General features: G+C 39.6%; 6 protein-coding genes and 2 long non-coding RNA genes across 8 annotated transcripts; 3 read left to right on the top strand and 5 right to left on the bottom strand.

Moving 5' to 3' along the window:
- Positions 1-47,413: 47,413 nt before the first annotated feature.
- Positions 47,414-134,649, bottom strand: LOC148346386 (uncharacterized). The gene is made up of 4 exons (XR_015848337.1): positions 134,533-134,649; positions 125,813-125,965; positions 96,645-96,743; positions 47,414-47,496 (listed from the first exon to the last, which is right to left on the bottom strand). It is a non-coding gene; the product is annotated as an uncharacterized LOC148346386 (long non-coding RNA).
- Positions 62,414-88,957, top strand: LOC148346387 (single-minded homolog 1-like). The gene is made up of 12 exons (XM_088324856.1): positions 62,414-62,478; positions 63,645-64,023; positions 69,139-69,221; positions 69,303-69,392; positions 69,471-69,579; positions 71,370-71,455; positions 74,078-74,277; positions 77,337-77,443; positions 77,520-77,667; positions 85,704-85,860; positions 85,937-86,324; positions 86,661-88,957. Exons 2-12 carry the CDS (start codon positions 63,849-63,851, stop codon positions 87,374-87,376), a joined length of 2,259 nt encoding a protein of 752 aa, XP_088180982.1. The 5' UTR covers positions 62,414-62,478; positions 63,645-63,848; the 3' UTR covers positions 87,377-88,957.
- On the bottom strand, positions 128,389-129,720 carry LOC148346388 (protein ripply2-like). The gene is made up of 3 exons (XM_088325348.1): positions 129,658-129,720; positions 128,662-128,720; positions 128,389-128,583 (listed from the first exon to the last, which is right to left on the bottom strand). The coding sequence occupies exons 1-3, from the start codon at positions 129,691-129,693 to the stop codon at positions 128,403-128,405; spliced, it is 276 nt and encodes a 91-aa protein (XP_088181474.1). The 5' UTR covers positions 129,694-129,720; the 3' UTR covers positions 128,389-128,402.
- Positions 134,650-137,997: 3,348 nt separating the features above from the next.
- On the top strand, positions 137,998-142,013 carry LOC148346389 (melanocortin-2 receptor accessory protein 2B-like). Its single transcript, XM_088325370.1, has 3 exons — positions 137,998-138,226; positions 138,323-138,422; positions 141,463-142,013. The coding sequence occupies exons 1-3, from the start codon at positions 138,094-138,096 to the stop codon at positions 141,809-141,811; spliced, it is 582 nt and encodes a 193-aa protein (XP_088181496.1). The 5' UTR covers positions 137,998-138,093; the 3' UTR covers positions 141,812-142,013.
- A 7,899-nt stretch (positions 142,014-149,912) lies between these two features.
- On the top strand, positions 149,913-189,322 carry LOC148346390 (uncharacterized). Its single transcript, XM_088324596.1, has 22 exons — positions 149,913-150,108; positions 155,030-156,243; positions 157,939-161,608; positions 161,678-161,827; positions 163,568-163,606; positions 163,905-164,023; positions 166,173-166,317; positions 166,539-166,678; positions 168,647-168,773; positions 168,847-168,882; positions 169,936-170,063; positions 170,144-170,267; positions 171,132-171,277; positions 175,703-175,829; positions 177,758-177,787; positions 177,852-177,964; positions 179,524-179,656; positions 181,317-181,456; positions 184,326-184,449; positions 185,692-185,850; positions 186,794-186,950; positions 188,936-189,322. The coding sequence occupies exons 1-22, from the start codon at positions 150,106-150,108 to the stop codon at positions 189,022-189,024; spliced, it is 7,113 nt and encodes a 2,370-aa protein (XP_088180722.1). The 5' UTR covers positions 149,913-150,105; the 3' UTR covers positions 189,025-189,322.
- LOC148346391 (NAD(P)H oxidoreductase RTN4IP1, mitochondrial-like) lies at positions 188,644-205,000 on the bottom strand. Its single transcript, XM_088324595.1, has 9 exons — positions 204,458-205,000; positions 204,238-204,389; positions 203,289-203,357; positions 203,095-203,219; positions 201,308-201,356; positions 201,108-201,244; positions 199,596-199,779; positions 196,457-196,552; positions 188,644-191,371 (listed from the first exon to the last, which is right to left on the bottom strand). The coding sequence occupies exons 1-9, from the start codon at positions 204,720-204,722 to the stop codon at positions 191,198-191,200; spliced, it is 1,251 nt and encodes a 416-aa protein (XP_088180721.1). The 5' UTR covers positions 204,723-205,000; the 3' UTR covers positions 188,644-191,197.
- Positions 205,001-214,423: 9,423 nt separating this feature from the next.
- LOC148346392 (uncharacterized) lies at positions 214,424-216,192 on the bottom strand. Its single transcript, XM_088325040.1, has one exon. The coding sequence runs from the start codon at positions 216,065-216,067 to the stop codon at positions 214,799-214,801; it is 1,269 nt and encodes a 422-aa protein (XP_088181166.1). The 5' UTR covers positions 216,068-216,192; the 3' UTR covers positions 214,424-214,798.
- Positions 216,193-229,096: 12,904 nt separating this feature from the next.
- On the bottom strand, positions 229,097-234,314 carry LOC148346393 (uncharacterized). Its single transcript, XR_015848326.1, has 2 exons — positions 234,160-234,314; positions 229,097-231,505 (listed from the first exon to the last, which is right to left on the bottom strand). It is a non-coding gene; the product is annotated as an uncharacterized LOC148346393 (long non-coding RNA).
- Positions 234,315-241,673: the final 7,359 nt, after the last annotated feature.

The raw sequence follows: 241,673 nt of genomic DNA on the forward strand, positions 1-241,673 counted from the left end.
CGTGGACCGAGGGAAAAAAAGCTACAGGACTTCAGATAAGGCTTCACACAGACTAATTCGACGGAGTTCACTTAGTTCAATTATCAACGAAATTAAATCTGTGTGAAAATATCGGCTTTTCTTGTTTAGCTTTTCTATCAAGAAACGAGCGCGCATTGTTGGGTGAATGTAGGTTGTGTTTGGTTAATGGAGTTAGATAACTCATTCGAACAATTTGGTAAACGATACTTTTTAATATTTAATTCCCAACACCCCTTAAAAAAAACAGTACCCCATCCGGCCGATCTCCATTACCCCCAATCCCATGTAACCCGGACCTATTTTTGCATCGCGACTGGTAGCATTTAGCAGTTGTCCTTTTTTGTCAGTTTTTCCCAAAATCTATTTAGCCAACATCATAATTATCTTCTCAAAAGTTGCAGGCAGGACGGCGTGATGGATTACGGAAGGACGGAATTATTTCCAGAAAGCGAAAGCTAACTGCGATCACGTCGGGCACTTCTTAGCTAGCGAGGGGGCCCGCTCGCTATTTTTACTCGACGTCCTCTTTTTCTACCGCAAGTAATTAAAGGGAGCGTTCGGGCCCGAGCGATGACAGGAGGTCCGCAGAGATAGCCGGTGGTCTAATTAGCGGCGCGTCTCGGCTTCCTATTCTTCGCTATGAGAACGTTAGCCGCTACGTTCCCTTTTTTTTTTTTTTTTTTTAAACAGCAGCTGCGATTTAAGTAGCGCGCTGCGGGGTCCGACTTTTGCAAACACGGCTCAGGTGAACAAAGGCTTTTTTTTCGTTTTTTTTTAACACTCCCGAAAACGATGATGAATTGCCGGCGAGCTAACGGGGCGACAAACAAACGCGCGTTAGCATACGGTCAGCGCCGCGGATGCTTGCCGGTTCATCATATCGCGGCAATGAAATATTAACGGTATGGTTTTATTTTTATCCTCAGCGGAGCCCCTGCTGTCGAGGAAGTGCGCTGAACGGATTTATGACACGGCAGGCGGGGGTTAGGTTAAGTTAGGGTGAGGTCAAGATCAAGGGTTAGTTGCTGTAGGTTGGGTTCGGGTAGGTTGAGTCAGGTTATGTTAGATCGGGCTAAGATCAAGGGTAGTGTTGTTTAGGGTAGGTTGTTTGGTTTGGCGAAGACAAAATGTAGTAAGTGAGGTTGAGCTATGTTATGTGAGGTTAGGTTGAGTTACCTTCAGGTTTGGCTAGGATTAAGTGGAGTGGAGTGGAGATTTATCTAGAATAGTTTTAATTAGGTTGTGTCAAGTAAGACTAGGTTACGTTATTTCGTGTTAAGTTTGGCTAAGATCAAGCGTAGTGTAAATGATTTTAGATTAGGTTAGTTTAGGTTAGATTATTTTAAATTTGGCCACAATCAAATGAAAAGTTATACAGGTGAAGTTAGTTTTGGCTAAGATCAAGTGTAGTGTAATGTAATCTAGTATAGGTTGGGCACTCCGGTCCTGGAGGGCCGCACGTCCTGCCAGATTTTGAAGTTTCCTCTTCTTTAACTCAGGTGATACAAATTATAACCTCGTTAGCAAGCTAGCAAGTGCTCGTTAACGATACTGGTGATTGGAATCACCTGTATTGGATCAGAGAAACCTCAAAAATCATGCAGAACATGCGGCCCTCCAGGACCGGAGTGCCCAGGTCTGGGTTAGGGGAAGATCAGGTGTAGTGTAAAATAGGTTAAGTCGGGTCAGGTCAGGTAAGGCTAGGCTAGGTTAAGTTAGGTTGAATTTGGTCAGGTTAAACTATGTTAAGTTAGGTTAGGCAGAGTTACCTGTCAAATTGACTAAGATCAAGTGTAGTGTGGGTTAGGTTAAGTTAGGCTATGACAAATCAGGTTAAGATGGGTCTGGCTAAGATCAAGTGTAATGTAATGTAGGTTAAATTACATAAATTAGATTAGATTAAGTTACATTAACTGTACTGTAGTATAGGTTAGGTTAAGTTTGAGTGAGATCAAGGGTAGTGTTGTTTAGGGTAGGTTGTTTGGATTGGCGAAGACGAAATGTAGTAGGTGAGGTTGAGCTATGTTATGTGAGGTTAGGTTGAGTTACTTTCAGGTTTGGCTAGGATTAAGTAAAGTGTAGTCTAGGTTTATCTAAAATAGTTTTAGTTAGGTTGGGTGAAGTAAGACGAGGTTACGTTATTTCGTGTTAAGTTTGGCTAAGAGCGTAGTGTAAATGATTTTAGATTATGTAATCTTGGGTTAATTTAGGTTAGATTATCTTATGTTACGTTAAGTTTGGCCACAATCAAATGAAAAGTTCAATAAGTTAAGTTAGTTTCAGCTAAGATAAAGTGTAGTGTAATGTAATCTAGTATATGTTAGGTGAAGATCAGGTGTTGTTTAAATTAGGTTAGGTCAGGTTAGGCTCGGCTAGGCTAGGCTAGGTTAGGTTGAATTAGGTCAGGTTAAACTATGTTAAGTTAGGTTAGGCAGAGTTACCTGTCAAGTTGACTAAGATCAAGTGTAGTGTGGGTTAGGTTAAGTTAGGCTATGTCAAATCAGGTATAGATGGGTTTGGCTAACATCAAGTGTTATATAATGTAGGTTAAATTACATAAATTAAATTAGATTAAGTTAGATTAACTGTACTGTAGTATAGGTTAGGTTAAGTTTGAATGAGATCAAGGGTAGTGTTGTTTAGGGTAGGTTGTTTGGTTTGGCTAAGACAAAATGTAAGCTATGCCAAGTGAGGTTAGGTTGAGTTACCTTCAGGTTTGGCTAGGATTAAGTGTAGTTTAGTGTAGGTTAGTCAAGATTAGGCTCAGTTGGGTTAAGTCAAGTCAGGCTAGGTTACGTTAGTTTGTGTTACATTTGGCTAATTGTGTAGTGTAAATTGTGTTAGATTAGGTTTAGTTAGATTATGTTATTTTAGATTAGATTATTTTATGTTAAGTCAAATTTAGCCAAAGTCAAGTGTAGAGTAGTATAGTTTAGGTTAGGTTTGGCCTTTAGTCTCGTGTATGTACTCTGGTATAGGTTAGGTGAATATCAGGTGTAGTGTTAAATTAGGTCAGGTTAGGTTAGGTCAAGTTAGGTTAAATTAGGTTATGTCAAACTATGTTAAGGTTTGGTGGGATTGCCTGTAAAGTTGGCTAAAATCAAGTGTAATGTAGGTTAGATTAGGTTAAATAAGATTAAGTTAACATCAACTGTAGTGTAGTATAGGTTAAATTAAGTTTGACTGAGATCAAGTGTAGTCTAGGTTAGGTTAAGTTAGATTAGGTCTAATTAGGTTATTGAGGTCTGGCTCAAATAAAGTGATGTGTGATGTTGGTTAAGTTAGGTTACGTTATGTTTAGTTAGTTTAAGTTCAGCCCCAGTTGTCATTTTTTTAGGAATTTTTCAAGTGAGAAAACCAAAAACCAGCCCAAAACGATGCTCATTTTATGTATCATTTTTAAAACGCAATTTGATATTTTATAGAATTCCAAGCAAATAAAATAAATAAAAATAAAGTACTTTCGATGTTTTCGTTTACAGGCCAAAGTCACCCAAAGTGAACTTCACCCTCTGAGAATCAAGTGTCAGAAAAAACAAATAATGTTCCCCGACAGTTGTTTTCCCACCAACGCGTCGGGCGCCCCCAATACACCCCTTCTAGCAAGGACTCGGAGTTCTGCGCGTTCACCTTAATAAGAAGTGCAACAATCGCTCCACTGTAAACAACCCGCGGCCCTGCTCCAAATTTAGGCGGCTTTGAGCGCTGGAAAGTCGGAAAAGGGAAAATAGGCGTGTAATAACACAGTCATTACTATATTATTACACTCCTTCTTGGGATTTAAATACATACGTGCAAAGGGGGGGGGGCGCTTGTTTACGTTTCAGTGCATCTCGTTTGAAGCCGAATGTCTCACTCCGGGGATGCACAATTGCATTGTGGGAGGGGTGTGATAGATATGAATGTCACAGAGGGGGGATTGGGATTGATGGAATTCCTGTGTGCCGTTTTCTATCCCCCGTTCTGTCTCTCATTTCCCCGCATAACTTTTTAATGAGCTCGGGAGACGTCGGTACCCACTGACAACTGAAAAAGCCCCCCCCTGTCATGGGTGGGTGGGGGGCCGGACAAGGGGAAATACTTTTTCACGGAAGAGTATTATATGGCAGGCTTGGGTTGGGTTAGGTGAGGTCAGGCTAGGCTAAGGTCAAGTGTAGTGTATTACAAGTAAAGCTAAATTTGGCTAATATCAAAGACAGTGTAGATTAAGTTAGGTTATAAATTGAGTTAGGTTAGGTTGAGTCATGTCAATTAGGCGAGGTTAGTTGTAGCTATGTTAAGCTAAGTAGGTTGAATTACCTGTATGTTTGATTAAGATCAAGTATTGTGTAGGTTAGGTTGCTATAGTAATTTTAGTTAGATTGAGTTAAGTTAGGCTAGGTTAGGTAAGGTTAAGCTATACAATATTAGGTTTAGCGAAGATCAAGTGTAGTGTAGGTTAAGTTAGGTTGGGTTATGTTAAGTTAGGTTGAGTCATGTCAAGTTAGACTAGGTTAGGTTTAGCTAGCTTAGGTTGAGTTACCTGTAGGTTTGACTAATATCAAGTTGAGTAGGTTAGGTTGATGTATTAAGTTTAGTTAGATTGAGTTAAGTTAGGCTAGGGTAGGTAAGGTTGAATTAAATAATGTTAGGTTTAGCTGAGATCAAGTGCAATGTAGGTTAAGTTGTGTAGGTTAGGTTGTTATATCAATTTTAGTTAGGTTGAGTTAAGTTAGGCTAGGTTAAGTAAGGTTAAGTTAAACAATGTTAGGTTTAGCGAAGATCAAGTGTAGTGTAGGTTAAGTTAGGTTGAGTCATGTCAAGTTAGACTAGGTTAGGTTTAGCTGCGTCAAGCTAGCTTAGGTTGATTTACCTGTAGGTTTGTCTAAGATCAAGTTGAGTAGGTTAGGTTGATATATTCATTTTAGTTGGATTGAGTTAAGTTAGGCTAAAGGCTAGGTAAGGTTAAGTTAGATAATGTTAGGTTTAGCTGAGATCAAGTGTAATGTAGGTTAAGTTAGGTTATGTTAAGTCACATCAAGTTAGGTTAGGTTAGGGTTAGGTTTAGCCATGTTAAACTAGGTTAGGTTGAATTACTTGTAGGTGAGACTAAGATCAAGTATTGAGTAGGTTTTAGTTAGGTTGAGTTAAGTTAGGCTAGGTTAGATAATGTTAGGTTAGATAATGTAATGCTCGCTGTCAGTCTGATACTGAGTCATAGTATTGTATTAGTTTAGTGATGCTTATGTACAACGTTGATAACTGGTATCAATCAAAGACTGATACAGATACAGATACATAATATTAGCCCATTATCAATGTTGGCATCTAGCGTTCATCTGACACTGACACTGATACTGATAGTATCAGTCTGATACTATTACCTGGTATCAGCCTGATGACTATACATATTATTAGCCTATTGATCAATTCCAGGTATCAGTGTGATACTGAACCATAGTATTAGCTAGTTAACTGATGCTTATAAGCCCTGTTGATCCAACATTGATACCTGGTACCGGCCTAATACTGATACTGCTACAAAATATTAGCATGACAATCAATCCAGGTATCTATGTATTTATATATAGTATTGGTATGTTAATCGATGCTTATATATAGAGTTGATGTGATTCTGATAGTCAGTATTTATCTGATGATGAGACCAGGATTCGGCCTTATAGCGACGGATAGTATCAGCCTGTTAACTGATACTGATATCTCACACAGATCTGACACTGAAACCCGGTATCGGGCCAATAATGACACCGGGTATCTCCTTAATACTGAAACATAGTATTGACCATTTAACTCAGGGGGGTTAAATTGATTTTAACTTGGGGGTCACACGATAGAACAAACATTCTGTCGGGGGCCGGACTAGTAGATTGAAAAAGAGAGAAAGAAATAAGACAAAAAGGAAGGCAAAAGGAGATAGGGCAGGACAAAGAAAGAGAAAGAGAGAGAGGGAGAGAGAGGGAGAAACAAAAGAGATAAAAAGAGAAGTCATGAGAGAGGGGGAAAGAAAGGGAGAGGAAGAAAGAAATCCAAAGAGAAATAGAAAGACAGAAGGAGAGAAAAGAGAAAAGGAAGCGCAAAGGGTAGGAAGAGAGAAAGAGAAAAGAGAGAAAAGGAAAAAAGGAAATTAGAGCAAAATAAGTTAAAAAGACACAGAGAGAGAAAGAGAGAAAGAGCAACAAAGGAAGAGAAAAAGAGAGACACGAGGGGGTGAAAGAGACAGAGACAGAGAGTGGGAGAAAAGGGGTGGAAAAGAGAGAGAGAGAGAGAGAGAGAGAGAGACAGAGAAATAAATACAAGTACAGTGTCTTTGTGAGAGGCACCTGGATTTGGCAACATCAAGTTGACAGATTTCAACCTGCAGCTTGTTTTTCTCTTGCGCTTCTTCGGCCGTTGTCTCGCGGGCCGGATTCAATCCCTTAGCGGGCCTGATCTGGCCCGCGGGCCGCCTGTTTGACACCTGTGATTTAACTGATGCTCATATATCCCATTGATCCAACACAGACAGTATCAGCTCGATAATGAAACCTGGTATCGGCCTTCTACCTTCTACCCCGCCTTTCTTACAGTTGATGTTATCATTATGGGATGCGGCAGCCCTCCCGCGACCTCACCAAAGTCTATAAATTCCCTTTCGCGGAACGGTGATAGCCGGCAAGATGGACGGTGGGATAATAACATGATAATAACATGACAGAGTACGTCTCATTAAGATGATGAGGATTTTGCGCCCAACCACGGATGAGAGTTAATTAAACGGGACCAGAATAGACTGATGAATATCCTCGAGTTCAAGGGTCGCCATATATGGCTCTTTTCATGCGTACATCCGTCTCGGGAACAAAACCGAACGCGACCGTTTATTGGCCTTCCCTGGTGGAATTAGATCCATGAAGGACGGCGGGAAGCACTTGAGCGCACGGTTTTGGAACAGACAGTTGAGTTGAAACAAATACCAATAACCACGACTGAAGAATAGAACCACCGCTTTTTAACCATAGTGATTATTTCCTGTGAAGTGGGTAAGCTTCTAAGCCCGATTTGGAATTTTAGCCCTTTTGGTGAAGACGGAAAACGGAAAGTCTTCCAGGATTTGCAGCGAACTGTCAGGAAGCAGAACAGGATCAGGACCCAAACGCGTGACGTTCTCACACAAGCCTTTTATTTTACCAGAAATGGGTGAAGGATTTTATACATTTGAGACTTGTTTCATTACGAAATCTCGAGACACACCATCTCCAAAATTTTTGAAAATAATTAAATCCATGTTCTTCTTTTTTATTTCTATTTTTGTTTTTTGACTGTATTTTTTAGCTGTTTTTGAAGTTTTACTTTCTATTTTTCTTACTATCAAGAAAACATATACTATATGAATTTGAGTACAAAAATGGTAGTCTGTTGCCACGTACTGATATGGATGAATATTACAGTTATTCAGATAATCATTGAATGAAAGCAAATATAGGGACCAATGGCATGCTTTCGTATAGAAAAATGGGGGGATTTCCTGCGGCCCTCTAGACAAGGTCTCACGGCACTCTAGTGTGCACAGCTTGAAAAACAATGCTTTATATGGAAATTCATTACATAATCTATATTTACTGTTTGAGGCATTTTATAATGAAAATCCACAGAACAAACTGTAAACTCCCAAAACGATAGCAAAGCAGAACATTTTGATTGAGCACGTAAGAATGGGCGGGGCTATACACACAACGCGCCCAGGGCCGTCTGCACCGAAGGTAAATCCTCGTTTGCAGTATTTTGTGACATTCTAAGAAAAGAACTTTGCTCGCACCTTGATTTGAAACCATGACTACGATCAAATTGAGCCTCAAAACTTCGGGGGTAGACACATTTTAAGGAGTATTGTTTCCTATTCCTGCCTCAGGTTTTGTGTCCGCTTTTGACGGATGAGCTTTTCAAAATAAAATCCAGGATCTTAGTAAAGAACTAGATATTCTAAATGCAGATTGACAAATGCTTAAATATCGTTTTCATCGACTATCGTCATCACATACAAACATGTAAAAAAATATGGAGAAAAATAAATAGCGGACTTCCTGTACGGTGTTTTGTGAACCTCTACTGACATCTAGCGGTAGAAATGGTTAGCTACATCAGACTCTTTCTGGGGTTAATACTGTAAAGTTTTAGGAAGATATTTAAAAAGTAGTTTTATTTTTACCTGTTTAATTAAAGGAAAACATGAATAATGAATGAATAATAAGAAAAAAACATTGATTACATAAATACATAGAAATATATATATTTGTACATACATGTATATAAATACAAAACTTAATTTTTTTTACTATATTTAAAAAAAATAAGAAAAAAAAAACATTCAAATTCAAATGTATTTTACACATTATTTATTGTAATGCAAAAAAAAAAAGAATCTTTATTCTATTTTATTTTTTTGGGCGGAAATATAGTTTTTACTGTATATTTATTTACCAGTATATTTTCGGTTTTACGTGTACTTTTTACCTTAAATATTCATATTAGTATAATATTGAATAATACACATTTCCATCAATCTAATTATTTTTTTTTGCTGAAAAAAACATTTTTATGATTAAAAATAAAAACATTTTATCCTGTTAACACAGTATATTATTTCATAATATTCATGTTTATCATTTATCTTTATTCAACTCTATTTATTGTGACTTGATTTTAATTATTTAATTCTGTTGAATTTGTTTAATAAATATTTCATCGTAATATCAATATTTTAAATTTTTAAAAAACGGGATTTTCCTCAACCACACGATTGAAATGTGCAGTATAATGGAGAAATATACATAAGAATTGAGGGCATTTAAAATAGCATTTTCTCTTTTTATTTTAGTTTATTTTATTATCATGTAAAAGAAAATAGATACTGTATTTACATTAAGCACTAGGGTCGTACGGGCACCATTTCCTGTGGTGTGTCTTGGGCAAGTACAGCCAAGTGGCGCCCAGGAATGATAGAAGAAGTCAACGTAGGCTTACCCAATAACCAGCAGAGGGCGCCATCGCACAAATATTTACACTTGGTCCGGCTGACGCTGCAACAGAGAAAGAGAAAAGAATGGCTCCCTGTGATCACGTGACTGCATTTCCAATCAAGCACTTACGTCATCCTTGCTTTCGTTCAATTAAGAAATCCAAATTGGGTCAGGATAGCACGGTTCTTTTCTTTCCTTCCGGGGAAGGAAAAGCCTGAGACCCCCCTTGTGCCCCCCACGCACGGCTTTATTGTTCATAGTCGATGTACGGCAGCGCGCTTCCGTCCTCGCTTTCCTGCCTGAACTGGAGGTTAAAAATGCGCATTTTGAATTTGAACAAAATGTGCGCCATCAAAATGAAGATGGGGGTCTCATAAAAAAGGGGGAGGGGGGGTACTTATAAGTTGAAATCACATTGAGGGAGTGTGGAAAAATTCTAACAGGTGAGTCGGTTCAGGAAGGAATACCGACGACAGCCATCTTTGTAGTCATTAGGGAAAGGCCGGACTACACGTCTTGGATTTAGTGTCGTTTCCCGGCATATGATTGGCTTACTGTGATAAGGGGCGGGATTACATTGACAACAAACCGGATGGGAAACGTGAGATACGGGTCAGGTAATAATATTATTTTTTTCTACATAAAATCTTTATTTATTTTTTTTAATTAATATTTGAAGTATATTATAATATATTATAATACATTAAAACGTTGTCAAATTATTTAGATTTATGTTTTTAATAGAACGTTTATATATCTAATTTAATAAGAGACATAAAGGGACAGTCGGAAAAAAATGTAAATGCAGTAATTGTCATGATTTGAAGGTAGATGAATGGACCCATGTGGGGGAAGCAGGAGGGAAGTCAAAAAGAAAATTGTATTCAATTTCAATACCAGGATCAAAGTAGCAACTCACATATCCAAACAATATAAAACCTGACAAAGTCCAAATAAGAAACAAAGACCGAAAGTGGAAATGGAAAACACGAGAAGCAAAGTAACAAAAAAAAAATTAGAAAAAAACAAACAATCCTGGCATGGTGGTGGAACTAAAAATGACAACCAGGATGACAATAGCAGAAGAACTGAACCATGACACAATGACCCGAGAATGTCCTTTCAAAGGGATAATTAAGCACAGGTGTGTGATAATTCTCACACATCTGCCCAGTTCAAACCCCGGGTTGGGTCTCTCTGGTGTGGAAGGTATATTTTAGACCTTAACAGTCATTATTTTGAACTTCCTAAAAAACAACAAATGAAATCATAAAATGAATTGCGGGAATAGATTAAATACATTAAATAGAATATGAATAACAGTATTTTGACATGGTTTTGTGAATCGATATCAGAATATGTCAATGAAATCACCACACAATCAATTTTGGATCAAAATAAAAATTCCATAACAAATACATAAAGAATTAATGCAATTAGGGGGTCCAAATATCGACCCAGTATCAATACGTGGTATCAAAATTCATCTATGCTTGATTTTTTGAATCACATTTCTGATCAGGCATTGAAAAACAGACAACTAATTACTGTATTTTCCGCACTATAAGGCGCACCGGGTTATGGGGCGCACCCCGAAAAAAATCGTTTTTGGTCCTATTTTTGACATACATAAGACGCACCGGATTATAAGGCGCTACAATGGGAACGTCGACAAAACAGTCAGATAGTTCAGTCCAACTTATTATCCCCTTAACATTCCCAAAGCTTGCAAAGACGCAAATACGTGTCGAGAACACGTGCGGATGCAGTGTCCGTACGATGTCACTCAAATGCATCCTTCCATCATTCGGAAGGTTAAAGTCTTGGGATTCAAGAAATGCCACATATTCCTTAGTTTCTATTTTCTTTTTCGCTCGCAACTTTACTGTGCATAAGACAATAAACACTTGGAATTGAGTTGAATTTAAAAATAGACACTCCATTCCATCCATTATCTGCACCGCTTATCACAGAAACATCGAGTTCAGTCTGAAACAAGATACAGTAACAATATAAAACCCGGAGTAGCTCACCGAAGTCGTTGTGTTCAAAATAATGTGCAGCCAATGTCCTCTTATATCCGTGAGTGCAGTAAATCCAGGAGAATAAAATAATTACAAATACAGAATAGAAAAAAATGCTTTCTGGGTGCCGTCAGCCACGTGCTATACACTTTCATCTTTTTCGGCCAATTGCAGGCTTTGTTTTGGCGTTTAAGCCAATGCCAGCCTGTAAATGATAAAAAGGATCCGCCTCTTGACCTCCGAATAACTTTAGCCAATAGTGATCGATTCAACTGATGATTGACACATCTTTTTCGGCCAATTACAGCCTTTGTTTTGCTGTTTAAGCCAATGCCAGCCTGTAAATGATAAAAAGGATCCGCCCCTTGACCTCCGAATAACTTTAGCCAATAGTGATCGATTCAAATGATGATTGACACATTGGTTAGCCAATGAAACGCCGGTAAATAAATCCCAGCATACACCGCGTACTACTTGGCGTTCGGGGGAAAATCGAGTCGGCGGCTGCAAGTTAGTTGGAAAACTTAATGTTGATCCATATATAAGGCGCACTGTATTATAAGGCGCATGGTCAGCTTTTGAAAAAAATTAAGGCTTTTAGGTGCGCCTTATAGTGCGGAAAATACGGTATCTTAATCAATGCCAGACAAATACATTTAAAGACCCATATATCGCGGCATATCATTTTTTCCTTTAAATGTAATCCAGATATCTACTCAGTATCGATACACTGTATCAATGCAAAAAATGGGCTGGATGTTAAGAACATGTCTGATCAACTATTAAGAAGCATACAACCAATTATCTTCATCACTGATGGCAAAATAAAATTCTTGAAGACATCTAGGTCCCGGACTATCATTTTTCCTTAAAATGAACTCAAGATATCAACTCAGTATCAATACATGATATCAATATAAGTCTGTGCTTGATTTTTTTTACATTTCTGATCAGGCATTGAAAAACAGACAACTAATTATCTTAATCAATGCCAGACAAATACATAGATCGAGGCATATCATTTTTTCCTTTGAATATAATCCAGATATCTACTCTGTATCGATACACTGTATCAATACAAAATGGGCTGGATGTTAAGAACATGTCAACCAATTATCTTCATCACTGAGGGCAAAACAAAATTCTTTAAGACACATACGTCCCGGACTATCATTATTCTTTAAAATAAACTCCAGATATCAACTCAGTATCAATACACGGTATCAATATAAGTCTGTGCTTGATGTTTATTACATTTCCGGTCAGGCATTGAAAAACAGACAGCTAATTATCTTAATCGATGCCAGACAAATACATTTAAAGACCTATAGATGACAGCATATCATTTTTTTCTTTCAATACATTCCAGATATCTACTCAGTATCTATACACTGTATCAAAAGAAATCTGGGCTGGATGTTAATAACATTTTTGATCAACCATTAAGAAGCATACAACGAATTATCTTTATCACTGACGGCAAAACGAAAGTCTTGAAGACATCTAGGTCATGACTCTAATCTTTCCTTAAAATGAACTCCAGATATCAACTCAGTATCGATACATGGTATCAATAAAAGTCTGTGCTTGATGTTCATTACATTTCTGATCAGGCATTGAAAAACAGACAACCAATTATCACCATTGATGCCAGATAATTACATTGAAAGACCTATAGATCGCGGCGTATCATTTTTTTCCTTTGAATAGAATCCAGATATCTACTTAGTATCGATACACAGTATCAAAAAAAATCTGGGGTGGATGTTGATTACATTTCTGATGAGCCATTAAGAAGCATACAACCAATTGTATTCATCACTGAAAATGAAATTATAGAAGACATCTAGGTCCTAGACTATCATTTTTCCTTAAAATGAACGACAGTTATTAACTCGGTATCAATACATGGTATCAATAGAAGTCTGTGCTTGATGTTTATTACATTTCTGGTCAGGCATTGAAAAACAAACAACTAATTATCACCATTGATGCCAGATAATTACATTGAAAGACATATGGATCGCGGTGTATCATTTTTTCCTTTGAATATAATCCAGATATCTACTTAGTATCAATACACAGTATAAAAAAAAAATCTGGGATGGATGTTAATAACATTTTTGATGAGCCATTAAGAAGCATACAACCAATTGTCTTCATCACTGATGGCAAAATGAAATTATAGAAGACCTTTAAGTCCCGGACTATCAGTTTTCCTTAAAATGAACTCAAGATATCAACTCAGTATCAATACATGGTATCAATGTAAATATGCGCTTGATGTTTATCACATTTCTAATCCACAGCATCCAAGCAATCTTCATCTCCATCAATTTTCTCAAAGGAGGGGAACGGGAAGGCCCCAGGTGGGTTTTGTCGAGGGAAGGGGGGGTTGGGGGGCATGAATATTTGTTTTCTCGTTCCTCCCCCGGTAAGAAAACTGTCTCCCACACCACGAGCGGGAAAAACAAACAAGGCGGCGCGGCGCCTTCTGTCTTGCTACCGAAAACCCGAACAGCTTTCTGTTTGTTCAAAGGCGCAAGACTGATGGAGGAGGGGGGTCTTTGATGGAGGGGGGGTCTTGAGATAGAGGATGGATGGAGGACTGCACATCCCAGATGGTCGTCTTGTCCAATTCCCAAAGCTTGCTAGTGCGAAGACACGGGTCAAACAGTATTTAAAGCTAATCTCTAGCACATGTCGTAACCCGCTCCACAAACAAAATAGGGGGGGGGGTGTTTTATAGAGGGAGGGGTTGCGTTTGGTTCTCCGACAGAACGTTTGAAAAACCACAATTCTGTCACAGACGGTTCTATAGGATCCTTCAAAGGGGGCCCACAACGCTGCCTTTCCATTTCGGTTTTTCGATTTGATTCTGCCCTCAAATAGCACGATACAGGTTTGGTATCATGATACATCTGTTATGGCGGGAATCTCAAACTCTGTCTTCTGGGGCGGGGACACTGGAGCTAGCGTCTGGGTAATGAAGCATTTTGTACATTTGACTATAAAGGATTTTATACGATTGAATACAAGTTACATTTATTGAGTGCAATGAAGATTTTCACCGAGTAGGCTTAAGTTCAATGACAGGTCACGCTGGTCTAAATGCAGAATATTTTGACTAGGGAATTTTGATAACAGGACTCTGACGGAGGACGGCAGGCGATGTTTTGAGAACAAGGCCCTGATGATGTAGAAACGCTCGGTGTTGTTTTTGAGTTTTCCAGACATCGCGACACACAGGTGGGGCTTCATTGGCACGCCCGTGGGAGGAGTCGGTACACTATCTTGCGGAAAGGCGAGGGCCGAGAGAAAAAAGCTAGAGGACTTCAGAGAGGCTTCCCAGAGATGCCAACGACACTAATTAAACTAATTCGGCTATTTTCGATGGAGTAGTCAAATTGTTAAAGAAATTAAATCTGCCCCCGTGTGAAAAGGCCGGTCTCTTGTTCATCTTTTCCATCAAGAAACGAGCGCGCATTGTTGGGTGAATGTAGGTTGTGTTTGGTAAATGGAGTCAGATAACTAATTCGAACATTTTGGTAAACCATACTTTTTAATATAAAAACTTAACAGTAAGGTAGGGCTTAATCCTGTTTCCCCCCAGAAGGTTGAGAAAATTGTCCGACATCTTGCTGATAAAGTTTCCCTCAAAAAAGAAAAAACGGAAACGAAGCAGAGCAAAACAATTGGAGAAAATGGTGATTTTTGGTCCTCTTGAGTCTCCATACTTTTCATTCTTACTTTGCTTACTCATTTTCGGTTGCACGAAAAAATATAACAACACCTAGTGGTGAAATAATACACCCTGTCCCTTTAACTTTCTGTCTCAATGCAGGGGCCTCAAACTATCATCCTGAGGGCTGTAAATACCCCTCGGGCTGCAAATTTGAGACCCCCGTTTTATGGTTTTGCCGTGCACCCAAGCCCTGGGAATCAGGAACCAAGGCAAGATGCTCAGAAACGATGGTGTTTCAATGACACAATACAGAGCAAAGTAACAAACGGTCAGAACTAGAAACAAAAAACAAACCTCATAAAGCACTACAAAAAGGTGATGGTAAAAAACAGAGGAGGAAAATGAAAGCGGAAAACGAAAATCACCCGACACTAATTGCTGTCCAAAATGTAGGGTGATGCTAAATAGGGACAGGTGTGGGGTGGTTGGACACACCTGTCCCAATTACACCGATGAGGCGCCCTCTGGTGGACGGACGCAAGCGAGAACCAAACAATATAAGTTGAAATGAATAGAATTGAGTCAAAATGCACTACGACAAAACGAGCGAGCATTTTTTCAGCCATGTTTTTCCTTTTTGAGATATCAGTACTCGCAACAGCAGCAAAAACCCATAACAGCTGCCCTCTAGTGGCTGTTTTATAAACGGGAACTACAAATAAGAAATGTAAGATGAGAGCTACTTTTAGTTACTTATGAAGGATTTTATACATTTGACTATAAAGGATTTTACACGATTGAATACAAATTACATTTAATGCAAAAGATATTCACTGACTGGGCTGTGGTGCAAGGTCAGGGCACCCTGGTGGAAAATGTTGTTTACAGGAACGGCGGGAACGGGACGTACGGCTGATAAGATAATCAGCACATCCAGACGCTGGTGACGCAAAAAAGCCCTTATGACGTAGAAATGCTCGGTCTGGTTTTGAGTACCCCAGACATTGGGACTCTTCTACGAGATGGTGAAGCCCAGGGGGCTTCCTTGGCGCGCCCATGGGAGGAGCCGCCACGCCATTATGCGGGGAGAAGATGGCCAATAGGAGATAGCTAAAGGACTTGAGAAAAAAGGCTTCCCAGAAACTCCAACGTCACTAATTCGGCCGATTTCGATGGAGTACACTTAGTTAAATTTTTAGGGAAAATAAATCTGCCCCAGTGTGGAAATGTCGGCTTCCTGTTCATCTTTTCCCTCAAGAAGCGAGCATGCATAAATTGTTGGGTGAATGTAGGTTGTGTTTGGTTGATGGAGTCAGATAACTCATTCGAACAATTTGGTAAACGGTACATCATGTTATTAAATTCCAACACTTATTACCGCAAAGAGCACCCAGTTTGAGACGAATTTTAAAAATGAAAACTTATCATGTTATTACCATGTTATTACCATGTTATTACCATGTTATTACCAAGTTAAATATTAGAAGTAGGGTTAAATAGACTCAGTCAACTAAAAATATATACTTTTACTATAAAATCACAATGAGCCAGCATTAGTGGGCTATTTTCAGATCAGACACCTCAGCAGAATTCGAGGCACAAGGAATCCTCAATAATTTCATGCTAAATACTTTGGCCTTATTTCCAGGTATCGGTACTCGTGACGGAGGCCGATACTAGACACGGCTGCCCTCTGGTGGTTGTTTTAAAATAGAAAAACTACAGATTTAAAATTAGAGGGAAGAGGAATTGTCTTTGATTTTAGGCGATTTTCAGGAAAAATATGATGGCCTTATTCAGAGGTATCGATACCCGTGATGGAAACTGATACCAGCCACGGCTACTATTTCTACTAGTGACAGCGGCCGATACCAGAAATGGCTGTCCTCTAGTAACAGTTTAAAATGAAAAAACTAGATTGGAAATGAGAATAATAAGGAATGGTCATTCATTTAATATGATTTTCAGGAAAAATATGTTGGCCTTATTTCGGTGCCGATACCAGTAGCAGCTGCCCTCTAGTGCCCTCTAGTGGCAGTGTTACAACCAGGAAAGAAAAAATAGAAATTAAAGGCATAAGGAATTATTGTTACGGTCATGTGATTTTCAAGGTATCGGTACGTGTGATGATGTGATACCAGTCATGGCTGCCCTCTAGTAGCGGTGTTACAACCGGTGACGAAAAAAATATCAATTCGAAGCATAAGGAATTATTGTTACGGTCATGTCATTTCAAAGGTATCGATACTTGTGATGATGTGATACCAGTCATGGATGGCTGCCCTCTAGTGGGCTGGGAACGAAAAAAATATCAATCTGAAGCATAATGAATTATTATTTGGTCATATGATTTTCAAAGTATCGATACTTGTGATGATGCGATACCAGTCATGGATGGCTGCCCTCTAGTGGGCTGGGAACGAAAAAAATATCAATCTGAAGCATAATGAATTATTATTTGGTCATATGATTTTCAAAGTATCGATACTTGTGATGATGCGATACCAGTCATGGCTGCCCTCTAGTGGCTCTGTTACAACCAAGAACGAAAAAATAGAAATTAGAGGCATAAGGAATTATTATTATGCTTGTGTGATTATTAAATTATCGGTATTTGTGATGCTATGATACCAGTCATGGCTGCCCTCTAGTGGCTGTTTAAATAAAGGGAACCCCAAATAAAGGTAAACAATGCTTCATAATCAATTTCGTCTGATTTCCAGGAAAATATTTTGGTATTTAAAGTTATTAAATCCAAAAGTATCAGGGTTTAGTATCTGTATATTATATACAGTATATATAGTTAATTAAGTCTATCTAACCATACTTCTAATCATTAACCTGGTAATAACATGGTAACAACATAGTAATAACATGATAAGTTTTTTCTGTGTATATATATATATATATATATATATATATATATATATATATATATATATATATATATATATATATATATATATTATATATATATATATATATATGTTTCCTGCTGATTTTTTTTTCCCTAAAACAGGCAAAAGTGGTCATGGATTTGTAATCCGATGACGGTACACTGATGCCTATCGGGGGCCGCTGGCGTGTAGGAAAAAGACATTGAAGGGCCCCATCCAAGCATGTTGAAGGGCCCCGTCCAAGTAGGCTGAAGAGGCCGGCTGAGCACCAGGGTAAGATTAAGCCGGCTCGCCAAGAAATCAAAGCGACCCGGTCGGCATAGCATCACAAGGACAGATGGATAACAACTATTGACCTGTTGACCCGCCTCGCCTTCTCACTCGCTCATGCTAATTCTTATGCAAATTGATACAAATACCCACTTTGACTTCTTTTTTCTAACCCCGCCGTTCCCTTTCTTGGCCGGAGTATCCTAGTTTTTACTTGGGACCCGTACACCGTTGCATGTTGTTAGGAAACAAATATTAAAATGTAGCGTTAACCAAATTGTTCGAATTAGTTACCTGACTCTGTTAACCAAACACAACCTATATTCACCTAACAATGCACGCTCGTTTCTTGATGGAAAAGATGGATAAGAGACCGGCCTTTCCACACGAAGGCAGATTTAATTTCTTAAACAATATAACTAAGTGAACTCCATCAAATATGGCCGAATTAGCCGAATTAGTGTCGCTCGAGTCTCTGTCAAGCCTCCTCTCTCGATCTTCTGCTTCCTTCTCTCGGCCCACGTTTTTTCCGCAAGCTGGTGTGCCGGCTCCTCCCATGGGCGTGCCAGGAAAGCCCCCACGTGGGCTCCACCACCTCGCGTCGATGTCTGGAAAAACTCAAAACAACTTCTCCAAACACTGCCTGCCGTCCTGCGTCAGAGTCCTGTTATTAACAGAACTAGACAAAACATTCTGCATTCGGATCAGCGTGACCTGTCATTGAACTTAAGCCGACTCGATGAAAATCTCCATTGCACTCGATAAATGTAACTTGTATTTAATCGTATAAAATCCTTTATCGTAAAATGTATAAAATTCTTCAATGTTATATAAGGGCTTTTTCGCCCCGGTTTCCCTTTTCCCGTTAACATCCACTCCTTAGTCATTATATCATATTTAAATTTCCTTTTGTGCTTCTTTCCTTTAACGTCCTACCCTTGGACATTATAACACATTTTTACATATAACTATAACATATTGCTGTTGTTTAAAACCTTACCTTTGTGGGTTATATTGTATTTTCCTTCTAATTGGTGCCTTGTAGTTGGTTATAGATGCACTGTTGCTATTTCTTACGTATACTTCGAGCTTTGGAGTTGGTGATGCACATACCGTTGCAGGTGATATGTTTTTGTTTTTACTTCTGTCACGGTTGCCCATTGCCCTCACTTGGCCTCGCTCGTTTGGCGCCAGCTGAAGCTCGTTGCCTGATTGGCTTTCTTCCTATTTAAACTCAGTGCTCTTATTCAATCATGGTAAGTCCGTCAACGAACCTCTGCACTTGCAAGACTTGTATTTTGACTCTGTCCAGTATCCTGCTCGTGTATCCTGTATCCGGTATCGATCCCGCCTGTCTCATCCTATCCGGTATCTTGCTCCAGTCTCCAGTATCCGGTATCGATCCTGCCTGTCTCGTCCTGTCCGGTATGTTGCTACAGTCTCCAGTATCCGGTATTAATCCCTTCTTTCCCGTCCTGTATCTTGCTTATGTATCCAGTAAACGGTATTGATTCCGTCTGTCCTGCCTTGTCCGGTATCTTGCTCCAATCTCCAGCAACCGGTATCGATCTCGTCTGTCCCGTCCTGTATTTTGCTCATGTATCCAGTGTCCGGTATTGATCCCTTCTTTCCCGTCCTGTAGCTTGCTCGTGTATCCAGTAACCGGTATTGATTCCGTCTGTCCTGCCTTGTCCGGTATCTTGCTCTAGTCACCAGTATCCGATATCGATCCCATCTGTCCTGTCCTGTCCAGTATCCAGCTTGTGTATCCAGTATCGATCCTGTATGTCCCGTTCTGTCCGGTATCTTGCTGTTGTATCCAGTATCAATCCCGTCTGTCCTGCCCTGTCCGGTATCTTGCTCCAGTATCCGGCATCGATCCCATCGATTTTTATTGTCCTGTATCTTGCTCGTGTATCCACTATCAGGTATCGATCACATCTTTTCCGTCCTATCTGGTATCTGTTCGTGTATCCTGTATCTGGTATCGATCCCGTCTGACCTGTCTGGTATCGATCTCGTCTGCCTCTGGCTTCCTGTTTTACCGCGCCCGACTTCTCTGTCTCACTTCTTCCGCCCAGCGATCGCCGAATCACTGGCGTTTGTGTTCACGCGCTTGACTGCCCCATTCCCGTAATATTAAGTTTGTGTGAAAACGTTACGCGTCTGGGTCCTCTGTCTGTTCTGGTTCTGACAACTTCCTTCAATAATCCCTTCTTTTAACGTCCAACCTTTGGCTGTAATATGAAGTTTTACATGTAACTAACATATTGTGGTTTGTCATATAAAAACTTTTGTGGATTATACCGTATTTTTCTTGTAATTCTTGTTGGTTATAAATGTAATTTTGCGGGTTACATGGTATTGTTTTACGTATAACTCGAGCATCGTGGTTGGTTATATACGTATATACAAAACCTATTTCAGGTTACATGTTTTATTTTTCGCAAATTTCTTCCTGGTCTCTTTCTTTGCTTTAAACTCACACCATTGGCCATCTGTCATATTTTTAAATACAACTTACGTATTGCGGTTGGTTCTTCAGTATATATAATCTCTGGGTTATTTGTTTTATTTTATTTATTTATAATTCTTGCATTGAGTTGGTTATATATGTACTGTTGGAGGTTATATGGGTTATATCTTATTTGTGTATTGCAGCTGGTTATATACATTCTGTTGCGGATTGTGTTTTATACGTATATCTCGGGAATTGTAACTGGTTATATACATACCATTGCGGATTATATGTGTTATTGTACTATTTCTAATGTATAACTCACGCATATCTCTTGCGGGTAGTTGGTTATATAGGTATTTATTTTACATACAAGACAAAGTTTACACTGCAGGAAAATTTAATTTTTTTTGCACGGACGCGACCAGTATCCGATCTATTTAAATCCGTCTGAAGGCCACAATTCCGATATTTTTTACACCAGACCCAGGCCACATTTATATGTGCACGTCATCGAGAGGCGGGATTAAGTGTAAAACTCAACAACCATGGAGGACGGGAACACAGAAAGGATTAAATGGAGGGAAAGTGAGGATTTGGATTGAATTCATATTTAGGGGGACAACTCTGTTCAGCCTCCGGTAGCACAATAAATTTCAATTTGCTAGATCCACTCTACTTAAAATCCATGAGTACTTCCACAAACATGTGTCCTTTTCTGCACGAGAGGGAAACTTGGCACACAGGAGATCGCATACAAGTCGCATTTGGTTGGAAATGTGAACTATCTCACAAAAACAACGGATTTCACCCCCAAAATTGGAATTGAGCATTAAGCTCTGTGAACCTAGCCTAGTGGTCCTCAAATAGTGGGGCCGACCCCCCTAGGGTGTCACAAGCCAGAAACTGAGACAGGACCCAATAGCGTTCGTTTTACTCAGTTTTATTGAGAAAGAGGGAGAGCAGGTCTTGCTTCCACGATCCGATGATCATCGGACACGGGTAGCTGATGGCAGGAACGCGGAATTGGTACTTCCGTGTCGAGTGAGGATAATCGTAGGCAGCAGGGATACTGGTCGATAGCCGGGACGGAGGAGCAAGGGCAGTAACTAGTCCAGAAAAGAGGTCGGCAACAGGTATCAGGCAAGAAACAGGGCAAAACAGGTCGATGGCCGGGATGGAGGAGCAAGGGAGAAACAGGTCCAGAAACAGGTCGGCAACAGGTATCAGGCAGGAGAAAACAGGGCAGGAGAATGTCGGATAGTACAAAGCTTGCCTAGCTGAAAGGATAGGTTCGCAGAACGGTCTGACGGCTTCCTTTCGGAAGCCGGGAGTTTAAAAAGAGGCAGGGAGCCAATCAGCGACCAGGGCTGTTGGCGCCAAAGGAACGGGCACAGGTGCCTCAGTAATCATGACATGGGGGGGCGCGAGGCTCCATCAAGGGGGGAACATGACTTCAGGGAACTAAACTAGGGGGCAGTGGCGTTCTCAATGAGTGTTCTGTTTACATTTGGCCTCCACACAAAGCATAACGCACACTGTATAAGCATTGAGTATGTAGTGTAGACACAAAGTGTTGCAGGCCCACAAGTGACCCAACATTTGAAGAGAGACGGGTTCAAGAGATAAACAAAAGTCCCGTCACGAAGCACTTTATTGCGACCTTGGAGGGAGACGAGCAAAAATCGGTGTGCTTGCTGTGTTAAAAATGTTGGCAGCAGACAGCATGAAGCCAAATAAATTGGGCTTTCCCTTAAAAACATGACAACCCAATCACACTGGTAAGACGCTTGAAGGATTTTATACATTTGACTATAAAGGATTTTATACGATTGAATACAAGTTACATTTATTGAGTGCAATGAAGATTTTCACCGAGTATGCTTGAGTTCAATGAGCAGTGCAAGTCCAGGGCACCCTGGTCTGGTAGGAAATATTGATTACATAAATGGCGGGAACTGACGTGAGGCTGATAAGATAATCAGCGCATCCAGACGCGGAGGGGCCCTGATGACGGAGGACGGCAGGCCTTGTTTTGATAAACGCTCTGTTGTTTTGATTAATTCCAGACATCGCGGCGCTTTTCTCCGAGATGGTGGAGCCCAGGGGGCTTCATTGGCACGCCCATGGGAGGAGCCGGCACACCATCTTGCGGAGAGGCGTGGGCCGAAAGGCAAAAGCCTGGAAGACTTCAGAAAAGGCTTCCCAGAGACTCAGAAGACACTAATTCGACGAATTCGGCCATTTTCAATGGAGTACACTTAGTTAAATTGTTAATGAAATTAAATCTGCATCCGTGTGAAAATGTCAGCTATTCTTGTTCATCTTTTCCCCTCAAGAAACGAGCGGGCATTGTTGGGTGAACGTAGGTTGCGTTTGGTTAATGGAGTCAGATAACTAATTCAAACACTTTTGGTAAACGATACATTTTAATATTTAAAACCTAACACGTTTAAGTTTTTCTTTAGTGAAAATGTGCGGAAAGGTGTAGATTTGCCATGTTACTATCAATATCGAGCAATTTTTGTTTTGGCCCCACCATTATCATGTAATCACATAAGAAAAATTTGAGAGGATTTCTACTTCCGAGGGTGTGCGTGACAGAAAATAATTAAGAAAACACTTAAACCTAGCCTATTTTATGCATTGTAGTTGTTTACATCGAACAGTTGGAGGTTATTTGGGTTAGTTTGTAGTTTTGAGGTCCCATAATGGGTTATGTGTCGAAAGAAAATGGAGGAATATATTAGGATTTTGTGTCTCCCAGTCGGCGTGCCCTGATGGTGGTCGGCCGCGCTTGTAAAAGCTTAATCTGTGGGTCCCGCCTCCCTGGTTAAGAGAACAAAGACCCCTCTCCCTTGACACAAAGGGGGCTCACACCCGTCCAGACGGACCACCCATCCTTGAAGACCGCGTATCGGTGACAAGATCCACCGACGTGGTCCGACACTTTTCCCATTATCCAATCCGCGCACCCTTTTTTTGTCATTCGGGGCGCCATCTTGCTTTGATCGGCGGGGTTCTCTTGAGACGAGATTATAGCGCCGCTCGCATTCATCGCTGATGAAAAAGCCGCGGGGAAGCAATTTGCCGAGACCACTCGGGGTCCGCCAAGACCTCGGTGCGTTTGGCCCCCATTCACGCGCTAATCCCAAATTGCTAGCTAGCTACAGGTGGATCTTTTATACATATGCTTGTGGTGAGAACCCGGGTCATAGATGTAGACCAGGGGTGTCCCTCAGGACGCCAGCACGAGTCCCCTGCTTTTATATGAAAGTCAAATGGACGGTGTGTATGATTTGACCACTAGGTGTCACTGTATTATGACCAAAAAAAAAAGAAACGAGTACTGCGAAGTACAAATAAGAATACAAACGACAGAGACTCAAAGTCACCGTTGAGAACCCTATTTCCTGCCCAGTCATTCTCAAAGAAAAAAGGGAAACGTACACAAAAAGCAGAAAAAGAGGAGAGAAAGAGGAAAAGTATGAAGGGAGTAAAGAAAGAAGAAAAAATAATAGAATAAGAAAGGGTGGAAGGCAGAAAAGAGGAAGAAACGAAGAAAAAAATGAAAAAAAAAAGAAATGAAGGAAAAAATGAGAAAGGAAAAGGGGAAAAGAAAATAGAATTTAAAAAAAATAAACAAAAAAAAAGAAAAGAAAAGAGGTCATTCTGGAAAGGGGATTACCACCTGTGAGGCCCCTTCTCAAGATGTCTTATTTTCCTCTTGCAGAGGTTTTGAGTTTTTCCTTGCCCTCATGTTGGTTTCAGATCAGGGGATGTTGTCATTGTAACCAGTGCAGTCCTTTGAGACATCTTGTGATGAAGGGCGTCACAAAGAAATGGGACTTGACTTTACAAGAAGGACAATTGATTTTGTATTTTCGAAGTAACCGTAACAGCAAGATGGCGAACAATAAACACAGTTCCTTCTAAGTGAGCCTCAAGTTATGTCAAACAAATACAAATGTATTCAGAAAATGCATGTTAATATGTTAGTTCATGTATTGAATGACACTTTTTACCACTAGAAGGCGCTGTGGAATACACACTGTCCCTTTAAGTAAAACGTATTATGGATTTATTTGTCAACGATAGGTTTTTTTTCTCAATTTTTTTTTCTTAATGTTTTTTTCGTTTTTCGATTTGATTTGTGTACCGGATTTTTTATTACGGTGGTTTTTTTATCTGAATTTTTCGTTTTTTTGCATTCAGTTTGAGACCCCTGGTGTAGGCAGAAGCCACACCCACTCTAGGCCGTGTTAAAGGAGAGAAGGCAGGCGATTTATTAGCCAATTAAAAGAACATTATCAGCGGACATCTGCAGTATACATTTGAAGGAGTGTCTGTTTTTGCCAGCCCCCACGTCCCTCGTTGTTTATCAAACGCACCCCGGAGACAAAAGTCAGGACCGCTCACAATCATTCTTCAAACTTGAATAGTTTGTTTTGTACGACTTGGTTTACTTTCTTTTCCTTTCTCATGATTTTAATTTTATTTCGTTTTACTTTTTGTTCTTGTTTTCATTTTTTTTTTTACATTTCGTTCTGTTTCGTTCCATTTTGGTTTTCTATTTTGGTTTTCTATTTTGTAATTTATTTATTTGTTCATGTATAGATCAGTCCTGTCCTGTCCTGTCCTGTTTTGTTTAGTTTTTTTATTCCGTTCAGTTTTGTTTTGCTCTGCTCTGCACCGTCCTGTCGTCTTTGACTCTCTTTAGTCTGTTTTTTTTTTTTTCTGTATTTTGTTGTTGTGTTTTGTTTGGTCTTGTTTTGATACATTCTGTTCTGTGTAGTCCTGTCCCCTCTTGTTTGGTTTTGTTTTGTTCACTTCTTTTTTTTTTTTTAGTTATGTTTTAATTAGTCTCCTCTTATTTTGTTAAGTTATGGTCAGTCTTCTTTTGTTCTGCTGTGTTCCTTTCCGGTCTTCGTCTCTACCGTCCTGTCTTGTTTTCTGGTTTTGTTGTTCTTTTCTGTCTTGCTTTTTTGTTACTTACCATTCAGTCCTATTTTGTCTCTTTTTTTTCATTCAGTTCAGTCTGGTTTTGTTAAATTGTGTTCCGTCTCGTCTTGCCTTGTTCTATTCTTTCCAGTCTTGTTTTGTTCTGCTGTGTTCAATCTTTTCCGGTTTTGGTCTCTACCGTCCTGTCCGGTCTTGTTTTCTGGTTTTGTTGTTCTTTTCAGTCTTGTTTTTTGTTACTTTCCATTCAGTCTTATTTTGTCTTATTTTTTTCGTTCAGTTCAGTCTGGTTTTGTTAAATTGTGTTCAGTCTTGTCTTGTTCTATTCTTTTCAGTCTTGTTTTGTTCTGCTGAGTTCAATCATGTCCGGTCTTGGTCTCTACCGTCCTGTCTTGTTTTCTGGTTTTGTTGTTCTTTTCTGTCTTGTTTTTTTGTTACTTTCCATTTAGTCCTATTTTGTCTAATTTTTTTCGTTCAGTTCAGTCTGATTTTGTTAAATTGTGTTCAGTCTCGTCTTGTTCTATTCTTTCCAGTCTTGTTTTGTTCTGCCGTGTTCAGTCCTGTCCTTTCTAGTCTTGTGCTCTACAGTCCTGTCTTGTTTTCTTTTGTGTTGTCTGTTTTTTGTTCTGTTTGTTTCAGTCTTGTTTCTTGTTCTTAGTTTTCAGTCAGTCCTGTCTTGGCTTGTTTTTTTTTGTTCGGTTTTAGTCTTCTTACATCATTTTTCTTTCAGTCCTGTCTTGGTTGTTTGGTTCTGTTCAGTCTTGTTTTGTTTTGTTCTGCCATGTTCAGTCCTGTCCTTTCTGGTTTTGTGCTCTACAGTCCTGTCTTGTTTTCTTTTGTGTTGTCTGGTTTTTGTTCTGTTTGTTTCAGTCTTGTTTCTTGATCTTACTTTTTAGTCAGTCCTGTCTTGGCTTGTTTTTTTGTTCGGTTTTAGTCTTGTTACATCATTTTTCTTTCAGTCCTGTCTTGGTTGTTTGGTTCTGTTCAGTCTTGTTTTGTTTCGTTCTGCTGTGTTCAGTCTTTCCTGTCTTTTTGTCTTGTTTTGTTCTCCAGTGCTGTGTGGTCTAGTTGTGTTTTACTCTGTTCTTATTAGTCTTGTTTTGTTATTTTCAATAAGTCCTGTCTTGCTTTGACTTGTTTCATTTTATTTTCTTCAGTCCGGGCCTGTGTTAATTGATTTTGTTTTGTTCTGATCAGTTTTGTTTTGCTGTGTTGAGACCTGTCCTGTTGTTGTTCTGTCATTTGTACTGTTGAGTCATCATTGCTTGCTAATAAGGCTAGCAAAAAAGAACCTGGCTAGTGTACGGTATATATATATATATATATATATATATATATATATATATATATATATATATATATATATATATATATATTCCAAGACAAATCTTGATCTTAATCAAATTTCATTTTTACCATTACAACTAGCGTTAGCCGTGACTGCTAAATCGCTAGCTATCGGGACCGCACATCTTCGACTTTGACATTTTTAACACGAGCCCGATTGTGTTTATCTTAACGATCCGAACGACCTTTTCGGCAGAGGCCTTACGGGGGGCCGGGTAGGGACAGAGTATGGGGCCGTATAGGGGCCCCCCGTCTCTCGGATCACGTCGTGGTGTGTGCCGCGGGGCTTACGGCGGCGTGGGCGGAGTGAGTGCATTTGTTTGAGCTGAGCTTTCTCCCCGTTTACTCACAGCCTCCGGCGAGTCGCCAGACAGATCTCCGTAATCCGCAAACAATTATCATATTTGCTTCGGTGGACGGCTTGCCATTTTTGTTGACTGATTCAAAATTAACAATTTACACAGCTGGCTTTTGTTGCCGACGGCGTTCGGAACCCCGGACGTGCGTGCGGTGGGACGAAAAATAAAAACATATTATTATTATTTTATTTTATATTGTGATATTAAAATATCTGTAATTGTATAACACACCCACTAGAAATACCGCCACTTGTTTATAAATGTATTATACTACTGTAAGTCAAAACATTCCTAATTCAAATTAACAGTTCATTTGTCAACAAACCACTAGAGGGAGCTGGACTTCACATTGGAAATCAAACTTTTTTTAATATTGAGACACAACAATGTCCCGTTGATTTCAATGTAATATCACAATCTTGTACATATCGTAACTGTATAACGATACCTAAGATTAAATATCAATCAACGAGGGATTTTTTTACATGCAACGTAAATGTATCGAGAGACCCGAAATGTAATATTGTCACGTCTGGCGCGGTTGCCATGGCGCCCAGTTGGTCCCAGCCGGGTGGCACCAGATTCTGGCGCTGTAGCCTTGTCGCCCAGTTGGCCCCGCCCATAAACACCGGCTGAGACGCATTTGACTGATTACTTCTTGGAGTACTTAGACGAGTTCCTTTGAACTGTGCTTTGCTGGAGCGTTTGTTATACTTGTTAAACTTTGTGAACCTTCTGTGAGATTTCTGCAAATTCTGTTTGACTCTGAGAAATGCCTAGTCTGTAAATTTGCCAGCGTTTGATCCTGTTTTGTTTTTGGTCTGATCCGTTGGTTTTTGGACATTCTTTTCTTTTCAGTGGATTTCTAATCCACTCCTGCGACCATCAATTCCTGTATCGATTGTGCGCCCTCCTCCTCTTTCCCCAATAAGTTGTGAGTACGTCTATGCGAATGGGTCCTTATTTCCTGTTTCCCTCTCCGCTTCGTGACAAATATAACTCGTCAAGGGAAGTTTTGAATTTTTTTAATACTTTTAATTTTCGTCTAATTACTTGAAAAATGGCGTCAATATGGTGTGTAAAAGATACTATTTGAAAAATAACAAATAACAACGGGGCAAGTGCAGAATTTACGGTAAACGTGTTCTGAGTTTGGGTCTTCTCATTTGGAAAAAAATGTCTTGGAATTTACACAGCAACGGAGGAGGAATTGCGCTTTTAAGCCCGTAGACAAAATAAATATGGAGTGTCTCAAACGCGTGTTTGTTTGCAAGCTCTCGATATAACACAAGAAATCTGAAGTCTTTACCGCTTCCACGGGTTCTTGAACGAGTTTTCTTTTATTTCATTTATTTTGTGGCTATTGTTTAAAGATATTAAGGAATTGTGAGTAAATAGTACACAGCTTTTGCATGAAATCGATGTATATTTCATCGGTATATTCCGATTATTTTCCGAAATTATGGATTTTGAAGTCTTTTCAGCAAGCTATCTAGTTAACATTTTGCTAGTTATCAAGCTAATCTTTGGCCTGGTTTTAGCTAGCTATGTAATTTTGTTTTTATTACTCTTTAAGCTAGCTATCTAGCTGCCTTTTTTTTTACCTGTTCTAGCTAACTATCTAGCTTTGTTTTTAGCTTATTGTACCCTACTATTTAGATGGTTTCTTACTCTTTAGCTAGCTATGTAGTTCCCTTTTGGTTCTATATTTGTTTAGCATTTTAGCTCATGATCAGGCTACATTTTTAGCTATTTAGCAGAATACTTTTCAATTTTTTTGCATGCTACCTAGCTAACATTTTGCCTTTATTTGCTAATTATCAAGCTAAAATTTTGGCCTCCGTTATAGCTAGCTATCTGGCTTTTTTAGCTTACTATCTGGCTATTTAGTTGACTTTTTATTTTATCAGGTAGCTATCTAGATCCCTTTTAGTTTTTTTTTCTTACTTGTTTTCCTTTCTATCTAACTATCAAGCTACCTTTTTAGCTATTTAGCGAGCTGTCTAGCTAGTTTTTTATTTATTTTTTGCACGCTACAAAGCTAAAATGTTGTTTTTTAGCTATTTACTAAGCTTAATTTTGGCCTTCTTTCTAGCTGGCTATCTCACTTTGTTTTTGGATTTCTATCTGACTATTTAAATGGTTTATTTCTACTTTTTTTGCATGCTAACTAGATAACATTTTGCTTTTTTTGCTAGTTATCAAGCTCAATTTAGATCGATGGCTTCTTACACCTTTTTTTAATGCCTAAATGTGTCATATTTGACCACTAGATGGCACTGTGTTGTCTGGTATGAGTGAGGGCCAGTGATACACAGCAGAGCGTGGCAGCAGGATGCCGGAAGAAAATGGCGCCGATCCAAGATGGGATTCCACGGTGAAAAAGAAATACAAATTTCTCGACCTAAGATTTCTTTATTAAAATGAACATCGGTATGATAGTTGTATATATTATTCAATGTGTTGTTTTTTTTACTGGATGCATATTTTTTTCTACCAGTAGGAGGCACTAAGTAGTACAAACTGTCCCGCATGAGGAATGCTTTTCAAGTCATACATATTTACATAGGTACCGTATACCGAAAACGTTATATATATCAACAAGAAAGTTTTCCAAGTCCGATGTAAATATGTATTGAGATCTAATTGTAATATAAAAAAATCAATACCTGAACTGATACTGATACCTGTACTACAATATAAATCAACATTACTATGTAAACGTATCCTAATACTTGTACTATAAATCAACAGGGGACATTTTGTGTTCTTCGTAAATAAATATCTCATCTCATCTCATTAGCCGTACCGCTTATCCTCATTAGGGTCGCGGGGGGGCTGGAGCCCATCCCAGCCATCTCCGGGCAGTGGGCAGGGGACACCCTGAACTGGTTGCCAGCCAATCGCAGGGCACACGGGGACAGACAACTCATTCGCTCATTCACACCTAGGGACAATTTGGACCGGCCAATTCTCCTGAAATGCATGTTTTTGGAACGTGGGAGTAAACCGGAGTGCCCGGAGGAAACCCACGCAAGCACGGGGAGAACATACAAACTCCGCACAGGAAGTCTGGAGCTGGATTTGAACCCACGACAGGCTAACCACTGCGCCGCCGTGCTGCCCGTAAATAAATATTGATAGCCTAAAACTTTATATAAATCACAAAGAAAGTTTTTCACGTACTACGTAAATATCATGATACTTAAAATGTAAACAAAATCTTGGGAACGTAAATGTATATTGTTACCCTAGAATTTTATACAAAGTTTTGCACATACTACGTACATGTATCCCGATACCTAAAATATCAAACCAAGCTTGGGATGTATTTCAAGCCCTACTCAAATATGTATGAATATATTGTACAGACGCTCCCCTACTTACGACCATTCTGTAGTGTCCTGAATCAGAACAGGATCAGGACCCAAATGCGTGACATTTCTCTCACAAGCCTTTTATTTCACGAGAAATGGGGAGTCATGCACGTTAGGCAGCAGTCTGGCGTGAGATGATCGGAAGCCAGAGGCCGACGAGATCGATACCAATTGCCCAAGTAGATATTGGACAGATGGGGTCGATACCTGACAGGACGGGACAGACAGGATTGATATCAAAACAGGATATCGAAAATAAACAAGACAAACTAGACGGGAACGAAACTGGAAACCAAAATTAAACAACGGGACAGACAGGATTGATATCAAAACAGGATATCGAAATCAAACAGGACAAACTAGATGGGAATGAAACTGGAAACCGATATTTAACAGGACAAAATAAAAGGGAACAATACCAGACAGGGAATACCAACAGGAAACAGGGCCGAGTCAAAACCCACGTCTTGCGGGGCAGAGGTTTGTTGACGGACTGACAAAGAAAGGGGGAGAGCACTGAGTTTAAATAGACGTAAAGCCAATCCGACAATGAGCTGCAGCTGGGGCCACACGGCCGGGGCAAATTGGGCGCCATGGCAACCGTGACATCTAGTGCTTCTTCTGGCATGTGGTGGCGCAGTGAGAGGTCACTCAGCATCCACCCAGAAGAAAAAATCCGCCTGCTCTTCCTTGTTTGTGTGTAAGCGTTTTATATTGTATCTCCAGCGCGCTAAGGACTTAGACATTTTTAATGTTTAATATCTCATGCATCCATTCAATACGATTGGTGTAAAGTCTAAAAAAGAGGCGAGCCATTTCTTTTGAAATGAAAGTGGAATAAGAAAGCTTAATGCGGTTGAGAAAATGGTTGGATCGCTTTTTTTGGGCCACTTTTTACCACAGAGGAGGAAGTCGCCTAACTCTTGAAGCGCAACTTCCAAAAGTAAGTTGAACTCAACTTCATTTATCTTTATAGAGCATATTATTTTATGAATAATTTATTTCTTAGAACAAAACAATACAGGTTACTTATACAAGTCTGAAACATACTAAATATAGCACTGAAGCAACTTACGAACGATCGTCCGGAACCTTGCTCGTAAGTAGGGCAGCGTCTGTATATTTGTTCATATAATGAATACGATACGATATCCTGATACGTAAAATGTAATATAAATCAGTAAAGGAAGTTCTTTACTTTGTTGGGTTTTAAATATCAAAATATATCGTTTACCACATTGTTCGAATTAGTTATCTGACTCCATTAACCAAACACAACCTACGTTCACCCAACAATGCGCGCTCGTTTCTTGATGGAAAAGATGAACAAGAATAGCCGACTTGTTTCACACGGGGGCAGATTTAATTTCATAAACAATTTAACTAAGTGAACTCCATCGAATATGGCTGAATTAGCTGAATGAGTGTCGCTCGAGTTTCTGTGTAGCCTTCTCTGAAGTTCTCTAGCTTTTTCTTCTCGGCCCACGTCTCCCCGCAAGACGCCTCGACTCCTCCCTTGGGCGTGCCAAGGAGGCCCCCCCTGGGCGTCGCGATGTCTGGAAAAACTCAAAACAAGACCGAGCGTTTCTTCGTCATCAGGGCCTTGTTCTCAAAACATCGCCTGCCATCCTCTGTCAGAGTCCTGTTTTCAAAATTCCCTAGTCAAAATATTCTGCATTTGGAACAGTGTGACCTGTTATTGAACTTAAGCCTACTCGGTAAAAATGAATGTAACTTGTATTCAATCGTATAAAGTCCTTTATAGTCAAATGTATAAAATCCTTCAACGTCCAGGGTTCCACTCTCCCGTGCATAATAGTCGGTTCTATCGTATATCAAAGGCAATGCGAATGGAAACACTCATTTCCACTTTGGGAAAGGAGAAGTCGGTCGGGAACTGCCGTTAAGGGCTCACTCAACCTAAACCCGTTCATGACCGCTCATGTGAAATGACCACTTGTTTCCGACATGATGTCCCCGTTCTCATCCGCCCCTAAGACCTCCTTCTCCATTCCGACCCTCGGACGCTCTCTCGATACGCATCGTAAATTTCCTCCCGGTTTACTGAGGCGGATCGACGCGGGCGAACAATTCTATGCGACTAAATATGTCTTGGAATTAATGACGCATGTGCCAAATACTAACGTGAAGTCGGGAGATAACGATGGCTACCCGTGGGTATATATTCTTTACGAATAGATAGATGGATGGATAGATGTCTAGATGTCTAGATAGATTGATAGATGTCTAGATAGATAGATAGATAGATGTCTAGATAGATAGATAGATGTCTAGATAGATTGATAGATAGATGTCTAGATAGATAGATGTCTAGATAGATAGATAGATGTCTAGATAGATAGATTGATAGATAGATGTCTAGATAGATAGATGTCTAGATAGATAGATTGATAGATGTCTAGATAGATAGATAGATAAATGTCTAGATAGATAGAAAGATGTCTTGATAGATGTCTAGATGTCTAGATAGATAGATATACAGTATGTCTAGATAGATATATGTCTAGATAGATATATGTCTAGATAGATAGATAGATAGATAGATAGATAGATATCTGTCTAGATAGATATATGTCTAGATAGATAGATAGATATATGTCTAGATAGATAGATAGATATATGTCTAGATAGATATATGTCTAGACAGATAGATAGATATATGTCTAGATAGATAGATAGATATATGTCTAGATAGATATATGTCTAGACAGATAGATAGATAGATAGATAGATAGATAGATAGATAGATAGATAGATAGATAGATGGATAGACAAATAGATGATAGATATTTGGATAGATAGATGGATAGATGTCGAGATAGGTAGATAGATAGATAGATAGATGGATAGATGTCTAGATAGATGTCTAGATAGGTGGATAGATGTCTAGATAGATAGATGTATAGATAGATAGATATATGTATAGATAGATAGATAGATGTCTAGATAGATGTCTGGATAGATAGATAGTGTCGTAGTGAAGACATGAGGAACTGAGATAATAATAATTTGTATTATTAATTAAATACTAGATTAATGAAATTATGTAAGAAAAGTCAGTAAAGAGACCGATGGTATGTATACAACGCACAAAAACTGTCGTACATAGAATCGGTATGGTGTTCAATTTCTTCCAGCATTATGAACATACCGAATCATCGTTTGTACGTGAAATCAATTTGTTCATACTAAACAAAAGTGTCTTACAGTGTCTGTAAACTATCATACCAGAACGGAAACAGGACCCAATTGCGTAGCGTTTACCACAGGTTTTATTGAAAGAAGGAGGAAGGGCTGCGCCCACGATCCGGTGTTCTCTGGACGCGGGAATCAAGTCGCTCTCGCACTCGGACTGTGCTCCGAACACAGAAGTGGATCTTCCGTAGTGAGCGATGGCGGTGTCAGGGACGGAAAAAAACTGGTCGGTAGCCAGGACTGGAGAGCATATCGTGGTCGGGGTCAGAAACGAGTCATAAGCAAGGACGGGAGAGTAGACGTAGTCGGGATCAAAAATGGGTTGTAAGCCGGGACGGGAGAGCAGATGTGGTCGGGATCAAAACAGGTCGTAGCCGGAGACAAACAGGAGCAAAAACGGGACAGGCGGGAGTCAGGGTCGAAAAAGGCTTGCCTTGTATAAACAGAGGTTCGCAGACGGACTGACAAGAGGGGATTGACAGGACTGGGTTTGAATAGGAACAGAAGGCCAATCAGAGCCCACAGTGATTGGCGCCAAATGAGCGGGCACAGGTAATTCACATCGGTAATCGTGACAGTAAATAGGTTATTAGATACTATTGGTAATTCTTTGCCAAGGATATAGAATATGGCTTGTATTCTTCTGACTTCTTTTTGGGTACAGTTGCTGGCCTACCGACGAACTGGATGATCGTTTGTAAGTTGAATTTGTTCGTAAGTTGCTTCAGTGCTATATTTTGTATATTCAATTATTTATATGACTATGGTTAAGGCCTGTATACGTAACCTGTATTGATTTGTACTGAAAAATGATTTGCGCATCAAAGGTTACCGTGACAACTCCACAACAGGTGGTTTGGCCCTCCCAGGAGACCGGAACCGAGAGCTGGTCCACGTCTCACCTTGCAAAGGCAGTCAGAATTTGGCCAGCCAGGAGGCAGGGAGGCATGTCCTAACACAGGGGTGTCAAACACATTTTAACTCGGGGGGCCACACGATAGAACAATCATTCTCTCTGGGGCCGGAGTAGTAGATGAAAAAGAAAAAAAAGAGAGAAAGAAATAAGAGAAAAAGAGGGAGAGAGAAGTAGAGAGGGTAGGACAATGAGAAAGAGAAAGGGAGAAAGAGAGAGAGAGAAAAGAGAAAGAAAGAGAGAGAAATGAGATGAAATGAGAAATAGAGAGAAAGTACAAAATCCAAAGAGAAAATACAAAGAGAGAAGGAGAACAAGAGAACGAGTTGAAAAAGTTAAAAAAGGGGCTTTGGAAGTGCTTAAAAAGTGCTTGAATTTCAAACGTTAATCGAAACACATAAATGCCACGTGACCATTTTCCAGTGCACCGGCAGCAAAGCCGTTAACTTCCCCTTTATTTGTTTTTTTTTTCCTGTTTTTCGCCGCGACCGTTTTGGCGTTCGATCCCTCACTTGTTGTTATTTCTCTGAGAGGAAACGAGCTCCGGGATTTATCGGTCCGTTTGCCGTTGACGTGCACCCCCTCCTCATAAAATCGGTGCAACATAGATCACGTCTTGCCAACCGGCGGCGAGCAGACAATACCATAAGGCCTATTGGTGGGAGAGGGGGGGCGGCTGAGGAGCGGCCTAGGGGCCCTGGGAACTGCAAGACGGATTTATTTGAGGCGAGGGCGCTTCTGATTGAACGTCCGCGTCGGGGGACTCGTAAGCCGCCTTTGAATTAGGCATGAGATCGGCCTCGTGCCTCCATTTGGGTCTTGTTGTTTTGGGGCGTCCGGGTTTTTATTTTCACACAAAATATCGAATTCCTAGTTCGTTTTTAGCTCCTGGCAGAGGATAAAGAATATGCTCCATGTGATTCTTCTCCCACTAAAGTCCCAGGCCTGCCGGGACCGGTTTTGGGTGTCCCGGGGTCTAGACCAGGGACCTCAGACTCCATGGAGTCAGGGGACGTGGAAGCTGAGGTCGGGCCGAATGGGCTTTTCCACTAAAATGGGAGTGTTTTATAGTTGTCCACTAGATGGCGGCGTCATGCGTACTGTAGCCCAAAATGAGTCTGAGGAAGAGTAGAAACCAAAGAGACTGAAGGATGGCAAAAAAACAGCCTTTTTCTTCCACTTTATTCCCAGACATTCTCAATAGAGGACAAAAAGGTGGGGAAATAAAATTGGGGGAAAGGAAAAGAGGGGCAAAAAAGGAGGGAAAGACAAAAAGAAGGGAAAATGTTTTTTTGGGAAAGGGAATTAAAATAGGGGAGAAAACAAGGCAAATAAGATGTGATTCTTCTCCTGTAGCTCCCCCTATATCTGTTTCAGCTCCTCCCAGAGGATAAAGAATGCACGACTACTATGAGCACTATATTCTTTTTAACGAGTGCATCCAGTAAACTCTGAAAAAATCAAAAAAAAAAGTTAAATAGGTACATATTTGATACCTGCTGATTCTTCCTCTGTTGCCCCCTTTGTAACGCTTTCAGCTCCTGGCAGGGGATAAAGAAGATGCTCCATGTGATTCTTCTCTTTTAGCTCCCTCTATATCTCTTTCAGCTCCTCCCAGAGGATAAAGAATGCACGACTACTATGAGTACTATATTATTTTTTAACAAGTGTATCGAGTGAACTGAACAATACTAGTTAAATAGATACATATTTGAGACAGAGAGACAGAGACAGAGAGACAGAGACAGAGACACAGACACAGACACAGAGAGAGAGAGAGAGAGAGAGAGAGAGAGAGAGAGAGAGAGAGAGAGAGAGAGAGAGAGAGAGAGAGAGAGAGAGAAATACAAGTACAGTGTCTTTGTGAGAGGTACCTGGCTTTGGCGACATCAAGTTGACATATTTCAACCTGCAGCTCATTTTTCTCTTGCGCTTCTCTGAGTGTTGTCTCACGGGCTGGATTCAATCCCTTAGCGGGCCTGATTTGGCCCGCGGGCCGCCTGTCTGACACCTGTGGTCCAAACGCTAATCAGTGTTTCATTTATCCCCCGCATAAAACGGAGAATCCATTTTTTCACCCCCGGGAAACGAGACCTTTCCGGCGTTTCATCCCCTTTTTCGACGGTCGTAAAACACGAAAGAAGAAAAAAGGAATACGGAAAGAAAAATCGGAGTTCCTTTGGATGTGCTATTGATTTACAAAGGGCCCACGAAAGTCCCAGACCTGCCGGGACCGGTTTTGGGTGTCCCGGGGTCTAGACCAGGGACCTCAGACTCCATGGAGTCGGGGGCCGTGGAAGCTGAGGTCGGGCTGAATGGGCTTTTCCACTAAAAAGGTATAGTGTTTTATAGTTGTCCACTAGATGGCGGTGTCATGTGTACTGTAGCCCAAAATGAGTCTAAAGAAATGTAGATATTAAGGAGACTGAAAGTGGGCAAAAAACAGCCTTTTTCTTCCACTTTATTCCCAGACATTCTCAATAAAAGACAAAAAAGGTGGGGAAATAAAAGGAGGGATAAAGATGTTTTGGGGAAAAGGAATAAAAAAGGGAAAAAGGCCAAAAAAAGAAAAGAAAGGCAAAAAGGAGGGAAAAAATGTTTTGGGCAAAAGGAATTAAATAAGGGAAAAAGAAGGCAAAACAGGCAAGAAAGACAAAAAGGGGGGGGAAAGATTTTTGGGGAAAAGGATTAAAAAAAGGAAAAAAGAAGGCAAAAAAGGAAAGAAAGACAAAAAGAAGGGGAAAAGGTTTGGAGGGGAAAGGATAAAAAAGGGAAAAAGAAGACAAAAAGGGAAAGAAAAACAAAAAGAAGGGAAAAAGATTTTTGGGGGAAAATGATAAAAAAGGAAACTAAGGGAAAAAGGACGGAAAGACTAAAAGAAGGGAAAAGGTTTTGGAGGGGAAAGGATAAAAAAGGGAAAAAGAAGACAAAAAGGGAAAGAAAAACAAAAAGAAGGGAAAAAGATTTTTGGGAGGAAAAGGATAAAAAAGGAAACTAAGGGAAAAAGGACGGAAAGACAAAAAGAAGGGAAAAGGTTTTGGAGGGGAAAGGATAAAAAAGGGAAAAAGAAGACAAAAAGGGAAAGAAAAACAAAAAGAAGGGAAAAAGATTTTTGGGAGGAAAAGGATCAAAAAGGAAACTAAGGGAAAAAGGACAGAAAGACAAAAAGAAGGGGAAAAGGTTTTGCGGGGGAAAGGATAAAAAAGGGAAAAAGAAGGCAAAAAAGGACAGAAAGACAAAAAGAAGGCAAAAAGATTTTTTGGGAAAGGAATTTTAAAAATGGAAAAAGGAGACAAAAAAGAAAGAAAAGACAAAAAGAAGGGAGACAGATTTTTGGGGGGAAAAGGAACAAAAAAGGGGGAAAAGGCAAAAAATGAATCAAAGAGAAAAAAAGACAACTGTTTTTTTTCTACTTTTAACCCAAAAATGTAACAAAATTCCCCAAATAGTCATCGATTTATTGACTAATAAAATACTACCTTTTCCTCATAGTAGTCATTTATTCTTTATCCTCTGAGAGGAGCTATAGCATGTATAAGGGAAGCAACAATTAGTTTTTTTCTAAATTCTACTCCATGGTTTTGTCGCAAAATCAGAAAAAGAATTCCTTTTTTTACCAGTCATATTTTCTCCCTATTTTCTCCTCAAAAACACAATTCCATTTCATCAATCATGTAACAAACGTAGTACTTGCAAACGTCCCCTCGCTGTTATGCGCTTGGGTCTCATCCAAGAGTTTTTTTTTTTTCCCTCGCTGATGAACGGAAAATTACAGCAAGCGTGTTTAGACAACAGGGAACGTTTGACTCATTTGTGGCCCCTTCGTGTACTTCCCTCTTGCCCTGGGGCCAAAACTGCATTTTACCCAGAAATACTAGGAAAAAAGACTGAATACTATGTATTTATATATATAGTTAAATAGTTCTGTGCTATAATGAGGAGTATGAGTCATTGATTTAAAACAATATAAAAATACAATTGTTACAACAAACCTTTTTCTCTAACTTAACAGTTTTTTTTCCTTTTTCTCTTTATTCGTTTCAATTTTTCTTCTTTTTTCTCATCTTTTCCAAGTTTTTGTATTTCTCTCGTTTTCTCTTTTGCTCTGTTTTCATTGTTGTCTGTTTCTTTCTCTTTATCTCTTATGTTGCATTCTTTTTTCCCCCCACTTTTCTTTCCATTTTTTTCCCCTCTTTTTATTTTGGTCTTTATTCCCTTTTTTCAGGTTGTTTTCCTTTATGTCTTTTGTTCTATTCCCACTTTCCCCACTGTTCTTTCATTTATTTTCCTTTTTTTGGTCTTTTTCCTTTTTTTTCAGTTTCTTTCTCTTTATCTCTTTTGTTCCATTCCCCTTCCCCACTTTTCTTTCATTTTGTTCTCCCTTTTTTTATTTTGGTCTTCATTCCCTTTTTTCAGGTTGTTTTCCTTTATGTCTTTTGTTCTATTTCCACTTTCCCCACTGTTCTTCACATTTATTTTCCTTTTTTTTTGGTCTTTTTCCTTTTTTTCAGTTTCTTTCTCTTTATCTCTTTTGTTCCATTCCCCTTTCCCCACTTTTCTTTCATTTATTTTCCTTTTTTTTGGTCTTTTTCCTTTTTTTCAGTTTCTTTCTCTTTATCTCTTATGTTGCATTCCTTTTTCCCCCACTTTTCTTTCCATTTTTTTCCCCTCTTTTTATTTTGGTCTTTATTCCCCCTTTTCAGTTTGTTTTCCTTTATGTATTTTGTTCTATTTCCACTTTCCCCACTGTTCTTTCATTTATTTTCGTTTTTTTTTGGTCTTTTTCCTTTTTTTCAGTTTCTTTCTCTTTATCTCTTTTGTTCCATTCCCCTTCCCCACTTTTCTTTCATTTTTTTCTCCCTTTTTTTATTTTGGTCTTTTTTCCTTTTTTCCAGTTTCTTTCTTTTCATCTCTTTTGTTCCACTCCCCTTTCCCTCCACTTTCCTGTCATTTTTTTTTCATTCCTTTTTATTTTTGTATTTTTTTCCTTTTTTTCCAGTTTCTTTCTCTTCATCTCCTTTGTTCCACTCCATTTCCCCCTCACTTTTCTTTCATTTTTTTCTCCCTTTTTATTTTGGTCTTTTTTCCTTTTTTCCATTTTTTTCTCTTTATCTCTTTTGTTCCACTCCCTTTCCCCCCACTTTTCTTTAAAAAAAATCTCCCTTTTTATTTTTGTCGTTTTTCCTTTTTATCCCAATTTCTTTCCCTTTATCCCTTTTCTTCTATCCTTTTTTTAACTTTTCTTTCAATTTTTTTCCCTTTTTTTCTTCTTTTTTTCTGTCAACCAGCTTCACTACGGTACACAAATCCACGGAAAACGACTCCACAAAAGGGAATAAGAAAATCCTTTGCATGGAGGCTCCGTGGAAGCATTGAAGTAGTGGCCACCTGTTAACTGCCATGTAAATATTCATACAGTATGCCAGGCTTCATGGAAATCACTCGAGTGCTAAATCAACAGCGTGACAAGGTCAGACGCGGGGAAAAAAAAAGAGAAAAAAAAACAGAAAAAAGAGAGGAAAGGAAAGAAAAACGTGAGCCCGAAATGGAAATGCTGTCCAGAAAAGCGGAATGTTTCTAGTCAGCGGTCCTACAAACGATTCTCGATCGGAGTATGTGTAGAACACAGGTGTCAAGCAGGCGGCCCGCGGGCCAAGTCAGGCCCGCTAAGGGATTGAATCCGGCCCGTGAGACAACACTCAGAGAAGCGCAAGAGAAAAACGAGCTGCAGGTTGAAATATGTCAACTCGATGTCGCCAAAGCCAGGTGCCTCTCACAAAGACACTGTACTTGTATTTCTCTCTCTCTCTCTCTCTCTCTCTCTCTCTCTCTCTCTCTCTCTCTCTCTCTTTCTTTTCCACCCCTTTTCTCTCACTCTGTCTCTTTCACTCTCTGTCTCTCTCTTTTTCTCTTCTTTTGTTGCTCTTTGTCTCTTTCTCTCTCTGTGTCTTGTTAACCTCTTTTGCTCTAACTTCCTTTTTTCCTTTTCTCTCTTTTCTCTTTCTCTCTTCCTACCCTTCGCGCTTTCTTTTCTATTTTCTCTCCTTCTGTCTTTCTATTTTTCTTTGGAGTTCTTTCTTCCTCTCCCTTTCTTTTCCCCCTCTCTCACGACTTTTTATCTCCTGTTTCTCATGCTCTCTCCCTCTCTCTCTTTTTCTTTCTTTGTCCCGCCATCTCTCCTTTTAACTCCCTCTTTCTCTTATGTCTTTATCTCTTTTTCTTTCTCTTTAATCTACTAGACCGGCCCCCGACAGAATGTTTGTTCTATCGTGTGGCCCCCGAGTTAAAGTGAGTTTGACACCCCTGATGTTTGCCTTGCAAAAGTATGCCCCCCCCCCAAAAAACAACCTTTTTTTCATATTCCCGCATATCATCCAATTTATTTCATCGTCTTATATTTACAACGCCAAAACTGAAAACCGGTCCCCTTCTCCCTGATTCCGGGAGTTCTCTGATGACTTCTGAACGATCCAATGTCCACCTAAATGACTAACAATGACAAACAGAGTGCATTCAGTCTCAGTTGAAATGCACTTGCTCTGTGAAAGGAGACACTGGAGAACAGACAGCATTACGAGGACCAAAGAACACACCGGGCAGGTCCGTTGTGGAAAAGTTCAAAGCAGGGATGTGGTACAAGAAGATTTCCCAACATTTACACATCTCTCGGAGCACTGTGCGAGCAATAATATCAATAAAATCTAACCTTTCGGCCCAAACAAGGAGAAAACTAACCAGGGAAGCGACCAAGGGACCCATGATCACATTGAATGACCTGCAGGCATATAGAACTGTCGTACTCTGAATAAATCTGCCCTTCATGGAAGAGTGAAAAGAAGAGCACGATACAATGAAAACACCATTCCCGCTGTCAAGCATGGTGGTGGCAGCATCATGCTCTCAGGCTGCTTTTTTTAGAAGGGACTGGGAAGATGGTTAGAGTTGATGGGAAGATGGATGGACCCAAATGCAGGGCGATTCTGGCAAAAAAATCTATTGGAATCCGCAAGAGACTTGGAAATGGGGTGCAAAAATAATAAGGTCCAAGCCAAAGTCCAGACCTCAATCCTATTGAGCATTTTCGGAAAGATCTTAAAAATGCTTCAGGAACTTGTTTTGCAAAGAAGAATGGGCAAATTTTGTCTGTTTCAAAAGGAGGATGAATTAAATATGAACAAAAAGGGGTCCTATATTTTTAAATTACAACATGAATTTCGGCAATATGTCCAAAAGTTTTTTGGGGGGGGGCGGTACTTTCGCAAGGCACTATAAATAAAACACATCATGGGCCGCCTCCCTGCCCGGCGGCCTTTCACGTGGAAGCGTTTACGCGCCCTGGAAATAAAACGGCAGGATTCAGCACATGTAAACACTTTAGTGGGGCCTTAAGAATCCCAACGGCCTGGAACGAAGCAGCAAGAAAATAAATATATACATTGGAACTATTTATGTTTATTTTCATCCGGAATTTTTTAAACAGAATATTTATCGAAAACGCAGAAATGATCAAGAAAAAAATGTTTTTTTTTGTACCCGTAGTACTCTTAGCAGTCGTCTATTCTTTATCCTCTGAGAGGAACTGAAACGATTATCAAGGGAGCAACAGCGGAAGAATCATGGGAATTTGTTTGGATTTTTAACTCGCTTGCTATTTCCAGGTTTTTTTTCAATTGAAGTAAAAGTGTCTTGAAAAAAGGTAGTATTTTGAAATCATTTCCATTTTTTTCCATTATCCTCTCTCTTTCTCCCAGGACCTATTCCTCTCTCTCTCCTGTATATCTCTCATCCTTTCTCTCTTTTTTCTCTTTTGTTTTCTATCTTTTACTCTCACTCTATTTTTTTGCTCTCTTTATTTCTTTCTCTTTCTTTCTTGCTCTTTTTTCTTTCTTTCTTTCTTTCTTTCTATTTTGTTCTCTCTCTCTCTCTCACTGTCTCTCTCTTTCTCTCTTTCTCTCTCTCTCCCTCTCTCTCTCTTTGTCCCTCATATGTTCATTTTCTCTCATGTGTTTTTTCTTTCTCTCCTTTTCTCCCTCTCTTTCTTCCTCTCTTCTTTCCCCTCTTTCTTTCTTTCTAACTGTTTCTCCCTTTATATCATTCTCTCTCTATTTCTTTCTCTACTTCTGTCTCTCTCTCCCCCTTTTTCTCTCACTCTCATTTTTTTGCACTTTCTTTCTTTTTCTCTGTCTTTTTTCTTTCTTTCCCTTTCTCCCTCTCTTTCTTTAACTTTTTCTTTCTTTCTTTCTCTCCCTTTCTCTCTCTGTCTTTCTCTCTCTCTCTTTGTCTGTTTCTTTTTATCTCCCTCTATCTCCCTTTTTCTCATATTCCCTCACTCTTTCTTTTATTGTTTTGCCCTTTCTTTTTCTCTCTCATTCTTTGTCTCATGTTTTGCCCTTTCTTTCTCTTTCTTTCTATCTCTCTCTATCTCTCACTCTAATTTTTTGCCCTTTATTTCTCTTTGTCTCTCTTTCCTCTTTTTATTTTACTTTCTCACTCTCTGTCTCTCACTCTCTCGTTTTTTTGCTCTTTCTTGCCTTATCTCTTTCTCTCTTTCACTCTTTCTTTCTCTGTTTGTCCCTTTCTCTCTCCATCTTTCTCTATTTCTGTCTTTATCGCTGTCTTTCTCTCCTTCTAGTAGAGCGTTTGTCGCGGGTTCGATTCCCGGGTCCCCCGGGTCGAACGTGGAAAGTGTCCTCGGGCAAGACACGGAACCCCCGATGTCCCCGACGTGCAGGTAAGCGCCCCGCGCGGCTGACTCCGCGATCGGCGTGTGAGCGTGTGCGCGAAGGGGTTGAGTGTGAAGTGCATCGTAAAGCGATCCTCCTTTAGTGGAAAATGGCCAAACAAACGAAAGAGTCAGAGGGGGGCGCTGTCGGCACATCGGGCGGGGGGTCGGCTCGCCAAATTCATCCGTTCCGCTTTGGGGGAGAACGTTCCGGTGCTCCGACATTCACATGCATACATAGGGAAAGGGAGGAGGGCGAGTGACACAAGTTAAAAAAACATTTTGGGTGTTTATTGCAACTTCAGTCTCAAAAATATTATCCAGGATTATCGATTTACAGATGCCCGTCTATCTATCTCTATCTCTCTCTCTCTATCTATCTATCCATCTATCCATCTATCTATCCATCTATCTAGACATCTATCTATCTATCTATCTTGACATCTATCTATCTATCTATCTATCTATCTATCTATCTATCTATCCATCTATCTATCCATCTAGACATCTATCTAGACATCTATCTATCCATCTATCTATCTATCTAGACATCTATCTATCTATGTATTTATCTATATATTCATCTATCTATTCATCTATCGATTCATATATCTATCTATCTATTCATCTATCGATTCATATATCTATCTATCTATCTATCTATCTATTCATCTATCCATCTATCTATCCATCTATCTATCTATCTATCTAGACATCTATCTATCCATCTATCTATCTATCTAGACATCTATCTATCCATCTATCTATCTATCTATACATCTATCTATCTATGTATATATCTATATATTCATCTATCTATTCATCTATCTATTCATCTATCGATTCATATATCTATCTAACTATCGATTCATATATCTATCTATCTATCGATTCATCTATCTATCGATTCATCTATCTATCTAGACATCTATCTATCTAGACATCTATCTATCTATCTATCTATCTATCTATCTATCTATCTATCTAGACATCTATCTAGACATCTATCTAGACATCTATCTATCTAGACATCTATCTATCTATGTATTTATCTATATATTCATCTATTCATCTATCTATTCATCTATCGATTCATATATCTATCTATCTAGACATCTATCTATCTATCTATCTATCTATCCGTCTGTCCGTCTATCTATCTATCTAGACACCTATCTATCTATCTATCTATCTATCCGTCTGTCCGTCTATCTATCTATCTAGACATCTCTCTATCCATCTATCTATCTATCTATCTATCTATCCATCTATCTATCTATCTAGACATCTATCTATCCATCTATCTATCTATCTAGACATCTATCTATCTATGTATTTATCCCGTATATATTCATCTATCTATTCATCTATCTATCTATCTATCTATCCATCTATCTATCTATCTATCTATCTATCTAGACATCTATCCATATATCTGTCTGTCTGTCTGTCTATCTATCTAGACATCTATCTATCCATTTCTGTCTATCTATCCATTTCTATCTATCTATCTTTCTAGACATATATCTATCTGTCTGTCTATCTATCTATCCACTCCTCCCTCTCTCTCACTCAGTATCTCTCTCTCTCTCTCTCTCTTGCTCTCTCTCTCTTTATCTGCTTTCTTTCGCTCTCCCGTTCCGCTCTCTCTCTCTCTCTCTCTCTCTCTCTCTCTCTCTCTCTCTCTCTCTCTCTCTCTCTCTCTCTCTCTCTCTCTCTCTCTCTCTCTCTCTCAAAAATGTTTTGTGTGAAGCAAAACCCCAAAATGTAAATGCATTGTGGAATGTTGCGAAGCAATCATGGAGTGAAGTAACAACTGAAAGGTCTTACAAGTTGATTGACTCTATGCCACACAGAGTTCCAAGAGCAGTTCCAAAAAACTGTGCTCATGCAACTCAATATTAACTTTTCTTGGAAATATAAATAGTTTTGAGGTTGTACAGTCAACAGCGCACATTGCTCATATTTTTTGGGAACCATTTTCCCAATTGCACCGCCTTCGGAGCGCGCCCATTATGAATACCAAGCCTTTTTGCCATCCGAAGGCAAACATAAGCCGCACCCCCCCCCTACAAAGAACCCATATTATTTTTTTTTGTTTTTTTTTCCCATCCCGTGTTTGAACAGACACGCGGCCGCGATCCACAGCAGATGCAAATGCCGGGAAAAGCGACATGATGGATATCGGAAGCGGGAAGGAGGGCCGGGGGATTGCGCCGGTTCCCGACCCCCACCCGCCGTGCGTCTGGCAGCTCGCTACGTAGCCTGTCATTGCTAACGGCGGGGTGTCCGTCCTCTACGTGGCGTTCGGCGAGACGAAGGGGGCGATAAATCACCGGAACACGCGCCGGACCCCTGCTTTTGCTATTTGACAAAGAGCAGAAAAGACCCCCTCGTTTTACCCGCCTAACCGGAGATTTTACGCCTTTAATTGAGTTCACTAGCCGACTTATGGCAGCCTAAAACTAGATCTACCTATACATCAGGGGTGTCAAACTCATTTAAGCTGGGGGGCCACACGATAGAACAAACATTCTCTCGGGGGCCGGTTTAGTAGATTAGAGAGAAAGAAAAAAAGAGAAAGAAATAAGAGAAAGATAGGGAGAGAAAGGTAGAGAGGGTGGGACGAAAAAGAGAAAGAGAGACAGAGAGAGAAAGCGTGAGAAACAAGAGATAAAAACAGAAATAGTGAGAGAGGGAGAGAAAGAGAGAAAGGGGAAAGACAGAAGGGCAAAGCAAGAGACAGAAAGAGAGTAAAGGAAAAAATGAAGAGAGAGCAAAAGAAGGTAAAGACAGAGAGAAAGAGACAAAAATGAAAAAAGAAAGAGAAAAAGAGACAGAGAGAGTGAAAGAGAGAGAGATAGAGTGAGAGAAAAATGAGAGAAAGAAAGAAATCAAAAGAGAAATAGAAAAAGAGAAAGAGAGGAGGAGAGAAAGAGAAAAGGGGAAGGCAAGATAAAGAGAGAGAGATAAAGAGAGGAAAGAGAGAGAATAGGTAAAAAGAAAGAGCAAATGAAGTAAAAAAGACACAGAGAGAGAGAAAGATGAAAAGAGAGACACAGAGAGTGAAAGAGAGAGAGAAAGCGAGAGAGAGAGAAAGATTGATTAGAGAGAGAGAAATACAAGTGCAGCGTTTGTGAGCGGCACCTGGCTTTGGCAACATCAAGTGGACCTATTTCAACCTACAGCTCTCTTTCTCTCTCGCTTCTCTGAGCATTGTCTCGCGGGCCGAATCCAATCCCCCTAGCGGGCCTGATCCGGCCCGCGGGCTGCCTGTTTCACACCTGTGCTCTACATAATCAACACTGTCAGGGGTCTGCGGGGGTCCCCTATATTTTTCAAGCGTCGAGCTGCTTTTCTGTGAGTAATGAGTGCAAAGGGGAACCAGTTTGTTAGGAAATTCTAAAACTAAACTTAGCCAGGTAGCTTTCTAAGTTCCTAAACAAACTAAAGGGAGTTAGCTAGAAAAAAAAGCCAGAATGTTAGCTAGTAGCATACAAAAAAATGTAAAAAGCTAGCTAGGTATCTTGCTCAGTAGCTAAAAAGACAGCTTGATAGCTAGATAGAATGGTAAACAGGTAAAAAAAAACTAAAAGAGAGCTAGATAGCTATCTCAAAGAGAAAGAAGCCATCTAAATTGAGCTCAATAACTAGAAAAAAAATAAAGCAAAATGCTAGCTCAGTAGCATGCAGAAAATGTGAAAAGATCGCTTGGTATCTTGCTCAATAGCTAAAACGATAACTTGATAGCTAGATAGAAAGGTAAACAGGCTAAAAAAACTAAAAGAGACCTACATAACTAGCTCAAAGAGTAAAAAGCCATCTAAATTGAGCTATTAGCATGCAAAAAAAATGTATAAAGCTAGCTCAAAATCTTAGCTAAAAGGTTAACAGAAAAGTAAACAGGTAAAGAAAAAAATAGCAATATGTTAGCTCGATAGCATGCAGAAAATGTAAAATGCTAGCAAGATATCTTGCTCAATTGCTCAAAAGATAGCTTGATAGCTCGATAGAAAGGTAAACAGGTAAAAAAACTAAAAGAGTAAGAAGCCATCTATCTAAATTGAGCTTGATAACTAGCAAAAAAAGCAAAATACCTAAAGGAAAAATGGGATTGTGATAGTATTATGTGAAATACACCAAATAAAAAACAATACACAGAACTTTACCTTGTTTGGAATCCGGCTCGAAGGACCAAGAACATTTCAGGTCGTTTGACTTATTATCACTCAGAATTCAATTTGGTAGATATCTGAAAGAGAAAAAAGATATGGTGGATAATAGTATTGTATTGTGACTTTTTATTTAGGTAAAGAACAAAACAACAACATCAACCGCTGAGTAACTACAGGAAACAACAAATGTCTTGCAATACAATACTGTCATGGTTGCCATGGCGCCCAATTGGCCACGCCCGTGTGTGTCACGGGTGCCGTGGTGCCCAATGGCCCCGCCTGTGTGTGTGTCACGGTTGCCATGGGGCCCAATTGGCCCCGCCCGTGTGGTGCCAGCTGCGGTCCTGACTCGGTCCTGTTTTCCTGTGATATCTCCAGTCCGGTATTGTTCCCATTTATTCTTGTCGTGTTTAATTTCAGGTTCCGGTTTAGTTTTCCGTCTGTTTTTGTCCTGTTTATTATTCTCTCCAGTTTTCGTTCCCGTATAGTTTCTCCTGTTAATTTTCGATATCCTGATCTGTTGTCAATCCTGTCTGTCCTTTCCTGTCCGGTATCAACCCCATCTGTCCGATATCAACTCGGGCAATTGGAATCGGTCTCGTCGATCTCTGGCTTCCTACCACGATATCAAAAATGAGACGTAACATTAGCTGGAGTCATTTGGAAAGAGGATAAAGAATATATGTTATTATTATATTGCTATTGTTAAGACAATTTGTCTCCTTTCAAGGTGTAGCTAATGACTCGTCCCAACCTCCACAGGCAGTTGGCCCCCTGCCGACCCTCTATTGGCCCCTGCCGACCCCCTGTCGGCCCCTGGCTGAGTGTTAATGTTCACCCTGACCCGAGTGACACCCCGCATTTGTTTTATGGATGTCCTGCAGAAGGTAGAGGCGGAGGGGGGGGTCAGGTTTTCAGGAAATTTGCTTGGCAAGGGGGCACATGCAAACAAATGTTTTGCATTCGGAGTTTGGACACGGACGGATGATTTGAAAATTGAAATCATATTCTTTGTGACGTGCTTTTATGTTATAACCGCATTATAACACATGAAATAACATAATCCTGTACACAAATGGTACAGCAACACGTGAAGGCAGGGAAAATATAACAATTGGCCTAGGCATCTATTTCTATTATGTTAAGCAGGGGTGTCAAACTCATAATAACTCGGGGGCCACACGATAGAAGAAACATTCTGCCGGGGGCCGGACTTGTAGATTAGAGAGGAAGAAAAACAGAGTGAAAAAAATAAGAAAGAATGAGAAAGAGAGAGAATGTGAGAAGCAAAAGAGACAAAAGAGAAATAGTGAGAGAAGGGGCAAGAAAGAGAGAAAGAAAGAAATACATAGAGAAATAGAAAGAGAGAAGAGAAAGAAAGAAGGGGATAGCAAGAGAGAGAGAGAGAGAGAGATAAGAGAAATTGGAAAAAAGAAAGATAGAGCAAAATAAGGTAAAAAGACAGAGAAAGAAAAACAGAGAGAAAGAAATAAGAGAGAGACAGAGAGAGAAAGAGAGAGAACATTAAAAAACAAAAAAGATCAAATAGAAATAGTGAGAGAGGGGGCAAGAAAGAGAGAGAAAGAAAGAAATCCAAAGAGAAATAGAAAAAGAGAAAGATAGGAGGAGAGAAAGAGGGAAGGGGATAGCAAGAGAGAGAGAGAGGAAGAGAGAAAAGAGAGAACATAAGGAAAAAATAAAGATAGAGCAAAAGGAAATTAAAAGACACAGAGAGAGAGAGAGAAAACAGAGAAAGAAATGAGAGAAAGAGAGAGAGAGAGAGAAAAAGATAGAGAATGTGAGAAGCAAAAGAGAAAAAAGAGAAATAGTAAGAGAGAAGAGAAAGAAAGAAGAAATAAATAAAAAGGAAGCTGCTAGAAAATTCAATACGATAAATCAAAAAAACTGTAGTATGAATAAAATTAGTTTTCATTATCATATATCATTTATATAAATACAACAAATGAAAATGAATAAATAGGTAAATAGGAACACTGGTAAAAAAAAATACGACTACTACGACTAATAATAATAATATCAATAAAAATGCACCTCATTATTATTTCAATAATATTAATACAAAATTGTTGATTGAATAATTAATATCATTTTTACGTAGACTCCACCTTTAAAAGAGCTGTATGAAAAGCAAAGTCAGAACACAAACACAACAACAGGTACCGCAACAATCGAAATGATTTTATGACTGCATCGCTAACGAACCTTCTTCCCTCCCCCCTGACATTGAAGTGGACAAACACGTCATCTTCAGGGAAAGATGGCTTAACCACTAGGAGCTCCGCCGCCACGTTTCCAATTCCCTTCAATTTCAGCCGGAATCTCCCATAATCCCGCTGAAGGGCCTCGCTTCCCTCGCAGTGACATCCCACGCCAAAGCGGCAGGCCCCGGGCCCCGCCCTCCTACGTCCCCACCCGGACCCCAACGCAAACAGATGATCCGCGGTGTAGACATATTTAATGCCTCAATAAGCGTCCCGGCTTTTATTACCACCGGGTACGTGCGATGACGGCTCCTACGCAAATAAGCGGGAAAAAAATCATCGGGAATGTCAAGCTGCTGTTGTTTTAACGCAAATGCATATGGCTGACGAAACCACTCCCCTTTCCCTGAGATGAAGAGCCGTGATTGGCTCCCGCGATTAATAGGACGGATGATACTAATCCGCCTTTCGGCATTTCAAATGTGTTTTGCGGAGAAGGATTCCCAGACGAGGGATTTTTTTTACCCCATTTCTTTATTCTTTTTTATGTGGGGGAGGAATAAGTAAACCAATATTTCATGTGATTATGACAGCAGATAGCTTTTCAATTGGTTTTCCTATAAATAATAAAAAGTATATTATTTGGAATTAACTATCTTTTTATATTTATTTTACCCAATTCATTTATGTTTTCTTATGTGTGGGAGGAATGAATAAACCAACATTTCAGGTGATGATGTTTTCATATAAATAAGAAAAAGTATTCAATTATTTGGAATGATTAACTACTTTTTTGTATATTTACTTTACCTTGTTAGTTTACTCTTTCTTAAGTGGGGGAGGAATGAATAAACCCACATTTCAGGTGATGATGTTTTCGTATAAACAATAAAAAGTATACAATTATTTGGAATCATTAACTATTTTTGTATATGTACTTTACCTTATTTGTTTACTTTTTCATTAGGGGGGAGGAATGAATAAACCAACATTTAAGGTGATGATGTTTTCGTATAAGTAATAAAAAGTATACAATTATTTGGAATTATTACTATTTTTGTATATTTACTTTACCTTATTCGGTTACGTTTTCTTAGGTGGGGGAGTAGTGAATAAACCAACATTTTAGGCGATGATGTTTTCGTATAAATAATAAAAAGTATACAATTATTTGGAATTATTAACTATTTTCGTATATTTACTTTACACTATTCGTTTACTTTTTCTTAGTTGGGGGAGGAATGAATAAACCAACATTTCAAGTGATGATGTTTTCATATACATAAAAAAAAAAGTATACAATTATTTGGAATTATTAACTATTTTTGTATATTTACTTTACCTTATTCCTTTACTTTTTCCTATGTGGGGGATGAATGAAAAAAAACAACATTAAAGGTGATGATGTATATATATATATATATATATATATATATATATATATATATATATATATATATATATATATATATATATATATATAAAGTGTACAATTATTTGGAATTAATAACTATTTTTGTATATTTACTCTACCTTATTCGTTTACCTTTTCCTATGTGGGGGGAGGAATGAATAAACCAACATTTCTGGTGATGATGTTTTTTAAATATATAATAAAAAGTATACAATTATTTGGAAATATTAATTATTTTTGTTTATTTACTTTACCTTATTCGTTTTTGTTTGTTATGTGGGGGAGGAATGAATAAACCAATACTAATTAAGACGTCAGATACCACTTCTTATTTTTTTCTAACAAAATAACTAATACAATTATTTGTAATCATCAAGCATTTTTTATATAATGTTGATTATATTTACTTTTTTTCTAATTAATTGACAAAAAAGCAAGACAGTTATTTTAAATTATTATTATATATTTTGGGATATTATTTTACTATTTTTTACATTTTATTTCGCAATATAATGTGAGGCTGCAGTACCACTGTAAGCCAAGGAGGGCACTCAAGAGGGCACTTAACATGTAAGGAAGTCGCAAGTTATTTTTTTTACAGTACTCCCAAAAAGAAAATCCAATTTTCCAGGCTAATTCTGCTAACTTGCTAGAAAAAACTCAACATTGCCGCTATTCTGCCTGCTAGCTCAAAAGCAACTCAAAGACATGGAGGCTGCAGTTCCAATTTTGGCCAAAGAGGGCAGTAATGTGTAACACAGCTGCAAACTATCAATTGCATTTTTTTTTAACAGAACTCACAAAGAGAAGGGCACATTTTCGAGGCTGATTTGCTCACTAACTCGAAAGCAACTCGTAGACATTGAGGCACCAGTTCCAGTTTTGGCCAGAGAGGACGCTAAAATTTAAAGCAGCCATGAGTTGTATAAATTGTGATTCGTTCTTTTAAAATAACTCGAGAAAAGAAAGTCACATTTTCCGAGCTAATTTACTCGAAAGCCCCTCGTAGACATCGAGGCTGCAGTACCAATTCTGGCCAAAGAGGGCAGCCATGTTTAAAGTGTAAAGTGATTATTTTCAGGGTTTTTATTCAATCCGCTCCTTCCCGCCTCCCACAGAAGGAGCGATTTCACGGCAGGGGGAGGAAAAGGGAAAGTGTGTAACGTTAATCACAACTTTAATTCGAGCCGAATTAGCATTTTGATGAACTTGCTAGTCCGACCGCCGCACTCTGGGCAACTTCAAACGACCCCCGCGCCCCCCCTGCATAGAAAATGGCGGCGTACTTAATTAAGGCGGCAGATGGGTTTGTCTTTCCGAGAGTTAATGCCAAGAAAAGATCGCATTAGAGGACCTTCCTAAACAAGACTCCCCCGATCGAAAACGGCAGCGGGGGAAACCGTTGAGGTTTTTTTTTTCAGGGAGCCCGAAAATAAAAGCCGTAATGAGGTGCGAGGCACAACAGAGGAATCTCGCCGGAATCGGAAAACTGTTTACATATTCCCGACCGATTCCGTCTCGCCCTGTGGAGTACGGATCCGCGCGGCGCTCCGTTTTTTCGTTCCCGATTGATTTCGGGTGGAATGCGGAGTTCTTTTGTTTTTCCTGGCGCGGGAATTTCGAGAATAATCGAGATATAACTGTTATGGTCGATATTTGAACGATAAATGCATGAGACCTAAAACTGTGGTAAGAAATCACCTTACGGTGGTTAGCAAAAGTACTGATCCCCCCCCCCCCCCCCCCCAAAAAAAAAAAAAAAAAAACAACTTTTTGTCAGACTGAAAATATTTGTGGAAACTACAAAGCAGGAATGAGAAACGAGACAATTTCGCAACATCCACACAACTCCCGGAGCACTGTGCGAGAGATAACCTAAAAATGGAGATAGCATAAACCCACAGCAAACCTACCAAGACCTGGACGTCCCTCAAAAACTTTCGGCCCAAACGAGGAGAAAACTAATGAAGGATTTTATTCATTAGACTATAAAGGATTTTATACAATTGAATACATATTACATGTAATGCAAAAGATATTCACTGACTGGGCTGTGGTTCGAGGTCAGGGCACCCTGGTGGAAAATGTTGTTTACAGGAACGGCGGGAACAGGACGTACGGCTGATAAGATAATCAGCACATCCAGACGCAGAAAGGCCCTGATGACGTAGAAACTCTCGGTGTTGTTTTGAGTTCCCCAGACATCGGGACTCTTCTACGAGATGGTGAAGCCCAGGGGGCTTCCTTGGCCCGCCCATGGGAGGAGTCGGCACGCCATTATGCGGGGAGAAGAGCTAAAGGACTTGAGAAAAAGGCTTCCCACAGACTCAAAAGTCGCTAATTCGACCGTTTTCAATGGAGTACACTTAGTTAAATTGTTAATGAAATTAAATCTGCCCCCGTGTGGAAATGTTGGCTTCCTGTTCATCTTTTCCCTCAAGAAACCAGTGTGCATAAATCTTTGGGTAAATGTAGGTTGTGTTTATTTAATGGAGTCTGATAACTAATCCAAACAATTTGGTAAATAGTACATTTTGATATTTAATCCCAACACTAATCAGAGAAGCAACCAAGAGGACCCTGATTGGATGACACACAGGCATAAACAGCTTAGGTGGGACGATGTGTGCATAAGAAAACAATTAGTCGTACTCTGCATAAATCTGCCTTTTATGGTAGAGCGGCAAGAAGAAAGCCCTTTCTGAAAGGATACCATAAAAAGGCCCGTTTGGCGTTGTCAAGAAACCACATGGGAAACACAAATAACATGCGGAACAAGGTGCTCTGGACATATGAGTCCAAAATTAAACTCTATGGGCTGAATGCAAAGTGTTACGTTTGGTGGACAAGTAACGCTGCAAATTGCCCTGAAAACGCCCTCCCCACTGTCAAGCATGGTGGCGGAAGCATCATACTCTAAGTTGGCTTTTCTTTAGCGGGGACTGGGAAAACCGTTCGTGTTAACAGGCAGATTGATGGAACCAAAAACTCTGGAAGAAAATATGTTAAAGTCTGGAAGAGACCTGAGAGTAGGGTCCAGGATCATCTTCGGACCCAACGCAAAGCAAAATCTACAATGAAATGGTTTGAAAGGTGTTTGGAATGGCCAACCCAAAGTCCAGATCCCAATCCTAAAAAGTGGAAAGATCTGAAAAATGCTGTGCACAAACGATCCCCATCCAACCTTTAGGAACTTGAGCTGTTTTGTGAAGAAGAATGGGTAAAAAAATGGTTTTAATGAGTTTGAAGCCTGAAATATGTCAAAAGGTTTTAAGGGGGGCAGTACCTTTGCAAGGCACAGTACTTAAGTCCCTCATTAATCCGAACTAAACCGGAGCCCTATAAATACTGTGCCATCTTTCTCCGCCCATCCACCTTTCGCTTCCATAAATAACCTCCAGGCCCCCCCTTTATATGCACCCCCACCTTACAATCCCCCCCCAACCTCAATACCAGAGATTCTCCCGCACGCTGTGAAGAATCTCCTGCAAGCTCTCCTGCTGAGAAACACAATTTGCACCACCGAAAAAAAGAAATACACAATCAAAAGTAAAAGATAGGTGCAGTTTTATAGCTAGCCAGGCGAGACCTCCCCCCCGCCGCCAGATTTGTAATAGGTATATATAGGTAAAAGTATATTGTACTTTTGGATTCTTTTCTACTGATTTGGACTCCGACTACACGATACTGAATTCACGCTTTAAAACGGCCTAGCGACAAAGTAAATCAAGCATTCTATTAAAGAATTACGGTAATTAGTTACCATGATTAATTAAAAAAAATGAGTACTGTCAAACAATGTTCCCTGTAAATTTCCACGGGTCTGAGCGTTCACACAAAGTCGGTGAGCAACGCTTGAAACAACAGTGAGCAACGGCAATCCCAAGTGTGGCAACTAAATTATTATCCAACATGTCCAAAACTTGACATCAAGTTACATTTTGCTGAGTTTCCGGCAATGCCAAATTGTTTTTCTCTTTTGAATGAATTGACCCATGTACGATTGCAAAGGTTGTACGGCCTACAAACGCCTTTCACAAGATATCCATTTCTTTTTATTTCCTGATATATTTTGTCGCATAATATTAACATTTTTGGGGGCTTATTTAGTCGCTTGTAAGATACAGAACTGTAATCACATTTTTAGTGGAAGTACAATGTTGGCAACAAAATTCACTTGATATAATTTCCAATTATATTTTTCAATTTTTTTTTTTAATTCCTTTAAAAAAATCTCATTTTGTTTATTTTTTCCGAGCTGTTACTTTTTTCTTTTTGTTCTCTATTTAATTTTTCCTACATTTTTTTCTTTTCTTTTTTTCTGGCTTTTTTCTAAAATTGTTCCTTCTTTTTCTCTTCCTTTTGTTTCTTTTTTTCTCAGCTTTTCACTACTTTTTCATTTCGGTATTTTTTTCTTTTTTGTTCGATTCCCCCCTTCATTTAAGTCATTTTGTGCATAATTCTACATAATATTTGGTCATGTTGGGATTAAAGAAGCAAAAACAACCTGAAGAGCCGTTTAGGACCCGAAAGAGCCGGTTCCTTTTAGTGAGCCGAGCCGAAGAAACCGGTTCCCCGACAAACTCTACTAACTTTACTCAACTTCGTTCTCCTTCGACTCGACTTCAAAATGCCGCATTTAGGACACGTCAGGGGAACCCGTGTATTTTTACCTTCATGCACTGTAACTTTGACCCAAGTCGCTTCTTAATTAGTAATTTTGAGCCCTGATTTTTGTGCGCTGGCTAGATTTTCTTGTGCGCTGAGAATGTGCGAGCAGTGCGCAATTGCGCACGCGCGCAGCTTAGAGGGAACACTGCTGTCAAAGTTAATCTATGTGTTAAAGCTTTAAAGCTGTTTTGACTCCCATTTGACGACTTTGACTATTAAATTAAAGTCGTTTTTGGGAGTTAACTTTACTCAGAGTTAAAGCTTCGAAGCTGTGTTAACTCCCCTTTGATCCACTTTTGAAGATAGTTTGACTTCTGAATTGAAGTAATTGTGAGTTAACTTAACTCAGGGTTAAAGCTTTAAAGCTGAGTTAACTACCCCCTTTGGCCACTTTTAAGATGGTTTGATTTAAGAATTAAAGTATTTTTTCTAGAGTTAACTTTACTCAGACTTCAAGCTTTAAAACTGCGTTAACTCCCTCCATTTGGCCACTTTTGGAGATGGTTTGACTCTTGAATTAAAGTATTTAACGGGAGTTAACTATACTCAGAGTTAAAGCTTTGAAGCTGTGTTAACTATCCCTTTAACCACTTTAGAAGATGGTGTGACTTTTGAAGTAAAAGTATTTTAGAGAGTTAACTAAGTGAAACTCAGAGTTAAACATTTACAGCTGCTTTAAATGTTGTTGACCACTTTAAACAATCTGAGTTAAATCTGTTTTAACTCCACCTTGACCTCTTTAGAAGTTGGTTTGACTATTGAAGTAGTTTTAAGGATTTAACTTACTGGTAAGTTAGGCTTTGAAGCTGTTTAACTCCCCCTAACCTCATTAAATGTTATCTGACCTTTGAATTCAAAATTATTTAAAGAGTTAACTTGTCTCCAAGCCATACTCGAAGTTAAAGTTTAAAAGTATGGTTTAAATCTATTTTTGGCCACTTGTAAACTCTGAGTTTAAGCTGTTTTAACTCCACCTTGAGTTCTTTAGAAATTGGTTTGACTATTGAAGTAGTTTTAAGGATTTAACTTAACTCAAGAATTAAACTTGGTGTTTCAGCTTTAAAGCTGATTTAACTACCCCTTGACCTCTTTAGAAGTAGGACTTAAAACAGTTTTAAGAAGTTAACTTTACTCAAAAGGTTCACTCAGAGTTAAATATGTTCAACTACTCTTTGACCACATTAAAAGTGTTTTAAAATTACAGTAATTTAGAGTTCATTTAACTCAGGGTTAAAGTTTTGCTACTGCTGTAAATCCCTCTTGTTCAGTTAACAAGTTGAATTGAGTTTTCAATTAAAGCACTTTTTCAGTTAACTTTAACTCAGAGTTAAATATCTACAAGTGCTTTAACTCTTTTTAGGTTCTATAAAACTCACTGAGTTAAAGTTTAAAAGTTGCTGTAAATCCTTCTTGACCACATAAGTTAAATCCACTTTTGAATTAAAACACTTAACCAGTTAACTTGAACTCAGAGTAAAAGCTTTCCAAATGATTTAACTCTCTATTTGAGTACTTTAACACGCTGAATAAAAGATGCTGTAAATCCCCTTTGACCATTTAAGTTCCTGAATCGACTTTTAAGTTAAAGCACTTTTAATCGGTTAACTCTAACTCCAAATTAAAACTTGACCACTGCTATAACTCTCTCTTTCAGTCCTGCAAAATTCCAAGTTACCGCTTTAAGGCTGCTGTAAATCCCCCTTGACCTCACCTAGGATGTAATGACTTTTGAATTAAAGGCCGTTTAATCAGTTAACTTTAACTCAGAGTTAAACCTTTACAGATGCTTTGAGTACTTTGAAACTCTGGGTTTAAGCTTTAAACTTGCTGTAAATCCCCTTTGTTTGCTTAAGAAGTTGAATTGCTTTTAAAAGTTATTTAATTAAATTTGCTTTTAATTAAAGAACTTTTTATCATTTAACTTTAACTCCGAATTAAAGCTTTACAACTGCTTTAACTCTCTCTTTCAGTACTACACAACTCTGCGTTAACACTTTAAAGCTGCTGTAAATCACCCTTGACCTCACCTAGGATGTAATGACTTTTGAATTAAAGGCCGTTTAATCAGTTAACTTTAACTCAGAGTTAAAACTTTACAGATGCTTTGAGTACTGGGTTAAAGCTTTAAACCTGCTGTAAATCTTCCCTTGACCATTTCAGAAGTTTAATCGACTTTTGAATTGAAGCACTTCCAATCAGTTAACATTAAAGCTTTAAATCTGAGTTATTTAACTCTTGATTTACAGTAGTTTCAAAGCTTTCATTTTTGACATCATGTCATGCTGAAGAAACGTATCTCCATTTTTGTAGTTTTTTTTCTACTTTTGCCTTGTAAGGAATGTTTAAGTCTTCATTTTTGAGTTTTTTAATCAAGTACTCAATTTTTCTTTTTTTATTTCCAACACAATAAACCACTTTTTACAGCAAGACCCAATGTATAGTGTGAAAAATGACAAAAATGGAGAATTGTTTTCATTTTACTTGACAGACGACACAGATGTATAAAAAGACGCATATGATTATCTTATACCTGATGTTTTCAGCCATGTTTTGAATGATTAATCCCCACCTAAATTAAAAAAAAAATGCCACTCATTGGCCTTCCTATAGTCCATTTGACACACGGTCGGCTTATTCTAATATCCAATTTGTGGAATTTTGCATGTGTCCGAAATGAGAAAATAATAAGGGGGCGAGGCCTAGCGAGTCAGAAGGAGAAATCTCCAATTAGGCCACAATGCAGCATCAATTTCAGGGATAATTATCTGCCTAATGAGCTCGCCGCCGTGCAACCGAGAACCCCCCCCTCCATGCTAAAGAAGCCCCCCCAAACTCCAAGCCGACCCCCCCTCTTGCTCACAAAGCAGCTCTCCATCTGAGCTCGGGCCGACTAATTAAAAATGTCCATGCGCGGCGGCGCTCGGGTTTGATTCCCGCGGTGGAAATTAATCCATCCATAAATGTGTTTGTCGGGGGCCCGGCTAGCTAGCGGCACCCGAAGATCCAGACTTGGCCCCCGGCTCGTAACGTTGTGCTCGTATCTCCTGTTTAGAATTTCAGATCGAGTCCGGTGCACAATGACCCGCAACGTCAGGGGTCGGGAACCTAAGGCTCGCGAGCCATATATGGTTCTTTTCGTGAGTACGTCTGGCTCGGAGAGAATATCAAGATGGTCTGCATTTGGTCTCCATTTATATAGCGCTTTTCAAGTCAATGAAGAACTCCCAAAGCACTTTTCCCTTTTACACACTAACTAACCGATAGCAGGCAACTACCTGCTATTGGAGGCATTAGGGATTCAGTGTCTTGCCCAAGGACACCTCGATATTGAAGGATTTTTATACATTTGACTATAAAGGATTTTTTACGATTGAACATAAGTTACATTTATTGAGTTTAATGCTGTAGTTATTTACTGACTGTGACTTTTTTTAATGAGCAGTGAAAGTTTAGGGCACCCTGGTAGGAAATATTGTTTACAGGAATGGCGGGAACGGGACGTAAGGCTGATAAGATAATCAGCACATCCAGACGCAGGAAGGCCCTGACGACGGAGGACGGCAGGCGATGTTTTGAGAAACGCTCTCCATTGTATTGAGGAACCACAGACATCGGGGCGCTCGTCTCTGAGATTGTGAAGTTCACGTTGGGCTTCGTTGGCGCGCCCACGGCAGGAGTCGGCACACCATCTTGGGGAAAGGCGTGGGCCGAGAGAAAAAGCTAGAGGACTTCAGAAGAGACTTCCCAGAGACTAAAACGTCACTAATTCGGCCATTTTCAATGGAGTACACTTACTTAAATTGCTGATGAATTTAAATCTGCCCCCGTGTGAGAATGTCGGCTTTCTTGTTCATCTTTTCCTTCAAGAAACCAGCGCGCATAAATTGTTGGGTGAATGTAGGCTGTGTTTGGTTAATGGAGTCAGATAACTAATTCGAACAATTTGGCAAACGGTACATTTTGATATAATTCTCAACAATATATAACAAAGAGGAGCCGGGAATCGAACCTGCGACCTCTTGATCCCAAGACGAGCGCTCTACCTCCTGAGCCATTGCTGCCCCAGACAACGCACATTTTCTCCAAATCATTTTATTTTGAGCACGAAAGAAGCCTAAACAACACTGATGTCATGATGCTACAGTCCAGTATAGAATGTTACCTCGTTTTGGCTCTAGATCTCCAAGAAATCCCTGATAGAGAAAGTTATTAAATACTCCATGTTCACTGTTCGTGGAGCATATCTCTGTATCATTTGTGATTGCAACATCCTTTGCTGTCTGGTAATTCTGAAAGGGGGGTGCTACATGTGTGGTCCCTTCTCAACGTTTCTTCATTTTCCTCATGTTGAGGTTTTTGAGTTTTTCCTTGCCCTCATGTTGGTTCCAGATCAGGGGATGGTGTAATAATAGTCTGAAAATAGTCTGTGTAATAACCTGTGCAGCCCTTTGAGACTCTTTCTGATTAAGGGTTATCCAAATTAAAATGACTTGACTTGACTTGACTTTTGGGACACATTATGAGGAAAACCCACAGAACAAAGTGTAAACACCAGAAACACCAGCAAGGCACCCGACTGGGAGAGCGGTAGGGATAGGTGGAGCTATGCATAGAGCTCAAGCACTCCCTTCTGTCTCTCGCCCAGGGTTGTCTGCGCCGAAGGTAAATACGTCGGTATCCTCGTTTGCGGAATTTTGTGACATTTCTACAAAAGAACCTCTTTTACTGACTGCACCTTCATGTTGCTCCAGAACATAGGAGATGATCTTCTCCAGGAAGATGTCAAATAAAATTGGAGAGAGAATGCAGCCTTGTCTCACACAGACTGTGGCTCAAAACCCTGCTCCAACGGTACCATTCATCAATATCCAACAGTTGGCATACAGTTTGTTCAATAGTCAGAACAAACATACCGTTTTAAAGAAATATGTACATTTTTTTTCACTTCTAATGAAAGGATGGAAATTTGGGGTTGAGCTTAAAACGTAATGCAGGTCTTCGTTTGAAAGTTAGCAAACTGACGTAGTGTTTAAGATAATTACAGGGCGGACACTTTTGGCGAACTCCAACATTTGAGAAACACATGACGTGATTTCATTTAGCCAAATAATTTATTCAAAGCATACTTGACACCAACAAACAGAGTTTAAATGACAGAGTGGAAATTTTAGGTTCGACTTAAATGTAATGGCGGCCTACATTCAGCAACGTTATCAATTTAACAAAAATGGAATTTATTTATTTATATATATTTTATTTCTCAACTGAAAATGACCGATATCGACGCATATGATACAGAGGGGGTAAACCAGCATATGCTGTCGGGCGTCTCGGCAACTCATCCCTTGTTGTTCTGTGGGCTTAATGTTGGGTGTCAGGTTGGGAAGAGCAAAGTGGAATGAAAGTTTGGTGAATGTGAGTGTGTTCTTGACTATAGCCACCTTCCACTAGGAGGATATGCCTTCTCATCTCATCTCATCTCATTAGCTACACCGCTTATCCTCAGTAGGGTCGCGGGGGTGCTGGAGCCCATCCCAGCAATCATCGGGCAGTGGGCAGGGGACACCCTGAATTGGTTGCCAGCCAATCGCAGGGCACACAGGGACAGACAACTCACTCGCTCATTCAGACCTAGGGACAATTCGGACCGGCCAATTCACCTGAAATGCATGTTTTTGGAATCTGGGAGGAAACCGGAGTGCCCGGAGGAAACCCACGCCTTTGGTATAGATATAAATGGATAGAATATCTCTGATGACAAACTACATTTGAGGAACACATGATGGGGCTAAATATTTATTTAGGAAACAGAAATACAAGTTTAAAAAAATGTTGAAACTTTGATAACAGGACATTTTAGTTAATCCTAAAATGTAATGTACAAAATGGTGGGCCATTATTTAGGACTTGGTAGGGTTAAATATTTGACAAATTGAAGTGTTTTTTAGTTAATTTCTGCGGACATTTTTGGCAAAACATAGCATTCGAGGAACACGCGGTGGGACATCATTTCGTCAAATAATTTGTTGACAAAAATGTGACGACAGAGTGGACATTTTTGGCTCACGAGAGGACCACAGATGTATAGAACTTGAATTCAACCAAGAAAAATAGAATTTTAATATATGTATTTTGAATTTCTAATGACAAGGTTGACATTTTAGCAAAGATTAAAATGTATTAAAGACGTGATGGGCCTTCATTTAGTAACATGGTTCACTAAGCACAGAGTGGACATTATTACCGAGCTATAGCATTTGAAGGCCACACTGTGGAAAATAATTCAGCCCGAAAATTTAATTAACAAACAAAATATTGTTTACATAAATGCAATTGTTCATTCAAGAGACAGAGCGGACATTTTGGACGAATTTATGTTTGTTAATATTATGATATGTTTTTAAATTAATATTTTAAACCAGAAATTTCCATAATTATTGATTTGTTGACGACCTAATCACGGAAAAAAAATGTAATGCGCGTGCCCGGTGGACCTTGAAACCCCGCCCACGAGCAAACCCACCCAATAGCAAAGCAGGATTGGAGGGATTTAGGACCAATAAGAGGGGAAAAGAAGGCGTGTTTTAACGCTCCCGAGAGGCAGCTTTTGGGAATCGGTCCTTGGATTCTTGTCCGACAGCAAAGCCACTCGTTGCGCCTCCTCGGTGCCTTTACGGCCCACTTTTGGCTTTTTCGGATCCGACTCCGACACCAGAGGAAAAACCGAACCGAACCGAGACGTCAAAAAAGAGGTAAGACCCGTTTGCGGGGTCTCACGTCCAAATATTACGCCACACACGCTATTTTGTGTATTAATAACAGTCATAAATAATAATATTATCATGTTCGGAAATTGTGACTAAAACATATCGTAATTTAGCACTTATTTCTAATGACAAAACAATTTTTTAAGAAAAAAGATAAAAACTAAAATATTGGGTTCTTTTGCAACCCATACAAAAACAAATTGATATATAATATCAAATGACAAAGGCCAAAGTGTATATTTTAAAGTATTCTAAAATATCAAAAGCATAATACTTAAAAAAAAGCTAAAAAATGCAGCTTCTCCAATATATATATATATATATATATATATATATATATATATATATATATATATATATATATATACTTCATATTACTCCTTTGTTACACTAGATATCAAATCAACTGTTAGGATAGTATTTTAAAGTGCTATGAATAAATAAAAATGTACCAAATGTCATTTTTAATTCATACAATTAATTGGCCTTTCATCCCTTTATTACGCAGACCTAATTGCTGTGTCATATAATATTTTAAAAACTATAAATACGTAAATAAAAACAATAAGTTTTAAAAGGCCTAAAAAAATATTTGGCTTATTTATTCCTTTGTAAGGTGATGGAGTATTTAATTTTGAAAATAAAAAAAATGCATTTTAGACTCTTTCGATCCATAACAAATGAGATCAATATTATATATGCCACTATATATATATATATATATATATATATATATATATATATATATATATATATATATATATATATATATATATATATATATATATATTTATTTATTTTTAATTTAAAAAAATAGCTAAAGTGTGCTTCAAATAAATGAAAATTAGCTTAATAGTTACAAATCAAAAGAATATTTTTTATTTAATCGTTCATTGCCGTTTTTCATCCAAGCAGAATCATTTCAAATCAATACAATTGTTCATAAATATTAAATAATACAGTTATGATTGTTTTAAGTGTCGTGTAATTTTTATAATTCCGCCATATTTAATCAATTATTTCTAATTTTTATATTTAGAAAAAAGAACATTTTAAGATTATTATTAAATATAAATCCGTATTTTAGCAGTCCAAATGAACATAATTGAGTATTTTACTATATTTTAAATCCCGGTTTTTTTATTTGGCAGGTGAAATATGCAAGAAGAATTCGCAAATCGGTTTCGAAAGGAATACCTGAAAAAGACGCACGCCGGATTGCAGAAGATTGATCTCTCATTTTAAATTATTAATCCTAAAACTCGAAATAATCATGACGCGGATTCTGCTGTGAAAGGGGGGAGAAGAGAACATCGTCACCCAACCAGAACTCGAGAAGCAGAACCGTCGGAACCATGAAGGAAAAATCCAAAACGGCGGCGAGGACGAGACGCGAAAAGGAGAATAGCGAATTTTACGAACTGGCTAAAATGTTGCCTTTACCGTCTGCCATTACGTCACAATTGGACAAAGCTTCCATCATTAGGCTCACTACAAGCTACCTCAAGATGCGGATTGTCTTCCCGCAAGGTAAACCCAGTTCGAAACATTTACTTATAAACACATTGGGAGTTCAAAACTAATATCACCTTTGACACTACTATTTAAACAAATCAATTAATACGAAAATAAACTACCTATTTTATAAATGAACGGTTTTTACATCAAAAAGTATGAAACAATAAAGACAAAAGGTGAGCCTGTGTAAAAATATTTCAAAAACTTGTGATTTCAAAGCGAAAAAACAATAAAATTTGACCTTTATATTTAAAATAAAATGATTATTTTGTAAAGAGCGCACTAAAACACCATTTTATTAGTCAACCGTTTTTATATCAGTACATATGAGCGGTAGAACGGATAAAGTCCAAAGGATTTAATTTTTTTCTTTATTTTTAAACACATTGTTAGATCAGAATTCAAGTCATGTTTATTTTTATAGCCCTTAATCACAAGGAGTCTCAAAGGGCTGCACGGACCACGGATTATTGCAAACTACAGTCTATTATGACACCATCCCCTGATCTAAGACCTATATGAATGGGGGCAAGGAAAAAAACTCTAAGCATCAACATGAGGTAAATGAATAAACATTGAGAAGGGACTGCACATGAGATAATCCCCCACAAGAATTCTCAAAGAGCTTCATGGACCACAGACTACTGCAAATTACAGACCATTCTGACACCATCCCCTGATCTAAAACCTACATGACGGCAAGGAAAAACTCAAAATCTCAACAGGAAGAAAACGAATAAACCTTCAGAAGGGGGCGCACATGAATTAACATTTAAGAATGGAAAATACCATCAGATTTATCACCACCGTTTAAAACAAATAAATTAACGAACTCTAAATCTCCAAAATAACCCTTTTTATCATTTAACTGCTTCTATATTGGAACCTGTTGAGAATATAACGAATACAGACGAAAGTTGGGCCAATTAAAAACATTTATTTCATTTTTTAGAAACTCCACGAGTCAATAGTAAACCTATAAAAATGAAAAATACCATCACATTCGTCAATACAATTTAAAACATATCAAACTCTGGACAAAAATCACGATAATAACCCCTTTTAACCGCTGATCAATTTTATATAAGAAACCTTTACGATAGAACAAATAAAGACGAAAGCTGGGCCGATTAAAAACCTTTATTTTTTAAATACTTTGTGAGTCATTATTTAACCTATAAGAATGTAAAATTCCACTTTCGTTAAAACTATTTAAAACAAACCAAATAAAGAACACAAATCAGGAGGATAAACCACATTATTTCAATCCTTTATCCTGAAACTACTAATGATAAAACAATAAAAACAAAAAGTGAGCTGATATAAAAGCATTAGAACGGTTATGAAATAATAAATATGATTTAAGAATTATAATACCATCACATTTGTCAATACCATCTAAAAGAAATCAATTCACGAATATAGATACCAACTCTTTTCAATGTTTAATATATTTCATATCGGATCTTATTTTCTATACAACAAATGAAAAAAATCAAATTTAAGTAAGGAATCGGGTAGGGTAAATAAATAAACCTTAAGGGATTCAAGATCGTTTTATTGTTGTTAACATAAAATGTCAATTATTGTTTTAGGGAGGTTTAAAAGGGACACAAAAACATGAAATATGTATATACAAAAAGGAGTAGACTATGTACATGTAATCCGTGTTAAGGATTTAATGTGGAAAATACCAACACATTCGTTGCTAGCATTTAAAACAAAATGAATTTATTTACAAAAAGCACAATAATTCTGCCTTTTTATCGGCAATACATTTTTGTATCGAATTTATTAACGATTGATCAGATTTAAGAAACAGAAAGCAAGTTAACGACTGATCCTTCAGGGTGAAAATACCAACAATTTCCTGAATTATATTTAAAACAATCCAGTGAAGTCACAAAATCACTAGAATATGCCTTTTTTATCGAAACACTTTTATATATTTTTTTTAGATTTGCAGATCATTTCATTTCATTTGCATACAATGAATAACGACGATTGGATTTGAAGAACAGATTTAGAATTATTAATTAACCTCTTGCAAAAATGGGGAAAAAATACCAACACAATCGTAACTAATATTTAAACACAAATAAATAAAATGAAGGAAAGCTGTTGTTAAATCGAAACATATGAGCAATTCTAACATAAAAATCATCACGTTTGAGAAACGGATCGGTCAGACTGTGATCTGATAGTAACTAACCTTAAAGGTTTAAAATACTATCACATTTGTCACAATAATTAAAAATAAATAAACGAATTCATATAAATCACGATAATAACCCATTTTAATCGTTCAACCGCCTTTATATCGAAACATTTTAACGATGAAGACGATCCGATTTGAGATATGTCAATAATTAGCTTTTAAGGATTGAAAAATACCAAATTTTTCGTCAATACTATTCAAAACCGAACGATTAATTCATAAAAAAACGTTCACTGTAGTCCACTTTTTTATTGTTTTAACCGTTTCGAATGAAATTAATTAACGATAAAGACGATCAGATTGGAATAACAGATCGCACAGAGCTAATCATTAACCTTGAGGTGCAAAAATACCATTAGCTTGTTTACTACTATTCAAAATAAATTTTAGATATACTTAAAACCACAATTACACGCTTTCTTTTTCATTTTTTTCGGTTTCTATCACAACCAGTTAACGATACAAGGAATAAGAAACAAAAAAGCTTGTGAGTTAATAATTCACCAAAAAGGAATAAAAAATACCAACACATTTGTATTATCATTTAAAAAATATATATTAATTCTAAAAAAATCACATGAATACCCATTTATTTCGATTAAATATATTAATACCGCAACCAATAACATTTATACCGAATAAAAAAGATCCGATTTGAGAACTGGAAAGCTAGCGAGTCCGTAATTTAACTTTGAGTATGAAAAACAACAACACATTCATAACTACAATTTAAAGTGAATACATTTTCTCTTAAAATCGTGATGATACCCTTTTTATCGTTTGAACGTTCTTATATTAACGCTAAAGACAACAAATTTGTGGAAGAATTGGGCCGATATTGAATGTCCATCATTCGAATAAAATATAAATATTTATAACACAATTTAGACACCGAAATGGAACTCAAATAGACACTCACACGAAATGGGTACATAAAAAAAATACAATATGTAAAAAAAAACTTTTCAAGAAAAATAGTAAAGGATAAAATAAAAGGAAAGAAATATATTGTTTTTATTTGTAACTCTTTTATTTTAGATTGCGCAAGAGGTGGGAAATTGAATATTTCAAGCTCACATTTCTTCAACTAAATATCTAAGATGAAATGATGAATTTTCATTCATTTTCCGAACACAATTTACTTAGGGGCCTACGGAGCTAAGAAATAGGGCTCCAACCGGGGAAAAATACCACCACATCCATAACTCGAATTTAAATCAAAGAGAAATATCAACAAAATCCCGATATTCCCCCTTTTTATCATTTAACCATTTTCAAATCACAATATACGAACACTGTAAAGAACATGAAAGGCTAGAAATGGAAGTACCGGATCAGACTGACTGTGACATGGATCGTTTCTTCGTATAGAAAAAAAAAGAACTTCCATCCTCTTTTGTGTGTTTTTTCCTTTTTTTAACATCTCGCGATATAAGAAGCATGTCTCTGCGGGCACGCGTGACTGCGAACACGACGCAGCTATTAGGGGCTGGGGAAGCGCGTGGGGCCCAGTGGGGGCCCTGCAGGGCTTGTAATCACCTTAAGCCGCTCACGGCATTTTTTGATTCCAGGAAACAGATGGGGGCGCTTTTTGCACCCCCCCCCTCCATTAAAAAGAGCCGCTCTTATTTTTTATGGGTTTATAAAAAGATGTTTTGTGTGATAAATAACACAAATTAAATAAAAGAAAATGAATAATGAGGTTAGTATTTTCTTGTATTTTCCCTGCTCAATGATACTCTATATTTAAAATAAATTCGAATTCATTTGAACGTATCTATAAAAACATTTTTTATTTTTTTAATGGAAAGATGGAAAATCATTCAAAGCAAATTTGTACTTCTATTATCTTATTCGACATAGTATGTTGTTATAAATAATAAATAATAATGGGAAACAAATGGTAAACACTCCATAGGTCATATAATAATTACAAATATTAAATATAATAATTGGAGTTTATTAAAAAATAGATTTGAAATATAATAATATATTAAATATTAAAAAGCCTCATGTTACGTTATTTTTATTAAATGGTGGTAAATAAAATGATGGGAAAATTTGAAATCTTAATCACATAATTCTCTTTTATGTTTTTTTTAGTTTTTTAAATAATTCTCTATTTTTGTCAAATAAATACATGTATAAGTATTACATAATAGCGTATTTCGATGACGTTATCTGACAAATATTGCAGAATATAATTATTTATTGGAACCGTTACCCATTTTTAACACACATTAGGTAAAATGTGGATTATTTTTTTAATACAATTCCTTTAGGAACAATATTACAAAATATTAATAAAATATGTTGAACGTAATAATTTAACAATATAGTAACATTATTTAATTAGTAGTAATAACAGGACATATATATATATATATATATATATATATATATATATATATATATATATATATATATATATATATATATATATATATATATATATTAGATGCTATTATTTTTATGTAGTTTTAGAGAAATAAATATGTAAATATATTGTAAAATAATACCAAAAAATATGAGTAATATTATAACTTTACATAAATAAAAAATAATAATTTAGCGTTTTGGATAATAAAATTAGCATAAAGTTATGCGTATTTTAAGTCACTTTTTGTTACCGTGCTGTCAAATCTTTACCCAAAAGTTTTGGAGGTTTTACTTCCGGTTTATTATACCTCATTTCAAACGTGTTTTGAATATAAATACTTCTAAATAACGTTTGTGAATGTGATCTTACATGTGAAATATACGATATGCTCATTCATAATAGGAATCACATTCAAAGTATTTTTTAATGTTATCGTTAAATAATGACTATTTCTTTCGAGTTTCCTCTATTATATCGAACACCGGGTTTTCAAAAGATGTTTTATGAATATTATGATTGTTTTTTGTAGGTTTGGGGGAGGCATGGGGCCACACAAGCCGAACCAGACCGTTGGACAATCTCGGACGTGAACTGGGCTCTCATCTATTGCAGGTCTTATTTTTGTAACTCCCGCTTTTATTTTTGTAACAACACCATTGTCTCACAAACCGATTAATATGAGTTTATTTTCAGACATTGGATGGTTTTATATTCGTTGTGGCACCGGATGGGAAAATTATGTACATTTCCGAAACCGCCTCTGTGCATTTAGGACTTTCCCAGGTCTGTTTTTTTCACATTATTCTTATCGCGATGATTAATTAATCGGAATACGTCAATAATCGGAGTTTTTCTCCACAGGTAGAGTTGACCGGAAACAGTATTTACGAATATGTGCACCCCGCAGACCACGACGAGATGACGGCCGTGCTGACGCCGCACCAGCCCTACCACTCGCATTTTGTTCAAGGTGTGGTGGTGGGGGGTGTCTCTTGACGCGTTAAAATGCGTTAAAAAACAGAGAACAAATATGAACCCTAATCACTGCTTCCGATGTATTCCGACTCATTACCCAGGTCGAGTTGCTCTATCGTGAGCGTCAAGCGCTGTAATCATTGGTACAGGTGTTAAATTGACGCAGGATTGACGCTTGCGTTAAAACATGTGTTAGAAAAGAAGAAACCTAAATATAAACACTAATCATCAGTGTCCTATTTATATTCCGACTCATTATTCGTGTCTGTTTGCTCTGTCATGAGCGTGACGGGCGACCAATCATTGGAACAGGCGGCGGTGTTAAATTGACGCGTGATTGACTTGTGCGTTAAATACGCTTTAAAAAAAAAGGGGGGTGGGGGGATACCTGGAAGCCTTTCTTTCGTATTCTTGGTCTTAAGTTACACATTTTTGCGTTGCTACTTATGGAAATTGGCAAAAACTTGTAGGTCTTAAACTGACCAAGATTGAAGCGTGGGGTGCGTTAATGACGCTGATAGAGAGAAAGAAAAGAAAAAGAAAGAAAGAGAAACTAGTGTAAGAGAGAGAAAGGAGAGATACAATAGTGAGAGAGAGCAAAAACATGTGTGCGAGAGAAAATAGTGTGAGAGAGAGAAAGAAATAAAGAAAGAAGCAAAGAAAGAAATAAAGAAGGAGAAAAAGTCAGAGAGAAAGAGAATGGAAGTGAGAGATAGTGAGAGAGAAATTGAGAGAGAAAGAGAGAAAGAAAATCACGTGTGAGGGAGCGAAAAAAATTGTGTGAGGGAGAGAAAGAGAGAGCAAATAGTGTGAGGGAGAAAGTAAGAGAAAGAAAGAAAGTGAGAGAGAAAGTATAAGGAAGTGAGACAGAAAGTGAGAGAGAAGGAAAATAGTGTGAGAAAAAGCGAGCAAGAAAGTGAGAGAGAGAAAATAGTGTGACAGAGCGAAGCAAAATAGCATGAGAGAGAGTAAGAAACAAAGAAGGAAAGAAAAAAACAAAGGAGAAATAAAGTAAGAGAGAAAGAGAAAGGAAGTGAGAGATAGTGAGAGAGAAAAAATAGTGTGAGAGAAAGTGAGAGAGAAAGAGAGAAAGAAAATCGGGTATGAGGGAGCAAAAAAAATTGTGTGAGAGAGAGAAAGAGAGAGAAAATAGTGTGAGAGAGAAAGCAGGAGAAAGAAAGAAAGTGAGAGAGAAAGTTAAAGGAATTTGAGGGAAAAAGTGAGAAAGAAAAGTGAGAGAAAGCGAGCGAGAAAGTGAGAGAGAGAAAATAGTGTGAGAGGGCGAAGTAAAATAGTGTGAGAGAGAGAAAAAAAAAGAAATAAAATAAGAAAAAAAAGAAAGAAAAAAAAGGAAGAGAAAAAAACTGGAAGAATTTTGTTGATTTCCTTGACATTCCGTTGCTCATTGCTTCGCTGCTATCAATGGAAATAAATGCTAGACGAGTCAGTGTTAAAGAAAACGCATCGAAGTCTCTGCTTCAATTTCTCGATCCTCCGTTGTTTTTTTTTACTGCGTCGCTTTTAAATGAAATGAGCAACAGACGCGTAGATGTTAAATCGATGCGTAATTGACGCCTGCGTTAATGACGTTAACGACGCTCTAAAGAAAAAAATCCAAAGGAAAAGACGATAACTGCAAAGTGTTTCGTTGATTCTTTAGATTCAGTGTCGCTTGTTGATGTTTATCCATTGAAATGACAATTTGGCAACACAAATACATATTCATATTCTAACTTTAATTACAATTAATTAATTTTAATCGAGTAAATGCATCTTTTTTTCCAGAATATGAAGTGGAGCGCTCTTTCTTCCTGAGAATGAAATGCGTGCTGGCCAAAAGAAACGCGGGGCTCACTAGTGGAGGATACAAGGTTGGGAATATTTCATAAATATATCGATTGTTCGCTAGGCCGATATTGTGACAACTATCGGTATCCGCCTTAAATAAATTACACCTTTTTTTCAGTTTATAGGATGAGAATATTTAATAAAAAATAATTAATTATTCATTAGGTCAATATTATGACAACTATCGATAATGGCATCGGCCTTTTTAGAAAAAGAGTATTTTTACTTTTTAAACATACTGATGACAGGAAGATTTGAGTTATTTTTTTGCTGCATTTCTAAGAAGGAGCTGGTTGAGTAGCGAGCGGTGCCATGTATCAATATCAGTCTGATACCAGACCTCAATTCGATATATCAGTACACACTTGTCACTGTTTCTTTTTTTGACTGTAAATTGATTTTTTTAGGGCTAAGAGTTTAAGAAGTATCAACGCCAAGTATCAATAGCCAGTTGATATCTGTCTTCAATTAAAGATATGAGTCCTCATTTGTCATAGTATATTAAAATTTTCTTTCCGAGTTTTAGTCAATAGTATTGCAATGGAATATGGTATCAAGTATCAATATTATCCAGATACCAGTTTCTTGTACATGATTCAATTGTTTGTTTGTACATGATTCAAATTGAATCGTTTCTCCGGCGCCGTCACGAATGGCAGCCACTCCAGCAGCTCCCGTGTTATTTTCGATTGTTCTCAGCTTAGGGATGCTGCTGGAAAAGTGAATTTCCCTTCGGGGATGAATAAAGTATCTATCTATCTATCTATCTATCTATCATCACTTGCCAGTGCTTTTAAAATTGTAAACTGTAGTTTTAGTTTAGGTTTGTTTATTTTTATTTATTTATGTTTTCTCATAATTTCACACTAGAAAATAGTGTGTGTGAAAGAGAAGGAATATAGTGATAAAGAGAGAGAGAAAGAAAAAGAGAGAGAAAATAGTGTGTAAGAGAGAAAGAAAATAGTGTGAGAGAAAGAAAAATAAAGAAAGCAAGAAAGCAGGACAGCAAGAAAGAAAGAGAAAGAAAGAAAGAAAAAAAGAAAGAAAGAAAGAACATACTGATGACAGTAAGATTTGAGTTATTTTTTTGCCGCAATTCTAAGAAGGAGCTGGTTGAGTAGCAGTGCCATGTATCAATATCAGGCTGATACCAGACCTCAATTCGAGGTATCAGTACACACTTGTCACTGTTTCTCTTTTTGACTGTAAATTGATTTTTTAGGGCTAAGAGTTTAAGAAGTATTAATGCCAAGTATCAATATCCAGTGATATCAGTCTTCAATTTAAGATATGAGTCCTCATTCGTCATAGTATACAGAATTTTTTTCTTTCTTAATTTTAGTCAATAGTATTGCAATGGAATATGGTATCAAGTATCAATATTATCCGGATACCAGTCTTCATCACTTGCCAGTGCTTTTTAAATTGTAAATTGTAGTTTTAGTTTAGGTTTGTTTATTTTTTATTTATTTATGTTTTCTCATAATTTCACACTAGAAAATAGTGTGTGGAAGAGAAGGAATATAGTGAAAGAGAGAGAGAGAAAGAAAGAGAGAGAGGAAATAGTGTGTCAGAGAGAAAGAAAATAGTGTGAGAGAAAGAAAAATAAAGAAAGCAAGAAAGCAGGACAGCAAGAAAGAAAGAGAAAGAAAGAAAGAAAAAAAGAAAGAAAGAAAGAACATACTGATGACAGTAAGATTTGAGTTATTTTTTTGCTGCAATTCTAAGAAGGAGCTGGTTGAGTAGCGGTGCCATGTATCAATATCAGGCTGATACCAGACCTCAATTCGAGGTATCAGTACACTCTTGTCACTGTTTCTCTTTTTGACTGTAAATTGATTTTTTTAGGGCTAAGAGTTTAAGAAGTATAAATGCCAAGTATCAATATCCAGTTGATATCAGTCTTCAATTTAAGATATAAGTCCTCATTCGTCATAGTATACTGAATTTTTTCTTTCTTAATTTTAGTCAATAGTATTGCAATGGAATATGGTATCAAGTATCAATATCATGCAGATACCAATCTTCCTCACTAGCCAGTGCTTTTTGAATTGTAAATTGTAGTTTTAGTTTAGGTTTGTTAGTTTTTTTTGTTTTTGTTTTTCATAATTCCATTCCAGGGAAATATCAGTCATGGTATCGATTACAACCATAGGTTGCTCAAAGTGGTTCGATAAAAATAATAATATTGAACATAGCAAAATTTAAAACCAAAATAATCCTGGGAAATTTTTGCTATTTTTGAAAGGTGGCCAGTTGAGTACTGATACCGAGTATTTGTTTTAGGTCGATACCAGTCCTCAAATTAAGATCTAAACTCAATTGTTTGTGTTTTTTTCAAATTGTAAATCCTTTTTTGGAAGTTTTAAATATGATATGCAGTATTGGTATTAATTTTAACAGTGGCTGCTTGTGCCAGACTGAAAATAAAGGTATAAAACATAAATTTAAAAGAAAAATTACGCCCAGAAATTTCGGTAGTGGAGAACTGATACCAGGTATTGGTATCAAGCCGTTACCAGCTCTCCTTTAGAAATATCCATTCAGTTTTTTTCAGGGTAGATTTTTTTGCAGTTTTAAGGAATATTTCAGTATAGTTTTTTTCCAAGCATTTTTCGATTTACAGTATCGGTATCGTTTATCAGGTCATCCACTGCAGCGGCTACCTGAAGATCCGCCAGTACAGCCTGGACGTGGCCCCGTTCGAGGGCTGCTACCAGAACGTCGGCCTGGTAGCGGTAGGGCATTCGCTGCCCCCTAGCGCCGTCACCGAAATCAAACTGCACAGCAACATGTTCATGTTCAGGGCCAGTCTCGACATGAAACTCATCTTTCTCGACTCCAGGTGAGACCCTGGGGGGCCAGGGACGGACAGGGGACGTCAGATGGCAATTGACAAACAGGTTAAGTGCCGAAAACGGAGATGAATGTCGAATTTTGACACTGACAATTATAGACGGCCAAGTTCAATTACCCAAACAGTTTTAGGGCAAAAAACGTCAACTAACAAATTCCCAAACAAGTTAAGTGCCAAAGGCGGGTATAAACATCCAACTTCAACCCTCCAAAGGTGCCACTGATAGTTATAGACGTCAAACCTCAATTTCCCAGTTTTAGGGCAGTTGACGGCAATAAACGATAAATAACAAATTCCCAAACAAGTTAAGTGCCAAAGACGGCTAGAAACGTTCAACCTCAAACCTCCAAAGGTGCCATAGACAGTTATAGACATCCAAATTCAATTTTCCAAACAGTTTTAGGGCAATTGACAGCAATAAACGTTATATAACAAATTCCCAAATGAGTTGAGTGCCAAAGACGGCTAAAAACGTCCAATCTCAATTCTCCAAAAGTACCGCTGACAATTATAGACGGCTAACCTCAATACCCAAACAGTTTTAGGCCAATCGACGGCAATAAACTTCAACTAACAAGTTCTCAAACAAGTTAAGTGCCAAAGGCGGCTAGAAACTTCCAGCCTCAACCCTCCAAAGGTGCCACTGACAATTATAGACGGCCAACCTCAATTACCCAAACGGTTTTAAGGCAATCAATGGCAATAAACGTCAACTAACAAGTTCCCAAACAAGTTAAGTGCCAAAGACGGCTATAAACGTCCAACCTCAATCCTCCAAAGGTGCCACTGATAGTTATAGACGTCAAATATCAATTATCCAAACCGTTTTAGGGAAAAAGTGGCAATAAACTTCAAATAACAAATTCCCAAATAAGTTAAGTGCCTAAGACTGCTATAAACGTCCAACCTCAACCCTCCAAAGGTGCCACTGATAGTTATAGACATCAAACCTCAAATATCCAAACAGTTTTAGGGAAAAAATGGCAATAAAGGTAAAATAACAAATTTCCAAACAAGTTTGGTGCCAACAATTGTTCTAAAAGTGAAATGTCAATAACGAAAACAGGTTAAGTGCCAATCATGGTAAAAAAATCAAATCTCTATCTTCCAAAGGAGCCATTGACGGCTATTAACGTCAAATTCAGATCTTTCCAAAAGGTTTTGTGGTAATTGTCAAATCTCAACCCTCTCACAAGTTTCATCAGACGTTCAACATCAATTACCTAAACAGGTATAGTGCCAAAGACGGCAAAAAACGTCAACTCTCAATTTTCCAAACAGCTTTGGTGCCAGTTATGGCATTGAATATCAAATTCCAATCTTCTCAAATCTTTTTGGGCGATAAACGTCGAACTACACTTTTCCAAATGTGCCATTGACGGCTATAAGCGTCAAATCTTATTCATCCATCTTCAATCCACTTGCCCTACCCAGGGGCACATGGAAGTCAAATCTAAATTCTCCAAACAGGTTATGTGCCAACAAAGACGATCAATGTCAAATTTGAATTTTCCAAACGGAGTTAGTGCCAATGTCGGCAATAAACGTCAAATCTCGACTTTTAAAAATTGTCAATGACGGCAATGAATGTCAAAGTTGAATACAGACGCTCCTCTATTTTCGAACATTCGTGTGCACCTTTTTCAGAGTACAGGACATTACTGTAGTGCTTCTTTCTACCGGCGTGTGGCGCTGTGAGAGGTCACCCAGAATCCACATTAAACAAGATATCCGGCTTCCTCTTCCTAGTTCATGTGTAAACATTCTATACTGTAAGACGCTAAGAACTTTTATTGTTTAATATCTCGTGCATCCATTCAATATGGTTGGTGTAAGGCGTAAAAAAGAGGCGAGCCGTTTCTTTTGAAATTAAAGTGGAATGAGAAAGCTTGATGCGGTTGAGAAAATGTTTGGGTCGCTATTTTTCGGCCACTTTTAACCATGGAAGAGAAAGTTGCCTAACTCTTGAAGCGCATCTTCCAAAAGTAGGTTGAACTCAACTTAGCTTTTTCTTTATAGAGCATATTATTTTATGAAATGTTTTTTTTTAAGTACAAAACAAGACAGGTTACTTACACAAACCTTAAACATACAAAATATAGCACTGAAGCAACATCTGAACAAATTCAACTCACGAACGATCGTCTCGTTCGTAAGTAGGGCTTCCAAAAAAAGTTAGTACCAATGACTGGGGTTTGGTAGGGTTACTTTAACTGGATTACTTTCAATTACTTTTGGATTACTCCAATACCAAATATAAAATGAAATGAAATGATCTGCATTTATACAGCACTTTTCAAGTCAATGACTTCCCAAAGCGCTTTACAATGTGCTCCACATTTCCCAATAGCGGCCTTGCAGCCATGTAAGGCGCTAACCTGCTTATTGGGAGTATTAGGGGTTCAGTGTCTTACCCAAGGACACTTCGACATGTAAGACGGACGAGCCGGGATTCGAACTGGGATCCCTTGATCCCAAGACGAGCGCTCTACCTCCTGAGCTACTGCCGCCTGCTAATAAAAGACAAAAGAAACTAAATATGAATAAAATGATGACTCACAAAACGTGGCAAGCTTTCTCTTCTGGCTTTGATCTCTTTGATCTCCGGCAAAACTAACATCAAATGCGACAGAAACAAAATGAAAATAAATCCAAACAGCTTGCCAACATCATTTTTGCCGTTCCATGTATTCCGTTACTCCCCAAGCCTGCACAAAATTTAGTCATTTTATTCATATTTAGTTTCTTTTGTCTTTTATCAGCATATTTGGTATTGGAGTAATCCAAAAGTAATTGAAAGTAATCCAGTTAAAGTAACCCTACCCAACCCTGCCAATGACAGCAATAAACGTCTAATCCCGCCAATCTGAAAGTGCCGACGACGGCGAGAAACGTCACTTTGCCGTTTTCCAACCAGTTTTGCCGTCGATCACAGCGAAAAATCTCAATTTTCCCCAAAGTGCCGATGAGGCTTTTAAAAGCCACATTTCCTTCTCCTATTCAAGTAAGCTAGCATTCAAAGGGAATTCAATCTTTCCCCCCGGCAGGGTGGCCGAGCTGACCGGCTACGAGCCGCAGGACCTGATCGAGAAGACGCTCTACCATCACGTGCACAGTTGCGACATTTTCCACCTCCGCTGCGCGCACCACCTACGTGAGTATACGGGCAAAAGCCCCGTCGCTAACGCCCTTAGCGCCGCATTGCTAATCCATTCCATTTGCTACGCTAGTCCTGGTGAAGGGGCAAGTGACTACCAAGTACTACCGATTCCTGGCCAAGCACGGCGGTTGGGTTTGGGTGCAAAGCTACGCCACCATCGTACACAACAGCCGCTCGTCCAGGCCTCACTGCATCGTCAGCGTCAATTACGTCCTCACGTGAGTCTGACCCGCTTTCCATCGATACCAAGGACCAGGGTTGCTTTTAGGTTGAGAGCTTTGGTGGCGCTCAACATCCAGATCAGGAGGAGGGACAAACTACGCCCTGCCGGACAAAAGTAGTCAAAATAGAATGAAGTCTTTTATATCTAGATCAGGGATGTCAAACTCATTTTAACTCGGGGGCCACACGATAGAACAAACATTCTGTCGGGGGCCGGACTAGTAGATAAAAGAGAAAGAAAAAGAGAGATAAAGAAATAAGAGAAAGAGGGAGGGAAAAGGAGAGAGGGCAGGACAAAGAAAGAGAAAGAGAGAGAGGGAGAGAGCGTGAGACACAAAAGAGATAAAAAGAGAAGTCGTGAGAGAGGGGGAAAGAAAGGGAGAGGAAGAAAGAAATCCAAAGAGAAATAGAAAGACAGAAGGAGAAAAAAGAGAACAGAAAGTGCAAAGGGTAGGAAGAGAGAAAGATAAAAGAGAAAAGAAAAAAGGAAATTAGCGCAAAATAAGTTAAAAAGACACAGAGAAAGAGACAAAGAGCCACAAAGGAAGAGAAAAAGAGAAACACGAGGGGGTGAAAGAGACAGAGAGTGGGAGAAAAGGGGTGGAAAAGAGAGACAGAGAGAGAGAGAGAGAGAGAGAGAGAGAGAGAGAGAGAGAGAGAGACAGACAGAGAGAGAGAGAGAGAAATAAATTCAAGTACTTTGTGAGAGGCACCTGGCTTTGGTAACATCAAGTTGACATATTTCCACCTGCAGCTTGTTTTTCTCTTGCACTTCTTCGGTCGTTGTCTCGCGGGCCGGATTCAATCCCTTAGCGGGCCTGATCTGGCCAGCGGGCCGCCTGTTTGACACCGGTGATCTAGATACATAATAGTAACTATAGTACTAATAATAAAACAGTTTTTTTTGGGAGCCTACTTTCTTCCCAATGTCCCTTTGTGTGTCTGTAACGAAAATACTAATAGATACAGCACATATCACTCCTTTGTTGCCGTATACAGTTATATACATCAAAGATACATTTTAGCTTGGTTGCCATTCATGGTAACCTAGCTAAAATAGTACTTAGACACACACACACACACACATATATATATATACATCTCATCTCATCAGCTACACCGCTTATCCTCAGTAGGGTCGCGGGGGTGCTGGAGCCCATTCCAGCAACCATCGGGCAGTGGGCAGGGGACACCCTGAACTGGTTGCCAGCCAATCGCAGGGCACACGGGGACAGACAACTCACTCGTTCAATCACACCTAGGGACAATTTGGACCTGCCAATTCACCTGCATGTTTTTGGAATGTGTGAGGAAACCGGAGTGCCCGGAGGAAACCCACGCAAGCACGGGGAGAACATACAAACTCCGCACAGGAAGTCTGGAGCTGGATTTGAACCCACGCAGGAGGTTCCCAAGACATGAACTGTGCCGCGCATGTAAAGCAGCCCTGCTAAAGTGGATCTTTGACGTCTATAGCCGTCCGGGTAGCCTAGCTAAAATGGACCTTTGACTTATATGGCAACAAGCTGTGTTATTTTAAAGTTAATTTGGCTTATGTGGCTTTTTTTCATACTCCTGGATTTTAATGACTATACGGATCTATGGCAACCAAGCTAAAATGGACCTTTGACGTAAATGGGTGCATATGGCAAAAAAATGACGTAACTCACTGAGTGCCAAAGTCACATTTTCAAGTTTTTTTTAAATGTATTCGTAAAAATCGCAAATACTGATATTAATAACAATAGTAACTGTCAAAAATCTGCTCTTTGGATACTGCCAAGGAATTATTTCATATAATCGGTAAATAGAAAGGGATCACTATATCGAGAGTTGTTATGAGAGCACCAATCACAAGCGGGCCCCTCGGAGACGGCAAGACAAACACGGGGTTTGAACCCTATCTGAAAACCAAACCGCCCGCGCAATCGATCGGCAGTGTAAGGAAAGCAAAAACGATCGGAGGGAAAACCGCCGATCAATAGCTATCTCCCGACTAGCGCGAGGTGGATTCGCCTTGTTAGCATTGGCTCGCCCGTTTAAATCCGAGAAAAAATGGAGGATTTGAGAAACAAAAACGATTCCAGTAGACCCCCGGGACACGAGTCATTCGAAATGAATCGGTTGTGAGCTGGAGATCTTGAATGAAACTGCTGAATGCTAATTAGCTCAGATAAAAACAAAATAAAATACAATGAGTACTGTTTGTGTGTAATACATTTTTATAATTAAAAAAAGCATAAATGAAAATGTAAAGAAAAATGTAATTTCATTTACCTTTAGTGTGACGCAACTTTAGCAGGTACAGTGGAGTAGCGGGTGGATGCAGAAAGCGAGGAAACAGCGGACCTACATTAAAATTCATTAAAAAACATGTGAAAATGTTCATGCCCTTTAGACTTTAATCGCCTCCTTATTTTTACGAATTGTCCTTATTGGTAACAATACGTGCGCTATTCTTAATAACCGTAAGCTTTGTTTCCATGGTTATCATGTTTATGCTTTCCTTTTAATCAAATTACATTTTTTGTAAGAGAACTTTTCAGGAAATAAATTGACATTTAAAGTGCTGTATAGTTACATTCTGTCACGGTTGCCATGGCGCCCAATTGGCGCCTCCCGTGTGGCACCAGCTGCGGCTCATTGGCTCCCTGTCACTATTTGAACCCGGTTCTGCCAATCCCCTGTGGTCAGTCCGTCAACGAACCTCTGCCCCGTAAGACGTAGGTTTCGACTCGGTCCTGTATTGTTCCCGTTTGTTTTACCTCGTTTAATTTCGGTATCCAGTTTTGTTTTCTGTCTATTTTTACCCTGTTTATTATTTTCTCCAGTTTTCGTTCCCGTCCAGTTTGACCTGTTTATTATCTATATCCTGTTTCATTATCTATCCTGTCTGTCCTGTCCTGTCCGTTATCAACGCGGGTAATTGGAATCCATCTTTTCGGTCTTTGGCTTCCTGTCTTTCCATGCCAGACCGCTGCCTAACGTGCATGACTCCCCATTTCCCGTAAAATAAAAGGCTTGTGTGAGAACCTTACGCGTTTGGGTCCTGATCCTGTTCTGGTTCATGACACATTCAGTGTACAATAAAACAATGAAACCCTAAAATCCCCTCATGTATCCCCACCCAACGACCCAAAACACAAAATACACATGCACACACAATGGGGTAAATATAATAAAAACAGAATACATAGTTATGGAAATAAAATACGATTATGGCTAGGCACAGACTAACCAAGTGAGGAAAGTGACCTGAGGGAGGCTTATCCCAATGATAGGGATGTAAGCAGTTGGCCTAAGGATTTCTTCGGCCATTGAAGCACAGCCCTACCAGCGAGGGCCTTCTCCCACATGAAGAAACACTGAAATAATACAAATCCAAATTGAGGACCAAATTGGCTGAATGCTGCTTCGCAACAGGTCCTCACCCGGGGAACAGTCAACAAACCAGAGGATCTGAGAGACCATCAGGTCTGATGTAATAACAGCAAATCACACAGATAGGCTGGCCCAAGGCCGCTAAGACTTTAAAAAACAAGTAAAAGCAGCCACTGTGAGCACACATAATGCTGAATTGTGCACGTCGTCAATGTTCTTTCTGGGAAGACCAGAGAGCAGGGCATTACAATAATCTACCAAGAGGTGGCAGTAGCTCGAGAGGTAGCGCACTCGTCTTGGTACTGAGAGTCGGGTTAAATATCGAAGTGCAACCCCTATGCCCCCGATAGGCAGGCATGGGCCTTGCATGGCTGACGCCGCTATCGGTGTGTGAGTGTGTGTGTGAATGGGTGAGTGCGATGTGCACTGTAAAGCGCTTTGGGAGGTCTTCAGTATCTTGAAAAGCGCTATATAAAAGCATGTATCATCACCTCTATGTTTGGCTAAAAGTAAAATAGGCGGACTCTGTGTATATTCTTCAGATGATAAAACCAAAATGTATATATATTTTAGATACGTAAGATAAAATTGAATTTAGGAAAACATAAAAAAAAAACATTTTTAAACAAAAGGTCTAAAGTATTTTGGGAAAAGTTTCTCTCTAACTTTCAGTGCAATTCCTTTGCTATAAGTGCAATACTCGGGTTTTAAGTGCAATATCCCTGTCAAAGTGCAATATTCCGGTGTGTATAGTTTTTATTTTAGATACTTGAATACATCATATTTCAGGTAAATACTTTATATTTTTCTATTTATTGTTTTTTTACATTGTAGATTTGGAAGGCATGGCGGCGCAGTGGTTAGCGTGTTTGCGGCACACTTCTGAGGTCATGAGATGGAACCTCCTGTGTGGAGCTTGCATGTTCTCCCTGTGCTTGCGTGGGTTTCCTCCAGACACACCGGTTTCCTCCCACATTCCAAAAACATGGATATCAGGTTGATTGGCCTAACCAAATTGTCCCTAGGTGCGAATGAGTGAGTGAGTTGTCTGTCTCTGTGTGCCCTGCGACTGGCTGGCAACCAGTTCAGAGTGTCCCCTGCCCACTACCTGAAGACAGCTAAGAAGGGCTCCAGCACCCCCGCGACCCTACTGAGGATAAGCGGTGCAGATAATGGATGGATGGATATTGTATATTTTGAAGACTGGAGCGCAACCGTAATTTTCTTGTAACAAAAAGGTGATTATGATTTGGATTTAGGACCGATGACTAAGAACTCTGTTTTGTCCTGGTTGAGCTGTAGGAATGTCTCTGCCACCCGCGACTTATTATCGAAAATCTATCTATAGGGCATGGCAATGTACAACTAGGGGTCGTCTGTCTAACTATGGAAATTTACTCAGGGTCTCCAGATAACATTATCAAGAGGAAGGCACAAACAGATTGAGAAGTAGGGGGCCTAACATTGAACCTTGGGGAGCCCCATATTTAACTTCATGGGTTCTGGAGGAACAAACATCAATACTTGCTGAGAAATGTTGTTTTTTGCGTTAGGAATCAAACCAGTTCCAAACAGGACAATAACGTGGAGCCGAAAACCTCTGATCCCACACAGTAAAGTGAAAACATCGTAAGGCGGGGTCGCCGTATCCCGGGGGTGTACTCGCTCCGAAGAGCTGTTCGTAAAACATTCCCGGACTCGCGTTCCGGGCACGAGGTGGTCCGACATTGACCCCGAGGTGGAATTCGGCTAACACAGCTGAGTTTGCACAATGGGCCCCCGCGTTATTAGCTTAGCCACGAGTCAGCAGGGCATAGATAGGATGCAACCCCGCTCGCTCTCCCCCCTCCTCGAAAGCAACTATACCTCACCAGAGCAAACAACACTCACTCCTCGGCGGCTAGTCAAACACAGCCTTTCTCCTGAGGTGTTGTACATAAAGAATGGGTCATATTTAGAGTTCTATTAGAATGGCGGGCTCCGTGGGGTCAGGGAGGGGCCACAGGGAGGGGCCACAGAGGTTTCAAATGCCAGCCAGCTGCTATTACATACTGTTGATGTGATAAGTTATAACGGGTTCGTGTTTGCCCAGCGCTTGACATGGGAGACTTGGCGCCCCCCCTTTTACTAAAGTTCACCGGGACACAGGGTTGAATTGTCATGTTTCAATTACTAGAGTCGGAAAGGTGTGTCGGATTGTTATTTTTGGTCGTATAAGGAGAGGGGTCTCCGACGTGGTGCCCGCTGGCACCAGGGTGACCCCTAAAGACAGTTGAGGTGCCTGCGGACATCTTCTGAAAATAGCTTCCCAGGTCATTGTGATTTTCTGGTGAAATGATTGTTCTTGTTGACTAAGTCTATTTAACTCTACTTTTGATAATTAGCATCATAACAACTTACCAACAACTTTAAAATTCAAATCAATCAAGTCCAGTTCATGGGCTTCATGGACAAAAAATATATATTTTCAAGCAATCAATTCGGAGAGTAGAAAGAGAATGTATTTATGTACCAAACGCATTTATTTTTTCATCTTTATTTATTGTTTTACAGGAAGTAAAACAAAGAAAATTCCAATTTTTGGGGTTTTATAAAGGAAATAAGCAAAAAATGTACAGGTTATTTTTTTAGCGACCTTTTTAGCTTTCTAGCTAGCTTTTTCCAGCTAAGATTTTACCTTTTTTGTTAATTATCAAGCTAAATGTTGGCCTCATTTCTAGCTAGCTATATAGCTTTTGTTTTGAATGGATTGTGCAAGTGTTCTGTCACCGATAAATGGTTTCACATTATCTTAAACATTTGTTTAAGAAAGTAGTCTTTATTCTCATAGATTGCAACATAGCGTGCTTTGTTTAGAACAAGATTAGATGTGGAACGTGTAATAAAAGGGGAAAACATATTTAAAAACAGTATTAGGAGAAACAGGTAATATCTACAAGGCTTGTAAACTGGCAATGTCGCCCGGACTTGGCAGAGAGAAGCCCATGATTTTCTGGTCTCTGTTGATAACAAAGTTTCTATTGAAATCCACCTAGCATACCTCATTGTGATGCTGAACTCCATGAAACCCTTCTTTTTCGTTATACTTAAAAATAACAAAAAGACAATTTATACATGAATGCTAGTAGGAATATCCATCAGATTAGGCAGAGGGCAGCTCATGATTTTCTGGGGCGTCTTGATTACTCTTTAAACTTTATGTCTGCTGCCGTCCGTCTACTTTGAGACATTTTGTTGCTTTTTTATATGGATGACTAGAAGAAAATAACTCAGCCATCTCCTCGTGCTACTAACAATAAATTGTATAATTTAGACTCTCCTTTTTTGCAGATCTATTATTTTGCCAAACGGTTTTAACAAAAAATTCAAACTGATTGACAGATTTTACCTATTTTTAATCCAAAATCGAAGTTGCATTTAATTCATATTGTACTTGTGATTTTTGTCTTATGTACGTCTCGCTTCTCGGAAATGAACGCTAGATAAACATTGTCTACTGACCTCTTACTATTGCCCCAATTCAAGTCAAAAAAACAATGTGTTAATGTTCTCCAGACCGGGCAGAGAGCCGCTGATGATTTTCTATGCGCTGTTGATGACCCCCTGTAAGGTTCTATTTGCTGCTGCCGTGCACATACCACATCGCATTATACCACTTCGCAATTCCTTTTGCCAGGAGTTCTTGATAATTTTCTGGGATCTACTGCGGTACAGCGAGTTGGCAACGTTCTCCAGATTGGGCATAGAGCAGCGGGCAATTTTCTTGGCTGTGTTGATGACTCACTGAGAGGTTGTCCTAACTGCTGCCAGTTTGGCTATGTAGAAAGACACCAGCTTCTTCAGTTCTAGGTTTTTTTTACTGGGCCTTCCCTGACAAAGTAAGATTCAACCCTCACTGGAGACAAATCTGATTTACTGCTTGCAATGAAGGCCAAAGTCTGGCACCGGTCCGGCAGCCCTTACTCATGAAGCATTCCCGACAGAAATCCCCAAAGAACCTTGGCTTCTCCGAGTCCACGAAACACATGTATACTGGATGGGTAAACCCTTAAAGACCCTGCAGAGTACGTATAACCGGTCTATTGTTCCACAGCCAAGACCATACTGCTCCTCCTGAATCAGAGATTTGACTGACTGACAGACCCTACCACAGAGACTGGAGATTTATTGGCTGTCTTAGATTTAAGATCAAGTACCAATGTGGTTAATACCACCAACCTCTATTCCATGACAGTTATTTTGAACAGCTTCAAAGGGAGTTGAAGAATAACCTACATGAAGAGTGATCACTCTCGCTTTAATATTAAATAAAACATTTTTGTTTTTTCCTGGAAATTATCTGTTGAACTGTAATAATACAACCTAATATTTTAGATGTTAAACAAGATTCTTATCCCGGTCTGAAAAAACTGAACGAATGCGCTGTGAGATTGGTTAGCAAGATTTTGACAGCTGACCGCCACCGCTTCATCCATCAAGCTTTTAAGAGGACTTAAGAAAACACGACCACAGTTGAGCACAGTAAACCTAAGGGTAAATTTGGTTATCCCGTCACTCGGCAGGGTCAAATCCTTGGAAGGGCATGAGGAATGATATTACCTTGAGATTTTCTTCTTTGCACCTAATAGTATTCTGTGTTTGTGTGTCAAAGGGACACGGAATACAAGGGTATGCAGCTGTCCCTGGACCAAATGAGCCCCACCAAGCCAGCGTTTCCTTATGCCGACAGCCTCCAGGAGGACCGGAAAAGCACCAAGACCCGTCTGACTCAATCGAAAGCAAAAGCCAGAGTCTCACCCTATCCACAGGTACTACATCTTGTTTCTAGAACTGAACAGGCAAAGCAGGTAAGACTATATAGTCACGGGAATCTTTCGCCTGCAGCAGTTTTCGGCATTCAATCCGGAGCGTTCAGAGTCGGACCAGGACAGCCAGTGGGAAGGTAGCCCACTGACGGAGGAAACCTCGCCTCAGTTGCTGGACCCGAGCGATGCAGCTGAGGCGTCGTGTGCCTACAGACTTTATCCGGACGCTGGTTCCCTGTGCTACGGTTTGGGCCTCCTCGAAGAGGACCTGGCCCAAACACAAACACGTCCACACGCTACCCCCTGCGACCGGATCCGATGTCAAAGCGGAAGATATTTCCTGGGACCGCCCCAGTCCGGGAGGGAGGTGTGGTGGGATGCCGCCCGCTCAGTGCTGGCCCTTCCGAAAGCATCTGCGGACAGCGGAGAAGGCTACGAGATCACGTCCTACCACGCCGCCTTCCACGGTGAGGAGTTCGAGTTAAGCCCAAAACCATCTGTCTCTGCAAATAGCTCTGGCTCTTCCACCCCTGGTAGCTGTTTTCTGATGTTATTATGGAACGCGCTAAGTTGTTTATGCCGTCTCTTGCCAGTGTGTCAATTGCTACCATCTGTTCAAAAATTGCCTCAAATTGAAAGCCAAGTTATTTCACAATACATGGCCCCAAACCGCTGTTAGTTGCCAAGGCCTTGTATGATTCCATATGCACGTTCACACCACAAACAGTTCATTCTGGTGATACAAAAGACACTTAAAAGCTGTCAGGAAGTAGAGATTAATCATTTTTCTCTGATTTAAACAGGACGAGGTCATTGGGATGAAGACAGCGTCATGAGTTCGCCTGACGGCGGAGGATCCGCCAGCGATTCCGGGGAGCGCTACCACGGGGACCAATTCCAGTCCAGTCCTCGAGAGCCCAGTAAAATGGAGACCCTCATTCGTGCCACACAGCAGATGATCAAAGAAGAAGAGAGCCGGATCCAGCAGCACAAACCGCCGTTGGGTGTCTCCAAAACCCACAGTCCATGTTACAACTCGTCTCTAGCCCACCACTCCCAGCTCAGCATGCCCAGCGTGGTGTGCCGGGGTCCAGGGGCCCCAAGCATTGAGCTCCCCTCCGAGCGCCTTCACCACCGGGTTAAAGCACCAGGTCCCCTGGACAATGACGAAAACACAACCAGTCCCGGCTCCTTGTCTCGCCTCAGCAGCCCGAGCTCGGACGTCATCCCCAGATCCGGTCTTACCAAAGACTACATGCAGGCGGACCTGTCCCCACACCACCCTCAACCTCAAGGGAGCCCTCTGCTCTACCCATCCCAGGACAGGCAGCCTCTAGACAGGCAAACTGCCTTCGCATTGACTGGGTACTCCTTAGAGCACCTGTACGACCCAGAGAACCTCCGGAGTTACTCTGGATTGGCCTGCGCAGGGGTCCAGTACGACATGGCGTCCCACATGAGAATGCAGGCCGAGCAGGGACACAAACCTACGTCGGTGATTATAACCAATGGGAGCTGACAATATCTAACGCCAATGGGTCTCCTTTTGTAAACCGGGGGACTGTCTGACCGTTCCTTCACATAGTCTACGGATTTAGTTCCGAAAAGCCGGCCAACTTCAGCCCGCAGAGGCGTCAAAAGTCTAGTTATACATCAAACCGATGTTTACTGCTCGAAAGTCTCACGGGCAATTGGTTTTGTTGGTTAATCTGTCTTGGATTTCCATCGGCTGTAATAGAATGTGTCACTCGAGTGCCCCCTTAACCTCCGGTGCGCAGAGACTCGGAAATAATGGTTGACTTGGCGTGGGAACGGCAAGCTTTTCCGTGATGTAAGATTATAGTGGGTACGTTTACATGCGGGCAATATTCTGATTGGAAAGGAAATATTTCCAGTATTCCTATTATGTAAACGCTCACAATAATACAGATGAGGTCTTAGTCCGACTGCGAGTGTTCTGATTGCAATGGTTGAAGAAAAAAAATTGGTCAACTACCAATTTGAGATGTCACTGAATAGTGGACGTTACAGTCGTATTTATCCATGTATAGTGTTAAACCATGCTTCTGGCTAGCCACGTTTCAGCATAAATTGTAAACAGACTTCACGGAGTCCTACTTACGTGAAGTGAACTACTTCCAGACAATTCTAATCTAGCCTTGTTGCACCCATAGCAACCACAAAAACCCGTTCAACTACTTTAGTCTTAGTGGGATGAGTTAAAAATTCAAATATACATATATATATATACATATATATATATATATAAGCATAATAATTAGCTAGAGTTTCCAAACACAAATCCTAGTACATGAAGTACAGGTTTGACTTAATTAAAGAAAAACAAATGAATTTAATTGGAATTACAATGTCTTTCAACAAGATGCACTATTTTTTTTCTCAGGTATGTTTGGGTTTGTTAAATGTCCTATTTTTTGTTAGCATACGGAAGCAAAAAGAGTAAGAGTTGTGAGAATATTGAGCTATTACTGTATAGTGGATGTCACAGTTATATACATCCATATATAGTGTTAATCCGTGAGTTTTGCTAGCCATTTACAAGCACTTCTGGTAAACAGACTGATTTGTTCGAACACAGAGCTGTTCGAGTACGCGTTTATCACTGTATAGTGAAAGTCACAGTTGTAACCATCCATGTATATAGTAAGTCTATGCTATTGGCTGGCTACGTACGATCTTGCAAACAGTCCAATTTGTTCGAATAGAGTATTTCGAGTGCCAAAGTATCACTGCATAGTGGCTATCACATTTCTATCCGTCCATATATAGTGTAAGTCCATGCTTTAGGCTAGCTACCTACGAGAACATTTTTTGAACAGACTAGACGCAGCAATGGAGCTCAGTTTTGGAGCATACAAGCCCAATGGCTTGTAGATTTTAGTGAGTGCGACGGATGAAATTATCCTTTATTTAAACTTCTGTCTCTAGGTACAATTCATTCATATCGCTCTAGAAATCCGATATTCCCTTTCCGATTGGATCATTGCCTGCATGTTAAAGTAGCCAATGGCTATTTGTATTTATTTGTCGCTAGGCAGGTTTCATTTATTCGCACCAAAACGGTTCGTTTTGGCGCAAACCCTTTTCTAGCCCAGAATTGTCTCCATATATATATATATATATATATATATATATATATATATATATATATATATATATATATATATATATATATATATATATATATATATATATATATATATATGTATATATATTGCCTTGTTTACATATCAGGATAGAAATGTCCTTTTTACCTCATGTTAGCATACGTCAAAATATGCTTTAGATCCTGCTTCACGCGCAATTTGTTTGTTTTATCGGGAAAAACTAATATGCTGAATGTTTTCTGATGTTTAATTTATAATGTAAATATCTCACGACGGGCAAGAAGTGACGAGATTATTTATTGGTTTGGAAAAACTTTGAATCTGAATACAGTTTCGAAAGAAAACTATTTGTCTGTGTCACTTTTCTCGAATTGTTTATTTCACTGATTGGTATTTTCATTATGAATTCATCTTTAAGGCAAATCTGATTTGGCTAATATTCTTTATGAAAATTTAATTCATACAATAATATCAACTTTCTTTCCAAATGATTCTAAATATTTAATATTTGCATTTTGTTTTGCATTTTAGATATGAAAAAATAACAAAATGCCAATAATTTCATATATATTTGCAGTGTATTGTTCTTTTTTTATACAAATTTTATTGCTTTATGGAACATTTATGATCATAAATAAACTGGTATCAGTACTTTGCGTCCGTATCGGGAATCACTCAATAGTCGGGTACTCGTATCGCCATTATTCTGAAAGAAAAGTGGTAAAACATCTTGCCGCGAAAAATATATACTTAAACGTAGGGTGTGTAAGTTCAAAAGCCTTTGTCAAGCCACTTATGTTGCGCGTCCACAAATGTGTCCCTATTAGATGTGCTCGAATAAAATATTCCTTTTTCATATTTTGGGGGATTTGGATTAGCATTTGGACTGTATTTGAAACAGTCCTTTCCTTATTTTCACCATTTTCATCCTACAATAAGAGAAAACCTCGAGCATGCATGCGAAATCACTGCCTCGTCTGCCCCGCCTCCTTTCCTCCAGCGTAATGCGCTCGTTGGCCGGAACACTGATGATAAAAGACAAAAGTAGAAAAAATATAGGCTCTTCAACTCAGTTGGGCATTGTAAACACACACTTAATAGAGAAAATATTTATTTTAAAACTTTTTAAGGACACCTTAAAACAAGCACCTCAACAATACGCATTTATCTTATTATTTAAATCAAATAATTCCATAAAAAAATTTAATCATAAATAAGAGTAATTTATGTTTTGCTGTATTTAAATATTTTAATCATCAAGCATTTATTCTATTTTTTATTAAAGTATTCATACAATAATCATAATAAATTATACATGTAAAAATCTTTTATCATCTTCAGAATAAAATGAAATAATATATTCTATATATATTTCTTTCTAACTTTTTCTCTTAGAACAACAACAACAAGAATTTGAAGGAAAAATAATGAAATACAAATATTTAGTTTGATTTAAATCAGTAATATTTTATTCAATAAGTAATTTGTTTTATTTTAATAATTAGTGACTTATATTTTTTGCATTTTTTAAAAATTCTATTATAAATGGTTTAATTGATTTAAAGGATTTTTTACTTTTTCTCTTCGAGCAAGACTTATAAGGGAATATATAAATAATAATAATAATAAGTAATTAGAATCATTACAAATATGTTATTTTGTCTTTTATTTCATTTTATTATTCATTTATATTTTACCAAATATTTTTGTTTAATCAGAATATATTTCGGCGCAGTGGTTAGCGCTTGTGCGGCACAGTTCATGTCATGGGAACCTCCTGCGTGGGTTCAAATCCAGCTCCAGACTTCCTGTGCGGAGTTTGTATGTTCTCCCCGTGCTAGCGTGGGTTTCCTCCGGGCACTCCGGTTTCCTCCCACGTTCCAAAAACATGCATTTCAGGTGAATTGGCCGGTCCAAATTGTCCCTAGGGGTGAATGAGCGAATGAGTTGTCTGTCCCTGTGTGCCCTGCGATTGGCTGGCAACCAGTTCAGCATGTCCCCTGCCCACTGCCCGGAGATGACTGGGATGGGCGCCAGCCCCCCCGCGACCCTAATGAGGATAAGCGGTACGGCTAATGAGATGAGATGAGATATTTCTTTAGTTATTTATTATGTTGGTGTTGGTGTATCTCTTAACCGCTAGGGTCATAAGGGTTTCCTGTAGTGAGTTTTGGGCAAGTACAGCCTGGTGCCGCCCAATTAGTAATTTATATTTTGGTATCTTTTATCTCATCTCATCTCATTAGCTGCACCGCTTATCCTCAGTAGGGCCGCGGGGGTGCTGGAGCCCATCCCAGCAATAATCGGGCAGTGGGCAGGGCACACAGGGACAGACAACTCGCTCGCTCATTTACACCTAGGGACAATTTGGACCGGCCAATCCACCTGAAATGCATGTCTTTGGAATGTGGGAGGAAACCGGAGTGAAACCCACGCAAGCACGAGGAGAACATACAAACTCCGCACAGTAAGTCCGGTAGCTGGATTTGAACCCACGCAGGAGGTTCCCACGACCTCAGAACTGTGCCGCACACGCGCTAACCACTGGGCCGCCGTGCTGCCCCTGGTATCTTTTATTTAATCACCAATTTAATTTGTCGTATTTATCAGCCACTTCTATTTTGCTATCTTTATTTCCCACTTTTTTTTCTTGAAACAACATGGTGTGAACATAAATGTATATTTTTTCTTATTTTACATGATATAGTATTTTATTTTGTCGATCAATTATATTTTGCTTATTGTTTCTATTTAGATATTTACCTATTAAATAAATAAGTCATGTCTCTTTTCTATTTTCTATTTAATCAGTGATATATTTTCTTTATTTAGTTATTTTTTCACTCGTATTTAATTACTGATTTATTTTATATAATTAACGAGCCATTTAAATGTTGCTAAATATTCTTATGTCCTACTTTTTTTGGAAATAACATTCTATAAATAATATACAAATATGAATAGTAATTCAACTGGTCATTCATTTTATTATCCAATAATTGTCAGGACCAGAACAGAGACAGGACCCACTTGCGTTGCGTTTCTCACAAGTTTTATTGGAAGAAAGAGAAAGGGTTGCACCCACAATCCGGTGATCGCTGGGCGCGGAAAGCAGGTCGCTCTGAACACGGAAGTGGGACTTCCATGGCGAGCGTTGAGGGTGTAGGGAACAGAGAAACAGGTCAGTCAGGTCAGGAGAGCAAAAATGTGGACGGGGTCGGAAACGAGTCGAAAGCCAGGAGAGGAGAGTAGACGTGCTCGGGGATCAAAAACGGGTCGAAGCCAGGGAACGGACGGGAGCAAAAAACAGGTGGGAGTCAGGGTCATAAAAGGCTTGCCTAGTGTAAACTGAGGTTCGCAGACGGACTGACAAAAGGGGACAGATAGGAGTGGGTTTAAATAGGGACAGGGCGTCAATCAGAGTCCGAGGCAGTTGGCGCCAAAGGTGATTCACATCAGTAATCATGACGATAATTTATTTTTTGATAAATATTTTTCAATTAATCATTGATTCATTTTATGAATTTGTCATTCATATTTTGCAATATATTTGGATTTAATTAGTAATCTACTTTTCATTCATTAACTATATTCTCATTGTGATATGTTTTCGTTAGAACAACATTCTATAATTAACATATAAATACTGATAATAATTTACGTTTTTCCATTTTTATTTAATCAGTTTTTGATTTTATTTTACTGATCAATCATTTAAATATTTTATGTATTACTCATTTACAGTTTGCAAATATTTTTCTATGTTTATATAATGTTTTTCTAAAATTGCATATAAAAAATACATAAAATAATAATAAAATGAAAAATATCATTGTAAAGCTTTGACACATGGAAATTGGGGATTAGACGCCTTTTCCTTAGCTAACAATAAAAAATGAATTTTAAAAAGGAAGCAATTTAACGATACCGTAATAATTGTCATAAGAAATGCTAGAAAAGCTCGCTAGCTAGCTCATTTTTTTGTGCTTCATCTGAAATATATATAATAATAACAATAAAACAAATATAATTGTAACAGTTTGACACATGTAGTTTGTGATTTCACGCCTTTTTTGTTGCTCGCATAAAAAAAAGGAATATGTTGTAAAATTTAATGAGACATATGTTTCAAACCGTAACGATCGTAAAAATAAAAAAGCTACAGAAGCTGGCTAGCTAACTGGCTGTATGTCTTTTTTCTTTTTCGCCTTTTTTACGTAGACTTTGAAAGGCAAAAAACACCAAAAAAACACATAAATGCCATCAGTCACAGCTGACGTGACGCTGTGAAGCCCTGCCAGACATTGCCGGCCGATCACAGATGCTCGGAGCGGAAAGAATCCGGCGTAAAATTGTATCTGTGTGTGCCCGATTTGTTAAATATTACCAAAGAGCTTTTCTTCTTCTTTCTTTTTTTTTTTTTGACTGATGTACCCTGCGGGCTTTTCTTTGCACTTCACGTGGGCTTGGAATGGGCCACTTGCCCAGATTTACATGCGAGCACCCCCCTAAATTGTAGCCGTGCATACCCTTGAGAGCCCTCCACCGCTGAACCACAAGTACGCTATTGTAAAACGATAAAAGTCGGTACTTTCAGACGGGAAAATATACGTACCTCGGAGGGATAATTGCTCCTTGACAGGGTTGTGTTATTGAAAGTAAGTATTTTACAGAAGAACATTTTTTTTCTTAACCGTATGGGAGCAAATTGTTCCGTAATTGATGTCCAGATTTCAGAACTATAAAGAAAAGGTCTGGATTGAACCTTTACTAGCAATAGCATATGGCTAAAAATAAATGTAGCATTTTGTCCTCAACCAAATGGAACAGATTGTATAGTAATCAAATCATCTCGGAATCGTAAGGAAAAGGAAACTCATCTTAAGTGAAATGCACTGATGGATTAGCTAGCTAGGTAGCATTAGCATGTTTATGTCCTTTCGCATTTTTGGTAATTGATGTCCAACTATAAAGAAAAGGTCTTCAAAGGTGGATTTACCTGATGGATTAGCATGTACTTGATATTTATTTGAACAATTTTTCCTGAACCATATAAAACGAATCTTCCTGTAATCAAACCATTGCAGAAACAGTGAAAAAGAAACTCATCTAAAATGAACTGCACCAGTGTATTAGCTCCTTTGCTAGCATTAGCATAGGGTTATTAATCATTAAAACATTTTTTTCCTCAACCAATCAAATGTTTTCAGAAATGTCAAGAAACAGTCTTCAAAAGGTGTTTGCGGTGATGGTTTGGCGCCTATGCTAGCATTAGCATGTGGCTAATATTAAATAAAAACATTTTGTCCTCAACTATAAGGAACAAATTGTCTGGTAATCAAAATAATTTCAGGAACAGAGAAAATAAAATTAATCTAAAGTGAATTGCATCGATGGCTTAGGGCGTTTGCAAGCGTTAGCATTTGTAAATTGTCCTGTAATTGCTGCTTGGATTTACACATGACAAATTTGTATCTGTTATTATAAACAAATGACACAATATTAAAAACACATTTATTTTATCATTGTATATATTGTAAAATTATCACCTGCAAGAAAAGCGCGGGTGGTGATGCTTTGACTTGGGATCAAAGTATGTATATCTGTTTTTCTGTTTATTTATTTTTCTGTTGGTCTTTCACAGGCAGAGGTTACCCTAGATGTAAAAAAACTCTTCCAGGCCACAACAACATTGGATATCAACACATCCTTTACCTTAGATTACACTAGATGTGAAAACTGCCCAATAAGAGGTTTTGCTGACTCGGCAGCTTTTCCAGAAAAAAACATTCAGACAGAAGTTTGCCCATCACAATTGTTAACAAGAAATCAAGTACGTCTCTCGAGAAATTAAAATGCAGAAAAAAATTACTTATCACTTATGGTTTTGATGACTCAGCAGTTATTCCCATGAAGACATTCCGATCTTTCAGCCCAGAACATTCATTTTCAACACAATGCCTTACAGTCAGTTATAAAGATAGATAGATAGATAGATAGATAGATAGATAGATAGATAGATAGATAGATAGATAGATAGATAGATAGATAGATAGATAGATAGATAGATAGATAGATAGATAGATAGATAGGTAGGTAGGTAGGTAGGTAGGTAGGTAGGTAGGTAGGTAGGTAGGTAGGTAGGTAGGTAGGTAGGTAGGTAGGTAGATAGATAGATACTTTATTCATCCCCGTAGGGAAATTCACACTTCAAACAGGTCAAACTAATTGTTAAAAGCTGCCCAAAAAAGTCGACTCAACTTTGGTTTTGCTGACTATTTTTCCCCCAGAAAGACATTCAACTCTCCCAGGCCAGACTGACATTGAATATCATCAACCTTTATAGGCAGTCAGGTAGGTTGCCCCGGTTGTGAAAAATGCCCCAAAATAAGCTGGTTTACCATTTATAGTAGTGCTGACTCAGCCTTTATTTCTATAAACACATTCCCCTCTCCCAGAAGAATGTCATCGGATATTAACACCATCTTTTACAAGTAGTCAGGTGGGTTAGCCCAGATGTGAAAACTGACCCCCAAAAAGCTGCATTTTGATTTTGCAGACTCAGTAGCTTTCCCAGAAAGACATTCCTCTCTCCCAAGCCAGACTGACATTAAATATCATCAACCTTTATAGGCAGTCAGGTAGGTTACCTCAGATGTGAAAATGCCCTTAAAGATAAGCTGGTTCACCATTTTTATAGTGTTGACTTAGCCTTTTTTTCCAGAAAGACATTCCCCTCTCCCAGAAGAATGTAATTGGATATTAACAAGTAGTCAGGTAGGTTAACCCAGAAAACTGCGCCCAAATAAGCTGACTGCATTTTTGGTTTTGCAGACTCGGACGCTTTCCTAGAAAGACATTCTGCTCTCTCAGTCCAGAACAGATTTGGCCACGATCACAATTTTTACAAACAATCAGGTAGATTGCTCTAGAGGTGAATAACCCTTATAAAAAAGGGAAATGCCCCCCAAAATTGCTTTTGCGTCTCAACACGGGTGCATGCTATATTGGCGCCAAGCCGTTCTAGTTAGCAATATTTGAGATCGTTTATTTTCTTTTTAACGTGATGAATGTTCCAACAACCGTATGCTCGCAGTGACAGATGTGTGACTGGGGAGGGGGGGTATTATAAGGGGCGGGGGGTCCCTAGAGAGGGAGGAGGGGGGCTCCTACCACTGCATGCATGCCAATGAGGAGATTCCCCCGCAGTGAGTGTCATGTTGGTGCTGGTGTTTTTCTGCAAAAGCTGCAGGAAAGGGACACAAATGAAGAAGAAGTGACTCGTTCAAGGTTGAATGGGGGTTTACAGGAAGTGGTGTACCCAGGGTGCATCTAAATTTAAAACAGGAAATCTGGCCACCTTGTACTTTTTGGGTATTACACTTGTGAAAAGAATCATTATTCTTTATTTTCATCTCATATTTCCTTTTTGTGTCTGACCACAAACACGTGTTTGAAGCAAGCGTCAGAAGCTAACCTCATGGCTGCTATGAACTGTAACACCCCCCCCCAACACCCGAGGTACAGCATGAATTTGTTCAGAGGGATCGCAACGTGAAATTGCTGTAAAGTGAGGGAAAGAAGCCTATGCTAGCAAATGCTTTCCGAACCCCACATACCAAAGATTGAAAGAAAAAATTAATATAAAGTATTACTAACATGTAATATAAGTGTAGATGAACAAGTCAAGGAATAATGACATTTTATCTCTTGATGTGACAAGACTTGAGCTGGTACGGTGGAGTCATGGGTGGATGCCTAGGAGGGAACAAAGGGTGGATTAATAATAAAACTGATAGTAAAACTTCCACTAGCTCAGATTATCATGACCTTAGAAGATTTAATTGTTTTAGTCGCTTCCTTATTGGTTACGGCCAGGTAACTTAGCAACGGTGGCTATTTGTAAGCCTTTTTTGTCTTTCTTGACAAACAAAGGCATTCCTTCCATGGTTGTCATGTTTTTTTTTGCTTTTTCCTTTAGCATCGGTGTGTCACGGTTGCCATGGTGCCCAATTGGCCCCGCCATGTGGCGCCAGTTTCTGTCACGGTTGCCAGGGGGCCCAAATGGCCTCGCCCATGGACACCTGCTGAAACTCGTTGAGAGATTGCTCCCTGCCTACTTAAACGCTGTCCTGTGAGTCGCCTTTTGTCGGAGCGTCTGCGAAACTCTTTTTTGATCCGTCAGGCCCTGAGAATCTCTGTTTTTCTTGTGTTTTTGCTCTTGTTTTGCCAAGCCCTGTGAATCTTCGTTTTTTCCTGTATTTTTGTTCCTGTTTTGCTCTCGCCACGATCTGTTTGATTTTGACCACTCCCGCGACCAACGATCTCCGGATCGGGTGTACGCTCCTTTCTCTTCTCCCCAATAAACTGTGAGTAACGTTACGCGAGTGGGTTCTGCTTCCTGTCCTGGTCCTGACACGCTGCAAAACTTATTCTAAATCTTATTCTATAGCTTAAGAGTCATCTCAGCATTAACGGGCACCGGCGTGTGTGAGACAATACTGAAATTAGATCCTAAATAACTGTGGGGAAACTTTTCCAATCTGAAATTTAGAGTAGGTCTGTTTTGTTCATAGTCACCTTAAACAATACTCATTGTATCACTCGTTATCATGATTACCGATATGCTTCACCTGTGCCCGCTCCTTTGGCCCCAACTGTCTCGGACTCTGATTGGCTCTCTGTCTCTATTTAGACCCACTCCCATCTGTCCCCTATGGTCAGTCCGTCTGCGAACCTCAGTTAACACCAGGTAAGCCTTTTTTTCGACCCTGACTCCAACCTGTTTTTTGCTCCTGTCTGTCCCCCAGCTTCGACCCATTTTTGATCCTGACCACGTCTACTCTCCCGTCACGGCTTTCGACCTTTTTTGTCCCCGACCACGTCTTCTCCCCTTTCCTGGCTTACGACTCCCTTCCGACCCCAACCATGTTTTTGCTCTCCTGTTCCAGCTACTGACCCGTTTTTCCGTTCCCAAAACCGCCATCGCTCGCCACGGAAGTCCCACTTCCGCGTTCATAGCGGCCTGCTTCCCGTGCCCAGCGATCCCCGGATCGTGGGGGCAACCCTTTCCTGTCTTCCAATAAAACTGAGAGGAACGTAACGCAAGTGGGTCCTGTCTCCGTTCTGGTCTTGACACTCGTGGCTTGCATATTTTTAAAAAACCTTTACATAAGAGTATCCATCGAACAGTTATGCTCATAAGAAACAAAGCTAGCTTAGTTTTTATCTAAGGGGCATTGTGTATTATATAGAGCCTCCAAATGGTAATTTCTTAAACAAAACAATATTGATTTAACAAATAAGCAAAAGTGCATGAAGTATTATATATACATATATATATATATATATATATATATATATATATATACATACATACATATATACACACATTTAGAGCTCTTTCAATCGAAACCAAGGTGGCGAGACGTCTGGACTGCTAATTGTGGCATTGATGCTAACAGCAGCCTGGCAGGTAGGAGACCCCCACTGCCTTTCCATTCCCTACAGAAGAATTAATAACTAATTATGTCAGGTCACTCGTCCAGATGGTCCTCTCAGATGGGCTATTGGTCTGCACCTCACCTCCAACCAGAACCCCTGACCCCGGTCGCCCGTGGCAACATGGATTCTGGGGGCCCGAAGACTTACGGGGCACACGTGAAAAAAGAGATAGAAGATGGGTATTTTTTAAGGAGAGGGGCGTGGTGGATCAGTTCTAGCTGGTTGCTTTTAAAGATTCATGAATACAAGACTCTTGGGGCGGGGTCTGTGATCTCCCTGGTTCTGCTATTACCCGCTTGGGTCCTCCCATAACGGGCAGATGGTAAGAAGCCCGACATGCGCCGCATCAATGGACACAACCTGATACTCCCTTTTCTTGTCTCATTAGGCGGCTATAGAAACATAAGAACATAATAAGGGGAGGAATTAAGTGCCCGTGTGGATGTCAAAGGGGATGCGGCATAAAGATTGGGATGAGGGCTAACAAGTGCACGCGGCACGCCTATACCCCCCCCTTTTTTTTTTCTGGCTTTGCGCCTGATTAGCGCTTTCAACCGGGCTGATGGGTAAAAGACGAGTCCTCTGGGACAGGTTGTTTTTTTTAAACAGGCACTTAAACAGGCGGGGAAGGGAAACGGAGCCACGATTAGCATTTAAACGTAGCGTGTAATTCCACAGGTAAAAGAAAATTCAAAAAACAGCTTCCGATGAATTGATAGTGTGATCAGAGTCCTGAGCTTCACGTGTCAGGACCAGAACAGAGACAAGACCCACTTGCGTACGTTTCCCTCATGTTTATTGGGAAGAAGTGAGAAGAGTGCACGCATGATCTGGTGATCGCTGTTCGCAGGGAGAAGGTTGCTCTGAACTCGGAAGTGGTACTTCGGTGACGAGCGATGTCGGTGTCGGGAGCGGAACAAACAGGTCAGTAGCCGGTACAGGAGAACCCGGGAAACAGACAGGAGCCAAAACAGAAATGAGTCAGGGTCGAAAAGCTTGCTTAGCGTAAACTGAGGTTCGCAGACGGACTGACAACAGGTGGCATAAAGAAGTGGGTTTAAATAGTGACAGGGAGACAATCAGAATCCGAGGCAGTTGGCGCCAAAGGAGCGGGCACAATTGCATCACATCTGTAATCGTGACATCATGTACAGAAAATGGTTAAAAATTTGGTGCGATCGTTGAAAGCTGAATAAAAATGGTATTCAAAAGTCTTCAAATGGATAAGGAGTATTTCTCCTTTGAAAGATTTTGTTACGTTTTTTTAAATGTACAAGAAATGACGAGAAATGCTCGACTCACGTCGAACTAAAAGAAACCGGTTTGAGAACCGCTAATGGTGATGTTGAGCATTGATGAAGAGGGAAAATGGATTGAGGCATCACCAGTTCCTTTAAGTGGAAATAACGGGGGGGGGGGAAATCTGCCAGACCCAACAAAAGCGTGCTCTGCCGGCCTCTGCTCTCAGCAATAGTCAACCGGGGATAATTGATCGCAGCTACAACCGTGCATTGCATTTAAGGCAGGCCAGAACGGCACGACTCTTGACCTAAAAGCAGTCTGCTGGTCCATTCTCACAGTAATGTGGGAAAGGGGCTAATGGATCGCGGCCGCATGAGTGCAGTTCATTTTAGACAGAAATAACAGTGAATCTTAGCTGCCGCCCGACAGAGGGATAAGGATAGAGGAAGAGATAGATGGGGATGAGTGGATAGTGAGAAGAATAAATAAAATAAATAAATAATAGATTAGGTAGATAGAAAGAAATGGCGTTAGACAGATGGATAGGGATAAAGGTGGAAATATATAATAAGGAGGGTAAAGAGAGTTACAGGTAGAAATTGAGAGATGAAGGTAGAGATAACACCTAAAGTTGGATGGAGAGGTAGACACAGTCAGAAAGATGAATGGATGAATGGGGAGATATAATTAGACTCTTAAAAGAAAGAAAAAAATACATCGAGGATATAAGTAGAGATAGATAATAAAAGAACGGATAAAAAAATAGGCTGGGATAAAGTCAGAGATGGAGAGAAATAGAGAGAAAGATATATGGATACAGAGGTAGAGACAGGGATGGAGGTAGAGAAAGATGGAGGAAGTAGAAAAAAGAACAGATACAATTAGATATGTGGTTGGATATTGATAGGAATGGATGAATGGATGGGTGGAGAAAGATATAGATAGAGAGATAGAAGGGCAGATAATAACAGAGGTAGATAGATGTAAAGAGGAATAGAAGGATATAGTGATAGAAATAGATAGGTAGCTAGGTAGATAGAGAGATAAGGGTAGATTGATGGAGAGAGGAGGATAGAGGTGGTCATATGTAACCATAGAGATAGAAATATATCGGTAGATGGAAAGAGAAATATTTTAGATATGGATAGTGATAGGAGTAGAAGGATGGAGGTAGAAATAGACCAAATAGACGAATAGAAACAGAGACATAGGTAGGGATAGAGGGATTGATAGATAAAGATGGGTTGATATAAAGATAGGAATATATTGTTTAAAAAGAGAGGGATAGAAGTGGAGATAGATAACAAGAAGAGATAAAAAACACATGGGCAGCGAGAGAGGGATGGATTGATGGAGGTAGAAGGATAAAGGTAGAGATACCTATAAGTTGTCAGGACAAGAACGGACACAGGACCCAATTGCGTAACGTTTACCACAAGTTTTATTGAAATAAAGAGAAAGGGCTGCGCCCACGATCCGGTGTTCGCTGGAGGCGGGAAGCAAGTTGCTCTCGCACTCGGATTGTGATCCAAACACAGACGTGGATCTTACGTAGCGTGCGAGGACGGTGTCAGGGACGGAAAAACTAGTCGGTAGCCGGGACTGGTAGAGCAAAGCGTGGTTGGGGTCGGAAACGAGTCGTTAGCCAGGACGGGAGAGTAGATGTAGTCGGGATCAAAAATGGGTTGTGAGCTGGGACGGGAGAGCAGACGTGGTAGGGATCAAAACAGGTAGTGGCCGGAGACAAACGGGTGCAAAAACGGGACAGGCGGGAGTCAGGGTTGAAAAAGGCTTAATTGTATAAACAGAGGTTAGCAGACGGACTGACAACAGGGGATTGACAGGACTATCAGAGCCCGCTGCGGTTGGCGCCAAATGAGCACAAGTGATTCACATGAGATAAGTAAGATCGAATCAGAGGTAAAAGTAGAGATGGAAAGAGAGAAAGAAAGGGAGAGAGGGAGGGATAGAAAGAGGGATAAAGGTAGAAATAGATTGAGAGAGGGAAAGAAAGATAGAGGTAGCGAGATATGGAGGATGGGAGATATAAAGATGGATAGATGGAGAAGTGGGGACCAGGATTGAGAGGGCTGGATAGACATAGATAGGTAGATGACTAAAGTCCAAACACAAAGGCTATAGACTAAACCTCCATTTTGTTTTGTCTTTTTGCACTCCATTTCCATGCGCAAATGAAGCTTTTCAGTCCCCGAAATCAAATTAGAACCCTTCAGTGTTCTCCCGAAAATCCAATTGAAGGACCCGAGTCCATGAAAAGCTCCCTAATTCGCCTAAAAAGATCTCACACGACCGCTATTCTCGGAGCCTGCTTTGCCTTTTCATTAGGCTCCATAAAAGCTCTTTTACAATTTGTCACTACGACCCCCCCCTTCCTCCTCCGACACCCTTTAAACTCTTTGGCAAACAGCAACTTTAGCAAAGCTCGCCGGCGGGACCAGATGACGTCTCGGGCTCCTGTTTGAGCAAATGGGGGGGGGGGGGGGGGGGGGGGGGATCAGGGGACAAAGCGGCTAAGAAGAAACCAAACAAAGAAACCTTCCAAAGGATTTCGTCTGTTTAACCACTTTCTCCCAGAAAAACCCAGACAAAAGCTAACGTCGTCGCCGTTTCGGTACGGTGTCATGGAACAATAAACGGCCGAGCATACCCGGGACTGAATGCCACCACGAACACATGTTGGGAATAAAGCCGTTACGGTTTCAGTAACGTGGTAATACGACAAATTGTTTTTTCCGTCGTTACGAAGCAGCGACCATAACTGACGGTCAAAAGAGTTACTCTGAATAAATTGCAAAAACTGCTAGCCGTAGCGAATCTACTCTTGACATCCAGATATGTTCGAGAGTAGCGCCCATAGGAGAGAAAATGTAGGTGTTGTCATGATTGCTGATTCAGGGCACCTGTGACTGATTGGCGCCAACAGCCCTGAGAGCTGATTGGTTCAGAGACTCCTTTTAAATCCTCGGCTTTCAAGAGGAAGCCGTCAGATCGTTGTGAACCTATGCTCCCAGCTAGGCAAGCTCATACCTTCCGACATTTTCCTGCCCTGTTTTCTTCTGCCTGATACCTGTTGCCGACCCGTTTCTGCCCTGATCTGCCATTTCGACCACCGACCTGTTCGCCCTCTTTCCTGCCTGATACCTGTTGCCGAACTCTTTTCTGAACTCGATACCGCATTTGCTCTCCCGTCCCGGCTAGTGACCGGTATCCCTGCTGCCTACGATTATCCTCGCTCGACACGGAAGTGCCACCTGCTACCCGTGTCAATTGATCATCGGATTGTGAAAGCAAACACGGCTCTCTTTATCAATAAAACTGAGTAAACGAACACTACTGGGTCCTGTCTCCGTTTCTGGCTTGTGACAGGTGTGTGTTACTCATCGTTGTTCTCGTTTTGTCCATGGGGTGGCGCACATTAATTTTGTGGTGTATCAAGTTTGCAATGCCGGTCGTGGCGGGCATGTATCTGACCTGGAGGGGTAAAAATGTTTTGACCGTTGCGCTACGAAAAAAAATGGTTTGTTGTTAACCCTTGTTTCGAGTGTGTTTTTTGTTGAGGAACAAGCTATGACGCAAGGTTCGAGAAGCTCCTGCTCCTCAGATACAATCACTGGTTTGAGAAGGGGTAGGATAGTCTGTTGGGCTGGATACATGATGAAAGTCCCGAATGTCTCATTTATCTTAAGTTGTTAGAGTTACACTGCAGTGTTAAACACACTTTGTTGTGTATTTTATTGTTGAACTGTTTACTTTTGTTGTGAAAAAATATTTGAAGTACAGTAGCATATGTCTTCTTGACCAGTTGTCCGACTTGAGACTGTAATTTAAGCTACAGGGTGAAACTCACTTGATATTTTTCTACTCTCGACTTTTGATGTGAAGAAAATGTTTTAAGTTCAGTTCCCGATGTTTACTTGATCAGTTTGTAAGAGTTAGGGTTAGTTCATTCAACTCACTTCATTTTGTTGACTGCTGATTGTTATTTTATTATATTGTTTACTTTTGTTGCACTTTGAGTGTATGATATATATGTATGACAAGGTTCTATAACACAAACACTTGTCTGTTCTTCTCTATTCAACTGACTCTAGTATTGCTCAGAAAATGTTCCATATTTTGGTCTTTATAAGGTGATAGAAACAGCTCCTTTGCCTGGTAACTAGTTACTTTTACTATAGAGTAATTCAGCGACAAACTCAGTTACTTTTTGGAAGAAATAGTGAGTAACTATAATTACAATTCGAAAGTAACGTGCCCAACACTGCCGATAACGCGTTGTTAAACAGGGATAATGACTCGCCGAAAGGGTTCATTGTTATAATTGGGTTATAGCCGCTAACCGGATTAGCTTGCCACTCACGTTTCTGCTCTCAGCCCCGGCTGACAAGGGACAACAAAATAGCGTTCTCGCTTTGTATGAATCGGGATGAGCTTGTAATTGGACATGAGTATTTTTGTAATGAAGTTTAGAATGCCAGTTAAGTGTCATGTGGTTAAAAGGTCGTGGTAAACACGATTTCGGAGTAGAAAGCTGTTTAATTGGTCTCATACCTAAACAGCTCATAGTGGTAACAGCAAAAACCAGCGTAACTACTTGAGTATTAGCAACGAGGGCGCTTGGCACCAGTTGAAAATTCTCATTTGTACTTTCTTTAATCCCTGCTACTTCGCGGCCTTAGTGAATCTTGGGTTAAAAATAATTCTGGGATCCATTATCCCCGGTCAATTGTTGCGAGTGGGAGCCAGCAGAGCGATTTTTTTTGTCAAGTGTTGGAGCTATTTACACTAACAAGTGAACTGCACTAATGCGGTTGTGATCCATTATCCCTGATTGCATATTGCTGTGTGGGGGGACCATCACAATACACTTCTGTCAGGCCCGGCAGCTCTTTTTTATGGTAAACTGCAAATATGCGGTCGTGATTTATTATCTCTGATCTTACACTGCTGCAAGCAAGGGTCAGCAGAAAGCCCTTTTGTCAGAATAGGTCCATTTTGGCTTTCCTGAAATAAAATTTTGAACATGATCCATTATTCCCAGCTGATTATTGGTTAGAGCAGGGCCTGGTAAAGGGCTCTTTTTTCGGTTTGGGCTGTTGAGGCATGAAATGGCGGCCGCCTAATATGAACTTCACTGTTTTGGCCATGGTCCATTATCCCCAGTAAATTATTGCCGAAAGAAAAGGCTGAGAGAGCAAATTCCTCATGTGTGGCGTCTCTTTTCTCATTCTTTCTGCTTGTGCAGGCGAGATCCATCACTCCCAGTCAACTATGTGCAGGGACCAACACAGCACATGTTAATTAAGTATTAATTTTCTTATTTTAATAGTTTGTATTGTAAAAAAAAGAAAAATACAGGGAAAATACCTGAATAATCTCAGTTGGGAATAATAGAATTAACCATAATTTGTGATAACATTTAAAATAACAAAACAACAGGAAAAATATTCAAAATTAGCATAATTATATACCAGTATTACTATTGCTTTGCATTTAAAAAATATTTTGACTGTAGTCATGACTTTGAAAGTTACATATTGAAAGTTATATTTATTATAATTTCATTATATTTATTTTTTTGAAATATAAAATACCAAAAAATCTCTTCTAACCTTATAAAAAGATTTGTTGTATTTTTTTTGTTTAAAAAAAAAAAAAAAAAATTCTGATTGAGAAAAAAAATCAAAATTTGTTTCCTTCTCATCACTCTCCCTAACAACCCAGACTAAACTTGGCCCCTCCCCTTATTATACGTAGCTTGTCTCCGACCGAGATGCATCACTCCATTTTCTTTATATTGCTATACTTCTAGCCCAAATTCCCCTTATTGGCTTCTTCTTCGGCTTCCTATTAGCAAGTGCTCGGTAATCACTCTTGCGATCTATTAGCACAATGCATCGATTAACCGATAATCCAATCACTCGCCCGTTATTGATCTTTTATAAAGCTCCCCCCGACGATAAAGCGCCGACGGCAGACGGCGAGTCAATACGCACACGAGGAGAGGACTATCCTCACACCTAATTGGCTTATGAAATAATACAAACATTTTCCCTGCACCGGCGGAAATCAATAGCGGGCCCGGCCGCCGCATTCCGATCGATCGTCAGCTCGGCCCTGATTATTTTTTTATTTTTTTTGCAGGGATAGGACTTCGACCTAAAGGGACAGTGAGTAGTATTTGCCCAATGGATGTCGCTGTGTTGTGTAGTGCAACCAAAACTAAGGCGAATAAAATCTATAGAGACTCAAGTCAACTTAAAATGCTTCCTTAACATTCCCTCTGCTGGCCCCCGTTTGCTACAAAAATCAACCGAGATAATGGATCGCAGCCCCATGGGTGCTACGTATCTTAGGCATTAAGAACAGAAAAAAGAAACACTGGGCACAACACAAATTTGCTCTCAGAGCTCCCGCTCTGAGCAATTGTTGACTTGGGATAATGGATTACGGTCAAAACAAAGTATTTCATTATAGGCAAGCCACAATGACACGTTTCAGTGGGACCGAACAGATTTTTGAAAAAGTAGTCTGCTGGTCCCTGCTCTCAGCAATAGTTTGCTGGGGAATAACACATCAAGGCCACAACATTATATTTTATCAAAACAACCCCTTCTGACAAATATACTTTCTGTCGGTCCCCACTTGCAGTAATATGTAATCAGGGAAAACGGATTGAGGCCTCACCAGTTCTTTTAGGTGGAAATAACGGGGGGAAAATCAGCCAACAAAAGTGTGCTCTGCTGGCCTCTACTCTGAGCAATAGTCAACAGGGGATAATTGATCGTGCATTTCACCTAAGGAAGGCCAGAACGGCACTACTCTTGACTGAAAAGCAGTCTGCTGGTCCATTCTCACACTAATGTGGGAAATGGCTAATGGATCGCCGCTGCATAAGTGCAGTTTATTTCATGCAGGAATAACGGTGAATAAAAGCCACCAGGCTCGACGGAATGGCACTCTGTCGGTTTCAGTTGCAGCAATATGTTATTGGGGATGATGGGTTGCAGCCAAACCAGTGCATTTCTTTTCAGGCTAGAACAGTACGCCTACAGACAAAATTAATTTTTCACGCTGGCGTCAATATGTGATGGGGGATAATCAATCATGGCTGCACGCGGGCAGTTCACTTTTGGTGTACAAAATGGCAAAAGAGACCCACCAGGCCTGAGGAAATGGGTGTTGATGGCCCCTATACGCAGCAACAGTCAACCAGGTATAACGAATCGCGACGAAAACTGTGCAATCCATTTAAAATGGGCCAGAACAAAATGTCACTCAACTAAAGTGACGTTCGTGGTTCCTGCTCGCAGTAATATTGGATTGGGAATAACATTTTTTGGTTGCACAAGTGCACATTGTTTTACATGGAAACACAGAAACTACAACAGATTTCTCTACCAGTCCCCACTTGCAGCAATATGCGATCGGGAATAACGGAGGAGGTCTGGATAAGTGCAGTTCATTTTCTGGTGGCAATAACATCTGAAAAAGGAGACGCCAGGCCGGACAAAAATGCGTCTGCCAGCCCCAGTTTGCAGCAATATGCAATTAGGGATAATGAATCACAGCCACACGAGTGCAGCCAAAAATGTCAACAAAAGAGCTGCCAGCCCTGCCAAAGTGCACTCTGCCGGTCCCCAACCGCAGCAGTATGCGATCAAGGATAACGGATCGCAGCCGCACGAGTGCAGTTCACCTTTTGGTGGACAAATAGGCAAAAAATAGTCGCCAGGTCTGACAAAAATGCGCTCTGCTGGCCCCCGCAAAAAGCGATCAGGGATAATTGATGGCGGCCACAAGAGTGCAGTTAAATGCAAGCGAAAACACAGTAACGTCCAAAAAAGAACCACCAGGCCGACAAGATTGCTATGTCGTCTCCAGCCCCAATAAGCTATCGGAGATAATAGATAAGTATTTTTCAACCTGTGGTGCACGGAGGTTCCAAGCGAGAACCCGCAATGTAGCTTTTTTGTTTTGTTTTTAACAAGTTAATGGAGTTTTTTCTACCACTGAGCGGTGCTAAATTCTTCACACTGTCCCTTTAACGGCGGTGTATCGGTGCTGTTTAATCCTTTTCACTTTCATCTTTTTTTCTGGGGCCCTCCATCTTTTCGACTGATGTAGGGGTTGTCGGATAAATTTTCTAGCTTGGGGAGGGGGCACATCTGACACCCAGCTGTGCGGGTCACGGGCTACAAAAGCAGCTGCTGGTCATAAATCACTCCAGTCGGAGGAGTTCTGGCACTTGTTCTGTCAGCCGTGAAACAAAGACGTAGAGGTGGGGAGGGAAAAGGGCGGGGGGCAGCAACGTGGGTGCGGGCGACCTGACCAACAACAACGGCAAGGGCTTTTTCTGTTGTTGAGGTTTGTTTTTTTTCTTTGCAAAACTTTTTACTGTAAGGTGCTTATTAAATCCGGCATGGGAGGGATGCAAATTGGGAGTCAAGAGGTGCTGCATGCAAGCAATTACCCTGCAGGGGGCCTCGTAGCTTGTCAGCGCCGGGTCAAAGGACGCACGACCCCTTGCAGAGTTACTGTAGCCCGGGAAATGCTAATAATCGGCGCTAAATAATCGCTGCTACGGGAGAGCTTGATAGCGTAAACTCCAAAACATATGCGGTCGATGGGTCTGAGGATTGATCTTGGATATTGCCGCCTCCTCTTAATGTTTTCATTTGCTGAGGAATTGTTTCGGGACTTCATGACGGCTTTTGAGAGTGTTGAACACGTGGTGTTGATTTTTTTGTGGGGGCGGAAGTATTGTAATTTTGGCAGTGGGGCGGAGGAAGGGGGACATTTTGGAATATTATATATATATATATTGTATTGAGTGCTGAGCTAGTTTATTAAGATTACCAGCTTTTGACACAGTCCCCAAACAAGTGTCCTAATCGTGGCACCATGTGTGACTTTTCTGTTATAGACATTTCCCCATTGATTATTTCAAAATACAATAAGAAAAATAAGCAAAATGATCTGCATATTGGGCATTTTTGATTTTACAATACATAAAATATATAATCCTGAAGACAACTTAAAAAATAAATATGAAAAATCAAATCAAATATATATGGATAATTATATATATGTAAATAAGTTAAAAATAAAATAAAATCATATTTTGGAATATTTTAAAACGTTTTCCCGGTAAAATAAAATAGTTATCAGCTATTTAAATTTAAAAATATGTCATGATTACCGATGTGATCCACCTGTGCCCGCTCCTTTGACTCTGATTGGCTCCCTGTCACTATTTAGACTCACTACTTTCTGTCACCTGTTGTCAGTCCGTCTGCGAACCTCAGTTTACTCCAGGCAAGCTTTTTTCCCCTGACCCTGACTCCCACCTGTTTTTGCTCCCGTCTGTTCCCCGGCTTCGACCCGTTTTTTTATCCTGACCACGTCTACCCTCCTCTCCTGGCTATCGTCTCGTTTCCGATCCCGACCACGTTTTTTGCTCTCCATTTTTTTCGTCCCCAACACCGCCATCGCTCACCACGGAAGTCCCACTTCCGCGTTCAGAGCGACCTGCTTCCCGCGCCCAGCGATCACCAGATCGTGGGTGTAACCCTTTCCTTTCTTCCAATAAAACTGAGAGAAACGTAACGCAAGTGGGTCCTGTCTCCGTTCGGGTCCTGACAATATAATATTTCTATTTGAGGAAAAATAATATTGTTTTACTGTCTAAGACAAAGTTATATATGTTTTTACTGAAATGACCAAAATAAAATCTACTACACATTTGTAGTACTAAAGGAAGAAAGCAAATTTCCCACATTTCGAAATTTTAAGAAAAAGTAAAATGAATCTGATTGTACAAACAAAAAACTTTATTTCAAAATATATTTCAAATTAATCTTGTTAGGTGTATTCTCTTGTTTGATTTATTATATTTTTACTCATTAAAACGATTCTGCACGTAAAAGCAGAACAAAAAAATGAATCAAACAGGGAATCTTATACAGTATATAATTGTTTTATGCAATACGTTCATCAATAGAATAGAAAACCCCCTTGCACTTGCAATAGTTTTTCCTAAAACCGTTTTTCATCTCTGGGTCCACGTGTTAAGTGCATCTGCACCGACTCGGAAGCGTCGTAATCCGATACCTGCTTTCCCCCTTCGCCGTTGTGTTTGTACCATAGCCCACACACGGCTGCTAATAAATTGGCTTTTATTATATGAGCAGCCAAATCACCGGCCGCGGACTGAGATAAAAGCGAAGCCGGGGCTGGGACGGCGGGGGATCTGATTTCAGTTTTGGTATCGGAATCGGCTTTTGGGGGAAACGGATCTCGGGGGAGAAAAATTCACATTCCTCCCTGTTTTGACGGGTAGTACCTAAAACGAATAAAAGGAAAGTTTAAGCTTAAAAAAAGGATACAACTGTGCGCGTCAAACCTCCATTTTCTGTTTATTCGCCTCTGCTGGTTTCTTGTATATTTGAGTCAGACAGGAGTCCAAAATATGCAAAAACGAATGATTTATACTGAAGAGTACCAAAACACACAGAAAAACATATACGTACACAAAATTAGTGTTTTGATTGCCAACACTTTAAGTGCCAAAGATGACTATATACGTCGAATCTCCATTTTTTGTTTATTCCCCACTGCTGTTTCCTGTCTACTTGAGTCAGCTAGGAGTCAAAACTGTCACGACCAGAACGGAAGTAGGACCAAGATGCGTAATGTTAATCACAAGTTTATTGAGATATAGAGGAAAGGCAGCGCCCGCGATCCGGTGCTCGCTGGACGCGGGAAGCATGCCGCTCCCAGAATCGGAACGTGTTCCGAATACGGAAGTGGATCTTCGGCGTCTTTCATCTGGCAGTTCTTCTTAATATTGTAATTGTCACGACCAGGACGGAATCAGGACCCAAATGAGTAGCGTTAACCACAAATTTATTGATAAAAAGAGGAAGAGCAGCGCCCGCGATCCGATGCTCACTGGATGTGGGAAGCAAGCCGCTCATGCAATCGGATCATGATCTGAATACGGAAGATGATCTTCCGTAGCAGGAGATGCCGTGTTCAGGATGGAAAAACAGGTCGATAGCTGGGACAAGAAAGCAAAAACGTGGTCGGGATTAAAAACAAGTTGTAAGCCAGGACGGGAGAGCAAACGTGGTCGGAATCAAAAACAGGTCGGAGCCGGAGACAAACAGGGAGATCAGGAGCAGACGGGTGGAAAAAACAGGTGCAAAAGTGGGACAGGCGGGAGTCAGGGTCAAAATGCTTGCCTTGTAACAACTGACAACTGAAGAGTGACAAGACTGGGCTTAAAAAAGGACAGGGTACGAATCAGGTAGCCCGCAGCGGCTGGCGCCAAATGAGGGTGCTCAGGTGGTACTAATCGGTAATCATGACAGAAAATTTTGAAAACAGCCACAGTTTCTTGGAAAATTAGGCAGACCCAGTTATTTTGGATTTCGGGGAAAACATTTTCAATTGTCCTGGTGTCTGTATATCTGTGTCGCTGTGTATTATTTGCCCTAATGTAGGTTTTAGATCAGGTGATGGTGTCACAATAGTCTATGGTTTGCAATAATCCTTGATCTGTGCAGCCCTTTGAGACTTTAATTGATTAAGGGCTATACAAATAAACCTGACTTGACTTAACATGACTTGGTAGCGGTGGACTTCGCAGTCAACTTTCCTTTTTTTTTTTACCTGCAGTCGCCATGTCGGAAATGCGATGGGCTAAAATTCTTACAGAAAGCCAACGGCAAGGTAGAAAAGGGCTACTTCCATCATCTGGTGAAATGGTGATTATTACTATTTCTTGTACTATTTTATACTGCGGGCAATATATTTTTAATGTTATGACAGAGGCCACAGGCCAGTAAAAACTGGATTAACGGGCCGTAATTGGCCCCAGGCTGGACTTTGGACATGCCTCTTTTAAGAGCTTTGCCTATTACCGCATGTTTTCCAATCCTAGCTGACTCAAGTAGTCAGGAAACCTGAAGAAGTGAAAGGCAGATGTGGCGGTGGTATACCTTCAGACTCCATCGGTATGAAAAAGGCAACCAAAAAAATAATAAATAAAACAAAACATGTCCAATAATAATAATAATAAATAAATCAAAAATGAGGCAACCTCGATGATCCATCTATACGTAAGTTAGCAGTGAATGAGTTAATCAAGAAAGCTGTCTGGTCCTGAGAAAAAGTCCAATTTGTTGACTGATACATATAGAAAAAAAAAACGATCAGAGAAGAGTAAACGGCTAGAGCGAACTTGTTCGGCCTTCCCGGCGTGCGAGAAGCGATCGATAACGCTGTAATGAGCCTGGTATTAGCCGGGGTGATGAGGGACCGGGGGGGAAGTGGTTGGTGCAGGGAGGGATGGGGGGCTTACAGGGTCAGGGCTAGACTCTGATTCCTGAAAGCAAACAACAGTCTAGCGCTAACACCTGATGTGCTTTTGTACCTAGCTTGCCAGTCGTTTGAGGTTTACATTTTTTTGATTCTGATATTTTGGGGCAAAGTCCGATTTGTTTGCGTGCTTAAGATGTCATTATTTGGCCAAAAACACGAAGAAGAAAAAAATAGTAATGGAGCGCCTTGTTTTCTAATAATAGTCAGGTGGGTTTGAGTTTACCGTCAGCAAGGCTATCAGAATTAGCCAACACTTGAGATCAGGGGAGTTACCAGATGGGGTTAGAGAGTGCCTACCTACGGACACACACTGCCCACACAGAGAAAAGTGGATCTAGTAGTGACGGCAGTCTGGGCACAACATGTGCTATCCCATTCATATAATGCTCCTGCGTCCTACAACACATACTGTCAGCTCAGTCCCCACGTAACGCGACCTTAGCTTCCCACGTGACTATGTCAATGTTGCCATGCAAGTTAACACGCTTTTTGGAATAACGTGAATGAATCTGTGAGAGAGAGTGAGCGTTTTGTTAGCTTCCATTTGTTAAAAAAAGAGAAGTCAGAATCGATCACCAAACCAGATAATGTCAGTAGAACAAGCGAAGGAAGAAAAGTGTTTGAACCCGAGGACATTGGTGCCTCCACTCAAAGGTGTAATGATGGATATTCAGGCAATTTTTAGAGAACCTGCCCTTTCGGGTAGGTTCACTAGGAAGAGCCAGCTCTTTTAGCCCTGCTTTTGAGATTTTTTTTGTTGCTTTCATTCATATATTACCAATTCGTATGTAGCATTATGCACAAAATGACCTACAATGGGCAAATTAAAGGAAAAAAGTCAATTTAAAAAGAGAAATAAAAGAAGGAAAAAAATAAACAATGAGAAAAAGAGAGAATAGGAAGAGAAAAGAGAAAAATCTAGGGGAAAAAAAGGAAGAAGAAAAGGGAAAATAAAGACCAAAAGATGGGAAAAAGCTGAAAAAATAAGTAAAATGAAAATTGAGGTAGGATACTTTGTAATCATACGTTTCGCTGCAAGGCATATCACACATTTATTAGCCTTGAGATTGTAATTTTTCCGTGTTGGTCCCCAAGAATCGGGGTTTTTTTTTTTTTAGTTCCTGACGATTTTACTCGCATTCTTTTCACCAAAGCTGGCGTTCTTCTGCTTTATAAGCATGGAGGTTGCCGTCCATCAAGGGGGTCACCGGTCCGGAGAGGAATGCCCTATGTCAGGGGTGCGAGAGTGTTTGGGAGTCCCCAGGGAGCCCCCACGGAGCCCCCGTGATTTTGCCTGATCGTTGCGGCATGGGTGGTGTTCTCCATCAAAGTGCACAGGTGTAGTTTGTATGCCAAACTTAGGGGGCACAAGTGGGACCTTGCATGTCATCTGACCTCCTTAAAGTAAACGACTTTTTCTTAAAATCCATTAGGAATATATTGCGCTCGCTAATTTATCACCCAAAACGTAAAACAAAAGTAAATGTGATAATAATTACCTTCATATATTATTCCTTATTACACAATCCAATTTGTTATAATCATGATATTAGTGATCTAGCCATACTAGCTCTCCTGACATGTTAGCATTAGCATTTTTGTTAATTTATGCTCCCTAATGGAACGATTTCCGAGACAATTCAGTAAAAATCAAGTTATTTATTCATAGATGACATGGAACTGAATTTATACAATTTTATATCATTCAAGGTGACTTTGTTTCTCATGTTTTTATATTTACATTTTATTCATTTTACCTATTCAATTCAATGCAAATTTGAGGGACTAGCCAGGTTAGCTCTCATGACATGTTAGAATTAACATTTTTGCTAATTATAGGATTGTCAAAACCCAAACAGACGGAGGACCCTTACGTGTAACGTTTTCACACAAGCTTTATTTTACGGGAATGGGGAAGTCATGCGCGTTAACACAAACGTCAGTGATTCGGCGATCGCTGGGCGGAAGAAAAGAGACGGAGAAGTCAGGCACGGGAAAACAGGAGGCCAGGGGCAGACGGGATCGACCGGACACAACAGAATTGATACCATATACAGGATACACGAGCAGATATCGGACAGGACGGAACAGACGGGCTCGATACCTGATACCGGACAGGACGGGATCGATACCGGAGCAAGATACTGGACAGGACGGGGAAGACGGAATCGATACTGGATACAACAGCAAGATACAGGACATGACGGGACAGACAGGATCAATGCTGGATAGGACGGGACAGAGGAAGAGAGAAGAGATCCGCAGGTTCGAGAGCATTCTCCATCCGGGCACCGGTGCTGTGGAATGCTCTTCCCCCCGAGATCCGATCTGCAACCTCAGTGGAAATGTTTAAATCTAAGCTTAAAACACACTTCTACTCTATAGCATATGAATAACCTATACTTTCCGTGGACAATATCTCTGTATTATTTGTGATTGCAACATCCTTTGCTGTCTGGTAATCCTGAAAGGGGGATGCCACATGTGCGGTCCCTTCTGAAGGTTCCTTCATTTTCCTCATGTTGAGGTTTTTGAGTTTTTCCTTGCCCTCATGTTGGTTCCAGATCAGGGGATGGTGTAATAATAGTCTGGAAAATAAGTCTGTGTAATAACCTGTGAAGCCCTTTGAGACTCTTTGTGATCAAGGGCTATACAAATAAAAATGACTTGACTTGACTTAACTCTTTTGTCAATTAATCGATGAGTTGCTGCACCTCAAGAATGTAGCGATCTTTGGCTTACTGGATATAAATATGTTTTGAAAATGTTGCATTTAATTAATAATGTTTTAAAATAAATATCTTATCATTACAAAACTATGTTTTTGATAACATTTATATTTAGAATAAGAGGCAAAAGGGGTATATCTAACAGATGTGAGATTGTTTTTCTTATTTTAAATATTTTTTCCTGCTTTAATGAAAAAGAAAAAGAACTAAGAGGTAGAGAATCAACTCAGAAATCCGATTAACGCAACAGCTAGTCCATTTCTGCGTCAGTCATCGGGGTTTGACGCAGGTGGGGGGATCGTAGGCAGATGTAATTAGCATATCGCATTAGCATTCACAAGAAAACGCTAATTACAAAGGCAGGGTGAACCTGATTTATGCTAATGACTACGTGAACATGTGACGGACGCGTTCATCTGGAGTGTCGGACCCTAGGACGGCGCTAATGGCGATTAGCGTGTCATTAGCATAGCGGCGAGTTAGCTCGCAGGAAGCCGACGGTTTACTCGTCTGAGCGTTTTTGATCGTTGGATTACGTCTTGACCGGCGAACGGATGTTTTCAAAACATATAAAATGAAATCAACTGTGCACGTAAACACGATTACGATCTTATTGTTCACGCTGCGTTCGTGGTCGTTAGGGAAGTCGGATTTATCCCGTTTTAATCGTTCTGATTTTCGCAAATGTAAACAAGAAAGACAGCTGATTCCGGTGGATTGTTTGCAAATAAATATCTGTGTTGCCAGACTGTTCGTATGGTAGTTGCACTTTGGATCCCGATTACTACTTGCAATCCAAGGTTGTTCTATTTGATCATTGGATTACATTACCGTACGATACTTCTTATGTACAGGTTGTTTAATTTCGATCATTTAAAGCTTGCAACAACGCTTTGCATTCCCTAACGGTAATGGTAAGGCCAAGGTTGTTCTTGATGATTGAACGCTAGTGAACAAGGAAGTGCTTTAGATTTTCAATGTTGTTATATTTTATTTGTTGAACACTTGTCATGAATACTGCTTGTAAAGCAAAGGTTGTTCAATTTTGTTCCTTGAACGCCGCAACAAAAAAGCGCTTTGCATTCCTCGACAATACTTGTAACGCAAAGGTTGTTCTAGTTTGATCATTAACCGTTTGCTGCAAAAAAATGTTTTACATGAGTGGACAGCAATTCTAATGCCATGTTTTCGTTGATTCAGATCACAGGTGTCAAACAGGCGGCCCGCAGGCCAGATCAGGCCCGCTAAGGGATTAAATCCGGCCCGCGAGACAACGACCGAAGAAGCGCAAGAGAAAAACAAGCTGCAGGTTGAAATATGTCAACTTGATGTTGCCAAAGCCAGGTGCCTCTCACAAAGACACTGTACTTGTATTTATTTCTCTCTCTCTCTCTCTTTCTTTTCCACCCCTTTTCTCCCACTTTCTGTCTCTGTGTCTCTCTTTTTCTCTTCCTTTGTTGCTCTTTGTCTCTTTCTCTCTCTGTCTTTTTAACTTCTTTTTCTCTAACTTCCTTTTTTCCTTTTCTCTTTCTCTCTTCCTACCCTTCGCGCCTTCTTTTCTCTTTTTTTCTCCTTCTGTCTTTCTATTTGTCTTTGGATTTCTTTTTTTCTCCCTTTCTTTACCCCCTCTCTCACGACTTTTTATCTCTTTTGTTTCTCACGCTCTCTCCCTCTCTCTTTTTCTTTCTTTGTCCCGCCCTCTCTCCTTTTCCTTTCCTCTTTCTCTTATTTCTTTATCTCTTTTTCTTACTCTATCATCCACCAGTCCGGCCCCCGACAGAATGTTTGTTCTATAGTGTGGCCCCCGAGTTATAACGAGTTTGACACCCCTGATTTAGATAAAACCGGCGCACTCCTGCCTGTTTTTTGAAGTTTCTCTACTCCAATACAAGCTGCTACCAGCTTGCTCACACACTGATAATTGAGTTGAAGAAGAAAAACCTTGCAAATCATGCCAGACACGCGACCCTCGAGGACCGGAGTGCCCAGGTCTGATTGAGATCATTAAATGCTTACAATGAAAAAAAATTTGCATTACCGGACAGTACATTTATTCCAAGGTTATTCTACTTTGATCATTGAATGTTTGCTACATAGATGCACTTTGCATTTGCGGACAGTTCATTTATGCCAAGGTTGGTCTTCTTTTATCATTAAAGGCTTGAAATGCAGAATGGGTTGTTTTCTTTGTAGTCCCCGCTTGCATCCTTTTGTTGTTCGCCATCCATGATCGCAGAGGGAGGCCAACCACGTTGCTATTACTTGAATTCCGCACCATCTGGGATTGGTTTATTCTATGTAACTTAGGAGGTTGAATTTTTGATGGCTTTGAAAAAAAATATAGTGCTTGTTTATCTCTTTCTCCCGAGGGTTTCTTCTAGAAATACTTGTCTAGGACCCTCACGACTTTGTGGCGATTGTCGTAGTCCCCCGTCGACGCCATCTGTGCAAGTCGGATCCCCGCCGCCAACAAGAGGATGCGTTTGTTTTGGGACACGAGAGCACAAAGAGATGGGGCCCGAGTCTCTAGATCCCTACTTTGATTCCCCTTCAATAAAAGGAGGCGGTTTCGGGAAGCCCTACCCTCTTCGTTATCCCCCCTACTCTGGTGCAGTGGCTGACTTTGGTCACCGCGCACTCCAACAGAATGAGCCCATTGATGAGGCAACAGATTGGTTTGGAGTGTACCTGATGGTTTTCCACCCCCACTCGATAACCCCCTCCTTTTTCTCGGGAGCATCCGAAGACAATCCCGGTTTCTCCGTCATTCTCATACAAATTGCTGGCGGCTAGTGGATTTAGGAGAGTGGCAGAAGCCATTGTTTGCCAATCTGTATCAAAAGGGAGCAGCGGTGTTTAAGTGGGCTCCTTTTCTGGACGGGGATTTGGGAAGATTTCGCTCGGTGCGACTTTCTCCTTCGGGGACGGGGTGCGTTTGATTTCGTGCATTGAAAACGATCAACATTTAAGCTCATTTTTAGTAAAGCTAGCGTGCGAGATGAGCATGGCTTGGGTGGAGCTTTTCATGCTAATGCAGCTAATGTCACTTATGTGAACAGTATATAAAAACATGACATTCTTGTTTTAATTTAAATTTACTGATTAATTCTGATTAACTGCAGACCATGTTAATATGAGTGACAGGAATCAGTAGAGTTGAGCAGGGATGTCAAACTCATTTTAGCTTTGGGGCCACATAGTAGGATAAAAGCCTCACAGGGCCTGTACTTGAAGATGAGAGAGAGAGAGAGAGAAATAGAGATGGAGGAAGAGAGAGAGACAGAGAGAGGCTGAGAGAGAGAGGCAGAAGGAGAGAGAGAGACAAAGGGAGGGAAAAAGAGAGACAGAGGATGAAAGAGAGACAGGGAGTGATAATGACAGAGACGGAGGGAGGGAGAGACAATGACAGAGATGGAGGGATGGAGAAAGAGAGATAGTGGGAGCGACAGGGTGAGCAAGAGAGAGAGAAATAGAAAAATAGAGAGAGAAGAGACAGAGAAAGAGAGAGAGATTGAGGCTGAGAGAGAGAGGCAGAAGGAGAGAGAGACAGAACGAGACAAAGGGAGGTAGAGAGAAAGGGACAGAGGATGAGAGAGACAGAGGGAGAGAGAGGGAGAGAACGACAAAGATGGAAAAGGGAAAGAGAGAGGGAGAGATAAGAGAGACAGGGAGAGGGGGGCAGAGAGATGGAGGGTGAGAGGGCATTATAGCAAGAGAGAAATAGCGAGATGGAGGGACGAATAGTGACACAGAGGGAGAAATAGCAAGACAGAGGGAGGGAAAGAAATACAGCTCTAGTTGTTTTGTAAGAGGTGCCTGGCTTTGGGTATTTAAGCAAAATGATATTTTGAGAAAAAAAAACAACAACAACAAAATGAAACGGTGTGCCTTGGCAATTTTTAATGAAAAGAAAGTGTGCCTTGGCTCAAAAAAAGATTAAAAAACACTGGCCTAGGCGAAGGCTCATTATCTATGTTCGGGTTTACAAGGTTTGTTATTGCTTACTAATGAGAATCGCTATCATTTATAAGTAGGGCTATTGACTGAGGTGGACAGGTATGATATTTTCTTTATACTTCCACTCGATCTCGTCTTCTACCACCCCAAACCAATCATCGCGAGAACTCGACGGGCCCCACTCGATTCCCTCCCGGCGGAACTCAAAAAGCCGAACGAGATCTATTCAAACAAGAAGGCCGGTAATTTCCAAGTTGTTGGGGCTCCCTGCAGCCCAGCGGCGGCTGACCTCACTCCCCTCCCGTCCGCTAAGAGGCCTACGGGGAGGAATCAGCCCAAATTATCTTTTTATTGATCCGAAGGCGCAGGTGAATACAAAGCAGGCCTGCTCTTGTGTTTTTTCTTGTCTTCGGAATACAAATGTCGGCGCTACCCTGCCTAATATATATACATTCCTGTCAACCTGTACGTTTTTGCCGTACAAAGTACATTTATTATGCATTTTAAGACGTGTACGACGTACAAGAAAATCCGTACGGAAAACCGCAAATTTGTCAATGATGGGTACCATCCAGTATACACCGACTATCACGAAATGGCAAATCCATCAAGTCAAACGAGTTTGCCGCGGTAGCCTCTATCTCTGTATCGTTTTTTCTCGTTGCAAACGAAGCTAGCGGTTTGATGCTATTGTGCGCATGCATCTGCCGCCTCAGATTTCATGTGGCCGTTATGTAGTGAAAGGAAGTCCGTCTCTTTTTAGAGAACAGGCATTTTCGGCTCAACTCATTAAAAGGGAGTTGGCTCAAAAAAGGCTCACTTGCTTTGATGCATTATATTACAAATTATTATGTTGTCAAGTCAAGTCATTTTTATTTGTATAAAGAAGGAAAAAAAGGAAGTATAAAAGGAGAAAATGAAAAAAGACAGGTTTGTGGTTATCCCTTTAATCAGTATATTACCAACAATAATTTAATGCAGAAAATGAATTAATAATTTGAATAAGAAAATGTATTATTCTACTTAATTCTATTTGCAAGTATTTTTTTCCTTCTACAGTGAACGTCCAAGCTATTTCATTTTTTAACTTTTTTGATAATAAACCTCATTCATGTCGAGCAACTCGGTATCTCACAACAAAATGTTAATTAACAATCTATATGATATAACGAAACACATGTACAATATAACATGTTAAACTACATAAATAAACACGTTTGAAAAAAATGGTGTGAGATTATTTTGTATTTTGTAAGGGAAAGTACAAAATTTTGTAAGGGCATGGAGCCCTGGATTTTGACAGGTATGTGTATGTATATGTATATATATATATATATATATATATATATATATATATATATATATGTGTGTGTGTGTGTGTGTGTGTGTGTGTGTGTGCATGACTTATCAGATGAAATTGGGGAATTTGAGGTAATAAGACAATAAATTGTTGCCGAACATGTCATCATTAGAAGCTGGTGAGCTTTTGACAAATAAACTCCTTTTTGCATCATTTATTTTCACTCAGGCATCTGAACGGACACCGCTAAGCCACATAGAACAATATCATCACAAATATTTACTTTTCGATTCCCCCCTCACTCGAACAGCTTGAAATCGTTTTTAATTGGATTTAGCGCCCCAATTTTTCTCCCTCAGTAAATGGGTAAAAAAAAGAAACGGGCTGCAAATTATGGAGGAGCGACACTGCCCTCAGGCGGAAATCCAAAAGAACTACATTACCCAAGTGGTAGGATTTTCGGTATTTTATTAAATTCAAAATGAAAAGAAAAACAATTTTGAATCTAGTGAGATGAAAAGAAGAGTATTATTCCGTTTCATCTTTGAATTAAAAGATGACCCTTTCAAACGTGTAACTCAAAACTAAAAGAAAAATGAAAAAAATGTATGTAATAAAACAAAAAAATACTGTTCCCAAGTACAAATACAAAGGAAACGTTCAATATCATAAAAAATCTTAGCCCAACGGCAGGTAATATAACTAGTTTTAAGTAATATTTTTCATGATTTAAAAAAAAAATACCCCAATGCCAAATAATAGCTTAATTTAAATATTATTTTCTTATCATGTTAAAAAGAAAATATTGATATACTGTATCGCCATCTGTCGGACCAAATAGTTCCGCTTCAACTGTTAACAATTGGTCATCAATCACTCGTTGATACGTTTTCATAGGATTTTTTTACGTATATTGAATTTATAGTTTTTTTAAATAAACAAAAATATAAATATGAAATATTCATTTATTTTTTAAAGAAAACTACTATATGTATTAAATATGATTAAATTCACGTGTCATTTTTATTTCACTGTGTTATGAATGTATTATTTGGTCATATCTATTTAAAAAACTAGTTAGTGAGAACTGTATTTTGTGTCACAGGTGCCATGGCGCCCAATTGGCGCCAGCTGCGCTCGTGGACAGACTGGTTTCCCTTCTATTTAGGCTCAGTGCTCTCACTCACCCTTTGTCAGTCCGTCAAGGAACCTCTGCACCTGCTAGACGTGGGTTTTGACTCTGTCCGGTTTCCCGTTTGTGTATCCTGTCCTGTTTTGATTTCGGTCTCCTGCGTCTGGTATCGTGCCGGTCATTCTCGTCTTGTCTGATGTCTGTCTCCAGTCTCCTATACCTGTTATCAATCCTTTCAATCCCGTTCTGTCCGGTATTGACATCATCAGTCCGGTATTGGCTCGTGTAACTGGTATCGATCTTGTTGGTCTCTTGCTTTCTGTTGGTCCACGACAGACTTCTGTCTTTCTTCTTTCGCCCAGCGATCGCTGAATCACTAGCGTTTATAGTGTTTAACGTGCATGACTGCTCCATTTCCCGTAAAATAAAAGCTTGTGTGAGAAACGTCACGCTTGACAATTTTGCATTTCTCACTTAATTTTAGTAGTAAATAAAATATTTTCTTATTACGCAAAATATATTTTGTTATATTTTTTTTACCTAAAAGTTAAAATATCTCTCGAAAACTACACTTTTTGCATTTTGCTGTAAAATGATTTTGACTATTTTACCTACAGAAATTCAAGTCAAGTCCTGTTTATTTGTGACGCCGTTAATTACAAAGAATCCCATCCCCTGATCCTTTGACACTGTGGACCATAATATCCTACTAGAATGGTTGGAAAAATGGATTGGTCTCTCAAGAACCGTCCTCTTATGGTTCAGATCCTGCCTCTCAGATAGGACACACTGTCTTAAATATGGTGAAATGACATCTGAGCCCTTTAGTGGTACCTGTGGTGTTCCGCAGGGTTCAGTATTTGGCCCACTTCTTTTCAGCATTTACATGCTTCCATTAGGTGATATTATTCTCAAGTATAATATCAGTTTCCATTGCTACGCAGATGACACTCTACTATATCTCCCGATGGAGGAATCTGCCACACTAAACTGTGGAAATTTGGAGGCCTGCCTCACTGAGATAATAGAATGGATGTCACTCAACTTCTTGTGCCTAAACTCTGAAAAGACCGAAATGTTAGTTATTGGTCCATCTAAATGTCGTGACTAGTTCTCAAAAACTGCTCTGAACATTGACAAATGTAATATCACCCAGAGTGACTCAGTCAAAAATGTAGGTGTCATATTTGACCCAAATCTGTTATTTCTCTGAAAATGATTTTTTTGTTTTAATCACTAAATTTGTCTGATAAAGCGGATTTATTCAATTATCATTAGAATTAATTTGTACTTAAATTGACAAAAAAGTAAGATTTGAAACGAGGAAATTTAAACGTCATAGCGGAACAGTAATTCCTCTCTTGTTTTGAAAAAAAACATTGTATGCAAAGAGATTAGACATGGCACTCCAGGGTAAACACGTATTAAAGAATTTAACGATACAAATAAGAATCTGCAAGAAAATTTAGAAGGTAGTGCTTAGAGACTGGCCCAAGTTTAAATAATAGTGCATCATAACATTAGTAGCAACATAGAAATTCCTAATAAGTTGCAAGATCTACATTTACACAGTTTTGCGCACTTGTTTAGGGTGGTGATGGCCCCTGGGGGAGAAACTGTCTTTGAGACTGTGTTTCCTTGTTTTTTTCTTATTTATTTCGCTAGCCGGCTAGGTACCAAGCTAGCTAGCTGTGATTTTGTCTAATGCAGTCCACCAAAAGCAGACAAGGTGCGAGCGTGAGAACCAGGCTTGATTCCTCGCTCACACTTTGCCACCTCGGTTGGTGTCGATGCTCACACCGGCACACTCATTTACCTTGTCTTCACCCCAAGACTTTCCCCAGCCACGGCGACGCCAACTCCATCCGGGAAAAAATAGAGTATAGGATCCCAGTAATGTTAGATCCTGAAGTGGGTGGACGTCCTACATCATGATGCTTTTATGTTTTGTTCAGTGAGAGCCAGTTAGTGTGCCTACCTTGTATAACTCCTGTTATTGTCATATCCATTGGTGGGTATATGCCCTATGTCGAATTTTATGTCCAGTTCAGTTCGAGCTAGTTAGTATTTCAACATTACCCTGCGGTGTCTTTCATGTTTTTGTTCAATAACCGCTAGTTAGAATTAGAATGGTTTTTATTGTCACCAATTTTTGATCAGTAACCGCTAGTTAGATTTACAATCGTTTCTACTGTCACCGATTTTTGTTCAATAACCGCTAGTTAGAATTAGCACCGATTTTTGTTCAGTAACCGCTAGTTAGAATTAGAATCGTTTTTAATGTCACCGATATACAACGTAGTGAAACATTGTATCCGACGAGATTAGACATGGCACTCCAGGATAAAACACAAGACAAGACTTCGAAGACTAAAAGAGATAAAGAAAAACTGGCTTAAGTTATATAGTGCGTTGTAACAATAGCGCAATGAAAAAGTGATGGGAATTGTTTTTTTTATAATATGATGAATGGCTGTGCTATGCTATTGCAAGCCGGCGATCTCTGCTAGACTGGGCAGAGAGCAGCTCATGATGTTAGTAGTGAGTGTGCCTGCTTTAGATTTCATGGTCTTGTGTGGAAATCTTTCATGTTTTGTATTCTTTTCATCTTGTGTTCTGTTACAGCTGGTTGGTATTGGTTATATTCTTCAATCCACACCTGTGTGTGTTCTATGCTTTCTTTTGATTTTCATGTTTTGTTCAGGGTGAGATTTTTTTTCTTTTCCCAATGTAGCCGGTGTTTACTTCCTGTGATGTTTTGTTCAGGTAGAGCTCAGTTATGTTACCACAAATCCCATTTTATTCTTTCTTTGATGTTTTGTTCATGATTCATTCTTTTATTATGTGTTACAGTAGCTTTAATGTCTTTTAATTCACCAGTTCTGTCCATGCATGAGAATATTACTTGTTTAGTATTTCATGTTGTGTTTAATTAAAGATAGGTGGCGTTGTAACATTAGATAGTTGTTTTATTCAGATATATGTTTCCTGGTTCATTTTTCTTCATATTTTGTTCAGGTAAATCTCATTCGTGTTCCAAACGATTCAGCATTGTTTTTCATGTTTTTGTTCAGATACTTCTAGTTAGTGAGCCTGCATTATATGTTATGGTCTTGTTACGTTACTGTAGTTTTTAGTTTTGACCATGTGTGTGAATATTTGTGTGGTCTTATATAAGTTTTGTTCAGTTACAGCTGATTTGCATTGGAGCAATGTTTAGTTCTATCCACATGTAAGTAATTTCTTTGCGTTCTTTTGTGTTTTGTTCAGTTGGAACCTGTTGATGTCTGACATATTCCCTATTTTCTTCCTTTTATGTTATTTTCAGTGGAAGGTAATATCCTGCCTCTTCTTCCTTTCAAGTTTTGTTCAAGTAGAGATAAATTGTGTTCCAACATTTCCTGCCTCTCCTTACTTTAATGGTTTGTTCAGATCGAGCTACGTTGTGTTCCAACATATTATGTCACCTCTTTGTTTCGGGTTTTTGTTCAAGTAGAGATAAATCGTGTTCCAACACATTATGTTACCTCTTTCTTTTGGGTTTTGTTAAAGAAGAGATGAATTGTGTTCCAACATTTCCTGCCTCTCCTTACTTTAATGGTTTGTTCAGGTAGAGCTACGTTGTGTTCCAACATATTATGTTACCTCTTTCTTTCGGGATTTGTTCAAGTAGAGATAAATTGTGTTCCAACATATCTTGAGTCTTTCATGTTTGGTTCAGTGTAAGCTAGTTTTTTTCCCCCAACACAGCCCGTGTCTACTTAATTTCATGTTTTGTCCTTTTATATTCAGTTAGTGTTTCATTGTTATGTAGCAGGGATGTGCGGCCCGGCGATTAATATTAATTAAAAAATGCTCCAGAAGGGCAACTTACGATTAAAAAAACAAAATAAAAAATATTTTAGGGTATTTTTAAGTACACAATAAAAAAATAAAAAAAAAGAAGAGAGCAATTTGGAGCCATGATGTCCCAAGTCCAAAGAGGTCAAACAAGAATCCGAGGGTAGTTTTGGAACCGGGGTGGTTCCACACACCCTGAAGGTGTTTGTACCTCACACCTTTCTAATGTGCACCCCACACTCGAGAATGGGCAGCATGTGCCGCTAAGGGTGCAAAGTTCACCCGAGTTTCAATGTCACGCCTGAGGGAATTAAACCGGGAACGTTCAAAATAATTCAGGCCAAGATACATACAGGGGTCATAAACTTTTCACCGGGAATCGATGACCCTTTTAATGCTGAAAAATACTATTTAGGACTATTGTTCAATTTCATTTGTGTAACATTGTTATAACATTGTAATAACAGTAATACTAATATAATAGTGTAATAATGAACAACTTGAAAAGAAAAAAAATCAAAATAGTGTGTTATAGTCAGGCTAAAAGTTCATCAGCCGGGTCATCGGTGCTAGGTTTTATATTTAACCGCAGAGGTGAGCACGTTTCACACCCGACTAGGTGACACCCCTGATAGCGTTTAAGTCCGACACCCGAGCCTGGGAAAGTTCCCAGGAAGGCGGGCCCAAAGGAAAGCTTATCAGAGTATAATCTTACCTCACAATCTTCTCAAAAACAATTAGATTGAACTGGCCACCATTCGGTCCTGGCGCTAACAGAGGTCACAAGTTCAGTGGCGGCGGTGCGTTCGGGTGAGGCGCGGACAGCTCGCGCCTAACCGAGCGCGTCCCAAAGGTTCCCACGGGATGCCTGAGAGAAACGGGATCGAGGAAAAAAAGTTAAATTAGAATTTCGAGCACCGAATTTTAACTGATTCCACCAAGATATTTTTCTCATCACTGTCATGTAAAACTTATCTCAGTTTTATGTCTTTAACAGAGTATTTATGCATTACATCTTGGTTTTATTTTGTCTTGTATGCGCATGCATATGTGATTCAGCAAAAAATGTTTTTCCCCCCGTGATTTAGGATCGAATAACCCGGGGTCCGGCTCATCACTGAAGAGCGTGATGACGCGTTACACATAAAAACAACGGCGACCTGAGGATGAAGGTGCTGTATCTGAGTCAGATCCGGAGGCTTCTCCTGCTACTAGTAACCATGGAAACCAGTCTACCTGTTTCGCAAACAAATTCCTACCCCAAGAAAAGTCATGGGGAGAGAGATGGGCGCCGCCAGTATGTATTTGCCCAAGACACACCACAGGAAATGGTGCCCCCACAACCCAGGAATGCATGAACCGTGAATTGCAAGAAAATGTGCAGTTTGAACGGGCCTTCAAATACTGGTTGGAATGATTTTCATTTACTGATTTTAATAATATTTAAATGATATATGTATGTACATTGAAAAATATGCAATCATCTTGATTCTAACACAAACTGCCATTTCATTAACAATGATTAAACAATTTGTATTGTTATCTAATGATTACTTTAATAAAAAATGAATTCTTACAATTGTGATTTTGTCAGGATTACGGATGTGAATCACCAGTGCCCGCTCATTTGGCGCCAACTGCTGCGGGCTCTGATTGGCTCCCTGTCCCTATTTAAACTCAGTCATGTCAATCCCCTCGTCAGTCCGTCTGCGAACCTCTGTTTATACAAGGCAAGCCTTTTTCGACCCTGACTCCCACCTGTCCCGTTTTTTGCTTCCGTTTGTCTCCGGCTATGACCCATTTTTGATCCCGACAACGTCTACTCTCCCGTCCTGGCTTACGACTCTTTTCCAATCCCGACCACGCTTTGCTCTCCCAGTCCCAGCTACCAACCAGTTTTTCCGTCCCTGACACCGCCATCGCTTGCTACGGAAGATCCACTTCAGTGTTCCGAGTCCGACTTGCTTCCTGCGTCCAGCGAACACCGGATTGTGGGCGCAGCCCTTCCTCTTTCTTTCATTAAACTTGTGGTAAACGTTACGCAATTGGGTCCTGTTTCCGTTCTTGATAAAATTCATCCATTTTAATCATGATGTTAATCTGTTAATTACTATTTTGATGTAAAATACAATTTATTTATATTTTATTACTATGTGATTTTTATTGTTATACCATGTGGTCATCATTATTACATTCACTTAATAATTACAACGTTCTCATAAGTATTTAAGAATCGTAAAAACGATTTTAGAAAAGTATCCTTCAGTATTTTTTATTAATTCGAGTCTTAAATATTTTTAACTGGTTATTCATATCTAGGCACTCCTTTGCACATCTGTTCTCCTCTGCACTATCATACTTCAGTGTTATTGTTATTGTATAGTGACTTGTTTACCTGACTGCCCATTTTGCACATCTGGTTAGCTGCTCCTCTTGCACTCTTTGCACTACTGTATAATACTATACATGGCTATAATTATTTAGTATAATATTAGTACTTCAATACTCCAACTCAATACAACATTTTATTTATATCTGTACATTCAAGGAAACTGTGCGGGTCAGATGTATCGACATTTCGTGCTGTATACACATGTACAAGAATGACAATAAAGTATATCTGAATCTGAATTCAAAATAATATTGATAACAAGTAGTATATAATTTTTAAAATATATCATTTATAATTTAAATGGTCTTGTTTTGTATGTAATGAACATATCATAAATTGAATTAGTAATAGTGGATTCAGTTCAGAAGGTCCTTCTTGGTGTCATTGTGATTTTCTAGTCATTGTGAAAACACAAATATTGATAAAAATATATATATAGTGCATATTGATCATGTCATCTGTTAAATCATCATACAAACGGTTTTAAGATATATTTGAGACTCTTTGCCCATATTAGGAACACCATTGCAAAAATATATGTCATTCTAGCCAAGTCGATTATTTTGTTTATAATCTGATAAATTTAAAATGTATCTCAGTTATATTTCGCCCTGCTGTTGTCCACACCTCACAGATTAGCTGTGAAGAAAGGGGGTGGCGACACCCTTCTTTTTCTCACATCCCTTAGAGGAAGTGGCATTTACAACCTTGCACTTATCAGCGGGAAAATGCACAAAAAGACAGTTGTGTTGAACATATTTTATTGCGAGTAGCACAAAATACAAAAAGAGGTAGTCGGAAAAATAATTTAAACGTGTGTGTGTGGCATACAAAAATAACATTTACACATATTTACACCAATAAATAGGAACGTGATATATATATTAAGGGGTTTTGCGCATGAGTGGGAATTTTAGTTGAGTTCTGTCGCTTCCTCCTCTTCATTTTCATCCTCTTCATCCTCCTCTTCTTCATCAGAAGAAGAAGAAGAGTCCTCGTAGGGGCAAATGGTGGCCTGGACCGGGTAGTTTCGGAGGAGCGTCTCGGCCTCCCGGTACAGGTAGTCGAAGCATTTGGTTTTGGGCCAGAACAACCTTGGGAAAAGATTTAAAATACCACGAAATGTCAAGGATGTACAAAACAAGTGGCCTAAAATAGGAAATGAGATTTACTTGACTGGGTGGACGAAAAGAGCCGGTTTGGGTTGAGGTTCCGCAGGATTAGGAGGAGCCTAAAAGGGGAGTGTGCTTATTACAAATGTATGACATACATACCTCGAATTTACCATTGCTTATGCTTAATTCATATTTATGATGCACATTATCTTGGGTAAGGTTGAAGTATCCATTGTTTGTACTTATTACACAATTATAACAGAAATGTAGCATTGCCTATGCGTAATACATATTTATAACACGTTTATAACACTTTGCAAGTGGGGTACTTTAAATTTACCATTGCTATTGCTTTCTACACATGAAAATGTATTTACCATTGCTTATGAGTATCACACATTTATAACATAACGCTATTTGCATTTTGCCATTTCAAACTTATTATTGCCTGGAGTTACCTATTTATAGCACAAATTTATAAGGCACTTTTAACACATTTTGCTTTTGACTACTTCAAATTCACTAAACTTATGCTCATTGCACATTTAAAACAATTTTGTCACACTGCCTTTGAAAATTTTCAAATTGACAAATGCTTATTACACATGTGTAAGGCAATTATAACACATATTGCCTCTGGCGACTTCAAATTTACCATCCCGTATGCATATTACACATCCATAACAAAATTTGTCATTGAGACAGTTTATCTTTGGTTATACTTATCACACATTGATAACATTTTATAATCCATTGCTTTTGGATACCTCAAAGTTACCGTAGCTTATGCTTATTACACTATTATACATTTACCATTTCTGGTGCTTGTTACACATTTATAGAATACACTGACTTAAATTACTTCAGATTTATTATTTTATATACTTATCACACATTTATATCATGTTTATAACAATTTGCTTTTGAATATTTTCTACCTTACTATTATTTAAGCTTATATATATTTATAACAGGTTTATAACACACATTGGACATGCAAACTTCACATTTAACATGGTTAATAGTAACTACACATTCCCTTTAAATACGTACCGTGGAAATGGAATCCCCACGAGTCTCGCTTCCCATCCACGGTCTCCAAACGTCGCCAGACCGCTGCGGGTTCACGTTAAATCCACGTGGTGCGTTCATGTTGACGGAGATCCGGAGTTGTTCCCTTGCAACACCGCAATGTGGGTCCCGGAGGGGGCGTCTCGAGTCTTTTTAACCCCGATGGGGAGGCTGTCCCCGCCGAGCGCCAAATTGGACTTTTGTCGCGTCGCCAAGTGTCGGCATGCGTGCGTGGAAGGTGCGAAGTCGCACGTGAGCAAACCGCGACCATATGTGACAAATTGAGCGTTTGCGTTATCTGTTTTTTCTTTAACGCGTTTCGCATTCACGTTAATTGATAAGATAAATTAAGATAACACGATTTAAGAACAAAAGAAAGACTTAAACGTGACTTAATCTTAAATGAATGGTTTATTTAAACATTTAGTGAGGTGAAAAGACCCACGCGCCCCATTTGACAACCCCCCGTTGCGTGGGTGATGCATGGGGAGGGGGCGACACGCGTCGGCCTTTTAACACTAAGGAATGGCCCCCTCCCCATGCAAGCCCCCTCCTCTCCCACATGTGATGAACTTCCAAATGGGAATAGCTTTTTTTAACACCAAATTAAATTAAATACAATTTAATTTGTTGTACTACACAACTAAAACTATATATTTTTTTTACCAATGTAATACTATATTTGTTTAAATCTGGATTTCTTGCAAATGTTGTCAAAATGCCTTTTGTTCACTGCTATTTTAAGAAGACAAATCTTTTTTTTATCTTTGACTGAAGGAAATGTGCAAAAATAAATTGTCTCTTTCTAAAAAAAATGTGAAAAAATAAAGGTAGGCCTAGATTAAATGTTCTCGCTTGCGTATTTGTTTTGAATTACACTATAAAGTACCGCTGATTTAAAAAAAATGAAGAATAGACGCTTAAAGAGTCCTTATTTTTTAATATTTAACTGTGTTCTTTTCTTTTTTCAAATTGTATTCAATCCAATACTTCAGTTTTAAACCAGAGGTATTGGATTCAAGACTGTACCAGTAGATACAAAAAAATAAAAGAGTGACTGCAAGCTCCTCGTCGCAGTTTTTTGTCAAGGTAGCATGAAAATGGTGAAAGTAAGAAAAGGCTTGTTTCAAACATCAACCCAAAACCCCTCAAAATGATGAAATAAACAAGAGTTGATTCAAGCTCACCTAAGAAATTCACCTACTTGATGAATTATCTGAGGCTGCAATCATGACTTTAAGCCAGGAGATGGCAGCAGTGAGTTAAAATTTCAAATTCCAGACTGCACCTTTAAGAAAAATATGTTGTACTTGAAATACAAAAAAAAAACATATAAATCACTAAAATTGACCACGATGTTTTTAAATTACACGATAATGTACCTCTGAAGAAAAAATAAATAGATGTCGAGAGAGAGAGAGATAGATAATAGATAGATAATTCATCCCGATAGGGAAATTCACACTTCCAGCAGTATCCTTGTGTTGAAAAATAAAATAAGATAAAATATATAGAGGGCAGCACGGCGGCGCAGTGGTTAGCGCATGTGCGGCACAGTTCATGTGATGGGAACCTCCTGCGTGGGTTTAAATCCAGCTCCAGACTTCCTGTGCGGAGTTTCTATGTTCTCCCCGTGCTTGCGTGGGTTTCCTTCGGGCACTCCGGTTTCCTCCCACATTCCAAAAACATGCATTTCAGGTGAATTGGCCGGTCCAAATTGCCCCTTGGTGTGAATGAGCGAGCGAGTTGTCTGTCCCCGTGTGCCCTGCGATTGGCTGGCAACCAGTTCAGGGTGTCCTCTGCCCACTGCCCGGAGATGGCTGGGATGGGCTCCAGCCCCCCCGCGACCCTAATGAGGATAAGTGGTACAGCTGATGAGATGAGATGAGAAAATATATAGAATACTGCTTGAAAAAGAAAATTGAGTCCTTTTACAATAAAAAAAAAATAATTTGATTAATCAATTTATATTTCAGACTTTTTTTATTTTAATTGGGGATCCAATACTTTTTTAAACCCATTTAGAAAATTTATAACATAATAATTTAAAACCACCTTACACAAATAACAGTGGTCCTTGAAAAAAATTCATTTAAAGTGGTCATTATATACAAAAACAAAAGACATAAAATTAGGGTAAGTTGTATGTAAATTACCGCTAATTTAAAAAAAAGTCACATCTCAATGAGTAACCCAGAAAGTTGGATTGATTTTGCTGTTTATAATATAAGTATATATCACCTGTCATTCATAAATGCCACTGAAATTACTCAAAATAACTTAACTATAAAATAACTAAATTAAATCGTCAGTAAGCTCCCACCCCCACCCACTATTAAGTGTTCCTTTAAAAAAACATTTTAAAAATGTGGAAATGTAGCCAAACAAGACATCAAATATTGTCCTTTTCGTGTAAGAAATAGTTTGTAGAGCGATTCCTTCATTCCCCCCAAAAGCCCAACAAAATAAAGTCACGCCTAATTAGTCCATAATGGCATGCAGGAGGAGTGCAAAGCCGTTCTACAAATAAAAACAAACCTTAATCTACTTATTGAATTAGTCCCATTTGGGGCTGAAAAACTGGCCTGCCCCTCCCGGCAGGGGGCGGTGCAAAACCACATGCTGTGAGGCCACTTGATTGACAGTTCGGTAAACGAACGTGCACAGATTTAGAGAGATGTTGTTTTGTTTGTTTTTTAGTAATAGAGTTAATGGCATAAGTTTGCCCTCAGTTTATAGAGGACGTATCCTGCCATATTTAGAAATACATTTATAAAAAATACCGATATGCCATGCAAATATATGAAAGCAATCAAATGGTTTTTGATTTATATGACAAATGCAATTTATTCATTTATTTCTGTGTTTTGTCATTAAAACAAAAAAAAAAAAAATACACATTAAAAATGACCAAATGCAAAAGAGTTACGCAGACAAAAAGCACTCGACCATGATGAAAGACAAAAAGACGAAAAAAGCGGCAATACACGCGAAAATTACAAAACACAACAAAAACACAACAAAAACACTCGACTGAAATTCCAATACGCGACAAAAACGCCAATACACGACCAAAACACGCGACAAAAACAAGACAGAACAAAGACACGTGACAAAAGTGCTAATACACGACAAAAACACTAATATACGAGGTAAACACAAGACAATCATGCCTAAACACAACAGAAAACGCCAATACATGCCAAAAACACGCAACAAAAACACCAATACACGACAAAAAACACGAGACAAAAATGCAAATACACGACAAAAACACGCGACAAAATCGCCAAGACACAACAAAAATGCTCGACAAAATTACCAATACACGTGACAAAAATGCCAAACACCCTTCAATATTACAAATACATGAAATAAACACATGACGAAAACACCAAAACACAAGGAAAACATGCGCCAGAAACGACATTACACGACAAAAATATGCGACAAAAACACCAATACACGAGATAAACACACGAGAATCGTGCCTATACATAACAAAAACGCCAATACACGACAAAAACAGGCAACAATACACGACAAAGCTGCTAATACACGACAAAAACATGCGACAAAAGCATGCGACAAAAGTGCAAATACACGACAAAAACATGCGACAAAAACACTCGACAAAAGTGCAAATACACGACAAAAACACGCCACAAAAGTGCAAATACATGACAAAAACACCAAAACACAAGGAAAACATGCGCCAGAAACGACAATACACGACAAAAACATGCGACAAAAGCACGCGACAAAAGTGCAAATACACGACAAAAACATGCGACAAAAACACGCGACAAAAGTGCAAATACACGACAAAAACACGCCACAAAAGTGCAAATACATGACAAAAACACCAAAACACAAGGAAAACATGCGCCAGAAACGACAATACACGACAAAAATATGCGACAAAAACACCAATACACGAGATAAACACACAAGAATCATGCCTATACACAACAAAAACGCCAATACTCGACAAAAACACGCGACAAAAACACCGATACACGACAAAAACACGCGACAAAAGTGCAAATACACGACAAACACACGCGACAAAATTGCAAATACACGACAAAAACATGCGACAAAAACACCAAAACACAACAAAAACACGTGACAAAATTACCAATACACGTGACATAAATGCCAAAACACCCTTCAATATTGCCAAACACACGACAAAACTTCCGACAAAATCACAAGCGGAAGAAAAAATACACTATTAAATATACAAAATCAAAACACATGAACCAATACACATCAAATAGGAAATAGATAATTACATAAACAACAAAATACACCCAAAAAATGACAATATACACGACACATAACAAAATCCATAATACACGACAAAATAAACAAAAATAACGAACAAATACATGACAAAAATATACAATATACACGACAAAATACAAGACAAATAAACGTTAGGTATGCACCGATACACAACAAAAATATGCGATAAAATACACAATTTAGTGTACAACAAAACAAACAATTCACTACAAAAACAATGACGAAATGTGCGACAAAAACACACAAAAATATACACAATAAAATACACAAGTAAAACAACAATAACCACATAACACAAATAAAATGACAATATATATTTAAAAAATGACGTTGTATGACAAAAATACTTTGTCAAACAAACACGAGGAAATGATAAAAAACTAAAATACAAAAATGCACAAATTCTGTTCTTTATTAAGAACGTATTACATAATATTTTCATTTAATTATAAGTATTTACTTATGTGTACATTTTTTTCGACATAGGATTGTTATTAATTCTACAACAACGTAAATACTTATTTCATGAGTAAAAGTTGAACTTACAGTTATAATTGTCGTAGAAATGTCATTTTTGATGCTATCCTTGCTCGCTTTTGGCAATATTGTTCTTCCAATGTTATAATTTAGCTTTCATTTAGGACACCTGCCATTTTGGCTCCCCTGGCAAACAGAAATCTCGCCAAGTCTCGCGTGAATACGTAAAGGGACACTTCGGCACTTCAAGTTATTAGTTGGGACGGCTTCACTGCCACGGGTGCTGCAAGCATTCATTTCAATGGGTAGCCATGGTAACCAGGAAGTTTCCAGGGGTGGCTTGAGCGGGTCACTGACCCACATTCAAATTAACCATGGGTAAATGGTGAATGCTAAAGAGCGGATGCTAGTGAGTAGATAGATACAGCTATGTGTGCTGCTAGCAGAGTTTTGAGCTGGCGTAGCCGTGACAGGCTGATGCTATACTAACTCATGCTAGCTGTAAACACTGTCAATAATGAGCTCACCAGTCATAATAAACGCTAAATCATAACAGCTTCATGCTCACAAATTACGCTAATGGTTACTTGCTAACAGTTTGATATCATCAAATAACGCTAAGCGCTACATGCTGAAAAATGATGCTAACGTTTAATTGTTAACGCTTCATGCTAACGGCTACATGCTTACTGCTTCATGCTAAAACATTATGCTATTTGGTGAATGCTAACGGCTACATGCTAACAAATAATTCTCATGGATTCTTGCTAACAGTAAAATCTCAACAAATAATGTTAACGGCTACATGCTAACTGCTTCTCCGTTTCAAATTATGCAGTTTAATATCATCAAATAATACTAAGTGCTACATGCTGAAAAATGATGCTAACGTCTAATTGTTAATGCTTGATGGTAACGACTACCTGCTAACTGCTTTTTGCTAACAAATTATGCTAATTGGTGAATGCTAACGGCTACATGCTAACAAATTATGCTAACGGCTTCTTGCTAACAGTAAAATTTTAACAATTTCTGCTAACAGCTGCGTGGTGAAAAGGTATGCTAACGGCTACATGCTAACAAATTATGCTCATGGTTTCTTGTTGACATTAAAATTTTAACAAATAATGTTAACGGCTACACGCTAACTGCTTCTCCCTTTCAAATTATGCTAACGACTACCTGCTAACTGTTTCTTGCCTACAAATTATGCTAATTGGTGAATGCTAACGGCTACATGCTAACAAATTATGCTAATGGTTTCTTGCTAACAGTAAAATTTTAACAAATAATGTTAACGGCTACATGCTAACTGCTTCTCCCTTTCAAATTATGCTAACGACTACCTGCTAACTGCTTCTAGCTTATAAATTATGCTAATTGGTGAATGCTAACGGCTACATGCTAACAAATTATGCTAACGGCTTCTTGCTAACAGTAAAATTTTAACAATTTATACTAACAGCTACGTGGTGAAAAGCTATGCTAACGGCTACATGCTAACTGCTTCATGCTAACGTACCGAATTAAAAATTACAGATACACCTCACTGGGTTAAAAAGATAACATTTAAATGCAAACGTTTCAAAAACATTTCAATGTTATATACCGGTATCATCTTCCTTGTCTAGTTTAAAATGTATTATTGCACTTGTTTTTTTAAATGTGTTTTTTTTGTTCAGTTTCGTTTGTTTTACAGAAAATATTATTTTTGATGAAATATACAAATAGTTTCATTTTTATTTTTGATAAAACAATTATTTTTGTTACATTTTCACAGGAGATAGGCGTGATTCATCATAATATTATATAGTTATTTATTTCAAAAAGAAAATGTGCTTACATCAAATATACATTTTTTATACTAATATTTTGTGTTTTTTACATTTTTGAATTGTCCAACAGGTTTGTATTAAATTAGAAAACAAGAAAATATACGTGATTTATCATAAATCATTACATCGGTTATTTATTTTTATATTCAATTATAATTTTATGACGCTTGTTTAACGATTTAAACATATATTTTTTTAATTTAAAAATTATACTTTTGACGGGAGATATACTTGATTTATTATTTTCATAATTGCTCGTTTTTTGTAATGCTCTTTTTTGAATATATATATATATATATATATATATATATACATATATATACATATATACATATATATATATATATATATATAAATATATATACATATACATATATATATATATATATATACATATATACATATACATATATATATATATATACATATATATATATATACATATATATATATATATACATATATATATATATATATATATATATATATATATTTATATATACATATACATATATATATATATATATACATATATATACATATATATATATATATATATATATATATATATATATATATATATATATATACATATACATATATATATATATATATATATATACATATACACATATATATATATATATAAATATACATATACATATATATATATATATATATATATATATATATATATATATATACATATACATATATATATATATATATATATATATATATATATATATATATATATACATATATATATATATATATATATATATACATATACACATATATATATATACATATACATATATATATATATATATATATATATATATATATATATATATACATATATACATATATATATATATATATATATATATATACATACATATATATATATATATATATATATATATATATATATATATTTTTGTACAATACATTTGTTTTGTTTGTTTTCACAGAAAAATCAATATTGTATCATTTATTACCATTATTATTTGTTTTTTATTATCAAATGTTTTTACTGGACTTGTAAAAGCAGTTTAGTATGTTTTTAAAAATAAATATTTGTTATTTTTTACAACCAATAAACAAGATTCGTTAATAATTGTTGTTGTATTGTTAATATTTTTTAATGCACACGTTGTATATATTTAAAAATATGTCTTCTTTTTTGACAAGAAATATACATTGTTAATGCCAATTATTATTTTAATTATTATTTTTATTAGTAATAATATTATCAGTGCAATTTTAATGCACTTATTTAAAACATTTTTTTAAAATAAAATATTATACATAAATAAAATTATTTTTCAGATGATATACATGTTTTATGTTATTATTTTCCTTGATATTACGATTATTTGTTTAATTCAGTTGTTCTACAAATGTAATATTTTTGTAGATAAAATAGTTACGGTAGAATATTTTATTTACGTTATTATTTCTTAATCATAGATCACTTTTAACGTCCTAATTATTCAAAAAGTTCGAAAAAATAAACAAGTTCCTATGGCCGCCGCTAGAGAGCGCCCGCGCTAAAGCGGAATCTATTATTTGCATTTAACGAAGCGGCAGCGCAACCTTCGATTCATTTCTGAGTTTGGGATGAAACGTTCTGGACCTCACTCCAGTTTTTATATATCAAAATTTCAAACGAGATTTATCGAATCTGATCCAAACCGAATTTCAGAAGAGACGAGTGAGGATGCACGCGCGGGATGGAGGACTTCACCCGATTCGTCTCTGATCGAATCCGGTTTCATCATCCTTTCCAATGAGGAGAAATTCGGAAGAGATGAGCGCGCACAATCGGACCCAAACCGGATTACGTCGCACTGACTACGTGTGGCAATACGAATACTACGACGACGAACCGGTTTCCTTCGAGGGACTCAGAGCCAACCGATGTGAGACTGACGGCTCCGATTCGGTTTTACGCACGGTGGTGATTGGAGCCAAACGAATTCAATCCGGATTATCTTTTTTTTAAATATATTTTGCAGATTCTATCGTCATTGGATTCTGGGTCGGACTGGCCGTTTTCGTCATCTTCATGTTTTTTGTCCTCACGATGCTCACCAAGACGGGGGGCCCACAACAAGAGTGAGTATGGGCCCAAACTGAGGTCGAAAGGACGTGGAAAAGACGTCTTATTAGTAATAATTGAGGGGTGGGGGGGTCATATTTAAGGGAGTTACATTTAGAGAACAACGATTTTAAAAATTGAATCCCATTTAGCCCTAAATCCAACATTCAAAAGACAACAGCTCACGCCAACAGTGAAATGAATTACTATTGGATAATGTAAGAAAAAAACAACGATTACCCGGATCCATAACAAATATAAATGAACAAAACGTGGGGGAGAAAAAAGCAATGGAGAATATGTTGGAAAACCAATCAGTTCTAACAGAAGAAAACAAGAAAGAGAAAGAACCAAACATATGTTGAAACACTAACGAGACAAAGCAACAACAGGAAGGTCAAAGGATATGTTGGAAAAACAGTTAGCTTACGCTAAACAAAACATGAAAGAGAGAGCAATATATATATTGGAGTACTACCTAGTTTTAACAGGATAAAACATGAAATAAAACATAATATATGCTGGAAACTCAACTAGTTCTAACAGAACAAAACAAGAAAGTGAGAGAACAAAATATATGGTGAAACACTAACTAGATCAAGTAACAACAGGAAGGTCAAAGGATATGTTGGAAAATCAGTTACCTTACGCTAAACAAAAAATGAAAGAGAGAGGAATATATATGTTGGAGTGCCACCTAGTTTTAACAGGATAAAACATGAAATGAAAGACAATATATGCTGGAAACCCAACCAGTTCTAACAGAACAAAACAAGAAAGGGAGAACAAAATATATTTTGGAACACTAACTAGATAAACTAACAACAGGAAGGATAAAGGATATGTTGGAAAAACAGTTAGCTTACGCTAAAGAAAACATGAAAGGGAGATCAATATATGTATCCGAGTAGTACCTAGTTTTAACAGGATAAAACATGAAATGAAACACAATATATGCTGGAAACCTAACTGGTTCTAACAGAACAAAACAAAAAACTGAGAGAAGAAAATATATGTTGAAACACTAACTAGATACAGTAACAAAAGGATGTACAAAGGATATGTTGGAAAATCAGTTACCTTACCCTAAACAAAACATGAAAGGGAGAGCAATATATATATCGGCGTAGTACCCAGTTTTAACAGGATAAAACATGAAATGAAACACAATATATGCTGGAAACCCAACTGGTTCTAACAGAAGAAAACAAGAAAGAGAGAGAACAAAATATATGTTGAAACATTAACGAGATAAAGTAACAAAAGGATGTACAAAGGATATGTTGGAAAATCAGTTACCTTACCCTAAACAAAACATGAAAGGGAGAGCAATATATATATCGGCGTAGTACCCAGTTTTAACAGGATAAAACATGAAATGAAACACAATATATGCTGGAAACCCAACTGGTTCTAACAGAAGAAAACAAGAAAGAGAGAGAACAAAATATATGTTGAAACATTAACGAGATAAAGTAACAAAAGGATGTACAAAGGATATGTTGGAAAATCAGTTACCTTACCCTAAACAAAACATGAAAGGGAGAGCAATATATATATCGGCGTAGTACCCAGTTTTAACAGGATAAAACATGAAATGAAACACAATATATGCTGGAAACCCAACTGGTTCTAACAGAAGAAAACAAGAAAGAGAGAGAACAAAATATATGTTGAAACATTAACGAGATAAAGTAACAAAAGGATGTACAAAGGATATGTTGGAAAATCAGTTACCTTACACTAAACAAAACATGAAAGAGAGAGGAATATATATGTTGGAGTACGACCTAGTTTTAACAGGATAAAACATGAAATAAAACAATATATGCTGGGAACCCAACCAGTTCTAACAGAACAAAACAAATACATGTTGAAACACTAACTAGGTACAGTAACAAAAGGAAGGACAAAGGATATGTTGGAAAACGGATTACCTCACACAAAACAAAACATGAAAGGGAGAATTATATATTTTTGAGAACTACCCAGTTTTAACAGGAAATTGCATGAAATGAACACAATATGTGTTGGAAAACCAACAAATTGTAACAGAACAAAACATGAGAGACAGCACAATTGATGTTGAAACACCAACTAGATCTGATGAACAAAACATGAAAAGAAAAGAAGAATATGTTAAAAATGCAATCATCCGCTATGCTATCACCAAACAAATATAATAGACAACACAATAGAATAAAATACCAACTTGTGTCCACAGAACAAAACAAGAAAGGTAGTCCAACTACTTCTAACATAACAAAGCATGAAAACAAGACCATACAAAATAAATAACTTAACAAAACATGAATATCACAGTTTGGTATATATTTAAATACCAACTAGTTCTAGCAGAACAACACATGAAAGATAGAATACTAAATTATATTGGAATCAACTAGCTCTAGCTAAATACAACATGAAAAAGGAGAAAACACAGGATATGCTGGTACACTAATGAGTTCCAACTGAACCAAACTTGAATGGCAGAACAAAACATGTTGGGATACCATTTAGTTCAGTCCTTAGAGTGCCTTGAAAACGACATCATAAAATATAATTCTGAAACACTAACAAGTTGTAACTGAACAAAACAAGAATGGTAGACAATGTTATGTAAGCGGCAATACCGACTATTTCTCAGAGAACAAAACAAGAATGAAAGACTATGCGATGTAGGCTGGAGTACCAACTATTTCTAAGATAACAAAACATGAAAGTAAGACCCTGCCATATGTGTTGATACACAAACTTGTTCTAAAAAAACAAAACATAAAAGTAAAATACCAAATATACCGCCGTTGGGATATCAACGACTTTTAACTCAACAAAACAAAAACGTCAGACAATGCAATACATGCTGGAATACCAACCAGTTCTAACGGAACTAAACATGAAAGTAATACAATGCTATATACAGTATGTTGGAGTATCTACAAGTTCTAATGGAACAAAACATGGATGAGAGACATCTAGAACAATATGTATGTATATATTTGTATCTTTAAAAAAATGACCTGGAAAAACCACACCAGCCTTTTACTTTCTGACCAGAAACCCAGACACCGAGAACCTACCGGGTCCTGGAAACGCTCTTTCCGACATCATCGATCCCAAAGACGAGGACAACGAGGACAACGAGGACAACGGGGACGTTTCCCGTCCTTTTCTCGGGGAGCCACGTTCTTACTTTAACTTTTACCTGGCGGAGGACGAAGAGGCCAAGATGTGGCGGAACCAACACGGACCTCGGCAGAACTCGGAGGGCCCGGAAGACGCCAGGGGGACGGACCGGGACTGTGACTTCCTGTCCCACTTCAACATCCCCAATTTCGTCACGTCCTCACCGGGGGACGAAGACCTTGGACCAGAACATTTGCTCCACGAGGGGACGTCTGACTAGAAAAACCATTGCTATCTAATGGCTATGGTTAGCTTCTTATTTGACGGAATTGCCCCAAAACCTAAGAACTGGATCTGCTGAACTCTTCTTAAAACCTCAAATGTCAAACTTTAAGACATAAAATTTGAGGAAGCTAAAGAAAAAATACATCCAATTCACTTTGTTTCATTCCATAACAGCAAAAACAAATCTATAATAATACCGCTAGCCCACATAAGCCAGTTAGCATGGCTGGCTAGTCTGTGCTCAAACGTATAAACTAGCTAACGCTTCATGTGACTTGCTAATATTAGCAAAAAAATAGTTAGCATTCCTTAACACACATTGACTTCAAACATACAAACAAAACCTGTCATGAAAACCTCTGGTAATTAGCTAGCTGATACATCACGGATCATGTGACTTGCTAACTTTAGCTATCAATCACTAGTTACCATGGCCAGCTAATAGGAACTCTAATTTATAAGCCAACAAAACCTGTAAAACACATCTTATTTATGCAAATTATGTCTAGAACAGGGGGGTCAAAGTCATTTTAACTTGGGGGCCACACGATAGAACAAACATTCTGTCGGGGGCCGGACTAGTAGATTAAAGAGAAAGAAAAAAAGATAAAGAAATAAGAGAAAGAGGAGGGAAAATGAGAGAGGGCGGGACAAAGAAAGAGAGAGAGAGCGTGTGAAACAAAAGAGATAAAAAGAGAAGTCGTGAGAGAGGGGGAAAGAAAGGGAGTGGAAGAAAGAAATCCAAAGAGAAATAGAAAGACAGAAGGAGAGAAAAGAGAAAAGAAAGGGCGAAGGGTAGGAGGAGAGAAAGAGAAAAGAGGGAAAAGGAAAAAAGAAAGTTAGAGCAAAAGAAGTTAAAAAGACACAGAGAGAGAAAGAGACAAAGAGCAACAAAGGAAGAGAAAAAGAGAGACACAGAGAGTGAAAGAGACAGAGACAGAGAGCGGGAGAAAATGGGTGGAAAAGAAAGAGAGAGAGAGAGAAAAAGAAATACAAGTACAGTGTCTTTGTTCGAGGCACCTTTCTTTGGCAACACCAAGTTGACATATTTCAACCTGCAGCTCATTTTTCTCTTGCGCTTCTCTGAGTGTTGTCTCGCGGGCCGGATTCAATCCCTTAGCGGGCCTGATCTGGCCCGCGGGCCGCCTGTTTGACACCTGTGGTCTAGAATCATTACAACAATCATTTGTTAATCCACTACAAAAACACCCTATTATTGAATCACGATATATACAGCATTTTTACAGTTTGATGAATTATTTTCCCATCATACTCCTCACTCTCTAACAAAAATTTAATGTGTAAAACCTGTGAAAAAAAACGTATTTTCTTGTGAAAATTTTAAACTTTATAGTGGGATTGGAAGTGAACCACAAGAGCCTGACTCCAGTGTCGTATGTCCAGTGTGGATATAGATGGCATCTCGGCGATACTCACACAATGAGACACCTCAGCGCTATTCACACCAAAGACGCTCTGATGAGCATTCTGTATTTACATGTCGAGCTGGAAATCAGTATTGTATCTTCTAGGGAGGCCATTTTACAAAGTTTGACAAAGGCCCTGCACCCACACCAGTGTTCCCTCTAAGCTCGCACATTCTCAGCGCACAAGAAAATCTAGCCAGCGCACAAAAATGAGGGCTCAAAATTATTCATTAGAAAGCGACTTAAGTCAAAGTTACAGTGCATGAAGGTAATAATACACGGGTTCCCCCGACGTTGTGTCCTAGATGCGGTATTTTGAAGTCGAGTCGAAGTAGAACGAAGTTGAGTAAAGTTAGTAGAGTTTGTCGAGAACCGGCTTCTTCGGCTCGGCTCACTAAAAAAAAACGTCTCTTTCGGGTCCTAAACGGCTCTTTGGGTTGTTTTTGCTTCTTTAATCCCAACATGACCAAATATTATGTAAAATTGTGCACAAAATGCCTTAAAGGAAGGGGGGAATCGAACAGAAAAGAAAAAAATACCAAAATGAAAAAGTAGTGAAAAGCTGAGAAAAAAAGAAACAAAAGGAAGAGAAGAAAAGAAGGAAAATTTTTAGAAAAAAGCCAGAAAAAAAGAAAAGAAAGAAACGTATGAAAAAAGTAAACAGAGAACAAAAAGAAAAAAGTAACAGCTCGGAAAAAATAAACACAATGAGATTTTTTTAAAGGAATTAAAAAAAAAAATAGAAAAAAAACACGGGAAAAAAAGAAGAAAAAGTTTGTGTTGCATTCAAATAATTTCCAATTATATTAAGTCAATCTTGTTGCCAACATTGTACTTCCACTAAAAAATGGGATTAAGTACAGTCCTGTATCTTACAAGCGACTAAATAAGCCCCCAAAAATGTTAATATTATGCGACAAAATATATCAGGAAAAAAAAGAAATGGATATCTTGTGAAAGAATTGTAAGAACAAACGACGTTTGTAGGCAATAGTACATGAGTCAATTCATTCAAAAGAGAAAAATTATTTTGCATTGCCGGAAACTCAGCAAAATGTAACGTGATGTCAAGTTTTGGACATGTTTGATCATTAATTATCTTGCCACACTTGGGATTACGGTGGCTCACTGTTGTTTCAAGCGTTGCTCACTGACTTTGTGTGAACGCTCAGACCCGGGGAAAATGACAGGGAACATTGATCCCAACCCACCCCGAAAACAACAAGATGATTTAACCTGTTCTTGTTTCTGTACAGCTTTTGTTTGTGTTTATAAAGAAGCTATCTTGTTAACGTCCTTGAAACAAGCAGTTAGGCAAGTGAACAGCGTGGTTCATTATGACTTGGATATTAAGCGTTAAGAGTATTCCTTTCACAAATTCGTTCACTATGCATTTACCTGTCAAGATCCAGGGCCCCATGCCCTTACAAAATGTCGTATTGTCCCTTACAAAATACAAAATAATCTTGCACCATATTTTTTTTCAAACGTGTTTTTTTATGTAGTCTAACATGAAGGCTGGCCTCCTTCAACATCTGCAAAAAGCTCCTGAAAATATTCTATGAGACAGTAGTGGCAAGCGCCCTCTTCTATGCGGCAGCGTGTTGGGGAGGCAGCGTCAAGAAGAAGAATGCCTCTCGTCTCAATAAACTGGCTAGGAAAGCGAGCTCTGTTGTGGGCAAAGAGCTGGACAGCCTAACAACAGTAGCTGAGAGACGAGCACTGAAAAAGCTGAGGTCAATCATGGACAATCCATCGCATCCACTACACAGCATTATCTCCAGACAGAAGAGCAGTTTCAGCGACAGACTGCTGTCACTGTCTTGTACTACGGACAGACTGAAGAGATCTTTTCTTCCTCATGCCATGAGGCTCTTTAACTCCACCCGGCAGAGTAAAGGCCCACATTAAACCACACCACCTACATTGGATATTACCGAATCTTACTGCAATATGTATTCTGTGTAGCACGATTTAGTTACTCTATATAACACGCTACAGTGGGCATTTGCACGTCACACTGGGTATTTGTATATTGCATTCTTTTGGCTTTATTATTGTACTGTTCTCAGCTCAGGGATGCTGCTGGAAATGTGAATTTCCCTTCGGGGATGAATAAAGTATCTATCTATCTATCTATGTTATATTGTACATGTGTTTCGTTACATCATATATATTGTTAATTAACATTTTGTTGTGAGATACCGAGTTGCTCGACATGAATGAGGTTTATTATTAAAAAAAGTTCAAAATTTAAGTACCGGTAGCTTAGACGTTCACTGTGGAAGGAAAAAATACATGCAAATATTATGAATTCATTTTCTGCATTAAATTATTGTTGGTAATATACTGATTAAAGGGATAACCCCAAACCTGTCTTTTTTCATTTTCTCCTTTTATACTTCCTTTTTTTCTGAACTTCTTTATACAACATCATAATTTGTATTATAATGCATCAAAGCAAGTGAGCCGTTGGAGAGCCGGCTCTCTTTAATGAGTTGAGCTGAAGAAGCCGGTTTCACTACGTAACTACCACATGAAATCCGAGGTGGCAGATGCATGCGCACAGTAGCATTAAACCGCTCGCTTCGTTTGCAACGGGAAAAAAAACGATACAGAGATAGAGATACCGCGGCGAACTCGTTTGACGTGATTGATTTGCTGTTTTGTGATAGTCGGTGTTTACCGGATGGTACCCATAATTGACAAATTTGGGTTTTTTCGTACAGATTATCCTGTACGTCGTACACGTCTTAAAATGCATAATAAACGTACTTTGTGCTGCAAACACGTACAGGTTGACAGGTATGCTATGCATTTATATTTTCACACTCATTTGCTGAGTCTACATTTAAGTCAGTTAGATTTCATTATCACGAAATAACATAAAATATATTACACTGGCAGCACGGCGATACAGTGGTTAGCACGTGTGCGGCACCGTTCTGAGGTCATGAGATCGAACCTCCTGTGTGGAGTTTGCATGTTCTCCCTGTGCTTGTGTGGGTTTCCTCCGGGCACTCCAGTTTCCTCCCACATTCCAAAAATGTGCATGTTAAGTTAATTGGCCAGTCCAAATTGTCCCGAGGTGTGAATGAGCGAATGAATTGTCTGTCTTTGTGTGCCCTGCGACTGGTTGGCAACCAGATCAGGGTGTCCCCTGCCCACTGCCCGAAGATAACTTGGATGGGCTCCAGCACCCCCGCGACCCTACTGAGGATAAGCGGTGCAGATAATGGATGGATATTACACTGTATAAAAATAAGAACTGAAAGGATGCAAGGGTTCATGAAATATAATGCTGGAAAGTTGAGAAAGAACTGAAATTTTTTGTCCTTGGCAGCGCTCAAAAGATGAAATCTCAAAAGGATAACTGACTCACTCCAAAAAGACTTTAAAAAAATAACAAAAAGGAAATAAAACATCCCCAGCCAACCAATCAAAGGCTCTCCTGTATTAATTGACCTTGAGTATGATTTTCTATGACTTTGTGCGAGTAAAGTTTCACTTTAAAGAAAATGAATGCTATATTTAACAAATCCAGCTTGTGTTTTTATGATGTAATCGATTATAAAACAAAAAAAGGTAAAGGCTTGAAGGGGGCGTTTAAATGTTTAATTTGCTGGGACTTCGGTGTCGGTTGGACATAAATAAATGATACGGGACAAAACATGAGGAACGTGCTAACGAAGGAGGCGTTTTGATGTTATGTGCGAACTTGAAAGAAAACAAAACATGAAAGGAGAAAGAAGAACAACTGAACCAAAACATGAAAGACGTAGGTTATGTGGGAACACTAATGAGCTCTAACTGAACAAAATATGAAAGGAAATGCAGGAGATGTTGAACAAAACATGAAAATAACAGAGCGCAGTATATGTTTGAATATCAACTTGTTCTAACGGAACAAAACGACAAAAGCAACAACAGAGGAACCATTCCCACATTTTGGGATAACAACCACGAGAGCTATGACGTCAAGTTCATGAAATATAATGCTGGAAACCCCGACTGGCTCCCACGGAACAAAACATGAAAGTTAGATGACAAATATTTTTATAAATAGCTCTTCGTTCTAAAAGAACAAAATGTGAACGGGAGACAACACAGGATAAGTTTGAACCCAAACTACCTCACACAGATCAAAACATGAAAGTAAGACAACCGAAATATCTTGGAATATTTACGAGTTCTAAATTAACAAAACATGGCGAGGCATCAAATGACAAATTCCCACGCACGGACAAAACAGCAACTAGAGTGCTATGACGATGAGACCATCCATTTTCATGTTGAACCACCCGCTAGATTTAACAGAACAAAACAAGAAAGTAAGAAGACACTGTATATGTTGAAACAACAATTCACTCTCACTGCAGAAAACATGAAAGGAGAACATCCAGTAATTGTTGGAGCACTAATTTGCTCACCCTGAAAAAAACATGAAAGACAAAGGAATGGATATTGGAATATCAACTAGGTCTAACAAAACATGAAAAGAGGAAAACCAAGGGTATGCTGGAATCCAAACTAGCGTGCACAGAAAAAAAAACATGAAAGTAAGGCCAGTTGAAGTATCAATTGGTTTTAACAGAGCAAAACCCGAAAAAGAAAGACATAAAACACAAACTATCACTGAACAAAACACGAAAATGAGACAACACAATATTTATTAGATTAGCATCGAGTTCTAACAGGAAAAAACATAAAAGGGAGACAACACAGAATAATTTGGGACACTACATAGTGCTAATGCAACATAATGTGAAAGTGAGACACCACAATATACTATATGCTGGAATACCAAATAGCTGTATCAGAACAAAATATGAAAATAAGACACCGAAAATGTGTTGGAATACTTACTAGTTCTAACAGAACAGAACATGGCAAAGCATCAAATAAAAAGTTCACAGACATTGACAAAATAGCAATAGAGTGCCATGACATTGAGACTATCGATAATCATGTTGAATCACCAACTAGATATAAAAGAACAAAACAAGAAAATAAGAAGACACAGTGTATGTTAGAACGACAATTTGCTTGAATTGAAGAAAACATGAAATGGGAACACACAGTAATTGTTGGAGCGCAAACTTGCTCACGCTGAAAAAAACATGAAAGTTGACAAGTCGATGAAGGTTGGCATGCCAACAAGTTCAAACAAAACATTAAAAGAAGGAAATCTAGGGTATGCCGGAACCCAAACTAGCTCTCACTGAACAAAAACTAAAAGTGAGACAGGCCAGTAGGGAGTATCAATTGGTTTTAACAGAGCAAAACCTGAAAAAGACATAGAACATGTTGGAACACACACCAGCTATCACTGAACAAAACATGAAAGTGAGCCAACAAAATTTATGTTGAATTAAAACTAGTTCTATTACAAAAAAAACATAAAAGAGGGACAACACAGAATCATTTGGGACACTACATAGTGCTAACAGAACAAATCGTGGAACTAAGAAACCATAATATACTATATGCTGGAAGGCCAACTAGCTGTATCAGAACCAAACATGAAAGTCAGACAACAAAATCTTGTCAGGACACCCACTAGTTCAGAACAAAAGAAGAAAGGGGGATGAAACAAAGATTTAAACACGTCAACAAGAGCTACAATGCACCATCTAGCTCAAACCAAACAAAACATGAAAGTGAGCCAACAAAATATATGTTGAATTAAAACTAGTTCTATTACAAAAAAAACATAAAAGGGAGACAACACGGAATAATTTGGGACGCTACATAGTGCTAAGGGAACAAAACGTGGAACTAAGACACCATAATATAATGTATGCTGGAATACCAGCTAGTTGTATCAGAACCAAACATGAAAGTCAGAAAACAAAACTTTGTCGGGATATCAACTAGTTCTAACACAACAAAACAAGAAAGGCGGATGAAACAGATTTAAACACGTCAAAAAGAGCTACAATGCACCACCTAGCTCAAACTGAACAAAACATGAAAGTGAGCCAACAAAATATATGTTGAATTAAAACTAGTTCTATTACAAAAAAAACATAAAAGAGGGACAACACAGAATCATTTGGGACACTACATAGTGCTAACAGAACAAATCGTGGAACTAAGACACCATAATATACTATATGCTGGAATACCAGCTAGTTGTATCAGAACCAAACGTGAAAGTCAGACAACAAAATCTTGTCAGGATATCAACTAGTTCTAACAGAACAAAACAAGAAAGGAAGATGAAACAAAGATTTAAACACGTCCACAAGAGCTACAATGCACTATCTAGCTCAAACTGAACAAAACATGAAAGAGGATAACGCAATAAATGTCACATATCCAGCTCGCACTAATGACCAAACTATGAGAATATGTTGGATTACAAATTCTAACTGAACTACACAAGCAAGTCAGGGGACACAATAAACATTTAAATAATAAACTTTCAGGACTTCACTTTCTTTTCGCTCCTGCAGGGGGCGTCCTTATCTTCTTTTCAAGGAACATTTTAGGACATTGTTCGCAGAAGGAATCAATGAAAAGTGGTCACGTGAAAACGATCTTTCACTTTATTTCAAGCCAAGAAGGAAAAACACGATTAGAATTCCGCGTGCGTGCGCGCTCCACACAAGGATGCCCGCGGGGGGGTTTCGAACTGGGCCGGCCGGATTCCATCTGCACGCACGCAAAAGAACGAAGGAGCAACTCCTCTTCAAAAAAAAAGGAATTAAGTTTCACTTCTAATGACGCGTAACCGCGACGAGGACGGCGCCTGTTTCGTCGTTTTTCTGCGCGACGGCGACTAAAAAAATCATCAGGAGAAGACGAGGAGGACACCGGAGTCCATTCCGGTCCGTGAAGGGGGGAGAACGGCGTCATTATGGTAAGAACGGGCGATTTTTAACTCTTTTTGCTGGGGAGAAAGGGGGTGGGGGGGTGTTACTAAACGTCCTTTATTTTAATTTGAAACAACTTAAATCTGCTTTTATCAGCTTGTTTTTAGTGTCACCAAAACCGAGCGGTGCAAAGTTTAAACTACAAACATAACTCAATAATAATTAACAAACCCTCGGGGTAAAAAAAAAAAACGAAAACCCGCCGAACTCTTTCGTCTCGATTTTATTTTGAAATTTTCTCGGTAGCGGAAGGGTTAAAACAGAAAACTAGAAACCGCCAAATTAAAAAAAGAAACAAGCTGGAGCACATTGTAGCGGAGGAGGGGGAAAGTGTGTCATTTCCTTTCGTGCTGCGTTTAAGAAAGTTGGACGTTTAGTGCTTTTATTTGTCACCACTCACGAGATGTTTCCTTTAATGGTGCGTTCGAAGAACCAATAAGAACATTTGATTTTATTTTTTATTTTTTTCTCGATTTGATCAAATCCTGCGATGGTAATAAATGTGTTATTTACTTTAATGGTGCGTTCAAGTGCTCTGGAAAAAAACTTTTATGGCACAATCCTATGTATTTTGAAGAACTTATCCTTCAATTGATCGATGGTACGTTCAAATACCCCCAACCAAATTGGAGTCTTTGGACATATTTTGACACAATCTATGGGGGAAGTACATCAATTCCTCTAATGGTGCGTTCAAATACCAGAGGAAAAATAAATGTGTCTTCTGATCATTTTACACGTCATTCTGGAAGGATAAGTGCGGCAGTTCCTTCCATGGTGCGTTCTAATGCCCGGGGAGAAAATCAAATTTTGGGGCTTTCCTTTTGACAGTCCTAGGAATTTATATGTGTTATTATTATAAATTTCCCTTCCGTGGTGCATTCAAATGTCCCCCAAAGTTTGGAGTTTGGGGGTTCACTTTGACACAATCCTGAGAGGAAAAGTGCTGAATTTCCTTTAATAGTACGTTCAAAAGCCAGAGGGGAAAATCGGATTTTTCAATTTCACACAATAATGGGAGGAAAGTGGTTCGTTTCCAATATCGGCGCATTCAAATGCTCCAGAAATAATCTGATATTTTGGACAGGATTTTAGGGAGAATTCCTCTAATTACGAGTTTGAACACCAAAAGTTTAAACAAAAAAACAAAAAAAAACAGATTGTGGGATTTTTTTCAACTCAATTCATAGGAATTAAAAAAAACTTAGAATAACATTTTGTGAATTTCACTGCGGGGATGAATAAAGTATCTATCTATCTATCTATCTATCTATTTTCGTTTAATGCTTACATGGTGTGTTCGAATGTCCCCTTAAAATTCTGATTTTCTGCTTGTTTATTTTGGCAAAATAATCTCATAAATTCTTTTAATAGTTCATCCAAATGCTTGGGAAAAATCGGACATTTTGCCCATTTGACGCAATACAAGATATTTATATGCGTTTCTAGAATAAACGGTGTGTTCAAATGTCCTCAAGGGATTTATAAAAATTGGATTTATGAGCTTCTTTTTTTGTAAACAGTCCTGGTAATTAATCAGTATATTTATTTTAATGGTCAAATGGTGCGTTCAAATACCCCCCAAAATCTGAGAATTGGGGGTTATTTTGACATAATCCTGGGAGGGAAAGTGCGTCAATTCCTCAATGTTGCGTTCACAGGCCTTGGAAAAAAATATTCTGCTTGTATATATTTGAATTGCCTCAGGGGATGGGGAGATGGCTCATTTCCTTTAATGCTGCGTTAATGCCTTGTTAAAAATATCAGATTTTTCTTACCATATTGTTTTTTAAAAATCTGGGCGGGAAAGTGTGGTAATTCCTGTTATGGTTCGTTTAAACGCCAGGGAAGAAAATGGGATTTTACGAGACATTTTGACGCTTCCTGGGAACTTAAGACGATAAAACAAAATAAAAATAAATATAAAAATTTGAAATATAAATTTAGAAATTAAAATAAAATTTTAAAAATGAAAAATAAATAAAAAATGAAAATTTAAGATAAAATATTAAGACAAAATTTAAAATTTAATGAGAAATAACAAAAATAAAAATTAAAAATGCATTTAAAAATAAAAAAATATATACAAAATATAAAAATAAATATAAAATTTAAAAATATATACAAAATATAAAAATAAACATTAAATAAATAAATAAATAAAATAAATTTACAGCAAAATATTAAAATAACATTTAAAATTTAGAACAAAATACAATAAAAATAAAAAATGACGAAATAATAAAAATTAAGAATTTATTCAAAAATAAAAAATATATAAAATACAGGAATAAAATATGAAAATAAATATAAAATAAAAAATATATAAAAAAAAACAAAATAAAAAAATAGAAATAAAAATTGAAAATTAAATAAAAAAAAACAAATAAATAAATAATGAAAATTTACAATAAAATATAAAAATATAAAATTTAAAATAACATGAGAAATAAAACATAAAAATTAAAAATGTATTTAAAAATAAAAATTAAAAATAAATGAGGTATAAAAATAAAATATAAAAATACAAAAACAAAATAAAAATAAAATAAAAACAAGATCAAGCACAGTTTCGCTAATATGTTGCTTTCATATATACTTCGGAAAAAATCTGATTTTTGAGTTGTTTTTTGAGTTGTTTTTTGTCTACAATCCTGGGAAATATTATAAATATTTGTTGTTGAATAATACAACATGTAATTAAAAAAACGTGTACAGTTGTTTATAATTAAATCAAAAATTAAATTTAGGTCCAAATGAATGAATAAATGAATACAACAAACATTGGCGTTAATATTTTTAACAAGAACTACAACGCAGCTTGTATTTGCCGACTGGTATATTTAGATATAAATGTATTAAGTATGAGGTCAAAATAAGTAAAAGAATAAATGAATAAAACAACCATTAGCATTCTTTAAGACGTTAACAGCAACAACTCATTTTTCACTGTCTAATTAACAAAAAGCAAACAAAACTTTGCAACCGAACCGGTCTGATCAGTGAAAGTCCTTTGGCCGAGGCACACTTGAACGCATCGCGTAACCGCACAGCTGCATGCGCTGGAAAGTGGGCAGAATTTTTTTCTTTGGCAGCAACGATTTTCTCACATGCCACATTCGCAACTTTTCGTACATTTGAGCGCCGTCTTCCGATAAAATGCGACGCGTTCGTCCTTCAATGGAAGCTAATGGTTGATTTAAGGCGGGAACAAAAAAAGTTTATGACTTTGCTGAAGGGTGAGTTGATCTTGCATAGAACATCATGGATTGATCTGTCACTTTGCACTGGGAAAGAATATCCCGTTTGGGATTATTTTTTCCAGCTTCTTTATCATTTCCTTTCTTTGTGTTTTATGACCTTCAGGGTTTTTTGTCTTAAAGCAAAAAATGTTCTCAAGCTACATAAAGAATCTAAATGATATGGTATATACCACGGTAAGCTTTCGGGTTCTATGCTCTACCGCATGTTCTTTCTATGCTGTGAGATGCATGGCCATAAATCGAGGGGGTCACCAACTTTTGGCAAGCTGAGAACTAGTTTTTTTTTTTATAATGATTAGCACGAAGAGCTAGCCCTTATAATGTCATTTACATGCAGGCAGTAATCCGTCTGGAAACGGAATATTGTCAGTTTTCTGATTATATAAGGTCTTAGTCAGACTGACCACTATTAGTCATTTCATTTTCCGATTGCTCATGCATGTAAACGCACTGTGGTTTTTATAACGCAAAGCATTATGGGAGCTGTAGTAGAGATAAATCATAATGGCGAACTCTGGTTTACTCCCTAAAAAGACTTGTGTGGATTGGTTGGATTTCTCCGGGACATCTCTTGTTTGATTTTCTGCTCCCATGGAGAAAATAGTATGGTTGTATCCATTCATTTATGGCGGATGTAACAATTGTATCCATCCCTTTAAAGTGTAAATCCACAGTTGTGTCCATCCATATATAGCGTTAATCTACAGATGTATCCATCCATATATAGGTGATGCCACACTTGTACCTATCCAAATATAGTGGATGCAACAGTTGTATCCATCTATATACAGTGGATGCCACAGTTGTATCCATCCATATACAGTGGATGCCACAGTTGTTTCTATCCAAATATAGTGGATGTCACAGTTGTATCATATCCATTTAGTGTGAGTCCACAGTTGTATCATATCCATTTAGTGTGAGTCCACAGTTGTATCATATTCATTTAGTGTGAGTCCACAGTTGTATATATCCATTAAAAGTGGATCCAACAGTTGCACCCATCCGTATATACATTAAGTCAACAGTTGTATCTATCGATAAATGGTGGATACAACAGTTGTATCCATTCATAAAGGGTCCACAGTTGTACCTATTCATGAATAGTGGATACAGAAGTTTTATCTTTCATATTTAGATGATGCCACAGTTGTATCCATCCATGTATAGTGAAAGACACAGTTGTATTCATCTATTTATAGTGTACGTCTGTGCTTCTGGTAATCTAGAGACAAGCACAACTTGTAAACAGACGGGACACATCAAAGGAACTCCCTTAGGGAGCAGACAAGCTCGGAACTTTCAATCAAATTGCTCCAGATATCAAATATTTTGTTTTTTTAAGCCGATTTCCGCCTGGATAGAAACATTTTTTACGTTATTATTATGTTATTAAAGGATTGAAATGTTTAGAAATTGTGTTAAAATAGAAATCCTAGGAAATCACATTGACCCATGACTCGTGGGCGGTTTTCAAAAAGCAGTCCGCAGGCTGCTCAGGTGTTCTTAGGGGGATACCTGGTACCACGTTGGTGACCCCGGATTTAAAATGATATGCACTAAATGCTTTTTCCACGCATGTTCTTTTAAATATTTTACAACGAATGTCTTTTGAGTGAGTCATTTGTTTTGTTATTTGCCGTAGTCTGAAAACTCAGAGGAGCAACAAAGCCCTGGGGTCCTGGGACGAATAGGAAGCTGGCTTTCTCCGTGGAGTAGGAGGAGTCCTAAAAGTCCTGAAAACTCCTCCCCGGTCAAGTCCGAGGGAGAACCTCGCCAGGGATCCAAGAACGAAGAGGGACAAAGCTCCGGTTCGAAACCACCGGGACCCAAGAGAGAGATTTTCCACTTTGAGGACGCCACACAGTCTACCCAGAGTGAAAGCTCTGTTGTAAGAAGCAAGGCTCCTTCTAAGGAGGAGGAGCATTTACTCCAAAAGAATCCAATAGGACAGACCGAGGACTGCCGTCATGGTTCTCCGGTGAGCGGGAATTCCGACAGGATCACCCGTCACTTGACGGAAGGAACCACCTCCCCTGAGGAGGGTGCGGTATGGAACTCTGACCGGGTTATCTCTCAACCTTTGACTCAACCTACAAAAACTAAAACGGGAAGGAAGCTCCATGTCTACCTGGAGGAGACCAGCGTGACTCCCTGCGGACAAAAGACCGCCACGGGTCAGGAAGTCTTCTGCATCACCACCGAGAAAAAACTACCGGTTTTATCGAAGTCGCCAAAGTCTCCGAGTTTGGATCCGGGCTGCGAAAATTTGAAGCCTGTGGTTGTTGCGGAGGAGGTAGTGCCGGAGAAGTTGCACAAAGACCGGCGGTTGGACCTCCAACTTGAAGATTCCAAGCCTGGTGGCATGGGTCGGAAAAACTCGACTAAGAAAAAATCCAGGAAGACCTCTCAGGGAGATGGAGCTAACAACCCTGAGGGGAAAAGCCCTCAAGATCCAGAAGGATCACTGAAAAACCCGCCTGAAGAAACTCCTCAGAGTGAATGTAACTCCGCCCTTTCACCAGCCTCACCTGAGGGTGTGGAAAACCAAACTTCCTGTCCCAGGAATGCAGACAAATCCCTCAACTCCAGCTCAGTTCTTGGTGCCCTTCATAGCGCGGATGGGGCGGTAAACATGGACGACGATGACTGTTTTTACCAAGTGGAGAGGAAGACCGAGACCCCGGAGTCCAAACGGAGAAGTATTAAGGTCTCTCGTAGCGAAGTGAAACTTTTCCCTAAAAATGTGCCTTTGAAAGTCCAGCAAAGTATACCGGAAGTGGACCTGGATATAAAGGGGGTACCGGACCGGGACAAAACCAGAGTTAAGGAAGAACCCAAAAAGGAAATCGGTAAAAGGTAAGTTATTTTTCCTTTTACTGACCAAAGAGTTTCATCATGGTTTAAACCTGTTAGAGTGAAGAATAGAGCTATTGTATTCAACGACGGGTGTGGAAACAATTTAACCTACCTGTCGAGTTTTTTTAACATAACCTGGTGTTAAAAAGCTAGACCCAAGTCTACAGTCGTTTTAATGAAGATTAGACCCCGGGGATACAGCTCCCCCACCTTACAACATGTTATTTCAGCCCCTCTTTGCAGTATTTCCCCCACTATAAGACACCCACAACCAAATATTTGTGCGTATGATGAGTTGCATTAGATCTGTGATTGGTTGATGTCATACAAGATGCTGGTCTGCTAATGGTCTGCGTCTTAGCAACATAAAGGTGTCGATAGCTTATTAGCTGAATTACTTTCCACAATGCCTTTCTCTTTAATCTGATCAGAATCTCATATGCTTCATACAATTTGCAAGTGGACAATGAAATACTGTATTTATAGGACTGTGTTTATTCGCTACGGGTCCCAAGGCTTGCAGTATTGCTAAAGGGAGAACCAGAACATGCTAACCTTGGAAACGATGTTTGTGTTTGACAAGAATTATGAAGAATTGCCAAGAATCGCTACCCTCGCTATGTTGCATGACATGAACAACAAATTATTTGTGCTTACGACGGGTTATGTCTCTAATACATTGATCTGCTATTGGTACACATCATATAAAATGTTGATATGCTGATATGCTATGGGCTAAACTACCTCCCACAATGCTTCATTAAGGTCAGAATCCTGCATACTACATGAAATTTTGGACTTGGTGATACAATACTGTTATGTTTTTTTACTGTTTTGTCTGCTTACAGTGATGCTAAAGATAGAAGCAAAATTGTGATAACCATCGTGAGAAGGCTAATATTTGTCAAAACATATGATAAAGGCACACAAACAGCTATCCTTGCTAAGTTGCATGGCCAATCGTTGCATAACCAATCGTCGAGAATAATCTTACGTGTAAAGGTGTTTTTAGTTAAATTAATTATAATTCATTTTTACATAATTTGGTGCTTAAATGTGACGAAGAATAGTTTTGGTGAAGAAAAAAACAATAAGAACGCTAATATTCACTCCCAAAAATAAAAATAAAAATTATCTACATGAAAGTAACGATACATTTAATATGAACGAAATATGAAAACGATGAGGGATAGTTTAGACGATGAAAAAAATTTTTTTTTCACATGACAAAATACAAGCTACGTCACAGAAATCATTGAATTGAAAAAATAGACAATATTAAAATATTTTGAAGTAAAAAATATTTAGGAAATCTTCCAAGGGCACCCCAATCCTTACAAGAGTAAGTTTTAAAATTATTTTTAAATTGAATCTACTTTCTCCTCTTCCTTCCGCATCCACCCACTAACTCCGCCGTACCAGCTCTAGTCACATCACATTAAAGTAGCGTCCTTTACATGTTTATTTATTCATTATGTTATTTAATCATATACATGTATGACAGGAAAGTAGCATTTACTATGTTATTTTGTTATTCTATTGTTTTTCATTTGGGGTACTGGGGGTTCACACATTAGATAATTAACATAGGTATTCGCCAATTTCACATCGCGATCCTCACTTCAGACCGGGGTGCTTTTACTTTTGACAAATATTTCCAAACGCTGCAATTAACAATGTTTACATATCGTGCAGGGAACAAGAAAAGAAACAAGAGGAGAGGCCAGTCGTGGGCCGAATTACTGATAAAATCAATATATTCGAGCGCCAGGGAGACGCGACGGGCCCCAAAAGACCTTTCCAAATTCCTCGGAGCGCCGACGCATCTCCCGCTAGGAAAGCTACCGACAAGCTCAAAGCCGAATTCCTGTCCTCAACGCAGAGGTCGAAATCGGCCGAGCGGTACCCCGATGCCACTTCCGCCCCTCAAAACGAGACTAAAATGACTGTGAAAGAGAGAGCGAGGACTTTTGTCGAAGAATCACAAAAACACTCCAAATCCCTGTTGCCTCAGAGAGCAACAAAGACTGGAATTTCCCAAAACTTCAGCACATCTGTGGCAACTGCTGCATTCAAGCCGCTCAAACCCGAAAGTCGGGGTAAACCGGAAACCGGAGCGACAGGGACAACACTAAAACCTGATGGACTGGATTCGGCGAATGGTTCCACACCTCTAGAACGTGGCACCGAGACCTCAAAGACGGGAGAACAGAGAGGTCAGGAATCGAGTTCTGTCAAAGTAATCGATAATAGAAACGCTCAGTCCAAAACCACTAGTAGATCCGGGTCCCGCCCTAAGCGAAAAAAAAGCAAAGAAGCTACCAGTCCAGTTGGCGAATACCGGGAACGCAAGTCGAGTCTAAATAAGCAAGACGCCACGTCTGCTGAAAACCACGTCGACGATTCCGTCTTTCTACCGCCCGATGAAGTAGAAGGAATCATGACCAATCGGCGAAAGTTTATAAAAGATCCGGAGTCCGAAGATCCGAAGACCAACCCCTCTAATAAAAACGTTGAAAAACTGGTCAACAGAGTGGAGGTTTTACCTGAACCGACATCTAACAAAGACCAACTGGACCTTGATGCTTGCACCAGAAAAACAAAGAAACCCCTTGACAATGTTTCTGTTGGTTCAGCCCAAAAAGCGGCACCCAAAAAGGACATCACAAATGTTATTGAAGAAAAATCATCTCTGGTTTCACAATCGGCTGAACAGAAAACCGAGCCAACTGTCCTACCTGCTGAAAGTCCCAAACTAGATCCAAAACCACAAGGCCCGCCTGCACCAACAAGTCGGCTAAAAAACATTCAGCAGCCTAAAAAAGACACCGAACAAAACCTAGGAACAAAGACCATAAGTCAGAGTGGAGCTACAGTTGCCAAATTAGAAAGGCCACAGGGTAGCGACAACAACGAGACAGAAGAAAATAAGAAAATAAGCAAAGGAGAGCATATCCAATCTGACAAACCTCAAACAACCACAATCTTGCCACACAAACAAGAAAAGCACAAACAAAAAGACTCAGGGACAGATTATACAAGGCCGAGTGAGAGCTCAAACAAAGCAGGGTTAGAAAAAACTCAAGGACCTTCAAAACTCCCAACTTTCACAAAAACTGCTCATCAAACAGCTACTACGGATCAAGTGGTGGCTGAGGTCACCGTCATTACTGAAAAAAAGGGTCCTCAAGGTCCTTCCGATGAAACAAACACACAATCTTTAAAAGATAAACCTTCAAGCACTGTAACAAAACCAAAGCCTGATAGCACCCTGGTTGAAGAACCTCAGGAACCTCTCAGAAAGGCCTCAACTATACATGAAAGCAGTGGCGCCCGGTTGGTCAGTGTCAAGCCGGAGCAGGAAACAAAGAGTCTGAGGCCGAAAGATATTTCAAACAAAGCAGGGTTGGAAACCACTCAAGCACTTATAAAACTACCTACTTTATCAAAAACTGTTGATCAAACAGTGACTACGGAACAGGTTTTGGCAGAAGTCCCCCTTATCACTGAAAAAAAGGGTTCTCAAGGTTCTTCTGAGGAAACAGCAACACGGCCTTTAAAAGATAAAGCCACAGAGACTATAATAAACCCAAAGGTGGTTGAAAAACCCGAGGAACATATCAACCCTGAAACCGGTGGCGCCCAGTTGGTCAGTGTCACACCAGAGCAGGTAACTGCAACAGTCACTCAAGACCCCCCTGTGTTGATCAAGACCCCGAGGGACAGTACACCAACTATTCAAGTTAAACCTGCAGATACTATAACAAAATTAAAGCCTGATAACCCACTGGTTGAAAAACCTGAGGCCTCAAAGAAACCTGAAAGCAATTCCCAGTTGGTCGGTGTCACAGCGAAGCAGGTGACTACAATAGTCTCTAGTGACCCGCCAGTGCTGATCAAGACATCAACTGTTCAAGATAAACCCGAGAATACTATTACACAACCAAAGCCAGAGATCACACGGATTGAAAAACCTCACGTACCTCTCAGACAGCCTTCCAACAAACACGAAAGCAGTAGTGCAGGATTGGTCAGTGCCACACCGAAGCAGGTACCTGCAATAGTCTCTCATGACCCCTGTGTGCTGATAAAGACACCCAGGGACAATACACCCACTGTTCAAGAGACTACTCAAATGTCTGTTCCAAACAAAGTTGGGGAAAGCCGGGGCAGGGTGACTCAAAGCTCGATGGGGAATTTAGATTCTGTTGACACTAACGTATCAATGACAAAACCGAGTCCTCTTCAGTTTGAGGAACTCAATAAACTGAGCACAAGTGAACTTCCTCCACCAAGAGACTCAGACAAAAAACCGCAAAGTTCCTCCAGCAGTAGAGTTCTTGTGAAAGGCAAAACCAATGAAGGGATTGACATTGTTGAGCCTCCACTAATTAACGGTGAGCTTTCTCGACAATTCGATAAAATCAAACTCGACTCCGATACAAAAACAAGTCCAACATCTAAAGTGTCAACATCTCCAAACTCTAAAAAGCTAAGTACAGACTCGGTCCAGAAGAGACTGCATTCACCACGGGAATTAAGCAAAGACAATTCCTCGTTTCAGCAGGACGCACCGTCAAGTTGGCTGGACGTGGACTTCCCTAAACAGAGACTTAAACTCCCCGGCCCCAACAAACTGAGCGCCTCGGTCAGTGAGAGCAACCTCTTGGACAACGATGAACTGGACGATGAAAACTTTATCGAGAGGATCAAGAAGCTTTGCGCTCCTTTCTCCCTACCGCCTCGTAAACACAACTCGCTCCGAACACCCCAGCCGCCGTTCGCCATGCCGGCCATTAGGGAAGCCCACATTGAGAAGACCTTCGACCCTGATGAGTTCAAATTTGGTCTCAGGAAGAATAATCGGACTTTTGACACAGGTCCCAGTCTCTTAGCCAAACTCCAAAGCCCGGATAACAAAACTTGTGCTAAGCCTATCAGGGTGAATATAGCTAATAGGTGTCTGTTGATCAGTGCTTTGGATAAAGAAAAGGACCAGGAACAAAGCAAAGAGGAGAAAGAGGATCACATCATTGTGAAGTCTCGCCTGGAGGGGAGCTGTGTCCTTAACAGTCTCACAAACCCTAGCATAAGGCGAAGAAGAATCGGGGGAAATGGCACCTCTCAGGATGTGTCTCCCCAACCCAGCCCTTCACCAGAACCAACCACACCAACTCAGACTACTATGTTTGCTGAAAATTTCCCCACCCAAAGGAAAGACCAGAAGCAGCTGACGGAAGCTGTAATCGGTGACTCAGGTCCTCCATTGCCCTCCTTTAACGACATCAAGCTGCCGGACTATTTAGAGAAGTACCTCCCCCGGGATCCCGCGAATACAGGAAATAGCCTGGAGGGAACATCGCAGGTTGTTTTTTCGGCGCAATTCTGCTTTAATACTAGTGTTTCTGTAATACTTTTTGTGTTTACTCACTAGGTTACTTCAAAAATGTCATTTCCAGCCGGCTTGCCTGAAACGGATCAGATTGTGAAACCAAGTTTGGACCTCCCTAATCCAGTGCCTCAGATGTATCCAGCTCATTCAGATCTAAAACAGCCTCTTCCTCAGAGGATACGTAATAATCATGTAAGTACTGTAATTACTCCCTTGAATACATTATTGTGGATAAAGGGGACCAGAACATCGCAAGATGCGAAAGACCACAAAGTAGCATCTTCGTTTTTAACATGCCATCTGCCGGACCCTGTTTGCAGCAACAGTCAACCGGGGATAATGAATCGGCACCACACAGGTGCTGTTCATTTTAAGAGAAAAGACATAAAAATAGGGCCGCCATGCATCATACAAATTTGCTCTCTTGGCCCCCACTCTCAAAAGTAGTTGACTGCAGATAATGAATTGTGGCCAAAACTGTGCAGTTGATGTCAAGCAGGCCGCAATGGCACACTTATGCTCCCTGAACCGAACAAAAAAAAGCGCTCTGCTGAGTTGATGGGCCTGACAAAAGTGTGCTCTGCTGGTCCCCCGCACCCAGCAATATGTGACCATAGATAATGGATTGCAACCCGCACGGTGGAGAAGAGCCGCCGAGCATGCCACAAATCTGCTTTTTCGACCCACGTTTAAGGCAATCGTCGACCGGGGGATAATGGATCACGGCCACAATAATGCATTTAATTTTTGGTTGGCCTGGAGGACACACCTCCTAAAAAGAGTGCCTTCTGCTGGTCTCTGCTCGCAATAATATGGGGCTGGGGATAATGGATTACAGCTGTACAATTAGTTAATTTTTGGTGGAAATAACTGCAATGAAAAAACTGCCACGCATGACACAAATTTGCTTTCTTGGACCACACTCTCAGCAATGGTCAACGGGGGATAACGGATTGCAGTCAAAATAGTGCAGTCCATTTTAGGTAGGACACAACGGCTTCCTTCAGGCTTAGCCTTTATTTTTGCCGTTATTTCTGCCTAAAATGGACTGCACTCATTCGACCGCAATCCATTCTGTCATGAGGCATGCCTTATTGAAAAACACAGTTGTGTTCGCAATCCATTATCCCCGGTAGACCATTGCAGCAGGACCTTGCAGAGTGCTTTTTTCCTGGTTCGGACCCCTGAAGTATGCCATTTTGGCCTGCCGAAAATAGACTGTACCATTTTGGCCATGAGCTATTATCCCCCGTCGACTATTACCGGGAGAGGGGGCACAAAGAGCAGATTTGTGTGGACGCTTCAAACTAAAAACACTTATGCAGCTACAGTTCATTCTTGCTGCGAGCGGGGGCCGAGACCTGACATAAGTGCCTTGCTCTGCAGGAATATGCGATTAGGGATAATGGGTTGCAGAATATTCTTCAACCCACAATGCACTGAGGCTATCATGTACAAAAGGCAACATAAAAAGGGATTACAGTACACCACAATACTGGAACTTTATATCCCTTCGACACTGAGACCAACAATTACAATTTGTACGTAGAAACCATACTCCAAATCACTGTTCAGTTCTTGACTTGAGAGTCATCATTAACCGAAACATAATCCTCCGTGTTTACAAAAACAGACAATCTTTTGTCCAAAGCGAACTCAAACAAAGACCACATTGTGCTGCTGCGTAACACTCACAGTCATTTGTATTTCCAGACCCGCAAACGTCTGGAAACAAACTGTGTTCTGAGAGCCTTGAGATTTTTTTTTATAGAGAATGAAAAAAAAAAACTACAAACAAGCTTAAATGAACTACCCAAGGCGGTAAAATGAAACGATCAACTTGAAGAAATGCAGCCCGCCTTCTTTGGCAAATATTTGCCATTCTCCACATACCGTGTCATCTCACTGTCTTCTTCTGCTTGTACCTTCTAGGCGAGGACCGCCAAGGGATTGCACAAGCGACCTGGAAAGGTACTGTACTCCAAACTCGGACCAAGTGCTATGTAGTGAGATTGGACGTAGCTCTGGAAAGACTGACTGTGGAAACATCTGGTTTTCATATGTTGTACTGCGGGGGTTATAAATAAGTTAACGTTCGGGCACCAAAATGGATCTGAGTACTTGAGAATTGAGTTGCTGCACATCTACTAAACCAAGTTTCACTCAAAATGAATAGATTTTTAGGAATCAGAGGTCGAATATTTCGGACTCTCGTGCAGTCGGTAAAACAGACTCTGTTTCGATAACCCGAAACTCGTATATCCCACAGATGGTTTTGTTCCAGAAAGCCCAGTTCAGCGGGCAGGCCTACGAGATCTACAGGGACGTCGACAATGCCACTCACCTGCAGTTCTCCAGTGTCATATCTGTGAAAGTAATACGTGGATGGTAAGCAGTAATCATTGTTCACTGTACCCTGAGTACAGTAGTTGTTTCTAGGGTTTCACCCTGTTTTTTTATGTTTTTAAGTCCAGAACTGAATCTATACCATTCAAAGTCTGACACCCACCCCCTCTTATCAGACAGTTTTTGCCCTGTGGAAATCACACTACAAGTCTCTAGGTTCAGTAGATTTCTGACGTCTATAGCCTAAAATGGGTTAGGGTTAAGGGCGAGGTTTAGGGTTACGAGTAGGGGTTAGGGTAAAGTTTTAGGGGTTAATGTTAGGAGTTAGGGTTTAGGGAACAGGAAACACGGTTCAGGGTTTGGCTATTAAGTGTTGGGGTGAAGGGTTATCCAAGTTTCTTTTGCCTGATCTCTGGTGTCTATAGCTGTCAATTGGTTAGGGGTTAGTGTTTAGGTTTAAGGGTTAAAGCATAGACGTTGGGGCTGAAGGTTCAAGGAACAGGAATAAGGTTAGGGTAATAGGGTTATTAAAGTTTCAGTTGCCTGATATCTGACGTCTATAGCCGTTAATGGGATGGTGTTGGGGTTAAGGTTAAGAGTTAAGGGGTAGGGAACAGAAATAGTGTTTAGGGTTAGGGTGTTATGGATATTATGATGTCAGTTGCCTAATATCTGACGGCTATAGCCAACAATGGGTTAGGGTTAAGGGCGAGGATTAAGGTTTAGGGTTACAGGTAGGGGTTAGGGTAAAGATTTAGTGGTTAATGTTTGGAGTTATAATAGGGTTATCCAAGTTTCTTTTGCCTAATCTCTTATGTCTATAGCTGTCAATTGGTTAGGGGTTAGTGTTTAGGGCTAAGGGTTAGAGGATAGAAATCAGGGCTAAAGGTTCAGGGAACAGGAATAAGGTTAGGGTAATGGGATTATTAAACTTTCAGTTGCCTGATATCTGACGTCTATAGACGTTAATGGTTTGGCGTTGGGGTTCAGTGGTTGAGGTTAAGAGTTAAGGGGCAGGGAACAAATAGTGTTTAGGGTTAGGGTGTTATGGTTTTTATCATTTCAGTTGCCTAATATCTGACGTCGAAAGCCAACAATGGGTTGGGGTTAAGGGCTATGGTTTAGGGCTACAGGTTAGGCTTAATGTTTACAGTCTAGGTAACAGGAAAGGAATAAGGTTAAGGTAATAGGGTTATTCAAGTTTCTTTTGCCTGATCTCTGATATCTATAGCTGTGAATTGGTTAGGGGTTAGTGTTTAGGGTTAAGGGTTAGAGGATAGAAGTTAGGGCTAAAGGTTCAGGGAACAGGAATAAGGTTAGGGTAATAGGATTATTAAAGTTTCAGTTGCCTGATAGCTGACATAGGGTTAGGGTTAAGGGTTTGAGGTTAAGCGTTAAGGGGTAGGGAACAGAAATAGTGTTTAGGGTTAGTGTGTTGTGGTTATTAGGATTTCAGTTGCTTAATATGCGGCCTCTATAGCCAACAATGGGTTGGGGTTAAGGGCTATGGTTTAGAATAGAATAGAATAGAATAGAATATACCTTTATTGTCATTGTTACAAAATGGGTTAACATATTGTGACAACGAAATTGGGCATGACACTCAATGCCCCTGTTACCTAGACTGTAACCATTAAGCCTAACCTGTATAACCCTAACCCCGCCTAACCCTAGGGGTTAGGGCAAAGATTTAGTGGTTAATGTTTGGAGTTAGGGTTTAGGGAACAGGAAACACGGTTCAGGGTTTGGCTATTAAGTGTTAAGGTGAAGGGTTATCCAAGTTTCTTTTGCCTAATCTCTGATCTCTATAGCCGTCAATTGGTTAGGGTGACAGGATGACAGGAAAATTGGGGTTAGGGTTTCAGGATGAGGGTTGTTTAGATTTCAGGTGCCTGTCTTGTGGCATTTGCAGACTGCAGCTTTAGCTCACGTTAGCTCATATGAGTTTAACGCGTGTTTGACCTCCCGAGTGGGACAAAAACAAACAATGCTCTCCTGCATGTCTGGCAAACGGGAGTAATTTGCTGAGGCAACCAATAGAGTCAATGGCAAAGAGCCCAGGCAAAACAATCAAATTGTTGTTACAAAAAAAAACAAGGCATTCACCCTGTAGTGGATCAGAACTTCAGCATTTTCCTTTTACCCAAATATATTGAATTGACTCATTTCAGAAGAACGTTTCTCCTTTCAGCTGGATCCTCTATGAGAAACCTGACTTCCAAGGGCGATGTATCGCCTTGGAGGAGGGAGGCCTGGAATTGACAAACGAGTGGGCGGAACCCGGGCCTAGCGACACGGCGCCAATGGTGATCGGCTCAATTCGCTTGGCAGTCCGCGTAAGTGAACCTCCCCCCGACCTTCTGGATGCATTACGCCGATCTCTCCTGACCTTGGATTTATGACTAATAGACCACATTGCCGCATTTGTATTCCCTCCGGTTTCCTCAGACGCTTAACTGTTAAAAACAAATCATCCTCTAATTGCAGTTCCTCGGAGCCATTTGAGATACGGAACATGGGCCGGGCTTGATAATTGGTGTTTTTGTTGAAATTTCAGGATTACCAGACTCCTCACATCGATCTGTTCACGGAGCCGGAGGGCCACGGCAGAGTGACGCCTTACCACGACGACGCCGTGGAGACCGGCTCGTTCGGCATCCCGCTGAGCACCGCTTCCATTCAAGTTCATTCCGGGGTGTAAGTGGCTCTCATCCAAGTATCGACCAGGCTTCTGCCAAACGTCTCGGCCTCTTGTCCAGATTGATTCGGTGGAGATGTGTCGGTTTTTCTTTAGATTGTTTTTTAGCGTTTGTGTTTTTTAGCGTTTGTGTTGGAGAACTCGAGCGGATTTAGTCGCCCACCTCCTCCTTCTTTGCAGTCAGGGGTTAAGGGTTCGGGTTGATTGGAATCCTATTTGTGCCATCGAGGGATGGGATTAGGGATTAATCCCAATTGCAGATGTTTCCGACTACCTCGTTCTTTGCTGTCCTCAGTAGGGTTTAGGAGTTAGTTGGTAAGAATCCTAGTTGTACCCAACTTCTTTTTTCTTTGCCATCAGGAGTTGGGATTAAGGTTTAGGGTCATAAATGAGGATTAGGGGTAAAAGTTAATCGGATTCCTAGTTGGCGCAGACTTCGTTTTTTCCCAACACGTGTTAGCTTTAGAGGTCAGGGTTAAGGCTTATTTGGAATCCTGGTGGTCGCCCACCTCCTCCTTCTTTGCAGTCAGGGGCTAAAGGTTTGGGTTAATTGGAATCCTAATTGTGCTTCAAGGGTTGGGATTGGGGATTAATCTGAATCGTAGTGGTCAAGGGTTTATCGGAATCCTAGTTGCTGTCGACAACCTGGTTCTTTTCCGTTATGAGGTTGGGTTAGGAGTTAGGGTTAGTTAGAATCCTAGTGGTTGCCCACTTCCTCATTCTTTGCCTTGGTGTCTTTGGATTGGTGTCAGAGTTTAGGTTTAGGGGTCAGGGTTAGGATTAATTGGAATCCTAGTTGTCGCTAGTGTTCTTGTACTTTTCTGTCAGGTGTTGGGGTTAAGGACAGGGATTAGGAGTTAAGATTATGGGTAAGCGGTAAAAGTTAATCATTGACATCTTTGTTATTTGATGTCAGGGAATGGTTTAGGGTTAATTAAGATCCTATTTGTCGCAGACTTCCTCGTTCTTTGCCCTCAGGAGTTGGGTTTAGGATTAAGATGAATCAGAATCCTTGTTGTCACCAACTCCTTTGTTCTTGGACCCCAGGGCATGGTTCAGGGTTAGGGTTAATTGGAATCGTAGTTGTCGCCGACTTTTTCATTTTTTGCCTTCAGGGTTTGGGGTTAAGGTTAGGGTTAATCCTTGTTGTCGCCGACTTCCTCGTTCTTCTCCCGTCACGAGCGCTGGCGCAGGAATGTCTGTCATGCCGGTGCCTGTTAGAGGACATGAGTGTGCTCAGGGTGGTGGTTGAACTTCTTTGGAAAGTGAAGAGGTGGAATAGTTACAGACACAAAAGGTGTGGCAGAGAATTTAAAAAAAACAATAAAAACCACATAAGTGAGTCAGACATGAAAGGTATTTTTGTGCACTATGCTTAAAAGTATGTTCACAACAGGGTTTTTCAGTGTAAATTATTTTTTTTAAACACATTGAGTGCTGTTAATTTCATTCCCCCCAGCTAGAATGGTTTAGCCCTCTTGGAGCTCCTTAATAGCTTTCTACTCATTCAAACATACACTTTGTGGATTTGATTTCAGAGTCTCTCGGCTCTTCTCAACGACTGAATTTCTTTATATATAATAAGTATTTTAGAAATTTTCCCCAGTTACACTCACTCCCCCCTGTTAGAATGGTTTAGCCCTCTTGCAGCTACTTAATAGCTTTCTACTCATTCAAAGATACCCTTTGTGAATAGTATTCCTGCTCGTTTCCAAGACTGAATTTCTCTATGTATAGATTTTTCTCAGTTACATTCTTTCCCCCCAGTTAGAGTGGTTTAGCCCTCTTTTCGCTAGCTAATATATTCGACTCTTTCAGGTCTTCTACTATCAATAAGTATGTTTTGGGTGTTATAATAAAAGGTTTATTGAATCAAAATCCACTTTTTTGGTCTCTTAATCGTCCGATTTATGTAAAGCAGAGCGGTTAGCTTGTTTGGGTTTTATTTTGAAATTTTCTGCCCTCAGGTGGTTAGTATTCAGTGATCCTGGTTTCCAGGGAATGCTGGCGGTACTAGAACCAGGGGTGTACCCCTTTCCTCAGACCTGGGGCTTCCCATCACCGTTTGTGGGATCTCTTAAACCCCTTAAAATGGTTTGTAAAGTTGACAAAGTATTGGTACTAACAAAGTAATGGATAAAAACAAGTTCTGTTTTATTTTTTTCAGGGAGGTTTTAAAGTGGAGAACCCGAATGAAGTAAAGGTAATAAATTGCTTCATGCTACGCTAACAGGCGTTGTTTTTTAAAACTCAATTAACATGGTTAAAAAGTGTGTTTGTCGGAACATCTGTTGCTGCCTACATAAATGTTAAACCTGGAAACAACACCAATGACTCACAACCACCAATAGATGGCAGCTATGTACATTCTAGATACGAGATTAGTACGGTATGTGAAATACGGCTGTATTTTATAAAGATTGTTTTTGTTCTTCAATTTGACAAAAGCAAGCTTCGTTTCCATGGTTATCATGTTTTTCCTTCTCTCTTTAGCATCACTGAACATTTTAATTTTTTTTAGATATTCTGAACTAAATGGAATGGAAATAAATGGAGCATTGTGGGAGGGAGTTTAGCCAATTGGCATCTTCATCTACGCAAACAAGCATTTTAGATGACGTTGACCAATAGCTGACAGGCATCTTAGAGACGCGACTCCCACTGCACAAAATAATTTGTTGTTGATGTCGTAGGGTGGGAATAATGCGGTAAAGGGTCCGAAAAACATTGAATTCCATGTTGTCACGTGATAACCTCGTAAGAAAGAAACACCGGGGTCTACTGTATGATATTGATAACCATTGGTAAGAACATAATGTGGTGTTAAAAATATGAAAATTTAGTAACTGAAAAGCACCAGTAGATGGCATTGATGCACATTTTAGATACGTAATTAGTACAGAATTATGAATAACAGTAAAAATCCTTAGCAGGGGTAACGATGCGTGTGCCTTCTTCGAATTTCTTGAGGTTTCGAGCCCCGGTACAATGGTCATCATGTTTTTACTTCTACCTTTATCACTGCAAATCAAATAGCGAAATATTTCATGTTTTTGTTTTTACACAAGTTCCTGAACTGAAATAAACGAGCATTGGGGGAGGAATTTCTGCCAATAGCATATCTGCATTTTTGGGATGCCGTGACACAAACCAATAGCGGACTAGCAACCAATAGCCTGCGTGAATTTACATAGGTACGAAAAATGTCAAAATTCTCTACAATGATTAATGAACGTACTTATTTTATGCCTTCCAGGCTCTGGTTTACGAAGAACCTGGACTTCAAGGTCCCTGTCTGGAAATCGACAGTGACGTTTTCAGTTTTGGAGACGAAACGAGCTCCGACGTGAAGTCTGTGGGTTCTGTGAAGATCATTGGAGGATTGTGAGTTCCCTTCAACGCCATTGATGGTTAAAGACGTTTCAGTTCGGACGTGTAAGGAAAAAAACGATATTATATTTCAGCTGGGTCGGCTACAGCGAGGAAGGGTTCGAAGGGCAGCAGTACATGCTGGAGGAAGGAGAGTACCTGGACTGTAGAGACTGGGGGGAATCGGGTCAGATACTGTCACTGCGACCTATCTTGGCTGTGAGTATGGATTTCCCATCTTTTTGATTTTGATATAATGACTGGAGAGGGATTAAGGCGTTTCCTGGTGACTCTGGTTTTCCATTGTTTCCCTCTCTAGCCGCTTATGTTATCCACTTGGCTACAGGCTATGGCTCGCTCTTATTGTTAGTGTTAGCTGCTCCTGCTTCACCCTTCGATGTTACTCACTGTCCGGCCATGAAAGCAAACGAGTTCCTTGATTCAGGCATTTGGCATGTTTTTTCCACCGTTTCCTTCCCTAGCCACTCACGGTAGCTTTTTTGCTGCAGGCTAAAGCTTGCAATTAGCCACTGTTGTCATTTATAGCTACTCCCGTTTCATTCCTCGGCCCCGTGATTCAGTCACTCATGTTATCCACTCGGATGCAGGCCATGGCTTTTGCGGTTACTATTGTAGTGTCAATAAAGCTTGTTTCCTCCTTCAGTGTCATTCACATTCCACATTCAGGGATCTGGTGCTATTTTGCTGCTTTCTTCCCGACTATTTCCTTCTTTAGCCACACGTTTCACCACTTGGCTGGTAGCTGTGGTTTGCCGCTGTTTTTGTTGTTAGCTGCTCTGTGATAATAAAACTTGCTAGGTGTAGTTCACCTTCCACATTCAGGCATTTGATGCTTTTCCCACTGTTTCCTTCTCTAGCCACTTATGCCAGCTACTTGGCTGAAGGCTAGGCTCGCTGCTCTCACAAATGTTTACTGGCTTTTTCATTAGTTTCTTCCCCGAGCCACGACAGTTAACAGTTACACTAGCTCCGAGCAACTCTAGCTGCCGTAGTGTGTTCAATTTTTACACACTGTCACTTTAAGCAAAACCAAAAATGAAGTTATTTTAATCCCCGTCTCAGGATTTCATGTCCCCGCACCTGAAAATGTTCAGCATGCGAGATTTCAGCGAGCGGGGGGTCAACATCGACCTCATCGTTCCCGTGGGCAACATGGACGACACCGGTTACGGCACCAAGACGCAATCCGTTGACGTTATTAGCGGCATGTAAGTCTTTTTCATATATATTATATATACAGTATTTATACTATAATCCATTGCACAATGCAAATATCTAAGAAGTAGGCCCCCATTATATTTAACATGTGCTCTGTTGGCCCCTGCTTGCAACAATAGTCACCGTAGGTAATGGATCACTGCCCGTATGGTGTTGTTCATTTCAGGTGAAAAAAATGAAAAAACGAGCCTCCACCCATGACACAAATCTGCTATCTCGGCCCCCACTCTCAGCTATAGTCGATGGGGGATAATGAATTGCGGCCAAAACAGTGCAATTCATTTTGAGCGAGCCACAATGGAACGCAACAATGTCCAGAACCAAAATAAGCGTTCTGGCGGCCCCTGGTCTTAGTAGTAGTGAACGTGGATAATGGATTGGGGATAATAACTGTAAATTTCATTTTAGGCGAGCCAGAACAAGGGTCTTTTGCCAGCCTCACCCAGCAGGTGATCGCGGCCACACGACTGCAGTTTATTTTAGGTGGAAATAACGGCAAAAAAGAGCCACCATTCTTCACAAAAGTAGCTGTGCTGGTCATTGCTTGCAACAATATGGGATTGCGGCCACATGAGTGCTGATTATTTAAGGCCGAAATAGAGGCAAAAAAGAGCCGCCAAGCTCTATAAATTTTCGCTCTGCCAGTCCTCACCCGTAGCAATATAGTATTGGGAATAATGGATAATGGCTGCACAAGTGCAGTTTATCTTAGTTGGGTAAAACTACGTAATGAGGCGCCTGGCCCAACAGTTTCCACTCGTTACAATACGGGATCGGGATAACAGATCACTTCAGTGGCCGTCAAACCGATTGAATTTCTACAATATATTGTGTAAATACATATAAAAAGGACCTTTCGCGAACCTCTTTGATCCACAAACCTGTATTGGAAGTTTCACAATCGAATTAAGGACGCCACACCCGAGTGCATGTCAACACAAGTAGTCGGCCACACCTCGACTTCCTGTCTACGCATAACTTGAAACAATAACGTCTTTCCACTGGAAACATATGATTCGAATGAGCGCTTTAAAAAAAAAAAAAAAAAAAACTGAAAACATATTTTATGGATTTAAACAGATGTAAATGCCAGTGTGCCGATCACAGAGCGGAAAATTTCCACGCTACACCGGGAACAACAAATCCGCAAATCAAATAGGAACGCGACAGCTTGGCGAAAGTAAACATGGAATTAACATGGGTTGTTATTTTCGACGGAGACGCGTTCACTGCCGCGCGGTGAAAATGTCATCGCGTGGCGGCAGGCACGCCTTAACCGTAGCGCGCTCGACTGGCGTGTCCGTGCGAGACTTGTCGCGTAAACTAGCGAGCAGAAAAGTAAACAAAAGCCGTTGAGTGTGTTGAAAGTGAAAAAATGAGTCATATGTGAAAAAAATAGGTTACAAAATGTTGGAGATGGACATGGAGAAGTTGTTTTTTGGACAAGGAATATTTGACATTTATGAGTATAAGTACTCTATTATGCATGTATTTGTTTATTCTTTTAATATATTACGACCATTCCCATAACATTGAAAGTTTAATCGGTCACCGCCAGGCACAGTTCCCTGTAATTTTCCACGGATCTGAGCGTTCGCACAAAGTCGGTGAGCAACGCTTGAAACAACAGTGAGCAACAGCAATCCCAAGTGTGGCAACTAAGTCATTATCAAACATGTCCAAAACTTGACATCACGTTACATTTTGCTGAGTTTAGTCGGTTGCACGATACACAACTGTACTTAATCACATTTTTTAGTGGAAAAACAATGTTGGCAACAAGATTGACTTGGTATAACTGGAAATTATTTGAATACAACACAAACTTTTTCTTCTTTTTCCCTTTTTTTTCTATTTTTTTTAATTCCTTTAAAAGAATCTCATTGTTTATTTTTTTCCTAACTGTTACTTGTTTCTTTTAGTTCTCTATTTACCTTTTTTCCTTTGTTTCTCTCTCTTCTTTTTTTCTGTCTTTTTTTCAGAATTTTCCCTTCTTTTTTCTCTTCCTTTTGTTTCTTTTTTTCTCAGCTTTTCACTACATTTTCATTTTGGTATTTTTTTTCTTTTTTGTTCTATTTCCCCCTTCCTTTAAGTCATTTTACTGTAAGATCAAACATCCAGTTGGATCCACCATTTCTGTTTGTCCCTCACCCTCCTCATGACACCCCCCCCTCCGGAGGAAGGAGAGCAAAGACAACAAAGACAGTTAAAACATGTTCTTTGTTCCTTAATCCATTTCATTATCCTCACTGTAAAATGTGGAACTGGAGTCGTCCAATTTCGTTGTTACAATATATCCCATGTTATAACAATGACAATAAAGGCATATTCTATTCTATTCTATTCTATTTTGTGCATAATTTTACATAATATTTGGTCATATAGGGATGAAAAAAGCAAAAACAACCTGAAGAACCGCTTAGGACCCGAATGAGCCGGTTCCTTTTAGTGAGCCGAGCCGAAGAAGCCGGTTCTCGAAAAACTCTAAAAACTCCCACACGCAGCTTAGAGGGAACATTGCGCTGGCTAGATTTTCTTGTGCGCTGAGAATGTGCAGGCAGTGCGTGATTGCGCACGCGCGAAGCTTAAAGGAAACACTGCCGCCAGGGTCTCAAATTTGTATAATCAACAGAAATACAATAGTTTTAAATGGATATAAAAGTGTAGTTCATCAAAAAAAAACTTTAGAGAACATTATATAAAAGACGCCATGGTGTGATCGCTTGCACCCTTTCTTTGTCCTCTCACTCAATTTTATTCAAGGGTACTCACCCGGAACCCTCTAGACCAGGGGTGTCAAACAGGCGTCCCACGGGCCGGATCAGGTCCGCTAAGGGATTGAATCCGGCCCGTGAGACGACGCTCAGAGAAGCGCAAGAGAAGAATGAGCCGCAGGTTGAAATATGTCCGCTTGATGTTGCCAAAAGCAAGGTGCCTCTCACAAAGATGCTGTACTTGTATTTCTTTCTCTCTCGCTCTCTTTTCCTCCCTTTTCTCTCACTTTGTGTCCCTCTCTCTTTTGTTCTCTGGGTTTCTCTTTTTCTCTTTCTCTGTGTCTTTTTACCTTCTTTTGCTCTCTCTTTTTTCTTTTTGTCTCTCCTCTCTAACTCTCTCTTTCTCCCCTTCATTCTCTATCTCTCCATTTCTCTCTTCTCTTTCCCCCTTCTCTCTCTTCTCTCTTCTCTTCCCCTCCTTTCTCTCGTCTCTTTCTATTTCTCTTTGGATTTCTCTCTTTCTCTCTCTCTTCCTCTCTTTCCATTTATCTTATGATTTCTCTTTCTCTCCCTCTTTTTCTATTTCTCTTTGATTTCTCTCCCTCTCTCTTCCTCTTATTCTATTTCTCTTTGGATTTCTCTCCCTCTCCCTTTCTATTTCTCTTTGGATTTGTCTCTCTCGTTTTTCTCTCTTCTTCCTCTTTTTCTATTTCTCTCTCCCTCTCTCTTCCTCTCTTTGGATTTCTCTCTGTCTCTCCCTCTTTTTCTATTTCTCTTTGGATTTCTCTCTCTCTCTTCCTCTCTTTCTATTTCTCTTTGGATTTCTCTTTTTTTTTATCTTTCTCTCTCTTCCTCTCTTTCTATTTTTCTCTTCCTCTCTTTGGATTTTTGTCTCTCTCTCTCTCTCTCTCTCCCTTCATCTCTTTCTATTTGTCTTTGGATTTTTTTCTCTCTCTCTCTTCCTCTCTAATCTACTAGTCCGGCCCCTGAGAGAATGTTTGTTCTATTTTGTGGCCCCCGATTTAATATGAGTTTGACACCCCTGCCCTAGTCTGTCCATCCACCGGGGTCTCAGAAAATTCTATGGGAAACATTGATTGATATATTATATATCCGCTTGAGACCCGAAGGTCTTGTTTGATGTGCATGATGTATATACACCTGAGGCGTGTTCAGGAGAGTGAGTGATTGCTATCGCGAGCTATCGCTAGCTTCTGAACGGCCAGTGATTATTGAGCGCTCGCGTGCCCGAGTAATCACGGGAGAAAGACCGCTTACTTTGATTTCCAACATGGCGTCGACAGTGCAGAAGATGGAGGATCTCACCCTGACGAGTGCTGTTGGCGATGTAATATATCGTCTTACATTGCCTGGTAATGTTTGTGAACAATGCAAGACAGGTATGACCCTTCCACTGCGTTTAGGATAACCTTAACTGTGTCAATATGCGAACTGTCGCTCATATCAGCCGACTCGCTCAAAGCAAGCTGTAGAACGAAATCCATTGTACTGTCGTCGGCCATTTTGGATCAGTAAGGCAATCACAGTGAGCGATTACAAAACGTTCAGCAGTGCGCGGCAAGCGATTATCAAGAGACTACATGTCTGATCACTCTCCTGAACACGCCTCTGTACTCCAGGTCTGAAGAGGTTAAATATTCATGTGTTTTAGGAAAAAACTGTGTTGTTTTTTTGTTCCAGCTGGGTGGTGTTTGAAGAACCTGGCTTTTGCGGGGAGTCTTACATCCTGGAAAAGGGCTTATACGGAACCCAGGAGGACTGGGGGGCGCTTCAAGACCGGATCGGATCAGTTATGCCGGTTGTGCTAGTAAGGCAGCTGATGTTTTCTATTCGATTATATATTTTTTTATTGTTTTATTTTTTATATGAATAAATTGAAGTATTTAATATTTTTGGGTCATATATTAAAAAATACTTCAACATTCAATAGGATAATTGTACATGAGACGTGTATCATTTTTTACATTAAAAAAATAAATTGTAGTTCGTAATATATTGATATATTTTTTTCTTATGAATTTTTAATATTATAGGAAATATATACAATTTCATTTGTTTTTATTTTAATATTTCCTATTAGATCATTATTTTTACATAATTTATTATTTTATTGTTTATTTTTCCCATTTATTTAAACAAATCTTACTTGAACACTTGATAGGATTTCTTTGTAATAACAAGGATTTATATCTAGATTTTTGTTTTTTTACACATTCATTTCATTGTCATCTAGTCAAGTCATGATTTTGACGCCCTTGATCACAAGGAGTCTCAAAGGGCTGCACAGACCACAGACTATTACAAACTACAGACTATTATTACACCATCCCCTGATCTAAAACCTACATGAGGGCAAGGAAAAACTCAAAAACCTGAGAAAAATGAAGAAACCTTCGTTCTTCATGTTTCTCTGCTCATTGTACATTCTCGCTTTATAAATGATGAACTATTATATATTATTATGTTGTAGCAATATAATGTATATTTTTTCTAAAGATTTCACAAAGTAAAAAATATTGTTCAGCTGGCAAATAGGTGTCTTATTTTATTATTACATCTTAACTCAAAAAACAGAAGGAAAAATGAGAAAATAACTAAAGAGAGTGAAAGAAAATGAGACAAAGAAAAAAGAGGACAAAAGAAAGTTAAAGGAAACATGAGAAAGAAGAAAAACAGAAATAAATTTAAAAAATGTAAAAAGACACAGAACAATTGGATTTTTGAATAATTTTAATATTGATTTGAAACATTACATAAGTAATATTACTGTTGAATTGTGCGGTCCCTTCTTCAAGGTTTATTCTTCATGCTGAGGTTTTTGAGTTTTTACTTGCCCTCATGTATGTTTTAGATCAGGGGATGGTGTCATAATAGTCTGGTTTGCAAAAGTCTGTGGTCCGTGCAGCCCTTTGAGACTCCTTGGGATTAAGGGCGTCACAAATAAACATGACTTGACGGAGTGGTTTTTGAGTTTTTCCTTGCCCTCATGTAGGTTTTAGATCAGGGGATGGTGTCAAATAATAGTCTGTAATAGTCTATGGTCTGTGCAGCCCTTTGAGACTCCTTGTGTTTAAGGGCATCACAAATAAACATGACTTGACTGAGGTTTTGAGTTTTTCCTTGCCCTCACGTAGGTTTTAGATCAGGGGATGGTGTCATAATAATCTGTGGTCTGTGCAGCCCTTTGAGACTCCTTGTTATTAAGGGCATCACAAATAAACATGACTTGACTTGTGATCGATATTAAAGATATAATTATTTAACTTTTAACAAGTTAATTTAATAATCTTAAATTTACCTCATTTTCCTGTTCTAATTCATTTAAAAGACTATTACTTTAACAATTTTATATATTCATTTTGTTTTATTTTATTTTGTAATTGAGTTTTGTTTTGTTTGTATTTTTACTAAAAGAAAAAAGAAACCGGTGACACGAATAGCATGTGACCAGGCAGTCACATTCATGTCCTCGGTCGACACGAGCTGACTCATTTTTATTACCCTCGTCGTCTTTGAAAGCATGTGACCAGAAAAAAAAGGGAAACGCTCCAGAAAAAAAGAAACGGAAAAATAAATGAGGAAAATACGCGTCGAATGCTTTAGATGACTCACATTTAAGGTTTTTGTTTTTCCTCTTCTCTTCAAACCACATGATGAAAAGAATGATGAGCTTTCTGTGTTTGCTGTGAAAACCAAGCAGAAAAATACCTAAATAAGTCTCCCATTCCATTGCAGGATGATTTTGAAAACATGGCCAAGTTCAAAGTAAGTTTTACAGAAACTCACGGTTGATAATCCCAGCTCGCCGTAATCTCTCCGTCGTCCTTAGGTTCAGCTATTTTCCGAACCTGGTTTTCGAGGTTCCTCCCTCACCTTGGAGGACAGTGTGGCTTCCTTGGAGCAAGGCTTTACTGTGGCCTCCTGCAAGGTCCTGGTGGGCAGGTAAAGGTTTTGAGGGTGATTCGGACTTATTTTAATCCTGGAGAACCCACGGGTGCTTGAATTCTCCAGGGTTTAAATCCCTGCGTTGGCTCCACGTGCGTTTCTGGATTGGTTTGAAGGAGCTTTTGCTAGTTTTTGATCCAGTCTGCTGGTCTGATCTGCTTTTTTTTATATCCAGGTTTTGTTCAGCTTTTCCATGTCCAAATTCAAGCACTTTTCAAGCACTATCAAGGCCATTTTTTCAATATTTCTAGTTCCTTCAAAAGAAGAAATCCTTTGTTTACTTAGATGACTAAAATAAAGTCCCTATTCTGCTGCTAGCACATACTTTGGGCTATTTTGCGCAGTTCCTATTTGTGACCTTTTTGTGTCAATGGGCTGCTGTAAACCGACATGAATTCTGCCATTCAAGAGCGGATTGGCTATGTCACACGTGTGTACGATCAGATAAAGAGCTCTATAGGTGTTGGGTAATAATGGAGTTCAATACAGAAGACAAAAGAAAAAGTACAGTTTGTATAAAAAGCAGAAAAATGAGAAAAATTCATTTTAATGATATTGATTGCTCTTAAGTGGAGCGCATTTAATCTTTGAATCTTAGAGACTGCTTATCTTTTGCTTTTGTTTTACTTAATTGATATTTTTTGCATGTTTTCAGAAGATCTTTGTCTAAATTTGTTATAATACAACTCTAATCAGTTTATTTATTTGCATTTCATCGTTCATTTATAGCACTCAAGAGGTAATCTTTTAAATTGATATTATATTATTTGCATATTCAGGGATTTTGTAGTTTTGTTCGACTTTAAGTTCCGTGTGTAAACCATTTTTTTGTAAATCTGTGAATATTTTAATTCATGCTTCATGTGTTTTGCAAAGATCCCCTACAAAACATATGAAATGACTAATTACAAAATAATTTGGCGTATAATGTTTTATTCTAACTGATAATATATCACTTAAAAAAATCTGAGGAGCCAAAGGAGCTGGCTCTTCTCAGTGAGCCGAGCTAAGAGAGCCGCTTCACGAAAAAGCTGGAATAGTCTGATAAAAATATCCTCTCTGATGCGACAGTAGGGGGCAGTAAGGCTTCACATGACAACTCGATATAGAGGACAGGTCATTTTTATGCACTTTTTAAAAATGTTCATTTAAAAGTGTGGTCTGTCGAGTCAAACTGCCAGGAAACATGGCAATAACATATTTCAAGCACTTTTGAAGGACTTCACCCAAAATTCAAACATTTTCCTGACCTTTAAAACACAACATGAAAATGGAAGCATTTTCAAGGATCTCAAGCACCCGTACAAACACTGTGTATTAGCCTTCGGGTTCTCTAAGATCCTCTGGCGGTGATTTGTTAATTCATACTAAGATGAGGACCAAAGGGTGAAGCAGCATTCAGCCTATTTGATCCTCACCTATGGATAAGGTCTGCAGGAACCCACTTTTTTGATATGGCTCTTAATTGATTTTTTGATAGAGCAGTTTGAGTAGCGATCCATTACCTGAAAAGTGCCCTACAAATAAATTTGATTGAATTCATTTTGGTTTCTTAGCTGGTTGGCGTTCGAAGGGCAGGGATTTTCTGGCAGGATGTACCTGCTGGAGGAGGGGAACTACCAGGACCTGAGGGCCATGGGGTGCACCAATGCCAATGGGGCTATCCTTTCTTTACAGACGGTCGGATTTGTAAGTACATACCTCATCACTGGATGGACAATGTTAGAAATATACAAAATTATGGATTTGACCTTATTAAATGTTAAAAATGGGGTGCATTGTTAGAAAGATTCTTAAAAAGTTAATTTTTAAATTATGTGTTAATAATGCCCGAGTTCAAAGAGCCTTTATAATTTCTATCTGCTTTTAGCGTACTTTTATCAGATCTGTTCTTAGACAGCAGGGGTAGGAGAGTGATTTCATGCTCATCGTTTTTTTTTGTGAAGCTCGAAAACGGTGAAAGTAAGAAAAGGACTGTTTCAAATGCAGTCCAAACACCAAATAAGATGAAAAAATACATTTGTTCAAGCACGTCTAAGAGATACACGTACTTGCACGCGCAACACAAGCAACTTGGCGTTGGCAAGTAAAAAATGGCAAAATGACAGATAGCATTTTTTAAGTAACGCAATGGTATCATGTTTTTGACATTGGGCAAAATGTCAGAATATTTTGTTTAATTTAAGGATTTTTTTTTTCTTACTTCGATATTTTTTACCAAATGTATTTGTCAAGATAATTTTACAAATTTTAAGATAAAATTCTCTCATTTTTCGTTTTTACAAAATTTTCTTGTCAAGTGATTTATTTAAATATATATATAAAAAGTTTACATAATTCTTTTAATATTCTCGTCAGGGTAATTTCTCAAATTTTTTATTTTTCATTTTATGACATTCTTAAGGAATCTTTTTGTCGACGATTATTTCGTTTTCTTTAAAGGAAGGGGGTCAATCTCATTTTAAATCAAGTGAAAAAAGAGTGAAAGGAATAAGAAAGAGGGGGAAAGGAAAAGAGAAGGTGGGACAGAGAAAAAGAGTTAGGGAGAAAGAGAGAATGTGACAAAGAAAAGAGAAAAAAAGAGAACTAGTGAGAGAGAGAGAGGGAAAGAAAGAAATCCAAAGAGAAGTAGAAAGACAGAAAGAGAGATGGAGAGAGAGGAGAAAAGAAGAGAAAAGAGAGAAGGGGAGAAAGAGAGAAGGGTAAAGTGAGAGAGAGAAAAGGAGAAAAAGGAGGAGAGAGCAAAATAAGGTAAAAAGACACACAGAGAGAAAAAGACAAAGAAGAACAAAGAAAGAAAAAAGAGACACAGAGAGTAAAAGAGAGGGAGACAGAAAGTGAGAGAAAAAGGGAGGAAAAGAGAGAGAGAGAGAGAGAGAGAGAGAGAGAGAGAGAGAGAGAGAGAGAGAGAGAGAGAGAGAGAGAGAGAGAGAGAGAGAGAGAGAGAGAGAGAGAGAGAGAGAGAGAGAGAGAAAGAAATACAAGTACAGCATCTTGGTGAGAGGCACCTGGCTTTGGCAACATCAAGTGGACATATTTCAACCTGCAGCTCGTTTTTCTCTCGCGCTTCTCTGGGCGTTGTCTCACGGGCCGGATTCAATTCCTTAGCGGGCCTGATCCGGCCCACGGGCCGCCCGTTTGACACCCCTGCTCTGGAGAAAAACAATTTTTGTTGCGCGGAAGATATTTCGGCTCCGTTTCAAGAACCGTGCCGCAATTGCTCCCTCGGGCTGGACGAAATAGCGCCGAGTAGGTACAAAGGTCTGAGTGTAGTCCGTTTCCACGGTAACATCACAAACTCCAATTTGCATACCTCACCGAGTCCCTCCCACTTTCTAATTCTCGGCAGGAATTTTCTCAGCCCTCTATCGTCCTTTTCGAGCGCAGCGGCCTCCGCGGGAAGCGAGTGGTGCTGACGGACGGATGCGTCAACCTTCAGCTGGCTGAGGGATGCGCTCGGGTCCAATCTCTGATGGTGGAGGGCGGAAAGTGAGTACATGTGATCTGACACCATTACTGGCACCATTTTTTGGCACCTTGGTTGAAAAATATCCATCGATCCATTGTCCCCGATTGCATATTGCTACGAGCAGGACCTGGCGACTATTCTTTATAGTGGAGATTATTTTAAGTGTAATAAAACAAATAATAATCATGAAAACTCATGAAGTGAGGTCCAAGGTACAATCTGCTTATACTTATATAATTACGCCGAATGCATCCTGTTCAAAAGTAATAGTAGTATCAATGCTTGATAATGATTTCCACTCCTTCAGTACGAGTATCGTTTTGAATAAAAAAGGTGCCACCAAATACAGGGATAAGGTTCTTCTTTTTGAGCAAGACAACACTGATGACCCAACCTTGATCCAGAAAGTTTATGTAATTATAGACCTGTGTCAAACCTACCGTTTCTTTCTAAAGTACTTGAAAAAGTTGTGGCACAGCAGCTGAATGATTTGCTATCCGAGAACAATCTCTTTGAATCTATGCAATCAGGATTCAGGGATAACCACTCTACTGAGACAGCCCTGATTAGGTAACCAATGATCTTCTACTGGCAATGGACTCACTCTTGCTGCTGCTGGACCTTAGTGCTGCCTTTGACAATGTGGACCATAATATCCTACTAGAACGGTTGGAAAAATGGATTGGTCTCTTAGGAACCGTCCTCTTATGGTTCAGACCCTACCTCTCAGATAGGACGCACTGTGTTAAATATGGTGAAATGACATCTGAGCCCTTTAGTGTTACCTGTGGTGTTCCGCAGGGTTCAGTACTTGGCCCCCTTTATTTCAGCATTCACATGCTTCCATTAGGTGCTATTATTCGCAAGTATAATATCCATTTCCATTGCTACGCAGATGACACTCAACTATATCTTCCGATGGAAGAATCTGCCACACTAAACTGTGGAAAGTTGAAGGCCTGCCTCACTGAGATAAAAGAATGGATGTCACTCAACTTCTTGCGCCTTAACTCTGAAAATACTGAAATGCTAGTTATTGGTCCATCTGAATGCCGTGACTTGTTCTCAAAAACGGCTGTGAACATTGACAAATGTCATATCACCCAGAGTGACTCAGTCAAAAATGTAGGTGTCATATTTGACCCCGATCTGTCCTTTCAAACACACGTTAAGAATATTACTACAAAAGCTTTTTTCCATCTTCGCAACATTGCTAAAATTCGCCCTATGCTGTCTCAGTCGGATGCGGGGATTATAGTTCACGCGTTTGTTACCTCCCATCTTGATTACTGAAATGCACTACTCTCCAGTCTCCCGAAGTCCAAAATCAAGAGTCTTCAGCTAGTACAAAATGCTGCAGCGAAGCTTTTGACTAAGACAAGAAAATGTGATCACATTGCCCCGATTTTAGCTAACCTGCATTGGCTCCCTGTTAGCTTAAGATATGATTTTAAGGTTCTGTTGGTAGTATACAAAATCATGCATGAACTTGCTCCCTCGTATCTTTCAGATATAATTTTAACCTATATTTTATGTTGACAATATCTTTGTATTATTTGCCCTCATGTAGGTTTTAGATCAGGGGATGGTGTCATAATAGTCTGTAGTTTGCAATAATCTGTGGTCTGTGCAGCCCTTTGAGACTCTTTGTGATTAAGGGCGTCACAAATAAACATGACTTGACATGATGTCAATTTGCTGCTGATGTGTGACATTCAGACTACTAGTGTGAAGTCTCAAGGAGGAAATACAAAGCGTGCATTGTAGTCCCAGTGTTTATCATATAGCGACCCCTAGTGGTGTAAAAATACTGTGCTCATTGAAATAATAGGGTATTGACTGACAACAAAGTGAAATCTTCCACAAAAAAACGTTTTTGGTGTTTTGGGCAAATATTTTACTCTGACACACTATGAAGTAACAACTGATCCGTGAAATGAGTTGATAATCTTAAAATCTGGCTCGTTGATCAGTACTTTCAAAAAAAATATTTTTTTCTAACCCCCTCTCCCCTTTTTCCACACGGTTTCCCTCCGTTAGTAGCTAGAAACGGAAATTTCTCCTTCCACAAATGTGAACTAGGTTAACGATTTGATTTTCCTCTCTTTGTAAATAAGTCATAGTTTGTTTAGAATCAAACCAGGTTACGTTTTTTCTTTTTGTTTCTATTTACGTTTTTCTTTGGACTGTTCAATGATATCAATATCAATGAACTGCAAACCAATAATTTAAAGCTAAAATATGATGTGTTTTGCTTCCTTCATGATAGTACAGAGACAAGAGGCTATTTTGGACATTTTCTGGTGGTGACCTACTGGGCTATCCAGTAACCACCGAATTAGATGTTCAGCTCAAATAAATATGGCAGAAAGCAAATCTACTTACAACTATATCCAAAACATGATTTTACAATTAGAAATGGGTAATTATATGACAAAACAAGAAGAAACTAACATGTTTGGCTGCCGTCTTAATACTGCGGAAGCCAAAATGACTATTTTGTCAAGCTAGCATGTCCCGTTGGGGCTTTTAACGGCAACTTTCCACAGCTTAGCCCTGCATGTGATGGTTGCAGAGTCCTGTCATTTTTGACTTTTTTTCCCACTGTGTGCTTCTCTAGTCATGTTAGCCACTTGGCCTCATCCTATGGCTAGCTGCTGTTGTTGTTAGTGCTAGCTGCTCCTGCTTCGTCCTTGGTTGTCGATTGCTTTCCACGGCTGATCAAGAAAGCAAACGAGTTCTGTGATTCAGGCATTTTTTTTCTTTTTTCCCCACTGTTTCCTTCTCTAGCACCGAATTTTGACAGACTGTCACTTTAAGCAGAGGCATGAAAAAGAATGTAGCAATCACATAAACATGTCATTGAAAAAAAACTTTGTTTTGTTCTAGGTGGATATTATATGAAGGCATCAACTATCGAGGAGCCCAAATTCTAGTCAAACCCGGCGAGGTACCCGAATGGCGCCAATTCAGCAAGTGGAGTAAAATTGGATCGCTCCGACCACTTTTGCAGGTGCATGAATGTTTCACTTTACCCCAAATGCATTCCTATTAACTCCACCTTTTTTATTTTTAAATTTTACTACAATTGTTATCATTTTTTATAAATGGTGAAAAACAGTAAAATGGGCTAAATTGTGCAATCAAACAGCTGCCAAATAATTTTTAGAGCATCTTAAATGAAGAAGAAATATAGTTTAAAATGTGCATATAATTTTAATATGTTTTTCTCATAATAAAAAAATTGTATTATTTTTTAGGAAAAGAAGGTTAAAATTTGACTGTCACGAAAACAAAATTAATAAAAAAAATAGTTGTATTTATTTTGAACTTGTTTATCTAAAATGTGAAAAATATTTTTGTTGTTTTTTTAACTATATATAAAACTTTTTTCGTTGACTACAATTGTTTCTTAAGCAGAAAATAAAATGAAATCCCTAAATCAGTCTTTAAATTATCCAAGATAACAACTGGCATCATCCAAGTATTTTCATCAAGATAGGAAAAGATTTAAAGATCAAATACAAATAAAAAATGAGCTTCATTATTTTATGACAGAACAAGTTAGAAATATAATGACAATAAAACTTATAAAGAAAAAATATATAATTATTATTTTTAATTAATCATTTTAAATTTTTTCATATAAAATAAGGAAAATAATATATTTTGTTGTATGCTTTTTCATCTTTATTAAATGGGCAAAATATAGAAATTTGAAATTGTCTAAAATTTGAAAAATACTTAAAGTGATTGAAATTATTATTTTAACTATTTCTTTAACTTATTTTTAAATAATTTTCTGAATGGGTTAAAAAAATATAGGTACCGTAATTACATTTACCTTGTCTTAAATAAAAAGTAATTAAAATAATTAAAAAAAAAATCCCCAAATTTGTTTAGGGAACCTTTAAGTGATATTTAATAGGCCAAGTAAATAAGTTTTTTTTTTCATAATTCTAACTTGTCCAAAAATAAGAAAAATACTTAAAATGATTTTTTTTTAAAAATCAGTGTTTGTCTTTGGAACTAAATTTTAAATGGGCAAAATAGAAAGAAAATTATTATGAGTTTAACTTGACTAAAGAAAAATATTTCTTAAAATTGTTTAATAATATTTTTGTTCCTTGAGCTATGTTTCTATAGAGTTTTTGGGGTTAAACACTTTCTGCCATTGGTCCAAGTTCTTAATTTTATGTTGGGATTGTTACGATCATAAACAATTCTTTCTTTTTTTACCACATTTTCTGCACAGAGGCACGTACACTTCCGCTTACGCAACAGACAAACCCGACTTTTGATGTCGGTGACCGGAGACCTTGAAGAAGTTAAATTGCTCCGGGTCCAAGAGGCCGAGGAGACCGACGGCCTGGAGCAGATCTGGCTCTACCGTGCCGGCCACCTTCACTGCAAGGTATAGGGCAGATTTTTGAGGGGGGTTGCATTTTGAGCAGGACTGAGTGCTTTGGTAGTCGAGTTTGATAAGAGTGTGTAAGAGAAGGAAGCTTATGGTGAATGCAGATAAGAGTAATGAGGTGTTCGAATGGTGGATTCGAGTTTTCGTTGAACGGTGTAAAGTTGCAGGAGGTAGATGGTTTAAAGTATTTAAGTATGTTTGTGGCAGCAGGTGGGGGTTTGGAGGAGGGTGGGCGAAGGGTGCAAGGCAATGGGTGTGCTGAGCGGATTGTTGAAATGAAGAGATCTGTGAATGGATGCAAAGAATTGTATGAAGGTTAGGTGGTACCAACAAGCTCAGAGTGTAAGTAATCATAACGGGTTAAATGTCTTTAAAATGAGATGTTTGCATCCTATGTGTGGAGTGACACGACTGGATAGGTTAAGGAACGAGGAAGTAAGGAGAAGAACTGGTGTGGTGAGAGAGCTTGCTTAGAGGGTTGGTGAAAATGTTCCAAGATGATTTTGGATATATGGAAAGAATCGATGAAGGCTGTTGACTAAGAAAGAATGACGTGAAGAAGTGGTGGGAAATAGAATGATAGAAAAGAATAGGAATGACTGATATTAACTCAGCTCGAACTGGCTAACTTGAGTGACCTGCTCTGGTGGGTGGGATCGAACCATATGATGCAGAGGGGGTAAACCAGTGTATGCCGTCGGGCCTTTCTGCTGTTGAAGGGTTGCATGGCACAGCATCTCACCCCTTGTGGTGCGGGCTAAATGTTCAGTGTCAGGTTAGGAAGAGCGAAGTGGAATGAGTGTTTGGTGAATGTGAGTGCATTTTCGACTCTAGCCACCTCCAACTAGAGGGATATGGCTTTGGCAGGAAAAAAATACATGTAAAGATTTTTTTTTTTATATATATTTTTTAAAAACCTGATGGTTATCTTGCATCTCAGCTTCTCGAGGAGTGCTGCCTGAGCCCGAGCGGCAGCATGAGCATAGCAGGAAGCCGCGTGGGACTCGTACCGGAGATTGGCAACCATGTTTGGAGCATCACCCCTGAGGGATTCATCCAATACATGCCCAGCTCAGACCTGGTCTTGGAAGTCAAAGGTAAGCCTCCTTTAATGGTTGATAATTAGCAAGAAGCCACATAATCAGTTAATAATTGGATCAGGTTGATCAAATCAGGCATTTTAGATGTATCTGAATATTGAGCGTACCCGTTCAGTATTCTTCTTGGAACAACGCCCCGTTGTGGAGTAGAACAAACACAGACACTATACACCAGGGTAGAAGATGTTACCCCGAGTCTGGCTTGAAATCTAGGTCGGGTCTAAAATGTCAATCATTGCGTTTGGGTTTGTCCAGGCTTCGCACTCGCCGACTTTTTCAAACAAATTATCCACCCGACATTGTTCTTTTTTTCTTTTTCTTTGTGGAGGATCTGCGCAAAGGCACGGAGGAGCACCCCTCCTCCTCACAGTAAAAAAAAAAAAAAGAAAATTCGGGTTTACGTCAGGTTCGGCCCCTCAAATCAAGTTAATTTGTCCGGCTTGAGTTGCTTCGGGCTTTAACACAGACAGTCCAGGTCAGGATGGATTTTTTTAGACCCGATCTTACCTCTACTCCAGGGGTGTCCAACCCCGTGCTCACAAGCACCAGGTGGCCCCCAAGAGCATCAGAGTGATGGGTCATAGATTTTCTGGGAAATTTGATTTCTAACTGGCTTGAAAAACAATGTTGTGATGGTTTATTGTGCTTATCTCAAACCTACTTCTAATAATTACAACCCTGGTAATAATATTGTAACAGTATAGTAATAACACAAGTTACAATTTTAGAAATGCATTTTAAATTGATAGCCCTTTGCATTTGCGGTAATCAGTAACAAGAAAAGGTTCAAAAAGCTTAGCAACCCCTGCTATACACTATATTTAAATAAATATGCTAAAGTAGATTAATATATCAAGAGTTTCTCTGGGTATTATGTTATAGGAGGCGCTAGCAATACTATTGGGTAAGATTCTGTTTCCTTGTTTTGATTTAATATGTCTTCTCTGCAAGGAAAATGGAATAGGGGTGGGCACTTAAAATCTTAGGCTTGGTTGCACTCCCTTTGAACACATGTTTATGAATTAAACAATTCTATTATACAGTTGTTTTTATGCAAATGTTTTGTTTCCTTTTATTAATTAGTGGATTTTTTTTTTTTTTGTCCAGAACCTAATAAAAAAAAACACAAATACAGTAGACCCCTCGGGATACAACATCCATCTATTCTGAGGCGTGTATAAGATTAAATATTATAAACAAACAAATGTAAATGAAAAATGAAATATTATTTTCCATTGGTGTCATGTGATTTGAGCTGGTAGAGTGGAGTCCCGGGTGGATGCAGAGTGGGAAGGAAAATGAAAACTGATTTTAAAACTAGCAAGATTTTTGATCGTCAACTGGTTACCGCCATGCAACTTTGGGTAGCAAATCGTGAGCCCTGTTTGAATTTCTTGATGATTGCGAGCTTGGTTTTCATAGTAATCATGTCTTTCTGTTTTTCCCTTTTATTACACTGTAGGCCTTGGGATCTATAGCCTATGCAACACAGTACAATCAATACAGTATTGTATGGCCGACTGGCAATCTTTTGACAAAACGCCGGGATTTTTGAATTGAACAAAATGAAAGTCATTGTGGGAGGGAGTTCACTCAATAGTAAATCGATATTATCGTGATGCCAAACCAATCCAATATCAAAACAGGCATCTTTGAAACGTTACTCGTCATAAGCACAAATACCTCAAAATAATTTGTCGTCGTTATCTTTTATTGGGAAAAATGCCATCAAGAGCGGCTGAAAACATGACATACTCCACACTGTAAACGAAAATGCCGTAAGGTGGGGACGCCGTATCCCGGGGGCTCCTGTATCGAACTGTCCTCAGTTTAGTTTTTGTGCCTAAACTGTACTTTTCCTTGCATCATTGAAAACAGCTCTACCTTGTGGAATAAAAAATACTGACACTATATTATTACAGACTATCATTTTGATATTCTTTTTAAACACAAATTGATAAAACATACGTTTTTTTTTACAGGTGGTCATCATTATGACAAGAATCAAGTCATTCTCAATACCCTGGATCCGAATAAACCGCACCAAAAGTGGGACGTGGAGATTATTTAAGACCTTTTTGTGTGGCGAGACAAGCGTTCAAGGATTAAAAGCACATTTATTTGTCGTGGGGATGATTTTTTTTTTAAGTCTTTCACTTCCTCCTTCAAAGTAAAAGCAGTGAAGTTTGAACTTGAAAGAAGACATTCCACTCCTACGGCTCAAGGTTAAACTTTTCGTGGTTGCGATGAATGAATCAGTTTACTCGTTTTGTAATTAACTTAAAACAGTGTTAACTCACCTTATGTCATTTTATTTCCGAGGCTGTGTAACCATTATTCCGCAATAAAACAAAGTTCTACTTTCCTTAGCTCGCCTCGTGTCACCTCTCTTTTCTTCCAAGCCTGCATGATGGTAACATCAAAATAAGTGAAATACTTTGTACAAGGGCAATAGTAATCATGCATATGCATACATACATTAACAGTTATCAACAAGATTACCTTAGGAGGCCATAAACAAACTGAAATCATTCCCAGACTCCATACAAATATGTCCAAGCGAAGAGTAAACAGAAAAACTAGATCATTTAACTCATGCGGAAATCGACGTTTGACGTCTATAGCCGTCAATGTGAATAAATGTATGCAAATACCTGGAGTTGCACTTTAAGTACCCGGCAAGACATTGTTATGTTTTACACTGTAAAAAGAGGGGGAAAAACATGTTCCACCAGTTATTTTAATATAAATTATTATTATTATTTTTAATATATTATATTTTGTTAACATTAAAAAAAGGAAAATGATAGTAAGATAAGAAAAGTATTTCTTTAGGGGAGCAAAACGATCTGAGAATGGATTTTTTTTTTTTGTAAATTATATTTATAAAATAGGGCAGCACGGCAGCGCAGAGGTTAGCGCATGTGCGGCACAGTTCATGTCTTGGGAACCTCCTGTGCGGGTTCAAATCCAGCTCCAGACTTCCTGTGCGGAGTTTGTATGTTCTCCCGTGCTTGCGTGGGTTTCCTCCGGGCACTCCGGTTTCCTCCCACATTCCAAAAACATGCATTTCAGGTGAATTGGTCTGTCCAAATTGTCCCTTGGTGTAAATGAGCGAGTGAGTTGCCTGTCCCCGTGTGCCCTGCAATTGGCTGCCGACCAGTTCAGGGTGTCCCCTGCCCACTGCCCGATGATTGCTGGGATGGGCTCCAGCACCCCTGCGACCCTACTGAGGATAAGCGGTGTAGCTAATGAGATGAGATATTTATAAAATACATTTAATAACTAAAAATAATTTGTTCTACTTTATTTTTGAATTATTTTTAGTAGGATAGGAAAATGCGAAAATGATCTGTCAGTGGAACAAGATTTTTTGGCCATTTATATACATAGTAAATAATGGATTTAATAAAAAATATTTTTTCTGTAAAGAAACGAAAAACATTATTTTAAAATTATTTGCCAAATGGAACCATATTTTTTATGAAAATAATATAGTAAATAATGAATTTATTAAATAAAAATAGTACTTTAAATGAGTTATCTACCAGTGTACAATATTTAAGTGCATTATCTAATTGTACATAATGCATTTCATAATAAAAAAGCAAAATTTTATATTTTTTAGCAAAATAATAAAAATACTATACGAGCAAATTATATACCACTATCAGAAAAAAATACATTTATAGTACATTCAATGTTGTTTTTAGCTTTATTTTTTCGTAAAATAAAAATATATGTTACTGTAAATATGCTAAATAGCAAATAGAAATAATAATATTTCATTATTATTTTTTCTCATTTTACTTTTAAGATAATTGATTTCTAGTAAAATAAGAAAAATGAGCCAAATGATCTGCCAGTGGAACAAGACTTTTTCTATTTTTTTAGTAAATCATTTTTATGAATAAATAAACAATTCCTCATATTTTACTGTTTGGTTTATGTCTTATTAAAATAAGAAACATATGACTTAAATGAAGTATAATTAGCTACCAGTTGAAAATGAAAAAAAAAATGAAAATTAATTTGACTTTTTGCAATTTAAAGAGCCTTTAAGGTAACCTGTAAACGAGTACCTGTGTCTGCTCCTTGTTACCATAGCAACATCCCAGTGACGATACATTCCGTTACCTTTGTTAAAAAGTCTCCAAACGGGGTTCAAAAGAACGATTTTTTTTTTGTGTTTTAATCCCGGTTTCACCAAATGAGAGTCCGCCAATCTTCTCCCTGCGCGGTAGCTAGTTCAGCGTTACGGTTTCCTCCGCCGCATCGTTTCGCATCTCCTTCTCCTCTCCATCTTGCTCCTCGGCCACGCTGACGACTGTTTTTCCTCTGGCGTGACCGTTCTCCAACTTTTGAAAAGCTTGAGGAACTTCGCTGAATGGAAATTGAGCCTCCACCACTGGCAAGATCTATAAATAAAGAGGAATTTGGATTTACTTTGAGAACAGCACTGCTTTTGAGGAGAAGATGGAAATCCGGTAAAAATCCTGATGATATACATTGATTATTTAACCTTATGGTATAAGATAAAATTAGAATATGCGATAGAAATTCTCAGGGATGGCTGATAGTTATTGAACTGATAACGGCAAAATATGACATCAAAATTACTGTGTAAATTCCGGACTATAGAGCGCAACTGATTATAAGCCGCACCCACTACATTCCGGCAGGAAAACCGATTTTGTACATACACAAGCCACACCTGTATATTAGCCGCATGCGGCAACATTGAAAAAACGCAATACAAACACGAAATTAACCCTTACCCGATACAGTCCAAAAAACACAACCGGCAAAATGAACGGGAAATGATACCGGTACTTAAGATTTAATGCAGACCTGCAGAGTCCAGGTGCCCGTTGAAAGTAATTCAAGGAAAAAAGTGTAGATTTCCAAAGGTAAGGGTGGGAAAAACATATATCCACTATTGTCGGCCACGTCCACAAACACGTCTCACCTTTACTCCACTTCCCGTCAGCCTGCGTTTGCCCCGCCCCTTCTTTCTCATTTGCTCGTACAAAACATATCAGAATAAGTTTCTAAAATAAATACATTACAAAAATATACAGTTGCAAATACATATTATACATGGTTACACATATTTACAAAGAAAGACGGTACACCGAGAGAGTTTTCAAAGCTTTAATAATAATATTATAACTTTCCTCCCAAACCCTGCCTGTGAAGGGTAGCAAAACGCTACTAGCAACACGCTCGCAACAGGGTAAACAGCTGTTAAAAAAAACATACCGTACTTGTATTAAGCACGGTAAACAGTCCTCATCTTCCTTCTTATAACTGACGTCATCAAGGTCGTCTTCCTTCAATAAGGGAATGAGACTTTGTCACTTAGACGTGGTCTCACGCTCCCTTATATAAAAACACACTAGCATTAAGCTCGCAAAGTAAATCCTATATCGGACTGCTCGACTGCGTTAAACTCAAAAGTTGCGTCATGTGCCTTTCTTTTTGCAATTTGAATGATGAGGATATGTCTACGCTAATTTAATTTGTGCACAAGTTAAGAAGTTACAGTTTAAATTTTACCTTTTGTACTCGAGCGCCGCTGGCGGCCGTTAGAAAAATTACATAAATTGGCCGCATCACTGAATAAGCCGCAGGGTTGAAAGTTTGGGGAAAAAAGTAGCGGCTTATAGTCCGGAATTTACGGTAATATTTGACCACTAGATGTCGCTGTACTGTGTAGTGCAACAGAAAACAAGTGCTACAAAGCTCATGGATGATTACAAACTACGGAGACTGTTGTGACCAAAAAGCAAATTTTCTAATGCATTTGACTGCAATATCTAAGCTCATAACAATAGTTTGTCAATAAAGTTACTACCATTGTCTGAAATTAATGACAAAAAGTTACCAGTCACCAGGGCAGACCACTCTAAAAAGTTGCCTGCCCCATTTTTCACAACTTGAAACACAATGAGACAACTAATCGCAAAAAAAAAAACCCACATTGTTGCAAAGTATTGATGGAAGGATTGATAATCAGAATATATAACAGAACGACACTTTAAAATGAAGTTTATTATAAATCTACTTATAACATTCATTGCATGGATATGACATCGCTGTTTTCCATCTGCCATCAGTATGCACCTGTATTTACTCATCCTTATTCATGCAATGTTTGCGTTGCGTCGTCTGCTACAAGCCACGTGAACTCCTCTTTCCACGATGCTTTTTGTCAGGGATTGACATTATTAAGACTATTTAGTGGCTATATTTGCACAGATAAAATACATGTATATAGTTTAATTCTACATGATGGTGGAAGCAAAGAACTTACGTCCTTCCTGGCTGAGGTCCCAAAACCGAGAGAGGGAGTGGTTTATTTCGTCGGAGAAATCAGTACAGACAAGAACACGACTTCAAAATAAAAGAATACAAGATTGATAAACGTACAAGAGATATAATTACACTCATTGTTGAAACGTTACTTTATGTGTGTGTGTGTGTATGAGAATCATTGTTTTTATATTTAGTAATATAAAAACAAGCTAATTACCTTGAGACAGAAATTCAAGAGATTTACATTGAAAACCTGACACTTTTAATGTACGATTACGTTTTGTAGCGTCATAAATTTTGTTAGCTTCTTTTGAATATTTCTCCTGGGGCTGAGGTTTTGGCTTGATTCGTAACCACTTTACCATTTTTCCTGTGTTCTCAGCGCGTCTACTATGGAAAATGATATGCAAATGCACGACTTTATAACGCTCGGGAGAGTCCGGAAGCACTAAGTTATTCGATGCAGGCTTCTGATCGGCTGCCGAGTATGCAAATTGCCAAACCAACCGAAATTCAGAAATTTCTGAACCGGACGAAGATTTCAAAATCGGAATAAAGCAAACGTTATTTTTTTTTTCTTGAAAAAATTGTCGGCCACCCGGGCGGAGACGTTTTGTAAGTTGTACGCCAAACATAATAAGTATAGATTGGGTGATTTATACGGTCGAGCTTTAGTCTCTCCAGCACTCATTTTTGGAGACCTGCTTACCCGAGCTGTATAATTGTAAACAATTAAAAACCTGCATGAAAATAATTGGATTATGCAGGTGTGATAGGTTTATTCTGTTTTAAATATAATATATCTGCCAATATATCTGTGTTTTCTTTTATCTACAATACCTCACTGACTATTATCAGGGTTCCTCTAGGATATTTCCATTAAAATTTAAGACTTTTAACGACATTTTCAAGACCAGATCCAATTACAGGTACATTTAAGACAAATCCCGCGTCTATTCTGGCGAAGACTTTAAAGCCATGCACCGAATGAAGTTTGGATTTACTTTGACATCAGCAATGCTATTATGCGAGAGTTGCGCCGTTGAGAGGAGAGGACTGAGTAAAGGGCCCTGGCATACCCCCTGGGAACGTGCCCCAAACCAGTCCTCTGTGGCTCCAGCCGATGGAACCCTAGGACGGTTCGGGACATCATCCTGGCAACACAGTGACAAAGGTCCAAGCTCGACTGATTCTCATCAGGTGGGCAACCCCTCCCATTCATTTCCTGATAAAGGTAAAACCCATCCATCCATTTTCTGCGCAGCTCATCCTGACTTGGGACCCTATCTGTGGGCAGTGGGCTGAACCCAATCACACCTAGGGACGATTTGAACTGGTCAATTTACCCTACAGGCAAGTCTTCAGAATGTGGGAGGAAACCCATGATGGCACGGGGAGAACATACAAAATCCCGGGGGAGCTGCGGTGGCTGAAATTAAACCCTGGACCTACGCACCGTGAATCTGAGCGCTAACCACGGAGCCACTGTGGCGCCACAGCCCGAACCCAGTTATACTTTAAATCACTAAACCGCGAAAGGTGAAATTTACAATTTCCCATCCCAAAGTTTCTTCGACCACGATAGCGGGTTCGATACTAAACTGTATATAAAGCGCCAACGCAACGCTGCGTTAGCAAATACGCGCAAATCTGGATTTTTCGACAAACACATCGCCTTTATCGGTGAGAGATCGAAAATTCAAAATTATTTTATGACACGTTTCATTCTTTTTGTCAGAGTTAAAAACTATAATAACAAAACTATCACGTAGATAACACTGGAAAAATTTAAGACTTGTTGACAACATTTGAAAGATATCTCTTTCCACTCCAACAGTTTTTCCTTTGCTTTTTCACTCACAAGCACAGCCCTCTCTCGCATGTCCACCCGTAACTCCAGACTTCCTATCATACATACCTCCAAGCTGTAATTCAACCTTTCCTTTCATCTTTGTTTCACTCAGGGCTAACACATAAACCTTCCTTTTAGTCATCATCCTTCCGATCGCCTTTTTCTTCCACTCATTTGCTTTACTTCCACATCCTCTCATATTTAGTGACCCTATGACTAGGGTTTGCGAGACCTTTCGGTCTCCCGCCCCCCTTTCTTTGCCTTGCTGTCTCTTAGAGAAGAGATAGAAGACAAGATCCCCAGTCTGCTCACTCCCTCCACTTTAGTCGCATCTATGACACGCAGCAGACCACGGTGGGAGAATTCTCACACCTCCCAGGGGGAGAGGGCCACTCACCACAGGACATACATTTTTAATATCAATGTAATATCTTCATTTGTGTTTATCAAATATAAGACTTTTTTCAAGTTTTTAAGACTTTGGGGAAATCTTGATTCTGCACCGTTCAGCCAATCACGTGGCTATTCTCCGATTTTCAAACCCTTTTGGAGTACCTGCTTCTGCAACCGAGATGTAATAAAAAGAAAAGGCTCAGGGAAGGGCTTTTAGAGCAGGTTGGATTTTCTCCTTCTGAGGTTTGGGCTCTTTTCTATTCTCATTGCAGGTTCAAAATCTATCAATGTATCTTTTCCTTATTTTGAGTGTCTATTAAACTTTAATCGTAAGAGCGTCTTATTCAAAATTTACTAAATATAGCATGGAGTTAAAAAAAGCAATCGGTATCTGTTATAGTCTTCAAAAGCAAGATTTTATCGGTTCAAGGTAGGAAAAAAACAATTGTTGAGCATCCCAAGATATTTACATTTAAAATGTGAAATTAGGACTATAGAGGTTTCAAATGAAACATTTGAGGCGAAATCCACATTTGATGTTTAAGCCTACTCGAATAGAATTCCTGAGCTCCCGATGCAGGAGGGCGGGGGGTAACAGAATGTGATGAGGTGGGACAATCCATAACAAGGCCTGCCTGTAATTCCGGTCAGCATCTCTCGTGACGAACAATAAACGGCTATGTTCCGCTACGAGCACATCTGATGGTGGCACTTGTGTCCATAGCTTCCCGCCACAACTCTAAATCATCTGCTTTCCGTAAGCCCCCCAATACAAAAGGTCCGATACGGTACGAATAGTTGCTCAGCTATGTGTAAAAACCCATTCAGCGTGTCACAACAAAAGCGGCGCGGGAATGCACGGAATCCTCGCTTTAAATTCCATCTTTTGAATGGCATTTTTTCGTGATCAAGGTTACTGTTCACGTCATCGAAGCAATACCTTCCCGCTATCCACCAGCTTGCTGACTTCGTCCAGGCCCGGCCCATCTGGAGCATAGAACCCCCAGCGGTAGAATGTGCCGTTTGACATCATATTCTAGAAAAGGGGGAGAAAAAGGAAGGAAATCATCGTATTGAACATAGGGAGGTCTCGAATTGCACGGTTTCATGAGGTTTTTGTCATCGAGAGTAATTTGGATTGAGTGAACACTGCCCCCCTAGAGAAATGACAGGATATATTTATACATCTCATCAGCATATAAATGGATTTTGTGTCCCGTCACCCCGGAATGAATAAATTGTATCCTTATGTTTTGGCATATAGCTAATGGCTCAATAAATATATCAAATAATAGAGACAGGGCCATCCTATCCGATGCTTCTCTGAAGAAAGGCTTCCATTAGTGGTAACAGCTTTGAGAGCATCGTTGAGCACAGATATCCAACAAGTAAATGATTCCCCAAAGCCAAGATTTTATAAAACAGAGAACAGGTTGGACCAATTCTCTTTTTCTGCATCTACTGAAAAAACAAGTGCCTTCTTATAATGACGCAGAGTAATCAAAGTTGAATCGTTCTAATGTACAAAATGCTGCAGCGAGGCTTCTGACTAAGACAGAGTTTGATCACATCACCCCGATTTTAGCTAACCTCCATTGGCTCCCTGTTAGCTTAAGATGTGATTTAAAAGTTCTGTTGGTCGTATACAAAATCATGCATGGACTTGATCCCTCATATCTTTCAGATATAATTTCCCCCTATGTTCCGGTCCGGAGCCTTCGCTCTGAAAATGCTGGTCTACTAGTGATCCCAAGAGCCAAGAAGAAAACCGCAGGTTCGAGAGCGTTCTCCATTCGGGCCCCGGTGCTGTGGAATGCTCTTCCCCCTGAGATCCGATCTGCAACCTCAAGCTTAAAACACATTTCTTTTCTATAGCATATGAATAACCTATATTATATGTTGACAATATCTGTGTATTATTTGCGCTCATGTAGGGTTTATATCAGGGGATGGTATCATAATAGTCTGTGGTTTGCAATAATTTGTGGTCTGTGCAGCCCTTTGAGACTCTTTGTGATTAAGGGCGTCACAAATAAACATGACTTGATTTACCTACAATGAACCGTGTTTGATCACTAAATGCGAGGGCCTCAGTTATCATTTTAGTGTCGTAAGAATTTATCTGGGTTTAGTGGAAATTTGATGCTTGCTGTCTTTTTTATGAGGTCGTAAAGCAGAAGTACAACCCACTGTTCGAGGGCTGCCATTTGTTAACAAAACCTTGTGAAGTATTTGTTGCACTTGGCGAATGACTTTCAAACAGGCAAAAAAAAGGGTTTGGGACATTTTTATGATATAAAGTTGTCATAGTGATCAAAGCATGTCCAGTGTATTTTGGAGCCACGTTTCTAATAATGTAAGCCTAAAAATGATGACATGATAGATATTTCAGGTTGGTGACGGAAAATAATTAAATTTATTTGTTAACGTTTTTATTTATTTTAAACATTGGCCATCGAATTTAATTAGTAAAGGATAGTCATTTAATTTGATGATACTAAAAATATTATCACAATTGGTCGCAGTGTTAAGGCGCAAGGTATGAATGGCTATTTGTTCCTGTATAAGATACGAATGTTAAATTAGTGTTAAAAATGTTTTTTACCATTGTATTTTGCAAAGGATGCTTTATGTAATGAAACATTTTCAAAGAAATGTTTGTCGTGTTAGATTTTGTTCATTTTTCCCAAATGAAAACCACACAAAACGATTGATAATGATGGTAGAAGTGATTAAAATTCTGCCAAAACATTTAAGTTTAAATTTTTTGATTGAAAATTGAATAAATAAATCACTAAAAAATTAAGCTTAGAATTATTTTCCTCCTACCTATCTATGGTTGTTAATAATTTAAGAACCTTGATTATTTGGAAAGACTGTGTGCATGATCTTGTTGAGCTGTTTTGTATGATAATAATAATAATTTTATACAATATTTTGACCGGGCCAAATCAGTATCTTCTTTTTTTTAAGAAAATAAAGGGAACCCTAATCTTTAATTCATTTTTTGAAAAATAATGAGTGTCCATATTTGTATTTGAAAATAAAATCAATTCTTGAATAAAATATTATTACTTCTATCCATTATCTGCACCGCTTATCCTCAGTAGGGTCGCGGGGGTGCTGGAGCCCATCCCAGCTATCTTCTGGCAGTGGGCAGGGGACACCTTGAACTGGTTGCCAGCCAGTCGCAGGGCACACAGAGACAGACAATTCGCTCAGTCATTCACACCTAGGGACAATTTGGACCAGCCAATTAACCTAAAATGCATGTTTTTGGAAACCCACACAAGCACAGGGAGAACACGCAAACTCCACACAGGAAGGTTCAATCTCATGACCTCAGAACTGTGACGCACACGCCCTAACCACTGTGCTGCCGTGCTGCCCATATTATAACTTATGACTGATAATTATTAAAAACCTTGTTTAAATGGCAGCCACTCCAGCAGCTCCCGTGTTATTTTCGATTGTTCTCGATTGTTCTCAGCTCAGGGATGCTGCTGGAAATGTGAATTTCCCTTCGGGGATGAACAAAGTATCTATCTATCTATCTAATGCCCATTTTGCACATCTGGTTAGCTACTCCTCTTGCACTATCGGCACTATGGTATGGTAAAATACTATACGTAGCCATAATACAATACAACTTTTACTTATATCTGTACATTCGAGGAAACTGTGCGGGTCAGATTTATCGACATTTCGTTCTGTATACACGTGTACTAGAATGACAATAAAGTAGATCTGAATCTGAATCTAATGGAAAAGCCCGCGTGCATGGATCTAAACAGTAGAGGGCACCATTGAACTGTTACAAATGGAGCTGTCAGGACGAGACTGCTGTGGCTCTTTCAACTGCCCAGCTGGCCACTGCCATGGACAAAAGGTACTGGAGGGGCTGCGGGGAGGTTGGCAAGAAACACACAAACACTGCTATTTGCTAGGGGGTGGGAGACATTTGGCTGTAATCTGCACAAACACCGCATACTGCTGCTTCAGCACTCGGCGCGGGACATGCTAACGCCAACACTTCCTGTACTTTTCCTCTTGCTTGCAAAGGACGGGAACAACAATACCTGTATGACTTTGTTGCTCAGTGTAGATCCAGCCTGAACGAGCCCGTCCAGCAGGCCGAGGGAATCCGTTTTGAAGAGTAAAGGGCTCACTAGTGTGACGTACTTCGCCCCGGACCAAGGTTTCAGCAAGGCCGCCGCCCACTCCTCGGTTTCCCCGCCCACGCCGTCCAAAATCACGTCGAATCTGCGAAAGTGTCATAGGTCTCTTGATCTCTTGCTATATTGTCAGGATCTGGCAATCACAATTCCCCCCTCGAGGGAGCCAACATGGGGGGAGTGGTTGGAGAGTGCCCACCTGCACCCAAACAAAGTCCACATCTGTACTAGAGGTTGATCGATTATCGGGCGGGCCGATTATCGGCCACAATATTTTGGAATTGGGCAGATATCGGTAACTGCATCTTTATCTATTGGACGGGCCGATTAAGTAGACTTAGAACTTTGTTATTTAGGCTCATATGCAGCGGAGCCTTGCTCTAAGTCTCTCTCCTCGGACACGACCCAACCGTGCTTTCTGATTGTATAAGAGACCGGGGGTGGAGCTTTTGAAGCAGGAAGAATAACGTAAGAGCGGTAGCTCTGCTAACTCATCCCGAGATGCCTGTGAATGAAAACCTCTGATAAGAGATTTAAGAAGTCAGTAGTGGAAAAGCGTGTTTGTGATTACTTTGGGGCCACAGTGTTCACTTTGACATTGCACTTCGGGACCAAGCCCGAAGTAAACCCGAACCCGCCTCCTCGGCGCTGCATTTCGGCGCCGCGAGCACTTTAGCCGAAGATGGCACTTCAGTTCCGAAGTACGCACGGCGCTGAAATGCAGCTTCGGGTTCACTCCGGGCCCGTTCCCTTAGATCAAGTTAGTCAGGTTCTGGCTAGTTCAGGCTTTTTTAACCGCGGGCCAGGTCAGGTCGGGCTGGATTATTTTAGGCCCGATCTTATCTCTACTCCATAGTATGTGCTCACAATAAACTCACACTTAAATCAGTGAATATATTACTGTTTTTTTATTTTAAATTCCGATGTGAATGTGCTTTAGCAATCAGGAAGATGTGTTTAGAGGTACTTAGGATACACTTTGATCCTTTTGGAAGGTCAGGAACAGGCCAATTAGTTTTTAATTATTTCATATCGGGAAAATTTCCCCTTTACATGAGCAATTTGAGCTAGAAGCACAATCCTAGAACAAATTAAAATCGTATTTAGAGGTACTACTGTATTAGTCTCTTTTTTTCTGGTTTGGACACATTTTAAGTTGTTATGAGACCACTTGTTACTTTGTACCTAGGTTTTGTTATAAACGTCTATTTTCTGGGTCCACATTTCTCAGTAACTGCTTCTTCGCAAATCATGAGAGTGATACCCTTGGTGCCACTCGTGTCCTCTATTATACTTGACCAATCAGACTGTTTCCAGGGAAACTCAGAAACTAGCAGGTGTGTGTGAGATGTAAGCTCAGGACACATTTAACCCGTTCAAGTCCTGTTTTCTATGAAGAGAACTTCCCAATCTGACCTCTCCATCATTTCCAGCTGCTCTACGGCATCTTCTGCGGCGTAATCCACCACCTCGTCGGCTCCGAGCCCTCTGACCAGGCCCTCGGCATTCTGGGAGCAGGTGACGGTGACGTGGGCCCCCCATGCCTTGGTCAACTGGAAAGAAAGCACAGAAATCAATTCCCGAGTGGAAAAAAAGGAAAAATTGTGACGTTTTACCTGAATGGCAAACGTCCCGACGCCTCCTGAACCTCCAGTGATCAAAACTCTAAAAAAATAAAAAATAAAATAAATGTAAATATGATCATTGTTTGTTTAATTATGGTTAATTTATTCATTTTTCTTATAGTTACCTCATAGGTAACACATTACTAAAGTGGAAAACAAATCTTAAATCCTGTTTGATTCTGTTTGCTTGAGGTTTTATTCTGCTACATTCTGACCTTGAATATCTCACAAACTATTAAAATATTTAAACACACGTGGTAAATTCAGAAGGTTTGTCATCTCCATCTTTACATAGAATGTTTAAAGGGAGCAACATTGTTCACACGACACACATCAAGCCAGTTTTTGTCATGATTACCGATGTGTATCGCCTGTGCCCGGACTCTGATTGGGTCCCTGTCCCTATTTATACCCTCTCCTATCTGTCCCCTTTTGTCAGTCTGTCTGCGAACCTCAGTTAACTCTAGGCAGGCCTTTTTTGACCCCGACTCCCACCTGTTTTTGCTCCCGTATGTCCCCCGGCTTCGACCCGTTTTTGATCTTGACCACGTCTACTCTCCCGTCCCGGCTTTCGACCTCTTTTTGTCCTCGACCACGTCTACTCTCCTTTCCTGGCTTACAACTCGCTTCCGACCACGTTTTTTGGTCTCTGTCCCGGCTACTGACCCGTTTTTCCATTCCCGACACCGCCATCGCTTGCCACGGAACATCCACTTCCGAGTATCAGAGCGACCTGCTTCCCGCGTCAAGCAATCACCGGATCGTGGGCACAACCCTTTCTCTTTCTTCCAATAAAACTTGTGAGAAACGCAACGCAAGTGTGTCCTGTCTCCGTTCTGGTCCTGACAGTTTTTGCAAATTCAAGTCCACAAAACACCTTTGCCGGTTGAGTGAACGCCATTAATGAGTGAAAATACATATATTTTTAAAAATCAACAGCCTTATTAAAAATTGTAGCTTTAAAATAGAACAACCTTTGTCTTATTATCGTTTGTAGTTCAGGACATACGTGGCAAAGACTTTAGGAACACCCTGTATAATAACTAGAAAATAGAGCTTTTTAAAAAAGATTCAGATTTAATGAAATCTCAACAACTACATAGGAGGATCATTTATTATAACCAAGTTTATTTTGAATGCGTGTTGTGTGATTACCAAGATATTTGCACTATTAAAGGACTTTTTATGAATGAGTTTAGAATGTCCAACGGCATTTGAATGCACCAGGAGACTCACTTGATCACTGTAAATATTCACACTCCTGTTTATGGGTAGTTGTTAAAGCTGAACATTTGTGTGTTTTAAGATTCAATTACAAAGTAATTATTAGTTTTATTTTTAGCAATAATGGACCACAACAGGCAGCACGGCGGAGCAGTGGTTAGCGCGTGTGCGGCACAGTTCTGAGGTCATGAGATCGAACCCCCTGTGTGGAGTTTGCATGTTCTCCCGCTCCCCCGCTCCTTTGGCACCAACTGCCTCAGAGGCTCCCTGTCCCTGTTTATACCTTCTCCTATCTGTTCCTTTTTTGTCAGTCCGTCTGCGAACCCCACTGAGGATAAGTAGTTCAGATAATGGATGGAAGGATGGACCACAACAGAATTTTGACAAACCAGCACATTTTTCGTAAACCTGTTTTGTATCTGCTAATCGCTACCTGCATTGGCTTTAGTGTCCTCCTATAATCAATTCAGAAATGACTTTAAAGCCATTAATAATGTGATTAAATGACACGGCTAGTTTAAAAACATTTATATAGTGAGAGTAAATGAGCTTACCTTTTATTCGAGGAGTTGTCCTTGCAAAGGCCACCAGCGTTTACGAGGGCAGACAGCGCCGTGCTGGCAACGTAAGGGATGGACGCCGCCTCCGGGTGACTCAAAGATTTGGGCTTGAAAGAAACCTTTAAGAGATTGTGACGAATCTTCAAAAATTGTTGCACTTATTTGACATTTTGAATTCTAGCACTTACCTCAATCTCAGTTAGATTAACAAACTCCGCCAGACTTCCTTGTTTCCACGGGGGTACGGCAGCCCAAACCTAGAATACGTCGTCATAAAATGATGGATGACATTCAGTTCTCCAAATTCGAGATACTCATAAACTCCAGGGACACAGCAACCCGATTTATGATGTTTTCACTTGACAGGGTGGAATAAGATATTTTGGGGATACCTTTTAAGGCATTTTCCCCATAACAGCAACAACAAAATAGTTTGAATACTGAAAAACGTGTAAAATCCAAACTTGGCGTTCTGCAGGCTGAACTACCTCCCACAACGCCGTTCACTTCGTTCAGTTTAAGATTTTGCGATTCGCAATTACTGTACTTTTTGTACTCTATTTCTTCGCTCTGGGTGACAAAGCTTACATTCATGCTTAAGGGAGAAGTAAAAGCATGATAACAATTGAAAGGAACCTTGGGATTACCAAGAAATACCAAGAAGACACACAAGTTGCTACCTTTGCCAAGTTGCAAGGCCAAAAAAATGAGGATCGAAACATTATTTTTTTTAAATAAAGAGGCGATTAAAGGATCTTCAAAGAACATGAAAATCTTCACAAGTTGAAATAATTCATTTTTAATATGGCACTGATGTCTCCTACCCCTTCTGCATCCACCCGCTACTCCACACGACCAGCTCAAGTCCTATCACGCTTGATGTAAAAAAAATCCTTTTGCCTTAAAATGTGAATTAATTTAGGGTGTTATTATGTTTAGACTATATTAATATATTCGATTTCTCATTGCAATGTTATCATCTGGGGTATCGGGGTTAGGAAGGCATTGCCTAACGGTCTTGATACCCCGCTATATGGCAGTTTCACTTTGCAATCCCCACCTCAGAACGGTATTCATGTCGTATGCATTGTCACATCTGGAGTATTAGCACACAATTTCTAGTACTAGTATGTGTACCTCGTCTCCTGGAACAAAGTGTGAAACTTCCGAACCACAGTCCACCACAACACCAGAAACATCTCGACCCAGAATGAGCGGAAACCCACTCTCCTCGTCCATCACGGAAAACGGATCTCTTCGTAACTTCAGCAACTTTTCTCCATATCCTCCTGAATACAAATGACGACATTTTGTGATAGGATGACGTCACTACGATGACAACATGTTTCGATCTGACCTCTCATGGCCACGTCCAAGGGGTTGAGACTGGCGGCGTGAACTTGGATCATCACCTGGCTGGACGAGGTGATCGTCGGTACCGGGATGTCTTCAGAATACCGGAGAACTTCGTTGGTTCCGAATTGGTCAATGACCCAAGCCGACATACGACTTTGGGCTCGTTGAGCCGAAGTACTGACATGTTTTCGGAAGCAGCGTTTGCCACCGACGGCTCGGATAGGAAATGTATTGGGAAATAAATGTAGCAAACGAGCGAATGCCATTTTGTTTAGAAAATATAAAGAAACACGTCTTTCACCTTGAGGAGGTGAATTTTTGACACATGACCCAGCGAGAAGGAAGTCCTACGCTAGTTTACAGGCTAACTCGTCCTTTATGAGCAGAAAAAAAACTTCAATACATTTGTTTTAAGTCCCCGTAAAATAATGTATTTTAGTGTTGTGGACAAGCGTAAATTATGACATAGAGTGAGTAAAAATTGTCAAAACAAACACCACGAAGAGGTGCAGTTAGCTAAGCGGCTACACGCCTTGCTGACCTTTCAACTCCAGGCACCAGCCAATCCCATCTCTGAATGCTAATATTTTAACCAATAGGGTAACGGGATTTGCCACACGTCACCAGACAGTTGTGATCGTGGCTGTCCTTCCAGAGATAGAATATTTGTTTGAGGAGGACTTTTCATTTTATTATACGAAAAAAAACGTTTAAAAGATGTAACAAGAAAATGGTGTTTAAAAAGAATCAATAACAAAAAATAACGACAAAACATGACAAAAAGCAACAAAATATTAGCTTTCTGATATTCTGACCAATGAAGCCGCCAGATTTACCTGACGTCACCAAACAACTGTACTTGTGCGTACGTATTTTTTCTTTTATCCTTTTATTCACTTATTTTAAATACATCAATTTGAAACATGTAGCAAGACATTTCTGTTTTAAAAAAAGTTTGCTAAAAAACAACAAAAATTCTGTGTTATTGACCTCTCCGAATTTGCATGACGTCACCAAACCTTTTCCCTTTTATCTTTTTATTTAATTCATCCAAACAACAGCAATTTAAAGGATGTACCAAGACCATTGTATTAAAAAAAATGTGCAAAGCTTTTTTCTTATTACAACCCGAAAAATATTGGCTTCCTTTTATTAGGACCAATGAGGTTGCTAATTCTGGTATGACGTCATTGGTACAAGTACAATGTATTGCTTTTAATCAAAATGGTAAATAAGTAATACAATTGGTGAATATGCAATAAGTTTTGAAAAAAACAAAAATAATGATGAAGAAAATGTAAAAAAAATGCATCTTAAATATTAATGAATCTGTAAAAAACACTAATAAAAAAAACTAATATAATACAATAAATAAAAACAAAATATGATTATAAAAAACAGTGTACAAATGTTTCAACGTGTTAGTCAACTAAACTATGATCTGATATCGCAACAAGTCAATTCAGCGGGAAACCAGGCAACCCACAGCTCTGTCATTATGATCACAGCTCCCAGGAGGACAAGGACGCGCCGGAGAGCGGGTGCTTTGTCTGCAGAAGCTCATTATTGAATGAATTATTACCCCTGACTGCTGTTCACAAAAATAGAATCCTCGCTTTACTGATTGCGCTGTGCTAGAACAACCTGATTGGCATTAAAGCCAGTTTTTTTCCTCCTCATAGTATTTATTATTTAATATTACTTGACTATCGAAACTTATTCATCTGATAAAATAAAAAACATGCCTATTTTTCTCTATTTCTGCTTTTTTTTCAGTAACAACAGTGACGGTAAAACACCCAAATAAATCTTCACATTTGATGACATAGTATTATTATTTTCATTGACTACAATAAAGAAATAAAACAATTCAAAATATAAAAAGTAAAAATGTAAAACATCATTATTTTAGTCACAGTTATTCACAAGTATTATTTTCAATTGAATAATTAACACAAACCTAAAATAAATATTTAGATTTGATGACAAATAATTATTTTTTTACCATATTAGGAAAGTAATATTTTAAATATTTTATTTACAAATATTATTATTACCCACAACTGTTTCAACTTTATAAATAACACCAAATATGGCGTCATGGTTGCCATGACGCCCAATTGGCCGCGCCCTTGTGTGTCAGGGTTGCCATGGCGCCCAATTGGCCTTGCCTGTGTGGCGCCAGCTGCAGCTTGTTGACAGATTGGCTCCCTGTCAGTATTTAAGCTCTGTCCTGTGAGTCCCCTTTTGTCGGTCTGTCTGCGAATCTCTGTTTTTACAGGGCAAGTCCTTTTTCAGCCGTTTTTTGCTCCTGTTTGTCTCCCATTACGACCTGTTTTGATCTCGACCACGTCTGTTCTCCCGTCCCGAATAACGATCCGTTTTTTTTCTCGACCACGTCTACTCTTCTCTCCTGGTTTTTGACTTTTTTCCGTTCCTGACACCGCCATCGCTCGCCACGGAAGTCCCACATCCACGTCTGAGCAACCCACTCCCTGTGCCCAGCGATCTCCAGATCACGTGTGCACTCCTTTCCCTTCTTCCCAATAAGACTGTGAGAAACATTACGCGAGTGGGTCCGGTCTCTGTTCTGGTTCTGACATATAGGATAAATCTTCAGATTTGATGTTATATATTTTCACTGCTATAACAAAATTAGATTTTGTTATTTGATATTTTAAAAAAAACAATTGAAATATTAAAAAATCGTTATTATATAAAATAAAACTCTTTTTCAGGGTTATAAATAACACAAAGAATATATTATTATCTGTTATTATGACATTGTGATTAACATTGACTGTAAATAGAATTTTTTTATGTCCTTGTTATTATATATAGATTGTTATGGTTGCCATGGCGCCTATTCGGCCCCACCCGCGTGGCGCCAGCTGTAGCTCATTGACAGATCAGCTTTCCGCCTATTTGAGCTCAGTGCTCTCCCTCTTCCTTTGTCAGTCCGTCAACAAACCTCTGCCCCGCAAGACGTGGGTTTCGACTCGGTCCTTTTTCCTGTTGGTATTCCCTGTCCGGTATTGTGCCCGTTTATTTTGGTCCTGTTCATTATTCTCTCCAGTTTTCGTTCCCATCTAGTTTCGATATCCTGTTTTGATATCAATCCTATCTGTCCCATCCTGTCCGGTATGGACCCCATCTGTCCGATATCTACTCGGGCAATTGGTATCGATCTTGTTGGTCTCTGGCTTCCTGTCTTTCTACGCCAGACCACTGCCTAGCATGTATGACTCCCCATTTCCCGTATAATTAAAGGCTTGTGTGTGAAACGTCACGCGTTTGGGTCCTGATCCGGTTCTGGTTCATGACATAGATTCATATTATTATTATTATTTTATCAATTTATTAATAATTAATTTAAAAACATTAATCTATAATGAAATAATCTATATGTTTTTTCATGAAAAAATACATCTAAGTATTTAAAAACACATATACATCTGCCCCCCTTTTTATTGTACTTGTTTTTATCTGTATTTATTTCTTTTTAATTATTGACCTGACTGTCCTTTATTTTGTGTACAGCGACCTTTTGTGTCCTGAAAGGCATGTTGAAATAAAATGTATTATCATTATTATTATAAAAATGAGACATAGAAAATCAATATTATAAATAAATTAATAAAAATAGATCAATAAATAAAAAAATACAAGGCCTCAAGAACTGTTCGAGATAATCCAACCCTGGCAATTTTCATGATATAGAATCCTTTTTTTCTCTAAACAAACACCCCCCAAAAAATGTGCATAGAGCAGATGGCGCTCTTGCTCTCACGCAATATTCAACAGCCATTGTGTACATGATTATTCATGTACACACGTCTCATGTTATCGCCGTGGAGCATCAGGTGTCTTACTTAAAGGTTAGGATGGGATGATTCCGCACATAAAGAAGAAAATAAATTGCTTCTGGTTCGGTTGCCGGGGGCAACAAGAGAGACATTGTCCACCTCAATCTGGGCTGCAATTTGGTTAGCCTGCCGCCGATCCTGTCAAACGACCAAAACAAAAGGAGTGGAAAAGTCAACATTCGTTCAATATTTCCACGATTAGAACCTTCCTCTTGTGTTGCGTAATCACTATTTACTGAGCAAAAGGCAAACTACCCGACATCTTTGCCACGCTCTTGTTTCGTATCCATGGCGACCCTGGATCGCATCCTCTCGCTACCAAAAGCAGATAAGCCTAATTTCTGTCTGATTGCCGGGCCACTCGACAATGACCGATTCTGAGGAGGTGATTCCCGACTCCTCCGTCTTTTGAAATCCCTGTTTCAAAATGGCGTTTGGAAAGGAACTCGTGCAGTGGACTGTCGAATCCGGACGACAGCAAATTTAAGGAGGAAACTCAACTTTGTTTTCGTCCAAGCTGCACCGGATTTTTCATAAGTTCTCTAAAACAAAACTCAATTTATCGTACTGACTAAAATTCAGAAGCCCGTACAATCACGATTGTCAGAAACCGAACAGACAGTGGACCCAGTCGCGTAACGTTTTCACACAAGCTTTATTTTACGGGATCGGGGCAGTCATGCACATGAACACAAACGCCAGCGAATCGGGGATCGTTGGATGGAAGAAGTGAGACAGACAAGTCAGGCGCGGGAAAACAGGAAGCCAGGGGCAGACGGGATCGATACCAGATACAGCATACACGAGCAGATACCGGACAGGGCGGGACAGTCGGGATCGATACCTGATATTGGGTATACGAGCAAGATACCGGACAGGACGGGACAGACAGGATCAATATCGGATACACAAGAAAGATATTGGACAGGACAGGACAGACGGGATCAATACCAGATACTGGATACACGAGCAGGATACCGGACAGGAAGGGATCGATACCGGATACTGGAGACTGGAGCAAATTACCGGAAAGGACGAGACAGACAAAATCGATACCGGAGACTGGAGCAAGATACCGTACAGGACGGGATCGATAACGGATACCAAAGACTGCAGCAAGATACCGGACAGGACGAGACAGACGGGTTCGATACCGGATACTGGAGACTGGAGCAAGATACCAGACAGGACGGAATCAATAACGGATACTGGAGACTGCAGCAAGATACCGGACAGGACGAGACAGGCGGGATCGATACCGGATACTGGAGACTGGAGCAAGATACCGGACAGGACAATACGGACGGGATCGATACCGGATACTGGATCAAGATACCGGACAGGACGAGACAGGCGGGATCGACACCGGATACTGGAGACTGGAGCAAGATACCGGACACGACGAGACAGACAGGATTGATACCGGATACTGGAGCAAGATATCGGACAGGATGAGACAGGCGGAATCAATACCGGATACTGGAGCAAGATATTGGACAGGACAGGACAGATGGGATCGAAACCGGATACTGGATACACAAGCAGGATACCGGACAGAGTCAAAATACACGTCTTGCAAATGCAGAGGTTCGTTGACGGACTGACAATGAGTGAATGAGAGCACTGAGTTTAAATAGGAGGGGAGCCAATCAGGGAACGAGCAACAGCTGGCGCCAAACGAGCGGGCTCAAGTGAGGGCAATGGGCAATCGTGACACTCATCCTTGCGCACATGTCAACGTGATAGAGAGAAGACTAAATATTGCGACTACATAATTGTGACTACATAAGTGCCTTTCAAACAAGTAGTGTCGGCTGAGTAAATATTTTACTTTGGCAGCAGGTGAATAATTATCAAGGATATTCTTCCTACCGGGCCAAAAACTGTGACATTGTATTATGCGTTTATTAGTCCGATAACTGTAGGTATCATAACTATCACGTATCCTTACTTAGTTAGTATCTAGTGTCAGCATTATACACAAGTGTTCAAATACTTATTTGCAGCTGTATCACACTAATAAATCGTTAAAAGAATCATACACTGTGATTTCTGGATTTTTCTTTTTAGTTTATCTCCCTCACAGTGGACATGCACCTACGATGAAAATTTCAGACCTCTCCATCTTTTCTAAGTGGGAGAAATAGCAAAACAGCAGGCTGTTCAAATACTTATTTTCTTCACTGTATATTATATTTTATGTAGTAGTAGACATATTTGGTCTCTTCTCTATGACTTTGTCATGTGCGCAGGGGATGGGAAAGTTTAAGATAAGTCACATGGCTCAATATGTCTAAAGTTGTGACTGTACGGACTTCTGAATTTTAGTCAGTACAGTACTGCAGCAGCTAGTTTTTTTTCAGTTCCTGCCATTTTCTTGTCTTTTTTCCTGTCTCTGTTGAACCCATGCCTGGTCTTTAATCGCCAGGAACTCATTCACCTGGGACTGATAATATATCAAGCTTCGGCCAAGTCATACTTAAGACTTGCAACATTGGTACCGCTCGGCATTAGGGGCTGGAATCACTTGGATTGAGCAAGGGGGCTGGGAATCCCCTCCTCTGTATCAATCTCACAGAAGGAGTCCAGAATGTGAGTGTGTTCTTTACTCTTGGCACCTCCCACTAGGGGCCAATGGCTTCAGTATATACATATTTTCTTTATTTTATTATCATATTTATTCTTTTATTTATTCACTTTTGCAATGTTGCTGCTAATGTTATCGAACTATTTCATGATGTACATCAAATTTAGGCCAGTCAAGTCACGTCCAGAACAAAGGGTAGACCCAATCGCGTAACGTTTCTCACAAGTTTATTGAGATAGAGCAGACCTGGGCACTGCATGATTTTTGAGGTTTCTCTGATCCAATACAGGTGATTCCAATCACCAGTATCGTTAACGAGCACTTGCTAGCTTGCTAACGAGGTTATAATTTGTATCACCTGAGTTAAGGAAGAGCAAACTTCAAAATCTGGCAGGACCGGAGTGCCCAGGTCTGAGATAGAGGGAGAAAGGGCAGGGTCTGCGATCCAGTGCTCGCTAGACGCAGGAAGCAAGTCGCTCTCTCAAACAGATTGTGATCCGAATACGGAAATGGAACTTCCGTAGCGGGCGATGGCGGTGTCAGGGACGGGAAACCAGGTCGATAGCCGGGACAGGAGAACAAAAACGTGGTCGAGATCGGAAATTAGTCGTAAGCCAGGACGGGAGAGTAGACGTAGTCGGTATAAGAAATGGTTCGTAAGCCGGGACGGGAGAGCAGACGTTATCTGGATCAAAACAGGTCACAGCCAGAACAGGAGAGCAAAAACGTGGTCGGGATCGTAAATAAGTCGTAAGCCCGGACGGGAGAGTAGACGTAGTCGGGATCAAAAATGGGTCGTAAGCCGGGACGGGAGAGCATACGTGATCGAGATCAAAACAGGTCGTAGCCGGAACAGGAGAGCAAAAACATGGTCGGGATCGCAAATGAGTCGTAAGCCAGGACGGGAGAGTAGACGTAGTCGGGATCAAAAATGGGTCGTAAGCCGGGACGGGAGAGCAGACGTGATCGAGATCAAAACAGGTCGTAGCCGGAACCGGAGAGCAGACGCGGTCGGGATCAAAACAACTCGTAGCCAGAGACAAACGGAAGCAAAAACGGGACAGGTGGGAGTCAGGGTCGAAAAAGGCTAGCCTTGTATACACAGACGTTCGCAGATGGACTGACAAAAGGAGATTGACAGACCTGGGTTCAAATAGTGACAGGGAGCCAATCAGAACTCGCGGCGGTTGGCGGCAAATGAGCCAGCACAGGTGAATCACATCAGTAATCATGACAAGTCATCAAATTTAGGGCAATCCATTACCTCATCTCATCTCATCTCATTAGCTGCACCGCTTATCCTCAGTAGGGTCGTGGGGGTGCTGGAGACCATCCCAGCTATCTCCAAGCAGTGGGCAGGGGACACCCTGAACTGGTTGCCGGCCAATCGCAGGGCACACAGGGACAGACAACTCGCTCATTCACACCTAGGGACAATTTGGACCGGCCAATTAACCTGAAATGCATGTCTTTGGCATGTGGGAGGAAACTGAAGTACCCGGAGGCAAGCATGGGGAGAACATGCAAACTCCACAAAGTAAGTCCGGTAGCTGGATTTGAACCCACACTGGAGGTTCCCAAGACCTTAGAACAGTGCCGCACACGCGCTAACCACTGCGCCGCCGTGCTGCCCCAGTCTATATCTATCTAAATTTTTTTAATCTTACTTTCTTTAGAGTCTTTTATAACATGGCACGGTTAATGTTGTTGTAAACTGGGTTGTAATCAAAAACAATAAAGTTAATTCTATTCAATTTTTTGTAGAGTTTCTGAAACAGGAAAAAGGAAATTGGACAGATACACTGTATCGGTCAATAGTAGTGAAGTTTTGGGGGGTTTGTTCCACGATATATATCTTATAGCTTCTAGCTATTTTTTGTGGTCTGTTGTGAAATAGAAGCAGCTCAACGAAAGTCTGTGTTCTTTTTATTTTTGGAGCAGCGGTCTTGCAAATGTGCGAGTTATTTGGTTAGCAAGGATTCAAATATGTGTAAATGACGAGGGGATTTGAAAGAATTTGTCTAGGCTGGACATTTAAATACGCTGGCTGACTTTTACGTTTGGATTCCTGTTGCCGGCGCCATAGTCTATTAACATGTTGCTATTAGCATGTCGCTAATAGCTTTTTTCCGAATTTGTCCTTACAAAAGCCAAAGTACTGATTTCTTTAACAAAATCAGGCTAAGATGATTCAGATCAGACCTGTTACACAAAAAAAAGAATTCTCAAATCAAATTTGATATCCACTGACATATTATACTAAATTACAATTGAACCTTAGTTTAGACTGGATTAAATTAATCCCAAATTTATCCCCAACTCTAATTTTGTCAGGAACCGGAACAGGATCAGGACCCAAATACGTGACCTTTCTCACACAAGCCTTTTATTTGACGGGAAATGGGGAGTCATGCACGTTAGGCAGCAGACTGGCATGGAATGATAGGAAGCCAGAGGCAGACGAGATCGATACCAATTGCCCAAGCAGATATCGGACAGATCGGGTCAATACCGGACAGGACCGGACAGACAGGATTTATATCAAAACAGGGTATCAATATTACAGGACAAACTAGACGGGAACGAAACTGGACACCAATATTAAACAACGGGACAGACAGGATTGATATCAAAACAGGATATCGAAATTAAACAGGACAAACTAGACGGGAACGAAACTGGAAACCGATATTAAACAGGACAAAATAAACGGGAACCATACCGGACAGAAAATACCGACAGGAAACAGGACTAAGTCAAAACCCGCGTCTTGCGGGCAGAGGTTCGTTGACGGACTGACAAAGGAAGAGTGAGAGCACTGAGCTTAAATAGACGGAAAGCCAATCCGTCAATGAGCCGCAGCTGGCGCCACATGGGCAAGGCCAATTGGGCGCCATGGCAACCGTGACAAATTTCTAACCTTAACCTTTACACTGAACCCTAAACCCTAAGATGAACTCAAATCCAAACACTAACCTAACCTTGATCCAAACCTTTAGCACTTATCATTAACTCCTAACCCAGGGGTGGGCAAACTACGGTCCATGGGCCACATATCGCTCTTTAATCTGGCCTGCCAAACAAAAATAATACAAAAATAATTACTCTACATATGATGGTAAAATATTATTACAAATAAACACGTGTTGTTGTTTTTTTATGAATGTGTACAGTGTTTAAGTGGCCTGGAGAGGGATGGGCACCACCAGGCCGTACCTGCCCAAGACACACCATAGGAAATGGTGCCCCTACGATTCTAGGGGTTAAGGGATCCAAACAACCAACTGTGCTCAAGACTAACATTCAAATAGGGTAAACCAAACTCTAATCAATCCATGCTTTTTCTCCTGTCCTGTGTCAGGTTTAACCCAACAGATGTACAAAACCTATATACAAAAAAGACAGAGAGAACGTGATATTTGATTTACTTGCAAGGAGTAATATCCATAGTCTACCCTAAGGCAGTCTGCTGGATACTCTGAAATATTCTTATGCTCCTTGTCTATTTATTGTGTTCGGAAGGCCCTAATTTACATAAGGTCTCCTCTGCTAAGGGAAGGGGAGTAACAAAACAAACAGTTGAGACCTGTTTATACGATAACATGTTATCCATAGCAAACAAAAACTAGGTGGGCCTGCGGTCAGAGAGGTCCCTTATCTCGCCGCAGATAAGCTTTCATCCTGTTTCCTCCTTCTTTAAACACAAACAAGAAAGGCACATTGTGTACAAAGAAGATAATGCAACAGTAGAATAAAATATTTACAGTTTAAATCCATCATTTCCCTCCTGTTTATTCACTTTGCACTATTTCTCTTTGTCATCCAATAACTTCTTCTCTCGATTTTCAGTTACAGAATCATGTTATAGTACTCATGTTACACTTAGAGGTTAAACTTTGTCGTCTGATTCACCGTAGTCAAAAACTTCTGAAAAAAGATCTGGAAAATGTAAGGAAGCATCACCGTCATCACTGTCTTTCTGAGCTTCGCCCTTTGGGGTGAGAAGTGCATACATTTCTGATACCTCTGTTTTAACAGGCTGTATAGCAGTGGTAATCATTCTGGTGCATAAAACTCTAATGCAAGGGATACAACAACATCCACATAAGGTGAGGATAGCTGTAAATACAGCTATCGACATGAGAATAGACAACACCAGTTGTTTGTATCTACCAAACATGTCTCCAAACCTGTCCCACATTGATGTGTCAACTCCAGAATGGTCTTTCATTTTGCTGTTAAGGGACCTGAGTCCTTCCAAAGCTTTGGTGAGACTCCCGTCAGCTGCTGTATTATTAGGAATGAACGTGCAGCACTGATCACCAAATATGGCACAGACTCCTCCTTTTTCTGCTAACAGCATGTCAACAGCAATTCTATTTTGGAAAGCCATAAGGGAGGTAGCTGACAACTGCTCGTGGATGGCGGAGAATCCTTTTTCAGTATGGTTGCCCAGTCTCTGCACGTTATAGTGGATGTAGTTGATTCTGTCTACATTTTTGTTCATAGTGCACCACCAACATAGGATTGATTCAAAACCAGCTGCTACTTGATCTGCTAATTTGTATTCATCAGGAACACCTCTTGGAATCCCTATACTGCCTATGTAAGTAGGGTCATTTTCACTCCATCCTGATGATGATCTCTTCTTTCTGTTTTTCCAGGTGTGGGGATGTACACTATTTGCTTTGGACATTAAATCAGTAACTGAGGTTGGTGTGATGGATACTGGTAAGATTAATGAGACTGAGGCGCAGAGTCCTGTGGTGTTATATGGTAGCTTGTCATACAACTTTTTATCTCCACACCACCACCAGATGTCACTCCGAGACTTAGGCCTAAAGGTTATGTCTACTGTCTGCACTGAGTGACATTGATTGCTGTCTAATTTACCCATTTTCTTGCCTTTACCTGTCCTGTTTATGCAGGAGAAATTTCCTTCAGCCACTTTGTTAGAGAATATAGGTTTTTCCTTTTCATCCGAGGTTAAAGGGTAAACTTCATCCCATGATGAACAGTTTGTTGAAGGTGTAGTATTATTCATCACATCTGCCAGACATTTATACTCTAAGGCTGAGGGAACTACTTGCAAAACAGGTCTGGCTCCCATGCACACTACACAATCTGTTTTTGCTGCTTGCGCAGCTTGTTCTGCCATTAGAAGCCAGTTGTTATTTATTTTAGAAATGCCTGTGCTAATTTGAAACCAATCATCTGTATCAGGTTTTACATAAATCCTAGGTTTGATAGGAGAGCTTGATTTTGGCCCTAGTGTAAAGTCTGGTTCTGTAGTAAGGGACGTCGTGATATTTGGACATAACAGAAACACAGTACAGGGGTCTTGGGCATGTGGTCTCCATATACATAATGCTAACCCATGACATGGTGGGTTCTGATATGGCCCAAATTTATCAGGCTTTCCAAAAGGGTTTTGGGTTGTATTGACGTTTAACGTCTATCTATCATTTGATTTGGTTAAGGAGACCTGTCTTTTCCACCTATTGGAGCGCATGGAGGATCCATATGATCCTTTATTCCATGATCCAGTAGTGGCAAAGACATATTCCCAATTGTGGGAGTTCTCCAAATTGTGTCCCATGATGTCCCTGTTACTATCCAGATACCAGTCATATCCCTTCCAACTATTTATGCTATAACCTCCAACTTGTAAGCTCCGGTCAAAAGTGAACACAGCCTGAATGCTATTGCTTTGGTAACAGAAGTACAGTTCTTTTGTCGTGTGTTGGTCTCCATCAGTGGTATTGCACGGGTTCTTTATTTGTCCATTTTGCACGTTATTTGACCATCCTATTCTTCTTCTTTGCATATCGAGGTCTTTTTCTCCTAGTAACAACAACATTACTACTATTGCTCCTATCGGTCCACATACCGCCACGATTTTCTTATGCGTTGGAGTGAGCATTCTACCCGTAGATCTGTAATTCCTCCTAATACTTCCAGAGTTGTGGACAATCTTCACTGGTTTGAGACGACTGCAAACTATAATTACAGCCCCCTTTGTAGCCAGACTTCCTCTGAAAGTTTTGTTGAGGAACTACAGCTCTACAATAGGTACCACAATGCTATCACAATGACGCAAATGAGGACGGTTACGGTGTATGCTAAGATAGAAATAGTTATTTTAGTCATATTTAATCACTTTCTTACAATGTGTCAAATGAACCCATGTGTTTCGTTCTGCAATCTTTACTGCTGTGCCTGTGGTTAACAACACCTGGTAGGGCCCTTCCCACTTAGGTGAATGCCAGTGTTTCTTCTTTATGCTTTTTACCAGGACCCAATCTCCTGGTTCAACTAACTGGCTTTCCTGTGGAGACATGGAAAGTGTATCATCGTTATTACTGAAATCTGCCAGTTGCTTCTGGTGCTGCAACATTTTTCTCATGTAATCAGCCAGAGTACTTTCATCATCAGTTTCCCACATATTTTTAAAGAATGGTAATCTGTAAGGTCTACCAAATAATACTTCATATGGTGTTAGCCCATTTGTACTGGTAATGTTAATATGCAGTTTTACTAATTCTAGACATTTAGTCCATGGTCTTTTGGTTTCTTCCATACACTTCCTAAGACTGTTTTTTATAGTTCCATTCATCCTTTCCACCAACCCTGCACTTTGTGGGTGATAAGCACAGTGATGTTTTAGGTCTATATGAAATGCTTGGCCTATTTTAGTTATTATTTGATTTACAAAATGTGAACCATTATCACTATAGATCTTTTCTGGAATCCCATAACGTGGAATTATGTCTTGGCATAATGCTTTAGCTACTGTTAGCGCATCTGGGTGTTTTGTAGGAAAAAGCTCTATCCATTTTGAAAATGAATCTATTATCACTAAACAGAACTTTTTCCCTTCACTATTGTTAAGTTCTATAAAGTCCATATGTATGTGTTGGAATGGATAATCTGGTTTTGGAAATTGTCCTCTCTTTGGTCTTAGATTACCCTGAGCATTGTGCTTTGCACATATCAAACATGTTCTACAAAAATTTTTTGAATAGGAGTTAAAACCATAGGTTGTATATATCTGGTTTATCAATCCTACCATCCCTCCTGTTGAGACATGTGTTTTCCCATGGCTCAATATTGCTGCCCATTTGTATAGATTTTTTGGTAAGATTGGTTTATCTTCTGGTCATTTAAAAATTCCATCTTTTAGGTGTGCTCCTTTTCTTTTCCAGAGTTCTTGCTCTGGTTTAGGCGATTGTTGTTGCATTTCTTGTATTATTTTGTTTTTTAAGGCATTTTCTGTTAGACTTAGAACTGTTATTTCTCGTTGTGCAGCTTGTTTTGCTATTTTATCTGCAAATGCATTGCCCTTTGAAACTGGGTTTGTTTCTGGTGTGTGGGCCACACATTTACATATAGCTAACTGTTTTGGCAGCTGCACTGCTTGTAATAGTTCTGTTAGCAGTTTTGCATGTGTCACTGGTTTTCCTGTTGATGTTATCATACCTCTATTTTTCCAGTGTTGTGCAAACGTGTGAGTTTTTGCATAGGCATACTGGCTATCTGTGTATATTGTTGCTATTTTATCTTTCATAAGTTTGCAGGCTTCTGTTAGGGCCACTAACTCTGCAGCTTGAGCTGAAAAATGTTGAGGTAATGCTTCTGCCTTTAACACTTTATCATGTGTTACTACAGCATAGCCTGTCCTCGTTTTTCCTGTTTCATCTTTCTTTGAGGAACCATCTACAAAAAGGGTTTGTCCATTTTCTAGTGGAGTGTCTTTTAGATCTGCTCTACTTTTCGCTGTTTGCTCTGCTAATGCTTCACAATCATGAGTCTCACCTTCATCCTCTGTGGGAACTAGTGTTGCTGGGTTAAGTACTGTGCATCGTTCTATTTTTAGGTGAGGCTGAGACAGTAGTATTGACATGCATGATAGATGTCTTGCTGGTGACAAAAAACTCATTTTTGTTTGTAAAAGCAGGGCTGACACGGCATGAGGGACTTTAAGTACTAGTGGGTGAAAAAGTACTACGTCTGCACTTGAAGTGACCGCTAGTGATGCAGCTATTACTGCCCTTACGCAGTGTGGCAGTGCGCATGCTACAGTATCCATTTTGGTTGAGTAGTAGGCTACGGGCCTAAGCTTGTTACCATGCATTTGGGTTAAAACTGAGGTCATAAAATGTCCTTTGCAGTCTACCATTTGTACAAACTCTTTTTGATAGTCTGGTAACGCCAGTGTACAGCTACTAACCATGGCTTGCTTTAATTTGCAAAAAGCTTCTTCTGCCTCAGGGGTCCATTTTAGGTAGTCAGACATTTTCAGTTCCTCTTTGTACATGAGAGACTGCAATGGCGCTGTTATTTCTGCATAGTTAGGCACCCAGCTTCTGCAATAATTTGTGAGTCCTAAAAAGGACATCATTTGCTTCTTTGTTAGTGGTTTGGGTGCTTGTAGTATGGCCGATTTTCTTTCCTCTAGAATAGTTCTTCCTCCTGCACTCAATTGGTGACCCAAGTACTTTACCCTTTGTTGACAAAATTGCAACTTGTTTTGGCTTACTTTATGGCCTTCTTCAGCTAAATGTTTTAGTAGTGCTATTGTATCTGCTTCACATCCTTTTTTGGTTTTTGATGCTACTAATATGTCATCTACATAAGTTAGTAGTTGGCTCTTATTTGGAGGCTCGAAGGTAGACAGACTTGATGCAATTACTTGAGAGTAAATTGTTGGACTTTCACAATAGATTGAGGTAATCTGGTGTAGGTATATCTTTTCCCTTTAAACGTAAATGCAAACCAGAATTCACTGTCTTTATGCACTGGTACTGAGAAGAATGCGTTGCTTATATCTACTACTGTGAAATACTTTGCCTTTGGGTTCAGAGAGTTCAATAGTGTGTGTGGATCTGCCACACACGGGGACCTCTGGATCACTGCGTTATTTACCGCTATCAAATCCTGAACCATTCTCCACCCTGAAGATGGGGGTGCCTTCTTTACAGGAAATATCGGTGTGTTTACGGGCGACTCAGCACATTCAATTAGTACTCCCGCCTTCTTTAGATCTTCTATTACTGGTTCTATTCCTTCCATTGCATCTGGTTTTAAAGGATATTGTTTTATTCTGGGCCGATGTCCTGTTTTGGGTCTTATTATTATAGGTTGTGCTCCTTTTACTAGTCCTACATCTGTGGGTCCCTGGGACCATAGTTTATTAGGAATTTGTTTTAGTAGCTCCTGCTGTTCCTTAGTAAAGTAAATGTGTCATTCCTTCTTTTTTTTCAGATGTACTCCTGAGTTTACTATTATAGTCCAGAATAATGACTTCCTGGATAGTCCAGTAGAATCGCTGAACCATGTGTTAACGCCTGTTGCTACCCAATCCCGTACATTTTCTCCTCTGTCCACCAGCTTCCCAAGCTCTTTCCACTCAGTGTCTTTGCTCTTACATAATGAAATGTGAGGTTTGCAGTACATTCTGAACCACGGCATGATCGAGTCTGGTAAAATGGCTGCTGCTGCGGCGTTGGCAGCACTGTCAGAGTACACATAGGATATTGTTATTTTGGCGGGTGTAACTCTGTCTAGGCTTGCTTTGTACTTAAGGTCAGGACTTTTAGTATAACACATGGTGACATGCAACTCATCTGGTGACATTTGATCTTGTACCTGTCTCACTGCTCCCTTTCCTTCTTCCATAAGATGTGTTCCTGCAGAAGTGGGAGGTTTGTTTGGAATGTCTAGTGTATAGTAGTAATTAGGTTTTCCCACTCCCTGCACTACATACACTTCTTCTGGTTTCTGTCTGATTATTTTTAGTCCATCAGGAGTTGGCATTATAGCCAAACCTAGGGCTACTAAGCCATCTCTTCCAAGCAAATTTACTGGACATTCTGGTAGCATTAGAACGGTCAACTGGCACGATTTGCCTTCTGGGTCTTGGAACCACACGGGCTCTGTTTCTCGGACCTCTTTAAGGACGCCCTGTGCTGCACGTACTTTTGTGCTATTTGAGCTAAGCATCACATGGGGCACTGTTTCTTTAATAGTAGTTCTACATGCTCCAGTATCACAGAGAAATGTAACTGGAGTGCCCTGAACTAATAGTGTGATTTCTGGTCTTATTTTCTCTTTATACAGTATGTTTTCTAAGTTTAAAACCTCTTCTTCAAATTTCTCATGGCGAGTTTTGAAAAGATATTCTTCCTCTTCCTCATTTTTATCCTTTAGCTTTATCTTTATCTCAAATTTCATTTCAGGCTTTGGTCCTGGTTCCGGGCCTAGTCATGCACTCTGATGGTCTTGTGGGGAAGGGTTGCTTCTGCAATTTATAGCAATATGCCCTTCCTTCCCACAAGACCAACAGGTTCTAGGTTTATTGCATGCACGTGATCCAAAACCTCTGCCTCTACCTTGGCCTCTACCTCTTCCTCGGCCTCTACCTCTAGATTGTTGAAAGAACACTGTGGTTCCTTCATCTTCTTGGTAGAAAATTGTTGATGGCTTCTTCTCCCCTTTCTTACTTTTGATCACTTTCTCAGCATGGAGGGCATGATTTATGTATTCTGCAAGTGTTCCTCCATTCATGCTTATATAGTGGCGATTTACCCATCCACTAATCTCTGGTAAGGAGCCTGAGTGCAATGCATTTTTTAATTGTTGTTTATAGGGGCCCTCGTCAGCTCCATCACCAGGTTCTAACCCACTATGTGCCCTAAACACCTTTTCCATTCTTACTCTGTATTCATCAAATGGCTCATCTGGTTTTTGTTTACATCTCCCTATTTCAGTGTAATTTGCTCTTTTCCTGTATTTAGTTCTGATTCTTTCTAGGAGAGGGGTCACCTGTTGTGTCAATTGTTTAGATTCGGGTGCAAGTATCACGGGAGGGTTAGCGTCATTAGTTGGAGAGTATGCTCCTTTTACGTGGAACCAATCTGGCCCTAATTGTGTCATCCAAACTTGCTGTACTTCCATTCCGTTTAGATGATAAGATCGCCTTAGATTTTCCATCTGCGTTATGCATTCCTCTACATCCTCTCTGGGATGAGGGATGCCTTCCACTGCTTTTCTCACATCCTCCTGTGTCCAGGTCCTATAGACCCTAATTGTGGGTGGTTGATCTGCATCATTGGCACGGGGATTTGGCAATTCTATTAGGGGGTATAGTTCTGTATTATCTCTTCCTACTGGTGGTACCTTTGGTGCTGGCGATAACAAGCCCCCTAACCCTGATGTCAAGTTTTTAGTCCATCCCCCCATTTTTCCTTGTGAACGTGTAAACGGCTTTTGTGGAGTATGTGGAGTATCTGTAGTAGGAGGTGTATATTGAGGGGGTAGTTCTTCTGAGGGTGCAGAAGGTCCTTCTGCTTGAGCTAACATTTCCCTCGCGTTTCTGTACGGGCCTGAATATTCGTCATCTTCTTTCTTATGAAACATTACAGGTTTTTCTTTTGCTTCTTTCTCTTTTTCCATTTCCTTCTGTTCTTTTTCTGCTTCCTGTCTCTTTTTTTCCTCTCTCTCCTGTCTTGCCCTCCTTTCACCTTCCTCTCGCTGTCCTGCTATTTTTATCCAGACTTGTGTCTGTTCATAACCTTCTTTTCTCATCTTATTATTTTTCTGTTTGCATTTGTTTCTTATTTTTTGTTGCAGTTCTCTAATGCCTGCTGTGGACAACTTCCCATTAAAGTTATATTGTTTTATTCAGTAACATAGGGGTTCTATTGCTGAGGAATCTTCCTTTTCAATAACTTTCCAGTCTTTGCACGAAAAATCTTCTAAAAGCTTCTGTTTTGCTTTACTTTGCCCCTTTCCCATTTTTAGGACTAAATTTGGACTCAGTGGTTTTTAATACCTAGTGTATTCTAACACTGAGTTTCTCTTTCAACAGGATGGTGATAAATAACCTTTTGTGGTAAAACTCACTTCTACCTTTTTGAAGAACAAAGAACTTCCCTTGAGTTCTTTTTAAACAGAGAGGAACCCTTGCCCTTTTACTTAGAGGAACCCTTGCCCTCTTACTTAAAGAACTTCCCTTGAGTTCTTTTTGAAACGGAGAGGAACCCTTTCCCTCTTACTTAAGACTTCACTGTGTCTTAAGGCTCACTGGCCACGTTTCTCTTTTACCTAATAGTGCCTAGGATTGTTAGGATTTATTTTCTTAACTCTGTTTTGAATTCTTCACACTCATACCCTTACTTTAGTCACATGCATTCCTTTTTAAAATAAAAGTTTTACTCACAGTTCTCTGAGTCCTTGGACTTTCCGTCAACCTTCGGATCCCAACTTGTAAGGAAGGGACCAGTCCCGAAAAGGGTCTTAATGCTGTGGCCACAGACTTGCCTGGATCTTTACTCACACGCTGGGATCGTCAGGTATCTTGGAATCCGGCTTTCGAAGGACCAAATAAATGTCAGGTTTAACCCAACAGATGTACAAAACCTATATACAAAAAAGACAGAGAGAACGTGATATTTGATTTACTTGCAAGGAGTAATATCCATAGTCTACCCTAAGGCAGTCTGCTGGATACTCTGAAATATTCTTATGCTCCTTGTCTATTTATTGTGTTCGGAAGGCCCTAATTTACATAAGGTCTCCTCTGCTAAGGGAAGGGGAGTAACAAAACAAACAGTTGAGACCTGTTTATACGATAACATGTTATCCATAGCAAACAAAAACTAGGTGGGCCTGCGGTCAGAGAGGTCCCTTATCTCGCCGCAGATAAGCTTTCATCCTGTTTCCTCCTTCTTTAAACACAAACAAGAAAGGCACATTGTGTACAAAGAAGATAATGCAACAGTAGAATAAAATATTTACAGTTTAAATCCATCACCTGCCCATTTTTTTACCTAATGTGTTTGCCTACCCCTGCCTTAACCCTTACCCTAAACCCTTCCTCTAAACCCTTACCCTAAACCAAAGGTGTCAAACAGGCGTCCCGCAGGCCGGATCAGGTCCGCCAAGGGATTGAATCCCGAGACAACACTCAGAGAAGCGCAAGAGAAAAACGAGCTGCAGGTTGAAATATGTCAACTTGATGTTGCCAAAGAAAGGTGCCTCGAACAAAGACACTGTACTTGTATCTCTCTCTTTCTCTTTCTCTCTCTCTCTCTCTCTCTCTCTTTGTCTCTCTCTCTTTCTTTTCCACCCGTTTTCTCCTACTCTGTCTCTGTCTCTTTCACTCTGTGTCTCTTTCTCTTCCTTTGTTGCTATTTATTTCTCTCTCTCTCTCTCTCTCTCTCGCTCTCGCTCTCACTCTCTCTTTATTTCGCTCTCTCTTTCGCTCTCTCTTTCTTTCGCTCTCTCGCTCTCTCTTTCTTTCGCTCTCTCGCTCTCTCTTTGTTTTGCTCTCTCGCTCTCTCGCTCTCTCTTTGTTTCGCTCTCTTTCTTTCGCTCTCTCTCTCTCTTTCGTTCGCTCTCTCGCTCTCTCGCTCTCTCTTTCTTTTGCTCTTTCTTTCTTCATACCCTTCGCTCTTTCTTTTTTTCGCTCTTTCTTTCTTCATACCCTTCGCTCTTTCTTTCTTTCGCTCTTTCTTTCTTCATACCCTTTGCTCTTTCTTTCTTTCGCTCTTTCTTTCTTCATACCCTTCGCTCTTTCTTTATTTCGCTCTTTCTTTCTTCATGCCCTTCGAGCTTTCTTTCTTTTGCTCTTTCTTTCTTCATACCCTTTGCGCTTTCTTTCTTTCACTCTTTATTTCTTCATACCCTTCGCGCTTTCTTTCACTCTTTCTTTCTTCATACCCTTCGCGCTTTCTTTCTTTCGCTCTTTCTTTTTTCATACCGTTCGCACTTTCTTTCTTTCTCTCTGTCTTTCTTCATACCCCTTCGCGTTTTCTTTCTTTCTCTCTTTTTCTCTTCATACCCTTTGCGCTTTCTTTTCTCTTTCTCTCATGACTTTTTATCTTTTGTTTCTCACGCTCTCTCCTTTTCCCTCCCTCTTTCTCTTATTTCTTTATCTCTCTTTTTCTTTCACTTTAATTTACTAATATAGCCGCCGACAGAATGTTTGTTCTATCGATTGGCCCCCGAGTTAAAATGTGTTTGACACCCCTGCTGTAAACCCTAACCCTTACCCTAAACCCTAACCCTTTAATCCCATTACCCCCAACCTTTACTCTTATTCCTTAACTGTTAACTTTAACTCCTAAGCCCTAACCCGGTAACCTTAACTCCCCATGACCACATTTTATAATTGCAGTTACTCAAAACTATAAGAACTTTGCAACTGACCTTTTGGCCCATGTTTAGCTACCGTTATTGTTTCCCTTCTTCTATCCGCTTTTTTGCAGTTTTGCTCAACATGTGGACACTCATATGACTTTGTCCCCGCTGCCACGGCAACCACCTGAATAATTCATGAAAACCCTCAATGATTAAAGGCCTTTGGGTGTCCTCACATCACGAGACATGACCGTATGTTAGTCATGCCGGTCAACCGGGTTACGAAATATGAAGTCAGGCGTACGTCATCCAGGCCACCAAAAAGAGGAACTTCCAAAGAAACGTATACAATTCCATCCATCTATTATCCGTACCGCTTATCCTCAGTAGGGTCGCGGGGGTGCTGGAGCCCATCCCAGCCATCTCCGGGCAGTAGGCAGGGGACACCCTGAACTGGTTGCCAGCCAATCGCAGGGCACATAGGGACAGACAATTCGCTCTCTCATTCACACTTAGGGACAATTTTGACCGACCAATTAACCTGACATGCATGTTTTTGGAATCTGGGAGGAAACCGGAGTGCCCGGAGGAAACCCACGCAAGCACGGGGAGAACATGCAAACTCCGCACAGGAAGGTTGGTAGCTGGATTTGAACCCATGACCTCAGAACTGTGTCGCACACGCGCTAACCACCGCACCACCGAACTGCCCACGTATACAATTATAGACAGAAAATGGGATAGTGTACCAAAACAAAACAATGAAGTTTGCTTGGATTTTGGGGTTTTAAAGATATCAAAGCCACACTGTCATGATTACTGATGTGACTCAGCTGTGCCCGCTCCTCGGACTCTGATTGGCTCCCGATCAGTACTTGTACCCCTTTTGTCAGTCCGTCTGCAAACCTCAGTTAACACTCAGCAAGCCTTTTTCGACCCTGACTCCCATCTGTCCCATTTTCTGCTCCCGTCTGTTCCCCGGTTTTGATCCTGACCACGTCTACTCTCCCGTCCCGGCTTTCGACCTCTTTTTGTCCCCAACCACGCCTTCTCTCCTGTTCTGGCTCACGACTCGCTTCCGACCCCGACAACGTTTTTGCTCACCTATACCAGCTACTGACCCGTTTTTCCGTCCTTGACTCCGCCATCGCTCGCCACGGGAGATCCTAGTATCAGAGTGACCTGCCTCCCATGTCTAGCAATCACCGGATCCTGGGCGCAACCTTTTCTCTTTCTTCCAATAAAACTTGTGGGTCCTGTCTCCGTTCTGGTTCTGACAAACGCAGGCTCAACACACCTCCCTGCTATATAATGTTGAAACACTAACAACATCCGAATGAGCAAAACATGAAAGGAGGAAAAATCAGGGTAAAACATGAAAGTAAGACAACACAATATCGGTGTATCAACAAACTCTTATGGAAAACAACATAAAAGGAAGCTGACGTAACATGTACCAAATAGTTCTAACAGGACAAAACATAGAAGTAAGATGATGCATGAAGATTCCCCACATGTGGGCAGAAAATGAGTCTCATGATGAAGACCATAAAATATAACGCAGGGACATTCACTACCTGTAACCTAACAAGACAAGAAAGTAAAACGACACGGACAGATTGGCCATGAGTGGACAGAAAACCAAACGCCATGACAACATGACCACGAAATATAACACATGGACCCTAACTACCTGTTACTTAACAAAACATGAAAGGCATGAAAACAACCAACTCGACAAAAACAATGAAGAAAGACAACACAGGATATGCTGAAACACAAACCAGCGCTATCTGAACAAAACATGAAATAGAGATAAGATGGTATGGTGCACAGGTGTCAAACAGGCGGCCTGCGGGCCAGAACAGGCCAGCTAAGGGATTGAATCCGGCCCGTGAGACAACACTCAGAGAAGCGCAAGAGAAAAACAAGCTGCAGGTTGAAATATGTCCACTTGTTGTTTGTTGCCAAAGCCAGGTGCCTCGAACAAAGACACTGTACTTGTATTTCTCTCTCTCTCTCTCTCTCTCTCTCTCTCTCTCTCTCTCTCTCTCTCTCTCTCTCTCTCTCTCTCTCTCTCTTTCGTTTCCACCCCTTTCTCCCACTCTGTCTTTTTCTCTCTATGTGTCTCTCTTTTTCTCTTCCTTTGTTGCTCTTTGTCTCTTTCTCTCTCTGTGTCTTTTAACCTCTTTTTGCTCTAACTTCCTTTTTTTCTTTTCTCTCTTTTCTCCTTCTCTCTTCATACCCTTCACGCTTTCTTTTCTCTTTTCTTTCTTATGTCTTTCTATTTTTCTTTGGATTTCTTTCTTCCTCTCCCTTTCTTTTCCCCCTCTCTCACGACTTTTTATCTTTTGTTTCTCACGCTCTCACGCTCTCTCCCTCTCTCTCTTTTTCTTTCTTTGTCCCGCCCTCTGTCCTTTTCCCTCCCTCTTTCTCTTATTTCTTTATCTCTCTTTTTCTTTCTCTTTTATCTACTAGTCCGGCCCCCGACAGAATGTTTGTTCTATCGTGTGGCCCCTGAGTTAAAATCAGTTTGACACCCCTGGTATAGTGTATGTTGTGATACTAACTAGTTTTAACAGAACAAAACATGTATGAAAGAAAGCACAAAAACATTTCTATACATGGACAGAACAACAACGAAAGTGCCATTAAGGTGAGAATATGAAATATAATACAGACCTTAATTCCCTGTAACTTAACCAAACTTGAAAGAGACAGCGCAGGATATGTTCGAGCACTAACCCTTACTTAACAAAACATGAAAGGTACTACAGAATATGTTGGGAATCTAACTCGAAGACCACGCAGGATGCGTGAGGCAGGGTTGGGTAGGGTTACTTTAACTAGATTACTTTCAATTACTTTTGGATTACTCCAATACCAAATATGCTAATAAAAAACTAAATATGAATCAAATGACTAAATTTTGTGCAGGCTTGGGAACGGCAAAAATGATGTTGGCAAGCTGTTTGGATTTATTTTCATTTTGTTTCTGTCGCATTTGATGTTAGTTTTGCCGGAGATCAAAAAGATCAAAGCCAGCAGAGAAAGCTTACCACGTGTTGTGAGTCACAATTTTATTCATATTTAGTTTATTTTGTCTTTTATTAGCATTATTGGTATTGGAGTAATCCAAAAGTCATTGAAAGTAATTTAGTTAAAGTAATCCTACCCAACCCTGGCGTGAGGACACTGAACAAAACATGAAAGGCAGTCCAGCGCAGTAAAAGAAACTGTAATTTACTCCCCGCATAACATAATGAGGTAGTGCACAGATCGACACTTGGTGGTGCAAAAGCTCATGCATTTCTGACCTCAAAAATGTCTCCTTTCAAAAAGTTTTCTTTGTGTTTATTCTAACTTCAGTCCCTCACTTAACCCAGGGACCTTTTTCCTTTTTTGTGCCGCCACACAATCAAACCGCGATAACTCCGTACGCTGACAAGGCACGCGCCCCTTTGTTCGGACGACCCAGAATGCATTGGGGCCCCGGGCGAAGATCCAAAAGGGATCAAGGGGATGCCACCAGCTGCCTGTCTAGACTTCCTGGCAGCGAATTTTGGGAAGTTAATGCAGCTGTAGCGCCACCATTATGTGATAATAATTTGTTGGATAGCAGGAAAAACATGTCTGTAATTGTCATGATTACTGATGTGAAGCACCTGTGCCCGCTCCTTTGGCGCCAAGTACCTCGGACTCTGATTGGCTCCCTGTTCCTATTTAAACCCACTCCTTTCTGTCACCTGTGGTCAGTCTGTCTGTGAACCTCAGTGTACTCTAGGCAAGCTTTTTCGACCGACTCCCACCTGTTTTCCGACCCATTTTTTGATCCTGACCACGTCTACTCTCCTTTCCTGGCTTACGACTCGCTTACGACCCCGACCACGTTTTTGCTCTCCTGTCCCGGCTACTGACCCGTTTTCCGTTCCCGACACCGCCATCGCTGGCCCAGAAGTCCCACTTCCGCGTTCAGAGCAACCTGCTTCCTGCGTCCTGATCGTGGGTGCAACCCTTTCTCTTTCTTCTAATAAAACTGAGAAACGCTACGCAATGGGTCCTGTTTCCGTTTTGGTCCTGACAGTAATGTTTTTAGTAAAACCATCATGAATAACTGGCAAAACAGTAGATTTACATATAAAAACACATTTTTTTTTAATATATTTATTGTACAGAATCAATAATCATTCGGACTGATACGTAACATTTTTATACAAAATAAAAGCTGAAAAAAAAAAAGGGGCAACAAAGGACAAACCCCGCCCACGTGGTCCGTCATGATTGGTTCTTGTCGGGGCAAGGCCTGGATTAGAACCATCGAAAAAAATAGAACGATTGCTACATACAATCGATTATTTGATTTGCAAGATGCCGGCTAATCCCCAAAAAAAAAAAAAAGGAATGGACTCATTTAGCTTGTAAAATGATTCAAATTGTACATTTGATACAATATAGAACAAGGAAACGTTTTGGTGCAGGGGAAAAAAATCATAACGTTGAAAAATTCTGTACCATTGATGGCTATAGTTACATTACCATTTCCCGTTAAGTGCCATTGACAGGTATAGACGTCAAGTTTCTGTTTTCCATTGAGCGCATTTGACTGCTATAGACGTCAAATTCCAGTTTTCTGTTTGTGCCATTGACTTGTATAGACATTCAATTTCTATCATTTGTTTAATGCCATTGACCGATTTTGACGTCAAATTTCAGTTTTCCAGTTGGTGCCATTGACAGATATAGACGTCAAGTTTCTGTTTTCCATTGAGCGCCTTTGACTGCTATAGACGTCAAATTCCAGTTTTCGTTTCGTGCCATTGACTGCTATATAAATCAATTTTCTATCTTTTGTTTAATGCCATTGACCGATTTTGACGTCAAATTTCAGTTTTCCAGTTGGTGCCATTGACAGCTATAGACGTCAAGTTTCTGTTTTCCACTGAGCGCCTTTGACTGCTATGGACGTCAAATCCCAGTTTTCTGTTTAGTGCTATTGACTGCTAAAGACATTCGATTTCTATCTTTTGTTTAACGCCATTGAGAGCTATCAACATCAAATTTCAATTTTCCAGTTAGTGCGATTGACAGCTACAGACGTCAAGTTTCTGTTTTCCATTGAGTGCCTTTGACTGCGATGGATGTCAAATTCTAGTTTTCGTTTAGTGCCATTGACTGCTATAGAAATTAATTTTCTATCTTTTGTTTAATGCCATTGACAGCTATCCACATCAAACTTCAATTTTCCAGTTAGTGCCACTGACGGCTATAGACATCAATTTCCAGTTTTCTGTTTTGTGCCATTGGCCGCAATAGACATTCAATTTCTATCTTTTGTTAAGTGCCATTGACATCTATCAACGTCAAATTTCAATTTTCCAGTTAGTGCCATTGACAGCTAAAGATGTTGAATCTCCATTTTCTGTTTAGTGTCATTGACAGCTATCAACGTCAAAATTTTGTTTTCGATTTTGGGCCATTGACTGCTATAGACATTCAATTTCTATCTTTTGTTTAGTGCCATTGACAGGTATAGACATCATATTCATATTTCCCGTTTAGTGACGCTGACAGCAATAGACGTCAAATTCCAGTTTTCCGTTCAGTGCCGTTGACGGCTATAGACGCCGAATCTCCATTTTGCATTTAATGCCTTTGATGGCTATAGACGTCAAATTCCAATTTGCTGTTTAGTGCCAATGACGGCTATAGACGTCGATTCTCCTTTTTTGTGTGTGCTGACGTTAAACAAGCTAAGTGCATTACAGAGCATCCCCTACATGGCAATTTCCGGGGAGGGAGGAGTTATAAGGAATAAGCCACGCCCCCACACAGAGTCCCACCCCCTGTTGACAATTTTGGTAGATTTCTGCTGTTTTGGAGTCGTGTCGTGATCATTTTGATAATAACGGGGCGGGGATTATTCAAAAAGGAGGAGGGTATAAAGACAATAAGCCACGCCCCCCAGACAGAGTCCCGCCCCCCCTGTTGACAAGTTTTGTGGAGATGTCCGTTTCGGGTGGTTTGGAGTATTGTCGGAATTCTTACGATAATGACTTTACAACGGAGATGAGGAGGGTTTTTGTAGCGTAGGGGGCGGGGCTATCAGGAATAAGCCACGCCTCCAGCCAGAGTCCCGCCCCAGGTCGACATATTTTGTGGATAATCGATGTCCGTCTCTTCTTGATCCGGAGTAGTTTCAGGATAATTCTGCTGAGGTTCGGGGCAGGCTTCTTTGCGAACATTTTCAAGAGAAGATCCGCAGGAAGGAGGCCACCAGAACCGAGGACAAGGCGACCGAAGAGGCGGCAGCGTGGAGCGACCCGCTGCCCCCGGTGGCGGCAGAGGGAGTCACGGAGGAGTCGCTGTAGGCATCGGTAGCCATGGTGGGCGTAGACCCGTTCATTGTGTAGTTCATCATCGTCGGGGTGGCCATCGTGGTGCTTTGAGAGACCACCTGGAGAGAGCGCGAAGATGTTACATAGACAGCGACCGGATGATGAAGGTGCTGTATCTGAGTCATGGTAACCATGGGAACCAGATTCAAAAATTATTTTATTGTGTTTTCGTTTTGTTCTTCTTGTTCATTAAAAAACTGAATAAATAGTATTGAGGTTTAGTAACAATACATGCTGCCATTATTTATCAAGTACATATCTTTCATCTTTTCAACCAGCTCGGTGGCCGTGGGGGTATGGCGCCCGCCCCGAGTCTGTGGTTCAAGCCTCGGCCGAGTCATACCTAAGACTTATACATTGGTACCCGTTGCCTCCCTGCTTGGCGTCAGCATTAGGGGTTGGAATTAGGTGGTTTGGTCACCTAATGACTCCCAACACATCAGTTGGGTTGAACGAGGGGGCTGGGAATCCCCTCCTCTAAATCAATCTCCCAAAAAAAAGAGTCAGAAATGACTCTAGCCACCTCCCACTAGGGGTATATGGCTGTGGTATATATATATATATATATATATATATATATATATATATATATATGGGCAGCACGGCGGCGCAGTGGTTAGCGCTTGTGCGGCACAGTTCATGTCATGGGAACCTGTTGTGGGTTCAAATCCAGCTCCAGACTTCCTGTGCGGAGTTTGTATGTTCTCCCCGTGCTTGCGTGGGTTTCCTCCGGGCACTCCGGTTTCCTCCCACGTTCCAAAAACATGCATTTCAGGTGAATTGGCCGGTCCAAATTGTCCCTAGGTGTGAATGACCGAATGAGTTGTCTGTCCCTGTGTGCCCTGCGATTGGCTGGCAACCAGTTCGGGGTGTCCCCTGCTTACTGCCCGGAGATGGCTGGGATGGGCTCCAGCCCCCCCGCGACCCTAATGAGGATAAGCGGTACGGCTAATGAGATGAGATATATATATATATCTTTCATAGTACACAAAATCAAATAATAAACCGTACGTGACTCCAAATCTTGGCAGACCCTACCTGTACCGATACTGGCTGCCAATATTTTGACATCTGAATTTGTATCAGTCCGATATCAATACTGCAGTTGTTAGAATTGCTCTAAATAAACGATTTGTATGAAACAATGTGTAAGAGAAAATGGACAAGTTGTCACGGTTGCCAAGGTGCCCAATTGGCTCCATCCGTGTAGCGCCAGCTGCGGCTCATTGACAGATTGGCTTTGCGTCTATTTAAGCTCAGTGCTCTCATTCTTTCTTTGTCAGTCCGTCATCGAACCTCTGCCCCGCAAGATGTGCGTTTTGACTCGGTCCTGTTTCCTATTGGTATTCCCTGTCCGGTATTGTTCCCGTTTATTTTTGTCCTGTTTAATATCGGTTTCCAGTTTCGGTCCCATCTATTTTTGTCCTGTTTATTATTCTCTAAAGTTTTTGTTCCCGTCTAGTTCGTCCTGTTTATTTTCGATATCCTGCTTCATTATCAATCCTGTCTGTCCCGTCCTGTCCGGTCTCGACCCCATCTGTCCGATATCTACTCGGGCATTTGGTATCGATCTCGTCGGCCTCTGGCTTCCTATCATTTCACGCCATGACTCCCCATTTCCCATAAAATAAAAGGATTGTGTGAGGAAAGTCACACGTTTGGGTCCTGATCCTGTTCTGGTTCCTGACACAAGTAGTAATACTGGAACTATAGCATTAATAGCTATTATAATTTAATAGCATTAAATCAATTTTATTATGTGTACTAAGTAAAATGTGTACGTTATTAGAAGCAAGTACTGCTACTGGTATCGGCTGCCAAGCTTTTTGCCAGGCTTGTAACTTCTAATCTGTGTTTTTTTATGTATTTTGTTGTGTGTACTATGAAAAATATGTACTTTATGAATACTGGCAGCGGGAATCGACAATGGTATCGGCTGGCAAGCCTTGAAGACCCATATGACTTATAACTACCCACCAGTGTTTTATTTAATCTATTCTAAAACGTACTATGAAAAAAATCTATAGACTTTAAAAATATCGGCAGCATGTATCGGCCGTAAAGCTTTGGAGACACATATAACTGCTGACTGCCAGTATTTTTCTCTTTTAATTCTTTTTTACTGTAAAAACGATGTAGTTAATAAATATCAAGTATCACTATTGGTATCGGCAGCCAAGCTTTGGAAACTCGTAGGGATAAGAAATTATCACTCGAAACCAAATAAACTCAAATAAACTTACCGAAAGATGCGTCTTAACGATTATGAGTGAGAGGCATCCATTTTTATATATTTGTATGTATTCGCACAAATTCAAAAACGATTACCTCGCTAGCTAGCGGGCACGTGTCATGTTTCCTTTAGCTGCTAAAGTAACTTTAGACGATATCGCCACAATGGCACAGGGCAAGTGTCACACGGGATCCGATTCATGGAGTTTCGGGTGTAAGGGCGGACAAGCAAAAAGACCCAAAAAATAAAATTCAATTTAATAAATGGTTCAAATTTACTTCTTTCACTATCAGGAAATCCATATATGGTGAGTCTGGTTTTGGTCAACAAAGGACGTCATCTAATTTTGTTTCCTCTCTTATTTTTAACTTAAATTCTATTCAAGACTTTGTTATGTTACATGTTTATGATAAAATATATCAATATTCATAGTTCAACAACTTTACAATAAAAAATAAAAATAAAAAAATACAATCTTACCTGGGTCGACAAACAAATGGCGAAGATAATCACTCCCAGTTGGACCAATGTCATTTTGCACATGTTAGGCTTTAAATATATTGTTTATATTTGTTTAATTGATATATTTTTCTCTTTTCTCTGGTCGATGCTGAAGCGTCCTATGGTGTCAGCTGCTTCCCGGCTACCATTTTATAATACTGGCAAAGTGGGCGGGGTTTGGTGACGTCATCGTTCCACACAATAGGCTCGGAGACAATTGGGGAGTAAGATAGGACTTGTTTACTTTTCATTGTGATAATTATTATCTTTGTTTTTTTTTACATATTTGAGGGACACCACATCGCCATGGTAACGATGATTATTAGGGAAATAAAGAAATAAAAGGTGGGAGGATGGATGGAGGGACTAATATGATAACAAGCAAACAGTTGAACCAAAAAAGAAAGGGAGACCAATTCATAAAATGAAAATAACTTTGCTGTGAAGTTACTACCATATATTGTATTTTAAAACACGATACCACATTTGACAATTACTTTTGAATATTATTCTCCTAAACATGATGGATCAGTGGAAGCGGGCTATTTAAAGAACGGCAACACTGACATCTAGCGGCCAAAACTGACACCTGCACACAAACGTACTCCACACCAGGTTTCGAAGTTACGAACCGTCACCTGACCAAATAATATTTTAACTTCTGTGTTGAATTTTGCTCTTAAGTAAGCAATTAAAGTACAATTATAGAACTGGTTTACATTACAAAAAATAATAAAAACATATTTAAGGATTAAAATAAACACATGAATGAAATAAAAAGAAAAAACGAGCATAAAAAACCGTGTTTCTCAACATTTTAACATTTTTTTTATAAAGTCAAGTTAGAAAGATGCCAAAATTTACAATAGTATTTTGCGTTATTTTCATTTATTGCTTTAGTTTCACAGTATTTTACTTTTTTTCTCATTAAAAAATATAAACAAATACTTGATCAATATAACATTTTTTACACATTTTTGAATCCTGTTTATATTGTAGACTTACTTAAAATAATACATCAAATGTGCTAGCTAGAAAACTGATTCATGCTTTCTTTTTATTAAATTCATTTTCAAATATTGAATTATCCTAAAACATAAACCAGCAAACAAATAAATAAATGTGTCAGACACCAAATATGTCGGGACACCGGGGGGGAGTGGCTGGAGACTGCCCATCAGCTGCGTTCATTATTCCAGTACAAGTGACCGAGACGATCCGGATTAGAGCCGAGAATGGGCAAGACGAGATTGCGAATTTTAAATTGAATTGAATTATCATTAATATCAATGCATTGTCCATTGTTTTTGGAGCAGACAGCACACAGCAAATGCGATCACAAGGGCGAGTAAGGGAGGGGTTTGTGTGTTGGGTGGGCGTGACCTTGTGTGCGACTGTGATAGGCAGGTGTATGCTGTCAGTCAAACAGGCGTGTGCACAATGTGTTCAACCAAAACAAACTGGAAAGTATGGCGGCAGCTCGTAGCTTTAGCTGCTCGTTACATTGAAAAGAAATTCATCAATTAAATCGGACTCTGAAGAAAGTCACAGAGAAAGAAATGGTGAGCATCAGGGGGTGCTTCGTGGATTGTTATCAGGTCCTGGAAGCAACTGAGGCGGCGTTGGGAGAGGCAATAGGCAATAGCGAGACTCCAGATCTGTTGTAGGTTAGGCTAATTGAGTTTTCCCCTGCCCTTATGTAGGTTTTAGTTTAGGGAATGGTGTAAGAATAGTATGAAGTATTTAAAGCCCTTTGAGACTTTTTTTTGATAAAGGACTACACATAATCATGACTTGACTTAACTTAAGCCAACCTTGCAAAGCCTGTATCTCACCAGCGCCAGATCCGTTACCCATGAAACGGATGACATGGACCTTCAACTCATGGGGAACCGCTACATTGAGGATGGTTGTATTTTAATCATCGTAGAGACCTGGCTCAATCCGAGGTTACCCGATGCTAGGGAGCATCTAGCCAGCCGCTCTCTAAATTGCTTTCTTATTTCCTCAATCTTCTTACTTACTTAGATTTCATTATGCTTTTATATTATGACGATAAAGACAGTTTAATCAAAGAAAATCCGTGTTCTGTGTTTTTATTCGTAGTTGTTATTTTGTTACAGTCGCAAACTCTCAGTCGGTAAGCATGTCATCTTGTGGTAAGTGTGCCCCCTGGAGGCTTTTATGAAAGTGAGGCTTTGCCGAAGTCCACGTTGCCCCCCATTGGCCACCCGGTGGTACTGCTCCTCCCCACAATAGTCTGTTACTGTTCCAGCTGAGGACAAACTCCACAAGATGTTCCAGATCCTCCAAATTAAGAACGTAAACTCACCACGATCACATATCAACGGACATTCTCTAACTGGATCCAGATGTTCCAAGACTGAAACCTTACCCCCCTCTTGGACAGCCCCACGTCCTCTGTCATTTGTGTAATTGGACGGTTGAGGAAACAGTGCTCGGCGGCGTCGTTCCTCCCCCTCCTTAGTCATTCCCTGCAGAGGCACCAGATGTGCGCTGTTATGGAGAAAGAGGGACCCTTTTTGTAAGGCATCAGATAAGCCCCCCCCTCCTTGTTCCCAAAGCAGGGCCGGATCGGGTGTCATCAGCGGGACGACGTGGAGGGCGAAACCCAAAACCCTGCAGGCCGGCTCGGGTTTCTGTTTACACGAGGACGCCGCCTGCTTGGATTCCTCCAACCAGAGCCGACTGGGAAAGTCGCTGTTTTTTGAGTACGTGTTCGAAATCCGAATCTGATGTTTACATTTTTATTGAACCCGACTTGAATCGGGTCGGTTTGAACATGGGAAGGACGGGTCCATACTCTTGGGGAGGCGGTGTCCATTTTGGTTCTTCGGCATCAGGCGGAACAGACCCCCAGGCCTTGTCTGGGACTTTCAAACTCTGGACTGAAAATATACAGTCTCTGAGTAGTTGAGGTTGAGCAGAACTTTTTCATAGGTGTCATGACCCGGCTCCAGTCTTCCTGTTAGTGTAATTGTCAGAATGAAGGCCACTCATAAAATGTTTATTTGAATAAACAGTAGCGACTAGCGGCGAGCAATAACCTGCAGTCAAATGGCTTATATGAGTGGCTAGAGAGAGAAACTGTTGGAAAAGTTGTGCCAGGTGCCTGAATCACGGAGACGTTTGCTTGCATGACCGGCGGTGTAAAGCAAGTGACATGGAAGGACGAAGGAGGAGCAGCTAACAATTACAGTATTGGTTAGCAGTGAGCCCTATTCTGCAACCAAGTGGCTAGAGAAGGACACAGTGGGAAAAAAGTCAAAGATGCTTTATTCATAGAACCTAGCAAAGTTCACTCGAATTACAAATTGTGAAAGGCAAGTGACACCGAAGGACAAAGCAAGAGCAGCTAACAATTACATTAGAGGTAGGCGGCAAGCCATATCCTGTAACCAAGAGGCTAAGATGAGATGAGTGGCTAGAGAAGGACACAGTGGGAAAAAAGTCATAGATGCCTAACTCAATGAATTCAGCGACATTTACTTGCATGAACAGTTGTGAAAGGCAAATGACACTGAAGGACAGAGCAAGAGCAGCTAACAATTACGATAGAGGTTAGCAGAAAGTCATGTTCTTCAACTAAGTGGCTTAGATGAGTGGCTCGAGAAGGACACAGGGAAAAAAAGTCAAAGATGCTTGATTCACAGAACTTATAGATGTTCACTTGCATGACGAGTAGTGAAAGGCAAATGACACTCAAGGATGAAACAAGAGCAGCTAACAATCACATTAGAGGTAGGCGGTAGGCCATATTCTGTAACCAAGAGGCTAAGATGAGTGGCTAGAGAAGGACATAGTGGGACAAAAGGTCATTGATCCCTTACTCAATGAAATAAGCAACATTTACTTGCATGACCAGTTGTGAAAGGCAAATGACACTGAACGACAGAGCAAGAGCAGCTAACAATTACAACAGAGGTAGGCGGCAAGCCATATTCTGTTACCAAGTGGCTAAGATGAGTGGCTAGAGAAGGACACAGTGGGGAAAAAAGTCAAAGATGCCTGGTTCACAGGACTTATAGATGTTCACTCGCATGACCAGTAGTGAAAGGCAAATGACACTCAAGGATGAAGCAAGAGCAGCAAACAGGTGGTAGGCCATATTCTGTAACCAAGAGGCTAAGATGAGTGGCTAGAGAAGGACACAGTGGGAAAAAAGGTCATTGATCCCTTACTCAATGAACTAAGGAACATCTACCTGCATGACCAGTTGTGAAAGGCAAATGACACTGAAGGACAGAGCAAGAGCAGCTAACAATTACAATAGGGGGTAGCGGAAAGCCATATTCTTCAACTAAGTGGCTTGGATGAGTGGCTAGAGAAGGAGACAGTGGGAAAAAAGTCATTGATCCCTTGCTCGATTAACTAAGCGACATTTACTTGTATGACCAGTTGTGAAAAGCAAATGACACTGAAGGACAGAGCAAGAGCAGCTAACAATTACAATAGGGGGTAGCGGAAAGCCATATTCTTCAACTAAGTGGCTGAGATGAGTGGCTAGAGAAGGACACAGTGGAAAAAAAAGTCAAAGATGCTTGATTCACTCAACTTAACAACGATAATCATTCCAAATAAGGGTTATATAGACTCACTCAAACTCGAAAATCACAACTACCTGATTTCTTTTCAGACCAGGTCCGCCGACACCTCCGCTGTCCTCGGGGCGAGAACAATAACACAGTGCAGGTGTGGAGAAACATGAGGCGCATGTGGGCGCTCTCCAGCCACTCCCCCCCAGGTCGGGGTAAAACGGTGTTCCACATCCTGACATAATGTGCTTCACAATTAATGTCCATTTAAAAAAAACACAGACAGTGTCCAGTAACCGGAATAAGTGAAATGGACCCCCCCCCCCCCTCTGCAAACCCTATTTCTAAAATAAGCAGGTAAAAATAATTCCCCTTCAAAGCAACACAAGACGATCCACTCTCATGTTTATATTACCGAACGCAACCGGATCGTCCCCATCCCTGGGAAACACGATATGTTCCCGGTCTGGTCTTCACCCCTTACGGAAAAAGCCGGCTGTCGACGTGTCTTTTGTATATCTAACCCACGTAAAACACAGAAAACCGAAACTTTACTCGGTTTTGATCTTTCCTTGACCTTATAGACATTTCACGCGTTTCGAACTGGATCAAAAGGATGCCGAGTGGGGTAAAAAAAATCCGCCCCACCCCTGCCCCTGTGCTCGCCCCCTCCCGCGGCCTTTTCATCCCGCTTCCTTATTTTAGGACGAGAGACAGTGTTTGGACTGTGTCCTCAGATAAAACACAGTCTTTGCATTCCTTATGAAATAGATCTGCTGAGATTTGTTGGGCAGGGGGGTGGGGGGGCGGAGGTGTTGGGTTACATCACATTCGAAACCCTCAAGGAGCAAGATTGGGCAGGGAGCAGGATGTTGGGCTTTCAAAATAAAAGCAGAGCGAAAGACATGGAAGCCAGTCTATTGTAAATACACTGTTATTATCGTTTTGTGATTTTCACTATTTATGACAAACAGGGTTGGGTAGGGTTACTTTAACTGGATTACTTTCAATTACTTTTGGATGACTCCAATACCAAAAATGCTAATAAAAGATGAAAGAAACTAAATATGAATAAAATGACTAAATGTTGTGCAGGCTTGGGGAGTAACCGAATACATGGAACGGCAAAAATGATGTAGGCAAGCTGTTTGGATTGATTTTCATTTTGTTTCTGTCGCATCTTATGTTAGTTTTGCCGGAGATCAAAGAGATCAAAGCCAGGAGAGAAAGCTTACCACCTGTTGTGAGTCATCTTTTTTTTCATATTTAGTTTATTTTGTCTTTTATTAGCATATTTGGTATTGGAGTCATCCAAAAGTAATTGAAAGTAATCCAGTTAAAGTAACCCTACACAACCCTGATGACAAAATAAGTGGGAAGAGGCGTTTAAATTATTATTTAATTTGTTTTTCTGTTGTAATTCTACAAATTAACAAATGGACATTTTCAAGAAGTTGTCATTTTAAAAGAATAAACAAACTGTCAGGACCAGAACGGAAACAGGACCCAATTGGGTACGTTTTATTAGAAGAGAGAGAGGGGGTTGCCAGTGATCGCTGGGCGCGGGAAACAGGTCGCTCTGAACGCGGAAGTGGGACTTCCATGGCGTGCGATGGCGGTGTCGGGAACGGAAAACTGGTCAGTAGCCGGGACAGGAGAGCAAAAACGGGGTCGGGGTCGGAAGCGAGTCTTAAGCCAGGAAAGGAGAGTAGACGTGATCGCGGACAAAAAGGTCGAGAGCAGGGACGGGATAGTAGATCAAAAACGAGTCGAAGCCGGGGGACGGACAGGAGCAAAAAATAGGTTGGAGTAAGGGTCGAAAAAAGGCTTGCCTAGTGTAAACTGAGGTTCGCAGACGGACTGACAACAGGTGATAGAAAGGAGTGGGTTTAAATAGGGACAGGGAGCCAATCAGAGTCCGAGGCACTTGGCGCCACATCAGTAATCATGACAGATACTGTTTTTCCTTTTATTCCTTTTTATAATTTTGTTATCCTTCTTTTCCATTTTTTCTATTTCCCCCCCCCATTTGCCTGTTTTCTTTCTTGTTTCCCTTTCAGCCTTTGTTCCCTCTATTTTTCTTTTTTACTTTTTTCATTTTTTTCTGAAAAATGGGGAAAACAAAGTGTCAAGAACCAGAACAGGATCAGGACCCAAATGCATGACGTTTCACACACAAGCCTTTTATTTTACAGGAAATGGATAGCCATGCACGTTAGGCAGCAGTCTGGCGTGGAATGATAGGAAGCCAGAGGCAGACGAGATCGATACCAATTGCCCGAGCAGATATCGGACAGATGGGATCGATACCGGACAGGACAGGACAGACAGGATTGATATAAAAACAGGATATCGAAAATAAACAGGACAAACTAGATTGGAACGAAACTGGAAACCAATATTAAACAACGGGACCGACAGGATTGATACCAAAACAGGATATCGAAATTGAACAGGACAAACTAGACAGGAACGAAACTGGACACCGATATTAAAAAGGACAAAATAAACGGGAACCATACCGGACAGGAAATACCAACAGGAAACTGGACCGAGTCAAAACCCACGTCTTGCAGTGCAGAGGTTCGTTGACAGACTGACAAAGGAAGAGTGAGAGCACTGAGCTTCAATAGACAGGAAGCCAATCCGTCAACGAGCCGTAGCTGGCGCCACACGAGCGGGACCAATTGGGTGCCATGGCAACCGTGACAAAAAGGAGAAAAAACAAGAAAAGACAAAGGAAAAAAAGAGGACAAAATAGGGATTTTTCTTTTATATTAAGGAAGAACGGGAGGAGTACAAAAGGAAACAAAAGAATAAAAAATGGCTGAGAGGAAAAAGCGAAGAAAAAAGAGGGAAAGATAAAAAAGGTAAAAAGGGGAAAGTAAAAAAGAGATAAGAATAAAAAGGAGGGAGAAGTAAAAAAGGAAAATGGGG

The sequence above is a fragment of the Urocampus carinirostris genome, chromosome 20, assembly GCF_059441175.1.
Source record: "Urocampus carinirostris isolate Australia breed hairy pipefish chromosome 20, RoL_Ucar_1.0, whole genome shotgun sequence".
NCBI lineage: Eukaryota > Metazoa > Chordata > Actinopteri > Syngnathiformes > Syngnathidae > Urocampus > Urocampus carinirostris.

What these genes read in the sequence shown, in the direction of transcription:
- LOC148346391 (XM_088324595.1), bottom strand. Translation starts at nt 204,722, where the DNA reads ATGGCATTCGCTCGTTTGCTACATTTATTTCCCAATACATTTCCTATC. An exon ending in CTTGGACGTGGCCATGAGAG is followed by an intron (nt 204,390 to 204,457) that starts GTCAGATCGAAA and finishes ATTTGTATTCAG; the next exon opens with GAGGATATGGAGAAAAGTTG. An exon ending in ACTTTGTTCCAGGAGACGAG is followed by an intron (nt 203,358 to 204,237) that starts GTACACATACTA and finishes GACGTATTCTAG; the next exon opens with GTTTGGGCTGCCGTACCCCC.
- LOC148346389 (XM_088325370.1), top strand. Translation starts at nt 138,094, where the DNA reads ATGAGGAGAAATTCGGAAGAGATGAGCGCGCACAATCGGACCCAAACC. An exon ending in GGGACTCAGAGCCAACCGAT is followed by an intron (nt 138,227 to 138,322) that starts GTGAGACTGACG and finishes TATATTTTGCAG; the next exon opens with ATTCTATCGTCATTGGATTC. An exon ending in ACGGGGGGCCCACAACAAGA is followed by an intron (nt 138,423 to 141,462) that starts GTGAGTATGGGC and finishes CTTTCTGACCAG; the next exon opens with AAACCCAGACACCGAGAACC.
- LOC148346387 (XM_088324856.1), top strand. Translation starts at nt 63,849, where the DNA reads ATGAAGGAAAAATCCAAAACGGCGGCGAGGACGAGACGCGAAAAGGAG. An exon ending in GCGGATTGTCTTCCCGCAAG is followed by an intron (nt 64,024 to 69,138) that starts GTAAACCCAGTT and finishes TGTTTTTTGTAG; the next exon opens with GTTTGGGGGAGGCATGGGGC. An exon ending in TGGGCTCTCATCTATTGCAG is followed by an intron (nt 69,222 to 69,302) that starts GTCTTATTTTTG and finishes GTTTATTTTCAG; the next exon opens with ACATTGGATGGTTTTATATT.
- LOC148346392 (XM_088325040.1), bottom strand. Translation starts at nt 216,067, where the DNA reads ATGGCAGAACAAGCTGCGCAAGCAGCAAAAACAGATTGTGTAGTGTGC.
- LOC148346388 (XM_088325348.1), bottom strand. Translation starts at nt 129,693, where the DNA reads ATGGGAAGCGAGACTCGTGGGGATTCCATTTCCACG. An exon ending in GTGGGGATTCCATTTCCACG is followed by an intron (nt 128,721 to 129,657) that starts GTACGTATTTAA and finishes CTCCCCTTTTAG; the next exon opens with GCTCCTCCTAATCCTGCGGA. An exon ending in CTTTTCGTCCACCCAGTCAA is followed by an intron (nt 128,584 to 128,661) that starts GTAAATCTCATT and finishes TCTTTTCCCAAG; the next exon opens with GTTGTTCTGGCCCAAAACCA.
- LOC148346390 (XM_088324596.1), top strand. An exon ending in AAAAAGGAAATCGGTAAAAG is followed by an intron (nt 156,244 to 157,938) that starts GTAAGTTATTTT and finishes CATATCGTGCAG; the next exon opens with GGAACAAGAAAAGAAACAAG. An exon ending in GTTGACGTTATTAGCGGCAT is followed by an intron (nt 171,278 to 175,702) that starts GTAAGTCTTTTT and finishes TTTTTGTTCCAG; the next exon opens with CTGGGTGGTGTTTGAAGAAC.